Source organism: Heterodontus francisci, chromosome 5, assembly GCF_036365525.1.
Source record: "Heterodontus francisci isolate sHetFra1 chromosome 5, sHetFra1.hap1, whole genome shotgun sequence".
Taxonomy (NCBI): Eukaryota; Metazoa; Chordata; class Chondrichthyes; order Heterodontiformes; family Heterodontidae; genus Heterodontus; species Heterodontus francisci.
The window spans coordinates 1,498,787-1,744,156 of NC_090375.1; the positions used below are offsets into that span (position 1 = coordinate 1,498,787).

Below are 245,370 nucleotides of genomic sequence, written 5' to 3' on the forward strand. Positions count from 1 at the left end.
AAGAGCAGGACTGGGTGTTAAATATTCCTGGGTACAAGGTGTTCAGGAAAGATAGGAAATGGAAAAAAGGGGGAGGGGTGGCAGTATTGATTAAGGAGAGCATTGCAGTGTTGGAGAAAAAGGATGTCCCGGGGGGTCGAGGACACAATCAATTTGGCGAGAGCTAAGGAACAAAAAAGGTGCAGTTACACTGCTCGGTGTTGTCTATAGGACACCAGCTAGTAGGAAGGACATGGAGGAACAAAATTGCAAGAAAATTACAGAAAGGTGCAAAAATTATAGGGTAGTTATAAAGGGGGACTTCAATTATCCAAATATAGACTGGGATAATAGTAGTGTAAAGGGCAGTGAGGGGCAAGAGTTCCTAGAGTATGTTCAGGAAAATTTTCTACAACAGTATGTTTCTAGTCCAATGAGAAGGGAGGCACTGCTAGACTTGGTTCTTGGGAATGAGGTGGGCCAAGTGGATCAAGTATCAGGAGGAGAGCATTTAGGGGACAGTGATTGGAGAACAGTGGTAGAATCGGACAGAGTCAGCATGGATTTACGAAAGGGAAATCATGCTTGACAAATCTACTCGAATTCTTTGAGGATGTAACTAGTAGAGTTGATGAGGGGGAGCCAGTGGATGTGGTTTATTTGGACTTTCAGAAGGCTTTCGACAAAGTCCCACATAAGAGATTAGCGTGTAAAATTAAAGCGCATGGGATTGGGGATAGTGTATTGTGATGGATAGAAAATTGGTTGGCAGACAGGAAACAAAGAGTAGGAATAAACAGGTCTTTTTCCGAATGGCAGGCAGTGACTAGTGGGGTACCGCAGGGATCAGTGCTAGGATCCCAGCTATTCACAATATACATTCATGATTTAGATGAGGGAACTAAATGTAATATCTCCAAATTTGCAGATGACACAAAACTGGGTGGGAGGGTGAGTTGTGAGGAGGATGCAGAGAGGCTTCAGGGTGATTTGGACAAGTTGAGTGAGTGGGCTAATGCATGGCAGATGCAGTATAATGTGGATAAATGAGAGGTTTTCCACTTTGGTAGCAAAAACAGGAAGGCTGATTATTATCTGAACGGCTATAAACTGAGAGCGGGGAATATGCAGCAAGACCTGGCTGTTCTCGTACACCAGTCACTGAAGGTAAGCATGCAGATGCAACAGGCGGTAAAAAAGGCAACTGGTATGTTGGCCTTCATAGCGAGAGGATTCGAGTACAGGAGCAGGGATGTCTTGCTGCAATTATACAGGGCCTTGGTGAGGCCACACCTGGAATATTGTGTACAGTTTTGGTCTCCTTATCTGAGGAAGGATGTTCTTGCTATAGAGGGAGTGCAGCGAAGGTTTACAAGACTGATTCCTGGGATGGTGGGACTGATGTATGAGGAGAGATTGAGTCGGTTAGGATTATATTCACTGGAGTTCAGAAGAGTGAGGGGGGAATCTCATAGAAACCTATAAAATTCTAACAGGACTTGACAGGGTAGATGCAGGAAGGATGTTCCCGATGGTGGGGGAGTCCAGAACCAGGGATCATAGTCTAAGGATACGGGGTAAACCTTTCAGGACTGAGATGAGGAGAAATGTCTTCACCCAGAGAGTGGTGAGCCTGTGGAATTTGCTGCCATAGAAAGCATTTGATGCCAAATCATTAAATATATTCAAGAAAGAATTAGATATTGTTCGTAGGGCTAGTGGGATCAAGGGATATGGGGAGAAAGCAGAAACAGGGTACTGAGTTTGGATGATCAGCCATGATTGTACTGAATGGCGGAGCAGGTTCGAAGGGCCAAATGGCCTCCTCCTGCTCCTGTTTTTCTATGATTCTATGTAAGAGGAATACTGGGCCCCAACGAAAAGCAAGACCAACCTATAATCAAGGACTTTACAGTGAGCTCGAAGAATAGTAACCCAAACCATCTTCGGATATTGTCTCAAACTTTTCCATTTTATTTCTTCTGCTCTTTTCTGTCTCTATCTGCATGTGTTTATCACATATGCATGCTAGCGTGGGCGGCACAGTGGCGCAGTGGTTAGCACCGCAGCCTCACAGCTCCAGCGACCCGGGTTCAATTCTGGGTACTGCCTGTGTGGAGTTTGCAAGTTCTGTGTGGGTTTCCTCCGGGTGCTCCGGTTTCCTCCCACAGCCAAAAGACTTGCAGGTTGATAGGTAAATTGGCCATTATAAATTGTCACTAGTATAGGTAGGTGGCAGGGGAATATAGGGACAGGTGGGGATGTTTGGTAGGAATATGGGATTAGTGTAGGATTAGTATAAATGGGTGGTTCATGGTCGGCACTGACTCGAAGGGCCTGTTTCAGTGCTGTATCTCTAAATCTAAAAAAAATCTTAACTGAAATAGAGTTTAAGTTTAATAAAGTTCAACCTTTTTTTAAGCTAAGAAAACCTGTTTGGCGAGTTTCTTTGTCTTCTAATAGGAAGTTAGTGAACAAGGATTCACTAAGGGAGAGCTAAAAAAAAGTGTGTTTAAAATTAAACGCTGTTATGGTAAGACCAGGTGAAGGCTGAGAGGGAACCTTAGACCCCTTTCTCACCTGGTCATAACAATTGACTTAAGGACAGAAAATAGCGATTCATAGTAAATGGTTGCTTTTCAGACTGGAGGATGGTAGACAGTGGTATTCCCCAAAGAACAAAGAACAGTACAGCACAGGAACAGGCCATTCGGCCCTCCAATCCTGCGCCAATCTTGATGCCTGCCTAAACTAAAACCTTCTGCACTTCCGGGGACCGTATCCCTCTATTCTCATCCTATTCATATATTTGTCAAGATGCCTCTTAAACGTCGCTGTCGTACCTGCTTTCACCACCTCCCCTGGCAGCAAGTTCCAGGCACTCACTACCCTCTGTGTAAAGAACTTGCCTCGCACACCCCCTCTAAAATTTGCCCCTCTCACCTTAAACCTATGTCCCCTAGTAACTGACTCTTCCACCCTGGGAAAAAGCTTCTGACTATCCACTCTGTCCATGCCGCTCATAACTTTGTAAACCTTGATCATGTTGCCCCTCCACCTCCGTCGTTCCAGTGAAAACAATCCGAGTTTATCCAAACTCTCCTCACAGCTAATGCCCTCCAGACCAGGCAACATCCTGGTAAACCTCTTCTGTACCCTCTCCAAAGCCTCCACGTCCTTCTGGTAGTGTGGCGACCAGAATTGCACGCAATATTCTAAGTGTGGCCAACTAAAGTTCTGTACAGCGGCAACATGACTTGCCAATTTTTATACTCTATGCCCCGACCGATGAAGGCAAGCATGCCGTGTGCCTTCTTGACTACCTTATCCACCTGCGTTGCCACTTTCAGTGACCTGTGGACCTGTACGCCCAGATCTCTGCCTGTCGATACTCCTAAGGGTTCTGCCATTTACTGTATACTTCCCACCTGCATTAGACCTTCCAAAATGCATTACCTCACATTTGTCCGGATTAAACTCCATCTGCCATTTCTCCGCCCAAGTCTCCAACCGATCTATGTCCTGCTGTATCCTCTGACAATCCTCATCACTATCCGCAACTCCACCAACCTTTGTGTTGTCTGCAAACTTACTAATCAGACCAGCTACATTTTCCTCCAAATCATTTATATCTACTACAAAGAGCAAAGGTCCCAGCACAGATCCCTGCGGAACGCCACTAGTCACATCCCTCCATTCAGAAAAGCACCCTTCCACTGCTCCCCACTGTCTTCTATGACCGAGCCAGTTCTGTATCCATCTTGCCAGCTCACCTCTGATCCTGTGTGACTTCACCTTTTGCACCAGTCTGCCATGCGGGACCTTGTCAAAGGCTTTATTAAAGTCCATATAGACAACATCCACCGACCTTTCTTCATCAATCATCTTCGTCACTTCCTCAAAAAACTCAATCAAATTAGTGAGACACGACCTCCCCTTCACAAAACCATGCTGCCTCTCACTAATAAGTTTGTTTGTTTCCAAATGGGAGTAAATCCTGTCCTGAAGAATCCTCTCCAATAATTTCCCTACCACTGATGTAAGGCTCACCGACCTATAAATTCCTGGATTATCCTTGCTACCCTTCTTAAACAAAGGAACAACATTGGCTATTCTCCAGTCCTCTGGGACCTCACCTGTAGCCAATGAGGATGCAAAGATTTCTGTCAAGGCCCCAGCAATTTCTTCCCTTGCCTCCCTCAGTATTCTGGGGTAGATCCCATCAGGCCCTGGGGACTTATCTACCTTAATGCTTTGCAAGACACCCAACACCTCCTCCTTTTTGATAATGAGATGACCGAGACTATGTACACTCCCTTCCCTAGGCTCATCATCCACCAAGTCCTTCTCTTTGGTGAATACTGATGCAAAGTACTCATTTAGTACCTCGCCCATTTCCTCTGGCTCCACACATAGATTCCCTTCTCTGTCCTTGAGTGGGCCAACCCTTTCCCTGGTTACTCTCTTGCTCTTTATACACGTATAAAAAGCCTTGGGATTTTCCTTAATCCTGTTTGCCAATGACTTTTCATGACCCCTTTTAGCCCTCCTAACTCCTTGCTTAAGTTCCTTCCTCCTGTCTTTATATTCCTCAAGGGATTCATCTGTTCCTAGCTTTCCAGCCCTTACGAATGCTTCCTTTTTCTTTTTGACTCGGCTCACAATATCCCGCGTTATCCAAGGTTCCTGAAACTTGCCAAACTTCTCCTTCTTCCTCACCGGAACATAATTTTCTAAACAGACCTTCTAGTTGTCCCACGTGGTCCTTCCAAGTGTCACTGTATACCAGCACATCATCAAGATAAAGCACATAGTTAGGAACACTTTGTTCATTAGGCTCTGAAAAGTGGCTGGGGTATTTTTTATCCCGAATGGCATCACTCGCCATTGCAAAAAATCATTTCGGGGATAGTGACCATAACTCTGTAAGATTTAAGGTAGTTATGGAAAAGGACAAAGACGGGCTGGAAATAAAGGTACTGATTGGGAGAAGGCCGATTTCAATATGATAAAACAGAATCTGGCCAAAGTAGACTGGGAGCAGCTACTTGTGGGAAAGTCTACATCAGATCAGTGGGAGTCATTCAAAGAGGAAATAGTGAGAGTTCAGAGCCAACATGTACCCGTTAAGGTGAAGGGTAGTACCAACAAGCCCAGGGAACCCTGGATGTCAAGGGATATAGAGGATTGGATCAGGAAAAAAAAGGAGGCTTATGGCAGATTCAGAGCCCAGAAAACAGTGGAGGCACTAGAAGAGTATAGAAAGTGTAGGGGGGGGTATTTAAAAAAGTAATTCGGAGAGCGAAGAGGGGACATGAAAAAACACTGGTGGGCAAGATAAAGGAATATCCTAAGGCGTTTTGTAAGTATATTAAGGGCCAGAGGATAACCAGGGAAAGAGTAGGGCCCATTAGGGATCAAAGTGGCAATCTGTATGTGGAGCCGGAGGATGTAGGTGAGGTTTTAAATGATTACTTTTCATCTGTGTTCACTATGGAGAAGGACGATGTAGGTGTAGAGATCAGGGAGGGGGATTGTGATATACTTGAACGTATTAGCATTGAAAGGGAGGAAGTATTAGCTGTTTTAGCGGGCTTAAAAGTGGATAAATCCTCAGGCCCAGATGAGATGTATCCCAGGCTGTTATGTGAGGCAAGGGAGGAGATAGCGGGGGCTCTGACACAAATTTTCAAATCCTCTCTGACCACAGGAGAGGTACCAGAGGACTGGAGGACAGCGAATGTGGTACCATTATTCAAGAAGGGTAGCAAGGATAAACCAGGTAATTACAGGCCGGTGAGTCCAACATAAGTGGTAGGGAAACTGTTGGAAAAAATTCTGAGGCACAGGATTAATCTCCACTTGGAGAGGCAGGAAATAATCAAGGATAGTCAGCATGGCTTTGTCAGGGGGAGATCGTGTCTAACAAACTTAATTGAACTTTTCGAGGAGGTGACAGGTGTCTCTTTCTGCAGTTTGCTCTTGGTTGCTGCCTGGGCATGTGGAGATTGTTCGAACTGGCTGGCACCTTCACAGATGCTTCTTTTCCATTTTAGGCGATCTCGGGCAAGAGATTCCCACGAATTGGTGCAGATTGTCACATTTTTGCAGGGAGGCTTTGAGGACATCCTTGTAGCATTTCCTCTGCCCTCCTGGTAACCTCTTGCTGTGATGGAGCTCGGAGTAGAAAGCTTGTTTTGGGAGTCTTGTGTCAAGCATGCGGATGATGTGGCCTGACAATGTAACTGACTAGCCATGACCAATGTCTCGATACTGGAGATGATGGTCTGAGAGAGGACACTGATATTGGAGCACCTGTCCTGTCCACTCAATTTGCAGCATCTTGCGGACACACCACTGGTGATATCTCTCCAGGACTTTGAGATGTCTGTTGTACAGTGTCCATGTTTCTGACATACAGGAGAGCAGGTAACACTGCAGCCTTTCAGACCATGAGCTTAGTGCCAGGTTTGAGGTCTTTGTCATCAAAATCTCTTTTCCACAATCTCCCTAACAATTCAATGTTAGCTAACCAGATAGTAGGATGTCTAAGCCTCCTCTGCCTCATCCTCGCTATCCCTTTCATCCTTCACTGTCCTTACTATCTGACATACCTGTTCTTGCTTATCCTCCTCCCGGCGATGATATTGTTTCAACATATTAATATGACACGGCCACTATTTCCAGCAATCTCGGATGTCAATCAAATAATTTACTTTACCAATTCTTTTGACCACTTTATATGGTCCACTGAACTGTGTTTTCAGCGGTTCACTCTGTAAAGACAGTAATACTAACACCTCATCCCTGGTGAAATGTTCGGGTCTTGACATGCTTGTCTGCCCATTTCTTCATCGTTGTTTGGGAAGCTTTCAGGTGTTCCTGAGCCACTTTCCAGGCTCTCGGGAGCCATTCCCAGAACACGGATACATAATCTAGCACAGAAGATTCATCCCACTGTTCCAAAAACCTTTCTTTAATTCGTTTTTTGAGGACCTCTTATCTCATGTGCATAAATTAATTCAAAAGGACAAAAACCGGGAGACTCATTGGGTGGCAAATAAAACAAATTCTAGCCCTTTATCCCAATCATGGGGATATTCATGACAGTATACCCTGATCATCATTTTAAGGGTTTGTTGGTATATTTATAAAACTCCTTGTGTCTGTCGGTGGTATGCTGAATACTTTAACTGTGTTATACCCAAATTATTCAAACTTGAGTATTTCTGAAAATAGAGATATTTTGTCGAAGCTTTTCGTCTTGCACTCATCAGGACAATTTGCAAGAATACCAATGTAAGGGAAACAACAAATTTAAACTGTATGAGAAGAGAGTGCTGATTGGTTGGCATGTGGATTCTGATTGGTAGAGGCATTGCCATGGAGAATGCACCAGTTTATGGTGACTGACAGTTAACTGCCAAGCTTGGTGCATTCTCCATGGCAACATCTCTACCAATCAGAGTCCACTTGCCAACCAATCAGCACTCTCTTCTCATACAGTATAAATTTGTTTGGGATTTTAATTACAAGGTTAGGTTGGAGAAGCTGGGTTTCTTCTCCTTGAAGCAAAGGAGATTGAGGGGAGATTTGATAGAGGTGTCCAAGATTATGAGAGCTTTAGATAATGTAGACAAGGCCGAACTGTTCCATTAACTAATGGTACAAGGACTCGGGAACACAGATATAAGGTTTTAGGTAACAGGGGGGATTTGGGGAAGAACTTTTATACACAGTGGGTGGTAATGCCCTGGAACTCACTGCCTATGTGGGTGGTGGAAGTGGAGACGATCAATGATTTCAGAAGGACATTGGTTGGGCTCTTGAGGAAAGAAACTTCAAGGACAACAGGATCAAACGGGATCAAATCTTGTCCTCACGTTCCACTCCATCAGCCTCCATATCCAAAGGATCATCCTCCGCCATTTCCGCCACCTCCAGCGTGATGCCACTACCAAACGCATCTTCCCCTCCCTTCCCCTGTCAGCATTCCGAAGGGATTGTTCCTTCCGTGACCACCCTGGTCCACTCCTCCATTACCCCCACCACCTCGTCCCCGTCCCATGGCACCTTCCCCTGCAATCGCAGAAGGTGTAATACCTGCCCATTTACCTCCTCTCTCCTCACTATCCCAGGCCCCAAACACTCCTTTCAGGTGAAGCAGCGATTTACTTGTACTTCTTTCAATGTAGTATACTGTATTCGCTGCTCACAGTGTGGTCTCCTCTACATTGGGGAGACCAAGCGCAGACTGGGTGACCGCTTTGCGGAACATCTCCGCTCAGTCCGCAAGCAGGACCCTGAGCTTCCGGTTGCTTGCCATTTCAACACTCCCCCCTGCTCTCATGCTCACATATCTGTCCTGGGATTGCTGCAGTGTTCCAGTGAACAACATTTCACCTTAGTTTGTTCAGTTTGCTTACCCACTGTTTTTTTTCATGTTTATACTTGCTGCTGTTCAATATTCAGTCCGTTAACACCCTATCTGTACTAATGCTTTATCTTTCAACACACCATTAACATATTGTTTGCCTTTGCTCCGTGCCCTTTTGGTCAGCTATGTGGCGTTGTCCAATCTACACCTTCTCCTTTGTTATCTCTTACCTCACCCCCGGCTCACTTGCTTATAACCTTTTACATTTCTAATATTTGTCAGTTCCGAAGAAGGGTCACTGACTCGAAACGTTAATTCTGCTTCTCTTTCCACAGATGCTGCCAGACGTGCTGAGTGAATCCAGCATTTCTTGTTTTTATTTTAGATTTTCAGCATCCGCAGTATTTTGCTTTGAGGATCAAACGGGGAAATGGGATTGACTGGATTGCACTGCAGAGTACAGACATGGACTTGATAGGCCAAATGGCCTCCTTCTATACCATAAATGACTCTCTGACTGGTCAAGTGGGCAGATCAGTGGCAAATGGAGTTCATTCTATAGAAGTGTGAAGTAATGGATTTAGGAACGGTGAAAAGGGTAAGAGAATAGACAATAAATAATGGGATACTGAGAAGTGTAGAGGAACAGAGGGACCTTGCAGTGCATGTCCACACATCCCTGAAGGTAGCTGGACAGTTGGATAAGATGATCAAGTAGGCATATGGGATACTTTCCTTTACTGGCCGAAGCTGAGAGTATAATTTTTTATATTATTTATTTAGAGATACAGCACTGAAACAGGCCCTTCGGCCCACCAAGTCTGTGCTGACCATCAACCACCCATTTATACAAATCCTACATCAATTCAATTTTTCCCTCTCACATCCCCACCTTCCCTCAATTCTCCTCCCACCTACCTGCACTTATTTTTTTTTGCTTTATAATGGCTAATTTACCTATCAATCCACAAATCTTTGGCATGGGGGAGGAAACCAGAGCATGCGGAGGAAACCCACGCAATCACAGGGAGAACTTGCAAACTGCGCACAGATAGTACCCAGAACCAAATCCAGGTCACTGGAGCTGTGAGACTGCAGTGCTAACCACTGTGCCACTGCACGGGGATGTTCTGCTAGAACTGTATAAAACAATAGTTAGGCCACAGCTTGAGTACAGCGTACAGTTCTGGTCACTGTGTTACGGAAGGATGTGATCACACTTGAGAGGGTACAGAGGAGATTTACAAAGATGTTGGAAATGCAGAGTTTTAACTATGAGTAAAGATTGGATAGGCTGGAGATGTTTTCTTTGGAACAGAGGAAGCTGAGGGGAGATTTAATTGAGGTGTATAAAATTATGAGGGGCCTGGATAGAGTGGATAGGAAGGACCTGTTTCCCTTAGCAGAGAGGTCGATAACCAGGGGAAATGGTTTAAAGTAATTGGTAGAAGGATTAGACGGAGTTGAAGGGTAATTTTTTTCATGCAAAGTGTGGTTGGTGGGGGGGGTCTGGAACTCACTGCCTGAAAGGGCATTAGAGAACAGAAACCCTCATCACATTTAAAAAACACTTGGATATTGACCTGAGATTCTGTAACTTTTAGGCGTATGGACCAAGAGCTGGAATGTGGGATTACACTGAATAACTCTTTCTCAGCCACCGCAGATACAATGGATCGAATGACCTCCTACTGTGTTGTAAATCTTTCCATGTTTCTATCAATATCCATTGACCAGAAACTGAACTGGAGTAGCCACATAAATACCATGGACAGAACAGTGGCACAGTGGTTAGCACCGCAGTCTCACAGCTCCAGTGACCTGGATTTGGTTCTGGGTACTATCTGTGCGCAGTTTGCAAGTTCTCCCTGTGATTGCGTGGGTTTCCTCCGCATGCTCTGGTTTCCTCCCCCATGCCAAAGATTTGTGGATTGATAGGTAAATTGGCCATTATAAAGCAAAAAAAAATAAGTGCAGGTAGGTGGTAGGAGAATTGAGGGAAGGTGGGGATGTGAGAGTGAAAAATTGAATTAATGTAGGATTAGTATAAATGGATGGTTAGCATGGACTCTGTGGGCTGAAGGGTCTGTATCTCTCTATGACCATGGCCACAAGAGCAGGTCAGAGGCTAGGAATCCTGAGGTGGGTAACTCACCTCCTGACTCCCCAAAGCCTGTCCACCATCTACAAGGCACAAGTCAGGAGTGTGATGGAATACTCTCCACTTGCCTGGATGGGTGCAGCTCCAACAACACTCAAGAAGCTCGACACCATCCAGGACAAAGCAGCCCGCTTGATTGGCACCCCATCTACAAACATTCACTCCCTCCACCACCGACACACAGTGGCAGCAGTGTGTACCATCTACAAGATGCACTGCAGCAATGCACCAAGGCTCCTTAGACAGCACCTTCCAAACCCGCGACCTCTACCAACTAGAAGGACAAGGGCAGCAAATGCATGGGAATGCCACAACTTGCAAGTTCCCCTCCAAGTCACACACCATCCTGACTTGGAACTATATCGCCGTTCCTTCACTGTTACTGGGTCAAAATCCTGGAACTCCCTTCCTAACAGCAATGTGGGTATACCTACCCCAAATGGACTGCAGCGGTTCAAGAAGGCAGCTCACCACCACCTTCTCAAGGGCAATTAGGGATGGGCAGTAAATGCTGGGCTAGCACATTCCATGGGAAAACAATTTGGGAAATGGTGGTGAGTCAGAGTCCTGGGAATTAACAAGTACCATCAGTCCTCTCACATTCTGCTCCTCCTCCTTTGGCTTTTCTTATTGTCATTCACACCTGTTCCTCCCCTTTCTCCTGCCCCTCCAATTAACCTGCCCTCCTGTCTCTAACTTGCTGACCTCTCTTCCTCTCCATCTCCCCCTCCCCCTCCCTCTCGCTATTTCCTCCTCTCTCTTGGTAAATGAGGGAAGGTAGTGCCTTGCAGTATAACTCCAGCTTTAATAGCGTGTATCTGTGTCTCCTCTCTCGTCCAGAGGGAGAGTGAGAATGGGTTACTTCAAAGTCAACAAACAGAGAGCAAAATCCCGCTAATTACAACAGAGTGAGTTCCCGTTTGCTCCAGGTTGATGTCTTTGTTCCAGAAAACTCCCCTCCCAGACTGCTCAGTAACCCGACAGCCATATCAGTAAACACCTACTGGAGCACAGCAACCAGGGGAGTGGGGATCGTGGGGAGTGGGGATCGTGGGGAGGGCATTGGGACAGTGGGGATCATGGGAGTGGGGTATAGGGGAGTGGGGTATAGGGGTCTCAGTTTAGGGGAAGTGAGTTTAGGGGATTGGGGTTGAGGGGAGTGAGTTTAGTGGTGTGTGTTTAGGGGGAGTGGGGTTTAGGGGAAGTGGGGTTTAGGGGAGTGTGGTCGAGGGGTGTAGGATTTACGGGAGTGAGTTTACGGGAGTGGGGTTTAAGGGAGTGTGTTTCGGGGAATGGGGTTTCAAAGAACAAAGAACAAAGAAAATTACAGCACAGGAACAGGCCCTTCGGCCCTCCAAGCCTGCGCCGATCCAGATCGTCTATCTAAAACTGTCGCCTATTTTCTAAGGTTCTGTATCTCTTTGCTTCCTGCCCATTCATGTATCTGTCTAGATACATCTTAAAAGACGCTATCGTGCCCGCGTCTACCACCTCCACTGGCAACGCGTTCCAGGCACCCACCACCCTCTGCGTAAAGAACTTTCCACGCATAGCCCCCCTAAACTTTTCCCCTCTCACTTTGAACTCGTGACCCCGAGTAATTGAATCCCCCACTCTGGGGGGAAAAAGCTTCTTGCTATCCACCCTGTCTATACCTCTCATGATTTTGTACACCTCAATCTGGTCCCCCCTCAACCTCTGTCTTTCTAATGAAAATAATCCTAATCTACTAAATCTCTCTTCATAGCTAGCGCCCTCCATACCAGGCAACATCCTGGTGAACCTCCTCTGCACCCTCTCCAAAGCATCCACATCCTTTTGGTAATGTGGCGACCAGAACTGCACGCAGTATTCCAAATGTGGCCGAACCAAAGTCTTATACAACTGTAACATGACCTGCCAACTCTTGTACTCAATACCCCGTCCAATGAAGGAAAGCATGCCGTATGCCTTCTTGACCACTCTATTGACCTGCGTTGCCACCTTCAGGGAACAGTGGACCTGAACACCCAAATCTCTCTGTCCATCAATTTTCCCCAGGCTTTTCCATTTACTGTATAGTTCACTCTTGAATTGGATCTTCCAAAATGCATCACCTCGCATTTGCCCTGATTGAACTCCATCTGCCATTTCTCTGCCCAACTCTCCAATCTATCTATATTCTGCTGTATTCTCTGACAGTCCCCTTCACTATCTGCTACTCCACCAATCTTAGTGTCGTCTGCAAACTTGCTAATCAGACCACCTATATTTTCCTCCAAATCATTAATGTATATCACAAACAACAGTGGTCCCAGCACGGATCCCTGTGGAACACCACTGGTCACACATCTCCATTTTGAGAAACTCCCTTCTACTGCTACTCTCTGTCTCCTGTTGCCCAGCCAGTTCTTTATCCATCTAGCTAGTACACCTTGGACCCCATGCGACTTCACTTTCTCCACCAGCCTACCATGGGGAACCTTATCAAACGCCTTACTGAAGTCCATGTATACGACATCTACAGCCCTTCCCTCATCAATCAACTTTGTCACTTCCTCAAAGAATTCTATTAAGTTGGTAAGACATGACGTTCCCTGCACAAAACCATGTTGCCTATCACTGATAAGCCCATTTTCTTCCAGATAGAAATAGATCCTATCCCTCAGTAACTTCTCCAGCAGCTTCCCTACCACTGACGTCAGGCTCACCGGTCTATAATTACCTGGATTTTCCCTGCTACCCTTCTTAAACAAGGGGACAACATTAGCAATTCTCCAGTCCTCCGGGACCACACCCGTGTTTAAGGATGCTGCAAAGATATCTGTTAAGGCCCCAGCTATTTCCTCTCTCACTTCCCTCAGAAACCTGGGATAGATCCCATCCGGACCTGGGGACCTGTCCACCTTAATGCCTTTTAGAATACCCAACACTTCCTCCCTCCTTATGCCAACTTGACCAAGAGTAATCAAACATCTGTCCCTAACCTCAACATCCGTCATGTCCCTCTCCTCGGTGAATACCGATGCAAAGTACTCGTTTAGAATCTCACCCATTTTCTCTGACTCCACGCATAACTTTCCTCCTTTGTCCTTGAGTGGGCCAATCCTTTCTCTAGTTACCCTCTTGCTCCTTATATATGAATAAAAGGCTTTGGGATTTTCCTTAACCCTGTTTGCTAAAGTTATTTCATGACCCCTTTTAGCCCTCTTAATTCCTCGTTTCAGATTGGTCCTACATTCCCGATATTCTTTCAAAGCTTCGTCTTTCTTCAGCCTCCTAGACCTTATGTATGCTTCCTTTTTCCTCTTCGCTAGTCTCACAATTTCACCTGTCATCCATGGTTCCCTAATCTTGCCATTTCTATCCCTCATTTTCACAGGAACATGTCTCTCCTGCACGCTAATCAAACTCTCTTTAAAAGCCTCCCACATATCAAATGTGGATTTCCCTTCAAACAGCTGCTCCCAATCTACATTCCCCAGCTCCTGCCGAATTTTGGTATAGTTGGCCTTCCCCCAATTTAGCACTCTTCCTTTAGGACCACTCTCGTCTTTATCCATGAGTATTCTAAAACTTACGGAATTGTGATCACTATTCCCAAAGTAGTCCCCTACTGAAACTTCAACCACCTGGCTGGGCTCATTCCCCAACACCAGGTCCAGTATGGCCCCTTCCCGAGTTGGACTATTTACATACTGCTCGAGAAAATCCTCCTGGATGCTCCTTACAAATTCTGCTCCATCTGGACCTCTAACACGAAGTGAATCCCAGTCAGTGTTGGGAAAATTAAAATCTCCTTTCACCACCACCCTGTTGCTCCTACATCTTTCCATAATCTGTTTCCATATTTGTACCTCTATCTCACGCTCGCTGTTGGGAGGCCTGTAGTACAGCCCCAACATTGTTACCGCAACCTTCCTATTTCTGAGTTCTGCCCATATTGCCTCATTGCTCGAGTCCTCCATAGTGCCCTCCTTCAGCACAGCTGTGATATCCTCTTTGACCAGTAATGCAACTCCTCCACCCCTTTTACCTCCCTCTCGATCCCGCGTGAAGCATCGATATCCTGGGATATTTAGTTGCCAATCATGCTCTTCCCTCAACCAAGTCTCAGTAATAGCAATAACATCATACTCCCAGGTACTAATCCAAGCCCTAAGTTCATCTGCCTTACCTACTACACTTCTTGCATTAAAACAAATGCACCTCAGACCACCAGTCCCTTTACATTCATCATCTGCTCCCTGCCTGCTCTTCCCCTTAGTCACACTGACTTCATTATCTAGTTCCTTACAGGCTTTTGTTACTACCTCCTTACTGTCCACTGACCTCATTTGGTTCCCATCCCCCTGCCACATTAGTTTAAACCCTCCCCAACAGCGTTAGCAAAAGCACCCCCAAGGACATTGGTTCCAGTCAGGCCCAGGTGTAGACAGTCCAATTTGTAATAGTCCCACCTCCCCCAGAACCGGTCCCAATGTCCCAAAAATCTGAACCCCTCCTTCCTGCACCATCTCTCAAGCCACGCATTCATCCTGACTATTCTTTCATTTCTACTCTGACTATCACGTGGCACTGGTAGCAATCCGGAGATTACTACCTCTGAGGTCCTACTATTTAATTTGGCTCCTAACTCCCTAAACTCTGCTTGTGGGACCTCATCCCGTTTTTTACCTATATCATTAGTGCCTATGTGCACAATGACAACTGGCTGTTCACCCTCCCCCTTCAGAATGTTCTGCAGCCGATCTGAGGCATCCCTGACCCGTGCACCTGGGAGGCAACATACCATTCGGGAGTCTCGTTTTCGACCACAGAACCGCCTATCTACTCCCCTTACAATCGAATCCCCTATGACTATAGCCCTTCCACTCTTTTTCCCGCCCTTCTGAACAGCAGAGCCAGCCACGGTGCCATGAACCTGGCTACTGCTGCCTTCACATTTGTCCAGATTAAACTCCATCTGCCATTTCTCCGCCAAAGTCTCCAACTGATCTATATCCTGCTGTATCCTCTGACAATCCTCATTATCCGCAACTCCACCAACCTTTGTGTTGTCCGCAAACTTACTAATCAGACCAGCTACATTTTCCTCCAAATCATTTATATGTGCTACAAACAGCAAAGGTCCCAGCACTGATCCCTGCGGAACACCACTAGTCACATCCCTCCATTCAGAAAAGCACCCTTCCACTGTTACCCTCTGTCTTCTATGACCGAGCCAGTTCTGTATCCATCTTGCCAGCTCACCTCTGATCCTGTGTGACTTCATCTTTTCTACCAGTCTGCCATGAGGGACCTTGTAAAAGGCTTTACTGAAGTCCATATAGATAACATCCACTGCCCTTCCTTCATCAATCATCTTCGTCACTTCCTCAAAAAACTCAATCAAATTCGTGAGACATGACCTCCCCTTCACAAAACCATGCTGCCCCTCGCTAATAAGTTCATTTGTTTCCAAATGGGAGTAAATCCTGTCCCGAATCACTGACGTAAGGCTCACCGGTCTATAATTTCCTGGATTATCCTTGCTACCCTTCTTAAACAAAGGAACAACATTGGCTATTCTCCAGTCCTCTGGGACCTCACCTGTAGCCAATGAGGATACAAAGATTTCTGTCAAGGCCCCAGCAATTTCTTCCCTTGCCTCCCTCAGTATTCTAGGGTAGATCCCATCAGGCCCTGGGGACTTATCAACCTTAATGCTTTGCAAGACGCTCAACACCACCTCCTTTTTGATATCGACATGACCGAGACTTTCTACACTCCCTTCCCTAGACTCATCATCCACCAAGTCCTTCTTTTTGGTGAATACTGATGCAAAGTACTCATTTAGTACCTCGCTCATTTCCTCTGGCTCCACACATAGATTCCCTTCTCTGTCCTTGAGTGGGCCAACCCTTTTCCTGGTTACCCTCTTGCTCTTTATATACGTATAAAAAGCCTTGGGATTTTCCTTAATCCTGTTTGCCAATGACTTTTCATGACCCCTTTTAACCCTCCTGACTCCTTGCTTAAGTTCCTTCCTACTGTCTTTATATTCCTCAAGGGATTTGTCTGTTCCTAGCCTTCCAGCCCTTACAAATGCTTCCTTTTTCTTTTTGACTCGGCTCACAATATCCTGCGTTATCCAAGCTTCCCGAAACTTGCCAAACTTGTCTTTCTTCCTCACAGGAACATGCTGGTCCTGGATTCTAATCAGCTGACGTTTGAAAGACTCCCACATGTCAGATGTTGATTTACCCTCAAACAGCCGCCCCCAATCTAAATTCTTCAGTTCCTGCCTAATGTTGTTATAATTAGCCTTCCCCCAATTTAACACCTTCACCCGAGGACTACTCTTATCCTTATCCACAAGTACCTTAAAATGTATGGAATTATGGTCACTGTTCCCGAAATGCTCCCCCACTGAAAATTCAACCACCTGGCCGGGCTCATTCCGTAATACCAGGTCCAGTACGGCCCCTTCATAAGTTGGACTAACTATATATTGTTTCAAGAAGCCCTCCTGGATGCTCCTTACAAATTCTGCCCCTGACACTGTGAGTCCCAGTCAATATTGGGAAAGTTAAAATCCCCCACCACTACAACCCTGTTACCTTTACATCTTTCCAAAATCTGTCCACATATCTGCTCCTCTACCTCCTGCTGGCTGTTGGGAGGCCTGTCGAAAACCCCCAATATTGTGACTGCACCCTTCCTATTCCTGAGCTCCACCCATATTACCTCGCTGCATGACCCCTCCGAGGTGACCTCCCGCAGTTCTTTTGGGCCTCCTTATCTCGAGAGACAATGGATACGCGCCTGGAGGTGGTCAGTGGTTTGTGAAGCAGCGCCTGGAGTGGCTATAAAGGCCAATTCTGGAGTGACAGGCTCTTCCACAGGTGCTGCAGAGAAATTTGTTTGTTGGGGCTGTTGCACAGTTGGCTCTCCCCTTGCGCCTCTGTCTTTTTTCCTGCCAACTACTAAGTCTCTTCGACTCACCACAATTTAGCCCTGTCTTTATGGCTGCCCGCCAGCTCTGGCGAATGCTGGCAACTGACTCCCACGACTTGTGATCAATGTCACACGATTTCATGTCGCGTTTGCAGACGTCTTTATAACGGAGACATGGACGGCCGGTGGGTCTGATACCAGTGGCGAGCTCGCTGTACAATGTGTCTTTGGGGATCCTGCCATCTTCCATGCGGCTCACATGGCCAAGCCATCTCAAGCGCCGCTGACTCAGTAGTGTGTATAAGCTGGGGATGTTGGCCGCTTCAAGGACTTCTGTGTTGGAGATATAGTCCTGCCACCTGATGCCAAGTATTCTCCGAAGGCAGCGAAGATGGAATGAATTGAGACGTCGCTCTTGGCTGGCATACGTTGTCCAGGCCTCGCTGCCGTAGAGCAAGGTACTGAGGACACAGGCCTGATACACTCGGACTTTTGTGTTCCGTGTCAGTGCGCCATTTTCCCACACTCTCTTGGCCAGTCTGAACATAGCAGTGGAAGCCTTACCCATGCGCTTGTTGATTTCTGCATCTAGAGACAGGTTACTGGTGATAGTTGAGCCTAGGTAGGTGAACTCTTGAACCACTTCCAGAGCGTGGTCGCCAATATTGATGGATGGAGCATTTCTGACATCCTGCCCCATGATGTTCGTTTTCTTGAGGCTGATGGTTAGGCCAAATTCATTGCAGGCAGACGCAAACCTGTCGATGAGACTCTGCAGGCATTCTTCAGTGTGAGATGTTAAAGCAGCATCGTCAGCAAAGAGGAGTTCTCTGATGAGGACTTTCCGTACTTTGGACTTCGCTCTTAGACGGGCAAGGTTGAACAACCTGCCCCCTGATCTTGTGTGGAGGAAAATTCCTTCTTCAGAGGATTTGAACGCATGTGAAAGCAGCAGGGAGAAGAAAATCCCAAAAAGTGTGGGTGCGAGAACACAGCCCTGTTTCACACCACTCAGGATAGGAAAGGGCTCTGATGAGGAGCCACCATGTTGAATTGTGCCTTTCATATTGTCATGGAATGAGGTGATGATACTTAGTAGCTTTGGTGGACATCCGATCTTTTCTAGTAGTCTGAAGAGACCACGTCTGCTGACGAGGTCAAAGGCTTTGGTGAGATCAATGAAAGCAATGTAGAGGGGCATCTGTTGTTCACGGCATTTCTCCTGTATCTGACGAAGGGAGAACAGCATGTCAATAGTCGATCTCTCTGCACGAAAGCCACACTGTGCCTCAGGGTAGACGCGCTCGGCCAGCTTCTGGAGCCTGTTCAGAGCGACTCGAGCAAAGACTTTCCCCACTATGCTGAGCAGGGAGATTCCACGGTAGTTGTTGCAGTCACCGCGGTCACCTTTGTTTTTATAGAGGGTGATGATGTTGGCATCGCGCATGTCCTGGGGTACTGCTCCCTCGTCCCAGCACAGGCATAGCAGTTCATGTAGTGCTGAGAGTATAGCAGGCTTGGCACTCTTGATTATTTCAGGGGTAATGCTGTCCTTCCCAGGGGCTTTTCCGCTGGCTAGGGAATCAATGGCATCACTGAGTTCCGATTTGGTTGGCTGTATGTCCAGCTCATCCATGACTGGTAGAGGCTGGGCTGCATTGAGGGCAGTCTCAGTGACAGCATTCTCCCTGGAGTACAGTTCTAGGTAGTGCTCAACCCAGCGGTCCATCTGTTTGCGTTGGTCAGTGATTATGTCCCCCGATTTAGATTTGAGGGGGGTGATCTTCTTGATGGTTGGCCCAAGAGCTCTCTTCATGCCATCATACATTCCTCTGATGTTTCCGGTGTCTGAGGCCAGCTGAATATGACTGCATAGGTGTTGCCAGTAGTCGTTTGCGCAACGCCTAGCTGTTCTTTGTGCAGTACTTCTGGCTGCTTTAAGTGCTGCGGATGTTAAATCGCTGGGGGCTTTCTTGTAGTTCAAAAGTGCAATGCGCTTAGCGGCTATGACAGGTTCCAGCTCTTCATTATGAGATTGAAACCAGTCTGCATTTCTCTTCGCACTTTTGCCGTAGGTGGTCAAAGCTGACTCATAGATGGCGTCTCTGATGTGGGCCCACTTGGTCTCAGCATCCCCTGTGGGAGTGTTTTGAAGGGCTGTTACAAGTGAATTTAGAAATTTTTGTAACAGCTGTGGGTGAGAAATTCTGCTCGTGTTGATGCGCGGGTGGCCCTTCTGCTTGGAATGATGCAACTTCTTTGGTCTGAGTCTAACCTTGCTGCACACCAGGGAGTGGTCGGTGTCGCAGTCCGCACTGTGGAAGCTGCGTGTGATTTGAACACTGTTTAAGGCGGCTCGCCTTGTGACAATGAGGTCTAGCTGGTGCCAACGACGTGATCTTGGGTGCCTCCATGAAACCTGGTGACAGGGTTTAGTGTGAAAGAACGAGTTGGTGATGCAGAGGTTATGATAGGTACACAACTCAAGCAGTCTCTGCCCGTTCTCATTCATCCTTCCAACGCCATAGCGTTACAGTACAGCTGTGATATTCTCCTTAACCAGTAATGCAGCTCTAAGTTCATCTGCCTTACCTGTTAAACTTCTCGCATTGAAACAAATGCACTTCAGACCAGCGGTCCCGCTGTGCTCAGCAACATCTCCCTGCCTGCTCTTCCTCTCCATCTTACTGGCCTTATTTACTAGTTCCCCCTCATTTATTTCACTTGCTGTCCTACTGCTCTGGTTCCCAGCCCCCTGCCACACTAGTTTAAACCCTCCCGAGTGACGCTAGCAAACCTCACAGCCAGGATATTTCTGCCCCTCCAGTTTAGATGCAACCCGTCCTTCTTGTACAGGTCCCACCTGTCCCTGAAGAGATCCCAATGGTCCAGATATCTGAAACCCTCCCTTCTACACCAGCTGCTCAGCCACGTGTTTAGCTGCACTATCTTCCTATTTCTAGCCTCACTGGCACATGGCACAGGGAGTAATCCCGAGATTACAACCCGAGAGGTCCTGTCTTTTAATCCCCACTCCCCTAAACCCACTTTTGGAAGGTCGAATGCAGGTGGGAAGTCTACAGTAAATGGCAGAACCCTTAAGAGTATTGACAGGCAGAGAGATCTGGGCATACAGGGCCACAGGTCACAAAGTGACAACGCAGGTGGATAAGGTAGTCAAGAAGGCATACGGCATGCCTGCCTTCATCGGTCGGGGCATAGAGTATAAAAATTGGCAAGTCATGCTGCAGCCGTACAGAACTTTAGTTAGGCCACACTTAGAATATTGTGTGCAATTCTTGTCGCCACACTACCAGAAGGATGTGGAGGCTTTGGAGAGGGTACAGAAGAGGTTTACCAGGATGTTGCCTGGTCTGGAGGGCATTAGCTATGAGGAGAGGTTGGATAAACTTGGATTATTTTCACTGGAACGACGGAGGTGGAGGGGCGACATGATAGAGGTTTACAAAGTTATGAGCGGCATGGACAGAATGGATAGTCAGAAGCTTTTTCCTAGGGTGGAACAGTCAGTTACGAGGGGACATAGGTTTAAGGTGAGAGGGGCAAAGTTTAGAGGGGATGTGCGAGAGAAGTTCTTTACACAGAGGGTGGTGAGTGCCTGGAACTTGTTGCCGGGGGAGATGGTGGAAGCAGGTACGATAGAGACGTTTAAGAGGCATCTTGACAAATACATGAATAGGAAGGGAATAGATGGATACGGACCCCGGAAGTGCAGAAGGTGTTAGTTTAGGCAGGCATCAAGATCGGCGCAGGCCTGAAGGGCCGAATAGCCTGTTCCTGTGCTGTACTGTTCTTTGTTCTTTGTTTAGGGGAGTGGGTTTAGGAGTGCTGTCAAGGGAGTGAGACTTGAGGGGAGTTGAGTTCAGGGGATGTATGTTCCAATGGGAGATGTGATGTTTTGAGTCGTTTGGTGTCAATGGCCTGAATGTTGTTTGTTTTCAAGACTCAAAGGTCAAAGGCAGTGGTGGGGATATTGGCATGTACCTGGACAAAGGGGTTTGTGGGTCGAACTTTGTGCACTGTTTCATGCTAAAGTGTTTTATTCTTTATTGTCAGAGATCTATTCTGATAACAAATGCTATTTGATAGCACAGAAAATGCAGTGAAGCTCAGTGAATATATGTATATCGCATTTATTTGCACTGAGGATCTGCATTGCACGGACAGACCTGTGTACATATTATCCAGGAGTCGGTCTTTCACCTCAACAGTCATGTAACCTCACTTGAGAGTTGAGTAATTGATCAGACTTTGGATCAAAGCACGGAGGCAGAAATCCACGCAGTACATTGCAGTTCCAGGTGTCCGAACACAACAGAGTGGAGAGGAATTAACTGTAAGTATTAAACAAAACGTTTTCCATTTTTTTATGCCTTTCCTGAAATTCCTAACCAACGCTGCAGTACATGTTCCACACGCACTGACTCTCACTGGGGTACGGGTTCCACACACACTGACTCTCACTGGGGTACGGGTTCCACTCACACTGACTCTCACTGGGGTACGGGTCCCACACACACTGACTCTCACTGGGGTACGGGTCCCACACACACTGACTCTCACTGGGGTACGGGTCCCACACACACTGACTCTCACTGGGGTACGGGTCCCACACACACTGACTCTCACTGGGGTACGGGTCCCACACACACTGACTCTCACTGGGGTACGGGTTCCACACGCACTGACTCTCACTGGGGTACGGGTTCCACACGCACTGACTCTCACTGGGGTACAGGTTCCACACACACTGACTCTCACTGAGGTACGGGTCCCACACACACTGACTCTCACTGGGGTACGGGTCCCACACACACACTGACTCTCACTGGGGTACGGGTTCCACACACACTGACTCTCACTGGGGTACGGGTCCCACACACACTGACTCTCACTGAGGTCCGGGTTCCACACACACTGACTCTCACTGGGGTCCGGGTTCCACACACACTGACTCTCACTGAGGTCCGGGTTCCACACACACTGACTCTCACTGGGGTCCGGGTTCCACACACACTGACTCTCACTGAGGTACGGTTTCCACACACACTGACTCTCACTGGGGTACAGGTTCCACACACACTGACTCTCACTGGGGTACGGGTCCCACACACACTGACTCTCACTGGGGTACGGGTCCCACACACACTGACTCTCACTGGGGTACGGGTCCCACACACACTGACTCTCACTGGGGTACGGGTCCCACACACACTGACTCTCACTGGGGTACGGGTCCCACACACACTGACTCTCACTGGGGTACGGGTCCCACACACACTGACTCTCACTGGGGTACGGGTCCCACACACACTGACTCTCACTGGGGTACAGGTCTCACACACACTGACTCTCTTTGGGGTACGGGTTCCACACACACTGACTCTCTTTGGGGTACGGGTTCCACACACACACTCACTGGGGTCCGGGTTCCACACACACTGACTCTCACTGGGGTCCGGGTTCCACACACACTGACTCTCACTGAGGTACGGTTTCCACACACACTGACTCTCACTGGGGTACAGGTTCCACACACACACACACTCACTGGGGTCCGGGTTCCACACACACTGACTCTCACTGAGGTACGGTTTCCACACACACTGACTCTCACTGAGGTACGGGTTCCACACACACTGACTCTCACTGGGGTACGGGTTCCACACACACTGACTCTCACTGAGGTACGGGTTCCACACACACTGACTCTCACTGGGGTACGGGTTCCACACACACTGACTCTCACTGAGGTACGGGTTCCACACACACTGACTCTCACTGAGGTACGGGTTCCACACACACTGACTCTCACTGAGGTACGGGTTCCACACACACTGACTCTCACTGAGGTACGGGTTCCACACACACTGACTCTCACTGAGGTACGGGTTCCACACACACTGACTCTCACTGAGGTCCGGGTTCCACACACACTGACTCTCACTGAGGTCCGGGTTCCACACACACTGACTCTCACTGAGGTCCGGGTTCCACACACACTGACTCTCACTGAGGTCCGGGTTCCACACACACTGACTCTCACTGAGGTCCGGGTTCCACACACACTGACTCTCACTGAGGTACGGGTTCCACACACACTGACTCTCACTGAGGTCCGGGTTCCACACACACTGACTCTCACTGAGGTCCGGGCTCCACACAGTGACTGTCACTGGGGTACACACACTAGAGTCATAGAGTCATACAGCATAGAAACAGGCCCTTCAGCCCACCGCGTCCATGGCTGACCATAATGCCTCTCTATAGTAATCCCACCTGCCTGCATTAATTCCATATCCCTCGATGCCTTGCTCATTCAAGTACCTGTCCAGATGCCTCTTAAATGTTGCAACTGTTCCTTTTTCATTTATCTAAGTTAAGACTAAGTTAAGCTTCAGATTAAAAATGGCAGGAGATCTCAGACCCGTGTTATGCTCCTCTTGCTCAATGTGGGAGCTCAGGGACATGGCTGATGACCCTGACTCCTTCATGTGCTGGAAGTATGTCCAGCTGCAGCTCTTGTTAGACCGCATGATGGCTCTGGAGCTGTGGATGGGCTCACTTTGGAGCCTCCGCGATGCTGAGGAGGTTGTGGATAGCACGTTTAGTGAATTGGTCACACCGCAGATTAGGATTGCTGAGGGAGAAAGGGAATGGGTGACCAAAAGACAGAGAAAGAGCAGGAAGGCAGCGCCGGTGTCCCCTGCAGTCATCTCCCTCCACAACAAGTATACCGTTTTGGATACTGTTGAGGGAGATGGCTCACCAGGTGAAGGCAGCAGTAGCCAGGTTCATGGCACCATGGCTGGCTCTGCTGTTCAGAAGGGCGGGAAAAAGAGTGGAAGGGCTATAGTCATAGGGGATTCGATTGTAAGGGGAGTAGATAGGCGGTTCTGTGGTCGAAAACGAGGCTCCCGAATGGTATGTTGCCTCCCAGGTGCACGGGTCAGGGATGTCTCAGATCGGCTACAGAACATTCTGAAAGAGGAGGGTGAACAGCCAGTTGTCATTGTGCACATAGGCACCAATGATATAGGTAAAAAACGGGATGAGGTCCTACAAGCAGAGTTTAGGGAGTTAGGAGCCAAGTTAAAAAGTAGGACCTCAGAGGTAGTAATCTCAGGATTACTACCAGTGCCACGTGATAGTCAGAGTAAAAATGAAAGAATAGTCAGGATGAATGCGTGGCTTGAGAGATGGTGCAGGAGGGAGGGGTTCAGATTTTTGGGACATTGGGACCGGTTCTGGGGGAGGTGGGACTATTACAAATTGGACGGTCTACACCTGGGCCGGACTTGAACTAATGTCCTTGGGGGTGCTTTTGCTAACGCTGTTGGGGAGGGTTTAAACTAATGTGGCAGGGGGATGGGAACCAAATGAGGTCAGTGGACAGTAAGGAGGTAGTAACTAAAGCCTGTAAGGAACGAGATAATGAAGTCAGCGTGACTAAGGGGAAGAGCAGGCAGGGAGCAGATGATGAATATAAAGGGACTGGTGGTCTGAGGTGCATTTGTTTTAATGCAAGAAGTGTAGTAGGTAAGGCAGATGAACTTAGGGCCTGGATTAGTACCTGGGAGTATGATGTTATTGCTATTACTGAAACTTGGTTGAGGGAAGGGCATGATTGGCAACTAAATATCCCAGGATATCGATGCTTCAGGCGGGATAGAGAGGGAGGTAAAAGGGGTGGAGGAGTTGCATTACTGGTCAAAGAGGATATCACAGCTGTGCTGAAGGAGGGCACTATGGAGGACTCGAGCAGTGAGGCAATATGGGCAGAACTCAGAAATAGGAAGGGTGCGGTAACAATGTTGGGGCTGTACTACAGGCCTCCCAACAGTGAGCGTGAGATAGAGGTACAAATATGGAAACAGATTATGGAAAGATGTAGGAGCAACAGGGTGGTGGTAGGAGATTTTAATTTTCCCAACATTGACTGGGATTCACTTAGTGTTAGAGGTCTAGATGGAGCAGAATTTGTAAGGAGCATCCAGGAGGGTTTTCTAGAGCAGTATGTAAATAGTCCAACTCGGGAAGGGGCCATACTGGACCTGGTGTTGGGGAATGAGCCCGGCCAGGTGGTTGAAGTTTCAGTTGGGGACTACTTTGGGAAAAGTGATCACAATTCCGTAAGTTTTAGAATACTCATGGACAAAGACGAGAGTGGTCCTAAAGGAAGAGTGCTAAATTGGGGGAAGGCCAACTATACCAAAATTCGGCAGGAGCTGGGGAATGTAGATTGGGAGCAGCTGTTTGAAGGGAAATCCACATGTGATATGTGGGAGGCTTTTAAAGAGAGGTTGATTAGCGTGCAGGAGAGACATGTTCCTGTGAAAATGAGGGATAGAAATGGCAAGCTAAGGTGAATTTTGAAACTAGCTAAGAGGAAAAAGGAAGCATACAGAAGGTCTTGGCGGCTGAAGAAAGTTGAAGCTTTGGAAGAATATCGGGAATGTAGGACCAATCTGAAACGAGGAATTAAGAGGGCTAAAAGGGGTCATGAAATATCTTTAGCAAACAGGGTTAAGGAAAATCCCAAAGCCTTTTATTCATATATAAGGAGCAAGAGGGTAACTAGAGAAAGGATTGGCCCACTCAAGGACAAAGGAGGAAAGTTATGCATGGAGTCAGAGAAAATGGGTGAGATTCAAAACGAGTACTTTGCATCGGTATTCACCGAGGAGAGGGACATGATGGATGTTGAAGTTAGGGACAGATGTTTGATTACTCTCGGTCAAGTCGGCATAAGGAGGGAGGAAGTGTTGGGTATTCTAAAAGGCATTAAGGTGGACAAGTTCCCAGGTCCGGATGGGATCTATCCCAGGTTTCTGAGGGAAGCGAGAAAGGAAATAGCTGGGGCCTTAACAGATATCTTTGCAGCATCCTTAAACACGGGTGAGGTCCCGGAGGACTGGAGAATTGCTAATGTTGTCCCCTTGTTTAAGAAGGGTAGCAGGGATAATCCAGGTAATTATAGACCGTTGAGCCTGACGTCAGTGATAGGGAAACTGCTGGAGAAGATACTGAGGGATAGGATCTATTCCCATTTGGAAGAAAATGGGCTTATCAGTGATAGGCAACATGGATTTGTGCAGGGAAGGTCATGTCTTCCCAACTTAATAGAATTCTTTGAGGAAGTGACAAAGTTGATTGATGAGGGAAGGGCTGTAGATGTCATATACATGGACTTCAGTCAGGCATTTGATAAGGTTCCCCATGGTAGGTTGATGGAGAAAGTGAAGTCGCATGGGGTCCAGGGTGTACTAGCTAGATGGATAAAGAACTGGCTGGGCAACAGGAGACAGAGAGTAGCAGTGGAAGGGAGTTTCTCAAAATGGAGACGTGTGACCAGTGGTGTTCCACAGGGATCCATGCTGGGACCACTGTTGTTTGTGATATACATAAATGATTTGGAGGAAAGTATAGGTGGTCTGATTAGCAAGTTTGCAGACGACACTAAGATTGGTGGAGTCGCAGATAGTGAAGGGGACTGTCAGAGAATACAGCAGAATATAGATAGATTGGAGAGTTGGGCAGAGAAATGGCAGATGGAGTTCAATCCGGGCAAATGCGAGGTGATGCATTTTGGAAGATCCAATTCAAGAGTGAACTATACAATAAATGGAAAAGTCCTGGGGAAAATTCATGTCCAGAGAGATTTGGGTGTTCAGGTCCATTGTTCCCTGAAGGTGGCAACACAGGTCAATAGAGTGGTCAAGAAGGCATACGGCATGCTTTCCTTCATCGGATGGGGTATTGAGTACAAGAGTTGGCAGGTCATGTTACAGTTGTATAGGACTTTGGTTCGGCCACATTTGGAATACTGCGTGCAGTTCTGGTCGCCACATTGCCAAAAGGATGTGGATGCTTTGGAGAGGGTGCAGAGGAGGTTCACCAGGATGTTGCCTGGTATGGAGGGTGCTTGCTATGAAGATAGGTTGAGTAGGTTAGGATTATTTTCATTGGAAAGACGGAGGTTGAGGGGGGACCTGATTGAGGTGTACAAAATCATGAGAGGTATAGACAGGGTGGATAGCAAGAAGCTTTTTCCCAGAGTTGGGGATTCAATTACTCGGGGTCACGAGTTCAAAGTGAGAGGGGAAAAGTTTTGGGGGGATATGCGTGGAAAGTTCTTTACGCAGAGGGTGGTGGGTGCCTGGAACACGTTGCCAGCGGAGGTGGTAGACACGGGCACGATAGCGTCTTTTAAGATGTATCTAGACAGATACATGAATGGGCAGGAAGCAAAGAGATACAGACCCTTAGAAAATAGGCGACAGGTTTAGATAGAGGATCTGGATCGGCGCAGGCTTGGAGGGCCGAAGGGCCTGTTCCTGTGCTGTAATTTTCTTTGTTCTTTGCCTCCACCATCTCCTCAGGCAGCTCATTCCAGATACCCACTATTCTTTGTGTGAATAATTTACCCCTTTGTTCCCCTTTAAGTCTACTCCCTCTCACCTTAAATCTATGCCCTCTAGTTTTACTCACCCCTACCATGGGAAACAAACTCCGGCTATCTACCCAATCTATGCCTCTCATAATTTTATATACCTCTATCATGTCCCCTCTCAGCCTCCTTCGCTCTTGGGAAAACAGACCCAGCCTGTCCAATCTCTCTTTATAACTCAACCCATCCAAACCAGGCAACATCCTTGTGAATCTTTTCTGCACCGTCTCTCGCTTAATCACATCTTTCCTGCAGTGTGGCGACCAGAACTGCACACAGTACTCCAAATGCGGCCTAACCAACGTTATGTACAACTGTCACATGACGTCCCAACTCTTGTACTCAATGCCTCAGCCGATGAAGGCAAGAATGCCATACGCCTTCTTCACCACCGTGTCTACCTGTGTTGCCACTTTCAGGGAACTATGTACTTGCACCCCAAGGTCTCTCTGCTCAACAGCACTCCCCAGGGCCCTGCCATTCACTGTATATCTCCTGTCCTGGTTTTAAATTCCCAAAATTAATTCCATTTGCCACTCCCTTGCCCACTTTCCCAGTTGATCTGCATCCTGTTGTAAACTGAGACAACCTTCTTCACTGTCCACTGTACCACCAGAGCAGTAGGACAGCAGGCGAAATAAATGAGGCGGAACTAGTAAATAAGGCCAGTAAGACTAAGAGGAAGAGCAGGCAGGGAGATGTTGCTGAGCACAGTGGGACTGATGGTCTGAAGTGCATTTGTTTCAATGCGAGAAGTATAACAGGTAAGGCAATCAATTCGGTGAAAGACGCCCTTTGGTCTGCCCGAAACTTGCTGGTCTTCCAGCGCAAAGAGTTGTCCACCACCAAATGTTGCAGACTGGCACATTCCAAAGTCCAGGACTACGTGCTGAGGGACGCACTAAAGCTTGGGGCAGCCGCAGCAAAGGCTCAATGGGGAAAGACCACAGTGTAAGGACCCCCACCAAGCTGAACTGAGGGGCTGGATCCATGGGAAACCCCTCGAACTGTATCGTTAATATTCTCAATTGCTGTAAATGTAAAACTGTAATTGGCATGACAATAGTGAAATGGAAGGGTTGTGAAGAAACTCATGATAGTATAGAAGGAAACTGATCTCCCTTGCAATGTTTGTATTTTTTGGTGCTGTTTGAAAGTGCTTGGCAATGTAATATTTGCAGACTTTTATGAATAAAGTATATTTTGGAAATAAAAAAAAACAGGTAAGGCAGATGAACTTAGAGCTTGGATTAGTACTTGGAACTATGATGTTGTTGCTATTACAGAGACTTAGTTGAGGGAAGGGCAGGATTGGCAGCTAAATATTCCAGGATTTAGAAGCTTCAGGCGGGATAGAGGGGGATGTAAAAGGGGTGGGGGAGTTGCATTACTGGTTAAGGAGAATATCACAGCTGCACTGCGGGAGGACACCTCAGAGGGGTCATGCAGTGAGGCAATATGGGTGGAGCTCAGGAATAGGAAGGGTGCAGTCACGATGTTGGGGGTTTTCTACAGGCCTCCCAACAGCCAGCGTGAGGTAGAGGAGCAGATATGTAGACAGATTTTGGAAAGATGTAAAGGTAACAGTGTTGTAGTGGTGGGTGATTTTAATTTCCCCTATATTGACTGGGACTCACTTAGTGCTAGGGGCTTGGATGGTGCAGAATTTGTAAGGAGCATCCAGGAGGGCTTCTTGAAACAATATGTAGATAGTCTAACTAGGGATGGGGCCGTACTGGACCTGGTATTGGGGAATGAGCCCGGCCAGGTAGTTGAAGTTTCAGTCGGGGAGCATTTCGGGAACAGTGACATAATTCCAAAAGTTTTAAGGTACTTGTGGATAAGGATAAGAGTAGTCCTCGGGTGAAGGTGCTAAATTGGGGGAAGGCTAATTATAACAATATTAGGCAGAAACTGAAGAATTTCGATTGGGGGTGGCTGTTTGAGGGTAAATCAACATCCGACATGTGGGAGTCTTTCAAACATCAGTTGATTAGAATCCTGGCCCAGCATGTTCCTATGAGGAAGAAGGATAAGTTTGGCAAGTTTCGGGAACCTTGGATAACGCGGGATATTGTGAGCTGAGTCAAAAAGAAAAAGGAAGCAATCATAAGGGCTGGAAGGCTGGGAACAGACGAAGCCTTTGAGGAAGATGAAGAAAGTAGGAAGGAACTTAAGCAAGGAGTCAGGAGGGCTAAAAGTGGTCATGAAAAGTCATTGGCAAACAGGATTAAGGAAAATCCCAATGTTTTTTATACGTATCTAAAGAGCAAGAGGGTAACCAGGGAAAGGGTTGGCCCACTCAAGGACAGAGAAGGGAATCTATGTGTGGAGCCAGAGGAAATGGGCGAGGTACTAAATGAGTACTTTGCATCAGTTTTCACCAAAGAGAAGGACTTGGTGGATGATGAGTCTCGGGAAGGGTGTGTAGATAGTCTCAGTCATCTCATTATCAAAAAGGAGGAGGTGTTGGGCGTCTTGCAAAGCATTAAGGTAGATAAGTCCCCAGGGCCTGATGGGATCTACCCCAGAGTGCTGAGGGAGGCAAGGGAAGAAATTGCTGGGGCCTTAACAGAAATCTTTGTATCTTCATTGGCTACAGGTGAGGTCCCAGAGGACTGGAGAATAGCCAATGTTGTTCCTTTGTTTAAGAAGGGTAGCAAGGATAATCCAGGAAATTGTAGGCCGGTGAGCCTTACGTCAGTGGTAGGGAAATTATTAGAGAGGATTCTTCGGGACAGGATTTACTCCCATTTGGAAACAAATGAACTTATTAGCGAGAGGCAGCATGGTTTTGTGAAGGGGAGGTCGTGTCTCACTAATTTGATCGAGTTTTTTGAGAAAGTGACGTAGATGATTGATGAAGGAAGGGCAGTGGATGTTGTCTATATGGACTTCAGTAAAGCCTTTGACAAGGTCCCTCATGGCAGACTGGTAGAAAAGATGAAGTCACACAGGATCAGAGGTGAGCTGGCAAGATGGATACAGAACTGGCTCGGTCAGAGAAGAAAGAGGGTATCAGTGGAAGGGTGCTTTTCTGAATGGAGGGCTTTGACTCGTGGTGTTCTGCAGGGATCAGTGCTGGGACCTTTGCTGTTTGTATTGTGTATATAAATGATTTGGAGGAAAATGTAGCTGGTCTGCTTAGTAAGTTTGCGGACGACACAAAGGTTGGTGGAGTTGCGGATAATGATGAGGATTGTCAGAGGGTACAGCAGGATATAGATCGGTTGGAGACGTGGGCGGAGAAATGGCAGATGGAGTTTAATCCGGACAAATGTGAGGTAATGCATTGAGGAAGGTCGAATGCAGGTGGGAGGTATACAGTAAATGGCAGAACCCTTAGGAGTATTGACGGGCAGAGAGATCTGGGCGTACAGGTCCACAGGTCACTGAAAGTGGCAACGCAGGTGGATAAGGTAGTCAAGAAGGCACACGGCATGCTTGCCTTCATCGGTCGGGGCATAAAGGATAAAAATTGGCTAGTCATGCTGCAGCTGTACAGAACTTTAGTTAGGCCACACTTAGAATATTGCATGCAATTCTGGTCGCCACACTACCAGAAGGATGTGGAGGCTTTGGAGAGGGTACAGAAGAGGTTTACCAGGATGTTGCCTGGTCTGGAGGGTATTAGCTGTGAGGAGAGGTTGGATAAACTCGGATTGTCTTCACTGGAACGACGGAGGTGGAGGAGCGACATGATGGAGGTTTACAAAGTTATGAGCGGCATGGACAGAGTGGATAGTCAGAAGCTTTTTCCCAGGGTGGAAGAGTCAGTTACTAGGGGACATAGGTTTAAGGAGCGAGGGGAAAAGTTTAGAGGGGATGTGCGAGGCAAGTTCTTTACACAGAGGGTGGTGAGTGCCTGGAACCTGCTGCCAGGGGAGGTGGTGGAAGCAGGTACGATAGCGACGTTTAAGAGGCATTTTGTCAAATACTTGAATAGGATGGGAATAGAGGGATACGGTCCCTGGAATTGCAGCAAGTTTTAATTTAGGCAGGCATCAAGATCGGCGCAGGCTTGGAGGGCTGAATGGTCTGTTCCTGTGCTGCACTTTGTTCTTTGTTCAATTTTGGTGTCATCTGCAAACTTACTAATCATGTCTCCTGCATTCACATCCAAGTCATTCATAAATATGACAAACAACAGAGGGCCCAGCACCGATCCCTGCGGTACACCACTGGTCACCAGCCTCCAATCTGAAAAACAACCCTCCACTACCACCCTCTGCCTCCTATCACCAAGCCAATTTTGTATCCAATTGGCTAGCTCACCCTGGATCCCATGTGTTCGAACCTTCCGGATCAGCCTACCATGCGGGACCTTGTCAAAGGCCTTGCTAAAGTCCATGTAGACAACGTCCATCGCCCTGCCCTCGTCAATCCTCTTGGTCACCTCCTCAAAAAATTCAATCAAATTCATGAGACATGATTTCCCACGCACAAAGCCATGCTGACTGTCCCTAATCAGACCTTGCCTTTCCAGATGCATGTAAATCCTGTCTCTCAGAATCCCTTCCAATAACTTTCCCACCACTGATGTAAGGCTCACTGGCCTGTAGTTCCCTGGCTTATCCCTGCTGCCCTTCTTAAATAAAGGCACAACATTAGCTATCCTCCAGTCTTCCGGTACTTCATCCGTGGCTAACGGTGATACAAAAATCTCTGCCAGGGCCCCAGCAATCTCCTCGCTTGCTTCCCATAGCATCCTAGGATACACCTGGTCAGGCCCTGGGGATTTATCCACCTTAATGCGCTTCAAATCCTCCAACACCTCCTCCTTTGTAATGTTGATATGCTCCAGGATATCGCCGTTCCCTCCCTTAAACTCACTAGCTTCCATGACCTTCTCCACGGTAAATACGGACGAGAAATATTCATTTAAGACCTCGCCCATTTCCTGTGTCTCCACACATTGATTGCCACACTGATCCTTGAGGGGACCTACTCTCTCCCTCGCTATCCTTTTACTCTTCATATACTTAGAGAATCTTTTAGGATTCCCCTTTATTTTATCTGCCAGGGAAATCTCATGGCCCCTTTTTGCCCTCCTAATTTCCTTAAGTGTAGTCCTACATCCCCTATACTCCTCGAGGGACTCGCTCGATCCCAGCTGCCTATACCTGACATATGCCTCCTTCTTTGTCCTGACCAGACCCTCAATATCACTCGTCAACCAAGGTTCCGTGAACTTGCCAGCCTTGCCCTTCCATCTAACAGGAACATGCCAGCCCTGAACTCTTCCTATCTCACTTTTAAAAGCCTCCCACTTGCCAGATGTCCCTTTCCCTGTAAACAGCCTCTCCCATTCAACTTTTGAGAGTCCCTGTCTGATGCCATCGAAATTAGCCTTCCCCCAATTTAGGACTTCAACCTGAACAAAGAACGAACAAAGAACAGTACAGCACAGGAACAGGCCATTCGGCCCTCCAAGCCTGCAGCGATCTTGATGCCTGCCTAAACTAAAACCTTCTGCACTTCCGGGGCCCATATCCCTCTATTCCCATCCTATTCAAGTATTTGACAAAATGCCTCTTAAACGTCGCTATCGTACCTGCTTCCACCACCTCCCCTGGTAGCAAGTTCCAGGCACTCACCACCCTCTGTGTAAAGAACTTGCCTCGCACATCCCCTCTAAACTTTACCCCTCTCACCTTAAACCTATGTCCCCCAGTAACTGACTCTTCCACCCTGGGAAAAAGCTTCTGACTATCCACTCTGTCCATGCCGCTTATAAATTTGTAAACCTCTATCATGTCGCCCCTCCACCTCCGTCGTTCCAGTGAAAACAATCCGAGTTTTTCCAACCTCTCCTCATAGCTAATGCCCTCCAGACCAGGCAACATCCTGGTAAACCTCTTCGATACCCTCTCCAAAGCCTCCACGTCCTTCTGGTGGTGTGGCGACCAGAATTGCACGCAATATTCTAAGTGTGGCCTAACTAAAGTTCTGCTCAGCTGCAGCATGACTTGCCAATTTTTATACTCTATGCCCCGACCGATGAAGGCAAGCATGCCGTATGCCTTCTTGACTACCTTATCCACCTGCGTTGCCACTTTCAGTGACCTGTGGACCTGTACGCCCAGATCTCTTTGCCTGTCAATACTCCTAAGGGTTCTGCCATTTATTGTATACCTCCCACTTGCATTAGACCTTCCAAAATGCATTACCTCACATTTGGCCGGATTAAACTCCATCTGCCATTTCTCCGCCCAAGTCTGCAACCGATCTATATCCTGTAGTATCCTCTGACAATCCTCATCATTATCCGCAACTCCACCAACCTTTCTTCGGACCTAAGACCTGTCCTTTTTCATAACTATCTTGAAGCTAATAGAGTTATGGTCACTGGTTCCAAAGTGCTCCCCCACTGACACATCAACCACCTGCCCATCCTCATTTCCTAAGAGGATGTCGAGTGTAGCCCCTTCTCTAGTCGGGCCATCCACATACTGCTTCAGACAACTATCCTGGACACACTTAACAAATTCTTCCCCATCTGATCCCTTAGCACTAAGGTAGTCCCAGTCAATATTAGGGAAGTTAAAATCACCTACTATTACAACCCTATAATTCCTACACCTATCTGTGATTTCCCTACATATATGCTCCTCCACTTCCCTCTGACTATTGGGGCGGCCTATCGTATAATCCCATCAAAGTGATCACCCCTTTCTTATTTCTATGTTCTACCCATATGGCCTTGCTGGACATTTTGTCTGGAATTATTTTTTTCTCTACCGCTGAAGTTAAACTGACTGGCCTGTAGTTGCTGGGCTTATCTTTATTCCCTTTTTTGAGCAAGGGTGTAACGTGTGCAATTCTCCAGTCCTCTGGCACCACCACCGAGTTTAAGGAAGACTGAAAAATTATGCCCAGTGCCTCTGTGATTTCCACCCTCACTTCCCTCAGTATTCTTGTATGCATCTCATCCGGTCCTGGTGTTTTATCCACTTTAAGTCCAGACATCCTAACTAATATTTCCTCTTTATCAATTTTAAACCCCTCTAGTGTTTGAATTACCTCCTCTTTCACCATTGCCTGGGTTGCTGCTTCTTCCTTGGTCAAAACAGATGTAAAGAATTCATTTAATACCGCTGCCCTTTGCCTCATTGTGTAAATCCCGTTTCTGGTCCCTAATCGGTCCCACTTCTCCTCTTACCCCCTTTTACTATTTATATGCCTATCGAAAACTGTGGGATTCCCTTTAATGTTAGCTGCCAGTCTCTTTTCATGCTCTCTCTTTGCTTCTCTTCTTTGCTTTTTCACTTCCCCTCTGGACCTTCTATATTCAGCCTGGTTCTCAATAGTATTTTCTACCTGGCATCTGTCAGAAGCACACTTTTTCTTCTTTACCAGAATCTCTACCTCTTTTGTCATCCAGGGAGCTCTGGATTTGTTTACTCTACTTTTCCCCTTCGAGGGAATGTACCTTGACGGTGCCTGAACTATTTCTTTGAAAGTAGCCCATTGTTCATCTACCGTTTTTTTCACCAGCTTTTGACTCCAATTTATTCACCCCAGCTCCATTCTTACCCATTGAAGTTGACCTTCCCCCAGTTAATTATTCTTACCCTGGATTGCTCTTTGTCCTTTTCCATAGTCAGCCTAAACCTTATGATACAATGATGACTATCCCTTAAATGCTCTCCTCCTGATACTTGATCCACTTGGTCCACCTCATTCCCAAGAACCAAGTCTAGCAGTGGCTCCTTTCTCGTTGGACTAACAACATACTATTGTAGAAAATTTTCCTGAACACACTCCAGGAACTATTGCCCCTCACTGCCCTTCACACTAGAAACATAGAAACATAGAAAATAGGAGCAGGAGTAGGCCATTCAGCCCTTCGAGCCTGCTCCGCCATTCAGTACAATCATGGTTGATCATCGAACCTCAGTACCCTGTTCCCGCTTTCTCCCCGTATCCCTTGATCCCTTTCGCCCCTAAGAACTATACCTTACTCTTTCTTGAATATATTTAATGATTTGGCCTCAACTGCTTTCTGTGGTAGAGAATTCCACAGGTTCACCACTCTCTGGTGAAGAAATCCCTCCTCATCTGAGTCCTAAATGGCTTACCCCTTATCCTTAGACTGTGTCCCCTGGTCCTGGACTCCCCCGCCATCGGAAACATCCTTCCTGCATCTAGTCTGTCCATTCCTGTTAGAATTTTGTAGGTTTCTATGAGATCCCCTCTCATTCTTCTGGACTCTAGTGAATACAAGCCTAATCGACCCAATCTCTCTTCATACGTCAGAACCTTTGCTGCACTCCCTCCATAGCAAGAACATCCTTCCTCAGACAGGGAGACCAAAACTGCACACAATACTCCAGATGTGGTCTCACCAAGGCCATGTATAATTGCAGCAAGCCATCCCTGCTCCTGTACTCGAATCCTCTCGCGATGAAGGCCAACATACCATTTTTGCCTTCTTAACTGCCTGCTGCACCTGCATGCTTACTTTCAGTGACTGGTGCACAAGGACACCCAGGTCTCGCTGCACCTCTCCCTTTCCCAATCTATCGCCATTCAGATGATCTGCCTTCCTCTTTTTGCTACCAAATTGGATAACCTCACATTTATCCACATTATACTGCATCTGCCAAGTATTTGCCCACTCACTCAACCTGTCCAAATCACACTGGCGCTTCTCTGCATCCTCCTCACAGCTCACACTCCCACCCAGCTTTGTGTCATCTGCAAACTTGGTATATATTACATTTAATTCCCTCATCTATATCATTAATTTATATTGTGAATAGCTGGGGTCCGAGCACTGATCCCAGAGGTACCCCACTAGTCACTGCCTGTCACTTGGAAAAAGACCCGTTTATTCCTACTCTTTGTTTCCTGTCTGCCAACCAGTTCTCTATCCATGTCAGTACCTTACCCCCAATCCCATGTGCTTTAATTTTGCTAATCTCTTCTGTGGGACCTTATCGAAAGCTTCTGAAAGTCCAAATACACCACATCCACTGGTTCTCCATTATCTATTATACTAGTTACATACTCGGAAAATTCCAGTAGATTTGTCAAGCATGAGTTCCCTTTCGTAAATCCATGTTGACTTTGTCCGATCCTGTCATTGTTTTCCACGTGCTCTGCTATTACATCTTTTGTAATGGACTCGAGCATTTTCCCCACTACTGATGTCAGGATAACCAATCTATAATTCCCTGTTTTCTCTCTACCTCCTTTTTTAAATAGTGGGGTTACATTAGCTACCCTCCAATCTGTTGAAACGGTTCCAGAGTCTATAGAATTTTGAAAAATTACCAGCAATGCATCTACTATTTCTAGGGCCACTTCCTTAAGTACTCTGGGATGTAGATTATCAGGCCCTGGGGATTTATCGGCCTTCAATCCCATCAATTTCCCTAACACCATTTCTCTACTAATACTGATTTCATACAGTTCCTCCTTCTCACTAGACATTACGTTCCCCAACATTTCTGGGAGGTAATTTGTGTCCTCCTTTGTGAAGACAGAACCAAAGTATGTGTTTAATTGGTCTGCCATTTCTTTATTCCCCATTATAAATTCCCCTGTTTCTGACTGTAAGGGATCCACATTTGTCTTCACTAATCTTTTTCTCTTCACATATCTAAAGAAGATTTTTATAGTCAGTTTTTATGTTCTCTGCAAGCTTGCTCTCGTACTCTATTTTCCCCTTCTTAATTAATCCCTTGGTCCTCCTTTGCTGAATTCTAAACTGTTCCCAATCCTCAGGTTTGCTGCTTGTTCTGGCCATTTTATATTTCTCTTCCTTGGATCTAATACTATCCCTAATTTCTTTTGTAAGCCATGGTTGAGCCACCCTTCATAGAACACAGAACAGTACAGCACAGTACAGGCCCTTCGGCCCACAATGTTGTGCCGACCCTTTAACCTACTCTAAGATCAAACTAACTACCTACCCTTCATACTACTATTTTCCATGTACCTATCCAAGAGTCGCTTAAATGTCCCTAATGTATCTGCTTCTACTACCACCGCTGGCAGTGCATTCCACGCACCCACCACTCTCTGTGTAAAGAACCTACCTCTGACATCTCCCCGAAACCTTCTTCCAATCACCTTAAAATTATGCCCCCTGGTGATGGCCCTTTCTGCCCTGGGAAAAGGTCTCTGGCTATCGACTCTATCTATGCCTCTCATCATCTTGTACACCTCTATCAAGTCACCTCCAGTTCCGAAGAAGGGTCACTGACCCGAAACGTTAACTCTGCTTCTCTTTCCACAGATGCTGCCAGACCTGCTGAGTGAATCCAGCATTTCTTGTTTTTGTTTCAGATTTCCAGCATCCGCAGTATTTTGCTTTTACCTCTCATCCTTCTTCGCTCCAATGAGAAAAGCCCTAGCTCCCTAAATCTTTCTTCATAAGATATGCCCTCCAGTCCAGGCAGCATCCTGGTAAATCCTCCTCTAACCAAAAAGGACTGAACAGGTAAGCTATTTCACTGTTTTTGTTAATATCTATATTTGTACTTAATTAAGGGGTAATTGAGTAAAAGAAATGGCAGCCAGGGGAGTGCAGTGCTCCTCCTGCAGTATGTTCGAGGTGAGGGGAACCTCCGGGGACCCTGCCGACTTTACCTGCTGGAAGTGCATCCGTCTCCAGCTCCTATCAGACCGTGTTAGGGAACTGGAGCTGGAGCTGGATGAACTGAGGATCATTCGGGAAGCTGAGGGGGTGATAGATAGAAGCTACAGGGATGTCATTACTCCACAAAACAAAGGCAGCTGGGTAACAGTTAGAGGTGGGAAGAGGTCAGTGCAGGGATCTCCTGTGGTCGTTCCCCTCAACAACAAGTATACAGTTTTAGATACTGTTGGGGGGGGCGGCCTATCGGGGGCAGGCTGCAGTGAACGGGCCTCTGGCACGGGGTCCTGCACTGTGGCTCAGAAGGGAAGGAGGGAGAACGGGAGAGCACTAGTCATCGGGGACTCGATGGTGAGGAGTACCGACAGGCGGTTCTGTGGGAGCAAGCGAGACGCACGGATGGTTTGTTGCCTCCCTGGTGCCAGGGTCCGTGATGTTTGTGATCGCGTCTTCAGGATCCTTAAAGGGGAGGGGGAGCAGCCAGAGGTCGTGGTGCACATTGGCACCAACGACGTAGGAAGGAAGGGTGGCACAGATGTTAGAAGTGAGTTTAGGGAGTTAGGCTGGAAGCTGAAAGCTCGGACGGACAGAGTTGTTATCTCTGGTTTGTTGCCGGCGCCACGTGATAGTGAGGCTAGGAATAGGGAGAGAGCACAGCTGAACACGTGGCTGCAGGAATGGTGTAGGAGGGAGGGCTTCCAGTTCTTGGATAATTGGACTGCATTCTGGGGAAGATGGGACCTGTTCAAACAGGACGGGCTGCATCTGAACCAGAGGGGCACCAATATCCTGGGAGGGAGGTTTGCTAGTACTGTTCGGGAGGGTTTAAACTAGTTTGGGAGGGGGATGGGAACCGGACTTGTAGTCCAGGGACCAGTGGGTCCACTCAGAAAGACAAAGAGTGTAGTGAGGTATTGGGGAAGGTAGCACTGTCGCAGAGGACAGATGGGCACGGAGAAGGGTTGAAGTGCGTATACTTCAACGCAAGAAGCATCAGGAATAAGGTGAGTGAATTGAAGGCGTGGATGGGCACTTGGGACTACGATGTTGTGGCCATCACTGAAACGTGGATAGGTGAGGGGGAGGAATGGTTCTTGGAGGTACCTGGTTATAGATGTTTTCATAAGATTAGGAATGGTGGTAAAAGAGGTGGGGGGGTGGCATTGTTAGTTAGAAATAGTGTAACAACTGCTGAAAGAATTTTCGAGGAGGATCTGCCGACTGAGGCACTGTGGGTTGAGGTCAGGAACAGGAAAGGAGCAGTCACCTTGATGGGAGTTTTCTATCGGCCCCCCAATAGCAGCAGGGAGGTGGAAGAGCAGATTGGGAAACAGATTTTGGAAAGGAGCAGAAGTCACAGGGTAGTAATTATGGGGGATTTCAACTTCCCAAATATTGATTGGCAACTCTTTAGATCGAATAGTTTGGATGGGGTAGTGTTTGTGCAGTATATCCAGGAAGCTTTTCTGACTCAGTATGTAGACTGCCCGACCAGAGGGGAGGCAATATTGGATTTGGTACTAGGTAATGAACCAGGGCAAGTGATAGAGCTGTTGGTGGGCGAGCACTTTGGAGATAGTGATCACAATTCTGTAGCATTCACTGTGGTAATGGAGAGGGATAGGTATGTGCAACAGGGCAAGGTTTACAATTGGGGGAAGGGTAGATATGATGCTGTCAGGCAGGAACTGAGGAGCATACGTTGGGAGCATATGCTGGCAGGGAAGGGCACGGTCGAAATGTGGAACTTTTTCAAGGAGCAGATAGTAGGGGCCATTGATAAGCATGTCCCTGTCAGACAGGGAAGGGATGGTCATGTGAGGGAACCGTGGTTGACAAGAGAGGTTGAGAGTCTTGTTAGGAAGAAGAAGGATGCGTATATAAGGTTGAGGAAAAAGGGCACAGGCATAGCTCTGGAGGGATACAAGATGGCCAGGAAGGATCTGAAGAAAGGGATTAGGAGAGCTAAGAGAGGGCATGAAAAATGCTTGGCGGGTAGGATAAAAGAAAACCCCAAGGCCTTTTACGCGTATGTCAGAAATATGAGGATGACTAGGGGGACCGTAGGTCCGGTCAAGGACAATAGCGGGAGACTGTGTGTTGAGCCGGAAGAGATAAGTGAGGTTTTGAATGAGTACTTCTCTTCGGTATTTACGAATGAGAAGGGGTGTATTACTGAAGAGGACGGTGTGAAACAGACTGGTAAGCTCGAGGAAGTGCTCGTTAGGAGGGAAGATGTGTTGGGGTTTTTGAATAACTTGAAGATAGACAAGTCTCCCGGGCCTGACGGGGTATATCCAAGGATGTTATGGGAAGCAAGGGATGAAATTGCAGAGCCGCTGGCAATGATCTTTTCATCTTCTCTGCTGACGGGGGTGGTACCAGGTGATTGGAGGGTGGCAAATGTTGTGCCCCTGTTCAAGAAAGGGAATAGGAACAACCCTGGGAATTACAGGCCAGTTAGTCTTACTTCGGTGGTAGGCAAGTTGATGGAAAAGGTGCTGAGGGATAGGATTTCTGAGCATCTGGAAAGACACTGCTTGATTCGGGACAGTCAGCACGGTTTTGTGAGGGGTAGGTCTTGCCTCACAAGCCTGATTGAATTCTTTGAGCAGGTGACCAAGCAAGTGGATGAGGGTAAACCAGTGGATGTGGTGTACATGGATTTTAGTAAGGCATTTGATAAGGTCCCCCATGGTAGACTTATGGAGAAAGTCAGGAGGCATGGGATAGTGGGGAATGTGGCCAGTTGGATTAAGAATTGGCTAACTGATAGAAGGCAGAGAGTGGTCTTAGATGGTAAATACTCAGCCTGGAGCCCAGTTACCAGTGGCGTGCCACAGGGATCAGTTCTGGGTCCTCTCCTGTTTGTGATTTTTATTAACGACTTGGATGAGGAAGTCGAAGGGTGGGTCAGTAAATTTGCAGATGATACAAAGGTTGGTGGTGTTGTGGATACCGAGGAGGGCTATTGTCGTCTGCAAAGGGACTTGGATAGGTTGCAGTGCTGGGCTGAAAAGTGGCAGATGGAGTTTAACCCTGAAAAGTGTGAGGTCGTCCATTTTGGAAGGACAAACACGAATGCAAAATACTGGGTTAACGGTAGGGTTCTTGGGCATGTGGAGGAGCAGAGAGACCTTGGGGTCTATGTGCATAGATCGTTGAAAGTTGCAACTCAAGTGGATAGGGCTGTGAAGAAGGCATATGGGGTGTTAGCGTTCATTAGCAGAGGGATTGAATTTAAGAGCCGTGAGGTGATGATGCAGCTGTACAGGACCTTGGTAAGGCCTCATTTGGAGTACTGTGTGCAGTTCTGGTCGCCTCATTTTAGGAAGGATGTGGAAGCCTTGGAGAGGGTGCAGAGGAGATTTACCAGGATGTTGCCTGGAATGGAGAATAAGTCTTACGAGGAAAGGCTGAACATTCTAGGCCTCTTCTCATTAGAACGGAGAAGGATGAGGGGTGACATGATAGAGGTTTATAAGATGATCAGGGGAATAGATAGGGTAGACAGTCAGAAACTTTTTCCCCGGGTGGAGCAAAGCGTTACAAGGGGTCATAAATTTAAGGTGAAGGGTGGGAGATATAAGGGGGATGTCAGGGGAAGGTTCTTTACCCAGAGAGTGGTCGGGGCATGGAATGCCTTGCCTGGGGAAGTTGTTGAGTCAGAAACTTTAGGGACTTTCAAACGGCTTTTAGATAGGTATATGGATAAAGGAGAATGATGGGGTATAGATTAAATTGTCCTTGACAGAGGACAAAGGATCGGCACAACATCGTGGGCCGAAGGGCCTGTTCTGTGCTGTATTTTCTATGTTCTATCTCCTCTGCACCCTCTCTAAAGCTTCCACATCCTTCCTATAATGAGGTGACCAGAACTGAACACAATATTCCAAGTGTGGTCTACCCAGGGCTTTATAGAGCTGCAGCATAACCTCGCGGCTCTTAAACTCAATCCCTCTGTTAATGAAAGCCAACACACCATACGCCTTCTTAACAACCCTATCAACTTGGGTGGCAACTTTGAGCGATCTATGGACATGGACACCAAGATCCCTCCGTTCCTCCACACTACCAAGAATCCTGTCTTTAAGCCTGTATTCCGCATTCAAATTCGACCTTCCAAAATGAATCACTTCACACTTTTCCAGGTTGAACTCCATCTGCCACTTCTCAGCCCAGCTCTGCATCCTGTCAATGTCCCGTTGCAACCTACAACAGCCTTCCACACTATCCACAACTCCAGCAACCTTCGTGTCATCGGCAAACTTGCTAACCCAGCCTTCCACTTCCTCATCCAAGTCATTTATAAAAATCACAAAGAGCAGAGGTCCCAGAACAGATCCTTGTGGAACACCACTGGTCACCGAGCTCCAGGCTGAATACTTTTCATCTACTACCACCCTCTGACTTCTATGGGCCAGCCAATTTTGTATCCAGACAGCCGACTTTCCCTGAATCCCATGCCTCCTTACTTTCTGAATGAGCCTAACATGGGGAACCTTATCAAACGCCTTGCTAAAATCCATATACACCACATCCACTGCTCTTCCTTCATCAATGTGTTTTGTCACATCTTCAAAGAATTCAATAAGGCTTGTGAGGCATGACCTGCCCCTCACAAAGCCATGCTGACTGTCTCTAATCAAACTATGCTTTTCCAAATAATCATAAATCCTGTCTCTCAGAATCCTCTCCAATAATTTGCCCACTACCGACGTAAGACTGACTGGTCTATAATTCCCAGGGTTATCCCTATTCCCTTTCTTGAACAAGGGAACAACATTTGCCACCCTCCAATCATCCGGTACTACTCCAGTGGACAGTGAAGACGCAAAGATCATCGCCAAAGGCGCAGCAATCTCTTCCCTCGCTTCCCGTAATATCCTTGGGTATATCCCGTCTGGCCCCGGGGACTTATCTGTCCTCATATCATTCAAAATTTCCAGCACATCCTCCCTCTTAACATCAACCTGTTCGAGCATATCAGCCTGTTCCACGCTGTCCTCACAAATGACCAGGTCCCTCTCACTAGTGAATACTGTATAAGTTCACTTACCCAGCAGTCCCCGTGTCAGCATCCGCCGCCGAATGACGAGGTAAGTACTTTATAGCTCAACCTACCTTCCCGTCTATGGCGCGTTTTTTGAAACCTCCGGTCCTGCTGCTCCTCGGGCTGTTCTGGCTCCTCTCACTCTGTTTTATTTTTGCGCGAGACAGGAATGAACAATTGTTGTAATTCATCCGTGTGCTCTTTAAATGCTAGCCATTGCCTATCCACTGTCAACCCTTTAAGTAACATTCCCCAATCTATCATAGCCAACTCACGCCTCATACCTTCATAGTTTCCTTTAGTTAGATTCAGGACCCTAGTCTCGGAATCAACTCTCTCACTCTCCATCTTAATGAAGAATTCTATCACTACGATTATCCTAGTCTAAGTTTGAATAATTGAAGTCCCCCATTGAAACTACCCTATAATTATTGCACCTCCCTGCAATTTCTTTGTAAATTTATTCCTCCATGTTCTTCCCACTAGTTGGTGGCCTGTAGACAACACCGAGCAATGTAACTGCGCCTTTTTTGTTCCTTAGCTCTAATCAAATTGATTGTGTCCTCAACCCCTCTGGGACATCCTTTTTCTCCAGCACTGCAATGCTCTCCTTAATCCTTTGCTTCTGTCTTCACAAAGGAGGACACAAATAACCTCCCAGAAATATTGGGGAGCCAAGGGTCTAATGAGAGGGAGGAACTGAAGGAAATCAGTATTCATAAAATATAGTGCTGGGGAAATTAATGGGGTTAAAGGCTGACAAATCCCCAGGGTCTGATAATCTACATCCTAGAGTACTAAAGGAAGTGGCCCTGGAAATAGTGGATGCATTGGTGATCATCTTCCAAAATTCTATCGACTCTGGAACAGTTCCTACAGGTTGGAGGGTGGCAAATGTAACCCCACTATTTAAAAAAGCAGGGAATTACAGACCAGTGAGCCTTATATCAGTAGTGGGGAAAATGCCAGGTCCTATTATAACTGTTGATCAGTTCTGATGAAGGGTCACTGTCCTGAAATGTTAACTCTGCTTCTCGATCCACAGATGCTGCCAGACCTACTGAGTATTTCCAGCATTTCTTGCTTTTATCTCAGATTTCCAGCATCTGCAGCATTTTGCTTTTATTAACCTAGAAAGCATAAACGGGATTGGGCAAAGTCAGCATGCGTTTACGAAAGGGAAATCATAAGAACATAAGAAATAGGAGCAGGAGTAGGCCATTCAGCCCCTCAAGCCTGCCCCGCCATTCAATAAGATCATGGCTGATCTGTCCCAGGCCTCAACTTCTCTTTCGGGCCTGCTCCGCATATCCCTTGACTCCCCAAGATTTCAAAAATCTATCTGCCTGCTCCTTAAATACATTTAGTGATCTAGCCTCCACAATTCTCTGAGGTAGAGAATTCCAGAGATTCACCACCCTCTGAGAGAAGAAATTCCTTCGCATCTCAGTTTTAAATGTGTGCCCCCTTATTCTGTAACTATGTCCCCTACTTCGAGATTCCCCCACTAGTGGAAACATATTCTCGACATCTACCCTGTCAAGCCCTCTTAAAATCTTGTATGTTCCAATAAGATCACCCCTCATTCTTCTAAACTCCAATGAATAAAGGCCTAACCTGTTTAGCCGTTCTTGATAAAACAACCCCTTCATCCCAGGAATCAGCCTAGTGAACCTTTTCTGAACAGCCTCCAATGCCAGTATATCCTTCCTTAAATACGGGAACCAAAACTGTACACAGTACTCCAGGTGTGGCCTCACCAACACCCTGTACAGTTGTAACAAGACTTCCCTATTTTTAAACTCTAACCCCCGAGCAATAAAGGCCAAAATTCCATTTGCCTTCCTAATTATTTGCTGTACCTGCATGCTAACTTTTTGTGTTTCATGTACAAGAACACCCAGATCCCTCTGTACTGCAGTATTTTGTAGTCTTTCTCCATCTAAATAATAATCTGCCTTTTTATTCTTCCTACCAAAGTGAATGACCTCACACTTTCCCACATTTTAGAATTAGAATTAGAATATTACAGCGCAGTACAGGCCCTTCGGCCCCGATGTTGCGCCGAGCTGTGAAACCATCTGACCTACACTATTCCATTTTCATCCATGTGTCTATCCAATGTCCACTTAAATGCCCTTAAAGTTGGAGAATCTACTACTGCTGCAGGCAGGGCATTCCACGCCCTTACTACTCTCTGAGTAAAGAAACTACCTCTCACATCTGTCCTATATCTATCACCCCTCAACTTGAAGCTATGTCCCCTCGTGTTTGCCATCACCATCCGAGGAAAAAGACGCTCACTATCCACTCTATCTAACCCTCTGATTATCTTATATGTCTCTATTAAGTCACCTCTCCTCCTCCTTCTCTCCAACGAAAACAACCTCAAGTCCCTCAGCCTTTCTTCGTAAGACCTTCCCTCCATACCAGGCAACATCCTAGTAAATCTCCTCTGCACCCTTTCCATAGCTTCCACATCCTTCCTATAATGCGGTGACCAGAACTGCACGCAATACTCCAGGTGCGGTCTCACCAGAGTCTTGTACAGCTGCAGCATGACCTCGTGGCTCCGAAACTCGACCCCCCTACTAATAAAAGCTAACACACTATATGCCTTCTTGACAGCCCTATTAACCTGGTTAGCAACCTTCAGGGATTTATGCACCTGGACACCAAGATCTCTCTGCTCATCTACACTAACAAGAATCTTCCCATTAGCCCAGTACTCTGCATTCCTGTTACTCCTTCCAAAGTGAATCACCTCACACTTTTCCGCATTAAACTCCATTTGCCATCTCTCAGCCCAGCTCTGCAGCCTATCTATGTCTCTCTGTACCCTACAACATCCTTCGGCACTATCCACAACTCCACCGACCTTAGTGTCATCTGCAAATTTACTAACCCACCCTTCTACACCCTCTTCCAGGTCATTTATAAAAATGACAAACAGCAATGGCCCCAAAACAGATCCTTGCGGTACACCACTAGTAACTAAACTCCAGGATGAACATTTGCCATCAACCACCACCCTCTGTCTTCTTTCAGCTAGCCAATTTCTGATCCAAAGCTCTAAATCACATTCAACCCCATACTTCCGTATTTTCTGCAATAGCCTACCGTGGGGAACCTTATCAAACGCCTTACTGAAATCCATATACACCACATCCACTGCTTTACCCTCATCCACCTGTTTGGTCACCTTCTCGAAAAACTCAATAAGGTTTGTGAGGCACGACCTACCCGTCACAGAACCGTGCTGACTATCTCTAATGAACTTATTCTTTTCAAGATGATTATAAATCCTGTCTCTTATAACCTTTTCCAACATTTTACCCACAACCGAAGTGAGGCTCACAGGTCTATAATTACCAGGGCTGTCTCTACTCCCCTTCTTGAACAAGGGGACAACATTTGCAATCCTCCAGTCTTCCGGCACTATTCCTGTCGACAATGACGACATAAAGATCAAGGAAAAAGGCTCTGCAATCTCCTCCCTAGCTTCCCAGAGAATCCTAGGATAAATCCCATCTGGCCCAGGGGACTTATCTATTTTCACACTTTCCAAAATTGCTAACACCTCCTCCTTGTGAACCTCAATCCCATCTAGCCTCGTAGCCTGAATCTCAGTATTCTCAACATTTTCTTTCTCTACTGTAAATACTGACGCAAAATATTCATTTAACACTTCCCCTATCTCCTCTGATTCCACACACAACTTCCCACTACTATCCTTGATTGGCCCTAATCTAACTCTAGTCATTCTTTTATTCCTGATATACCTATAGAAAGCCTTAGGGTTTTCCCTGATCCGATCCACCAATGACTTCTCGTGTCCTCTCCTTGCTCTTCTTAGCTCTCCCTTTAGATCCTTCCTGGCTAGCTTGTAGCTCTCAAGCGCCCTAACTGAGCCTTCACGTCTCATCCTAACATAAGCCTTCTTCTTCCTCTTGACAAGCGCTTCAACTTCTTTAGTAAACCACGGCTCCCTCGCTCGACAACTTCCTCCCTGCCTCACAGGTACATACTTATCAAGGACACACAGTAGCTGCTCCTTGAATAAGCTCCACATTTCGATTGTTCCCATCCCCTGCAGTTTCCTTCCCCATCCTACGCATCCTAAATCTTGCCTAATCGCATCATAATTTCCTTTCCCCCAGTTATAATTCTTGCCCTGCGGTATATACCTGTCCCTGCCCATCGCTAAGGTAAACCTAACCGAATTGTGATCACTGTCACCAAAGTGCTCACCTACATCTAAATCTAACACCTGGCCGGGTTCATTTCCCAGTACCAAATCCAATGTGGCATCGCCCCTGGTTGGCCTGTCTACATACTGTGTCAGAAAACCCTCCTGCACACACTGGACAAAAACTGACCCATCTAAAGTACTCGAACTATAGTATTTCCAGTCGATATTTGGAAAGTTAAAGTCCCCCATAACAACTACCCTGTTACTCTCACCCCTGTCGAGAATCATCTTCTCTATCCTTTCCTCTACATCTCTGGAACTATTCGGAGGTAAACATTGAACACCATCCACCAAGTTTTTGCCCACTGACTTAACCTATCTATATCCCTTTGCAGATTCTTTGTGTCCTCATCACTACATGCCTTCCCACCTATTTTTGTATCATCAGCAAATTTAGATCTTCCTCTAAGTCATTAATATAGATAGTAAATAGTTGAGGCCCTAGGACCGATCCTTGTGGCATCCCACTAGTTACGGCTTTCCAACCTGAAAAAGACCCATTGATCCCGACTCTCTGCCTTCTATGTGTTAGCCAATCCTCAATCCATGTCAACATATTACCCCCAATACCCTGAGCTCTTATTTTGTGCAATAACCTTTTATGTGGCAGCTTATCAAACGCCTTCTGAAAATCCAAATACACGACATCTACTGGTTCCCCTTTATCCACTCTGCTTGTGAAATTCTCAAAGAACTCTAACAAATTTGTCAAACATGATTTCCCTTTCATAAAACCATGTTGACTCTGTTTGATTACATTATGTTTTTCTAAATGTCCTGCTATTTCTTCCTTAATAATCAACTCAAGCATTTTCCCAATGACCGATATTACACTAACTGGTCTATAGTTTCCTCCTTTCTTGATTAGGGATGTCACATTAGTGGTTTTCCAATCCACTGGTACCCAACCGGAATCCAGTGAGTTTTGGTATATTATGACCAATGCCTCCACTATCTCTGCAGACACTTCCTTTAAAACCCTTGGATGAAGGTCATCAGGTCCTGGCGACTTGTCTGCCTTTAGTCCCATCAGTTTGTCCAGCACCTTTTCCCTTGTGATAGAGATTATTACAAGTTCCTCCCTCCCATTTACACCTTGTTAATCTACTATTGTTGGGATGTTTATAGTGTCCTCCACCGTGAAGACCGATGCAAAATATTGGTTTAAATTATCTGCCATTTCCCTGTTCCCTGTTATTAATTCCCCATTCTCATTCTCTAAGGGTCCCACACTTACTTTAGCTACTCTCTTCCTTTTAATAAACCCGGAGAAGCTCTTACTGTTTGTTTTTATATTTCTTGCCAATTTACTCTCATAATCAATTTTCTCCCTCTTTATTAGTTTTTTAGTCATCTGTTGCTGGTTTCTAAAAACTTCCCAATCGTCTGGCCTACTACGAGTTTTCACTGCTTTGTACACCTTTGTTTTTGATTTGATACTCTCCTTAACTTCCTTTGTTATCCACGGGTGGTTCATCGTTCTCATCGAGTCCTTCCTTCTGACTGGAATAAATATTTGCTGAGTGTTATGAAATATCTGCTTCCAAGTCTGCCACTGCTCATCTACTGACTTCTCCTTCCTAGCCCTTGACCTGCTCTTGTAACCACGGTATTTATATGGCTACTTCAGTTCAGTTTCTGGTCAATGGTAGCCCCTCGGATGTTGATAGTGGGGGATTCAGCAATGGTAATGCTGTTGAATGTCAAGGGGAGATGGTTAGATTCTCTCTTGTTGGAGATGGTCATTGCCTGGCAATTGTGTGGCGCAAATGTTACTTGCCACTTATCAGCCCAAGCCTATTGTCCCAAGGATATTGTCCAGGTCTTGCTGCATTTCTACACGGACTGCTTCAGTATCTGAGGAGTCATGAACTGTGCTGAACATTGTGCAATAATCAGTGAACATCCCCACTTCTGACCTTATGATTGAAGGAAGGTCATTGATGAAGCAGCTGAAGATGGTTTGGCCGAGGACACTACCCTGAGGAACTCCTGCAGTGATGTCCTGGAGCTCAGATGATTGACCTCCAACAACCACAACCATCTTCCTTTGTGCTTGGTATGACATCTTGTTACAAATGTTATGTACATTCAGATAAAGAGACTTGAGCTTTGACTTTTTACCATTTTTACCTACTCTGGTTCTAATTCCTGATGTACTCATGCTTGGATTCTCTGTCCCTTCCTGTCACACTCTGATTAATGTATGCCCCTTCACTACCCTGCACCTCTGCTCTCTCATTATTTATCGACTTTTTAAACTTCCTTTCAATTGAACCCTCCCCTGCTTAATAAATCTACTAGTGTTTTTTGAGGATGTAACTGGTAGAATAGATAAGGGAGAACCAGTGGATGTGGTGTATTTGGGTTTCAGAAGGCTTTTGATAAGGTTTAGTTTAGAGATACAGCACTGAAACAGGCCCTTCGGCCCACCGAGTCTGTACCGACCATCAACCACCCACTTATACTAATCCTACACTAATTCCATATTCCTACCACATCCCCACCTGTCCCTATATATCCCTACCACCTACCTATACTAGGGGCAATTTATAATGGCCAATTAACCTATCAACCAGCAAGTCTTTGGCATGTGGGAGGAAACCGGAGCACCCGGAGAAAACCCACGCAGACACAGGGAGAACTTGCAAACTCCACACAGGCAGTACCCAGAATTGAACCCGGGTCACTGGAGCTGTGAGGCTGCGGTGCTAACCACTGTGCCGCCCTAAGGTCCCACATAAGAGGCTTGTGTGTAAAATTAAAGCACATGGGATTGGGGGTAATATATTGGCATGGATTGAGAATTGGTTGACAGACAGGAAACAGAGAGTAGGAATAAACGGTTCTTTTTCCGGGTGGCAGGCAGTGACTAGTGGGCTACCGCAGGGATAAGTGCAAAGACCCCAGCTATTCACAATATATATTAATGACTTGGGTGAGGGAACTAAATGTAACATTTCCAAGTTTGCAGATGACACAAAGCTGGGGGGGAATGTGAGCTGTGAGAAGGATGCAAAGAGGCTCCAATGTGATTTGGACAAGTTGGGTGAGTGGGCAAATGCATGGCAGATGCAGTATAACGTGGATAAATGTGAGGTTATCCACTTTGGTTGTAAAAGCAGAAAGGCAGATTATTATCTGAATGGTGATGGATTGGGAAAGGGGGCGGTGCAACGAGACCTGGGAGTCCTTATACTTCAGTCGCTGAAAGCCAGCATTCAGGTGCAGCAGGCAGTTAAGAAGGCGAATGGTATGTTGGCCTTCATTGCAAGAGGTTTTGAGTACAGGAGCAAGGTTGTCTTTACTGCAGTTATACAGTTTTGCTTCCCTCCAATCTGAGCTCCCTCTCAGGTTCCCATCCCCCTGACAATTTAGTTTAAGCTCTCCCCAACAGCACTAGCAAATCTCCCTGCCAGGATATTCGTCCCAATCCTGCTAAGATGCAACCCACCCATCTTGTACAGGTCCCACCTGCCCCAGAACCAGTCCCAATATCACTAAAATCTGATGCCCTCCCTCCTACACCAGCCACGCATTCAATTGCTCAATTCTCCAATTCTTTGTGCTCACTTGTACGTGGGACTGGGATTAATCTTGAGATTACTGCTTTTGAAGTCCTGCTTTTCAAATTACTGCTTTTGAGGTCCTGCATTTTAAATGCTGGTGTAGCCAGCGATGCCCACATCCCATGAACAAATTAAAAAAGACACTGACTCTCACTGAGGTACGGGTCCTCACACACTGTCTCTCACTGAGGTTTGGGTTGCACAGACACTGACTCTCACTGCTTTCTTAGAATCATAGAAAGTTTAAGGCACAGAAAGAGGCCACTTGGCCCATCATGTCTCTGCTAGCTGAAAAACGATCCATCTATTCTAATCCCACCTTCCAGCATTTGGTCTGTAGTCCTGCAGCTTACGGCACTTGAGGTGCATATCCAGACCCCTTTTGAATGAGTTGAGGGTCTCTGTCACAACTACCCTTTCAGGCAGTGAGTTCCAGACCATCACCATCCTCTGGGTGAAAATTCTTTCCTCATCTCCCCTGTGATCTTTCTACCAATCACTTTAAATCGATGCCCCCTCGTCATTGACCTCTCTGCTAAGGTGAGTAGACCCTTCACCTCCACTCTATCCAGGCCCCTCACAATTTTGTACATTTCAATCAGATCTCCCCTCAGCCTTCTCTGTTCCAAGGAGAACAACCCCAGCCTATCCAATCTTTCCTCATAACTGCATTTTTCCAGTCCTGGCAACATCCTCGTAAATCTCCTCTGTACCCTCTCTAGTGCAATTACATCCTTTCTTTAATGAGGTGACCAGAACTGCACACAGTACTCAAGTTGTGGCCGAACCAATCAGTTATACAGTTCCAGCATAACCTCCCTGCTCTTATATTCTATTCCACAGCTAATAAAGGAAAGGATTCCATCTGCCTTCTTCACCACCTTATCGACCTGTCCTGCTACCTTCAGGGATCTATGGACATTCACTCCAAGGTCCCTCACTTCCTCTACACTTCTCAGTATTTTCCCATTAATCGTGTATTCCTTTGCCTTGTTTGACCTCCCCAAATGCATCACCTCACACTTCTCCAGGTTGAATTCCATTTGCCACTTCTCTGCCCATCTGACCAGACCATCAATATCTTCCTGCAGCCTACAAGCTATCCCCCTCGCTATCTACCACACGGCCAATCGTTGTGTCATCTGCAAACTTCTTGATCATGCCCCCTACATTTACGTCCAAATCATTAATATCTTCTTTAAATCAGGAATTGGAAGGGAGGGAGGAACTCAAGAATATAACACTCAGCAGGGCGGTACTGAGAAAATTGTTGGAGCTGCGCGCTGACAAGTCCCTGGGTCCTGATGGACTTCATCGTAAAAGAAGTGTCAAGTGAGATAATTGATGCATTAGTTTTAATTTTCTAAAATTACCAAGATTCTGGGAAGGTTCCATCAGATTGGGAAATAGCGAATATAACTCTTTTATACAAAAAGGGTTGGAGAGCAGGAAACAACAGGCCAGTTAGCTTAACATCTGTCTTAGGGAAAATGTTAGAAGCTATTATTAAAGAGGTTATAGCAGGGCACTTAGAAAAATTCAAGATAATCGGGCAGAGTGAACATGGTTTTGTGAAAGGGAAATCATGTTTAACTAATTTATTGGAGTTCTTTGAAGAAGTAACATGTGCTGTGGATAAAGGGGAACCAGTGGTAGGATTTCCAGAAGGCATTTGATCAGTGCCACATCAAAGGTTATTGTGGAAAACAAAAGCTCATGGTGTAGGGGGTAACATATTGGCTTGAATAGAAGATTGGTTAGTTAACAGGAAATAGAGAGTTGGCATAAATGGGTCATTTTCTGGTTGGCAAGATGGAATGAGTGGTGTGCCACAGGGATCTGTGCTGGGGCCTCAACTTTTTACATTTTATATAAATGACTTAGATGAAGGGACCGAAGGTATGGTTGCTACATTTGCTGATGACCCAAAGATAGGTAGGAAAATAAGTTGTGAAGAGGACGGAAGGAGGCTACAAAGGGATATAGATAGGTTAAGTGAGTGGGCAAAAACCTGGCAAATGGGGTATAATGTGGGAAAATGTGAAATTGTCCATTTTGCCAGGAAGAATAAAAAAGAAGCATATTATCTAAATGGTGAGAGATTGCAGAGCTCTGAGATGCAGAGGGATCTGGGTGTCCTAGTGCATGAATCACAAAAGGATAGTATACAAGTTCAGCAAGTAATGAGGAAAGATAATAGAATGTTATCATTTATTGCGAGGGGAATTGAATACAAAAGTAGGGAGGATATTTCTTTCTTTGGCCTCCTTGTCTTGAGAGACAATGGGTAAGCGCCTGTAGCTGGTCAGTGGTTTGTGGAGCAGCGTGGCTATAAAGGCCAATTCTAGAGTGACAGGCTCTTCCACAGGTGCTGCAGAAAAATTTGTTTGTTGGGGCTGTTACACAGTTAGCTCTCCCCTTGCGCTTCTGTCTTTTTTCCTGCCAACTGCTAAGTCTCTTCGACTCGCCACACTTTAGCCCCGTCTTTATGGCTGTCCGCCAGTTCTGGCGATCACTGGCAACTGACTCCCACGACTTGTGATCAATGTCACAGGACTTCATGTCACGTTTGCAGGCGTCTTTAAAGTGGCGACATGGACGGCCGGTGGGTCTGATACCAGTGACGAGCTCGCTGTACAATGTGTCTTTGGGGATCCTGCCATCTTCCATGCGGCTCACATGGCCAAGCCATCTCAAGCACAGCTGACTCAGTAGGGTGTATAAGCTGGGGATGTTGGCCGCCTCGAGGGCTTCTGTGTTGGAGATACGGTCCTGCCACCTGATGCCAAGGATTCTCCGGAGGCAGCGAAGCTGGAATGAATTGAGACGTCGCTCTTGGCTGACATACGTTGTCCAGGCCTCGCTGCCATAGAGCAAGGTACTGAGGACACAGGCTTGATACACTCGGACTTTTGTGTTCCGTGTCAGTGCGCCATTTTCCCACACTCTCTTGGCCAGTCTGGACATAGCAGTGGAAGCCTTTCCCATGCGCTTGTTGATTTCTGTATCTAGAGACAGGTTACTGGTGATAGTTGAGCCTAGGTAGGTGAACTCTTGAACCACTTCCAGAGCGTGGTCGCCAATATTGATGGATGGAGCATTTCTGATGTCCTGTCCCATGATGTTCGTTTTCTTGAGGCTGATGGTTAGGCCAAATTCGTTGCAGGCAGCCGCAAACCTGTCGATGAGACTCTGCAGACACTCTTCAGTGTGAGATGTTAAAGCAGCATCGTCAGCAAAGAGGAGTTCCCTGATGAGGACTTTCCGTACTTTGGTCTTCGCTCTTAGATGGGAAAGGTTGAAAAACCTGCCCCCTGATCTTGTGTGGATGAAAATTCCTTCTTCTGAAGACTTGAACGCATGTGAGAGCAGCAGGGAGAAGAAAATCCCAAACAGTGTGGGTGTGAGAACACAGCCCTGTTTCACGCCACTCAGGATAGGAAAGGGCTCTGATGAGGTGCCGCTATGCTGAATTGTGCCTTTCATATTGTCATGGAATGAGGTGATGATACTTAATAGCTTTGGTGGACATCCGATCTTTTCTAGTAGTCTGAAGAGACCACGTCTGCTGACGAGGTCAAAGGCTTTGGTGAGGTCAATGAAAGCAACGTAGAGGGGCATCTGTTGTTCACGGCATTTCTCCTGTATCTGACGAAGGGAGAACAGCATGTCAATGGTGGATCTTTCTGCACGAAAGCCACACTGTGCCTCAGGATAGACGCGCTCGGCCAGCTTCTGGAACCTGTTCAGAGTGACTCGAGTAAAGACTTTCCCCACTATGCTGAGCAGGGAGATTCCACGGTAGTTGTTGCAGTCACCGCGGTCACCTTTGTTTTTATAGAGGCTGATGATATTGGCATCGCGCATGTCCTGAGGTACTGCTCCCTCGTCCCAGCACAGGCATAGCAGTTCATGTAGTGCTGAGAGTATAGCAGACTTGGCACTCTTGATTATTTCAGGGGTAATGCTGTCCTTCCCAGGGGCTTTTCCGCTGGCGAGAGAATCAATGGCATCACTGAGTTCCGATTTTGATGGCTGTATGTCCAGCTCATCCATGACTGGTAGAGGCTGGGCTGCATTGAGGGCAGTCTCAGTGAAAACATTCTCCCTGGAGTACAGTTCTAGGTAGTGTTCCACCCAGCGGTCCATTTGTTTGTGTTGGTCAGTGATTATGTCCCCTGATGTAGATTTGAGGGGGTCGATCTTCTTGATGGTTGGCCCAAAATCTCTCTTAATGCCATCATACATTCCTCTGATGTTTCCGGTGTCAGAGGCCAGCTGAATATGACTGCATAGGTGATGCCAGTAGTCATTTGCGCAGCGCCTGGCTGTTCTTTGTGCAGCCCTTCTGGCTGCTTTAAGTGCAACGGATGTTAACTCGCTGGGGGCTTTCTTGTAGTTCAACAGTGCAATGTGCTTAGCGGCGATGACAGGTTCCAGCTCTTCAATATGAGATTGAAACCAGTCTGCATTCCTCTTTGCACATTTGCCGTAGGTGGTCAAAGCTGACTCATAAACGGCGTCTCTGATGTGGGCCCACTTGGTCTCAGCATCCCCTGTGGGAGTGTTTTGAACGGCTTTTACAAGTGAATTTAGAAACTTATGTAACTGCTGTGGATGAGAAATTCTGCTCGTGTTGATGCGCAGGCGGCCCTTCTGCTTGGAGTGATGCAGCTTCTTTGGTTTGAGTCTAACCTTGCTGCACACCAGGGAGTGGTTGGTATCGCAGTCCGCACTGTGGAAGCTGCGTGTGATTTGAACACTGTTTAAAGAGGCTCGCCTTGTGACGATGAGGTCCAGCTGGTGCCAACGATGCGATCTTGGGTGCCTCCATGAAACCTGGTGACAGGGTTTAGTGTGAAAGAACGAGTTGGTGATGCAGAGGTTATGATAGGTACACAACTCCAGCAGTCTCTGCCCATTCTCATTCATCCTTCCAACGCCATAGCGCCCAAGGCAGGAGGGCCAAGAGTCATGGTCAGCCCCCTTAAACATAGAATATAGGATCAGGAGTAGGCCATTTGGCCCTTCAAGCCTGCTCCGCCATGCATTATGATCATGGCTGATCATCCAATTCAGTAACATTTTCCCGCTTTCGCCCCATACCCTTTGATCCCTTTAGACCCAAGAGCTATATTTAAATCCTTCTTGAAAACATACAATGTTTTGGTCTCAACTGCTTTCTGTGGTAGCAAATTCCACAGGCTCACCACTCTCTGGGTGAAGAAATTTCTCCTCATCTCAGTCCTGAAAGGTTTACCGCGTATCCTTAGACTATGACCCCTGGTTCTGGACTCCCCCACCATCGGGAACATCCTTCCTGCATCTACCCTGTCAAGTCCTGTTAGAATTTTATAGGTTTCTATGGGATCCCCCCTCACTCTTCTGAACTCGAGCAAATATAATCCTAACCAACTCAATCTCTCCTCATACGTCAGTCCTGCCATCCCAGGAATCAGTCTGGTAAACCTTCGCTGCACTTTCTCTATAGCAAGAACATCCTTCCTCAGATAAGGAGACCAAAACTGCCCACAATATTCCAGGTGTGGCCTCACCAAGGTCCTGTATAATTGCAGCAAGACATCCCTGCTCCTGTACTCGAAACCTTTCGCTATGAAGGCCAACATACCATTTGCGTTTTTTACTGCCTGTTGCACCTGCATGCTTACCTCCAGCAACTTGTGTATGAGAACACCCAGGTCTCGCTGCATATTCCCCTCTCTCAGTTTATAGCCATTCAGATAAACTACCTTCCTGTTTTTACTATCAAAGTGGATAACCTCACATTTATCCACATTATACTGCATCTGCCATGCATTAGCCCACTCACTCAACTTGTCCAAATCACCCTGAAGCCTCTCTGCATCCTCCTCACAACTCACCCTCCCACCCAGTTTTGTGTCATCTGCAAATTTGGAGATATTACATTTTAGTTCCCTCATCTAAATCATGAATATATATTGTGAATAGCTGGGGTCCTGGCACCGATCCCTGCGGTACCCCACTCGTCACTGCCTGCCATTCGGAAAAAGACCCATTTATCCCTACTCTTTGTTTCCTGTCTGCCAACCAATTTTCTATCCATCACAATACACTATCCCCAATCCCATGCGCTTTAATTTTACACGCTAATCTCTTATGTGGGACTTTGTCAAAAGCCTTCTGAAAGTCCAAATAAACCACATCCACTGGCTCCCCCTCATCAACTCTACTAGTTACATCCTCGAAGATTTCTAGTCGATTTGTCAAGCATGATTTCCCTTTCGTAAATCCATGTTGACTCTGCCCGATTCTACCACTGTTCTCTAAATGCTCTGCTATAAAATCTTTGATAATGGACTCGAGAATTTCCCCCACTACTGACGTCAGGCTGACTGGTCTATAATTCCCTGCTTTCTCTCTACCTCCCTTTTTAAATAGTGGGGTTACATTAGCTACCCTCCAATCTGTAGGAACTGTTCCAGAGTCTATAGAATCTTGGAAGATGACCACCAATGCATCCACGATTTCTAGGGCCACTTCCTTAAGTACTCAGGGATGCAGACCATCAGGCCCTGGGGATTTATCGGCCTTCAATCCCATCAATTTCCCCAACACCATTTCTCTACTAATACTGATTTCTTTCAGTTCCTCTCTCTCACTAAACCCTGTGTTCCCCAACATTTCTGGTATGATATTTGTGTCCCCCTTTGTGAAGACAGAACCAAAGTATGTATTTAGTTGGTCAGCCATTTCTTTATTCCCCATAATAAGTTCCCCTGTTTCTGACTGTAAGGGACCTACATTTGTCTTCACCAATCTTTTTCTCTTTACACACCTATTGAAACTTTTACAGTCAGTTTTTATGTTCCCCACAAGCTTGCTCGCGTACTCTATTTTCCTCTTCTTAATCAATCCCTTGGTCCACTTTTGCTGAATTCTAAACTGCTCCCAATCCTCAGGTCTGTTGTTTTTTCCTGGCAAATTTATATGCCTCTTCCTTGGATCTAATGCTAACTCTAATTTTCCTTGTAAGCCATGGTTTGGCTACCTTTCCCGTTTTACTTTATGCTTCAGCTATACAGGGAATTGGTGAGACCTCATACGGAGTACAGTGTAGAGTACTGGTCTCCTTATTTAAAGATTTTAAGTCATGGATAAGAGAAGCAAAATCCCATGAGGAATAACTTTTTCACGCAGTGAGAGGTTAAATTCTAATTCTGGAATGCGCTGCCAGAGATTCTGGTGGAGGCAGGTTCAGTTGAAACATTCAACAGGGACTAAGACTTATATGAAAAGGAAGGATGTGCAGCATTATGGGGAGAAGGCGGGGAATGGAATTGAGTGAATCGCACTTTTGGAGAGCCAGTGAGGGCACAATGGGCCGAGTGGCCTCCTTCTGCACTGTAACAGTTCAGTGATTCTGTGATTCTATTAAAGGAAAGATATAAATGTTGGAAGCATTTCAGAGCAGTTTTACTAAACTAATACCTTGAATGGGCGGATTGTCTTATGAGGAAAGGTTGGACAGGGTAGGTTTGAATCCCCTGGAATTTAGAAGAGTAAGAGGCAAATTGACTGAAATAAATAAGATTCTGAGGGGTCTTGACAGGGTGGATGTGGAAAGGATGTTTACCCTTGTGGGAGAATCTAGAACTGGGGGTCACTGTTTAAAAATAAGGGGTCTCCCATTTAAGACAGAGATGAGGAGAAATTGTTTCTCTCAAAGGGTTGTGAGTCTTTGGAATTCTCTTCCTCAAAAGGCAGTGGAAGCAGAGTCTTTGAATATTTTTAAGGCAGAGGTAGATAGATTCTGGATAAGCAAGGGGGTGAAAGGTTATCAGGGAGGCAGAAAGGGAGTTGAGAATAGAATCAGAACAGCAACAATCATATTGAACGGTGGAGCAGACTGGAGGGGCCGAATGGCCTGCAGCTGCTCCAAATATGTATATTCGTGACATCTGAATATATATGTCTGCACACAAATAACTGAATACCCTTCCCTGTGTGCACTCCAATAACTGAACACCTTCTGTGTACTCCAATAACTGAATATCCTTCTCTGTACCCCAATAACTGAATATCCTTCTCTGTACTCCAATAACTGAATATCCTTCTCTGTACCCCAATAACTGAATATCCTTCTCTGTTGCCCAATTACTGAATATCCTTCTCTGTACCCCAATTACTGAATATCCTTCTCTGTACCCCAATTACTGAATATCCTTCTCTGTTGCCCAATAACTGAATATCCTTCTCTGTACCCCAATTACTGAATATCCTTCTCTGTACCCCAATTACTGAATATTCTTCTCTGTACCCCAATTAATGAACATCTTTCTCTGCACCCCAAATACTGAATATTTTTCTCTGTACCCCAATTACTGAATATTCTTCTCTGTACCCCAATTACTGAATATCCTTCTCTGTACCCCAATAAATCAATATTCTTCTCTATTCCCCAATTACTGAATATTCTTCTCTGTACCCCATTTACTGAATATCTTTCTCTGTACCCCAATTGCTGAATGCCCCTCTCTGTACCCCAATAAATCAATATTCTTCTCTATTCCCCAATTACTGAATATTCTTCTCTGTACCCCATTTACTGAATATCTTTCTCTCTACCCCAATTGCTGAATGCCCCTCTCTGTACCCCAATAAATCAATATTCTTCTCTATTCCCCAATTACTGAATATTCTTCTCTGTACCCCAATTAATGAACATCTTTCTCTGTTCCCCAAATACTGAATATTTTTCTCTGTACCCCAATAACTGAATATCCTTCTCTGTACCCCAATTAATGAACATCTTTCTCTGTACCCCAATTACTGAATATTCTTCTCTGTACCCCATTTACTGAATATCTTTCTCTCTACCCCAATTACTGAATGCCCCTCTCTGTACCCCAATAAATCAATATTCTTCTCTATTCCCCAATTACTGAATATCTTTCTCTGCAACCAAAAACTGAATATCCTTCTCTGTATCCCAATAAATGAATATCATTCTCTGTACCCCAATTCGTGAATATTCTTCTCTGTACCGCAAAAATAAATATCCTTCCCTAACCCCAATAACTGAATAATCTTCTCCGTCCCAAGTATTTGAATATTCTTCCCTGTGCCCCAATTACTGAATATCCTTCTATGTATCCCAATAACTGTATACTGTTCTCTGTACCCCAATAACTGTATACTCTTCTCTGTATCCCAATTACTGAATATTCGTCTTGGTACCCCAATAAATGAATATCCTTCTATGTATCCCAATAACTGTATAATCTTCTCTGTACCCCAATTTCTGAATATCCTTCTCTGTACCCCAATTTCTGAATATCCTTCTAGGGACCCCAATAACTGAATATCCTTCACTGTCCCCCAATTACTGAATATCGTTCCCTGTACCCCAATTACTGAATATCCTTCCCTGTACCCCAATTACTGAATATCCTTCCCTGTACCCCAATTAATGAATATCGTTCCCTGTACCCCAATTATTGAATATCGTTCCCTGTACCCCAATAACTGAATATCGTTCCCTGTCCCCCAATAACTGAATATCGTTCCCTGTCCCCCAATAACTGAATATCGTTCCCTGTCCCCCAATTACTGAATATCGTTCCCTGTACCCCAATTAATGAATATCGTTCCCTGTCCCCCAATTACTGAATATCGTTCCCTGTACCCCAATAACTGAATATCGTTCCCTGTCCCCCAATTACTGAATATCCTTCCCTGTACCCCAATTAATGAATATCCTTCACTGTACCCCAATTAATGAATATCGTTCCCTGTACCCCAATTACTGAATATCCTTCCCTGTACCCCAATTACTGAATATCCTTCCCTGTACCCCAATTAATGAATATCCTTCTAGGTACCCCAATAACTGAATATACTTCCCTGTACCCCAATTACTGAATATCCTTCCCTGTACTCCAATTACTGAATATCCTTCACTGTACCCCAATTAATGAATATCGTTCCCTGTACCCCAATTACTGAATATCCTTCTAGGTACCCCAATAACTGAATATACTTCTCTGCACCCCAATTACTAAATTTCATTCTCTGTACCCCAATTACTGAATATCCTTCTAGGTCATGCTTTTGGAAGGTCTAATGCAGGTGGGAAGTATACAGTAAATGGCAGAACCCTTAGGAGTATTGACAGGCAGAGAGATCTGGGCGTACAGGTCCACAGGTCACTGAAAGTGGCCACGCAGTTGGATAAGGTAGTTAAGAAGGCATACAGCATGCTTGCCTTCATCGGTCAGGGCATAGAGTATAAAAATTGGCAAGTCATGCTGCAGCTGTACAGAACTTTAGTTAGGCCACACTTAGAATATTGCGTGCAATTCTGGTCGCCACATTACCAGAAGGACGTGGAGGCTTTGGAGAGGGTACAGAGGAGATTTTCCAGGATGTTGCCTGGTCTGGAGGGCATTAGCTATGAGGAGAGGTTGGATAAACTCGGATTGTTTTCACTGGAACGACGGAGGTGGAGGGGCGATATGATAGAGGTTTACAAAGTTATGAGCGGCATGGACAGAGTGGATAGTCAGAAGCTTTTTCCCAGGGTGGAAGAGTCAGTTACTAGGGGACATAGGTTTAAGGTGCGAGGGGCAAAGTTTAGAGGGGATGTGCGAGGCAGGTTCTTTACACAGAGGGTGGTGAGTGCCTGGAACTTGTTACCGGGGGAGGTGGTGGAAGCAGGTACCATAGAGACGTTTAAGAGGCATCTTGACAAATACATGAATAGGATGGGAATAGAGGGATACGGTCCCCGGAAGTGCAGAAGGTTTTAGTTTAGGCAGGCATCAAGATCGGTGCAGGCTTGGAGGGCCAAATGGCCTATTCCTGTGCTGCACTGTTCTTTGTTCTTTGTACGCCAATAACTGAATATTCTTCCCTGTATCCCGATTGCTAAATATCGTTCCCTGTGCCCCAATTACTGAATATCATTCTCTGAACCAAAATAACTGAAAATTCTTCTCTTTTTCTTTTTTTCTTCCTTTTTTATTTGGTTATTTTATTTTAGTTTATTCAGTTTGTCTAGTTTGTTTCCACGATACTTACCCACTGTTGTGGTTTTTTTAATGTGTTTTTTTATTTTTGTGCTTGGAATGCTTTGTGCTTTACAATCTATTCACAATGGGAATCGGGGAAAACCCTCCGCTGGTTGGAGTCATACCTAGCGCAAAGGAAGATGGTTGTGGTTGTTGGGGATCAATTATCTGAGCTCCAGGACATCACTGCAGAAGTTCCTCAGGGCAGTGTCCTTGGCCCAATCATCTTCAGCTGCTTCATCAATGACCTTCCTTCAATCATAAGGTCAGAAGTGGGGATGTTCACTGATGATTATACAATGTTCAGCACCATTCGCGACTCTTCAGATACTGAAGCAGTCCGTGTAGAAATGCAGCAAGACCTGGACAATATCCAGGCTTGGGCTGAGAAGAGAACAAAGAACAAAGATAATTACAGCACAGGAACAGGCCCTTCGGCCCTCCAAGCCTGCGCCGATCCAGATCCTCTCTCTAAACATGTCGCCTATTTTCTAAGCTTCTGTATCTCTTTTCTTCCTGCCCATTCATGTATCTGTCCAGATACATCTTAAAAGACTCCATCGTGCCCGCATCTACCACCTCCGCTGGCAATGCGTTCCAGGTGCCCACCACCCTCTGCGTAAAGAACTTTCCACGCATATCCCCCCTAAACTTTTCCCCTTTCACTTTGAACTCGTGTCCTCTAGTAATTGAAACCCCCACTCTGGGAAAAAGCCTCTTGCTATCCACCCTGTCTATACCTCTCATGATTTTGTACACCTCAATCAGGTCCCCCCTCAACCTCCGTCTTTCTAATGAAAATAATCCTAATCTACTCAACCTCTCTTCATAGCTAATGCCCTCCATACCAGGCAACATCCTGGTGAACCTCCTCTGCACCCTCTCCAAAGCATCCACATCCTTTTGATAATGTGGCGACCAGAACTGTACGCAGTATTCCAAATGTGGCCGAACCAAAGTCCTATACAACTGTAACATGACCTGCCAACTCTTGTACTCAATACCCCGTCCGATGAAGGAAAGCATGCCGTATGCCTTCTTGACCACTCTATTTACCTGCGTTGCCACCTTCAGGGAACAGTGGACCTGAACACCCAAATCTCTCTGGACATCAATTTTCCCCAGGACTTTTCCATTTACTGTATAGTTCACTCTTGAATTGGATCTTCCAAAATGCATCACCTCGCATTTGCCCTGATTGAACTCCATCTGCCATTTCTCTGCCCAACTCTCCAATCTATCTATATTCTGCTGTATTCTCTGACAGTCCCCTTCACTATCTGCTACTCCACCAATCTTAGTGTCGTCTGCAAATTTGCTAATCAGTCCACCTATACTTTCCTCCAAATCATTAATGTATATCACAAACAACAGTGGTCCCAGCATGGATCCCTGTGGAACACCACTGGTCACACGTCTCCATTTTGAGAAACTCCCTTCTACTGCTACTCTCTGTCTCCTGTTGCCCAGCCAGTTCTTTATCCATCTAGCTAGTACACCTTGGACCCCAAGCGCCTTCACTTTCTCCATCAGCCTGCCATGGGGAACGTTATCAAACGCCTTATACATGAAGTCCATGTATATGACATCGACAGCCCTTCCGTCATCAATCAACTTTGTCACTTCCTCAAAGAATTCTATTAAGTTGGTAAGACATGACCTTCCCTGCACAAAACCATGTTGCCTTTCACTGATGAGCCCATTTTCTTCTAAATGGGAATAGATCCTATCCCTCAGTATCTTCTCCAGCAGCTTCCCTACCACTGACGTCAGGCTCACCGGTCTATAATTACCTGGATTATCCCTGCTACCCTTCTTAAACAAGGGGACAACATTAGCAATTCTCCAGTCCTCCGGGACCTCACCCGTGTTTAAGGATGCTGCAAAGATATCTGTTAAGGCCCCAGCTATTTCCTCTCTCGCTTCCCTCAGTAACCTGGGATAGATCCCATCCGGACCTGGGGACTTGTCCACCTTAATGCCCTTTAGAATACCCAACACTTCCTCCCTCCTTATGCCGACTTGACCGAGAGTAATCAAACATCTGTTCCTAACCTCAACATCCGTCATGTCCCTCTCCTCGGTGAATACCGATGCAAAGTACTCGTTTAGAATCTCACCCATTTTCTCTGAGTCCAAGCATAACATTCCTCCTTTGTCCTTTAGTGGGCCAATCCTTTCTCTAGTTACCCTCTTTCTCCTTATATATGAATAAAAGGCTTTGGGATTTTCCTTAACCCTGTTTGCTAAAGATATTTCATGACCCCTTTTAGCCCTCTTAATTCCTCGTTTCAGATTGGTCCTACATTCCCGATATTCTTTCAAAGCTTCGTCTTTCATCAGCCGCCTAGACCTTATGTATGCTTCCTTTTTCCTCTTAGCTAGTCTCACAATTTCACCTGTCATCCATGGTTCCCTAATTTGCCATTTCTATCCCTCATTTTCACAGGAACATGTCTCTCCTGCACGCTAATCAACCTCTCTTTAAAAGCCTCCCACATATCACATGTGGATTTACCTTCAAACAGCTGCTCCCAATCTACATTTCCCAGCTCCTGCCGAATTTTGGTATAGTTGGCCTTCCCCCAATTTAGCACTCTTCCTTTTGGACCACTCTCGTCTTTGTCCATGAGTATTTTAAAGCTTACGGAATTGTGATCACTATTCCCAAAGTAGTCCCCTACTGAAACTTCAACAACCTGGCCGGGCTCATTCCCCAACACCAGGTCCAGTATGGCCCCTTCCCGAGTTGGACTATTTACATACTGCTCTAGAAAACCTTCCTGGATGCTCCTTACAAATTCTGCTCCATCTGGACCTCTAACACTAAGCGAATCCCAGTCAATGTTGGGAAAATTAAAATCTCCTATCACCACCACCCTGTTGCTCCTACATCTTTCCATAATCTGTTTACATATTTGTACCTCTATCTCACGCTCGCTGTTGGGAGGCCTGTAGTACAGCCCCAACATTGTTACCGCACCCTTCCTATTTCTGAGTTCTGTCCATATTGCCTCACTGCTCGAGTCCTCCATAGTGCCCTCCTTCAGCACAGCTGTGATATCCTCTTTGACCAGTAATGCAACTCCTCCACCCCTTTTACCTCCCTCTCTATCCCGCCTGAAGAATCGATATCCTGGGATATTTAGTTGCCAAGCATGCCCTTCCCTCAACCAGGTCTCAGTAATAGCAATAACATCATACTCCCAGGTACTAATCCAAGCCCTAAGTTCATCTGCCTTACCAACTACACTTCTTGCATTAAAACAAATGCACCTCAGACCACCAGTCCCTTTATATTCATCATCTGCTCCCTGCCTGCTCTTCCCCTTAGTCACGCTGACTTCATTATCTAGTTCCTTACAGGCTTTAGTTACTACCTCCTTACTGTCAACTGACCTCAATTGGTTCCCATCCCCCTGCCACATTAGTTTAAACCCTCCCCAACAGCGTTAGCAAAAGCACCTCCAAGGACATTGGTTCCAGTCCGGCCCAGGTGTAGACCATCCAATTTGTAATAGTCCCACCTCCCCCAGAACCGGTCCCAATGTCCCAAAAATCTGAACCCCTCCTTCCTGCACCATCTCTCAAGCCACGCATTCATCCTGACTATTCTTTCATTTTTACTCTGACTATCACGTGGCACTGGTAGTAATCCTGAGATTACTACCTCTGAGGTCCTACTTTTTAACTTGGCTCCTAACTCCCTAAACTCTGCTTGTAGGACCTCATCCCGTTTTTTACCTATATCATTAGTGCCTATGTGCACAATGACAACTGGCTGTTCACCCTCCCCCTTTAGAATGTTCTGCAGCCGATCTGAGACATCCCTGACCCGTGCACCTGGGAGGCAACATACCATTCGGGAGCCTCGTTTTCGACCACAGAACCGCCTATCTACTCCCCTTACAATCGAATCCCCTACGACTATAGCCCTTCCACTCTTTTTCCCGCCCTTCTGAGCAGCAGAGCCAGCCACGGTGCCATGGACCTGGCTACTGCTGCCTTCCCCTGGTGAGCCATCTCCCTCAACAGTATCCAAAACGGTATACTTGTTTTGGAGGGAGATGACCGCAGGGGACTCCTGCGCTGCCTTCCTGCTCTTTCTCTGCCTTTTGGTCACCCATTCCCTTTCTCCCTCAGCAATCCTAATCTGCGGTGTGACCAATTCACTAAACGTGCTATCCACGACCTTCTCAGCATCGCGCATGCTCCAAAGTGAGTCCATCCGCAGCTCGAGAGCCGTCATGCGGTCTAACAAGAGCTGCAGCTGGACACACTTCCTGCACGTGAAGGAGTCAGGGTCATCAGCCATGTCCCTGAGCTCCCACATTGAGCAAGAGGAGCATGATACGGGTCTGAGATCTCCTGCCATTTTTAATCTTAAGTTTAAACTTAGCTAAATGAAAAAGGAACGAAAAGTTTTTACCAATCACAATAAAACCAGAGAAATCGAAAAAGCCTTACCTTATAAACACCCCACCGAGTCCTTTTTTTTTGGTTAGAGGAGGAGGGCGGGTGGGAGACACTACAAGTGTGGTGTCTCGGGTTCAGAAACCGCCCAAATATATAGTGTTTTACTTACCCAGCAGCCCCCTGGCCTCCGCCGAAAAACACAAGGAAATTAAATTTACTTTCAAACTGACTTTCCCAGCTGCTCACTCGCTCACGCGCTGTTCCCGAAAAAGCTGCTGCACTGAAAGGAAAGTTATTTTAAACCGCCCAAATATATAGTGTTTTACTTACCCAGCAGCCCCCTGGCCTCCGCCGAAAAACACAAGGAAATTAAATTTACTTTCAAACTGACCTTCCCAGCTGCTCACTCGCTCACGCGCTGTTCCCGTAAAAGCTGCTGCACTGAAAAAAAAAAGGCAAGTAACATTCGTGCCACACAAGTGCCAGGCAATGACCATCTCCAACAAAGAATCTAATCATCTCCCCTTGACATTAAATGGCATTACCATCGCTGAATCCCCCACTATCAACATCCGAGGGGCTACCATTGACCAGAAACTGAACTGGAGTAGCCATATAAATACCGTGGCTACAAGAGCAGGTCAGAGGCTAGGAATCCTGTGGCGAGTAACTCACCTCCTGACTCCCCAAAGCCTGTCCACCATCTACAAGACACAAGTCAGGCGTGTGATGGAATACTCTCCACTTGCCTGGATGGGTGCAGCTCCAACAACACTCAAGAAGCTCGACACCATCCAGTAAAAAGCAGCCCGCTTGATTGGCACCCCATCTACAAACATTCACTCCCTCCACCACCGACGCACAGTGGCAGCAGAGTGTACCATCTACAAGATGCACTGCAGCAACGCACCAAGGCTCCTTCGACAGCACCTTCCAAACCCGCGACCTCTACCAACTAGAAGGACAAGGGCAGAAAATACATGGGAACACCACCACCTGCAAGATCCCCTCCAAGTCACACACCATTCTGACTTGGAACTATATCGCCGTTCCTTCACTGTTGCTGGGTCAAAATCTAGGAACTCCTTCCAAACAGCACTGCGGGTGTACCTACCCCACATGGACTGCAGCGGTTCAAGAAGGCAACTCACCACCACCTTTTCAAGGGCAATTAGGGATGGGTAATAAATGCTGGCCTAGCCAGCGATGCCCACATCCCATGATTGAATGAAAAAAAATTACTGAATATCCTTCTCTGTTACCCAATTACTGAATATCCTTCTCTGTACCCCAATTACTGAATATCCTTCTCTGTACCCCAATTACTGAATATCCTGCTCTGTACCCCAATTACTGTATATCCCTCTCTGCACCCCAATGACTGAATATCCTTCTCTGTTACCCAATGACTGAATATCCTTCTCTGTACCCCAATTACTGAATATCCTTCTCTGTACCCCAATTACTGAATATCCTGCTCTGTACCCCAAATACTGAACGTTATTCAGTTATTTTGGTACGGAGAACAATATTCAGTTATTGGGGAACAGATAAAGATATTGTTGAAGTCCTAAATTGGCGGAAGCCTAATTTCGATGGCATCAGACAGGAACTCTCAAAAGTTGAGTGGGAGAGGCTGTTTACAGGTTAAGGGATGTCTGGCAAGTGGGAGGCTTTTAAAAGTGAGATAGGAAGAGTTCAGGGCCGTCATGTTCCTGTTAGATGGAAGAACAAGGCTGGCAAATTTAGGGAAGCTTGGTTAACGAGGGATATTGAGGGTCTGGTCAGGACAAAGAATTAGAATTAGAACATTACAGCGCAGTACAGGCCCTTCGGCCCTCGATGTTGCGCCGACCTGTGAAACCATCTGACCTACACTATTCCATTTTCGTCCATATGTCTATCCAATGACCACTTAAATGCCCTTAAAGTTGGCGAGTCTACTACTGTTGCAGGCAGGGCGTTCCACGCCCTTACTACTCTCTGAGTAAAGAAACTACCTCTCACATCTGTCCGATATCTATCACCCCTCAACTTGAAGCTATGTCCCCTCGTGTTTGCCATCACCATCCGAGGAAAAAGACTCTCACTATCCACCCTATCTAACCCTCTGATTATCTTTTATGTCTCTATTAAGTCACCTCTCCTCCTCCTTCTCTCCAACGAAAACAACCTCAAGTCCCTCAGCCTTTCCTCATAAGACCTTCCCTCCATACCAGGCAACATCCTAGTAAATCTCCTCTGCACCCTTTCCATAGCTTCCACATCCTTCCTATAATGCGGTGACCAGAACTGCACGCAATACTCCAGGTGCTGTCTCACCAGAGTTTTGTACAGCTGCAGCATGACCTCGTGGCTCCGAAACTCGATCCCCCTACTAATAAAAGCTAACACACCATATGCCTTCTTAACAGCCCTATTAACCTGGGTAGCAACCTTCAGGGATTTATGCACCTGGACACCAAGATCTCTCTGTTCATCGACACTACCAAGAATCTTCCCATTAGCCCAGTACTCTGCATTCCTGAAACTCCTTCCAAAGTGAATCACCTCACACTTTTCCGCATTAAACTCCATTTGCCATCTCTCTGCCCAGCTCTGCAGCCTATCTATGTCCCTCTGTACCCTGCAACATCCTTCGGCACTATCCACAACTCCACCGACCTTAGTGTCATCCGCACATTTACTAACCCACCCTTCTACACCCTCTTCCAGGTCATTTATAAAAATGACAAACAGCAGTGGCCCCAAAACAGATCCTTGCGGTACACCACTAGTAACTAAACTCCAGGATGAACATTTGCCATCAACCACCACCCTCTGCCTTCTTTCAGCTAGCCAATTTCTGATCCAAAGCTCTAAATCACCTTCAATCCCATACTTCCGTATTGTCTGCAATAGCCTACCATGGGGAACCTTATCAAACGCCTTACTGAAATCCATATACACCACATCCACTGCTTTACCCTCATCCACCTGTTTGGTCACCTTCTCGAAAAACTCAATAAGGTTTGTGAGGCACGACCTACCCTTCACAAAACCGTGCTGACTATCGATAATGAACTTATTCTTTTCAAGATGATTATAAATCCTGTCTCTTATAACCTTTTCCAACATTTTACCCACAACCGAAGTAAGGCTCACAGGTCTATAATTACCAGGGCTGTCTCTACTCCCCTTCTTGAACAAGGGGACAACATTTGCTATCCTCCAGTCTTCCGGCACTATTCCTGTCGACAATGACGACATAAAGATCAAGGACAAAGGCTCTGCAATCTCCTCCCTAGCTTCCCAGAGAATCCTAGGATAAATCCCATCTGGCCCAGGGGACTTATCTATTTTCACACTTTCCAAAATTGCTAACACCTCCTCCTTGTGAACCTCAATCCCATCTAGCCTAGTAGCCTGAATCTCAGTATTCTCCTCGACAACATTTTCTTTCTCTACTGTAAATACTGACGCAAAATATTCATTTAACACTTCCCCTACCTCCCACTTCCTCTACCTCCTCTGATTCCACACACAACTTCCCACTACTATCCTTGATTGGCCCTAATCTAACTCGAGTCATTCTTTTATTCCTGATATACCTATAGAAAGCCTTAGGGTTTTCCCTGATCCTATCCGCCAATGACTTCTCGTGTCCTCTGTCAGGTATTGAGGTCAATAATTTCAGAACATGACAGCCCCCCATTTTACTTTCATTTTTAGTTTTTTTTTTTCTTCCTTCTTTTTTTACACTCTTTTTCACATTTTTTACAATCTTTATTTTTGCATTTAGTTCATTTCATCTTAGTTTGTTCAGTTTGCTTACCCACTGTTTTTTTTCAGGTTTGCACTTGCTGTTGTTCAATATTCAGTGTATTAACACCTAATCTGTACTAATGCTTTGTCTTTCAACACACCATTAACATATTGTTTGCCTTTGCTCCGTGAGGTTTTGGTCAGCTATGTGGCCTGGTGCAATCTACACCTTCTCCTTTGTTATCTCTTGCCCCAACCCCACCTCACTTGCTTATAACCTGTGACTTTTCTAATATTTGTCAGTTCCGAAGAAGGGTCACTGACCCGAAACGTTAACTCTGCTTCTCTTTCCACAGATGCTGCCAGACCTGCTGAGTGATTCCAATATTTCTTCTTTTTATGACTGAACATCCTTCTCTGTCCCCCAATCACTGAACATCCTTCTCTGTCCCCCAATCACTGAATATCCTTCTCTGTCCCCCAATCACTGAATATCCTTCTCTGTACCCCCATTACTGAACATCCTTCTCTGTACCCCCATTACTGAATATCCTTCTCTGTTACCCAATTTACTGAATATCCTTCTCTGTTACCCAATTACAGAATATGTTTCTCTGTTGCCCAATTACTGAATATGTTTCTCTGTTGCCCAATTACTGAATATCTTTCTCTACACCCCAATTAATGAATATCTTTCTCTGTTGCCCAATTACTTAATATCCATCTCTGTTACCCAATTACTGAATATCCTTCCCTGTTACCCAATTACAGAATATCCTTCTCTGTTACCCAATTACTGAATATCCTTCTCTGTTACCCAATTACTCAATATCCTTCTCTGTACCCCAAATTCTGAATATCTTTCCCTGTAGCCCAATTACTGAATATCCTTCTCTGTTACCCAATTACTGAATATCCTTCTCTGTTACCCAATTACTGAATATCTTTCTCTGTTACCCAATTACTGAATATCTTTCTCTGTACCCCAATTACTGAATATCTTTCTCTGTACCCCAATTACTGAATATCTTTCTCTGTACCCCAATTACTGAATATCTTTCTCTGTTACCCAATTTACTGAAAATCCTTCTCTGTACCCCAATTACTGAATATCCTTCTCTGTACCCCAATTAGTGAATATCCTTCTCTGTTACCCAATTTACTGAATATCCTTCTCTGTTACCCAATTTACTGAATATCCTTCTCTGTTACCCAATTACTGAATATACTTCTCTGTACCCCAATTACTGAATATCTTTCTCTGTAGCCCAATTACTGAATATCCTTCTCTGTTACCCAATTACTGAATATCTTTCTCTGTACCCCAATTACTGAATATCTTTCTCTGTACCCCAATTGCTGAATATCCTTCTCTGTACCCCAATTACTGAACATCCTTCTCTGTTGCCCAATTACAGAAAATCCTTCTCTGTTACCCAATTACTGAATATCCTTCTCTGTTACCCAATTACTGAATATCCTTCTCTGTTACCCAATTTACTGAATATCCTTCTCTGTTACCCAATTTACTGAATATCCTTCTCTGTTACCCAATTTACTGAATATCCTTCTCTGTTACCCAATTACTGAACATCCTTCTCTGTTACCCAATTACTGAACATCCTTCTCTGTTACCCAATTAATGAATATCCTTCTCTGTTACCCAATTTACTGAATATCCTTCTCTGTTACCCAATTACTGAACATCCTTCTCTGTTACCCAATTACTGAACATCCTTCTCTGTTACCCAATTAATGAATATCCTTCTCTGTTACCCAATTACTGAATATCCTTCTCTGTACCCCAATTACTGAATATCCTTCTCTGTTACCCAATTACTGAATATCCTTCTCTGTACCCCAATTACAGAATATCCTTCTCTGTTACCCAATTACTGAATATCCTTCTCTGTACCCCAATTACAGAATATCCTTCTCTGTTGCCCAATTACAGAATATCCTTCTCTGTTGCCCAATTACAGAATATCCTTCTCTGTTACCCAATTACTGAATATCCTTCTCTGTACCCCAATTACAGAATATCCTTCTCTGTTACCCAATTCCTGAATATCTTTCTCTGTACCCCAATTACTGCACATCCTTCTCTGTTGCCCAATTACAGAATATCCTTCTCTGTTACCCAATTACTGAATATCCTTCTCTGTTACCCAATTTACTGAATATCCTTCTCTGTTACCCAATTTACTGAATATCCTTCTCTGTTACCCAATTACTGAACATCCTTCTCTGTTACCCAATTACTGAATATCCTTCTCTGTTACCCAATTTACTGAATATCCTTCTCTGTTACCCAATTACTGAACATCCTTCTCTGTTGCCCAATTACGGAATATCTTACTCTGTTGCCCAATTACTGAACAACCTTCTCTGTACCCCAATTACTGAAAATCCTTTTCTGTTGCCCAATTACTGAATGTCCTTCTCTGTTGCTCAATTACTGAATGTCCTTCTCTGTTCCCCAATTACTGAATGTCCTTCTCTGTTCCCCAATTACTAAATGTCCTTCTCTGTTCCCCAATTACTGAATGTCCTTCTCTGTTCCCCAATTACTGAATATCCTTCACTGTCCCCCAATTACTGAATATCCTTCTCTGTTGCCCAATTACTGAATATCCTTCTTTGTTGCCCAATTACTGAACATCCTTCCCTGTTGCACAATTTCTGAAAATCCTTCTCTGTATCCCAATTACTGAAAATCTTTCTCTGTTGCCCAATTACTGAACATCCTTCTCTGTGGCCCAATTACTGAAAATCCTACTCTGTTGCCCAATTACGGAATATCCTTCTCAGTTGCCCAATTACTGAAAATCCTTCTCTGTTGCCCAATTACTGAAAATCCTACTCTGTTGCCCAATTACGGAATATCCTTCTCAGTTGCCCAATTACTGAATATCCTTCTCAGTTGCCCAATTACTGAATATCTTTCTCTGTACCCAAATTACTGAATATCCTTCTCTGTACCCCAATTACGGAATATCCTTCTCTGTTCCCCAATTACTGTATATCCTTCTTTGTTGCCCAATTACGGAATATCTTTCTCTGTACCCCAATTACTGAAAATCTTTCTCTGTACCCCAATTACTGAATATCCTTCTCTGTTGCCCAATTACTGAATATCCTTCTCTGTTGCCCAATTACTGAATATCCTTCTCTGTTGCCCGATTACAGAATATCCTTCTCCGTTCCCCAATTACAGAATATCCTTCAATGTTGCCCGATTACTGAATATCCTTCTCTGTTGCCCGATTACTGAATATCCTTCTCTGTTGCCCGATTACTGAATATCCTTCTCTGTACCCCAATTACTGAATATCCTTCTCTGTACCCCAATTACTGAATATCCTTCTCTGTTGCCCGATTACTGAATATCCTTCTCTGTTGCCCGATTACGGAATATCCTTCTCTGTTGCCCGATTACGGAATATCCTTCTCTGTTGCCCGATTACGGAATATCCTTCTCTGTACCCCGATTACTGAATATCCTTCTCTGTTAGCCAATTACTGAATATCCTTCTCTGTTACCCAATTACTGAATATCCTTCTCTGTTACCCAATTACTGAATATCCTTCTCTGTTACCCAATTACTGAACATCCTTCTCTGTTACCCAATTACTGAACATCCTTCTCTGTTACCCAATTACTGAACATCCTTCTCTGTTACCCAATTTACTGAATATCCTTCTCTGTTACCCAATTTACTGAAAATCCTTCTCTGTACCCCAATTACTGAATATCCTTCTCTGTTGCCCAATTACTGAATATCCTTCTCTGTTACCCAATTTACTGAAAATCCTTCTCTGTACCCCAATTACTGAATATCCTTCTCTGTTCCCCAATTACTGAACATCCTTCTCTGTTACCCAATTACTGAATATCCTTCTCTGTACCCCAATTACTGAATATCCTTCTCTGTTGCCCAATTACTGAATATCCTTCTCTGTTACCCAATTACTGAATATCCTTCTCTGTTACCCAATTTACTGAAAATCCTTCTCTGTTGCCCAATTACTGAAAATCCTTCTCTGTACCCCAATTACTGAATATCCTTCTCTGTTGCCCAATTACTGAATATCCTTCTCTGTTGCCCAATTACTGAAAATCCTTCTCTGTACCCCAATTACTGAATATCCTTCTCTGTTGCCCAATTACTGAATATCCTTCTCTGTTGCCCAATTACTGAATATCCTTCTCTTTTGCCCAATTACTGAATATCCTTCTCTGTTACCCAATTACAGAATATCCTTCTCTGTTACCCACTTACTGAACATCCTTCTCTGTTACCCAATTACTGAACATCCTTCTCTGTTACCCAATTAATGAATATCCTTCTCTGTTGCCCATGACTGAATATCCTTCTCTGTTACCCAATTTACTGAAAATCCTTCTCTGTACCCCAATTACTGAATATCCTTCTCTGTTCCCCAATTACTGAACATCCTTCTCTGTTACCCAATTACTGAATATCCTTCTCTGTTACCCAATTACTGAATATCCTTCTCTGTTGCCCAATTACTGAATATCCTTCTCTGTTACCCAATTACTGAATATCCTTCTCTGTTACCCAATTTACTGAAAATCCTTCTCTGTTGCCCAATTACTGAAAATCCTTCTCTGTACCCCAATTACTGAATATCCTTCTCTGTTGCCCAATTACTGAATATCCTTCTCTGTTGCCCAATTACTGAATATCCTTCTCTGTTGCCCAATTACTGAATATCCTTCTCTGTTGCCCAATTACTGAATATCCTTCTCTGTTGCCCAATTACTGAATATCCTTCTCTTTTGCCCAATTACTGAATATCCTTCTCTGTTACCCAATTACAGAATATCCTTCTCTGTTACCCAATTACTGAATATCCTTCTCTGTACCCCAATTACAGAATATACTTCTCTGTTACCCAATTACTGAATATCTTTCTCTGTACCCCAATTACTGAACATCCTTCTCTGTTGCCCAATTACAGAATATCCTTCTCTGTTACCCAATTACTGAATATCCTTCTCTGTTACCCAATTACTGAATATCCTTCTCTGTTGCCCAATTACTGAATATCCTTCTCTGTTACCCAATTACTGAACATCCTTCTCTGTTACCCAATTACTGAACATCCTTCTCTGTTACCCAATTACTGAACATCCTTCTCTGTTACCCAATTACTGAATATCCTTCTCTGTTGCCCAATTACTGAATATCCTTCTCTGTTACCCAATTTACTGAATATCCTTCTCTGTTACCCAATTACTGAATATCCTTCTCTGTACCCCAATTACAGAATATCCTTCTCTGTTACCCAATTACTGAATATCCTTCTCCGTTACCCAATTACTGAATATCCTTCTCTGTACCCCAATTACAGAATATCCTTCTCTGTTACCCAATTACTGAATATCCTTCTCTGTACCCCAATTACAGAATATCCTTCTCTGTTACCCAATTACTGAATATCCTTCTCTGTACCCCAATTACAGAATATCCTTCTCTGTTACCCAATTACTGAATATCCTTCTCTGTACCCCAATTACAGAATATCCTTCTCTGTTGCCCAATTACAGAATATCCTTCTCTGTTACCCAATTACTGAATATCCTTCTCTGTACCCCAATTACAGAATATCCTTCTCTGTTACCCAATTACTGAATATCTTTCTCTGTACCCCAATTACTGAACATCCTTCTCTGTTGCCCAATTACAGAAAATCCTTCTCTGTTACCCAATTACTGAATATCCTTCTCTGTTACCCAATTACTGAATATCCTTCTCTGTTACCCAATTTACTGAATATCCTTCTCTGTTACCCAATTTACTGAATATCCTTCTCTGTTACCCAATTACTGAACATCCTTCTCTGTTACCCAATTACTGAACATCCTTCTCTGTTACCCAATTAATGAATATCCTTCTCTGTTTCCCAATTTACTGAATATCCTTCTCTGTTACCCAATTACTGAACATCCTTCTCTGTTACCCAATTACTGAACATCCTTCTCTGTTACCCAATTACTGAACATCCTTCTCTGTTACCCAATTAATGAATATCCTTCTCTGTTACCCAATTACTGAATATCCTTCTCTGTACCCCAATTACTGAATATCCTTCTCTGTTACCCAATTACTGAATATCCTTCTCTGTACCCCAATTACAGAATATCCTTCTCTGTTACCCAATTACTGAATATCCTTCTCTGTACCCCAATTACAGAATATCCTTCTCTGTTGCCCAATTACAGAATATCCTTCTCTGTTACCCAATTACTGAATATCCTTCTCTGTACCCCAATTACAGAATATCCTTCTCTGTTACCCAATTCCTGAATATCTTTCTCTGTACCCCAATTACTGCACATCCTTCTCTGTTGCCCAATTACAGAATATCCTTCTCTGTTACCCAATTACTGAATATCCTTCTCTGTTACCCAATTACTGAATATCCTTCTCTGTTACCCAATTTACTGAATATCCTTCTCTGTTACCCAATTTACTGAATATCCTTCTCTGTTACCCAATTACTGAACATCCTTCTCTGTTACCCAATTACTGAATATCCTTCTCTGTTACCCAATTTACTGAATATCCTTCTCTGTTACCCAATTACTGAACATCCTTCTCTGTTGCCCAATTACGGAATATCTTACTCTGTTGCCCAATTACTGAACAACCTTCTCTGTACCCCAATTACTGAAAATCCTTTTCTGTTGCCCAATTACTGAATGTCCTTCTCTGTTGCTCAATTACTGAATGTCCTTCTCTGTTCCCCAATTACTGAATGTCCTTCTCTGTTCCCCAATTACTAAATGTCCTTCTCTGTTCCCCAATTACTGAATGTCCTTCTCTGTTCCCCAATTACTGAATATCCTTCTCTGTAGCCCAATTATTGAGTATCTTTCTCTGTTCCCCAATTACTGAATATCCTTCTTTGTTGCCCAGTTACTGAACATCCTTCCCTGTTGCCCAATTACGGAATATTTTACTCTGTTCCCCAGTTAATGAATAACCTTCTCTGTTGCCCAATTACGGAATATCTTACTCTGTCTCTCAATTACTGAATAACCTTCTCTGTTGCCCAATTACAGAATATCTTTCTCTGTACCCCAATTACTGAATATCGCTCTCTGTTGCTCAATTACTGAATGTCCTTCCCTGTACCCCAATTACTGAATATCCTTCACTGTACCCCAATTACTGAATATCCTTCACTGTGCCCCAATTAATGAATATCCTTCACTGTGCCCCAATTACTGAATATCCTTCTTTGTTGCCCAGTTACTGAACATCCTTTTCTTTTGCCCAATTGCTGAAAATCCTTCTCTGTGTCCCAATCACTGAATATCCTTCTCTGTTCCCCTCTGACTGAATATCCTTCTCTGTTCCCCAATTACTGAATATCTTTCACTGTACCCCAATTACTGAATATCTTACTCTGTTGCCCAATTACTGAACATCCTTCTCTGTTCCCCAATGACTGAATATCCTTCTCTGTTGGCCAATTACTGAAAATCCTTCTCTCTTCCCAAATTACTGAATATCCTTCTCTGATGCCCAATTACTGAATATATTCTCTGTTGCCCAATTGCGGAATATCTTACTCTGTTCCCCAATTGCTGAATATCCTTCTCTGTTTCCCATTTACTGAAAATCCATCTCTATACCTCAATAACTGAATAAGCTTCTCTGTACCCCAATTACAGTATATTCTTATCTGTACCCCAATCGCTGAAAATCTTTCTCTGTACCCCAATTACTGAATATCCTTCTCTGTTGCCCAATTACAGAATCGCTTTATCTGGACCCCAATTACTGAATATCCTTCTCAGTACCCCAATTACTGAATATCCTTCTCTGTTGCCCAATTACTGAATATCCTTCTCTGTTGCCCGATTACTGAATATCCTTCAATGTTGCCCGATTACTGAATATCCTTCTCTGTACCCCAATTACTGAATATCCTTCTCTGTTACCCAATTACTGAACATCCTTCTCTGTTACCCAATTACTGAACATCCTTCTCTGTTACCCAATTACTGAACATCCTTCTCTGTTACCCAATTAATGAATATCCTTCTCTGTTACCCAATTTACTGAATATCCTTCTCTGTTACCCAATTACTGAACATCCTTCTCTGTTACCCAATTACTGAACATCCTTCTCTGTTACCCAATTTACTGAATATCCTTCTCTGTTGCCCAATTACTGAATATCCTTCTCTGTTGCCCAATGACTGAATATCCTTCTCTGTTGCCCAATTACGGAATATCTTACTCTGTTCCCCAATTAATGAACATCCTTCTCTGTTGCCCAATTACTGAATATCCTTCACTGTACCCCAATTACAGAATATCCTTCACTGTACCCCAATTACTGAATATCCTTCTCTGTTCCCCAATTACTGAATATCCTTCTCTGTTGCCCAATTACGCAATATCTTACTCTGTTCCCCAATTACTGAATATCCTTCTCTGTTCCCCAATTACTGAATATCCTTCACTGTTGCCCAATTACGCAATATCTTACTCTGTTCCCCAATTACTGAATATCCTTCACTGTCCCCCAATTACTGAATATCCTTCTCTGTTCCCCAATTACTGAATATCCTTCTTTGTTGCCCAATTACTGAACATCCTTCCCTGTTGCACAATTTCTGAAAATCCTTCTCTGTATCCCAATTACTGAAAATCTTTCTCTGTTGCCCAATTACTGAACATCCTTCTCTGTGGCCCAATTACTGAAAATCCTACTCTGTTGCCCAATTACGGAATATCCTTCTCAGTTGCCCAATTACTGAAAATCCTTCTCTGTTGCCCAATTACTGAAAATCCTACTCTGTTGCCCAATTACGGAATATCCTTCTCAGTTGCCCAATTACTGAATATCCTTCTCAGTTGCCCAATTACTGAATATCTTTCTCTGTACCCAAATTACTGAATATCCTTCTCTGTACCCCAATTACGGAATATCCTTCTCTGTTCCCCAATTACTGTATATCCTTCTTTGTTGCCCAATTACGGAATATCTTTCTCTGTACCCCAATTACTGAAAATCTTTCTCTGTACCCCAATTACTGAATATCCTTCTCAGTTGCCCAATTACTGAATATCCTTCTTTGTTCCCCAATTACTGAATAACCTTCTCTGTTGCCAAATTACTGAAAATCTTTCTCTGTACCCCAATTACTGAAAATCTTACTCTGTACCCCAATTACTGAATATCCTTCTCAGTTGCCCAATTACGCAATATCTTACTCTGTTCCCCAATTACTGAATATCCTTCACTGTCCCCCAATTACTGAATATCCTTCTCTGTTCCCCAATTACTGAATATCCTTCTTTGTTGCCCAATTACTGAACATCCTTCCCTGTTGCACAATTTCTGAAAATACTTCTCTGTATCCCAATGACTGAATATCCTTCTCTGTTGCCCAATGACTGAATATCCTTCTCTGTTGCCCAGTTACGGAATATCTTTCTCTCTACCCAAATTACTGAATATCGTTCTCTGTTCCCCTATTACTGAATATCCTTCTCTGTTGCCCATGACTGAATATCCTTCTCTGTTACCCAATTTACTGAAAATCCTTCTCTGTACCCCAATTACTGAATATCCTTCTCTGTTCCCCAATTACTGAACATCCTTCTCTGTTACCCAATTACTGAATATCCTTCTCTGTTACCCAATTACTGAATATCCTTCTCTGTTGCCCAATTACTGAATATCCTTCTCTGTTACCCAATTACTGAATATCCTTCTCTGTTACCCAATTTACTGAAAATCCTTCTCTGTTGCCCAATTACTGAAAATCCTTCTCTGTACCCCAATTACTGAATATCCTTCTCTGTTGCCCAATTACTGAATATCCTTCTCTGTTGCCCAATTACTGAATATCCTTCTCTGTTGCCCAATTACTGAATATCCTTCTCTGTTGCCCAATTACTGAATATCCTTCTCTGTTGCCCAATTACTGAATATCCTTCTCTGTTGCCCAATTACTGAATATCCTTCTCTTTTGCCCAATTACTGAATATCCTTCTCTGTTACCCAATTACAGAATATCCTTCTCTGTTACCCAATTACTGAATATCCTTCTCTGTACCCCAATTACAGAATATACTTCTCTGTTACCCAATTACTGAATATCTTTCTCTGTACCCCAATTACTGAACATCCTTCTCTGTTGCCCAATTACAGAATATCCTTCTCTGTTACCCAATTACTGAATATCCTTCTCTGTTACCCAATTACTGAATATCCTTCTCTGTTGCCCAATTACTGAATATCCTTCTCTGTTACCCAATTACTGAACATCCTTCTCTGTTACCCAATTACTGAACATCCTTCTCTGTTACCCAATTACTGAACATCCTTCTCTGTTACCCAATTACTGAATATCCTTCTCTGTTGCCCAATTACTGAATATCCTTCTCTGTTACCCAATTTACTGAATATCCTTCTCTGTTACCCAATTACTGAATATCCTTCTCTGTACCCCAATTACAGAATATCCTTCTCTGTTACCCAATTACTGAATATCCTTCTCCGTTACCCAATTACTGAATATCCTTCTCTGTACCCCAATTACAGAATATCCTTCTCTGTTACCCAATTACTGAATATCCTTCTCTGTACCCCAATTACAGAATATCCTTCTCTGTTACCCAATTACTGAATATCCTTCTCTGTACCCCAATTACAGAATATCCTTCTCTGTTACCCAATTACTGAATATCCTTCTCTGTACCCCAATTACAGAATATCCTTCTCTGTTGCCCAATTACAGAATATCCTTCTCTGTTACCCAATTACTGAATATCCTTCTCTGTACCCCAATTACAGAATATCCTTCTCTGTTACCCAATTACTGAATATCTTTCTCTGTACCCCAATTACTGAACATCCTTCTCTGTTGCCCAATTACAGAAAATCCTTCTCTGTTACCCAATTACTGAATATCCTTCTCTGTTACCCAATTACTGAATATCCTTCTCTGTTACCCAATTTACTGAATATCCTTCTCTGTTACCCAATTTACTGAATATCCTTCTCTGTTACCCAATTACTGAACATCCTTCTCTGTTACCCAATTACTGAACATCCTTCTCTGTTACCCAATTAATGAATATCCTTCTCTGTTTCCCAATTTACTGAATATCCTTCTCTGTTACCCAATTACTGAACATCCTTCTCTGTTACCCAATTACTGAACATCCTTCTCTGTTACCCAATTAATGAATATCCTTCTCTGTTACCCAATTACTGAATATCCTTCTCTGTACCCCAATTACTGAATATCCTTCTCTGTTACCCAATTACTGAATATCCTTCTCTGTACCCCAATTACAGAATATCCTTCTCTGTTACCCAATTACTGAATATCCTTCTCTGTACCCCAATTACAGAATATCCTTCTCTGTTGCCCAATTACAGAATATCCTTCTCTGTTACCCAATTACTGAATATCCTTCTCTGTACCCCAATTACAGAATATCCTTCTCTGTTACCCAATTCCTGAATATCTTTCTCTGTACCCCAATTACTGCACATCCTTCTCTGTTGCCCAATTACAGAATATCCTTCTCTGTTACCCAATTACTGAATATCCTTCTCTGTTACCCAATTACTGAATATCCTTCTCTGTTACCCAATTTACTGAATATCCTTCTCTGTTACCCAATTTACTGAATATCCTTCTCTGTTACCCAATTACTGAACATCCTTCTCTGTTACCCAATTACTGAATATCCTTCTCTGTTACCCAATTTACTGAATATCCTTCTCTGTTACCCAATTACTGAACATCCTTCTCTGTTGCCCAATTACGGAATATCTTACTCTGTTGCCCAATTACTGAACAACCTTCTCTGTACCCCAATTACTGAAAATCCTTTTCTGTTGCCCAATTACTGAATGTCCTTCTCTGTTGCTCAATTACTGAATGTCCTTCTCTGTTCCCCAATTACTGAATGTCCTTCTCTGTTCCCCAATTACTAAATGTCCTTCTCTGTTCCCCAATTACTGAATGTCCTTCTCTGTTCCCCAATTACTGAATATCCTTCTCTGTAGCCCAATTATTGAGTATCTTTCTCTGTTCCCCAATTACTGAATATCCTTCTTTGTTGCCCAGTTACTGAACATCCTTCCCTGTTGCCCAATTACGGAATATTTTACTCTGTTCCCCAGTTAATGAATAACCTTCTCTGTTGCCCAATTACGGAATATCTTACTCTGTCTCTCAATTACTGAATAACCTTCTCTGTTGCCCAATTACAGAATATCTTTCTCTGTACCCCAATTACTGAATATCGCTCTCTGTTGCTCAATTACTGAATGTCCTTCCCTGTACCCCAATTACTGAATATCCTTCACTGTACCCCAATTACTGAATATCCTTCACTGTGCCCCAATTAATGAATATCCTTCACTGTGCCCCAATTACTGAATATCCTTCTTTGTTGCCCAGTTACTGAACATCCTTTTCTTTTGCCCAATTGCTGAAAATCCTTCTCTGTGTCCCAATCACTGAATATCCTTCTCTGTTCCCCTCTGACTGAATATCCTTCTCTGTTCCCCAATTACTGAATATCTTTCACTGTACCCCAATTACTGAATATCTTACTCTGTTGCCCAATTACTGAACATCCTTCTCTGTTCCCCAATGACTGAATATCCTTCTCTGTTGGCCAATTACTGAAAATCCTTCTCTCTTCCCAAATTACTGAATATCCTTCTCTGATGCCCAATTACTGAATATATTCTCTGTTGCCCAATTGCGGAATATCTTACTCTGTTCCCCAATTGCTGAATATCCTTCTCTGTTTCCCATTTACTGAAAATCCATCTCTATACCTCAATAACTGAATAAGCTTCTCTGTACCCCAATTACAGTATATTCTTATCTGTACCCCAATCGCTGAAAATCTTTCTCTGTACCCCAATTACTGAATATCCTTCTCTGTTGCCCAATTACAGAATCGCTTTATCTGGACCCCAATTACTGAATATCCTTCTCAGTACCCCAATTACTGAATATCCTTCTCTGTTGCCCAATTACTGAATATCCTTCTCTGTTGCCCGATTACTGAATATCCTTCAATGTTGCCCGATTACTGAATATCCTTCTCTGTACCCCAATTACTGAATATCCTTCTCTGTTACCCAATTACTGAACATCCTTCTCTGTTACCCAATTACTGAACATCCTTCTCTGTTACCCAATTACTGAACATCCTTCTCTGTTACCCAATTAATGAATATCCTTCTCTGTTACCCAATTTACTGAATATCCTTCTCTGTTACCCAATTACTGAACATCCTTCTCTGTTACCCAATTACTGAACATCCTTCTCTGTTACCCAATTTACTGAATATCCTTCTCTGTTGCCCAATTACTGAATATCCTTCTCTGTTGCCCAATGACTGAATATCCTTCTCTGTTGCCCAATTACGGAATATCTTACTCTGTTCCCCAATTAATGAACATCCTTCTCTGTTGCCCAATTACTGAATATCCTTCACTGTACCCCAATTACAGAATATCCTTCACTGTACCCCAATTACTGAATATCCTTCTCTGTTCCCCAATTACTGAATATCCTTCTCTGTTGCCCAATTACGCAATATCTTACTCTGTTCCCCAATTACTGAATATCCTTCTCTGTTCCCCAATTACTGAATATCCTTCACTGTTGCCCAATTACGCAATATCTTACTCTGTTCCCCAATTACTGAATATCCTTCACTGTCCCCCAATTACTGAATATCCTTCTCTGTTCCCCAATTACTGAATATCCTTCTTTGTTGCCCAATTACTGAACATCCTTCCCTGTTGCACAATTTCTGAAAATCCTTCTCTGTATCCCAATTACTGAAAATCTTTCTCTGTTGCCCAATTACTGAACATCCTTCTCTGTGGCCCAATTACTGAAAATCCTACTCTGTTGCCCAATTACGGAATATCCTTCTCAGTTGCCCAATTACTGAAAATCCTTCTCTGTTGCCCAATTACTGAAAATCCTACTCTGTTGCCCAATTACGGAATATCCTTCTCAGTTGCCCAATTACTGAATATCCTTCTCAGTTGCCCAATTACTGAATATCTTTCTCTGTACCCAAATTACTGAATATCCTTCTCTGTACCCCAATTACGGAATATCCTTCTCTGTTCCCCAATTACTGTATATCCTTCTTTGTTGCCCAATTACGGAATATCTTTCTCTGTACCCCAATTACTGAAAATCTTTCTCTGTACCCCAATTACTGAATATCCTTCTCAGTTGCCCAATTACTGAATATCCTTCTTTGTTCCCCAATTACTGAATAACCTTCTCTGTTGCCAAATTACTGAAAATCTTTCTCTGTACCCCAATTACTGAAAATCTTACTCTGTACCCCAATTACTGAATATCCTTCTCAGTTGCCCAATTACGCAATATCTTACTCTGTTCCCCAATTACTGAATATCCTTCACTGTCCCCCAATTACTGAATATCCTTCTCTGTTCCCCAATTACTGAATATCCTTCTTTGTTGCCCAATTACTGAACATCCTTCCCTGTTGCACAATTTCTGAAAATACTTCTCTGTATCCCAATGACTGAATATCCTTCTCAGTTGCCCAATTACTGAATATCTTTCTCTGTACCCAAATTACTGAATATCCTTCTCTGTACCCCAATTACGGAATATCCTTCTCTGTTCCCCAATTACTGTATATCCTTCTTTGTTGCCCAATTACGGAATATCTTTCTCTGTACCCAAATTACTGAATATCCTTCTCTGATGCCCAATTACTGAATATCCTTCTCTGTTTCCCGTTGACTGAAAATCCATCTCGATACCTCAATAACTGAATAACCCTCTCTGTACCCCAATTACAGTATATTCTTATCTGTACCCCAATCACTGAAAATCTTTCTCTGTACCCCAATGACAGAATATCCTTCTCTGTACCCCAATTACAGAATATTCATCTACGTTACCCGATTACTGAATATCCTTCTCGGTTGCTCAATTACTGAATGTACTTCTCTGTTGCCCAATTACAGAATAGCTTTATCTGGACCCCAATTACTGAATATCCTTCTCAGTACCCCAATTACTGAATATCTTTCTCTGTACCCCAATTACTGAATATATTTCTCTGTACCCCAATTACAGAATATTCTTCTCATTTACCCAATTACAGAATATTCTTCTCATTTACCCAATTACTGAATATCCTTCTGTGTCGCCCAATTACTGAACATCCTTCTCTGTTGCCCAATTGCTGAAAATCCTTCTCTGTACCCCAATTACTGAATGTCCTTCTCTGTACCCCAATTACTGAATGTCCTTCTCTGTTGCTCAATTACTGAATGTCCTTCTCTGTTGCTCAATTACTGAATGTCCTTCTCTGTACCCCAATTACTGAATGTCCTTCTCTGTACCCCAATTACTGAATATCCTTCTCTGTTACCCAATTACTGAATATCCTTCTCTGTTCCCCAATGACTGAATATCCTTCTCTGTTGGCCAATTACTGAAAATCCTTCTCTCTTCCCAAATTACTGAATATCCTTCTCTGATGCCCAATTACTGAATATATTCTCTGTTGCCCAATTGCGGAATATCTTACTCTGTTCCCCAATTGCTGAATATCCTTCTCTGTTTCCCATTTACTGAAAATCCATCTCTATACCTCAATAACTGAATAAGCTTCTCTGTACCCCAATTACAGTATATTCTTATCTGTACCCCAATCGCTGAAAATCTTTCTCTGTACCCCAATTACTGAATATCCTTCTCTGTTGCCCAATTACAGAATCGCTTTATCTGGACCCCAATTACTGAATATCCTTCTCAGTACCCCAATTACTGAATATCCTTCTCTGTTGCCCAATTACTGAATATCCTTCTCTGTTGCCCGATTACTGAATATCCTTCAATGTTGCCCGATTACTGAATATCCTTCTCTGTACCCCAATTACTGAATATCCTTCTCTGTTACCCAATTACTGAACATCCTTCTCTGTTACCCAATTACTGAACATCCTTCTCTGTTACCCAATTACTGAACATCCTTCTCTGTTACCCAATTTACTGAATATCCTTCTCTGTTACCCAATTACTGAACATCCTTCTCTGTTACCCAATTACTGAACATCCTTCTCTGTTACCCAATTTACTGAATATCCTTCTCTGTTGCCCAATTACTGAATATCCTTCTCTGTTGCCCAATGACTGAATATCCTTCTCTGTTGCCCAATTACGGAATATCTTACTCTGTTCCCCAATTAATGAACATCCTTCTCTGTTGCCCAATTACTGAATATCCTTCACTGTACCCCAATTACAGAATATCCTTCACTGTACCCCAATTACTGAATATCCTTCTCTGTTCCCCAATTACTGAATATCCTTCTCTGTTGCCCAATTACGCAATATCTTACTCTGTTACCCAATTACTGAACATCCTTCTCTGTTACCCAATTACTGAACATCCTTCTCTGTTACCCAATTAATGAATATCCTTCTCTGTTACCCAATTTACTGAATATCCTTCTCTGTTACCCAATTACTGAACATCCTTCTCTGTTACCCAATTACTGAACATCCTTCTCTGTTACCCAATTTACTGAATATCCTTCTCTGTTGCCCAATTACTGAATATCCTTCTCTGTTGCCCAATGACTGAATATCCTTCTCTGTTGCCCAATTACGGAATATCTTACTCTGTTCCCCAATTAATGAACATCCTTCTCTGTTGCCCAATTACTGAATATCCTTCACTGTACCCCAATTACAGAATATCCTTCACTGTACCCCAATTACTGAATATCCTTCTCTGTTCCCCAATTACTGAATATCCTTCTCTGTTGCCCAATTACGCAATATCTTACTCTGTTCCCCAATTACTGAATATCCTTCTCTGTTCCCCAATTACTGAATATCCTTCACTGTTGCCCAATTACGCAATATCTTACTCTGTTCCCCAATTACTGAATATCCTTCACTGTCCCCCAATTACTGAATATCCTTCTCTGTTCCCCAATTACTGAATATCCTTCTTTGTTGCCCAATTACTGAACATCCTTCCCTGTTGCACAATTTCTGAAAATCCTTCTCCGTATCCCAATTACTGAAAATCTTTCTCTGTTGCCCAATTACTGAACATCCTTCTCTGTGGCCCAATTACTGAAAATCCTACTCTGTTGCCCAATTACGGAATATCCTTCTCAGTTGCCCAATTACTGAAAATCCTTCTCTGTTGCCCAATTACTGAAAATCCTACTCTGTTGCCCAATTACGGAATATCCTTCTCAGTTGCCCAATTACTGAATATCCTTCTCAGTTGCCCAATTACTGAATATCTTTCTCTGTACCCAAATTACTGAATATCCTTCTCTGTACCCCAATTACGGAATATCCTTCTCTGTTCCCCAATTACTGTATATCCTTCTTTGTTGCCCAATTACGGAATATCTTTCTCTGTACCCCAATTACTGAAAATCTTTCTCTGTACCCCAATTACTGAATATCCTTCTCAGTTGCCCAATTACTGAATATCCTTCTTTGTTCCCCAATTACTGAATAACCTTCTCTGTTGCCAAATTACTGAAAATCTTTCTCTGTACCCCAATTACTGAAAATCTTTCTCTGTACCCCAATTACTGAATATCCTTCTCAGTTGCCCAATTACTGAATATCCTTCTTTGTTCCCCAATTACTGAATAACCTTCTCTGTTGCCAAATTACTGAAAATCTTTCTCTGTACCCCAATTACTGAAAATCTTACTCTGTACCCCAATTACTGAATATCCTTCTCTGTACCCCAATTACGGAATATCCTTCTCTGTTCCCCAATTACTGTATATCCTTCTTTGTTGCCCAATTACGGAATATCTTTCTCTGTACCCCAATTACTGAAAATCTTTCTCTGTACCCCAATTACTGAATATCCTTCTCAGTTGCCCAATTACTGAATATCCTTCTTTGTTCCCCAATTACTGAATAACCTTCTCTGTTGCCAAATTACGGAATATCTTTCTCTGTACCCCAATTACTGAAAATCTTTCTCTGTACCCCAATTACTGAATATCCTTCTCAGTTGCCCAATTACTGAATATCCTTCTTTGTTCCCCAATTACTGAATAACCTTCTCTGTTGCCAAATTACTGAAAATCTTTCTCTGTACCCCAATTACTGAAAATCTTACTCTGTACCCCAATTACTGAATATCCTTCTCAGTTGCCCAATTACGCAATATCTTACTCTGTTCCCCAATTACTGAATATCCTTCACTGTCCCCCAATTACTGAATATCCTTCTCTGTTCCCCAATTACTGAATATCCTTCTTTGTTGCCCAATTACTGAACATCCTTCCCTGTTGCACAATTTCTGAAAATACTTCTCTGTATCCCAATGACTGAATATCCTTCTCTGTTGCCCAATGACTGAATATCCTTCTCTGTTGCCCAATTACGGAATATCTTTCTCTCTACCCAAATTACTGAATATCGTTCTCTGTTCCCCTATTACTGAATATCCTTCTCTGTTGCCCAATTACTGAAAATCTTTCTCTGTTGCCCAATTACTGAACATCCTTCTCTGTGGCCCAATTACTGAAAATCCTACTCTGTTGCCCAATTACGGAATATCCTTCTCAGTTGCCCAATGACTGAAAATCCTTCTCTGTTGCCCAATTACTGAAAATCCTCCTCTGTTGCCCAATTACGGAATATCCTTCTCAGTTGCCCAATTACTGAATATCCTTCTCAGTTGCCCAATTACTGAATATCTTTCTCTGTACCCAAATTACTGAATATCCTTCTCTGTACCCCAATTACGGAATATCCTTCTCTGTTCCCCAATTACTGTATATCCTTCTTTGTTGCCCAATTACGGAATATCTTTCTCTGTACCCAAATTACTGAATATCCTTCTCTGATGCCCAATTACTGAATATCCTTCTCTGTTTCCCGTTGACTGAAAATCCATCTCGATACCTCAATAACTGAATAACCCTCTCTGTACCCCAATTACAGTATATTCTTATCTGTACCCCAATCACTGAAAATCTTTCTCTGTACCCCAATGACAGAATATCCTTCTCTGTACCCCAATTACAGAATATTCATCTACGTTACCCGATTACTGAATATCCTTCTCGGTTGCTCAATTACTGAATGTACTTCTCTGTTGCCCAATTACAGAATAGCTTTATCTGGACCCCAATTACTGAATATCCTTCTCAGTACCCCAATTACTGAATATCTTTCTCTGTACCCCAATTACTGAATATATTTCTCTGTACCCCAATTACAGAATATTCTTCTCATTTACCCAATTACAGAATATTCTTCTCATTTACCCAATTACTGAATATCCTTCTGTGTCGCCCAATTACTGAACATCCTTCTCTGTTGCCCAATTGCTGAAAATCCTTCTCTGTACCCCAATTACTGAATGTCCTTCTCTGTACCCCAATTACTGAATGTCCTTCTCTGTTGCTCAATTACTGAATGTCCTTCTCTGTTGCTCAATTACTGAATGTCCTTCTCTGTACCCCAATTACTGAATGTCCTTCTCTGTTGCTCAATTACTGAATGTCCTTCTCTGTTGCTCAATTACTGAATGTCCTTCTCTGTACCCCAATTACTGAATGTCCTTCTCTGTACCCCAATTACTGAATGTCCTTCTCTTTACCCCAATTACTGAATGTCCTTCTCTTTACCCCAATTACTGAAAATCTTTCTCTGCACCCCAATTACTTAATATCCTTCTCTGTACCCCAATTACTGAATATCCTTCTCTGTTGCCCAATTACACAATATCTTACTCTGTTCCCCAATTACTGAATATCCTTCACAGTCCCCCAATTACTGAATATCCTTCTCTTTACCCCAATTACTGAATGTCCTTCTCTTTACCCCAATTACTGAATGTCCTTCTCTTTACCCCAATTACTGAATGTCCTTCTCTTTACCCCAATTACTGAAAATCATTCTCTGTACCCAAATTAACGAATGTCCTTCTCTGTACCCCAATTACTGAATGTCCTTCTCTTTACCCCAATTACTGAAAATCTTTCTCTGTACCCCAATTACTGAAAATCTTTCTCTGTACCCCAATTACTGAAAATCTTTCTCTGTACCCCAATTACTGAATATCCTTCTCAGTTGACCAATTACGGAATATTTTACTCTGTTCCCCAATTAATGAACATCCTTCTCTGTCGCCCAATTACTGAATATCTTTCTCTGTTGCCCAATTACGGAAAATCTTACGCTGTACCCCAATTCCTTAATATCCTTCTCTGTACCACAATTAATGAATATCCTTCTCTGTACCCCAATTAATGAACGTCCTTCTCTGTTGCCCAATTACTGAATATCCTTCTTTGTTCCCCAATTACTGAATAACCTTCTCTGTTGCCCAATGACGGAATATCTTTCTCTGTACCCCAATTACTGAATATCGCTCTCTGTTGCTCAATTACTGAATGTCCTTCCCTGTACCCCAATTACTGAATATCCTTCACTGTACCCCAATTACTGAATATCCTTCTCTGTTCCCCAATTACTGAATATCCTTCACTGTGCCCCAATTACTGAATATCCTTCACTGTCCCCCAATTACTGAATGTCCTTCCCTGTACCCCAATTACTGAATATCCTTCACTGTGCCCCAATTACTGAATATCCTTCACTGTCCCCCAATTAATGAATATCCTTCTCTGTTCCCCAATTACTGAATATCCTTCTTTGTTGCCCAGTTACTGAACATCCTTTTCATTTGCCCAATTGCTGAAAATCCTTCTCTGTGTCCCAATCACTGAATATCCTTCTCTGTTCCCCTATGACTGAATATCCTTCTCTGTACCCCAATTACGGAATATTTTACTCTGTTCCCCAATTAATGAACATCCTTCTCTGTCGCCCAATTACTGAATATCCTTCTCTGTCGCCCAATTACTGAACATCCTTCTCTGTTGCCCAATTGCTGAAAATCCTTCTCTGTACCGAAATTACTGAATATCCTTCTTTTTTGCTCAATTACTGAATATCCTTCTCTGTTCCCCAATTACTGAATATCCTTCACAGTCCCCCAATTACTGAATATCCTTCTCTTTACCCCAATTACTGAATGTCCTTCTCTCTACCCCAATTACTGAAAATCATTCTCTGTACCCAAATTAACGAATGTCCTTCTCTGTTGCTCAATTACTGAATGTCCTTCTCTGTACCCCAATTACTGAATGTCCTTCTCTTTACCCCAATTACTGAATGTCCTTCTCTTTACCCCAATTACTGAATATCTTTCTCTGTTGCCCAATTACGGAAAATCTTACGCTGTACCCCAATTACTTAATATCCTTCTCTGTACCCCAATTAATGAATATCCTTCTCTGTACCCCAATTAATGAACGTCCTTCTCTGTTGCACAATTACTGAATATCCTTCTTTGTTCCCCAATTACTGAATAACCTTCTCTGTTTCCCAATTACGGAATATCTTTCTCTGTACCCCAATTACTGAAAATCTTTCTCTGTACCCCAATTACTGAATATCCTTCTCAGTTGCCCAATTACTGAATATCCTTCTCAGTTGCCCAATTACTGAATATCCTTCTTTGTTCCCCAATTACTGAATAACCTTCTCTGTTGCCCAATTACTGAAATTCTTTCTCTGTACCCCAATTACTGAATATCCTTCTCAGTTGCCCAATTACGGAATATTTTACTCTGTTCCCCAATTAATGAACATCCTTCACTGTCGCCCAATTACTGAATATCTTTCTCTGTTGCCCAATTACGGAAAATCTTACGCTGTACCCCAATTACTTAATATCCTTCTCTGTACCCCAATTAATGAATATCCTTCTCTGTACCGCAATTAATGAACGTCCTTCTCTGTTGCCCAATTACTGAATATCCTTCTTTGTTCCCCAATTACTGAATAACCTTCTCTGTTGCCCAATTACGGAATATCTTTCTCTGTACCCCAATTACTGAATATCGCTCTCTGTTGCTCAATTACTGAATGTCCTTCCCTGTACCCCAATTACTGAATATCCTTCACTGTACCCCAATTACTGAATATCCTTCTCTGTTCCCCAATTACTGAATATCCTTCACTGTGCCCCAATTACTGAATATCCTTCACTGTCCCCCAATTACTGAATATCCTTCCCTGTACCCCAATTACTGAATATCCTTCACTGTGCCCCAATTACTGAATATCCTTCACTGTCCCCCAATTAATGAATATCCTTCTCTGTTCCCCAATTACTGAATATCCTTCTTTGTTGCCCAGTCACTGAACATCCTTTTCATTTGCCCAATTGCTGAAAATCCTTCTCTGTGTCCCAATCACTGAATATCCTTCTCTGTTCCCCTATGACTGAATATCCTTCTCTGTACCCCAATTACGGAATATCTTACTCTGTTGCCCAATTACTGAATATCCTTCTCAGTTGCCCAATTACTGAATATCTTTCTCTGTACCCAAATTACTGAATATCCTTCTCTGTTGCGCAATCACTGAATATCCTTCTCTGTTCCCCTATGACTGAATATCCTTCTCTGTACCCCAATTACGGAATATCTTACTCTGTTGCCCAATTACTGAATATCCTTCTCAGTTGCCCAATTACTGAATATCTTTCTCTGTACCCAAATCACTGAATATCCTTCTCTGTTTCCCATTTACTGAAAATCCATCTCAATACCTCAATAACTGAATAAGCTTCTCTGTACCCCAATTACAGTATATTCTTATCTGTACCCCAATCGCTGAAAATCTTTCTCTGTACCCCAATTACTGAATATCCTTCTCTGTTGCCCAATTACAGAATCGCTTTCTCTGGACCCCAATTACTGAATATCCTTCTCAGTACCCCATTTACAGAATATCCTTCTCTGATGCCCAATTATTGAATATCCTTCTCTGTACCCCAATTACTGAATATCCTTCTCTGTTGCCCAATTACTGAATATCCTTCTCTGTTGCCCAATTACTGAATATCCTTCTCTGTACCCCAATTACTGAATATCCTTCTCTGTTGCCCAATTACGGAATATCCTTCTCTGTTGCCCAATTACGGAATATCTTACTCTGTTCCCCAATTAATGAACATCCTTCTCTGTTGCCCAATTACTGAATATCCTTCACTGTACCCCAATTACTGAATATCCTTCACTGTACCCCAATTACTGAATATCCTTCACTGTACCCCAATTACTGAATATCCTTCTCTGTTCCCCAATTACTGAATATCCTTCTCTGTTTCCCAATTACGCAATATCTTACTCTGTTCCCCAATTACTGAATATCCTTCACTGTACCCCAATTACTGAATATCCTTCTCTGTTCCCCAATTACTGAATATCCTTCTCTGTTGCCCAATTACGCAATATCTTACTCTGTTCCCCAATTACTGAATATCTTTCACTGTCCCCCAATTACTGAATATCCTTCTCTGTTCCCCAATTACTGAATATCCTTCTTTGTTGCCCAATTACTGAACATCCTTCCCTGTTGCACAATTACTGAAAATCCTTCTCTGTATCCCAATGACTGAATATCCTTCTCTGTTGCCCAATGACTGAATATCCTTCTCTGTTGCCCAATTGCGGAATATCTTTCTCTGTACCCAAATTACTGAATATCGTTCTCTGTACCCCAATTACTGAAAATCCTTCTCTGTTGTCCAATTACTGAACATCCTTCTCTGTTGCCCAATTACTGAACATCCTTCTCTGTTGCCCAATTACTGAAAATCCTACTCTGTTGCCCAATTACGGAATATCCTTCTCAGTTGCCCAATTACTGAATATCTTTCTCTGTACCCAAATTACTGAATATCCTTCTCTGTACCCCAATTACTGAACATCCTTCTCTGTTGCCCATTACGGAATATCCTTCTCTGTTGCCCAATTACGGAATATCCTTCTCTGTACCCCAATTACTGTATATCCTTCTTTGTTGCCCAATTACGGAATATCTTTCTCTGTACCCAAATTACTGAATATCCTTCTCTGATGCCCAATTACTGAATACTATTCTCTGTTGCCCAATTGCTGAATATCCTTCTCTGTTTCCCGTTGACTGAAAATCCATCTCGATACCTCAATAACTGAATAACCCTCTCTGTACCCCAATTACAGTATATTCTTATCTGTACCCCAATCACTGAAAATCTTTCTCTGTTGCCCAATTACTGAATATCCTTCTCTGTTGCCCAATTACAGAATAGCTTTATCTGGACCCCAAATACTGAATATCCTTCTCTGTACCCCAATTACTGAATATATTTTTCTGTACCCCAATTACAGAATATTCATCTACGTTACCCAATTACTGAACATCCTTCTCTGTTGCCCAATTGCTGAAAATCCTTCTCTGTACCGAAATTACTGAATATCCTTCTTTGTTGCTCAATTACTGAATATCCTTCTCTGTTCCCCAATTACTGATTGTCCTTCTCTGTTGCTCAATTACTGAATGTCCTTCTCTGTACCCCAATTACTGAATATCCTTCTCTGTTGCCCAATTACAGAATCGCTTTCTCTGGACCTCAATTACTGAATATCCTTCTCTGTTGGCCAATTACTGAAAATCCTTCTCCCTTCCCAAATTACTGAATATCCTTCTCTGATGCCCAATTACTGAATATTATTCTCTGTTGCCCAATTGCGGAATATCTTACTCTGTACCCTAATTACTGAATATCCTTCTCTGTTGCCCAATTACAGAATCGCTTTCTCTGGATCCCAATTACTGAATATCCTTCTCTGTTGCCCAATTATGCAATATCTTACTCTGTTCCCCAATTACTGAATATCCTTCACTGTACCCCAATTACTGAATATCCTTCTCTGTTCCCCAATTACTGAATATCCTTCTCTGTTGCCCAATTACGCAATATCTTACTCTGTTCCCCAATTACTGAATATCCTTCACTGTCCCCCAATTACTGAATATCCTTCTCTGTTCCCCAATTACTGAATATCCTTCTTTGTTGCCCAATTACTGAACATCCTTCCCTGTTGCACAATTACTGAAAATCCTTCTCTGTATCCCAATGACTGAATATCCTTCTCTGTTGCCCAATGACTGAATATCCTTCTCTGTTGCCCAATTACGGAATATCTTTCTCTGTACCCAAATTACTGAATATCGTTCTCTGTACCCCAATTACTGAAAATCCTTCTCTGTTGTCCAATTACGGAATATCTTACTCTGTTGCCCAATTACGGAATATCCTTCTCAGTTGCCCAATTACTGAATATCTTTCTCTGTACCCAAATTACTGAATATCCTTCTCTGTACCCCAATTACTGAACATCCTTCTCTGTTGCCCATTACGGAATATCCTTCTCTGTTGCCCAATTACGGAATATCCTTCTCTGTACCCCAATTACTGTATATCCTTCTTTGTTGCCCAATTACGGAATATCTTTCTCTGTACCCAAATTACTGAATATCCTTCTCTGATGCCCAATTACTGAATACTATTCTCTGTTGCCCAATTGCTGAATATCCTTCTCTGTTTCCCGTTGACTGAAAATCCATCTCGATACCTCAATAACTGAATAACCCTCTCTGTACCCCAATTACAGTATATTCTTATCTGTACCCCAATCACTGAAAATATTTCTCTGTACCCCAATGACAGAATATCCTTCTCTGTTGCCCAATTGCTGAATATCCTTCTCTGTTGCCCAATTACAGAATAGCTTTATCTGGACCCCAAATACTGAATATCCTTCTCAGTACCCCAATTACTGAATATCCTTCTCTGTACCCCAATTACTGAATATATTTTTCTGTACCCCAATTACAGAATATTCATCTACGTTACCCAATTACTGAACATCCTTCTCTGTTACCCAATTACTGAATATCCTTCTCTGTTGCCCAATTGCTGAAAATCCTTCTCTGTACCGAAATTACTGAATATCCTTCTCTGTTGCTCAATTACTGAATGTCCTTCTCTGTCCCCCAATTACTGAATATCCTTCTCTGTTGCCCAATTACAGAATCGCTTTCTCTGGACCCCAATTACTGAATATCCTTCTCTGTTGGCCAATTACTGAAAATCCTTCTCTCTTCCCAAATTACTGAATATCCTTCTCTGATGCCCTAATTACTGAATATCCTTCTCTGTTGCCCAATTACAGAATCGCTTTCTCTGGATCCCAATTACTGAATATCCTTCTCAGTACCCCAATTACAGAATATCCTTCTCTGATGCCCAATTACTGAAAATCCTTCTCTTTACGTCAATTACTGAATATCCTTCTCTGTACCCCAATTACTCAATATATTTCTCTGTCCCCCAATTACAGAATATTCATCTCCATTACCCAATTACTGAATATCCTTCTCTGTTGCTCAATTACTGAATGTCCTTCTCTGTTGCTCAATTACTGAATGTCCTTCTCTGTTGCTCAATTACTGAAAATCTTTCTCTGTACCCCAATTACTGAATATCCTTCTCTGTTGCCCAATTACGGAATATCTTACTCTGTTCCCCAATTAATTAACATCCTTCTCTGTTGCCCAATTACTGAATATCCTTCTCTGTTCCCCAATTACTGAATATCCTTCTCTGTACCCCAATTACTGAATATCCTTCTCTGTTCCCCAATTACTGAATATCCTTCTCTGTTGCCCAATTACGCAATATCCTTCTCTTTACCCCAATTACTGAATGTCCTTCTCTTTACACCAATTACTGAAAATCATTCACTGTACCCAAATTAACGAATGTCCTTCTCTGTTGCTCAATTACTGAATGTCCTTCTCTGTCCCCCAATTACTGAATGTCCTTCTCTTTACCCCAATTACTGAATGTCCTTCTCTTTACCCCAATTACTGAAAATCTTTCTCTGTACCCCAATTACTTAATATCTTTCTCTGTACCCCAATTAATGAACGTCCTTCTCTGTTGCCCAATTACTGAATATCTTTCTCTGAACACCAATTACTGAATATCCTTCTCTGTTGGCCAATTACTGAAAATCCTTCTCTGTTCCCAAATTACTGAATATCCTTCTCTGATGCCCAATTACTGAATATTATTCTCTGTTGCCCAATTGCTGAATATCCTTCTCTGTTTCCCATTTACTGAAAATCCATCTCTATACCTCAATAACTGAAAAAGCTTCTCTGTCCCCCAATTACAGTATATTCTTATCTGTACCCCAATCACTGAAAATCTTTCTCTGTACCCCAATTACTGAATATCCTTCTCTGTTGCCCAATTACAGAATCGCTTTCTCTGGACCCCAATTACTGAATATCCTTCTCAGTACCCCAATTACAGAATATCCTTCTCTGATGCCCAATTACTGAAAATCCTTCTCTTTACGTCAATTACTGAATATCCTTCTCTGTACCCCAATTACTCAATATATTTCTCTGTCCCCCAATTACAGAATATTCATCTCCATTACCCAATTACTGAATATCCTTCTCTGTTGCTCAATTACTGAATGTCCTTCTTTGTTGCTCAATTACTGAATGTCCTTCTCTGTTGCTCAATTACTGAAAATCTTTCTCTGTACCCCAATTAATGAATATCCTTCTCTGTTGCCCAATTACGGAATATCTTACTCTGTTCCCCAATTAATTAACATCCTTCTCTGTTGCCCAATTACTGAATATCCTTCTCTGTTCCCCAATTACTGAATATCCTTCTCTGTACCCCAATTACTGAATATCCTTCTCTGTTCCCCAATTACTGAATATCCTTCTCTGTTGCCCAATTACGCAATATCCTTCTCTTTACCCCAATTACTGAATGTCCTTCTCTTTACACCAATTACTGAAAATCATTCACTGTACCCAAATTAACGAATGTCCTTCTCTGTTGCTCAATTACTGAATGTCCTTCTCTGTCCCCCAATTACTGAATGTCCTTCTCTTTACCCCAATTACTGAATGTCCTTCTCTTTACCCCAATTACTGAAAATCTTTCTCTGTACCCCAATTACTTAATATCTTTCTCTGTACCCCAATTAATGAACGTCCTTCTCTGTTGCCCAATTACTGAATATCTTTCTCTGAACACCAATTACTGAATATCCTTCTCTGTTGGCCAATTACTGAAAATCCTTCTCTGTTCCCAAATTACTGAATATCCTTCTCTGATGCCCAATTACTGAATATTATTCTCTGTTGCCCAATTGCTGAATATCCTTCTCTGTTTCCCATTTACTGAAAATCCATCTCTATACCTCAATAACTGAAAAAGCTTCTCTGTCCCCCAATTACAGTATATTCTTATCTGTACCCCAATCACTGAAAATCTTTCTCTGTACCCCAATTACTGAATATCCTTCTCTGTTGCCCAATTACAGAATCGCTTTCTCTGGACCCCAATTACTGAATATCCTTCTCAGTACCCCAATTACAGAATATCCTTCTCTGATGCCCAATTACTGAAAATCCTTCTCTTTACGTCAATTACTGAATATCCTTCTCTGTACCCCAATTACTCAATATATTTCTCTGTCCCCCAATTACAGAATATTCATCTCCATTACCCAATTACTGAATATCCTTCTCTGTTGCTCAATTACTGAATGTCCTTCTTTGTTGCTCAATTACTGAATGTCCTTCTCTGTTGCTCAATTACTGAAAATCTTTCTCTGTACCCCAATTAATGAATATCCTTCTCTGTTGCCCAATTACGGAATATCTTACTCTGTTCCCCAATTAATTAACATCCTTCTCTGTTGCCCAATTACTGAATATCCTTCTCTGTTCCCCAATTACTGAATATCCTTCTCTGTGGCCCAATTACGCAATATCTTACTCTGTTCCCCAATTACTGAATATCCTTCTCTGTTACCCAATTACACAATATATTACTCTGTTCCCCAATTACTGAATATCCTTACTCTTCCCCCAATTACTGAAAATCCTTCTCTGTATCCCAATGACTGAATATCCTTCTCTGTTGCCCAATGACCGAATATCCTTCTCTGTTGCCCAATTACGGAATATCTTTCTCTGTTACCCAAATTACTGAATATCCTTCTCTGTTGCCCAATTACTGAAAATCCTTCTCTCTTCCCAAATTACTGAATATCCTTCTCTGATGCCCAATTACTGAATATTATTCTCTGTTGCCCAATTGCGGAATATCTTACTCTGTACCCTAATTACTGAATATCCTTCTCTGATGCCCAATTACTGAAAATCCTTCTCTTTACGTCAATTACTGAATATCCTTCTCTGTACCCCAATTACTGAATATATTTCTCTGTCCCCCAATTACAGAATATTCATCTCCATTACCCAATTACTGAATATCCTTCTCTGTTGCTCAATTACTGAATGTCCTTCTCTGTTGCTCAATTACTGAAAATCTTTCTCTGTACCCCAATTACTGAATATCCTTCTCTGTTGCCCAATTACGGAATATCTTACTCTGTTCCCCAATTAATTAACATCCTTCTCTGTTGCCCAATTACTGAATATCCTTCTCTGTTCCCCAATTACTGAATATCCTTCTCTGTACCCCAATTACTGAATATCCTTCTCTGTACCCCAATTACTGAATATCCTTCTCTGTTCCCCAATTACTGAATATCCTTCTCTGTTGCCCAATTACGCAATATCTTACTCTGTTCCCCAATTACTGAATATCCTTCTCTGTACCCCAATTACTGAATATCCTTCTCTTTACCCCAATTACTGAATGTCCTTCTCTTTACCCCAATTACTGAAAATCATTCTCTGTACCCAAATTAACGAATGTCCTTCTCTGTTGCTCAATTACTGAATGTCCTTCTCTGTACCCCAATTACTGAATGTCCTTCTCTTTACCCCAATTACTGAATGTCCTTCTCTTTACCCCAATTACTGAAAATCTTTCTCTGTACCCCAATTACTTAATATCCTTCTCTGTACCCCAATTAATGAATATCCTTCTCTGTACCCCAATTAATGAACGTCCTTCTCTGTTGCACAATTACTGAAAATCCTTCTCTGTTGCCCAATTACTGAATATCCTTCTTTGTTCCCCAATTACTGAATAACCTTCTCTGTTGCCCAATTACGGAATATCTTACTCTGTTCCTCAATTACTGAATATCCTTCTCTGTTGCCGAATTACAGAATATCTTTCTCTGTACCCAAATTACTGAATATCCTTCTCTGTTGCCAAATTACTGAATATCCTTCTCTGTTGGCCAATTACTGAAAATCCTTCTCTCTTCCCAAATTACTGAATATCCTTCTCCGATGCCCAATTACTGAATATTATTCTCTGTACCCCAATTACTGAATGTCCTTCTCTGTACCACGATTACTGAATATCCTTCTCTGATGCCTAATTACTGAATATCCTTCTCTGTTTCCCATTTACTGAAAATCCATCTCTATACCTCAATAACTGAAAAAGCTTCTCTGTACCCCAATTACAGTATATTCTTATCTGTACCCCAATCACTGAAAATCTTTCTCTGTACCCCAATTACTGAATGTCCTTCTCTGTACCCCAATTACCGAATGTCCTTCTCTGTTGCTCAATTACTGAATGTCCTTCTCTGTTCCCCAATTACTGATTGTCCTTCTCTGTTGCTCAATTACTGAATGTCCTTCTCTGTACCCCAATTACTGAATGTCCTTCTCGGTACCCCAATTACTGAATGTCCTTCTCTGTTGCTCAATTACTGAATGTCCTTCTCTGTACCCCAATTACTGAATGTCCTTCTCTGTACCCAAATTACCGAATGTCCATCTCTGTTGCTCAATTACTGAATGTCCTTCTCTGTACCCCAATTACTGAATGTCCTTCTCTGTACCCCAATTACTGAATGTCCTTCTCTTTACCCCAATTACTGAATGTCCTTCTCTTTACCCCAATTACTGAAAATCTTTCTCTGTACCCCAATTACTTAATATCCTTCTCTGTACCCCAATTACTGAATATCCTTCTCTGTTGCCCAATTACACAATATCTTACTCTGTTCCCCAATTACTGAATATCCTTCACAGTCCCCCAATTACTGAATATCCTTCTCTTTACCCCAATTACTGAATGTCCTTCTCTTTACCCCAATTACTGAAAATCATTCTCTGTACCCAAATTAACGAATGTCCTTCTCTGTTGCTCAATTACTGAATATCCTTCTCAGTTGCCCAATTACTGAATATCCTTCTCAGTTGCCCAATTACTGAATATCCTTCTTTGTTCCCCAATTTCTGAATAACCTTCTCTGTTGCCCAATTACTGAAATTCTTTCTCTGTACCCCAATTACTGAATATCCTTCTCAGTTGCCCAATTACGGAATATTTTACTCTGTTCCCCAATTAATGAACATCCTTCACTGTCGCCCAATTACTGAATATCTTTCTCTGTTGCCCAATTACGGAAAATCTTACGCTGTACCCCAATTACTTAATATCCTTCTCTGTACCCCAATTAATGAATATCCTTCTCTGTACCCCAATTAATGAACGTCCTTCTCTGTTGCCCAATTACTGAATATCCTTCTTTGTTCCCCAATTACTGAATAACCTTCTCTGTTGCCCAATTACGGAATATCTTTCTCTGTACCCCAATTACTGAATATCGCTCTCTGTTGCTCAATTACTGAATGTCCTTCCCTGTACCCCAATTACTGAATATCCTTCACTGTACCCCAATTACTGAATATCCTTCTCTGTTCCCCAATTACTGAATATCCTTCACTGTGCCCCAATTACTGAATATCCTTCTCTGTTCCCAAATTACTGAATATCCTTCTTTGTTGCCCAGTTACTGAACATCCTTTTCATTTGCCCAATTGCTGAAAATCCTTCTCTGTGTCCCAATCACTGAATATCCTTCTCTGTTCCCCTATGACTGAATATCCTTCTCTGTACCCCAATTACGGAATATCTTACTCTGTTGCCCAATTACTGAATATCCTTCTCAGTTGCCCAATTACTGAATATCTTTCTCTGTACCCAAATTACTGAATATCCTTCTCTGTTGCGCAATCACTGAATATCCTTCTCTGTTCCCCTATGACTGAATATCCTTCTCTGTACCCCAATTACGGAATATCTTACTCTGTTGCCCAATTACTGAATATCCTTCTCAGTTGCCCAATCACTGAATATCCTTCTCTGTTTCCCATTTACTGAAAATCCATCTCAATACCTCAATAACTGAATAAGCTTCTCTGTACCCCAATTACAGTATATTCTTATCTGTACCCCAATCGCTGAAAATCTTTCTCTGTACCCCAATTACTGAATATCCTTCTCTGTTGCCCAATTACAGAATCGCTTTCTCTGGACCCCAATTACTGAATATCCTTCTCAGTACCCCAATTACAGAATATCCTTCTCTGATGCCCAATTACTGAATATCCTTCTCTGTACCCCAATTACTGAATATCCTTCTCTGTTGCCCAATTACTGAATATCCTTCTCTGTTGCCCAATTACTGAATATCCGTCTCTGTACCCCAATTACTGAATATCCTTCTCTGTTGCCCAATTACTGAATATCCTTCTCTGTTGCCCAATTACGGAATATCCTTCTCTGTTGCCCAATTACTGAATATCCTTCTCTGTACCCCAATTACTGAATATCCTTCTCTGTTGCCCAATTACTGAATATCCTTCTCTGTTGCCCAATTACGGAATATCTTACTCTGTTCCCCAATTAATGAACATCCTTCTCTGTTGCCCAATTACTGAATATCCTTCACTGTACCCCAATTACTGAATATCCTTCTCTTTTCTTTCTTTTGGGCCTCCTTATCTCGAGAGACAATGGATACGCGCCTGGAGGTGGTCAGTGGTTTGTGAAGCAGCGCCTGGAGTGGCTATAAAGGCCAATTCTGGAGTGACAGGCTCTTCCACAGGTGCTGCAGAGAAATTTGTTTGTTGGGGCTGTTGCACAGTTGGCTCTCCCCTTGCGCCTCTGTCTTTTTTCCTGCCAACTACTAAGTCTCTTCGACTCGCCACAATTTAGCCCTGTCTTTATGGCTGCCCGCCAGCTCTGGCGAATGCTGGCAACTGACTCCCACGACTTGTGATCAATGTCACACGATTTCATGTCGCGTTTGCAGACGTCTTTATAACGGAGACATGGACGGCCGGTGGGTCTGATACCAGTGGCGAGCTCGCTGTACAATGTGTCTTTGGGGATCCTGCCATCTTCCATGCGGCTCACATGGCCAAGCCATCTCAAGCGCCGTTGACTCAGTAGTGTGTATAAGCTGGGGATGTTGGCCGCTTCAAGGACTTCTGTGTTGGAGATATAGTCCTGCCACCTGATGCCAAGTATTCTCCGAAGGCAGCGAAGATGGAATGAATTGAGACGTCGCTCTTGGCTGGCATACGTTGTCCAGGCCTCGCTGCCGTAGAGCAAGGTACTGAGGACACTGTACCCCAATTACTGAATATATTTTTCTGTACCCCAATTACAGAATATTCATCTACGTTACCCAATTACTGAACATCCTTCTCTGTTACCCAATTACTGAATATCCTTCTCTGTTGCCCAATTGCTGAAAATCCTTCTCTGTACCGAAATTACTGAATATCCTTCTTTGTTGCTCAATTACTGAATATCCTTCTCTGTTGCCCAATTACAGAATCGCTTTCTCTGGACCCCAATTACTGAATATCCTTCTCTGTTGGCCAATTCCTGAAAATCCTTCTCTCTTCCCAAATTACTGAATATCCTTCTCTGATGCCCAATTACTGAATATTATTCTCTGTTGCCCAATTGCGGAATATCTTACTCTGTACCCTAATTACTGAATATCCTTCTCTGTTGCCCAATTACAGAATCGCTTTCTCTGGATCCCAATTACTGAATATCCTTCTCAGTACCCCAATTACAGAATATCCTTCTCTGATGCCCAATTACTGACAATCCTTCTCTTTACGTCAATTACTGAATATCCTTCTCTGTACCCCAATTACTCAATATATTTCTCTGTCCCCCAATTACAGAATATTCTTCTCTGTTGCTCAATTACTGAATGTCCTTCTCTGTTGCTCAATTACTGAATGTCCTTCTCTGTTGCTCAATTACTGAAAATCTTTCTCTGTACCCCAATTACTGAATATCCTTCTCTGTTGCCCAATTACGGAATATCTTACTCTGTTCCCCAATTAATTAACATCCTTCTCTGTTGCCCAATTACTGAATATCCTTCTCTGTTCCCCAATTACTAAATATCCTTCTCTGTACCCCAATTACTGAATATCCTTCTCTGTTCCCCAATTACTGAATATCCTTCTCTGTTGCCCAATTACGCAATATCCTTCTCTTTACCCCAATTACTGAATGTCCTTCTCTTTACACCAATTACTGAAAATCATTCACTGTACCCAAATTAACGAATGTCCTTCTCTGTTGCTCAATTACTGAATGTCCTTCTCTGTACCCCAATTACTGAATGTCCTTCTCTTTACCCCAATTACTGAATGTCCTTCTCTTTACCCCAATTACTGAAAATCTTTCTCTGTACCCCAATTACTTAATATCTTTCTCTGTACCCCAATTAATGAACATCCTTCTCTGTTGCCCAATTACTGAATATCTTTCTCTGTTGGCCAATTACTGAAAATCCTTCTCTGTTCCCAAATTACTGAATATCCTTCTCCGATGCCCAATTACTGAATATTATTCTCTGTTGCCCAATTGCGGAATATCTTACTCTGTTCCCCAATTGCTGAATATCCTTCTCTGTTTCCCATTTACTGAAAATCCATCTCTATACCTCAATAACTGAAAAAGCTTCTCTGTCCCCCAATTACAGTATATTCTTATCTGTACCCCAATCACTGAAAATCTTTCTCTGTACCCCAATTACTGAATATCCTTCTCTGTTGCCCAATTACAGAATCGCTTTCTCTGGACCCCAATTACTGAATATCCTTCTCAGTACCCCAATTACAGAATATCCTTCTCTGATGCCCAATTACTGAAAATCCTTCTCTTTACGTCAATTACTGAATATCCTTCTCTGTACCCCAATTACTCAATATATTTCTCTGTCCCCCAATTACAGAATATTCATCTCCATTACCCAATTACTGAATATCCTTCTCTGTTGCTCAATTACTGAATGTCCTTCTTTGTTGCTCAATTACTGAATGTCCTTCTCTGTTGCTCAATTACTGAAAATCTTTCTCTGTACCCCAATTAATGAATATCCTTCTCTGTTGCCCAATTACGGAATATCTTACTCTGTTCCCCAATTAATTAACATCCTTCTCTGTTGCCCAATTACTGAATATCCTTCTCTGTTCCCCAATTACTGAATATCCTTCTCTGTGGCCCAATTACGCAATATCTTACTCTGTTCCCCAATTACTGAATATCCATCTCTGTTACCCAATTACACAATATATTACTCTGTTCCCCAATTACTGAATATCCTTCACTGTCCCCCAATGACTGAAAATCCTTCTCTGTATCCCAATGACTGAATATCCTTCTCTGTTGCCCAATGACCGAATATCCTTCTCTGTTGCCCAATTACGGAATATCTTTCTCTGTTACCCAAATTACTGAATATCCTTCTCTGTTGCCCAATTACTGAAAATCCTTCTCTCTTCCCAAATTACTGAATATCCTTCTCTGATGCCCAATTACTGAATATTATTCTCTGTTGCCCAATTGCGGAATATCTTACTCTGTACCCTAATTACTGAATATCCTTCTCTGATGCCCAATTACTGAAAATCCTTCTCTTTACGTCAATTACTGAATATCCTTCTCTGTACCCCAATTACTGAATATATTTCTCTGTCCCCCAATTACAGAATATTCATCTCCATTACCCAATTACTGAATATCCTTCTCTGTTGCTCAATTACTGAATGTCCTTCTCTGTTGCTCAATTACTGAAAATCTTTCTCTGTACCCCAATTACTGAATATCCTTCTCTGTTGCCCAATTACGGAATATCTTACTCTGTTCCCCAATTAATTAACATCCTTCTCTGTTGCCCAATTACTGAATATCCTTCTCTGTTCCCCAATTACTGAATATCCTTCTCTGTTCCCCAATTACTGAATATCCTTCTCTGTTCCCCAATTACTGAATATCCTTCTCTGTTGCCCAATTACGCAATATCTTACTCTGTTCCCCAATTACTGAATATCCTTCTCTGTACCCCAATTACTGAATATCCTTCTCTTTACCCCAATTACTGAATGTCCTTCTCTTTACCCCAATTACTGAAAATCATTCTCTGTACCCAAATTAACGAATGTCCTTCTCTGTTGCTCAATTACTGAATGTCCTTCTCTGTACCCCAATTACTGAATGTCCTTCTCTTTACCCCAATTACTGAATGTCCTTCTCTTTTCCCCAATTACTGAAAATCTTTCTCTGTACCCCAATTACTTAATATCCTTCTCTGTACCCCAATTAATGAATATCCTTCTCTGTACCCCAATTAATGAACGTCCTTCTCTGTTGCACAATTACTGAAAATCCTTCTCTGTTGCCCAATTACTGAATATCCTTCTTTGTTCCCCAATTACTGAATAACCTTCTCTGTTGCCCAATTACGGAATATCTTACTCTGTTCCTCAATTACTGAATATCCTTCTCTGTTGCCGAATTACAGAATATCTTTCTCTGTACCCAAATTACTGAATATCCTTCTCTGTTGCCAAATTACTGAATATCCTTCTCTCTTCCCAAATTACTGAATATCCTTCTCTGATGCCCAATTACTGAATATTATTCTCTGTTGCCCAATTGCGGAATATCTTACTCTGTTCCTCAATTACTGAATATCCTTCTCTGTTGCCGAATTACTGAATATCCTTCTCTGTACCCAAATTACTGAATATCCTTCTCTGTTGCCAAATTACTGAATATCCTTCTCTGTTGGCCAATTACTGAAAATCCTTCTCTCTTCCCAAATTACTGAATATCCTTCTCTGATGCCCAATTACTGAATATTATTCTCTGTTGCCCAATTGCGGAATATCTTACTCTGTTCCCCAATTGCTGAATATCCTTCTCTGTTTCCCATTTACTGAAAATCCATCTCTATCCCTCAATAACTGAAAAAGCTTCTCTGTACCCCAATTACAGTATATTCTTATCTGTACCCCAATCACTGAAAATCTTTCTCTGTACCCCAATTACTGAATATCCTTCTCTGTTGCCCAATTACAGAATCGCTTTCTCTGGACCCCAATTACTGAATATCCTTCTCAGTACCCCAATTACAGAATATCCTTCTCTGATGCCCAATTACTGAAAATCCTTCTCTTTACGTCAATTACTGAATATCCTTCTCTGTACCCCAATTACTCAATATATTTCTCTGTCCCCCAATTACAGAATATTCATCTCCATTACCCAATTACTGAATATCCTTCTCTGTTGCTCAATTACTGAATGTCCTTCTTTGTTGCTCAATTACTGAATGTCCTTCTCTGTTGCTCAATTACTGAAAATCTTTCTCTGTACCCCAATTAATGAATATCCTTCTCTGTTGCCCAATTACTGAATATCCTTCACTGTACCCCAATTACTGAATATCCTTCTCTGTTCCCCAATTACTGAATATCCTTCTCTGTGGCCCAATTACGCAATATCTTACTCTGTTCCCCAATTACTGAATATCCTTCACTGTCCCCCAATTACTGAAAATCCTTCTCTGTATCCCAATGACTGAATATCCTTCTCTGTTGCCCAATGACCGAATATCCTTCTCTGTTGCCCAATTACGGAATATCTTTCTCTGTACCCAAATTACTGTATATCGTTCTCTGTTCCCCTATTACTGAATATCCTTCTCTGTTGCCCAATTACGGAATATCTTTCTCTGTACCCAAATTACTGAATATCGTTCTCTGTACCCCAATTACTGAAAATCCTTCTCTGTTGTCCAATTACGGAATATCCTTCTCTGTTGCCCAATTACTGAAAATCCTTCTCTGTTGCCCAATTACGGAATATCTTACTCTGTACCCCAATTACTGAAAATTCTTTTCTGTGGCCCAATTACTGAATATCCTTCTCTGTACCCCAATTACTGAATGTCCTTCTTTGTTGCTCAATTACTGAATATCCTTCTCTGTACCCAAATTACCGAATGTCCTTCTCTGTTGCTCAATTACTGAATGTCCTTCTCTTTACCCCAATTACTGAAAATCTTTCTCTGTGGCCCAATTACTGAAAATCTTTCTCTGTTGCACAATTACTGAATATTATTCTCTGTTGCCCAATTGCGGATTATCTTACTCTGTACCCCAATTGCTGAATATCCTTCTCTGCTTCCCATTTACAGAAAATCCATCTCTATACCTCAATAACTGAAAACCCTTCTCTGTACCCCAATTACTGTATATTCTTATCTGTACCCCAATCACTGAAAATCTTTCTCTGTACCCCAATTACTGAAAATCTTTCTCTGTTGCCCAATTACAGAACATCCTTCTCTGTTGCCCAATTACTGAATATCCTTCTCTGTTGCCCAATTACAGATTAGCTTTCTCTGGACCCATATTACTGAATATCCTTCTCAGTACCCCAATTACTGAATATCCTTCTCTGATGCCCAATTACTGAAAATCCTTCTCTTTACGTCAATTACTGAATATCCTTCTCTGTACCCCAATTACTGAATATATTTCTCTGTACCCCAATTACAGAATATTCTTCTGCATTACCCAATTACTGAATATCCTTCTCTGTACCCAAATTACTGAATTTCTTTCTCTGTACCCCAATTACTGAATATCTTTCTCTGTACCCCAATTACTGAATATCCTTCTCTGTTGCCCAATTACTGAATATCGTTCTCTGTTGCCCAATTACTGAATATCCTTCTCTGTACCCCAATTACTGAAATTCGTTCTCTGTTGCCCAATTACTGAACATCCTTCCCTATCGCCCAATTACTGAAAATCCTTCTCTGTATCCCAATGACTGAATATCCTTCCCTGTTGCCCAATGACTGAATATCTTTCTCTGTTGCCCAATGACTGAATATCTTTCTCTGTTGCCCAATTACTGAATATCTTTCTCTGTACCCCAATTACTGAAAATCCTTCTCTGTTGCCCAATTACTGAATATCGTTCTCTGTACCCCAATTACTGAATATCTTTCTCTGTACCCCAATTACTGAATATCCTTCTCTGTACCCCAATTACTGAAATTCGTTCTCTGTTGCCCAATTACTGAACATCCTTCCCTATCGCCCAATTACTGAAAATCCTTCTCTGTATCCCAATGACTGAATATCCTTCCCTGTTGCCCAATGACTGAATATCTTTCTCTGTTGCCCAATTACTGAATATCTTTCTCTGTACCCCAATTACTGAAAATCCTTCTCTGTTGTCCAATTATGGAATATCTTACACTGTTGCCCAATGACTGAACATCCTTCTCTGTTGCCCAATTACTGAAAATCCTTCTCTGTTGCCCAATTCCGGAATATCTTACTCTGTTGCCCAATTACGGAATATCCTTCTCAGTTGCCCAATTACTGAATATCCTTCTCTGTTGCTCAATTACTGAATGTCCTTCTCTGTTGCTCAATTACTGAATGTCCTTCTCCGTACCCCAATTACTGAATGTCCTTCTCTGTTGCTCAATTACTGAATGTCCTTCTCTGTACCCCAATTACTGAATGTCCTTCTCTGTTGCTCAATTACTGAATATCCTTCTCTGATGCCCAATTACTGAATACTATTCTCTGTTGCCCAATTGCTGAATATCCTTCTCTGTTTCCCGTTGACTGAAAATCCATCTCGATACCTCAATAACTGAATAACCCTCTCTGTACCCCAATTACAGTATATTCTTATCTGTACCCCAATCACTGAAAATCTTTATCTGTACCCCAATGACAGAATATCCTTCTCTGTACCCCAATTACAGAATATTCATCTACGTTACCCGATTACTGAATATCCTTCTCGGTTGCTCAATTACTGAATGTCCTTCTCTGTTGCCCAATTACAGAATAGCTTTATCTGGACCCCAATTACGGAATATCCTTCTCAGTACCCCAATTACTGAATATCTTTCTCTGTACCCCAATTACTGAATATCTTTCTCTGTACCCCAATTACTGAATATATTTCTCTGTACCCCAATTACAGAATATTCTTCTCATTTACCCAATTACTGAATATCCTTCTCTGTTGCTCAATTACTGAATGTCCTTCTGTGTTGCCCAATTACGGAATATTTTACTCTGTTCCCCAATTAATGAACATCCTTCTCTGTCGCCCAATTACTGAATATCCTTCTCTGTTGCCCAATTGCTGAAAATCCTTCTCTGTACCGAAATTACTGAATATCCTTCTTTTTTGCTCAATTACTGAATATCCTTCTCTGTTCCCCAATTACTGATTGTCCTTCTTTGTTGCTCAATTACTGCATGTCCTTCTCTGTACCCCAATTACCGAATGTCCTTCTCTGTTGCTCAATTACTGAATCTCCTTCTCTGTTCCCCAATTACTGATTGTCCTTCTCTGTTGCTCAATTACTGAATGTCCTTCTCTGTACCCCAATTACTGAATGTCCTTCTCAGTTGCCCAATTACGGAATATTTTACTCTGTTCCCCAATTAATGAACATCCTTCACTGTCGCCCAATTACTGAATATCTTTCTCTGTTGCCCAATTACGGAAAATCTTACGCTGTACCCCAATTACTTACTATCCTTCTCTGTACCCCAATTAATGAATATCCTTCTCTGTACCCCAATTAATGAACGTCCTTCTCAGTTGCCCAATTACTGAATATCCTTCTCTGTTGCCCAATTACTGAATAACCTTCTCTGTTGCCCAATTACTGAAAATCTTTCTCTGTACCCCAATTACTGAAAATCTTTCTCTGTACCCCAATTACTGAATATCCTTCTCAGTTGCCCAATTACGGAATATTTTACTCTGTTCCCCAATTAATGAACATCCTTCACTGTCGCCCAATTACTGAATATCTTTCTCTGTTGCCCAATTACGGAAAATCTTACGCTGTACCCCAATTACTTAATATCCTTCTCTGTACCCCAATTAATGAATATCCTTCTCTGTACCCCACTTAATGAACGTCCTTCTCTGTTGCCCAATTACTGAATATCCTTCTTTGTTCCCCAATTACTGAATAACCTTCTCTGTTGCCCAATTACGGAATATCTTTCTCTGTACCCCAATTACTGAATATCGCTCTCTGTTGCTCAATTACTGAATGTCCTTCCCTGTACCCCAATTACTGAATATCCTTCACTGTACCCCAATTACTGAATATCCTTCTCTGTTCCCCAATTACTGAATATCCTTCACTGTGCCCCAATTACTGAATATCCTTCACTGTCCCCCAATTACTGAATATCCTTCACTGTCCCCCAATTACTGAATGTCCTTCCCTGTACCCCAATTACTGAATATCCTTCACTGTGCCCCAATTACTGAATATCCTTCACTGTCCCCCAATTAATGAATATCCTTCTCTGTTCCCCAATTACTGAATATCCTTCTTTGTTGCCCAGTTACTGAACATCCTTTTCATTTGCCCAATTGCTGAAAATCCTTCTCTGTTCCCCTATGACTGAATATCCTTCTCTGTTCCCCAATTACGGAATATCTTACTCTGTTGCCCAATTACTGAATATCTTTCTCTGAACACCAATTACTGAACATCCTTCTCTGTTGGCCAATTACTGATAATCCTTCTCTCTTCCCAAATTACTGAATATCCTTCTCTGATGCCCAATTACTGAATATATTCTCTGTTGCCCAATTGCGGAATATCTTACTCTGTTCCCCAATTGCTGAATATCCTTCTCTGTTTCCCATTTACTGAAAATCCATCTCTATACCTCAATAACTGAATAAGCTTCTCTGTACCCCAATTACAGTATATTCTTATCTGTACCCCAATCGCTGAAAATCTTTCTCTGTACCCCAATTACTGAATATCCTTCTCTGTTGCCCAATTACAGAATCGCTTTCTCTGGACCCCAATTACTGAATATCCTTCTCAGTACCCCAATTACAGAATATCCTTCTCTGATGCCCAATTACTGAATATCCTTCTCTGTTGCCCAATTACTGAATATCCTTCTCTGTTGCCCAATGACTGAATATCCTTCTCTGTTGCCCAATTACGGAATATCTTACTCTGTTCCCCAATTAATGAACATCCTTCTCTGTTGCCCAATTACTGAATATCCTTCACTGTACCCCAATTACTGAATGTCCTTCACTGTTGCCCAATTACGCAATATCTTACTCTGTTCCCCAATTAATGAACATCCTTCTCTGTTGCCCAATTACTGAATATCCTTCTCTGTTCCCCAATTACGCAATATCTTACTCTGTTCCCCAATTACTGAATATCCTTCACTGTCCCCCAATTACAGAATATCCTTCTCTGTTCCCCAATTACTGAATATCCTTCTTTGTTGCCCAATTACTGAACATCCTTCCCTGTTGCACAATTACTGAAAATCCTTCTCTGTATCCCAATGACTGAATATCCTTCTCTGTTGCCCAATTACGTAATATCTTTCTCTGTACCCAAATTACTGAATATCGTTCTCTGTACCCCAATTACTGAAAATCCTTCTCTGTTGTCCAATTACGGAATATCTTACTCTGTTGCCCAATTACTGAACATCCTTCTCTGTTGCCCAATTACTGAAAATCCTACTCTGTTGCCCAATTACGGAATATCCTTCTCAGTTGCCCAATTACTGAATATCTTTCTCTGTACCCAAATTACTGAATATCCTTCTCTGTACCCCAATTACTGAACATCCTTCTCTGTTGCCCATTACGGAATATCCTTCTCTGTTGCCCAATTACTGAATATCTTTCTCTGTTGCCCAATTACGGAAAATCTTACGCTGTACCCCAATTACTTAATATCCTTCTCTGTACCCCAATTAATGAACGTCCTTCTCTGTTGCCCAATTACTGAATATCCTTCTTTGTTCCCCAATTACTGAATAACCTTCTCTGTTGCCCAATTACGGAATATCTTTCTCTGTACCCCAATTACTGAATATCGCTCTCTGTTGCTCAATTACTGAATGTCCTTCCCTGTACCCCAATTACTGAATATCCTTCACTGTACCCCAATTACTGAATATCCTTCTCTGTTCCCCAATTACTGAATATCCTTCTTTGTTGCCCAATTACTGAACATCCTTCCCTGTTGCACAATTACTGAATATCCTTCACTGTGCCCCAATTACTGAATATCCTTCACTGTCCCCCAATTACTGAATGTCCTTCCCTGTACCCCAATTACTGAATATCCTTCACTGTGCCCCAATTACTGAATATCCTTCACTGTCCCCCAAATAATGAATATCCTTCTCTGTTCCCCAATTACTGAATATCCTTCTTTGTTGCCCAGTTACTGAACATCCTTTTCATTTGCCCAATTGCTGAAAATCCTTCTCTGTTCCCCTATGACTGAATATCCTTCTCTGTTCCCCAATTGCTGAATATCCTTCTCTGTTTCCCATTTACTGAAAATCCATCTCTATACCTCAATAACTGAAAAAGCTTCTCTGTACCCCAATTACAGTATATTCTTATCTGTACCCCAATCGCTGAAAATCTTTCTCTGTACCCCAATTACTGAATATCCTTCCCTGTTGCCCAATTACAGAATCGCTTTCTCTGGACCCCAATTACTGAATATCCTTCTCAGTACCCCAATTACAGAATATCCTTCTCTGATGCCCAATTACTGAATATCCTTCTCTGTACCCCAATTACTGAATATCCTTCTCTGTTGCCCAATTACTGAATATCCTTCTCTGTTGCCCAATGACTGAATATCCTTCTCTGTTGCCCAATGACTGAATATCTTACTCTGTTCCCCAATTAATGAACATCCTTCTCTGTTGCCCAATTACTGAATATCCTTCTCTGTTCCCCAATTACTGAATATCCTTCTCTGTTGCCCAATTACGCAATATCTTACTCTGTTCCCCAATTACTGAATATCCTTCACTGTACTCCAATTGCTGAATATCCTTCTCTGTTTCCCATTTACTGAAAATCCATCTCTATACCTCAATAACTGAAAAAGCTTCTCTGTACCCCAATTACAGTATATTCTTATCTGTACCCCAATCGCTGAAAATCTTTCTCTGTACCCCAATTACTGAATATCCTTCCCTGTTGCCCAATTACAGAATCGCTTTCTCTGGACCCCAATTACTGAATATCCTTCTCAGTACCCCAATTACAGAATATCCTTCTCTGATGCCCAATTACTGAATATCCTTCTCTGTACCCCAATTACTGAATATCCTTCTCTGTTGCCCAATTACTGAATATCGTTCTCTGTTCCCCAATTACTGAATATCCTTCACTGTCCCCCAATTACTGAAAATCCTTCTCTGTATCCCAATGACTGAATATCCTTCTCTGTTGCCCAATGACCGAATATCCTTCTCTGTTGCCCAATTACGGAATATCTTTCTCTGTACCCAAATTACTGTATATCGTTCTCTGTTCCCCTATTACTGAATATCCTTCTCTGTTGCCCAATTACGGAATATCTTTCTCTGTACCCAAATTACTGAATATCGTTCTCTGTACCCCAATTACTGAAAATCCTTCTCTGTTGTCCAATTACGGAATATCCTTCTCTGTTGCCCAATTACTGAAAATCCTTCTCTGTTGCCCAATTACGGAATATCTTACTCTGTACCCCAATTACTGAAAATTCTTTTCTGTGGCCCAATTACTGAATATCCTTCTCTGTACCCCAATTACTGAATGTCCTTCTTTGTTGCTCAATTACTGAATATCCTTCTCTGTACCCAAATTACCGAATGTCCTTCTCTGTTGCTCAATTACTGAATGTCCTTCTCTTTACCCCAATTACTGAAAATCTTTCTCTGTGGCCCAATTACTGAAAATCTTTCTCTGTTGCACAATTACTGAATATTATTCTCTGTTGCCCAATTGCGGAATATCTTACTCTGTACCCCAATTGCTGAATATCCTTCTCTGCTTCCCATTTACAGAAAATCCATCTCTATACCTCAATAACTGAAAACCCTTCTCTGTACCCCAATTACTGTATATTCTTATCTGTACCCCAATCACTGAAAATCTTTCTCTGTACCCCAATTACTGAAAATCTTTCTCTGTTGCCCAATTACAGAACATCCTTCTCTGTTGCCCAATTACTGAATATCCTTCTCTGTTGCCCAATTACAGATTAGCTTTCTCTGGACCCATATTACTGAATATCCTTCTCAGTACCCCAATTACTGAATATCCTTCTCTGATGCCCAATTACTGAAAATCCTTCTCTTTACGTCAATTACTGAATATCCTTCTCTGTACCCCAATTACTGAATATATTTCTCTGTACCCCAATTACAGAATATTCTTCTGCATTACCCAATTACTGAATATCCTTCTCTGTACCCAAATTACTGAATTTCTTTCTCTGTACCCCAATTACTGAATATCTTTCTCTGTACCCCAATTACTGAATATCCTTCTCTGTTGCCCAATTACTGAATATCGTTCTCTGTTGCCCAATTACTGAATATCCTTCTCTGTACCCCAATTACTGAAATTCGTTCTCTGTTGCCCAATTACTGAACATCCTTCCCTATCGCCCAATTACTGAAAATCCTTCTCTGTATCCCAATGACTGAATATCCTTCCCTGTTGCCCAATTACTGAATATCTTTCTCTGTACCCCAATTACTGAAAATCCTTCTCTGTTGCCCAATTACTGAATATCGTTCTCTGTACCCCAATTACTGAATATCTTTCTCTGTACCCCAATTACTGAATATCTTTCTCTGTACCCCAATTACTGAAAATCCTTCTCTGTTGCCCAATTACTGAATATCGTTCTCTGTAACCCAATTACTGAATATCTTTCTCTGTACCCCAATTACTGAATATCCTTCTCTGTACCCCAATTACTGAAATTCGTTCTCTGTTGCCCAATTACTGAACATCCTTCCCTATCGCCCAATTACTGAAAATCCTTCTCTGTATCCCAATGACTGAATATCCTTCCCTGTTGCCCAATGACTGAATATCTTTCTCTGTTGCCCAATTACTGAATATCTTTCTCTGTACCCCAATTACTGAAAATCCTTCTCTGTTGTCCAATTATGGAATATCTTACACTGTTGCCCAATGACTGAACATCCTTCTCTGTTGCCCAATTACTGAAAATCCTTCTCTGTTGCCCAATTCCGGAATATCTTACTCTGTTGCCCAATTACGGAATATCCTTCTCAGTTGCCCAATTACTGAATATCCTTCTCTGTTGCTCAATTACTGAATGTCCTTCTCTGTTGCTCAATTACTGAATGTCCTTCTCTGTACCCCAATTACTGAATGTCCTTCTCTGTTGCTCAATTACTGAATATCCTTCTCTGATGCCCAATTACTGAATACTATTCTCTGTTGCCCAATTGCTGAATATCCTTCTCTGTTTCCCGTTGACTGAAAATCCATCTCGATACCTCAATAACTGAATAACCCTCTCTGTACCCCAATTACAGTATATTCTTATCTGTACCCCAATCACTGAAAATCTTTATCTGTACCCCAATGACAGAATATCCTTCTCTGTACCCCAATTACAGAATATTCATCTACGTTACCCGATTACTGAATATCCTTCTCGGTTGCTCAATTACTGAATGTCCTTCTCTGTTGCCCAATTACAGAATAGCTTTATCTGGACCCCAATTACGGAATATCCTTCTCAGTACCCCAATTACTGAATATCTTTCTCTGTACCCCAATTACTGAATATCTTTCTCTGTACCCCAATTACTGAATATATTTCTCTGTACCCCAATTACAGAATATTCTTCTCATTTACCCAATTACTGAATATCCTTCTCTGTTGCTCAATTACTGAATGTCCTTCTGTGTTGCCCAATTACGGAATATTTTACTCTGTTCCCCAATTAATGAACATCCTTCTCTGTCGCCCAATTACTGAATATCCTTCTCTGTTGCCCAATTGCTGAAAATCCTTCTCTGTACCGAAATTACTGAATATCCTTCTTTTTTGCTCAATTACTGAATATCCTTCTCTGTTCCCCAATTACTGATTGTCCTTCTTTGTTGCTCAATTACTGCATGTCCTTCTCTGTACCCCAATTACCGAATGTCCTTCTCTGTTGCTCAATTACTGAATCTCCTTCTCTGTTCCCCAATTACTGATTGTCCTTCTCTGTTGCTCAATTACTGAATGTCCTTCTCTGTACCCCAATTACTGAATGTCCTTCTCAGTTGCCCAATTACGGAATATTTTACTCTGTTCCCCAATTAATGAACATCCTTCACTGTCGCCCAATTACTGAATATCTTTCTCTGTTGCCCAATTACGGAAAATCTTACGCTGTACCCCAATTACTTACTATCCTTCTCTGTACCCCAATTAATGAATATCCTTCTCTGTACCCCAATTAATGAACGTCCTTCTCAGTTGCCCAATTACTGAATATCCTTCTCTGTTGCCCAATTACTGAATAACCTTCTCTGTTGCCCAATTACTGAAAATCTTTCTCTGTACCCCAATTACTGAAAATCTTTCTCTGTACCCCAATTACTGAATATCCTTCTCAGTTGCCCAATTACGGAATATTTTACTCTGTTCCCCAATTAATGAACATCCTTCACTGTCGCCCAATTACTGAATATCTTTCTCTGTTGCCCAATTACGGAAAATCTTACGCTGTACCCCAATTACTTAATATCCTTCTCTGTACCCCAATTAATGAATATCCTTCTCTGTACCCCACTTAATGAACGTCCTTCTCTGTTGCCCAATTACTGAATATCCTTCTTTGTTCCCCAATTACTGAATAACCTTCTCTGTTGCCCAATTACGGAATATCTTTCTCTGTACCCCAATTACTGAATATCGCTCTCTGTTGCTCAATTACTGAATGTCCTTCCCTGTACCCCAATGACTGAATATCCTTCACTGTACCCCAATTACTGAATATCCTTCTCTGTTCCCCAATTACTGAATATCCTTCACTGTGCCCCAATTACTGAATATCCTTCACTGTCCCCCAATTACTGAATATCCTTCACTGTCCCCCAATTACTGAATGTCCTTCCCTGTACCCCAATTACTGAATATCCTTCACTGTGCCCCAATTACTGAATATCCTTCACTGTCCCCCAATTAATGAATATCCTTCTCTGTTCCCCAATTACTGAATATCCTTCTTTGTTGCCCAGTTACTGAACATCCTTTTCATTTGCCCAATTGCTGAAAATCCTTCTCTGTTCCCCTATGACTGAATATCCTTCTCTGTTCCCCAATTACGGAATATCTTACTCTGTTGCCCAATTACTGAATATCTTTCTCTGAACACCAATTACTGAACATCCTTCTCTGTTGGCCAATTACTGATAATCCTTCTCTCTTCCCAAATTACTGAATATCCTTCTCTGATGCCCAATTACTGAATATATTCTCTGTTGCCCAATTGCGGAATATCTTACTCTGTTCCCCAATTGCTGAATATCCTTCTCTGTTTCCCATTTACTGAAAATCCATCTCTATACCTCAATAACTGAATAAGCTTCTCTGTTCCCCAATTACTGAATATCCTTCTTTGTTGCCCAATTACTGAACATCCTTCCCTGTTGCACAATTACTGAATATCCTTCACTGTGCCCCAATTACTGAATATCCTTCACTGTCCCCCAATTACTGAATGTCCTTCCCTGTACCCCAATTACTGAATATCCTTCACTGTGCCCCAATTACTGAATATCCTTCACTGTCCCCCAAATAATGAATATCCTTCTCTGTTCCCCAATTACTGAATATCCTTCTTTGTTGCCCAGTTACTGAACATCCTTTTCATTTGCCCAATTGCTGAAAATCCTTCTCTGTTCCCCTATGACTGAATATCCTTCTCTGTTCCCCAATTGCTGAATATCCTTCTCTGTTTCCCATTTACTGAAAATCCATCTCTATACCTCAATAACTGAAAAAGCTTCTCTGTACCCCAATTACAGTATATTCTTATCTGTACCCCAATCGCTGAAAATCTTTCTCTGTACCCCAATTACTGAATATCCTTCCCTGTTGCCCAATTACAGAATCGCTTTCTCTGGACCCCAATTACTGAATATCCTTCTCAGTACCCCAATTACAGAATATCCTTCTCTGATGCCCAATTACTGAATATCCTTCTCTGTACCCCAATTACTGAATATCCTTCTCTGTTGCCCAATTACTGAATATCCTTCTCTGTTGCCCAATGACTGAATATCCTTCTCTGTTGCCCAATGACTGAATATCTTACTCTGTTCCCCAATTAATGAACATCCTTCTCTGTTGCCCAATTACTGAATATCCTTCACTGTACCCCAATTACTGAATATCCTTCACTGTTGCCAAATTACGCAATATCTTACTCTGTTCCCCAATTAATGAATATCCTTCTCTGTTGCCCAATTACTGAATATCCTTCTCTGTTCCCCAATTACTGAATATCCTTCTCTGTTGCCCAATTACGCAATATCTTACTCTGTTCCCCAATTACTGAATATCCTTCACTGTACTCCAATTACTGAATATCCTTCTCTGTTCCCCAATTACTGAATGTCCTTCTCTGTTGCCCAATTACGCAATATCTTACTCTGTTCCCCAATTACTGAATATCCTTCACTGTCCCCCAATTACTGAATATCCTTCTCTGTTCCCCAATTACTGAATATCCTTCTTTGTTGCCCAATTACTGAACATCCTTCCCTGTTGCACAATTACTGAAAATCCTTCTCTGTATCCCAATGACTGAATATCCTTCTCTGTTGCCCAATGACTGAATATCCTTCTCTGTTGCCCAATTACGGAATATCTTTTCTCTGTACCCAAATTACTGAATATCGTTCTCTGTACCCCAATTACTGAAAATCCTTCTCTGTTGTCCAATTACGGAATATCTTACTCTGTTGCCCAATTACTGAACATCCTTCTCTGTTGCCCAATTACTGAAAATCCTACTCTGTTGCCCAATTACGGAATATCCTTCTCAGTTGCCCAATTAGTGAATATCTTTCTCTGTACCCAAATTACGGAATATCCTTCTCTGTTGCCCATTACGGAATATCCTTCTCTGTTGCCCAATTACGGAATATCCTTCTCTGTACCCCAATTACTGTATATCCTTCTTTGTTGCCCAATTACGGAATATCTTTCTCTGCACCCAAATTACTGAATATCCTTCTCTGATGCCCAATTACTGAATACTATTCTCTGTTGCCCAATTACTGAATATCCTTCTCTGTTTCCCGTTGACTGAAAATCCATCTCGATACCTCAATAACTGAATAACCCTCTCTGTACCCCAATTACAGTATATTCTTATCTGTACCCCAATCACTGAAAATCTTTCTCTGTCCCCCAATGACAGAATATCCTTCTCTGTTGCCCAATTACTGAATATCCTTCTCTGTTGCCCAATTACAGAATAGCTTTATCTGGACCCCAATTACAGAATATCCTTCTCAGTACCCCAATTACTGAATATCCTTCTCTGTACCCCAATTACTGAATATATTTCTCTGTACCCCAATTACAGAATATTCATCTACGTTACCCAATTTCTGAATGTCCTTCTGTGTTGCCCAATTACGGAATATTTTACTCTGTTCCCCAATTAATGAACATCCTTCTCTGTTGCCCAATTACTGAATATCCTTCTCTGTTGCCCAATTGCTGAAAATCCTTCTCTGTACCGAAATTACTGAATATCCTTCTTTGTTGCTCAATTACTGAATATGCTTCTCTGTTCCCCAATTACTGAATGTCCTTCTCTGTTGCTCAATTACTGAATGTCCTTCTCTGTACCCCAATTACTGATTGTCCTTCTTTGTTGCTCAATTACTGATTGTCCTTCTCTGTTCCCCAATTACTGAATGTCCTTCTCTGTTGCTCAATTACTGAATGTCCTTCTCTGTACCCCAATTACTGAATGTCCTTCTCTGTACCCCAATTACTGAATGTCGTTCTCTTTACCCCAATTACTGAAAATCTTTCTCTGTACCCCAATTACTTAATATCCTTCTCTGTACCCCAATTACTGAATATCCTTCTCTGTTGCCCAATTACACAATATCTTACTCTGTTCCCCAATTACTGAATATCCTTCACAGTCCCCCAATTACTGAATATCCTTCTCTTTACCCCAATTACTGAATGTCCTTCTCTTTACCCCAATTACTGAAAATCATTCTCTGTACCCAAATTAACGAATGTCCTTCTCTGTTGCTCAATTACTGAATGTCCTTCTCTGTAACCCAATTACTGAATGTCCTTCTCTTTACCCCAATTACTGAATGTCCTTCTCTTTACCCCAATTACTGAAAATCTTTCTCTGTACCCCAATTACTTAATATCCTTCTCTGTACCCCAATTACTGAATATCCTTCTCTGTTGCCCAATTACACAATATCTTACTCTGTTCCCCAATTACTGAATATCCTTCACAGTCCCCCAATTACTGAATATCCTTCTCTTTACCCCAATTACTGAATGTCCTTCTCTTTACCCCAATTACTGAAAATCATTCTCTGTACCCAAATTAACGAATGTCCTTCTCTGTTGCTCAATTACTGAATGTCCTTCTCTGTACCCCAATTACTGAATGTCCTTCTCTTTACCCCAATTACTGAATGTCCTTCTCTTTACCCCAATTACTGAAAATCTTTCTCTGTGCCCCAATTACTGAAAATCTTTCTCTGTACCCCAATTACTGAATATCCTTCTCAGTTGCCCAATTACGGAATATTTTACTCTGTTCCCCAATTAATGAACATCCTCTCTGTCGCCCAATTACTGAATATCTTTCTCTGTTGCCCAATTACGGAAAATCTTACGCTGTACCCCAATTACTTAATATCCTTCTCTGTACCCCAATTAATGAATATCATTCTCTGTACCCCAATTAATGAACATCCTTCACTGTTGCACATTTACTGAAAATCCTTCTCTGTTGCCCAATTACTGAATATCCTTCTTTGTTCCCCAATTACTGAATAACCTTCTCTGTTGCCCAATTACGGAATATCTTTCTCTGTACCCCAATTACTGAATATCGCTCTCTGTTGCTCAATTACTGAATGTCCTTCTCTGTTCCCCAATTACTGAATATCCTTCACTGTGCCCCAATTACTGAATATCCTTCACTGTCCCCCAATTACTGAATGTCCTTCCCTGTACCCCAATTACTGAATATCCTTCACTGTGCCCCAATTACTGAATATCCTTCACTGTCCCCCAATCACTGAATATCTTTCTCTGTTCCCCAATTACTGAATATCCTTCTTTGTTGCCCAGTTACTGAACATCCTTTTCTTTTGCCCAATTGCTGAAAATCCTTCTCTGTGTCCCAATCACTGAATATCCTTCTCTGTTCCCCTATGACTGAATATCCTTCTCTGTTACCCAATTATTGAATATCTTTCACTGTACCCCAATTACAGAATATCTTACTCTGTTGCCCAATTTCGGAATATCCTTCTCTGTACCCAAATTACTGAATATCCTTCTCTGTTGCGCCATTACTGAATATCCTTCTCTGTTGCCCAATTACTGAATATCTTTCTCTGAACACCAATTACTGAACATCCTTCTCTGTTGGCCAATTACTGAAAATCCTTCTCTCTTCCCAAATTACTGAATATCCTTCTCTGATGCCCAATTACTGAATATTATTCTCTGTTGCCCAATTGCGGAATATCTTACTCTGTACCCTAATTACTGAATATCCTTCTCTGTTGCCCAATTACAGAATCGCTTTCTCTGGACCCCAATTACTGAATATCCTTCTCAGTACCCCAATTACAGAATATCCTTCTCTGATGCCCAATTACTGAAAATCCTTCTCTTTACGTCAATTACTGAATATCCTTCTCTGTACCCCAATTACTCAATATATTTCTCTGTCCCCCAATTGCAGAATATTCATCTCCATTACCCAAATACTGAATATCCTCCTCTGTTGCTCAATTAATGAATGTCCTTCTCTGTTGCTCAATTACTGAAAATCTTTCTCTGTACCCCAATTACTGAATATCCTTCACTGTGCCCCAATTACTGAATATCCTTCACTGTCCCCAATCACTGAATATCCTTCTCTGTTCCCCAATTACTGAATATCCTTCTTTGTTGCCCAGTTACTGAACATCCTTTTCTTTTGCTCAATTACTGAATGTCCTTCTCTGTTGCTCAATTACTGAAAATCTTTCTCTGTACCCCAATTACTGAATATCCTTCTCTGTTGCCCAATTACTGAATATCCTTCTTTGTTGCCCAGTTACTGAACATCCTTTTCTTTTGCCCAATTGCTGAAAATCCTTCTCTGTGTCCCAATCACTGAATATCCTTCACTGTCCCCCAATTAATTAACATCCTTCTCTGTTGCCCAATTACTGAATATCCTTCTCTGTTCCCCTTTGACTGAATATCCTTCTCTGTTACCCAATTATTGAATATCTTTCACTGTACCCCAATTACGGAATATCTTACTCTGTTGCCCAATTACTGAATATCCTTCTCAGTTGCCCAATTACTGAATATCTTTCTCTGAACACCAATTACTGAACATCCTTCTCTGTTGGCCAATTACTGAAAATCCTTCTCTCTTCCCAAATTACTGAATATCCTTCTCTGATGCCCAATTACTGAATATTATTCTCTGTTGCCCAATTGCGGAATATCTTACTCTGTACCCTAATTACTGAAGATCCTTCTCTGTTGCCCAATTACAGAATCGCTTTCTCTGGACCCCAATTACAGAATATCCTTCTCTGATGCCCAATTACTGAAAATCCTTTTCTTTACGTCAATTACTGAATATCCTTCTCTGTACCCCAATTACTCAATATATTTCTCTGTCCCCCAATTACAGAATATTCATCTCCATTACCCAATTACTGAATATCCTTCTCTGTTGCTCAATTACTGAATGTCCTTCTTTGTTGCTCAATTACTGAATGTCCTTCTCTGTTGCTCAATTACTGAAAATCTTTCTCTGTACCCCAATTAATGAATATCCTTCTCTGTTGCCCAATTACGGAATATCTTACTCTGTTCCCCAATTAATTAACATCCTTCTCTGTTGCCCAATTAGTGAATATCCTTCACTGTACCCCAATTACTGAATATCCTTCACTGTACCCCAATTACTGAATATCCTTCTCTGTTCACCAATTACTGAATATCCTTCTCTGTGGCCCAATTACGCAATATCTTACTCTGTTCCCCAATTACTGAATATCCTTCACTGTCCCCCAATTACTGAAAATGCTTCTCTGTATCCCAATGACTGAATATCCTTCTCTGTTGCCCAATGACCGAATATCCTTCTCTGTTGCCCAATTACGGAATATCTTTCTCTGTACACAAATTACTGAATATCGTTCTCTGTTCCCCTATTACTGAATATCCTTCTCTGTTGCCCAATTACGGAATATCTTTCTCTGTACCCAAATTACTGAATATCGTTCTCTGTACCCCAATTACTGAAAATCCTTCTCTGTTGTCCAATTACGGAATATCCTTCTCTGTTGCCCAATTACTGAAATTCCTTCTCTGTTGCCCAATTACGGAATATCTTACTCTGTACCCCAATTACTGAAAATTCTTTTCTGTGGCCCAATTACTGAATATCCTTCTCTGTACCCCAATTACTGAATGTCCTTCTTTGTTGCTCAATTACTGAATATCCTTCTCTGTACCCAAATTACCGAATGTCCTTCTCTGTTGCTCAATTACGGAATGTCCTTCTCTGTACCCCAATTACTGATTGTCCTTCTCTTTACCCCAATTACTGAAAATCTTTCTCTGTGGCCCAATTACTGAAAATCTTTCTCTGTTGCCCAATTACTGAATATTATTCTCTGTTGCCCAATTGCGGAATATCTTACTCTGTACCCCAATTGCTGAATATCCTTCTCTGCTTCCCATTTACAGAAAATCCATCTCTATACCTCAATAACTGAAAACCCTTCTCTGTACCCCAATTACAGTATATTCTTATCTGTACCCCAATCACTGAAAATCTTTCTCTGTACCCCAATTACTGAAAATCTTTCTCTGTTGCCCAATTGCAGAACATCCTTCTCTGTTGCCCAATTACTGAATATCCTTCTCTGTTGCCCAATTACAGATTAGCTTTCTCTGGACCCATATTACTGAATATCCTTCTCAGTACCCCAATTACTGAATATCCTTCTCTGATGCCCAATTACTGAAAATCCTTCTCTTTACGTCAATTACTGAATATCCTTCTCTGTACCCCAATTACTGAATATATTTCTCTGTACCCCAATTACAGAATATTCTTCTGCATTACCCAATTACTGAATATCCTTCTCTGTACCCAACTTACTGAATTTCTTTCTCTGTACCCCAATTACTGAATATCTTTCTCTGTATCCCAATTACTGAATATCCTTCTCTGTTGCCCAATTACTGAATATCGTTCTCTGTTGCCCAATTACTGAATATCCTTCTCTGTACCCCAATTACTGAAATTCGTTCTCTGTTGCCCAATTACTGAACATCCTTCCCTATCGCCCAATTACTGAAAATCCTTCTCTGTATCCCAATGACTGAATATCCTTCCCTGTTGCCCAATGACTGAATATCCTTCTCTGTTGCCCAATTACGGAATATCTTTCTCTGTACCCAAATTACTGAATATCGTTCTCTGTTCCCCTATTACTGAATATCCTTCTCTGTCGCCCAATTACTGAATATCTTTCTCTGTTCCCCTATTACTGAATATCCTTCTCTGTCGCCCAATTACTGAAAATCTTTCTCTGTTGTCCAATTATGGAATATCTTACACTGTTGCCCAATGACTGAACATCCTTCTCTGTTGCCCAATTACTGAAAATCCTTCTCTGTTGCCCAATTCCGGAATATCTTACTCTGTTGCCCAATTGCGGAATATCTTACTCTGTTTCCCATTTACTGAAAATCCATCTCTATACCTCAATAACTTAGAATTTAGATTTAGAATTTAGAACATTACAGCGCAGTACAGGCCCTTCGGCCCTCGATGTTGCGCCGCCCTGTGAAACCATCTGACCTACACTATTCCATTTTCATCCATGTGTCTATCCAATGTCCACTTAAATGCCCTTAAAGTTGGCGAATCTACTACTGCTGCAGGCAGGGCGTTCCACGCCCTTACTACTCTCTGAGTAAAGAAACTACCTCTCACATCTGTCCGATATCTATCACCCCTCAACTTGAAGCTATGTCCCCTCGTGTTTGCCATCACCATCCGAGGAAAAAGACGCTCACTATCCACCCTATCTAACCCTCTGATTATCTTATATGTCTCTATTAAGTCACCTCTCCTCCTCCTTCTCTCCAACGAAAACAACCTCAAGTCCCTCAGCCTTTCCTCGTAAGACCTTCCCTCCATACCAGGCAACATCCTAGTAAATCTCCTCTGCACCCTTTCCATAGCTTCCACATCCTTCCTATAATGCGGTGACCAGAACTGCACGCAATACTCCAGGTGCGGTCTCACCAGAGTTTTGTACAGCTGCAGCATGACATCGTGGCTCCGAAACTCGACCCCCCTACTAATAAAAGCTAACACACCATATGCCTTCTTAACAGCCCTATTAACCTGGTTAGCAACCTTCAGGGATTTATGCACCTGGACACCAAGATCTCTCTGTTCATCTACAGTACCAAGAATCCTCCCATTAGCCCAGTACTCTGCATTCCTGTTACTCCTTCCAAAGTGAATCACCTCACACTTTTCCGCATTAAACTCCATTTGCCATCTCTCAGCCCAGCTCTGCAGCCTATCTATGTCTCTCTGTACCCGACAACATCCTTCGGCACTATCCACAACTCCACCGACCTTAGTGTCATCTGCAAATTTACTAACCCACCCTTCTACACCCTCTTCCAGGTCATTTATAAAAATGACAAACAGCAGTGGCCCCAAAACAGATCCTTGCGGTACACCACTAGTAACTAAACTCCAGGATGAACATTTGCCATCAACCACCACCCTCTGTCTTCTTTCAGCTAGCCAATTTCTGATCCAAAGCTCTAAATCACCTTCAACCCCATACTTGCGTATTTTCTGCAATAGCCTACCGTGGGGAATCTTATCAAACGCCTTACTGAAATCCATATACACCACATCCACTGCTTTACCCTCATCCACCTGTTTGGTCACCTTCTCGAAAAACTCAATAAGGTTTGTGAGGCACGACCTACCCGTCACAGAACCGTGCTGACTATCTCTAATGAACTTATTCTTTTCAAGATGATTATAAATCCTGTCTCTTATAACCTTTTCCAACATTTTACCCACAACCGAAGTGAGGCTCACAGGTCTATAATTACCAGGGCTGTCTCTACTCCCCTTCTTGAACAAGGGGACAACATTTGCAATCCTCCAGTCTTCCGGCACTATTCCTGTCGACAATGACGACATAAAGATCAAGGAAAAAGGCTCTGCAATCTCCTCCCTAGCTTCCCAGAGAATCCTAGGATAAATCCCATCTGGCCCAGGGGACTTATCTATTTTCACACTTTCCAAAATTGCTAACACCTCCTCCTTGTGAACCTCAATCCCATCTAGCCTCGTAGCCTGAATCTCAGTATTCTCAACATTTTCTTTCTCTACTGTAAATACTGACGCAAAATATTCATTTAACACTTCCCCTATCTCCTCTGATTCCACACACAACTTCCCACTACTATCCTTGATTGGCCCTAATCTAACTCTAGTCATTCTTTTATTCCTGATATACCTATAGAAAGCCTTAGGGTTTTCCCTGATCCGATCCACCAATGACTTCTCGTGTCCTCTCCTTGCTCTTCTTAGCTCTCCCTTTAGATCCTTCCTGGCTAGCTTGTAGCTCTCAAGCGCCCTAACTGAGCCTTCACGTCTCATCCTAACATAAGCCTTCTTCTTCCTCTTGACAAGCGCTTCAACTTCTTTAGTAAACCACGGCTCCCTCGCTCGACAACTTCCTCCCTGCCTCACAGGTACATACTTATCAAGGACACGCAGTAGCTGCTCCTTGAATAAGCTCCACATTTCGATTGTTCCCATCCCCTGCAGTTTCCTTCCCCATCCTACGCATCCTAAATCTTGCCTAATCGCATCATAATTTCCTTTCCCCCAGTTATAATTCTTGCCCTGCGGTATATACCTGTCCCTGCCCATCGCTAAGGTAAACCTAACCGAATTGTGATCACTATCACCAAAGTGCTCACCTACATCTAAATCTAACACCTGGCCGGGTTCATTTCCCAGTACCAAATCCAATGTGGCATCGCCCCTGGTTGGCCTGTCTACATACTGTGTCAGAAAACCCTCCTGCACACACTGGACAAAAACAGACCCATCTAAAGTACTCGAACTATAGTATTTCCAGTCGATATTTGGAAAGTTAAAGTCCCCCATAACAACTACCCTGTTACTCTCACCCCTGTCGAGAATCATCTTCGCTATCCTTTCCTCTACATCTCTGGAACTATTCGGAGGTCTATAAAAGACTCCCAACAGGGTAACCTCACCTCTCCTGTTTCTAACCTCTGCCCATACTACCTCAGTAGCCGAGTCCTCAAACGTCCTTTCTGTCGCTGTAATACTCTCCTTGATTAACAATGCCACACCCCCCCCCTCTTTTACCATCTTCTCTGTTCTTACTGAAACATCTAAATCCCGGAATCTGCAACATCCATTCCTGCCCCTGCTCTACCCATGTCTCCAAAATGGCCACTACATCGAGATCCCAGGTACCAACCCATGCTGCAAGCTCACCCACCTTATTCCGGATGCTCCTGGCGTTGAAATAGACACACTTTAAACCAGGTTCTTGCTTGCCAGTGCCCTCTTGCGTCCTTGTAACCATATCCCTGACCTCACTACTCTCAACATCCTGTACACTGGCACCACAATTTAGGTTCCCATTCCCCTGCTGAATTAGTTTAAACCCCCCCGAAGAGCACTAGCAAACCTCCCCCCCAGGATATTGGTACCCCTCTGGTTCAGGTGAAGACCATCCTGTTTGTAGAGGTCCCACCTACCCCAGAAAGAGCCCCAATTATCCAGGAAACCAAAACCCTCCCTCCTGCACCATCCCTGCAGCCACGTGTTCAACTCCTCTCTCTCCCTATTCCTCGCTTCGCTAGCACGTGGCACGGGCAACAACCCAGAGATAACAACTCTGTTTGTTCTCGCTCTAAGCTTCCACCCTAGCTCCCTAAATTTCTGTCTTAAATCCCCATCTCTCTTCCTACCTATGTCGTTGGTGCCTATGTGGACCACGACTTGGGGCTGCTCCCCCTCCCCATTAAGGATCCCAAAAACACGATCCGAGACATCACGAACCCTGGCACCTGGGAGGCAACATACCAACCGTGAGTCTCTCTCGTTCCCACAGAACCTCCTATCTGTTCCCCTAACTATGGAGTCCCCAATGACTAATGCTCTGCTCCTCTTACCCCTTCCCTTCTGAGCAACAGGGACAGACTCTGCGCCAGAGACCTGTATCCCATTGCCTACCCCTGGTAAGTCGTCTCCCCCAACAGTATCCAAAACGGTATACCTGTTGTTGAGGGAAACGGCCACAGGGGATCCCTGCACTGCCTGCTGGTTCCCTCTCCTTCCCCTGACGGTAACCCATCTACCTACTTCTTTTACCTGAGGTGTGACTACCTCCCCATAACTCCTCTCAATAACCTCCTCCGCCTCCCGAATGATCCGAAGTTCATCCAGCTCCAACTCCAGTTCCCTAACGCGGTTCTCGAGGAGCTGGAGTTGGGTGCACTTCCCACAGATGCAGTCAGCAGGGACACTCTTGGCGACCCTTACCTCCCACATGCTGCAGGAGGAACATACAACTGCCTTAACCTCCATTCCCACTATTCCAAATTCCCAACAAATCTACTGAAAAACCAAAAACAAAAAGTCAAAACTTGTTAGGTTAGCAATCCAACGGACAGAACTTCCTAAATAAAAAGCTTACCTTATCAACACACCAGAGTACTTTTTTATGGTTAGAGGAGGAGGGTGGGTGGGAGACACTACACGTGTAGTGTCCCGGGTACAGCCACCACACAAATATATACCTTTTTCCTTACCCAGCAGTCCCCTGGTCCTCCGAAAACAAAAGGGAATTCACTTTTAAACTTACGCTGAAATTGACTTCACAGCTGTAAGCCCGTTCACGCACCTCCGCTGCTATCCACGCTGCGGCCACCGAAACTAAAAGAAAGAGATTCTAAACCACACAAATATATACCTTTTTCCTTACCCAGCAGTCCCCTGGTCCTCTGAAAACAAAAGGGAATTCACTTTTAAACTTACGCTGAAATTGACTTCACAGCTGTAAGCCCGTTCACGCACCTCCGCTGCTATCCACGCTGCGGCCACCGAAACTGAATCAGCTTCTCTGTACCCCAATTACAGTATATTCTTATCTGTACCCCAATCACTGAAAATCTTTCTCTGTACCCCAATTACTGAATATCCTTCTCTGTTGCCCAATTACTGAATATCCTTCTCTGTTGCCCAATTACAGAATCGCTTTCTCTGGACCCCAATTACAGAATATCCTTCTCTGATGCCCAATTACTGAAAATCCTTCTCTTTACGTCAATTACTGAATATCCTTCTCTGTACCCCAATTACTGAATATCTTTCTCTGTCCCCCAATTATTGAGTAACCTTCTCTGTACCCCAATTACTGAATAACTTTCTCTGTATCCCAATTACTGAATATTCCTATCTGTACCCCAATTACTGAATATCATTCTCTGTACCCGAATTACTGCGTAACCTTCTCTGCACCCAATTTCTGAAAATTCTTATCTGTCCCCCAATTTAAGAGTAACCTTCTCTGTACCCCAATTACTGAATACCTTTCTCTGTACCCCAATTACTGAATATCCTTCTCTGTTCCCCAATTACTGAAAATCATTCTCTGTACCACAATTACTGAATATCCTTCTCTGTACCCCAATTACTGAATATTCTTATCTGTACCCCAATTACTGTATCTCCTTCACTGTTGCCCATTTACTGAATATCCTTCTCTGTTGCCTAATTTCAGAATATCTTTCTATGTACCCCAATTACTGAATATCCTTCTCAGTACCCCAATTACTGAATATCCTTCTCTGTTGCCTAATTTCAGAATATCTTTCTATGTACCCCAATTACTGAATATCCTTCTCAGTACCCCAATGACTGAATATCCTTCCCTGTTGCCCAATGACTGAATATCCTTCTCTGTTGCCCAATTACGGAATATCTTTCTCTGTACCCAAATTACTGAATATCGTTCTCTGTTCCCCTATTACTGAATATCCTTCCCTGTTGCCCAATGACTGAATATCCTTCTCTGTTGCCCAATTACGGAATATCTTTCTCTGTACCCAAATTACTGAATATCGTTCTCTGTTCCCCTATTACTGAAAATCCTTCTCTGTTGACCAATTCCGGAATATCTTACTCTGTTGCCCAATTACTGAATGTCCTTCTCCGTACCCCAATTACTGAATGTCCTTCTCTGTTGCTCAATTACTGAATGTCCTTCTCTGTACCCCAATTACTGAATGTCCTTCTCTGTACCCCAATTACTGAATGTCCTTCTCTGTACCCAAATTACTGAATATCCTTCTCTGTACCCCAATTACTGAATGTCCTTCTCTGTACCCCAATTACTGAATGTCCTTCTCTGTACCACAATTACTGAATATCGTTCTCTGTTCCCCTATTACTGAAAATCCTTCTCTGTTGCCCAATTCCGGAATATCTTACTCTGTTGCCCAATTACTGAATGTCCTTCTCCGTACCCCAATTACTGAATGTCCTTCTCTGTACCCCAATTACTGAATGTCCTTCTCTGTAACCAAATTACTGAATATCCTTCTCTGTACCCCAATTACTGAATATCTTTCTCTGTTGGCCAATTACTGAAAATCCTTCTCTCTTGCCAAATTACTGAATATCCTTCTCTGATGCCCAATTACTGAATATTATTCTCTGTTGCCCAATTGCGGAATATCTTACTCTGTTTCCCATTTACTGAAAATCCATCTCTATACCTCAATAACTGAATCAGCTTCTCTGTACCCCAATTACAGTATATTCTTATCTGTACCCCAATCACTGAAAATCTTTCTCTGTACCCCAATTACTGAATATCCTTCTCTGTTGCCCAATTACAGAATCGCTTTCTCTGGACCCCAATTACTGAATATCCTTCTCAGTACCCCAATTACAGAATATCCTTCTCTGATGCCCAATTACTGAAAATCCTTCTCTTTATGTCAATTACTGAATATCCTTCTCTGTACCCCAATTACTGAATATCTTTCTCTGTCCCCCAATTATTGAGTAACCTTCTCTGTACCCCAATTACTGAATATTCTTAACTGTACCCCAATTACTGAATAACTTTCTCTGTATCCCAATTACTGAATATTCTTATCTTACCCCAATTACTGAATATCATTCTCTGTACCCCAATTACTGCGTAACCTTCTCTGCACCCAATTTCTGAAAATTCTTATCTGTACCCCAATTTCAGAGTAACCTTCTCTGTACCCCAATTACTGAATATCTTTCTCTGTTGCCCAATTACTGAAAATCCTTCACTTTACGTCAATTACTGAATATCTTTCTCTGTACACCAATTACTGAATATATTTCTCTGTTGCCCAAAAACTGAATATCCTTCACTGTATCCCAATTATTGAATATCCTTCACTGTACCCCAATTACTGAATATCCTTCTCTGTTACCCAATTACTGAATATCCTTCACTGTACCCCAATTACTGAATATCCTTCTCTGTTGTCCAATTACTGAATATCCTTCTTTGTTGTCCAATGACTGAATATCCTTCTCTGTTGCCCAATTACTGAATATCCTTCTCTGTTGCCCAATTACTAAATATTATTCTCTGTACCCCCAACTACGGAATATTCTTATCGATACCCCAATTCCGGAATATCCTTCTCTGTTTCCCAATTACTGAATATCTTTCTCTGTACCCCAATTACTGAGTAACCTTCTCTGTACCCCAATAACTGAATATTCTTAACTGTACCCCAATTACCGCATAACCTTCTCTGTATCCCAATTACTGAATATTCTTATCTGTACCCCAATTACTGAATAACTTTCTCTGTATCCCAATTACTGAATATTCTTATCTGTACCCCAATTACTGAATATCATTCTCTGTTCCCCAATTACTGCGTAACCTTCTCTGCATCCAATTTCTGAAAATTCTTATCTGTACCCCAATTTCAGAGTAACCTTCTCTGTACCCCAATTACTGAATATCTTTCTCTGTACCCCAATTACTGAATATCCTTCTCTGTTCCCCAATTACTGAAAATCATTCTTTGTACCACAATTACTGTATCTCCTTCACTGTACCCCAATTACTGAATATCCTTCTCTGTTGTCCAATTACTGAATATCCTTCTTTGTTGTCCAATTACTGAATATCCTTCTTTGTTGTCCAATGACTGAATATCCTTCTCTGTTGCCCAATTACTGAATATCCTTCTCTGTTGCCCAATTACTAAATATTATTCTCTGTACCCCCAACTACGGAATATTCTTATCGATACCCCAATTCCGGAATATCCTTCTCTGTTTCCCAATTACTGAATATCCTTCTCTGTACCCCAATTACTGAATATCTTTCTCTGTACCCCAATTACTGAGTAACCTTCTCTGTACCCCAATAACTGAATATTCTTAACTGTACCCCAATTACCGCATAACCTTCTCTGTATCCCAATTACTGAATATTCTTATCTGTACCCCAATTACTGAATATCATTCTCTGTACCCCAATTACTGCGTAACCTTCTCTGCATCCAATTTCTGAAAATTCTTATCTGTACCCCAATTTCAGAGTAACCTTCTCTGTACCCCAATTACTGAATATCCTTCTCTGTTCCCCAATTACTGAAAATCATTCTTTGTACCACAATTACTGTATCTCCTTCACTGTACCCCAATTACTGAATATCCTTCTCTGTTGCCCAATTGCTGAATATCCTTCTCAGATGCCCAATTACTGAAAATCCTTCACTTTACGTCAATTACTGAATATCTTTCTCTGTACACCAATTACTGAATATATTTCTCTGTTGCCCAAAAACTGAATATCCTTCACTGTATCCCAATTATTGAATATCCTTCACTGTACCCCAATTACTGAATATCCTTCTCTGTTACCCAATTACTGAATATCCTTCACTGTACCCCAATTACTGAATATCCTTCTCTGTTGTCCAATTACTGAATATCCTTCTTTGTTGTCCAATGACTGAATATCCTTCTCTGTTGCCCAATTACTGAATATCCTTCTCTGTTGCCCAATTACTAAATATTATTCTCTGTACCCCCAACTACGGAATATTCTTATCGATACCCCAATTCCGGAATATCCTTCTCTGTTTCCCAATTACTGAATATCCTTCTCTGTACCCCAATTACTGAATATCTTTCTCTGTACCCCAATTACTGAGTAACCTTCTCTGTACCCCAATAACTGAATATTCTTAACTGTACCCCAATTACCGCATAACCTTCTCTGCACCCAATTTCTGAAAATTCTTATCTGTACCCCAATTACTGAATATCTTTCTCTGTATCCCAATTACTGAATATCCTTCTCTGTTCCCCAATTACTGAAAAACTTTCTCTGTACCACAATTACTGAATATCCTTCTCTGTACCCCAATTACTGAATATTCTTATCTGTACCCCAATTACTGTATATCCTTCACTGTTGCCCATTTACTGAATATCCTTCTCTGTTGCCTAATTTCTGAATATCCTTCTCTGTACCCCAATTACTGAATATCCTTCTCAGTACCCCAATTACTGAATATCCTTCTCTGTTGCCCAATTGCTGAATATCCTTCTCAGATGCCCAATTACTGAAAATCCTTCACTTTACGTCAATTACTGAATATCTTTCTCTGTACCCCAATTACTGAATATATTTCTCTGTTGCCCAGAAACTGAATATCCTTCACTGTATCCCAATTACTGAATAACCGTCACTGTACCCCAATTAATGAATATCCTTCACTGTACCCCAATTACTGAATATCCTTCTTTGTTGCCCAATTACTGAACATCCTTCTCTGTTGCCCAATTCCTGAAAATCGTTCTCTGTATCCCAATTACTGAATATCCTTCTCTGTACCCCAATTGCTAAATATATTTCTTTGTACCCCAATTACTGAATATTGTTCTCTGTTGCTCAAGTACTGAATGTTCTTCTCTGTACCCCAATTACTGAATGTCCTTCTCTGAACCCCAATTACTGAATATTCTTCTCTGTTGCCATATTACTGAACATCCTTCTCTGTTGCCCAATTCCTGAAAATCGTTCTCTATATCCCAATTACTGAATATCTTACGCTGTACCCCAATTGCTAAATATATTTCTTTGTACCCCAATTACTGAATATTGTTCTCTGTTGCTCAAGTGCTGAATGTCCTTCTCTGTACCCCAATTACTGAATGTCCTTCTCTGCACCGCAAATACTGAAAATCTTTCTCTGTACCCCAATGACTGAATATCCTTCTCTGTTGCCCAATTACTGAATATCTTTCTCTGTTGCCCAATTACGGAATATCTTACTCTGTACCCCAATTACTGAACATCCTTCTCTGTTGCCCAATTACGGAATATCTTACTCTGTTCCCCAATTAATGAACATCCTTCTCTGTTGCCCAATTACTGAATATCCTTCACTGTTCCCCAATTGCTGAATATCCTTCTCTGTTCCCCAATTACTGAATATCCTTCTCTGTTGCCCAATTACGCAATATCTTACTCTGTTCCCCAATTACTGAATATCCTTCACTGTACCCCAATTTGCTCATCTCCTCTGGAGATCTTCCCTCTACAGCTTCCAACCTCATAGTCCCGCAAACCTGGACAGCCCGCTTCTACCTCCTTTCCAAAATCCACAAACGGGACTGTCCCGGCAGACCCATTGTGTCAGCCTGCTCCTGCCCAACTGAACTTATTTCTTCCTATCTAGACTCTATCTTTTCTCCGCTGGTCCAGTCTCTTCCCACCTACATCCGTGACTCTTCTGACGCCCTACGTCATTTTGACAATTTCCAGTTTCCTGGTCCCAACCGCCTCCTCTTCACTATGGACGTCCAATCGCTCTACACCTCCATCCCCCACCAGGATGGTTTGAGGGCTCTCCGCTTCTTCCTGGAACAGAGGCCCAACCAGTCCCCATCCACCACCACCCTCCTCCGCCTGGCTGAACTTGTTCTCACATTGAACAACTTCTCCTTCAACTCCACGCACTTCCTTCAAGTAAAAGGTGTCGCTATGGGTACCCGTATGGGTCCTAGTTATGCCTGTCTTTTTGTGGGATATGTCGAGCATTCTTTGTTCCAGTCCTACTCAGGCCCTCCCCCAACTCTTTTTCCGGTACATTGATGACTGTATCAGTGCCGTTTCCTGCTCCCGCCCCGAACTAGAAAACTTTATCAACTTTGCTTCCAATTTCCACCCTTCTCTCACCTTTACATGGTCCATCTCTGACACTTCCCTTCCCTTCCTCGACTTCTCTGTCTCCATCTCTGGGGATAGGTTGTCTACCAATATCCATTATAAGCCCACTGACTCCCACAGCTACCTCGACTACACTTCTTCACACCCTACCTCCTGTAAGGACTCCATTCCATTCTCCCAGTTTCTCCGTCTCCGACGCATCTGCTCTGATGATGCTACCTTCCATGACGGTGCTTCTGATATGACCTCCTTTTTCTTCAACCGAGGATTTCCCCCCACTGTGGTTGACAGGGCCCTCAACCGTGTCCGACCCATTCCCCGCACCTCTACCCTCACCCCTTCCCCTCCCTCCCAGAACCGTGACAGGGTTCCCCTTGTCCTCACTTTTCATCCCACCAGCCTCCATATCCAAAGGACCATCCTCCGCCATTTTCGCCACCTCCAGCGTGATGCCACTACCAGTCGCATCTTCCCCTCCCTTCCCCTGTCAGCATTCCGAAGGGACCGTTCCCTCCGCGACACCCTGGTCCACTCCTCCATTACCCCCACCACCTCGTCCCCGTCCCAGGGCACCTTCCCTTGCAATCGCAGGAGGTGTAATACCTGCCCATTTACCTCCTCTCTCCTCACTATCCCAGGCCCCAAACACTCCTTTCAGGTGAAGCAGTGATTTACTTGTACTTCTTTCAATGTAGTATACTGTATTCGCTGCTCACAGTGTGGTCTCCTCTACATTGGGGAGACCAAGCGCAGACTGGGTGACCGCTTTGCGGAACATCTCCGCTCAGTCCGCAAGCAGGACCCTGAGCTTCCGGTTGCTTGCCATTTCAACACTCCCCCCTGCTCTCATGCTCACATCTCTGTCCTGGGATTGCTGCAGTGTTCCAGTGAACATCAACGCAAGCTCGAGGAACAGCATCTCATCTACCGATTAGGCACACTACAGCGTGCCGGACTGAACATTGAGTTCAATAATTTCAGAGCATGACAGCCCCCCACTTTACTTTCATTTTTAGTCATTTTTGGTTATTTTTTCTTCCTTTTTGTTTTTGCATTCCTTTTTACATTTTTTACAATCTTTTTTTGCATTTATTTCATTTCATCTTAGTTTGTTCAGTTTGCTTACCCACTGTTTTTTTCAGGTTGTTTTTCTTCAGGTTTGCACTTGCTGATGTTCAATATTCAGTATATTCACACCTAATCTGTACTAATGCTTTGTCTTTCAACACACCATTAACATATTGTTTGCCTTTGCTCCGTGACCTTTTGGTCAGCTATGTGGCCTGGTCCAATCTGCACCTTCTCCTTTGTTATCTCTTGCCCAACCCCCACCTCACTTGTTTATAATCTGTGACTTTTCTAATATTTGTCAGTTCCGAAGAAGGGTCACTGACCCGAAACGTTAACTCTGCTTCTCTTTCCACAGATGCTGCCAGACCTGCTGAGTGAATCCAGCATTTCTTGTTTTTGTTACGGAATATCTTTCTCTGTACCCAAATTACTGAATATCGTTCTCTGTTCCCCTATTACTGAATATCCTTCTCTGTTGCCCAATTACTGAATATCTGTCTCTGTACCCCAATTACTGAACATCCTTCTCTGTTGCCCAATTACTGAAAATCCTTCTCTGTTGTCCAATTATGGAATATCTTACACTGTTGCCCAATTACTGAACACCCTTCTCTGTTGCCCAATTACTGAAAATCCTTCTCTGTTGCCCAATTACGGAATATCTTACTCAGTTGCCCAATTACTGAATATCCTTCTCAGTTGCCCAATTACTGAATATCTTTCTCTGTACCCAAATTACTGACTATCCTTCTCTGTTGCCCAATTACTGAATATCTTTCTCTGTACCCAAATTACTGACTATCCTTCTCTGTTCCCCAATTACTGAATATCCTTCTCTGTTGCCCAATTACTGAATATCTTTCTCTGTACCCCAATTACAGTATATTCTTATCGGTACCCCAATCACTGAAAATCTTTCTCTGTACCCCAATTATAGAATATCCTTCTCTGTTGCCCAATTACAGAATATCCTTCTCTGTTGCCCAATTACTGAATATCATTCTCTGTACCCCAATTACAGTATATTCTTATCGGTACCCCAATCACTGAAAATCTTTCTCTGTACCCCAATTATAGAATATCCTTCTCTGTTGCCCAATTACAGAATATCCTTCTCTGTTGCCCAATTACTGAATATCCTTCTCTGTTGCCCAATTACAGAATAGCTTTCTCTGGACCCCAATTACTGAATATCCTTCTCTGTATCCCAATGACTGAATATCCTTCTCTGTTGCCCAATGACTGAATATCCTTCTCTGTTGCCCAATTACGGAATATCTTTCTCTGTACCCAAATTACTGAATATCGTTCTTTGTTCCCCTAGTACTGAATATCCTTCTCTGTTGCCCAATTACTGAATATCTTTCTCTGTACCCCAATTACTGAACATCATTCTCTGTTGCCCAATTACTGAAAATCCTTCTCTGTTGCCCAATTAAGGAATATCTTACACTCTTGCCCAATTACTGAACATCCTTCTCTGTTGCCCAACTGCTGAAAATCCTTCTCTGTTGCCCAATTCCGGAATATCTTACTCTGTTGCCCAATTACTGAACATCCTTCTCTGTTGCCCAATTACTGAAAATCCTTCTCTGGTGCCCAATTACGGAATATCCTTCTCTGGTGCCCAATTACTGAATATCCTATTCTGTTGCCCAATTACGGAATATCTTACTCTGTTCCCCAATTACTGAATATCCTTCTCTGTTGCCCAATTACTGAATATCTTTCTCTGTACCCAAATTACTGAATATCCTTCTCTGATGCCCAATTACTGAATATTATTCTCTGTTGCCCAATTGCGGAATATCTTACTCTGTACCCCAATTGCTGAATATCCTTCTCTGATTCCCATTTACTGAAAATCCATCTCTATACCTCAATAACTGAATAAGCTTCTCTGTACCCCAATTACAGTATATTCTTATCTGTACCCCAATCACTGAAAATCTTTCTCTGTACCCCAATTACAGAATATCCTTCTCTGTTGCCCAATTACAGAATATCTTTCTCTGTACCCCAATTACTGAACATCCTTCTCTGTTGCCCAATTACTGAAAATCCTTCTCTGTTGCCCAATTACTGAAAATCTTTCTCTGTTGCCCAATTACTGAATATCTTTCTCTGTACCCAAATTACTGAATATCGTTCTTTGTTCCCCTATTACTGAATATCCTTCTCTGTTGCCCAATTACTGAATATCTTTCTCTGTACCCCAATTACTGAACATCCTTCTCTGTACCCCAATTACTGAATATCCTTCTCTGTACCTAAATTACTGAATTTCTTTCTCTGTACCCCAATTACTGAATATCTTTCTCTGTTGCCCAATTACGGAATGTCTTTCTCTGTACCCAAATTACTGAATATCGTTCTCTGTTCCCCTATTACTGAATATCCTTCTCTGTTGCCCAATTACTGAATATCTGTCTCTGTACCCCAATTACTGAATATCTGTCTCTGTACCCCAATTACTGAAAATCCTTCTCTGTTGTCCAATTATGGAATATCTTACACTGTTGCCCAATTACTGAACATCCTTCTCTGTTGCCCAATTACTGAAAATCCTTCTCTGCTGCCCAATTCCGGAATATCTAACTCTGTTCCCCAATTACTGACTATCCTTCTCTGTTCCCCAATTACTGAATATCCTTCTCTGTTCCCCAATTACTGAATATCCTTCTCTGTTGCCCAATTACTGAATATCTTTCTCTGTACCCAAATTACTGAATATCCTTCTCTGTTCCCCAATTACTGAATATCCTTCTCTGTTGCCCAATTACTGAATATCTTTCTCTGTCCCCCAATTATCGAATATCCTTCTCTGTTGCCCAATTACAGAATATCCTTCTCTGTTGCCCAATTACTGAATATCCTTCTCTGTTGCCCAATTACTGAATATCTTTCTCTGTACCCAAATTACTGACTATCCTTCTCTGTTCCCCAATTACAGTATATTCTTATCGGTACCCCAATCACTGAAAATCTTTCTCTGTCCCCCAATTATCGAATATCCTTCTCTGTTGCCCAATTACAGAATATCCTTCTCTGTTGCCCAATTACTGAATATCCTTCTCTGTTGCCCAATTACAGAATAGCTTTCTCTGGACCCCAATTACTGAATATCCTTCTCTGTATCCCAATGACTGAATATCCTTCTCTGTTGCCCAATGACTGAATATCCTTCTCTGTTGCCCAATTACGGAATATCTTTCTCTGTACCCAAATTACTGAATATCGTTCTTTGTTCCCCTATTACTGAATATCCTTCTCTGTTGCCCAATTACTGAATATCTTTCTCTGTACCCCAATTACTGAACATCATTCTCTGTTGCCCAATTACTGAAAATCCTTCTCTGTTGTCCAATTATGGAATATCTTACACTGTTGCCCAATTACTGAACATCCTTCTCTGTTGCCCAATTGCTGAAAATCCCTCTCTGTTGCCCAATTCCGGAATATCTTACTCTGTTGCCCAATTACTGAATATCTTTCTCTGTACCCAAATTACTGAATATCGTTCTTTGTTCCCCTAGTACTGAATATCCTTCTCTGTTGCCCAATTACTGAATATCTTTCTCTGTACCCCAATTACTGAACATCATTCTCTGTTGCCCAATTACTGAAAATCCTTCTCTGTTGCCCAATTAAGGAATATCTTACACTCTTGCCCAATTACTGAACATCCTTCTCTGTTGCCCAACTGCTGAAAATCCTTCTCTGTTGCCCAATTCCGGAATATCTTACTCTGTTGCCCAATTACTGAACATCCTTCTCTGTTGCCCAATTACTGAAAATCCTTCTCTGGTGCCCAATTACGGAATATCCTTCTCTGGTGCCCAATTACTGAATATCCTATTCTGTTGCCCAATTACGGAATATCTTACTCTGTTCCCCAATTACTGAATATCCTTCTCTGTTGCCCAATTACTGAATATCTTTCTCTGTACCCAAATTACTGAATATCCTTCTCTGATGCCCAATTACTGAATATTATTCTCTGTTGCCCAATTGCGGAATATCTTACTCTGTACCCCAATTGCTGAATATCCTTCTCTGATTCCCATTTACTGAAAATCCATCTCTATACCTCAATAACTGAATAAGCTTCTCTGTACCCCAATTACAGTATATTCTTATCTGTACCCCAATCACTGAAAATCTTTCTCTGTACCCCAATTACAGAATATCCTTCTCTGTTGCCCAATTACAGAATATCTTTCTCTGTACCCCAATTACTGAACATCCTTCTCTGTTGCCCAATTACTGAAAATCCTTCTCTGTTGCCCAATTACTGAAAATCTTTCTCTGTTGCCCAATTACTGAATATCTTTCTCTGTACCCAAATTACTGAATATCGTTCTTTGTTCCCCTATTACTGAATATCCTTCTCTGTTGCCCAATTACTGAATATCTTTCTCTGTCCCCCAATTATCGAATATCCTTCTCTGTTGCCCAATTACAGAATATCCTTCTCTGTTGCCCAATTACTGAATATCCTTCTCTGTTGCCCAATTACTGAATATCTTTCTCTGTACCCAAATTACTGACTATCCTTCTCTGTTCCCCAATTACAGTATATTCTTATCGGTACCCCAATCACTGAAAATCTTTCTCTGTCCCCCAATTATCGAATATCCTTCTCTGTTGCCCAATTACAGAATATCCTTCTCTGTTGCCCAATTACTGAATATCCTTCTCTGTTGCCCAATTACAGAATAGCTTTCTCTGGACCCCAATTACTGAATATCCTTCTCTGTATCCCAATGACTGAATATCCTTCTCTGTTGCCCAATGACTGAATATCCTTCTCTGTTGCCCAATTACGGAATATCTTTCTCTGTACCCAAATTACTGAATATCGTTCTTTGTTCCCCTATTACTGAATATCCTTCTCTGTTGCCCAATTACTGAATATCTTTCTCTGTACCCCAATTACTGAACATCATTCTCTGTTGCCCAATTACTGAAAATCCTTCTCTGTTGTCCAATTATGGAATATCTTACACTGTTGCCCAATTACTGAACATCCTTCTCTGTTGCCCAATTGCTGAAAATCCCTCTCTGTTGCCCAATTCCGGAATATCTTACTCTGTTGCCCAATTACTGAATATCTTTCTCTGTACCCAAATTACTGAATATCGTTCTTTGTTCCCCTAGTACTGAATATCCTTCTCTGTTGCCCAATTACTGAATATCTTTCTCTGTACCCCAATTACTGAACATCATTCTCTGTTGCCCAATTACTGAAAATCCTTCTCTGTTGCCCAATTAAGGAATATCTTACACTCTTGCCCAATTACTGAACATCCTTCTCTGTTGCCCAACTGCTGAAAATCCTTCTCTGTTGCCCAATTCCGGAATATCTTACTCTGTTGCCCAATTACTGAACATCCTTCTCTGTTGCCCAATTACTGAAAATCCTTCTCTGGTGCCCAATTACGGAATATCCTTCTCTGGTGCCCAATTACTGAATATCCTATTCTGTTGCCCAATTACGGAATATCTTACTCTGTTCCCCAATTACTGAATATCCTTCTCTGTTGCCCAATTACTGAATATCTTTCTCTGTACCCAAATTACTGAATATCCTTCTCTGATGCCCAATTACTGAATATTATTCTCTGTTGCCCAATTGCGGAATATCTTACTCTGTACCCCAATTGCTGAATATCCTTCTCTGATTCCCATTTACTGAAAATCCATCTCTATACCTCAATAACTGAATAAGCTTCTCTGTACCCCAATTACAGTATATTCTTATCTGTACCCCAATCACTGAAAATCTTTCTCTGTACCCCAATTACAGAATATCCTTCTCTGTTGCCCAATTACAGAATATCTTTCTCTGTACCCCAATTACTGAACATCCTTCTCTGTTGCCCAATTACTGAAAATCCTTCTCTGTTGCCCAATTACTGAAAATCTTTCTCTGTTGCCCAATTACTGAATATCTTTCTCTGTACCCAAATTACTGAATATCGTTCTTTGTTCCCCTATTACTGAATATCCTTCTCTGTTGCCCAATTACTGAATATCTTTCTCTGTACCCCAATTACTGAACATCCTTCTCTGTACCCCAATTACTGAATATCCTTCTCTGTACCTAAATTACTGAATTTCTTTCTCTGTACCCCAATTACTGAATATCTTTCTCTGTTGCCCAATTACGGAATGTCTTTCTCTGTACCCAAATTACTGAATATCGTTCTCTGTTCCCCTATTACTGAATATCCTTCTCTGTTGCCCAATTACTGAATATCTGTCTCTGTACCCCAATTACTGAATATCTGTCTCTGTACCCCAATTACTGAAAATCCTTCTCTGTTGTCCAATTATGGAATATCTTACACTGTTGCCCAATTACTGAACATCCTTCTCTGTTGCCCAATTACTGAAAATCCTTCTCTGCTGCCCAATTCCGGAATATCTAACTCTGTTCCCCAATTACTGACTATCCTTCTCTGTTCCCCAATTACTGAATATCCTTCTCTGTTCCCCAATTACTGAATATCCTTCTCTGTTGCCCAATTACTGAATATCTTTCTCTGTACCCAAATTACTGAATATCCTTCTCTGTTCCCCAATTACTGAATATCCTTCTCTGTTGCCCAATTACTGAATATCTTTCTCTGTCCCCCAATTATCGAATATCCTTCTCTGTTGCCCAATTACAGAATATCCTTCTCTGTTGCCCAATTACTGAATATCCTTCTCTGTTGCCCAATTACTGAATATCTTTCTCTGTACCCAAATTACTGACTATCCTTCTCTGTTCCCCAATTACAGTATATTCTTATCGGTACCCCAATCACTGAAAATCTTTCTCTGTCCCCCAATTATCGAATATCCTTCTCTGTTGCCCAATTACAGAATATCCTTCTCTGTTGCCCAATTACTGAATATCCTTCTCTGTTGCCCAATTACAGAATAGCTTTCTCTGGACCCCAATTACTGAATATCCTTCTCTGTATCCCAATGACTGAATATCCTTCTCTGTTGCCCAATGACTGAATATCCTTCTCTGTTGCCCAATTACGGAATATCTTTCTCTGTACCCAAATTACTGAATATCGTTCTTTGTTCCCCTATTACTGAATATCCTTCTCTGTTGCCCAATTACTGAATATCTTTCTCTGTACCCCAATTACTGAACATCATTCTCTGTTGCCCAATTACTGAAAATCCTTCTCTGTTGTCCAATTATGGAATATCTTACACTGTTGCCCAATTACTGAACATCCTTCTCTGTTGCCCAATTGCTGAAAATCCCTCTCTGTTGCCCAATTCCGGAATATCTTACTCTGTTGCCCAATTACTGAATATCTTTCTCTGTACCCAAATTACTGAATATCGTTCTTTGTTCCCCTAGTACTGAATATCCTTCTCTGTTGCCCAATTACTGAATATCTTTCTCTGTACCCCAATTACTGAACATCATTCTCTGTTGCCCAATTACTGAAAATCCTTCTCTGTTGCCCAATTAAGGAATATCTTACACTCTTGCCCAATTACTGAACATCCTTCTCTGTTGCCCAACTGCTGAAAATCCTTCTCTGTTGCCCAATTCCGGAATATCTTACTCTGTTGCCCAATTACTGAACATCCTTCTCTGTTGCCCAATTACTGAAAATCCTTCTCTGGTGCCCAATTACGGAATATCCTTCTCTGGTGCCCAATTACTGAATATCCTATTCTGTTGCCCAATTACGGAATATCTTACTCTGTTCCCCAATTACTGAATATCCTTCTCTGTTGCCCAATTACTGAATATCTTTCTCTGTACCCAAATTACTGAATATCCTTCTCTGATGCCCAATTACTGAATATTATTCTCTGTTGCCCAATTGCGGAATATCTTACTCTGTACCCCAATTGCTGAATATCCTTCTCTGATTCCCATTTACTGAAAATCCATCTCTATACCTCAATAACTGAATAAGCTTCTCTGTACCCCAATTACAGTATATTCTTATCTGTACCCCAATCACTGAAAATCTTTCTCTGTACCCCAATTACAGAATATCCTTCTCTGTTGCCCAATTACAGAATATCTTTCTCTGTACCCCAATTACTGAACATCCTTCTCTGTTGCCCAATTACTGAAAATCCTTCTCTGTTGCCCAATTACTGAAAATCTTTCTCTGTTGCCCAATTACTGAATATCTTTCTCTGTACCCAAATTACTGAATATCGTTCTTTGTTCCCCTATTACTGAATATCCTTCTCTGTTGCCCAATTACTGAATATCTTTCTCTGTACCCCAATTACTGAACATCCTTCTCTGTACCCCAATTACTGAATATCCTTCTCTGTACCTAAATTACTGAATTTCTTTCTCTGTACCCCAATTACTGAATATCTTTCTCTGTTGCCCAATTACGGAATGTCTTTCTCTGTACCCAAATTACTGAATATCGTTCTCTGTTCCCCTATTACTGAATATCCTTCTCTGTTGCCCAATTACTGAATATCTGTCTCTGTACCCCAATTACTGAAAATCCTTCTCTGTTGTCCAATTATGGAATATCTTACACTGTTGCCCAATTACTGAACATCCTTCTCTGTTGCCCAATTACTGAAAATCCTTCTCTGCTGCCCAATTCCGGAATATCTAACTCTGTTGCCCAATTACTGACTATCCTTCTCTGTTCCCCAATTACTGAATATCCTTCTCTGTTCCCCAATTACTGAATATCCTTCTCTGTTGCCCAATTACTGAATATCTTTCTCTGTACCCAAATTACTGAATATCCTTCTCTGTTCCCCAATTACTGAATATCCTTCTCTGTTGCCCAATTACTGAATATCTTTCTCTGTCCCCCAATTATCGAATATCCTTCTCTGTTGCCCAATTACAGAATATCCTTCTCTGTTGCCCAATTACTGAATATCCTTCTCTGTTGCCCAATTACTGAATATCTTTCTCTGTACCCAAATTACTGACTATCCTTCTCTGTTCCCCAATTACAGTATATTCTTATCGGTACCCCAATCACTGAAAATCTTTCTCTGTCCCCCAATTATCGAATATCCTTCTCTGTTGCCCAATTACAGAATATCCTTCTCTGTTGCCCAATTACTGAATATCCTTCTCTGTTGCCCAATTACAGAATAGCTTTCTCTGGACCCCAATTACTGAATATCCTTCTCTGTATCCCAATGACTGAATATCCTTCTCTGTTGCCCAATGACTGAATATCCTTCTCTGTTGCCCAATTACGGAATATCTTTCTCTGTACCCAAATTACTGAATATCGTTCTTTGTTCCCCTATTACTGAATATCCTTCTCTGTTGCCCAATTACTGAATATCTTTCTCTGTACCCCAATTACTGAACATCATTCTCTGTTGCCCAATTACTGAAAATCCTTCTCTGTTGTCCAATTATGGAATATCTTACTCTGTTGCCCAATTACTGAATATCCTTCTCAGTTGCCCAATTACTGAATATCTTTCTCTGTACCCAAATTACTGAATATCCTTCTCTGTTGCCCAATTACTGAATATCCTTCTCTGTTGCCCAATTACTGAATATCCTTCTCTGTTGCCCAATTACGGAATATCCTTCTCTGGTGCCCAATTACTGAAAATCCTTCTCAGTTGCCCAATTACTGAATATCTTTCTCTCTACCCAAATTACTGACTATCCTTCTCTGTTGCCCAATTACTGAATATCTTTCTCTGTACCCAAATTACTGACTATCCTTCTCTGTTCCCCAATTACTGAATATTCTTCTCTGTTGCCCAATTACTGAATATCTTTCTCTGTACCCCAATTACAGTATATTCTTATCGGTACCCCAATCACTGAAAATCTTTCTCTGTAGCCCAATTATAGAATATCCTTCTCTGTTGCCCAATTACAGAATATCCTTCTCTGTTGCCCAATTACTGAATATCTTTCTCTGTACCCCAATTACAGTATATTCTTATCGGTACCCCAATCACTGAAAATCTTTCTCTGTACCCCAATTATAGAATATCTTATTCTGTTCCCCAATTACTGAATATCCTTCTCTGTTGCCCAATTACAGAATAGCTTTCTCTGGACCCCAATTACTGAATATCCTTCTCTGTATCCCAATGACTGAATATCCTTCTCTGTTGCCCAATGACTGAATATCCTTCTCTGTTGCCCAATTACGGAATATCTTTCTCTGTACCCAAATTACTGAATATCTTTCTCTGTACCCCAATTACAGTATATTCTTATCGGTACCCCAATCACTGAAAATCTTTCTCTGTACCCCAATTATAGAATATCCTTCTCTGTTGCCCAATTACAGAATATCCTTCTCTGTTGCCCAATTACTGAATATCCTTCTCTGTTGCCCAATTACAGAATAGCTTTCTCTGGACCCCAATTACTGAATATCCTTCTCTGTATCCCAATGACTGAATATCCTTCTCTGTTGCCCAATGACTGAATATCCTTCTCTGTTGCCCAATTACGGAATATCTTTCTCTGTACCCAAATTACTGAATATCGTTCTTTGTTCCCCTAGTACTGAATATCCTTCTCTGTTGCCCAATTACTGAATATCTTTCTCTGTACCCCAATTACTGAACTTCATTCTCTGTTGCCCAATTACTGAAAATCCTTCTCTGTTGTCCAATTATGGAATATCTTGCACTGTTGCCCAATTACTGAACATCCTTCTCTGTTGCCCAATTGCTGAAAATCCTTCTCTGTTGCCCAATTCCGGAATATCTTACTCTGTTGCCCAATTACTGAACATCCTTCTCTGTTGCCCAATTACTGAAAATCCTTCTCTGGTGCCCAATTACGGAATATCCTTCTCTGGTGCCCAATTACTGAATATCCTTCTCTGTTGCCCAATTACGGAATATCTTACTCTGTTCCCCAATTACTGAATATCCTTCTCTGTTGCCCAATTACTGAATATCTTTCTCTGTACCCAAATTACTGACTATCCTTCTCTGTTCCCCAATTACTGAATATCCTTCTCTGTTGCCCAATTACTGAATATCTTTCTCTGTCCCCCAATTATCGAATATCCTTCTCTGTTGCCCAATTACAGAATATCCTTCTCTGTTGCCCAATTACTGAATATCCTTCTCTGTTGCCCAATTACTGAATATCTTTCTCTGTACCCAAATTACTGACTATCCTTCTCTGTTCCCCAATTACAGTATATTCTTATCGGTACCCCAATCACTGAAAATCTTCCTCTGTCCCCCAATTATCGAATATCCTTCTCTGTTGCCCAATTACAGAATATCCTTCTCTGTTGCCCAATTACTGAATATCCTTCTCTGTTGCCCAATTACAGAATAGCTTTCTCTGGACCCCAATTACTGAATATCCTTCTCTGTATCCCAATGACTGAATATCCTTCTCTGTTGCCCAATGACTGAATATCCTTCTCTGTTGCCCAATTACGGAATATCTTTCTCTGTACCCAAATTACTGAATATCGTTCTTTGTTCCCCTTTTACTGAATATCCTTCTCTGTTGCCCAATTACTGAATATCTTTCTCTGTACCCCAATTACTGAACATCATTCTCTGTTGCCCAATTACTGAAAATCCTTCTCTGTTGTCCAATTATGGAATATCTTACACTGTTGCCCAATTACTGAACATCCTTCTCTGTTGCCCAATTGCTGAAAATCCTTCTCTGTTGCCCAATTCCGGAATATCTTACTCTGTTGCCCAATTACTGAATATCCTTCTCAGTTGCCCAATTACTGAATATCTTTCTCTGTACCCAAATTACTGAATATCCCTCTCTGTTGCCCAATTACTGAATATCCTTCTCTGTTGCCCAATTACGGAATATCCTTCTCTGGTGCCCAATTACTGAAAATCCTTCTCTGTTGCCCAATTACGGAATATCTTATTCTGTTCCCCAATTACTGAATATCCTTCTCTGTTGCCCAATTACTGAATATCCTTCTCTGTTGTCCAATGACTGAAAATCCTTCTCTGTTGCCCAATTACGGAATATCTTACTCTGTTCCCCAATTACTGAATATCCTTCTCTGATGCCCAATTACTGAATATCTTTCTCTGTACCCAAATTACTGAATATCCTTCTCTGTTCCCCAATTGCTGAATATCCTTCTCTGTTTCCCGTTGACTGAAAATCCATCTCGATACCTCAATAACTGAATAAGCTTCTCTGTACCCCAATTACAGTATATTCTTATCTGTACCCCAATCACTGAAAATCTTTCTCTGTACCCCAATTACAGAATATCCTTCCCTGTTGCCCAATTACGGAATATCTTTCTCTGTACCCAAATTACTGAATATCCTTCTCTGTTCCCCAATTACTGAATATCTTTCTCTGTACCCAAATTACTGAATATCCTTCTCTGTTCCCCAATTACTGAATATCTTTCTCTGTACCCCAATTACTGAAAATCCTTCTCTGTTGCCCAATTACTGAAAATCTTTCTCTGTTGCCCAATTACTGAATATCCTTCACAGTACCCCAATTACTGAATATCCTTCTCTGTTCCCCAATTACTCAATATCCTTCTTTGTTGCCCAATTACAGAATATCTTTCTCTGTACCCAAATTAGTGAATATCGTTCTCTGTTGCTCAATTACTGAATGTCCTTCGATGTACCCCAATTACTGAATATCCTTCTCTGTACCCCAATGACTGAATATCCTTCTCTGTACCCCAATTACAGAATATCTTTCTCTGTACCCCAATTACTGAATATCCTTCTCTGTCGCCGAATGACTGAATATCTTTCTCTGTGGCCCAATTACTGAAAATCTTTCTCTGTTCCCCAATGACTGAATATCCTTCTCTGTTGCCCAATTACTGAATATCTTTCTCTGTACCTAAATTACTGAATATCCTTCTCTGATGCCCAATTACTGAATATTATTCTCTGTTGCCCAAATGCGGAATATCTTACTCTCTACGCCAATTTCTGAATATCCTTCTCTGTTTCCCATTTACTGAAAATCCATCTCTGTACCCCAATAACTGAATAACCTTCTCTGTACCCCAATTACATTATATCCTTCTCTGTACCCCAATCACTGAATATCTTTCTCAGTGCCCCAATTACTGAATATCCTTCTCTGTTGCTCAATTACTGAATGTCCTTCTCTGTACCCCAATTACTGAATGTCCTTCTCTGTACCCCAATTACTGATTGTCCTTCTCTGTACACCAATTACTGAATGTCCTTCTCTGTACCCCAATTACTGAATATCCTTCTCTGTTGCCCGATTACTGAATATCTTTCTCTGTTGCCCAATTACGGAATATCCTGCTCTGTACCCCAATTACTGAACATCCTTCTCTGTTGCCCAATTACTGAAAATCCTTCTCTGTTGCCCAATTACTGAATATCCTTCTCTGTACCCCAATGACTGAATATCCTTCTCTGATGCCCAATTACGGAATATCCTGCTCTGTACCCCAATTACTGAACATCCTTCTCTTTCCGTCAATTACTGAATATCCTTCTCTGTACCCCAATTACTGAATATATTTCTCTGTCCCCCAATTACAGAATATTCTTCTCCATTACCTAATTACTGAATATCCTTCTCTGTACCCAAATTACTGAATATCCTTCTCTGTTACCCAATTACTGAATATCCTTCTCTGTGCCGCAATTACTGAATATCCTTCTCTGTTGCCCAATTACTGAATATCCTTCTCTGTTGCCCAATTACTGAATATCCTTTTCTGTTTCCCAATTACTGAATATCCTTCTCTGTACCCCAAAACGAAGGAACAGCATTGGCTATTCACCCGTTCTCTGGGACTTCACCTATCGCCAATGAGGATGCAAATATTTCTGTCAAGGCCCCTGCAATTTACTCCCTTACCTCCCTCAGTATTCTGGGGTAGACCCATCAGACCCTGGGAACTTATCTCCCTTAATGTTTTGCAAGACGCCCAACACCTCCTCCTTTTGATAACGACATGACCGAGACTATCTGCACTCCCTTCCCTAGACTCATCATCCACCTTCTCCTTGGTGAATACTGATGCAAAGTATTCATTTAGTACCTCGCCCATTTCCTCTGGCTCCACACATAGGTTCTCACCTCTGTCCTTGAGTGGACCAACCCTTTCCCTCTTGCTCTTTATATACGTATAAAAAGCCTTGGGATTTTCCTTAATCCTGTTTGCCAATGACTTTTCATGACCCCTTTTAGCCCTCCTGACTCCTTGCTTAAGTTCCTTCCTACTGTCTTTATATTCCTCAAGGACTTCGTCTGTTCCCAGCCATCTAGTCCTATGAATGCTTCCTTTTTCTTTTTGACTCGGCTCACAATATCCCCGTTATCCAAGGTTCCTGAAACTTGCCAAACTTATCCTTCTTCCTCACAGGAACATGCCGGTCCTGGATTCTGATCAACTGACGTTTGAAAGACTCCCACATGTCAGATGTTGATTTACCCTCAAACAGCCGCCCCCAATCTAAATTCTTCAGTTCCTGCCTAATATTGTTATAATTTGCCTTCCCCCAATTTAGCACCTTCACCCGAGGACGACTCTTATCCTTATCCACAAGTACCTTAAAACTTATGGAATTATGGTCACTGTTCCTGAATTGCTCCCCTCCTGAAACTTCGACCACCTGGCCGGGCTCATTCCCCAATACCAGGTCCAGTACAGCCCCATCCCTAGTTGGACTATCTACATACTGTTTCAAGAAGCCCTCCTGGATGCTCCTTACAAATTCTGCCCCATCCAAGCCCCACGCACTGTGAGTCCCAGTCAAGATAGGGGAAGTTAAAATCACCCACCACTTCAACCCTGTTACCTTTACATCTTTCCAAAATCTGTCTACATATCTGCTCCTCTACCTCCCGCTGGCTGTTGGGAGGCCTGTCGAAAACCCCCAACATCGTGACTGCACCCTTCCTATTCCTGAGCTCCACCCATATTGCCTCGCTGCATGACCCCTCTGAGGTGTCCTCCCGCAGTACAGCTGTGATATTCTCCTTAACCAGTAATGCAACTCCCCCACCCCTTTTACATCCCCCTTGTCTCTGTAATAGCAGCAACATCATAGTTCTAAGTACTAATCCAAGCTCTACGTTCATCTGCTTTACCTGTTATACATTGAAACAAATGCACTTCAGACCACCAGTCCTGCTGTGCTCAGCAACATCTCCCTGCCTGCTTTTCCTCTTAGTCTTACTGGCCTTATTTACTGGTTCCCCCTCATTTATTTCACTTGCTGTCCTACTGCTCTGGTTCCCACTCCCCCTGCCACACTAGTTTAAACCCTCCCGAGTGACGCTAGCAAACCTCGCAGCCAGGATATTTGTGCCCCTCCAGTTTAGATGCAACCCATCCTTCTTGTACAGGTCCCATCTGTCCCTGAAGAGATCCCAATGGTCCAGATATCTGAAACCCTCCCTTCTACACCAGCTGTTCAGCCACGTGTTTAGCTGCACTATCTTCCTATTTCTAGCCTCACTGGCACATGGCACAGGGAGTAATCCCGAGATTACAACCCTAGAGGTCCTGTTTTTTAACTTTCTACCTAACTCCCGAAACTCCCCCTGCAGGACCTCGTCACTCTTCCTGTTTATGTTGTTGGTACCGATGTGTACCACAACCTCTGGCTGTTCACCCTCCCCCTTCAGAATGCCCCCTGTCCGTTCAGAGACATCCTGAGGATATCACAGCTGTGCTGAAGGAGGGCACTATGGAGGACTCGAGCAGTGAGGCAATATGGACAGAACTCAGAAATAGGAAGGGTGCGGTAACAATGTTGGGGCTGTACTACAGGCCTCCCAACAGCCAGCGTGAGATAGAGGTACAAATATGTAAACAGATTATGGAAAGATGTAGGAGCAACAGGGTGGTGGTGATAGGAGATTTTAATTTTCCCAACATTGACTGGGATTCGCTTAGTGTTAGAAGTCCAGATGGAGCAGAATGTGTAAGGAGCATCCAGGAAGGTTTTCTAGAGCAGTATGTAAATAGTCCAACTCAGGAAGGGGCCATACTGGACCTGGTGTTGGGGAATGAGCCCGGCCAGGTTGTTGAAGTTTCAGTCGGGGACTACTTTGGGAATAGTGATCACAATTCCGTAAGCTTTAAAATACTCATGGACAAAGACGAGAGTGGTCCTAAAGGAAGAGTGCTAAATTGGGGGAAGGCCAACTATACCAAAATTCGGCAGGAGCTGGGAAATGTAGATTGGGAGCAGCTGTTTGAAGGTAAATCCACATGTGATATGTGGGAGGCTTTTGAAGAGAGGTTGATTAGCGTTCAGGAGAGACATGTTCCTGTGAAAATGAGGGACAGAAATGGCAAGATTAGGGAACCATGGATGACAGGTGAAATTGTGAGACTAGCTAAGAGGAAAAAGGAAGCATACATAAGGTGGAGGCGGCTGATGAAAGACGAAGCTTTGAAAGAATATCGGGAATGTAGGACCAATCTGAAACGAGGAATTAAGAGGGCTAAAAGGGGTCATGAAATATCTTTAGCAAACAGGGTTAAGGAAAATCCCAAAGCCTTTTATTCATATATAAGGAGAAAGAGGGTAACTAGAGAAAGGATTGGCCCACTAAAGGACAAAGGAGGAATGTTATGCTTGGACTCAGAGAAAATGGGTGAGATTCTAAACGAGTACTTTGCATCGGTATTCACCGAGGAGAGGGACATGACGGATGTTGAGGTTAGGGACAGATGTTTGATTACTCTAGGTCAAGTCGGCATAAGGAGGGAGGAAGTGTTGGGTATTCTAAAGGGCATTAAGGTGGACAAGTCCCCAGGTCCGGATGGGATCTATCCCAGGTTACTGAGGGAAGCGAGAGAGGAAATAGCTGGGGCCTTAACAGATATCTTTGCAGCATCCTTAAACACGGGTGAGGTCCCGGAGGACTGGAGAATTGCTAATGTTGTCCCCTTGTTTAAGAAGGGTAGCAGGGATAATCCAGGTAATTATAGACCGGTGAGCCTGACGTCAGTGGTAGGGAAGCTGCTGGAGAAGATACTGAGGGATAGGATCTATTCCCATTTAGAAGAAAATGGGGTTATCAGTGATAGGCAACATGGTTTTGTGCAGGGAAGGTCATGTCTTACCAACTTAATAGAATTCTTTGAGGAAGTGACAAAGTTGATTGATGAGGGAAGGGCTGTAGATGTCATATACATGGACTTCAGTAAGGCGTTTGATAAGGTTCCCCATGGCAGGCTGATGGAGAAAGTGAAGGCGCTTGGGGTCCAAGGTGTACTAGCTAGATGGATAAAGAACTGGCTGGGCAACAGGAGACAGAGAGTAGCAGTAGAGGGGAGTTTCTCAAAATGGAGACGTGTGACCAGTGTTGTTCCACAGGGATCCGTGCTGGGACCACTGTTGTTTGTGATATACATTAATGATTTGGAGGAAAGTATAGGTGGACTGATTAGCAAGTTTGCAGACGACACTAAGATTGGTGGAGTAGCAGATAGTGAAGGGGACTGTCAGAGAATACAGCAGAATATAGATAGATTAGAGAGTTGGGCAGAGAAATGGCAGATGGAGTTCAATCAGGGCAAATGCGAGGTGATGCATTTTGGAAGATCCAATTCAAGAGTGAACTATACAGTAAATGGAAAAGTCCTGGGGAAAATTGATGTCCAGAGAGATTTGGGTGTTCAGGTCCACTGTTCCCTGAAGGTGGCAACGCAGGTAAATAGAGTGGTCAAGAAGGCATACGGCATGCTTTCCTTCATCGGACGGGGCATTGAGTACAAGAGTTGGCAGGTCATGTTACAGTTGTATAGGACTTTGGTTCGGCCACATTTGGAATACTGCGTACAGTTCTGGTCGCCACATTATCAAAAGGATGTGGATGCTTTGGAGAGGGTGCAGAGGAGGTTCACCAGGATGTTGCCTGGTATGGAGGGCGCTAGCTATGAAGAGAGGTTGAGTAGATTAGGATTATTTTCATTAGAAAGACGGAGGTTGAGGGGGGACCTGATTGAGGTGTACAAAATCATGAGAGGTATAGACAGGGTGGACAGCAAGAGGCTTTTTCCCAGAGTGGGGGTTTCAATTACTAGAGGACACGAGTTCAAAGTGAAAGGGGAAATGTTTAGGGGGGATATGCGTGGAAAGTTCTTTACGCAGAGGGTGGTGGGCACCTGGAACGCGTTGCCAGCGGAGGTGGTAGATGCGGGCACGATGGCGTCTTTTAAGATGTATCTAGACAGATACATGAATGGGCAGGAAGAAAAGAGATACAGAAGCTTAGAAAATAGGCGACATGTTTAGAGAGAGGATCTGGATCGGCGCAGGCTTGGAGGGCCGAAGGGCCTGTTCCTGTGCTGTAATTATCTTTGTTCTTTGTTCTTTGACCCTGGCACCGGGGAGGCAACATACCATCCTGGAGTCTCTTTCATGTCCACAGAAGCGCCTATCTGTGCCCCTGACTATAGAGTCCCCTATAACTATTGCTCTTCTGCGCTTTGCCCCTCCCTGCTGAACAACAGTGCCAGCCATGGTGCCACTGCTCTGGCTGCTGCTGTTTTCCCCTGATAGGCCATCCCCCCCAACAGTATCCAAAATGGTATACTTGTTAGAGAGGGGGATAGCCACAGGGGTTTCCTGCACTGACAGCCGTCCCTTCTCGTGGTCTGTACCCCCTCCAGTAACTGAATATCCTTCTCTGAACCCCCTCCAATACCTTCTCAAGGGCAATTAGGGATGTACAATAAATGCTGGCCCTCCACATGATGCTTTCATGCCATGAAATATTAAAAAAAAATTCTCTGAAGTAAGGATATTTATTGTCTTCTGACTGGGGCCAGATATTCTTTTAAAAGGACTTCTCTGGATTTTTGTCTTGTATCCTTTTTCCAAAAATCTCACCATTCTGTTTGCTTTCAGAGCCTCAGTAACATTTTGCTGATCGAGTCCATGACCTTTGCTGTCAAACCCCAGGATCTCTCTCATGCTTTAAAACCTCAGTTTTATTGCCTTTTTGCACTTAATGCACTGAATTATTACAGCACAGAAGGAGGGCCATCTTGCCCATGGTATCTGCACAAACTCTTTGCCCTCCCCTACATCCTCCCCATAACCCTGAACATTCTACCCGTTTAGATAACAGTCTTTTGAATGCCTCCATTGAACGTGCCTGCAGCACATTCCAGACCTTAACCACTCACTTCCTGAAAGCTTTCCCTCATGTTACTTTTGTTTCTTTGATCAATTTCTTTAAATCTGTGTCCTTTCATTCTTGATCCTTTCACAGTTTCTCTCTATCTACTCTGTCCAGACCCCTCATGATTTTAAATACCTCTATTAAATCACCTCTCAGCCTTCTCTTCTCTCAGGAAAACAGTCCCAACTTCTCCAATCTATCTTCATAACTGAAATTCCTCATCCCTGGAATCATTCTTGTGAATCTTTTCTGTACTCTCTCCAATGTCCTCACGTCTTTCCTCAAGTGTGTCACCCAGAACTGGACACAATACTCCAGCTGAGGCCGAACTAGTGTCTTATACAAGTTCAACATAACTTCCTTGCTCTTGTACTCTATGTCCCTATTAATAAAGCCCAGGATACTGTATGCTTTATTGAAAGCTCTCTCAACCTGTCCTGACACCTTCAATGACTTATTCACATATACACCCAGGTCCCTCTGCTCCTGCACCCCCTTTAGAATAGTACCCGATATGCTTTTTTTTAAATAATTCGTTCGTGGGATGTGGGTGTCACTGGCCAGGCCAGCATTTATTGCCCATCCCTAATTTCCCTTGAGAAGGTGGTGGTGAGCTGCCTTCTTGAACCGCTGCAGTCCATGTGTGGTAGGTATACCCAAGGTGCTGTTAGGAAGGGAGTTCTAGGATTTTGACCCAGCGACAGTGAAGGAACAGTGATATAGTTCCAAGTCAGGATGGTGTGTGACTTGGAGGAGAACTTGCAGGTGGTGGTGTTCCCATGTATTTGCTGCCCTTGTCCTTCTAGTTGGTAGAGGTCGCGGGTTTGGAAGGTGCTGTCTAAGGAGCCTTGTTGCATTGCTGCTGTGCATCTTGTAGATGGTACACACTGCTGCCACTGTGCGTCAGTGGTGGAGGGAGTGACTGTTTGTAGATGGGGTGTCAATCAAGCGGACTGCTTTGTCCTGGATGGTGTCGAGCTTTTTAAGTGTTGTTGGAGCTGCACCCATCCAGGTAAGTGGAGAGTATTCCATCACACTCCTGACCTGTGCCTTGTAGATGGTGGACAGGCTTTGGGGAGTCAGGAGGTGAGTTACTCACTGTAGAATTCCTAGCTGCTGCCCTGCTCTTGTAACCACGGTATTTATATGGCTACTCCAGTTCAGTTTCTGGTCAATGGTAACCACCAGGATGTTGATAGTGGGGGATTCAGAGATTGTAATAACATTGAATGTCAAGGGGAGATGGTTAGATTCTCTCTTGTTGGAGATGGTCATTGCCTGGCACTTGTGTGGCGCAAATGTTACTTGTCACTTCTCAGCCCAAGCCTGGATATTGTCCAGGTCTTGCTGCATTTCTACACGGACTCCTTCAGTATCTGAGGAGTTGCAAATGGTGCTGAACATGTCCACAGATCCCTGAAGGACAGGTCGATCGAGTGGTGAAGAAGGCATATGGAATGCTTTCCTTTATTGGCCGAGGTATAGAATACAAAAGCAGGGATGTAATGCTGGAACTGTATAAAACACTGGTTAGGCCACAGTTGGAGTATTGTGCACAGTTCTGGTCACCACATTACAGGAAGGACATAATTGCTCTGGAGAGAGTACAGAGGAGATTTACAAGAATGTTGTCAGGGCTTGAAAGTTGCAGCTATGAGGAAAGATTGGATCAGCTAGGGTTGTTTTTCTTAGAACAGAGGAGGCTGAGGGGTGACTTAATTGAGCTGTACAAAATTATGAGGGGCCTAGGTAGAGTTGACAGGAAGGACCTGTTTCCCCTAGCGGAGAGGTCAATTACCAGGGGGCACAGATTTAAGGTGATTGGTCGAAGGATTAGAGGGGACATGAAGAAAAGCTTTTTCACCCAGAGGGTGGTGGGTGTCTGGAATTCACTGCCCAGATCGGTGGTGGAGGCAGAAACCCTCAATTCTTTAAAAAGGTACCTGGACCTGCACCTGAAGTGCTGTAACCTGCAAGGCTATGGACCAGGTGCTGGAAGGTGGGATTAGATTGGGTGGCTAGTTTTTTTGGCCGGCACAGACACGATAGGTGAATGGCCTCCTTCTGTGCTGTCATTTTTCAATGGTTCTACATTGTGCAATCATCAGCGAACATCCCCACTTCTGACCTTATGATTGAAGGAAGGTCATTGATGAAGCAGCTGAAGATGGTTGGGCCCAGGACACTACCCTGAGGAACTCCTGCAGTGATGTCCTGGAGCTCAGATGATTGACCTCCAACAACCACAACCATCTTCCTTTGCGCTCAGTATGACTCCAACCAGCGGAGAGTTTTCCTCCTGATTCCCATTGACCTCAGTTTTGCTAGGGCTCCTTGATGCCATACTCGGTCAAATGCTGCCTTGATGTCAAGGGCAGTCACTCTCACCTCACCTCTTGAGTTCAGCTCTTTTGTCCATGTTTGAACCAAGGCTGTAATGAGGTCAGGAGCTGAATGGCCCTGGCGGAACCCAAACTGAGCATCACTGAGCAGGTTATTGCTAAGCAAGTGCCGCTTGATGGCACTGTTGATGACACCTTCCATCACTTTACTGATGATTGAGAGTAGGCTGATGGGGCGGTAATTGGCCGGGTTGGACTTGTCCTGCTTTTTGTGTACAGGACATACCTGGGCAATTTCCCACATTGCAGGGTAGATGCCAGTGTTGTAGCTGTACTGGAACAGCTTGGCTAGGGGCGCGGCAAGTTCTGGAGCACAGGTCTTCAGTACTATTGCTGGAATATTGTCAGGGCCCATAGCTTTTGCAGTATCCAGTGTCTTCAGTCATTTCTTGATATCACGTGGAGTGAATCGAATTGGCTGAAGTCTGGCATCTGTGATGCTGGGGACTTCAGGAGGAAGCCGAGATGGATCATCAACTTGGCACTGCCGGCTGAAGATGGATGCAAATGCTTCAGCCTATGTCCAGACTAGCCAAGAGAGTGTGGGAAAATGGCGCACTGACACGGAACACAAAAGTCCGAGTGTATCAAGCCTGTGTCCTCAGTACCTTGCTCTCCAGCAGCGAGGTCTGGACAACACATGTCAGCCAAGAGTGACGTCTCAATTCATTCCATCTTCGCTGCCTCCGGAGAATCCTTGGCATCAGGTGGCAGGACTGTATCTCCAACACAGAAGTCCTCGAGGCGGCCAACATTCCCAGCATATACACCCATATACATTCCCAGCATATACAGGGCGGCACGGTGGCGCAGTGGTTAGCACCGCAGCCTCACAGCTCCAGCGACCCGGGTTCAATTCCGGGTACTGCCTGTGTGGAGTTTGCAAGTTCTCCCTGTGTCTGCGTGGGTTTCCTCCGGGTGCTCCGGTTTCCTCCCACAAGCCAAAGACTTGCAGGTTGATAGGTAAATTGGCCATTAGAAATTGCCCCTAGTATAGGTAGGTGGTAGGGAAAATATAGGGACAGGTGGGGATGTGGTAGGAATATGGGATTAGTGTAGGATTAGTATAAGTGGGTGGTTGATGGTCGGCACAGACTCGGTGGGCCGAAGGGCCTGTTTCAGTGCTGTATCTCTAAACTAAACTAAACTAAACCCTACTGAGCCAGCGGCGCTTGAGATGGCTTGGCCATGTGAGCCGCATGGAAGATGGCAGGATCCCCAAGGACACATTGTACAGCGAGCTCGTCACTGGTATCAGACCCACCGGCCGTCCATGTCTCCACTTTAAAGTCTGCAAACGCGACATGAAGTCCTGTTGCATTGATCACAAGTCATGGGAGTCAGTTGCCAGTGATCGCCAGAGCTGGCGGACAGCCATAAAGATGGGGCTAAAGCATGGCGAGTCGAAAAGACTTAGCAGTTGGCAGGAAAAAAGACAGAAGCGCAAGGGGAGAGCCAACTGTGTAACAGCGCCGACAAACAAATTTTTCTGCAGCACCTGTGGAAGAGTCTGTCACTCTAGAATTGGCCTTTATAGCCACTCCAGGCACTGCTTCACAAACCACTGACCACCTCCAGGCGCGTATCCATTGTCTCTCGAGACAAGGAGGCCAAAGAAGATCTGGAGTGGGATTTGAATCTACAACATGCTGACTCAGAAGTGAGAGTGCTACCACACAGCCATCTCAGATCTCTATGTTAAGCTCTCTGCACACACTGATAGAGTTGGTCAGAGCCAGTAACTAGGTGTGTATAATAAATGCTGGCCCATTCCAGGAATGAATGGAAAATTGCTCTGATTGAATTTCTGCCTATTATTATTCACTATTTGTCATTGCTCCCAATTTGATATCTCCTGCAAATTATAAAAATTATAAACAGCATCCTCAACCTTGTGGCATTTCACTGGTAACTGACTGCCCATCAGATACCTCCCTGGGACTCTTCTTCCACCCAAACATTTACAGTCCCATCTATCCCTGGGCTTGGCTTTATGCAGGAACTGATTATGTGATAGTGTCAAATGCTGTCCTGCAGTCCAGGCAGATAACATGCCAGTCTCTCCTCTATCTCTTGGGTCAATCACTTCCATGTAGAAATCCAATATATTCTCCATCAGAATGCTTTCAAACAATGGAAATAAGGTTTGCAGTCTATAATTCAGTGGTTCATTGCTCACCCCTTTTTTTGAAGGTGGCTGGTGCGTTTGGTATTTCCAGTTACCTGAGATCTCGTGCGATTCTTGTGAACTGAACAATATCCAAGGGAGGACTCGCAATGTTTTCACCCAATTTCCCAGGATGAAAGGTGTGATGTTTTTTCTGAGGTGTTGCCTGTGGTGTTCTGGAAACGAGCTAGGTGCAAGGCTCTGAATGATCCAGCTGTGTAAGCAGCTGTGCTGGTCTCTGAAGACTCTGAAGGCTGTTCTGTTTCTCTCTATTACTGTGATTTTGGAGCTTTGGTACACTAGGTGTTGTTCCATGTCTGCACATTTCTTCCCTTGCAGGTGGAGATATGAAAGGTGAAGTGTGGATCCACTGGGCCTGCTTTGTGGCTGTAATGATATGGAGTGGAGCGAGTTTCCAATATTCTCAGAGTACCGATCATTACCGTTACACGGCATCAACGTTTGCTGACCTAAGTCCGACAGAGATGCAAGCGGTGAGGACCTTCCTGCTGTTCCAGAAAAACCTCAATCTGTCAGCTGCAAAAACACAAACACTTAAAAAGAATTATATCTTCCTCATTGAGCTTCAAATTCCCAAGAAACGGCACATTCTGAATTTCCTCAAGGGCTTCAGCTCGACCCCTAAACGCAATGCTAAGGTGGTCATCTTCTTTGGTGCTGAAACAGTGCCCAATGTCACTGAATATATTGTAGGACCATTACCAGTGCCCGAGTATTATCGTCCCATAATACTGAAAGGTAACAAGCCCATAAAGTTTACCGCCCGACCAACAACCAATCTGGAGTATGCACTCATTCATCAGAAGCTGGGTGAGGTCACCAAGGCTGCGACCCAACTGCTGAAAGAGTCCAGCGGATTCTGGTACTACAATTGCACTGACCGCTGTCTGACCTTTAGCGATGTTGCACCCAGGGGTCAGAGGTCAGGGGATAGGAGGTCATGGTTCATACTGCAAAGAGCTGTGGAAGGCTATTTCATTCATCCAATTGGCTTTGAGATCCTGCTGAACCATAAGCCTCTGGACCCGAGGCATTGGACAGTGGAGAAAGTTTGGTACAATGGGCAGTACTTTGACAGTGTGGATGAGCTGGTGAAGAAGTACAACATGGGCCTTGTGAATAAGTCCAAGCTGCCTGAATTCAGGAGCGAGGACCTGTTCTCCACCTATATACCCAGAGGCCACTTTAAAACCCGCACCGACATTCCTGGGCCTAAGCACTATGAGCCTCAGGGGAAGAGATACAGGGTGAAGGGGAATTCTGTTGTGTACGCAGGGTGGAGTTTTGCCTTTAGAATCCGACAATCCACTGGGATCCAACTTTTCGATATCAGGTTCAATGATGAACCAATCGCGTACGAGATTAGCATTCAGGAAGCCATCGCATTCTATGCTGGTCACAGCCCTGCAGCAATGCAGACCAAATACATCGACAGTGCTTGGGGAATGGGCACGATGAACTATGAACTGGCAAAAGGGATTGACTGTCCAGAAATCGCCACCTACAGAGATGTGTATCACTTTCTGGACACGGACCAGCCCATCCGCTACAAGAACGCTTTGTGTATATTTGAATACTCCACTGCAATCCCTCTCAGGAGGCATTTCAACAGCAATTTCAAAGGGGGCTACAACTTCTATGGTGGTCTTGAGAATCATGTACTTGTCATTAGGACCACCTCCACCGTCTATAACTATGACTATCTCTGGGACTTCATCTTCTACCAGAATGGCGTGATAGAGACGAAGGTCCATGCCACTGGCTATATCCACGCTACCTTCTTCACACCCGAGGGAGCAAACTATGGATCCAAAGTCTATGGCTATGTCCTGGGAAATCTCCACACTCACCTCATCCATTATAAAGTGGATCTGGATGTGGCAGGTGGGTTGTAAAGAGTTGGTTACATGGATAAAAGGACAGCCACACAGGAAGATGCTAAAGCAATGAGTCCGAGGCAGATGGCTTGACCTGTCCCCAGCAATACTCTGTTTTTTTTACTCTTCACCAATTGTCTCCCATGTCCCACCACTCCCCTCCCTCCCCTCTCCCAACCGCTGACACCAATGCCCTCCACTGCCTCCCATACACCCTCCCTCCCCTCCCTCCTGCACCCTCTCCCTTCCTCTCCCTCTTCCTCCTGCACTCTTCTGCTCCCGTTTCCCTGTTCTCTCCTGTTTACCTTCCATTCAATTATCCGAATATAAACTAGGATAGTAATAATGTAAAGGACAGAAGGACATTCTTGTTCAATATGTTTCCAGTCCAACGAGGAAGGAGGCATTGTTGGGTTTGGTTCTGGGGAATGAGGTGGGGCAAGTGGATCAAGTGTCAGGGGCAATTTCAGTGGGGGAGAATAGATCTGGCCCAGGTAAATTGGAAGCAAATATTGGAGGGAAAAACTGCAACTAAACAATAGGCTGCCTTTAAAGAGGAGATGGTTCTGGCACAGGCAAGGTACATTCCCTCGAAGGGGAAAGGTAGGGCAAACAAATCCAGAGTTCCCTGGATGAAAATAGAGATGGAGATGAAGATGAAGAAGGCATAGAAGGCTATGGCCCAAGTGCTGGAAAATGGGATGAGAATAGTTAGGTGCTTGATGGCCGGCACAGACACGATGGGCCGAAGGGCCTGTTGCTGTGCTGAATAACTCTATGACTCGAAGAAGAGAATGGGTGCATATGACAGATGTCAGGCGAATAATATAATTGAGAATCAGGCTGAATATGAAAGATTCAGAGAGGAAGGGAATCTAAAAGTCTTTGATAGGAATATAAAAGGCGAGTAAAAGGACAGGTGGGGCTGATTAGGTGGGTTTACACGTGGAGGCAGACGGCATGGCCGAGGTATTAAATTACTATTTACATCTGTCTTTACCAAGGAAGAAGATGCTGCCCAAGTCAAAGTGAAAGAGGAGGTATCACAGAGTCAAAGAATAATACAGTGCAGAAGAGGCCCTTCGGCCCATCGAGTCTGCACCGATGCATTAAAGACACCTGACCTGTCTACCTAATCCCATTTGCCAGCACTTGGCCCATAGCCTTGAATGTTATGACGTGCCAAGTGCTCATCCAGGTACTTTTTAAAGGATGTGAGGCAACCTGCCTCTACCACCCTCCCAGGCAGGGCATTCCAGACCGTCACCACCCTCTGGGTAAAAAAGTTCTTCCTCAAATCCCCCTTAAACCTCCTGCCCCTCACCTTAAACTTGTGACCCCTCGTAACTGACCCTTCAACTAAGGGGAACAGATGCTCCCTATCCACCCTGTCCATGCCCCTCATAATCTTATACACCTCGATCAGGTCACCCCTCAGTCTTCACTGCTCCAGTGAAAACAACCCAAGCCTATCCAACCTCTCTTCATAGCTTAAATGTTCCATCCCAGGCAACATCCTGGTGAATCGCCTCTGCACCCCCTCCAATGCAATCACATCCTTCCTATAATCTGGCGACCAGAATTGCACACAGTACTCCAGCTGTGGCCGTACCAAAGTTCTGTACAACTCCAACATGACCTCCCTGCTTTTGTAATCTATGCCTCGATTGATAAAGGCAAGTGTCCCATATGCCTTTTTCACCACCCTATTAACCTGCCCTTCTGCTTTCAGAGATCTATGGACAAACACGCCAAGGTCCCTTTGTTCCTCGGAACTTCCCAGTGTCAGGCCATTCATTGAATACTTCCGTGTCACATTACTCCTTCCAAAGTGTATCACCTCACATTTTTCAGCGTTAAATTCCATCTGCCACTTTTCTGCCCATTTGACCATCCCGTCTATATCTTCCTGTAACCCAAGACACTCCACCTCACTGTTAACCGCTCGGCCAATCTGTGTCATCCGCGAACTTACTGATCCTACCCCCCACATAGTCATCTATGTCGTTTATATAAATGACAAACAATAGGGGACCCAGCACAGATCCCTGTGGTACGCCACTGGACACTGGCCTCCAGTCACTAAAACAGCCGTCTGTCATCACTCTCTGTCTCCTGCAGCCAAGCCAATTTTGAATCCACCTTATCAAGTTACCTTGTATCCCATGTGCATTTGCTTTCTTGATAACTCTCCCATGTGGGACCTTGTCAAAGGCCAAAGCATTAAGGTAGATAAGTCCCCAGGGCCTGATGGGATCGACCCCAAAATACTGAGGGAGGCAAGGGAAAAAATTGCTGAGGCCTTGACAGAAATCTTTGCATCCTCATTGGCTACAGGTGAGGTCCCAGAGGACTGGAGAATAGCCAATGTTGTTCCTTTGTTTAAGAAGGGTAGCAAGGATAATCCAGGAAATTATAGGCCGGTGAGCCTTACGTCAGTGGTCGGGAAATTATTAGAGAGGATTCTTCGGGACAGGATTTACTCCCATATGGATACAAATGAACTTATTAGCGAGAGGCCGCATGGTTTTGTGAAGGGGAGGTCGTGTCTCACTAATTTGATTGAGTTTTTTGAGGAAGTGACAAAGATGATTGATGAAGGAAGGGCAGTGGATGTTATCTATATGGACTTCAGTAAAGCCTTTGACAAGGTCCCTCATGGCAGACTGATACAAAAGGTGAAGGCACACGGGATCAGAGGTGAGCTGGCAAGATGGATACAGAACTGGCTCTGTCATAGAAGACAGAGGGTAACAGTGGAAGGGTGCTTTTCTGAATGGAGGGATGTGACTAGTGGTGTTCCACAGGGATCAGTGCTGGGACCTTTGCTGTTTGTAGTATATATAAATGATTTGGAGGAAAATGTAGCTGGTCTGATTAGTAAGTTTGCGGACGACACAAAGGTTGGTGGAGTTGCGGATAATGATGAGGATTGTCAGAGGATACAGCAGGATATAGATCGGTTGGAGACTTTAGATTAGATTAGAGATACAGCACTGAAACAGGCCCTTCGGCCCACCGAATCTGTGCCGAACATCAACCACCCATTTATACTAATCCTACACTAATCCCATATTCCTACCACATCCCCACCTGTCCCTATATTTCCCTACCACCTACCTATACTAGTGACAATTTATAATGGCCAATTTACCTATCAACCTGCAAGTCTTTTGGCTTGTGGGAGGAAACCGGAGCACCCGGAGAAAACCCACGCAGACACAGGGAGAACTTGCAAACTCCACACAGGCAGTACCCGGAATCGAACCCGGGTCCCTGGAGCTGTGAGACTGCGGTGAGATGGCAGATGGAGTTTAATTCGGACAAATGTGAGGTAATGCATATTGGAAGGTCTAATGCAGGTGGGAGGTATACAGTAAATGGCAGAACCCTTAGGAGTATTGACATGCAGAGAGATCTGGGCGTACAGGTCCACAGGTCACTGAAAGTGGCAATGCAGGTGGATAAGGTAGTCAAGAAGGCATACGGCATGCTTGCCTTCATCGGTCGGGGCATAGAGTATAAAAATTGGCAAGTCATGCTGCAGCTGTACAGAACTTTAGTTAGGCCACACTTAGAATATTGTGTGTAATTCTGGTCGCCACACTACCAGAAGGACGTGGAGGCTTTGGAGAGGGTACAGAAGAGGTTTTCCAGGATGTTGCCTGGTCTGGAGGGTATTAGCTATGAGGAGAGGTTGGATAAACTCGAATTGTTTTCACTGGAACGACGGAGGTGGAGGGGTGACATGATAGAGGTTTACAAAGTTATGAGCGGCATGGACAGAGTGGATAGTCAGAAGCTTTTTCCCAGGGTGGAAGAGGCAGTTACTGGGGGACATAGGTTTAAGGTGCGAGGGGCAAAGTTTAGAGGGGATGTGCGAGGCAAGTTCTTTACACAGAGGGTGGTGAGTGCTTGGAACTTGTTGCCGGGGGAGGTGGTGGAAGCAGGTACGATAGAGACGTTTAAGAGGCATCTTGACAAATACATGAATAGGATGGGAATAGAGGGATACGGTCCCTGGATGTGCAGAAGGTATTAGTTTATACAGGCATCAAGATCGGCGCAGGCTTGGAGGGCCGAATGGCCTGTTCCTGTGCTGTACTGTTCTTTGCTCTTTGTTCTTTGTTTGCTTTGCTGAAATCCATGTAAACTATATCAACTGCACTACCCTCATCTACACACCTGGTCACATGCTCAAAAAATTCACTCAAATTTGTTCGGCATGACCTCCCTCTGACAAAGCCATGCTGACTATTCCTAATCAAATTTTGCCTCTTCAGTGGAGATAGATTCTCTCCTTCAGAATTTTCTCCAATAGTTTCCCTACCACTGACGTGAGACTCACTGGTCTGTAGTTCCCTGGCTTATCTCTACAACCTTTCTTAAATAGTGGGACCACATTAACTGTTCTCCAGTCCTCTGGCACCTCCCCCGTGGCCAGAGAGGAATTAAAAATTAGGGTCAAAGCCCCTGCAATCTCCACCCTCACCTCCCATAGCATCCTGGGACACAAATCGTCCGGACCTGGAGATTTGTCCACTTTTAAGCCTTCCAAAACCTCCAATACCTTGTCACTCCCTTTGACAATTTGCTCAAGAACCTCACAGTCTCTCTCTCTAAGTTCCATATCTACATACTCTTTCTCTTGGGTGAAGACAGATGTGAAGTATTCATTCAACACCCTACCAATGTCCTCTGGCTCCACCCACAAATTTCCCCCTTGGTCCCTAATGGGTCCTACTCTTTCCCTGGTTATCCTCTTCCCATTGATATACTTATAGAATATCTTGGGATTTTCCCTACTTTTACCAGCCAGAGCTTTCTCATATCCCCTCTTGGCTCTCCTAATTGCTTTCTTAAGCTCCATCCTACACTTTCTGTACTCCACTCATGCTTCCGTTGATTTGCTCTCCTTGTATTTGCTAAAAGCCTCTCTTTTCCTTCTCATCGTACCCTGAATGTTTCTGGTCATCCATGGTGCTCTGGGCTTGTTGCTCCTACCTATTACTCTAGAGGGAACATGTTGGGCCTGTACCCTCCCCATTTCCTTTTTGAATGCCCCCCACTGCTCTTCTGTAGATTTCCCGACAAAAACTCTTTCCAGTCTACCTTGGACAGATTCTGCCTTATTTTACTTAAATTCGCTCTCCCCCAATCCAAAACCTTTTTTTGCAACTTGTCTATTTCTTTAAATTGTACCATGTTGTGGTCGCTATCACCAAAATGCACCCCCACCAACACCACCAAGGTAGGTGAGACACTTGTTGCAACCAGGAGAGAAAGAGGTCTCGGGTTCCCTTTCAGCCTTCACCTGGTCTTACTGTAACAGGGTTTTATTTTAAACACACTGTGTTTTTAGCTCCCCCTTAGTGAATCCTTGTTCACTGCTTTCCAATTATAAGGCAAAGAAACCAGCACAAACAGGCTTTCTCAGGTTTAATGAAGCGGAAAAGTGAAATTATATTAAACTTAAACTCTATTTCAGTTAACGCCTATGGATACACGACACGCCCACGCTGGCATGAACACGCAATACACACATGCAAATAGAAACAGAAAAGAGCAGAAGAAAAATAAAGTGGAAAAGTTTGAGGCAATACCTGAAGAGTTTCTGTTCCGGTTCTTCGAGCTCACTCTAAAGTCCCTGATTGTAGGTAGATCTTGCTTTTCACTGAGGCCCAGTATTGTTTGCTGCAGGAGATTACTCTCTCTTGGGGATCATGTGTCTTCAGTGGATTCAGTTCTGTGAGAAAGAGATGGAAGCAGGCAGACAGACAGGAGGTCTTCTTCAGTCCAGGAGCATTCTGTTTTCTGCAGACTCTCAGTTCAAACTGTACAATTCAGGAACCCCCAGGTTGCCAAGCAGGTTAGTCATGTGACTAACTGGACTGACCACATCTTGGCTCTGTGTATTAGTCATAGAGTCATAGAGTTATACAGCACAGAAACAGGCCCTTCGGCCCATCGTGTTTGTGCCGGCCATCCAGCACCTAACTATTCTAATCCCATTTCCAGCACTTGGCCCGTAGCCTTGTATGCTATGGCATTTCAAGTGCTCATCTAAATACTTCTTAAATGTTGTGAGGGTTCCTGCCTCTACCACCTCTTCAGGCAGTGTGTTCCAGATTCCAACCACCCTCTGGGTGAAAAACATTTTTCTCAAACCCCCCCTAATCCTCCTGCCCCTTACCTTAAATTTAAGCCCTCTGGTTTTTGACCCCTCCGCTAAGGGAAACAGTTTCTTCCTATCTAATCTATCAATGCCCCTCATAATTTTGTATACCTCCAATCATGTCCCCCCTCAGCCTTCTCTGCTCCAAGGAAAACAACCCTAGCATTTCGAGTCTCTCTTCATAGCGGAAATGCTCCAGCCCAGGCAACATCCTGGTGAATCTCCTCTGCACCCTCTCCAGTGCAAATCACATCCTTCCTATAGCATCTTAGCAGGGATTGGAATCTGCTTCCCTGCATTCAATGTCTGTCAGTATGTAAATGTGTTTTTTCCAGCCAAGTTCTAGCAATCCTTGTAACAGGCCTTCTCTTCTTCCCAGCAATAATTTGAAATGTAATATCCATGTGGAGAAATGAATATGCCTCAATCTTGGCATGACACACTGGATGGGCTAAATATTGATAAAGAGGAGGTATTAGAAAGGCTGGCTCCACTTAAAGTTGATAAGTCACCAGGACTGGATGAGATGCATCTGAGGATACCGAGGGAAGTAAGGGTGGAAATTGCGGAGACACTGGCCATAATCTTCCAATCCTCCTGAGATACAAGTGTGGTGCCAGAGGACTGGAGAATTGTAAACATTACACCATTGTTCAATAAAGGGTGTAAGGATAAACCCAGCAACTACAGGCCAGTCAGTTCAACCTCGGTGGTGGGAAAACGTTTAGAAATGATAATCAGGGCAAACTTAACAACACGGGTCTGAACCGAGTAGATAGGGAGTAACTGTTCCTATTGGTGGAAGGATCAAAAACCAGAGGGCACTGATTTAAGGTGAACAACAAAAGTACCACCAGGCAACATGAGGAAAACATTTTTACACAGCAAGTGGTTCAGGTCTGGAATGCACTGCCTGAGAACGTGGTGGAGACCGATTCAACCATGGTCTTCAAACTGGAAATAGATAAGTACTGGAAGGGAAAAGATTTCAGGGCTTTAGGGAAACGGCAGGGTGGTGGGATTAGCTAAGTTGTTCTTGCAGAGAGCCAGCACAGGCATGACAGGCTGAATGGCCTTCTCCAGTGCTCTAACCAGTCGATTATTCTATGATTGTAAGATTCACTAAGATCCAAATGGGAAGAGATAAACAGTGAGCAGATGAACTTTAGCACAGTCTGTACAAGGGCTAGGGTTGTGGGGGGAAGGTGTGGGGGAGGTGATTGCAGGATATTCCACCCTGGGAGGCAGTGTAAACAGCACATCTTATAAATTGAGCAGTGAGGCGATGGATAAATATTTCTCAGATGGGGATATTAACAGGTGTGAGGTGGGGGATGACATCAGTGATTGTGAGTGGAAATGATCCCAATCCATTAGGATACATCAAAATCCAAGTGTGTTAGATGGTGACTTGTGCAACAGGTTGGAATGAAACTGGCCGAACACAGTACGTGAGGGAGGGGCTCCTTTCTTTCTTTCTTTATTCTACCTTTTCTCAGCCTCCGGTAGCTACCTCTCTCTTCTGTACAGGGGGAAAAAGTTGATTGGTGAGTAACTGGTAAATTATTTTCCTTCTCATTATGATAAAATGTTTTTAAAGTTACATTATGACAGGTCAGCTCAGCCAAGTGGAATGTACATCCTGTGGTATGTGGGAAGTCTTGGACACACCATGTGTCCTGGATGAACACATCTGCAGGAAGTGACACCGGCTGCAGAAGATTGAGCTCCCAGTTTCAGAACTCGAGCGGTGGCTGGAGTCACTGTTGTGCATCCACGAGGCTGAGGACTACGTGGATAGCACCTTCAGGGAGGTGGTCACACCGCAGGTTAGGAGCATGCAGGTAGAGAGGGAATGGGTGACCACCAGGCAGTCTAAGAGAACCAGGCAGGCATTGCAGGAGTACCCTGAGTCTATCTTGTTTGCTAATCAGTTTTCCATTTTGAATACTAGTGAGAGCGATGGTTCCTCAGGGGAGTGCAGCCAGAACAAAGTCTATGGCACCACGGGTGGCTCAGCTGCACAGGAGGGGAGGAGAAGAAGAGTGGAAGAGCAGTAGTAATAGGGGATTCGATAGTCAGGGGACCAGACAGGCGTTTCTGCGGCAGTAAACGTGACTCCAGGATGATGTGTTGCCTCCCTGGTGTCAGGGTCAAGGATGTCACGGAGCGGCTACAGGACATCCTTTTGGGGGAAGGTGAACAGCCAGAGGTCGTGGTCTACAATGGTACCAATGACACAGGTAGGAAGTGGGATGAGGTCCTGAAAGCAGATTTTGGGGAGTTAGGAAGGAAATTAAAAAGCAGGACCTCAAGAGCAGTAACTTCAGGATTACTCTCAGTGCCACATGTTAGTGAGCACAGGAATAGGAGGATTGATCGATTGAACACGTGGCTGGAGAATTGGTGCAGGAGGGAGGGCATCAGATTCCTGAGGCATTGGGACTGGTTCTGGGGCAAGTGGGACCTGTACAAGATGTACAAGGTTACACCTTAACAGGACCGGAACTAACATCCTCACAGGGAGATTTGCTAGTGCTGTTGGGGAGGGTTTAAACTAGATTGTCAGGGGGATGGGAACCTGAGGGGTAGCTCAAATTGGAAAGAAGTAAAGCGGTTAATAGGAGGTAGAAAAGGAGCAAGTGACATTAGAAGGCAGACAAAACAAAGGCGAGCATCAACTAGACTTAGAATGCAGAATAATGTCAAGACGAGACGGTTAAGGGCACTCTACCTGAATGCACACAGCATTCACAACAAGGTAGATGATTTAAAGTTCAAACAGAGGTAAATGGGTTTGATCTAATTGCTATAACGGAAACGTGGCTACAGGGTGACCAAGACTGGGAACTGAATATTCAAGGATATTCGACATTTAGGAAGGACAGAAAAAAATGAAAAGGAGGTGGTGTTGTGCTGATAATAAGGGATGGAATCAGTACATTAGTAAGGGAGGATCGCCGATCGGAAAAACAAAATGTGGAATCATTCACACACTCTGCCTTTGTCCCAGAACAGCTTTGCTATTTAATCTCTCCTGCCCTCTGGCCTGTCAAACACTTCCTCTTTGTTCTCTCCCCCACACCTGCGCCCCTTCACTTGCTTAAAACCTAATTCTTGTCTAACCTTTGCCAGTTCTGATGAAAGGTCACAGACCTGAAACGTTAACTCTGCTTCTCTCTCCACAGATGCTGCCAGACCTGCTGAGTGAATCCAGCATTTCTTGTTTTTATTTTAAATTTCCAGCATCTGCAGTATTTTGCTTTTATTAAAATGTGGAATCTGTCTGGGTGGAGCTGAGAAACAGCAAGGGGCAGCAAATATTGGTAGGAGTTGTTTATAGGCCACCAAACAGTAGTGGTAGTGTGGGGCATGACATTAATCAGGAGATTAGAGAAGCATGTAGCATGGGTAATACAGTAATCATGGGTGAATTCAATCTGCATATAGACTGGGTAAACCTAAACAGCAGCAACGATGTGGAGGATGAGTTTTTCAAATGTGTTAGGGAAGGTTTTCGAGAGCAGTATGTTGAGGAACTGACTAGAGAACAGGCTATTTTAGATCTAGTTCTATGTAATGAGAAAGGGCTAATTAATAATCTTGTTGCAAAAGAATCTTTTGGGATGAGTGACCATAATACGATAGAGTCATAGAGTCGTACAGCATAGAAACAGGCCCTTCAGCCCACCGCGTCCATGCTGACCATAATGTCTATCTATACTAATCCCACCTGCCTGCATTAATTCCATATCCCTCTATGCCTTGCTCATTCAGGTACCTGTCCAGATGCCTCTTAAATGTTCGCTACTGTTGCTGCCTCCACCACCTCCTCAGGCAGCTCATTCCAGATACCCACTATTCTTTGTGTGAAAAATTTACCCCTTTGATCCCCTTTAAACCACCTCCCTCTCACCTTAAAGCTATGCCCTCTAGTTTTAGTCATCCCTACCATGGGAAACAGACTCTGGCTATCTACCCTATCTATGCCTCTCATAATTTTATATACCTCTATCATGTCCCCTCTCAGCCTCCTTCGCTCAAGGGAAAACAGACCCAACCTATCCAATCTCTCTTTATAACTCAAGCCCTCCAAACCAGGCAACATCCTTGTGAATCTTTTCTGCACCCTCTTCATCACATCTTTCCTGTAGTGCGGCGACCAGAACTGCACACAGTACTCCAAATGCGGCCTAACCAACGTTATGTACAACTGTAACATGACGTCCCAACTCTTGTACCCAATGCCTCGGCCGATGAAGGCAAGCATGCCATACGCCTTCTTCACCACCCTGTCTACCTGTGTTGCCACTTTCAGGGAACTATGTAGTTGCACCCCAAGGACTCTCTGCTCAACAACACTCCCCAGGGCCCTGCCATTCACTGTATATGTCCTGCCCTGGTTTAACTTCCCAAAATGCATCACTTCGCACTTGGCTAGGGGTGGGGGTGTTGCAGTACTTGTTAAGGAGAATATCACAGCTGCACTGCGGGAGGATACCTCAGAGGGGTCATGCAGCGAGGCAATATGGGTGGAGCTCAGGAATAGGAAGGGTGGAGTCACGATGTTGGGGGTTTACTACAGGCCTCCCAACAGCCAGCAGGAGGTAGAGGAGCAGATATGTAGACAGATTTTGGAAAGATGTAAAGGTAACAGGGTTGTAGTGGTGGGTGATTTTAACTTCCCCTATATTGACTGGGACTCACTTAGTGCTAGGGGCTTGGATGGGGCGGAATTTGTAAGGAGCATCCAGGAGGGCTTCTTGAAACAATATGTAGATAGTCCAACTAGGGATGGGGCCGTACTGGACCTGGTATTGGAGAATGAGCCCGGCCAAGTGGTTGAAGTTTCAGTAGGGGAGCATTTCAGGAACAGTGACCATAATTCCATAAGTTTTAAGGTACTTGTGGATAAGGATAAGAGGAGTCCTCGGGTGAAGGTACTAAATTGGGGGAAGGCTAATTATAACAATATTAGGCAGGAACTGAAGAATTTAGATTGGGGGTGGCTGTTTGAGGGTAAATCAACATCTGACATGTGGGAGTCTTTCAAACATCAGTTGATTAGAATCCTGGCCCAGCATGTTCCTATGAGGAAGAAGGATAAGTTTGGCAAGTTTCGGGAACCTTGGATAACGCGGGATATTGTGAGCCTCGTCAAAAGGAAAAAGGAAGCAATCATAAGGGCTGGAAGGCTGGGAACAGACAAAGCCCTTGAGGAATATAAAGACAGTAGGAAGGAACTTAAGCAAGGAGTCAGGAGGGCTAAAAGGGGTCATGAAAAGTCATTGGCAAACAGGATTAAGGAAAATCCCAAGGCTTTTTATACATATATAAAGAGCAAGAGGGTAACCAGGGAAAGGGTTGGCCCAGTCAAGGACAGAGAAGGGAATCTATGTGTGGAGCCAGAGGAAATGGGTGAGGTACTCAATGAGTACTTTGCATCAGTATTCGCCAAAGAGAAGGACTTGGTGGATGATGAGCCTAGGGAAGGGAGTGTAGATAGTCTCAGTCATCTCATTATCAAAAAGGAGGTGGTGTTGGGTGTCTTGCAAAGCATTAATGTAGATAAGTCCCCAGGGCCTGATGGGATCTACCCCAGAATACTGAGGGAGGCAAGGGAAGAAATTGCTGGGGCCTTGACAAAAATCTTTGTATCCTCATTGGCTACAGCTGAGGTCCCAGAGGATTCTTCGGGACAGGATTTACTCCCATTTGGAAACAAACAAACTTATTAGCAAGAGGCAGCATGGTTTTGTGAAGGGGAGGTCATGTCTCACTAATTTGATTGAGTTTTTTGAGAAACTAACGAAGATGATTAATGAAGGAAGGGCAGTGGATGTTATCTATATGGACTTCAGTAAAGCCTTTGACAAGGCCCCTCATAGCAGACTGGTACAAAAGGTGAAGTCACATGGGATCAGAGGTGAGCTGGCAAGATGGAAACAGAACTAGCTCAGTCACAGAAGACAGAGGGTAACAGTGGAAGGGTGTTTTTCTGAATGGAGGGTTGTGACTAGTGGTGTTCCGCAGGGATCAGTGCTGGGACCTTTGCTGTTTGTAGTATATATAAATGATTTGGAGGAAAATGTAGCTGGTCTGATTAGTAAGTTTGCGGATGACACAAAGGTTGGTGGAGTTGCAGATAATGATGAGGATTGTCAGAGGATACAGCAGGATATAGATCGGTTGGAGACTTGGGCAGAGAAATGGCAGATGGAGTTTAATCCGGACAAATGTGAGGTAATGGATTTTGGAAGAGGGATACAGTCCCTGGAAGTGCAGAAGGTTTTAGTTTTGGCAGGCATCAAGATCGGCGCAGGCTTGGAGGGCCAAATGGCCTGTTCCTGTGCTGTCCTGTTCTTTGTTCTTTGTTCTTGTCTGCATTAAATTCCATTTGCCACTCCCTTGCTCACTTTCCCAGTTGATCTTTTTCCTGTTGTAACCTTAGACAACCTTCTTCACTGTCCACTATAGAATCGAATTTTACATGATGTTTGAAAGTGAGGTAGTTAGGGGTCAGGGTGTTAAATTTGAACAAAGGAAATGATGAAGGTATGAGGGGCAAATTGGCTGAGGTAGATTGGGAAAATACATTAAAAGGTTTGACAGTACATAGACAATGGATAGTCTTTAAAGAAATATTACATAGTTTACAGAAACTATACATTCCTTCAAGGAACAAAAACCCCAAAAGAAAAGGCAGTCAACTGTGGATAACAAAGGAAGTTAATGATTGTATAAGATTAAAAGAAAAGGCCAATAAAGTTGCCAGAAATAGTAAACCTGAGGATTGGGAGGATTTTAGAATACAGCAAAGGAGGATAAAGAAACTGATAAAGAAAGGGAGAATAAAATATGAATGGAAACTAGCAAAAAATATACAAATATAAAAATGGACTGTAAAAAAGGAAACATTTGGCTAAGACAAATGTGGATCCATTACAGGCAGAGTCAGGAGAATTTATAATGGGGAATAGAGAAATGGCAGAGAAGCTAAATAATTGCTTTGTGTCTGACTTCACTGAGGAAGGGACAAGAAATCTCCCAGAATTAACGATCCCAGAATTAGAGATCCAAGGGATTAGGGGGAATGAAGCATTGAAGGAAATTCGTATTGGTAAGAAGGTTGTATTGGAGAAATTAATGGGTCTGAAGGTTGATAAGTCCCCAGGACCTGATATTCTACATCCCAGAGTGTTGAAAGAGGTAACTATGGAAATAGTGGATGCATTGGTGATCATCTTCCAAAATTCTATAGATTCTGGAGCAGCTCCTGCAGATTGGAAGATGACAAATGTCACCCCACTATTTAAGAAGGGAGGGAGAGAGAAAACAGGGAATTACAGACCTGTTAGCATTACACCGGTCGTTGGGAAAATTGCTAGAATCTATTCTAAAGCATGTGATAAATGGACACTTGGATAATAATGATCTGACGCATAGATTTAGGGTAAGGGGCAGGAGGTTTAGAGGGGATTTGAGTAAAGTTTTTTTCACCCAGTGGGTGGTTGGAATCTGGAACACACTGCCTGAAGAGGTGGTAGAGGAAGGAACCGTCACAACATTTAAGAAGTATTTAGATGAGCACTTGAAACGCCATAGCATACAAGGCTACGGACAAAGTGCTGAAAAATGGGTTTAGAATAGAAAGGTGCTGGATGGCCAGCACAGACACGATGGGCCGAAGGGCCTATTTCTTTGCTGTATAACTCGATGACTCTATGATTGGGCATAGTCAACATGGATTTATGAATAGGAAATCATTTTTGACAAACTTGTTGGAGTTTTCTGAGGATGTTACTAACAGAATTGATAATGAGGAGTCAGTAGATGTGGTATACCTGGATTTTCAGAAGTCTTTTGATAAAGTCCCCCAGAGGAGGTTGGTTAGCAAAATTAAAGCACATGGGATAGGGGGTAATATACGGGCATGGATTGAGGATAGGTTAATAGGAAGAAAACAGAGTGGAGGAATAAGCGGGTCATTCTCACATTGGCAGGATTTGACTAATGGGGTAACACAGGGATCAGTGCTTGGGCCCCAGCTGTTCAATGATTGGGATGTGGGGACCAAATGTAGTATTTCCAAGTTCACGGATGACAGAAAACTAGGTGGATGTGTGTTGTGTGGAAGATGCAAAGCGGCTTCAAGGGGATTCGGACAGACTTAGTGAGTGGGCAGAAAATAGGTAACTTATGGCCAGTTAGCTTGATGTCTGTCCTGGGGAAGGTGTTAGAATTGATCATTAAGGAGGCTATAGCTGGGCATGTAGAAAAACTCAAGGTAATTGTCAGAGGATACAGCAGGATATAGATCGGTTGGAGACTTGGGCGGAGAAATGGCAGATGGAGTTTAATCCGGACAAATGTGAGGTAATGCATTTTGGAAGGTCTAATGCAAGTGGGAAGTATACAGTAAATGGCAGAACCCTGAGGAGTATTGACAGGCAGAGAGATCTGGGCGTACAGGTCCACAGGTCACTGAAAGTGGCAACGTAGGTGGATAAGGTAGTCAAGAAGGCATACGGCATGCTTGCCTTCATCGGTCGGGGCATAGAGTATAAAAATTGGCAAGTCATGCTGCAGCGGTACAGAACTTTAGTTAGGCCACACTTAGAATATTGTGTGCAATTCTGGTCGCCACACTACCAGAAGGATGTGGAGGCTTTGGAGAGGGTACAGAAGAGGTTTACCAGGATGTTGCCTGGTCTGGAGGGCATTAGCTATGAGGAGAGGTTGGAAAAACTCGGATTGTTTTCACTGGAACGACGGAGGTGGAGGGGCGGCATGATAGAGGTTTACAAAGTTATGTGCGGCATGGACAGAGTGGATAGTCAGAAGCTTTTTCCTAGGGTGGAAGAGTCAGTTACTAGGGGACATAGGTTTAAGGTGAGAGGGGCAAGGTTTAGAGGGGATGTGAGAGGCAAGTTCTTTACACAGAGGGTGGTGAGTGCTTGGAACCTGTTGCCGGGGAAGGTGGTGGAAGCAGGTACGATAGAGACGTTTAAGAGGCATCTTGACAAATACATGAATAGGATGGGAATAGAGGGATACGGACCCCGGAAATGTAGAAGGTGTTAGTTTAGGCAGGCATCAAGATCGGCGCAGGCTTGGAGGGCCGAATGGGCTGTTCCTGTGCTGTACTGTTCTTTGTTCTTTGTTTTTTGTAATCAGGAATAGTCAGCATGGTTTTGTGAAAGGGAAGTCATGTTTAACCAATTTATTGGAGTTCTTTGAAGGAGTAACATGCGCTGTGGATAAAGGGAAGCCTGTTGATGTACTGTACTTGGATTTCCAGAAGGCTTTTAGAATTAGAATTAGAACATTACAGCGCAGTACAGGCCCTTCGGCCCTCGATGTTGCGCCGACCTGTGAAACCATCTGACCTACACTATTCCATTTTCATCCATATGTCTATCCAATGACCACTTAAATGCCCTTAAAGTTGGCGAGTCTACTACTGCTGCAGGCAGGGCGTTCCACGCCCCTACTACTCTCTGACATCTGTCCTATATCTATCTTCTTTTGGGCCTCCTTATCTCGAGAGACAATGGATACGCGCCTGGAGGTGGTCAGTGGTTTGTGAAGCAGCGCCTGGAGTGGCTATAAAGGCCAATTCTGGAGTAACAGGCTCTTCCACAGGTGCTGCAGAGAAATTTGTTTGTTGGGGCTGTTGCACAGTTGGCTCTCCCCTTGCGCCTCTGTCTTTTTTCCTGCCAACTACTAAGTCTCTTCGACTCGCCACAATTTAGCCCTGTCTTTATGGCTGCCCGCCAGCTCTGGCGAATGCTGGCAACTGACTCCCACGACTTGTGATCAATGTCACACGATTTCATGTCGCGTTTGCAGACGTCTTTATAACGGAGACATGGACGGCCGGTGGGTCTGATACCAGTGGCGAGCTCGCTGTACAATGTGTCTTTGGGGATCCTGCCATCTTCCATGCGGCTCACATGGCCAAGCCATCTCAAGCGCCGCTGACTCAGTAGTGTGTATAAGCTGGGGATGTTGGCCGCTTCAAGGACTTCTGTGTTGGAGATATAGTCCTGCCACCTGATGCCAAGTATTCTCCGAAGGCAGCGAAGATGGAATGAATTGAGACGTCGCTCTTGGCTGGCATACGTTGTCCAGGCCTCGCTGCCGTAGAGCAAGGTGCTGAGGACACAGCACCTATACCTATATCTATCACCCATCAACTTAAAGCTATGTCCCCTCGTGTTTGCCATCACCATCCGAGGAAAAAGACTCTCACTATCCACCCTATCTAACCCTCTGATTATCTTATATGTCTCTATTAAGTCACCTCTCCTCCTCCTTCTCTCCAACGAAAACAACCTCAAGTCCCTCAGCCTTTCCTCGTAAGACCTTCCCTCCATACCAGGCAACATCCGAGTAAATCTCCTCTGCATCCTTTCCATAGCTTCCACATCCTTCCTATAATGCGGTGACCAGAACTGCACGCAATACTCCAGGTGCGGTCTCACCAGAGTTTTGTACAGCTGCAGCATGACCTCGTGGCTCCGAAACTCGATCCCCCTACTAATAAAAGCTAACACACCATATGCCTTCTTAACAGCCCTATTAACCTGGGTAGCAACCTTCAGGGATTTATGCACCTGGACACCAAGATCTCTCTGTTCATCTACACTACCAAGAATCTTCCCATTAGCCCAGTACTCTGCATTCCTGTTACTCCTTCCAAAGTGAATCACCTCGCACTTTTCCGCATGAGACAAGGTCTCACATAAAAGGTTATTATGCAAAGTAGGTGTAGGGGGTAACATATTAGCATGGACAGAAGATTGGCTGGCTGGCAGAAAAAAGAGAGTATTCATAAATGGGTCCTTTTCTGATTGGCAGGATGTGATGATTGGAGTTCCGCAGGGGTCTGTGTTGGGGCATCAACATTTATATCAATGACTTAGATGAGGGGAATGATGGCATGGTAGCTAAATTTGCAGATGACACAAAGGTAGGTAGGTAAGTATGTTGTGAAGAGGACATAAGGAGGTTGTGGACTGATACAGATAGGTCGAGTGAGTGGGAAAAAAATCAGGCAGATGGAGTATAATGTGGGAAAATGTGAAGTTGTTCAATTCGGCAGGAAGAATAAAAAAGCAGAGTATTACTTAAATGGAGAATGACTGCAGAATTCCGAGTTGCAGCGGGATCTGGGTATTTTAGTGCATAAGTCACAAAAAGTTAGTATACAGGTACAGCAAGTCATAAAGAAGACTAATGGAATGCTATCCTTTATTAAAATAGGAATTGAAAATCAAAGTAAGGATGTTATGCTTCAGTTATACAGGGCATTGGTGAGATCACATCTGGAATACTGTGTGCAGTTTTGGTCTCATTATTTAAGCAAGGATGTAAATGCGTTGGAGGCGGTTCAGAGGAGGTTTACTAGATTGATACCTGGAATGAGCAGGTTGTCTTATGAGGAAAGGTTGGACAGATTGGGCTTGTTTTCACTGGAGTTTAGAAGAGTGAGGGGGGACTTGATTGAAGTTTATAAGATCTTGAACGGTCTAGACAAGGTGGATGTGGAAAAGATGTTTCCTTTTGTGGGGGAGTCCAGAACTAGGGGACACTGTTTTAAAATTAGGGGTTGGCCTTTTAGGACAGAGATGAGGAGAAATTTTTCTCTCTCAGAGGGTTGTGTGACTTTGGAACTCTCTGCCTCAGAAGGTGGTGGAGGCGGGGTCATTGAATATTTTTAAGGCGGGGGCAGATAGATTCTTGTTAGGCAAGGGGATCAAAGGTTATCGGGGTTAGATAGGATGAGACACAAACAGATCAGCCATGATCTTATTGAATGGAGGAGCAGGCTCGAGGGGCTGAATGGCCTACTCCTGCTCCTAATTTGTATGTTCGTATGGTCGTAAAACTGGCAATTACATTCACCTTTTTATGGTATTATCCAGTTGAGGTTCTGCTTTTAATGTACTTGTGAAAGGGATCCTGGAGGTTGTTCATTGAATAAATATTTCAAGGCAAGGTTAAGAATGTTAAAGTGGGAGCTTTGTATTTGGAAGCAGCTTTTACTTGTTGAATTTATATTTTTATGTAGGAACAGAGAACAGTTTTGAAACAGTTGGACTGAAGTTTGAAAACATCAGTAATCCATGGATTCCGGGAGATTACATTGTGCAGCCGAGACTGGAGAGGGTGCGACGAGATAGAGAGAGATCCGCAGCGTTCCCCTTCAAGAAAACACTGCCCAGATACCTGGTCTTCTATAACCCCAACCAGCAGAACAAGTGGCAAAACCAGCGAGCCTATCGCATCCAGTTCAACTCTCATGCTGACCGCTTGCTGCCAAGGGATTGGAAGGAGGAGAAGGCAATCACCTGGGGCAGGTCAGATCACCGTCCAATCAGCAGCCAATCCCCAATCAGCCAATCCCCAATCAGCCAATCCCCAATCAGCCAATCCCCAATCAGCAGCCAATCCCCAATCAGTCAATCTCCTATCAGCTCACAGCCAATCCCCAATCAGCAGCCAATCACCAATCAGTCAATCTCCTATCAGCAGCCAATCCCCAATCAGTCAATCTCCTATCAGCTAACAGCCAATCAGGAGCCAATCTTTCATCAAGGCAAAGAAAGTGTATGTCAGATGCTAAGAGCTCAGTTCTGCAGAAAGCCTGGAGGAATATAGGAAGTGCAGGGGAGAAATTAAAAAGGATATTAGAAAAGCAAAGAGAGGGCATGACCAAATATTGGCAAGTACAATCAAGGAAAACTCAAAAAAAGATTTATAAATAGGTAAAGAGTAAGAGGATAATTAAGGAAAGAGTATGGTGTCTAATTTCCCTGACATTTCAGTGTTAGCAAACCGGAAGGTAGGGGCTTTAATTTTGGAATCCTCCAGGCCTCCATCTAACTCATCCTCACTGTCCCTTTCACCCTCCTCTTTCCTGACTGCCTGACAGACCTGTACTTGTTTGTCTCCTTCCCGGCTGTGATACCGTTTTAACATATTGATGTGGTACAGCCTTTGCTTTATCCTACGATCTGGGGTGTCAATTATATAATTCACCTGGTTAATTCTCTTTATTACTCTGTACAGGCTACTGAACTAGGCTTTCAACAGGAAACCAACGGTGTATTGGGAATAGCACTAACACATGGTCTCTGGGCTGAAATGTTCTGGCCCTGGTGTGTTTATCAGCCTGCTTTTTCATAGCTGTCTGGGAGGTTTTTAGGTGTTCCTGAGCCATTGCACAGGCTCTCGTGAGCCGTTCTCAGAACATGGAGATGTAGTCTAACAGAAGATTCATCCCTGTGTCCCAAAAACCTCTCCTTGATTAGCTGTCAAGGACCTATCACCTCGTGTTCATAAATTAATTCAAAGGGACTAAAGCCATTGGGCGAGTTCCTGGCAGCAAACAGAAGAAATCCCAGTCCTTTATCCCAGTCATGGGGGTACTCGTAGCAGTATGTCCTGATCATTGTCTTCAGGGTCTGGTGGTACCGTTCCAAAGTCCTTTGTGACTGTGGGTGGTAGGCTGAGGACTTTCGCTGGGTTATGCCCAGATTACCTTTTGAAAAATACTTGACATAAAATTTCTGCCCTGATTGGATCTCAGCAAGCAGCCCATTATCGGGCGAAGAATTGGGTTATATTACCTTGGCAGAGATAGTTCTTGGAGGGATGGTGTCTGGAAATCGAGTAGCCACGTCCATATTAGTGAGAAGATACTGGTAACCCCTTTTTGTTTTTGGCAAGGGTCCCAAATCAATCTGCCAGCACTCTGCTGAATGGTTCCCCAAAAGTCAATATGGGAATTAGAGGGACAGGTTTTATTGCAGGTTGAGGACTTTGAGGTGCAGGCTTCCCCACAACCTAGCACCTGTAGCAAGTCATACAGAACTCCCCACATCCTTGTGGAGTTGTGGCCAGTGAAAATGCTGTCTTGATGCAGGCTTGGGTTTTTCTTATACAGACATGTCCAGCCACTGGAATCTCGTGGGTTATTCTCAATATTTCCCTATGGTACCTCGGCCGCACCACTACCTGGTGAACCACTGTCCACTCTTAGTCTGCAGGTCTGTGAGGGGGTCTCTACTTCCTCATCAGCATCTCATTCTCTAAATAGTAACACTCTGGAAATCCCTCTGTTTCAGCTTCAGTTTGGGCAGTCTGTGCTAACTTTTTTAATAAAAGCAAAATACTGCAGACGATGGAAATCTGAAATAAAAACAAGAAATGACGGAAATATTCAGCAGGTCTGGAAGCATCTGTGGAGAGAGAAGCAGAGTTAACGTTTCAGGTCAGTGACCCTTCATCAAAACTGCCTTCATCAAAACTCTGGGTCAATGGCTGAGCTTCGACCAAGGAAGAGCTGTTTTAAATAACCAGGAAGTAGGGCCGTTGGTCTGCAGTGCCAGTTCAGTCTCCTCTGACAGACCTTGTTTGGCCATGTACCGGGTCACAACACAGTCAGAAAAATGCCAGGGACCTTTTCCTCTAACTGCATTCCCTGACCTCTTTTGGTCTCTCTAAAGCCACTGGGGAAGCTACCACCTTCACCGCCGCCAGATCATTACCCTGGAACAGGTCAACCCCATCCACATGTAAACTAGGGACATTCCCCATGGTCACCAGTCGTGAAACAAGGTCGTACTCCAGGTCCACCCGGTATAATGGTATGGGTATATACTTTCCTCCGATACCGTTTACGAGCACTCACGCATTCAATGCATTCTCTGGGGGAAAGGTCATGCCTTTTCCCAGCAGAAGAGATTGGGTGGTCCCTGTATCCCTAAGTATGACATAGAAACATAGAAACATAGAAAATAAGAGCAGGAGTAGGCCATTTGGCCCTTCGAGCCTGCTCCGCCGTTCATTAGGATCATGGCTGATCATCCAACTCAGTAACTCGTTCCCGCTTTCCCCCAGTATCCTTTCATCCTTTAGACCCAAGAGCTATATCTAACTCCTTCTTGAAAACATACAATGTTTTTGCCTCAACTGCTTTCTGTGGTAGTGAATTCCACAGGCTCACCACTCTCTGGGTGAAGATATTTCTCCTCATCTCAGTCCTGAAAAGTTAACCCTGTATCCTTAGACTACGACCCTGGTTCTGGACTTCCCCACCAACGGGAACATCCTTCCTGCATCTACCTTGTCAAGTCCTGTTAGAATTTTATCGGTTTCTATGAGATCCCCCCTCACTTTTCCGAACTCCAGCGAATATAATCTGAACCGACTCAATCTCTCCTCATACGTCAGTCCCACCATCCCAGGAATCAGTCTGGTAAACCTTCGCTGCACTCCCTCCATAGCAAGAACATCCTTCCTCAGATAAGGAGACCAAAACTGCACACAATATTCCAGGTGTGGCCTCACCAAGGCCCTGTATAATTGCAGCAAGACATCCCTGCTCCTGTACTCGAATCCTCTCGCTATGAAGGCCAACATACTATTTGCCCTTTTTACCGCCTGTTGCACCTGCATGCTTACCTTCAGCGACTGGTGTACGAGAACACCCAGGTCTCGTTGCATATTCCCCTCTCTCAGTTTATAGCCGTTCAGATAATAATCTGCCTTCCTGTTTTTGCTACCAAAGTGGAAAACCTCTCATTTATCCACATTATACTGCATCTGCCATGCATTAGCCCACTCACTCAACTTGTCCAAATCACCCTGAAGCCTCTCTGCATCCTCCTCACAACTCACCCTCCCACCCAGTTTTGTGTCATCTGCAAATTTGGAGATATTACATTTAGTTCCCTCATCTAAATCATTAATATATATTGAAAATAGCTAGGGTCCTAGCACCGATCCCTGCGGTACCCCACTAGTCACTGCCTGCCATTCGGAAAAAGACCCATTTATCCCTACTCTTTGTTTCCTGTCTGCCAACCAATTTTCTATCCATCACAATACACTATCCCCAATCCCATGCGCTTTAATTTTACACGCTAATCTTTTCTGTGGGACTTTGTCAAAAGCCTTCTGAAAGTCCAAATAAACAACATCCACTGGCTCCCCCTCATCAACTCTACTAGTTACATCCTCGAAGAATTCGAGTAGATTTGTCAAGCATGATTTCCCTTTCGTAAATCCATGCTGACTCTGTCCGATTCTACCACTGTTCTCCAATACTTGCCGCACTCGAGGGGTATGGGGTCACATTTCCTCTGGACACAAAATCCTGGTAACTCTCAGGGATTTTGTTAATGTTTCCTGCATTCACAATGGTAGGTTTACTGGGTTTCACTGCTGCAGTTAAAGCCACAGCCTGGTCTGCTGTGCTTTCCATCAGTGCCCCTTTTCCTGCACTGGTCTACTGTACCCCGACTAAACCTATGGGTTTTCCCTGTAACGTCCGGCAGTCAGCTGGAAGGTGACCTGCCTTGTTACAATGGAAACATACAAGCTTCTGCTGTCACTCCTATTCTCTGCACCTTCCTTTTTGGCCTGAGGAGGGCCCCCTGTGTTGCCAGCTTTCCCTTCTCGCTTATGGCTGTTCATCCTCCTATCACTCTCCCACCTTCTATCCTTGTCAGGTTTTTGGAGGTGACTAGGGAAGGGTTTCTCTTGGGGCAAGTGTTGTGAATAAGTGTATAATCATCAGCCAGGATTGCTGCGTGCCTGCCTGGCTGTTGGAACCTTTTACTCCCCGACATGGTTTCTTATGGAAAGGGGAAGTGAGTTTTGAACTCCTCGAGGAGAATCATCCCTCTGAGGTTTTCATACGTGGACTCTATCTTAATTCATAGAGTCATAGAGTTATACAGCATAGAAACAGGCCCTTCGGCCCATCGTGTCTGTGCTGACCATCCAGCACCCAACTATTCTAATCCCATTTTCCAGCACTTGGTCCGTCGCCTTGTATGCTATGGTGTTTCAAGTGCTCATCTAAATACTTCTTAAATGTTGTGAGGGTTCCTGCCTCTACCACCTCTTCAGGCAGTGTGTTCCAGATTCCAACCACCCTCTGGGTGAAAAAATGTTTCCTCAAATCCCCCCTAAACCTCCTGCCCCTTACCTTAAGTCTATGTCCCCTGGTTATTGACTCCTCCACTAAGGGAAAAAGTTTCTTCCTATCTAACCTATCAATGCCCCTCATAATTTTGTATACCTCAATCATGTCCCTGCTCAGCCTTCTCTGCTCTAAGGGAAAACAACCCTAGCCTTTTCAGACTCTCTTCATAGCTGAAATGCTCCAGCCCAGGCAACATCCTGGTGAATCTCCTCTGCACCCTCTCCAGTGCAATCACATCCTTCCTATAGTGTGGTGACCAGAACTGTACACAGTACTCCAGCTGTGACCTAACTAGCGTTTTATACAGCTCCATCATAACCTCCCTGCTCTTATATTCTATGCCTTGGCTAATAAAGGCAAGTATCCCATATGCCTTCCGAACCACCTTATCTACCTGTGCTGCTGCCTTCAGTGATCTATGGACAAGTACACCAAGGTTCCTCTGACCCTCTGTACTTCTGAGGGTCCTACCATCCATTGTATATTCCCTTGCCTTGTCCCAAAATGCATTACCTCACACTTTTCAGGATTAAATTCCATTTGCCACAGCTCCGCCCATCTTACCAGCCCATCTATATTGTCCTGTAATCTAAGGCTTTCCTCCTCACTATTTACACCACCACCAATTTTCATGTCATCTGCGAACCTACTGATCATACCTCCTATATTCATGTCTAAATCATTAATGTACAAACAGCAAGGGTCCCAGCACCGATCCCTGTGGTACACCATTGGTCACAGGCTTCAAGTCGCAAAAAAACCCTCGACCATCACCCTCTGCCTCCTGCCACTAAGCCAATTTTGGATCCTATTTGCCAAAATGCCCGAGATCCCATGGGCTCTTACCTTCTTAACCAATCTCCCATGTGGGACCTTATCAAAAGCCTTACTGAAGTCCATGTAGACTACATCAACTGCTTTACCCTCATCTACACATCTAGTCACCTCCTCGAAAAATTCAATCAAGTTAGTTAGACACGATCTTCTGCTGATAAAGCCATGCTGACTGTCCCTGATTAATCCCGACCTCTCCAAGTGGAGATTAATCCTGTCCCTCAGAATTTTTTCCAATAGTTTCCCAACCACTGATGTTAGACTCACCGACCTGTAATTACCTGGTTTATCCTTGCTACCCTTCTTGAATAATGGTACCACATTCGCTGTCCTCCAGTCCTCTGGTACCTCTCCTGTGGTCAGAGAGGATTTGAAAATTTGTGTCAGAGCCCCTGCTATCTCCTCCCTTGCCTCACATAACAGCCTGGGATACATCTCATCTGGGCCTGGGGATTTATCCACTTTTAAGCCCGCTAAAACAGCTAATACATCCTCCCTTTCAATGCTAATTTGTTCAAGTATATCACAATCCACCTCCCTGATCGCTATACCTACATCGTCCTTCTCCATAGTGAACACAGATGAAAAGTAATCATTTAAAACCTCACCTATGTCCTCCGGCTCCACACACAGATTGCCACTTTGGTCCCTAATGGACCCTACTCTTTCCCTGGTTATCCTCTGGCCCTTAATATACTTATAAAACGCCTTAGGATTTTCCTTTATCTTGCCCGCCAGTGTTTTTTCATGCCCCCTCTTTGCTCTCCTAATTACTTTTTTAAGTGTCCCCCTACACTTTCTATACTCCTCTAGTGCCTCCGCTGTTTTCAGCACTCCGAATCTGCCATAAGGCTCATTTTTTTCCCTGATCCAATGCTGTATATCCCTTGACATCCAGGGTTCCCTGGACTTGTTGATCCTACCCTTCACCCTAACGGGTACATGTTGGCTCTGAACTCTCACTATTTCCTCTTTGAATGACTCCCACTGATCTGATGTAGACTTTCCTATAAGGAGCTGCTCCCAGTTCACTTTGGCCAGATCCTGTGTTATCATATTGAAATCGGCCTTCCCCCAATCAGTACCTTTATTTCCAGCCCGTCTTTGTCCTTTTCCATAACTGCCTTAAATCTTAGAGTTATGGTCACTATCCCCGAAATGTTCCCCCACTGACACTTCTAACAATTGTCCAGTTTCATTCCCTGGGATTAGGTCCAGTACTGCCCCTCCTCTTATTGGACTTTCTACGTACTGGCTCAAAAAGCTCTCCTGTACACATTTTAGGAATTCTGCCCCCTTCTGCCTTTTGCACAAAGACTATCCCAGTTAATATTGTGGAAGTTGAAATCACCTACTATTATTACCCTATTATTTTTAGACCTCTCAGAGATTTGCTTACATATCTGCTCCTCAACCTCTCCCTGACTGTTTGGAGGCCTGTAGTACACTCCCAGCAAAGAGATTGCCTCCCTTTTTGTTTTTAAGTTCTACCCAAATGGCCTCATTTGAAGAACCTTCGAAGATGTCATCCCTCCTTACAAACACAACAAATAACAAAGAACAGTACAGAACAGGAACAGGCCATTCGGCCCTCCAAGCCTGCGCCGATCTTGATGCCAGCCGAAACTAAAACCTTCAGCACTTCCGGGGTCCGTATCCCTCTATTCCCATCCTATTCATGTATTTGTCAAGATGTCTCTTAAACGTTGCTATCGTACCTGCTTCCAGCACCTCCCCCGGCAGCAAGTTCCAGGCACTCACCACCCTCTGTGTAAAGAACTTGCCTCGCACATCCCCTCTAAACTTTGCCCCTCTCACCTTAAACCTATGTCCCCTAGTAACTGACTCTTCCACCCTGGGAAAAAACCTCTGACTATCCACTCTGTCCATGCCACTCATAACTTTGTAAACCTCTATCATGTTGCCCCTCCACCTCCGTCGTTCCAGTGAAAACAATCCGAGTTTTTCCAACCTCTCCTCATAGCTAATGCCCTCCAGACCAGGCAACATCCTGGTAAACCTCTTCTGTACCCTCTCCAAAGCCTCCACGTCCTTCTGGTCGTGTGGCGACCAGAATTGCACGCAATATTCGAAGTGTGGCCTAACTAAGGTTCTGTACAACTGCAGCATGACTTGCCAATTTTTATACTCTATGCCCCGACCGATGAAGGCAAGCATGCCGTATGCCTTCTTGACTATCTTATCCACCTGCGTTGCCACTTTCAGTGACCTGTGGACCTGTACGCCCAGATCTCTCTGCCTATCAATACTCCTAAGGGTTCCGCCATTCACTGTATACTTCCCACCTGCACTAGATCTTCCAAAATGCATTACCTCACATTTGTCCGGATTAAACTCCATCTGCCATTTCTCCGCCCAAGTCTCCAACCGATCTATATCCTGCTGTATCCTCTGACAATCCTCATCACTATCCACAACTCCACCAACCTTTGTGTCGTCCGCAAACTTACTAATCAGACCAGCTACATTTTCCTCCAAATCATTTATATATACTACAAACAGCAAAGGTCCCAGCACTGATCCCTGCGGAACACCACTAGTCACATTCCTCCATTCAGAAAAGCACCCTTCCACTGCTACCCTCTGTCTTCTATGACTGAGCCAGTTCTGTATCCATCTTGCCAGCTCACCTCTGATCCCGTGTGACTTCACCTTTCGTATAAGTCTGCTATGAGGGACCTTGTCAAAGGCTTTACTGAAGTCCATATAGATAACATCCACCACCCTTCCTTCATCAATCATCTTCGTCACTTCCTCAAAAAATTCAGTCAAATTAGTGAGACACAACCTCCCCTTCACAAAACCATGCTGTCTCTCGCTAATAAGTCCATTTGTTTCCAAATGGGAGTAAATCCTGTCCCGAAGAATCCTCTCTAATAATTTCCCTACCACTGACGTAAAGCTCACCAGCCTATAATTTCCTGGATTATCCTTGCTACCCTTCTTAAACAAAGGAACAACATTGACTATTCTCCAGTCCTCTGGGACCTCAGCTGTAGCCAATGAGGATACAAAGATTTCTGTCAAGACCCCAGCAATTTCCTCCCTTGCCTCCCTCAGTATTCCAGGATAGATCCCATCAGGCCCTGGGGACTTATCTACCTTAATGTTTTGCAAGACACCCAACACCACCTCCTTTTTGATAATGAGATGACTGAGACTATCTACACTCCCTTCCCTCGGCTCATCATCCACCAAGTCCTTGTCCTTGGTGAATACTGTTGCAAAGTACTCATTTAGTACCTCGCCCATTTCCTCTGGCTCCACACATAGATTCCCTCCTCTGTCCTTGAGTAGGCCAACCCTTTCCCTAGTTACCCTCTTGCTCTTTATATACGTATAAAAAGCCTTGGGATTTTCCTTAATCCTGTTTGCCAATGACTTCTCATGACCCCTTTTAACCCTCCTGACTTCTTGCTTAAGTTCCTTCCGACTGTCTTTATTTTCCTCAAGGGATTCGTCTGTTCCTAACCTTCCAGCCCTTATGAATGCTTCCTTTTTTTTTGACGAGGCTCACAATATCCCGCGTTATCCAAGGTTCCCGAAACTTGCCAAACTTATGCTTCTTCCTCACAGGAACATGCTGGTCCTGGATTCTAATCAACTGATGTTTGAAAGACTCCCACATGTCAGATGTTGATTTACCCTCAAACAGCTGCCCCCAATCTAAATTCTTCAGTTCCTGCCTAATATTGTTATAATTAGCCTTCCCCCAATTTAGCACCTTCACCCGAGGACTACTCTTATCCTTATCCACAAGTACCTTAAAACTTATGGAATTATGGTCACTGTTCCCGAAATGCTCCCCTACCGAAACTTCAACTACCTGGCCAGGCTCATTCCCCAATACCAGGTCCAGTACAGCCCCGTCCCAAGTTGGACTATCTACATACTGTTTCAAGAAGCCCTCCTGGATGCTCCTCACAAATTGTGTCCCATCCAAGCCCCTCGCACTAAGTGAGTCCCAGTCAATATTGGGGAAGTTAAAATCACCCACCACTACAACCCTGTTACCTTTACATCTTTCCAAATTCTGTCTACATATCCTCTCCTCTACCTCCCGCTGACTGTTGGGAGGCCTGTAGTAAACCCCCAACATCGTGACTGCATCCTTCCTATTCCTGAGCTCCACCCATATTGCCTCACTGCATGACCTCTCCGAGGTGTCCTCCCGCAGTACAGCTGTGATATTCTCCTTAACCAGTAATGCAACTCCCCCACCCCTTTTACATCCCCCTCTATCCCGCCTGAAGCTTTTAAATCCTGGAACATTTGGCTGCCAATCCTGTCCTTCCCTCAACCAAGTCTCTGTAATAGCAACAACATCATAGTTCCAAGTACCAATCCAAGCTCTGAGTTCATCTGCCTTACCTGTTATACTTCTCACATTGAAACAAATGCACTTCAGACCACCAGTCCCGCTGTGCTCAGCAACATCTCCCTGCCTGCTCTTCCTCTCAGTCTTACTGGCCTTATTTACTCGTTCCCCCTCATTTATTTCACTTGCTGTCCTACTGCTCTGGTTCCCACCCCCCTGCCACACTAGTTTAAACCCTCCCGAGTGACGCTAGCAAACCTCGCAGCCAGGATATTTGTGCCCCTCCAGTTTAGATGCAACCCCTCCTTCTTGTACAGGTCCCATCTGTCCCTGAAGAGAGCCCAATGGTCCAGATATCTGAAACCCTCCCTTCTACACCAGCTGTTCAGCCACGTGTTTAGCTGCACTATCTTCCTATTTCTAGCCTCACTGGCACATGGCACAGGGAGTAATCCCGAGATTACAACCCTAGAGGTCCTGTTTTTTAACTTTCTACCTAACTCCCTGAACTCCCCCTGCAGGACCTCCTCCCTCTTCCTGCCTATGTCGTTGGTACCGATGTGTACCACAACCTCTGGCTGTTCACCCTCCCCCTTCAGAATGCCCCCTGTCCGTTCAGTGACATCCTTGACCCTGGCACCAGGGAGGCAACATACCATCCTGGAGTCTCTTTCACGTCCACAGAAGCGCCTATCTGTGCCCCTGACTATAGAGTCCCCTATAACTATTGCTCTTCTGTGCTTTGTCCCTCCCTGCTGAACAACAGTGCCAGCCGTGGTTCCACTGCTCTGGCTGCTGCTGTTTTCCCCTGATAGGCCATCCCCCCCAACAGTATCCAAAACGGTATACTTGTTGGAGAGGGGGAGAGCCACAGGGGATTCCTGCACTGACTGCCTGCCCCTTCTAGCGGTCACCCATCTATCTGCCTGCACCTTGGGTGTAACCACTTCTCTAAAACTCCTGTCTATGACGCTTTCTGCCACCTGCATGCTCCTAAGTGCATCCAGTTGCTGCTCCAACTGATCCATGCCGTCTGTGAGGAGCTGCAACTGGGTACACTTCCTGCAGATGTAGAGTGTCGCGGACCTCCCACATCTCACAGGTGAAGCACTTCACCCCTCTAACTGACATTTCTGGCACTAATTAGTTAATTAATATAAAATAAATAAATACTTATTATATCCTTCCTAAGTTGTTATAATTAACTACCTCGTCCCTCGTGCGAGATTTCTACTATAAATATTAAATGCTAACTAAATACAGTCATCTCCTCCCTCTGGTTTAGTTACTTTACTTATTAATTAGTTAATTAGGGTTTTAATCAATTTTTACCAATGTTTTATTTTCAAATTCAGTACAAATTCCCTACCAGCCAATCAGGTCACAGCTTTCCTCTGACGTCATTTTTCAGTTTTTTTCTTACCAGAGGTAAGTTTTTTATACTTACCGGTCCGGAACTCCGCCCTCCGAGTCTTCTCCCTGGATGTAGGCCGCGAATCCCCGAGGTAAGTTTTTTATACTTACCGGTCTGGAACTCCGCCCTCCGAGTCTTCTCCCTGGATGAAGGCCGCGAATCCCCGAGGTAAGGTTTTTATACTTACCGGTCTGGAACTCTGCCCTCTGAGTCTTCTCCGTGAATGTAGTACTGCAGTAATTGACTCCTTGATCAACAGTGCAATGCCACCTCAGCTTTTACCCCCTCCCCTGTCGCGCCTGGGGATTCTCTACCCTGGAATATTGAGCTGCCAGTCCTGTCCCTCCCTCAACCATGTCTCTGTGATAACAATAATATCATAATCCCATGTGTTAATCAACGCCCTCAATTCATCTGCTTTACGAGTGATACTCCTTGCATTGAAATAGATGCAATCCAACCTTGCATTTTTCCCTTGTACCTTACCAGGTCTATATTTGCTCATCCTTCCAGACAGACTCACTTTCTGTTCAATATTAACCCCTACTGTACCTCCACTCTGTATCCCATCCCCTGCCAAATTAGTTTAAACCCCCCCCCAACAGCACCAGCAAATCTCCCAGCATTGAGGATTGGGAGCAGTTTAGAATTCAGCAAAGGAGGACAAAGGGATTGATTAAGAAGAAGAAAATAGAGTACGAGAGCAAGATTGCGGGGAACAGAAAAACTGACTGTAAAAGTTTCTATAGGTATGTGAAAAGAAAAAGATTGGTGAAGACAAATGTAGGTCCCTTACAGTCAAAAACAGGGGAATTTATTATGGGGAATAAAGAAATGGCTGACCAACTAAATGAATACTTTGGTTCTGTCTTCATAAAGGAGGACACAAATATCATACCAGAAATGTTGGGGAACACAGGGCTTAGTGAGAGAGAGGAACTGAAAGAAATCAGTATTAGTAGAGAAATGGTGTTGGGGAAATTGATGGGATTGAAGGCCGATAAATCCCCAGGGCCTGCTGGTCTGCATCCCAGAGTACTTAAGGAAGTGGCCCTAGAAATAGTGGATGCATTGGTGGTCATCTTCCAAGATTCTATAGACTCTGGAACAGTTCCTACAGATTGGAGGGTAGCTAATGTAACCCCACTATTTAAAAAGGGAGGTAGAGAGAAAGCAGGGAATTATAGACCAGTCAGCCTGACGTTGGTAGTGGTGAAAATTCTAGAGTCCATTATCAAAGATTTTATAGCAGAGCATTTGGAGAACAGTGGTAGAATCGGACAGAGTCAACATGGATTTACAAAAGGGAAATCATGCTTGACAAATCTACTCGAATTCTTCGAGGATGTAACTAGTAGAGTTGATGAGGGGGAGCCAGTGGATGTTGTTTATTTGGACTTTCAGAAGGCTTTCGACAAAGTCCTACATAAGAGATTAGCATGTAAAATTAAAGTGCATGAGATTGGGGATAGTGTATTGTGATGGATAGAAAATTGGTTGGCAGACAGGAAACAAAGAGTAGGGATAAATGGGTCTTTTTCCGAATGGCAGGCAGTGACTAGTGGGGTACCGCAGGGATCGGTGCTAGGACCCTAGCTATTTTCAATATATATTAATGATTTAGATGAGGGAACTAAATGTAATATCTCCAAATTTGCAGATGACACAAAACTGGGTGGGAGGGTGAGTTGTGAGGAGGATGCAGAGAGGCTTCAGGGTGATTTGGACAAGTTGAGTGAGTGGGCTAATGCATGGCAGATGCAGTATAATGTGGATAAATGTGAGGTTATTCACTTTGGTAGCAAAAACAGGAAGGCAAATTATTATCTGAACGGCTATAAACTGAGAGAGGGGAATATGCAGCGAGACCTGGGTGTTCTCGTACACCAGTCACTGAAGGTAAGCATGCAGGTGCAACAGGCGGTAAAAAAGGCAAATAGTATGTTGGCCTTCATAGTGAGAGGATTCGAGTACAGGAGCAGGGATGTCTTGCTGCAATTATACAGGGTCTTGGTGAGGCCACACCTGGAATATTTTGTGCAGTTTTGGTCTCCTTATCTGAGGAAGGATGTTCTTGCTATGGAGGGAGTGCAGCGAAGGTTTACCAGACTGATTCCTGGGATGGTGGGACTGACATATGAACAGAGATTGAGTCGGTTAGGATTATATTCGCTGGAGTTCAGAACAGTGAGGGGGGATCTCATAGAAACCTATAAAATTCTAACAGGACTTGACAGGGTAGATGCAGGAAGGATCTCCTGCACCATCTCAGCCACGCTTTCATCTGCTCTGTCCTCCTATTTCTAAACTCACTAGCACGTGGCACTGGGGGTAATCCAGAGAATACAACCTTAGAGGTCTTGCTTTTCAACCTGCTACCTAGCTCCCTCAATTCTTGTTGCCGTATTCATCTGTCAAGAACGAGTTGCTTAACCCTTTCGAAGTTTGTTCCGGCTGCTTTCGATCAGTTCGGAATTTTTGGCGGTATGCCTCTGGTACTAGTTTGTCTGCACTCAGGATAGCACTTTTAGCCATCTCATAATCTGATCAACTCTCATCAGGCAACAGTGACTAACCCTCATGGGCTTTTCCTGTTTGTTTGCTTTGCAATAACAGTGTCCAGCTCTCAGCCGGCCACTTCAACTGTTTTGTAAGCTTTTCAAAAGATCCAAAAAATGCTTCCACATCCCCCGATTGAACTTTTGTATTAACTAGGGGACCTTTAAGAGCTCAGCACTAGGTCCTGAGCTAAGGGTAACTCTTCCACTAGCGGTGACTTCTCTGGGTATATTGGATCTTCCCCGAAAATAAAAGCAAAATACTGCGGATGCTGGAAATCTGAAATAAAAACAAGAAATGCTGGAATCACTCAGCAGGTCTGGCAGCATCTGTGAAAAGAGAAGCAGAGTTAACGTTTCGGGTCAGTTCCGAAGAAGAATCACTGACCCGAAAGGTTAACTCTGCTTCTCTTTTCACAGATGCTGCCAGACCTGCTGAGTGGTTCCAGCATTAATTGTTTTTATTTTGGATCTTCCCCTGTTCAGTTTGACCTGCCTTAACTCCCTTTGGAAAGTTCTTTCTTTTTCCCTTTCCTGAAACTCTCTCTGTTATTTCTCTTTCTGGAATTCTAATTCTAGTCTCCTCTGTTCTAGCGAATGTTACTTTGTCTGTTTCAGGTTCTATGCCTGTCTCCAGTGCTTGAGTGTCAATTTTAAAATGGTCAGCCAAAAGTTTTAGGATTGCAGGTTTCCTAGCTTTTGGATAGATACGAAGCTCCAACTGCCCAGCTACATTCTTCAACTCTTCAACAGATAGGGCTTTTAACCTGGCCCAAGTTACTTCACTCTGTCCCAGGAAGGTACGGCCTCGAATGTGGTCATTTTAGTCCTCGACCACTGAAAACCACAAGAAAACCTCTGCCGAAGTTTTTCAATTATTACTCGAGATCAATTTGGTTTCCCGTTTCCAATTTCCCATTTGTCTTTGGGTTTGGTCCCAGACGTGAGCCCCCAAATTTCTGTTATGGTCAAGTGAGGAGATGTAGAAGGGATTTCCTCTTTTTCCTCTCCATCTTTGACTACAACACGTTGAATTCTTTCTTAAAGTGGATGTACTGGCCAATTCAGTAGGTGTTTGATTACTTACTTACACACAAACATTCAAATTAGGAGCAGGAGTAGGCCACTCGGCCCCTCGAGCCTGCTCCACCATTCAATAAGTTCATGGCTGAACTGATTACTCCACATTTCCACCTACCCCCGAGAACATAGAACATAAAACATTGAACAGTACAGCACAGTACAGGCCCTTCAGCCCACGATGTTGTGCCGAACCTTTAACCTACTCTAAGATCAAACTAACTACCTACCCTTCATTCTACTATCACCCATGTACCTATCCAAGAGTCGCTTAAATGACCCTAATGTATCTGCTTCTACTACCACCGCTGGCAGTGCATTCCACGCACCCACCACTCTCTGTGTAAAGAACCTACCTCTGACATCTCCCCGAAACCTTCCTCCATTCACCTTAAAATTATGCCCCCTGGTGATAGCCCTTTCCGCCCTGGGAAAAAGTCTCTGACTATCCACTCTATCTATGCCTCTCATCATCTTGTACCCCTCTATCAAGTCACCTCTCATCCTTCTTAGCTCCAATGAGAAAAACCCTAGCTCCCTCAACCGTTCGTCATAAGACATGCCCTCCAGTCCAGGCAGCATCCTGGTAAATCTCCTCTGCACCCTCTCTAAAGCTTCCACATCCTTCCTATAATGAGACGACCAGAACTGAACACAATATTCCAAGTGTGGTCGAACCAGGGCCTTATAGAACTGCAGCATAACCTCGCGGCTCTTAAACTCAATCCCCCTGTTAATGAAAGCCAACACCCCATACGCCTTCTTAACAACCCTATCAACTTGGGTGGCAACTTTGAGCGATCTATGGACATGGACCCCAAGATCCCTCTGTTCCTCCACACTACCAAGAATCCTGTCTTTAAGCCTGTATTCCGCATTCAAATTCGACCTTCCAAAATGAATCACTTCACACTTTTCCAGGTTAAACTCCATCTGCCACTTCTCAGCCCAGATCTACATCCTGTCAATGTCTCGTTGCAACCTACAACAGCCTTCCACACTATCCACAACTCCAGCAACCTCCATGTCATCGGCAAACTTGCTAACCCAGTCTTCCACTTCCTCATCCAAGTCATTTATAAAAATCACAAAGAGCAGAGGTCCCAGAACAGATCCCTGCGGAACACCACTGGTCACCGAGCTCCAGGCTGAATACTTTCCATCTACTACCACCCTCTGTCTTCTATGGGTCAGCCAATTCTGTATCCAGACAGCCAAATTTCCCTGAATCCCATGCCTCCTTACTTTCTGAATGAGCCGACCATGGGGAACCTTATCAAACGCCTTGCTAAAATCCATATACACCACATCCACTGCTCTTCCTTCATCAATGTGTTTTGTCATATCCTCAAAGAATTCAATAAGGCTTGTGAGGCATGACCTGCCCCTCACAAAGCCATGCTGACTGTCTCTAATCAAACCATGCTTTTCCAAATAATCATAAATCCTGTCTCTCAGAATCCTCTCCAATAATTTGCCCACCACCGACGTAAGACTGACTGGTCTGTAATTCCCAGGGTTATCCCTATTCCCTTTCTTGAATAAGGGAATAACATTTGCCACCCTCCAATCATCTGGTACTACTCCAGTGGACAGTGAGGACGCAAAGATCATCGCCAAAGGCGCGGCAATCTCTTCCCTCACTTCCCGGAATATCCTTGGGTATATCCCGTCTGGCCCCGGGGACTTATCTATCCTCATGTCTTTCAAAATTCCCAGCACATCCTCCCTCTTCACCTCAACCTGTTCGAGCATATCAGCCTGTTCCACGCTGTCCTCACAAACGACCAGGTCCCTCTCACTAGTGAATACTGAAGCAAAGTATTCATTTAGGACCTCCCCTACCTCCTCCGACTCCAGGCACAAGTTCCCTCCACTATCCCTGATCGGCCCTACCCTCACTCTGGCCATCCTCCTGTTCCTCACATAAGTGTAGAACGCCTTGGGATTTTCCTTAATCCTACCCGCCAAGACTTTTTCATGTCCCCTTCTAGCTCTCCTAAGTCCATTCTTCAGTTCCTTCCTGGCTACCTTGTAACCCTCTAGAGCCCTGTCTGATCCTTGCTTCCTCAACCTTAAGTAAGCTTCCTTCTTCCTCTTGACTAGCTGTTCCACATCTCTTGTCATCCAAGGTTCCTTCACCCTACCATCCCTTCCTTGCCTCATCGGGACAAACCTATCCAGCAGTCGCAGCAAGTGCTCCCTAAACAACCTCCACATTTCTGTCGTGCATTTCCCTGAGAACATCTGTTCCCAATTTAAGCTCCCCAGTTCCTGCCTAATAGCATTGTAATTCCCCCTCCCCCAATTAACTATTTTCCCATTCCGTCTGCTCCTGTCCCTCTCCATGACTATAGTAAAGGTCAGGGAGTTGTGATCACTATCACCGAAATGCTCTCCCACCGAGAGATCTGCCACCTGGCCTGGTTCGTTGCCAAGCACCAAATCCAACATCGTCTCCCCTCTGGTTGGCCTATCAACATATTGAGTCAGGAAACCTTCCTGGACACACCTGACAAAAACTGCTCCATCCAAACTATTTGCACTAAGGAGGTTCCAATCAATATTAGGGAAGTTGAAGTCACCCATGACAACAACCCTGTTACTTCTGCACCTTTCCAAAATCTGCCTCCCAATCTGTTCCTCCGTGTCTCTGTTGCTATTGGGGGGTCTATAGAAAACTCCCAACAAAGTGACTGCTCCTTTCCTGTTTCTGACTTCCACCCATAATGACTCAGTAGACAAACCCTCCTCGATGACCTCCCTTTCTGCAGCTGTGATACTATCCCTGATTAGCAATGCCACTCCCCCACCTCTTTTACCTCCCTCCCTATTCCTTTTGAAACATCTAAACCCCGGAACATCCAACATCCATTCCTGCCCGTGTGATATCCAAGTCTCCGTAATGGCCACAACATCGTAGCTCCAAGTACTGATCCATGCTCTAAGTTCATCACCCTTATTCCTGACACTTCTTGCGTTAAAATAGACACACTTCAACCCATCATACTGGCTGCAACTTTGCCCTGTCAACTGTCTAACCTTCCTCACAGACTCTCTGCACTCGGTATCTGCCTGTTCAACAGCTACCCCATCTACTGATCCGTAGCTCCGGTTCCCATCCCCCTGCCAAACTAGTTTAAACCCTCCCGAAGAGCTCTAGCAAACCTCCCGCCCAGGATATTGGTGCCCCTCCAGTTCAGATGCAACCCGTCCTTCTTGTACAGGTCCCACCTTCCCCAGAAGGTATCCCAATGATCCACATATCTGAAGCCCTCCCTCCTACACCAGCTCTGTAGCCACGTGTTCAGCTGCACTCGCTCCCTGTTTCTAGCCTCACTAGCACGTGGCACCGTTATCAATCCTGAGATTACTACTCTGCTCGTCCTGCCTTTTAGCTTCCAACCTAACTCCCTATATTTGCTTTTCAGGTCCTCATCCCTTTTCCCAGCTATGTCATTGGTACCGATGTGTACCACGACTTCTGGCTGCTCCCCCTACCCCTTAAGAATCCCGTAGACTCGATCCGAGACATCCCTGACCCTGGCACCCGGGAGGCAACATACCATCCGGGAGTCTCGTTCGCGACCACAGAATCTCCTGTCTGTTCCTCAAACCATTGAATCTCCTGTCACTATCGCTCTCCTATTCTCCCCCCTTCCCTTCTGAGCCACAGAGCCAGGCTCAGTGCCAGAGACCTGGCCACTGTGGCTTTCCTCTGGTAGGTTACCCCCCGCCCCCCCACAACCGTATCCAAAACGGTATACTTATTATTGAGGGGAACGGCCACAGGGGACCTTTCACCTTTCACCCCTTTGCTTATCAAGAATCTATCTACCTCTGCCTTAAAAATATTCAAAGACTCTGCTTCCACTGCCTTTGAGGAAGAGAATTCCAAAGACTCACGACCCTCTGAGAAAACATTTCTCCTCATCTCTGTCTTAAATGAGAGACCCCTTATTTTTAAACAGTGACCCCTAGTTCTAGATTCCCCCACAAGAGGAAACATCCTTTCCACATCCACCCTGTCAAGACCCCTCATTTTCGTATACTCTTCTAAATTCCAGTGGATCCAAGCCTAGCCTGTCCATTCTTTCCTCATAAGACTCTGACACTCTCTGTCACTCTCTGTCACTCTCTGTCACTCCCTGAACCTCTCAGACACTCTCTGACACAATCTGACACTCTCTGTCACTCTCTGTCACTCTCTGTCACTCTCTGTCACTCTCTGTCACTCTGTGAAACTCTCTGTCACTCTCCGACACTCCCCTTCACTCCCCTTCACTCCCCTTCACTCTCCGACACTCTCTGACACTCTCTGTCACTCTCTGTCACTCTCTGACACTCCCCTTAACTCTCTGACACTCCCCTTCACTCTCTGACACTCCCCTTCACTCTCTGACACTCCCCTTCACTCTCCGACATTCTCCGACATTCTCCGACACTCTCCGACACTCTCTGACGCTCTCTGACACTCTCCGACGCTCTCCGACGCTCTCCGAAACTCTCCGAAGCTCTCCGACGCTCTCCGACGCTCTCCGACGCTCTCCGACACTCTCCGAAACTCTCTGAAACTCTCGGACGCTCTCCGACGCTCTCCGACGCTCTCCGACACTCTCCGACACTCTCCGAAACTTTCCGACACTCTCTGACGCTCTCTGAAGCTCTCTGAAACTCTCTCACACTCACTGACACTCTCTGTCACACTCAGACACTCACTGACGCTCTCTGGCGCTCTCTGGCACTCTCTGACACTCCCCTTCACTCTCCGACACTCTCCGTCACTCTCTGAAACTTTCTGGCACTTTCTGGAACTCTCTGACGCTCTCTGACGCTCTCTGTCACTCTCTCACACTCTGACACTCTCTCACACTCTCTCACACTCTCTCACACTCTCTGACACTCTCTGTCACACTCAGACACTCTCTGACACTCTCTGACACTCTCTGACACTCTCTCACACTCTCTGACACTCTCTGACACTCTCTCACACTCACTGACACTCACTGACACTCTCTGACACTCTCTGACACTCACTGACACTCTCTGTCACACTCAGACACTCCCCTTCACTCCCCTTCTCTCCCCTTCACTCTCTGACACTCTCTGACACTCCCCTTCACTCCCCTTCACTCCCCTTCACTCCCCTTCACTCCCCTTCACTCTCTGACACTCTCTGACACTCCCCTTCACTCTCTGACACTCTCTGACACTCCCCTTCACTCTCTGACACTCTCTGACACTCTCTGACACTCCCCTTCACTCTCTGACACTCTCTGACACTCCCCTTCACTCTCTGACACTCTCTGACACTCCCCTTCACTCTCTGACACTCTCTGACACTCCCCTTCACTCTCTGACACTCCCCTTCACTCCCCTTCACTCCCCTTCACTCCCCTTCACTCCCCTTCACTCTCTGACACTCTCTGACACTCTCTGACACTTCCCTTCACTCTCTGACACTCTCTGACACTCCCCTTCACTCCCCTTCACTCCCCTTCACTCTCTGACACTCTCTGACACTCCCCTTCACTCTCTGACACTCTCAGACACTCCCCTTCACTCTCTGACACTCTCTGACACTCCCCTTCACTCTCTGACACTCTCTGACACTCTCTGACACTCCCCTTCACTCCCTGACACTCCCCTTCACTCTCTGACACTCTCTGACACTCCCCTTCACTCTCTGACACTCTCTGACACTCTCTGACAATCCCCTTCACTCTCTGACACTCTCTGACACTCCCCTTCACTCTTTGACACTCTCTGACACTCTCTGACACTCCCCTTCACTCTCTAACACTCTCTGTCACTCTCTGTCACTCTCTGTCACTCTCTGTCACTCTCTGTCACTCTCTGACACTCTCTGACACTCTCTGACACACTCACTGTCACTCACTGTCACTCACTGACACTCTCTGTCACTCTCTGTCACTCTCTGTCACTCTCTCACACTCTCTGACACTCCCCCTCACTCTCTGACACTCCCCTTCACTCTCCGACACTCTCTGAAACTTCCTGGCACTTTCCGGCACTCTCTGACACTCCCTGACACTCCCCTTTACTCTCTGACACTCCCCTTTACTCTCTGACACTCCCCTTTACTCTCTGACACTCCCCTTCACTCTCTGACACTCTCCATCACTCTCCGTCACTCTCCGTCACTTTCTGGCACTTTCTGGAACTCTCTGACGCTCTCTGACGCTCTCTGTCACTCTCTGAAACTCTCTCACACTCACTGACACTCACTGACACTCTCTGTCACACTCTGACATTCTCTGACACTCTCTGTCACTCTCTGTCACTCTCTGTCACTCTCTGTCACACTCTGACACTCTCTGACACTCTATGACACTCTCTGTCACTCTCTGACACTCTCTGACACTCTCTGTCACTCTCTGTCACTCTCTGTCACTCTCTGTCACTCTCCGACACTCTCCGACACTCTCCGACACTCTCTGAAACTTTCTGGCACTTTCCGGCACTCTCTGACACTCCCTGACACTCCCCTTCACTCTCTGACACTCCCCTTCACTCTCTGACACTCTCCATCACTCTCCGATACTCTCCGACACTTTCTGGAACTCTCTGACGCTCTCTGACGCTCTCTGTCACTCTCTGTCACTCTCTGAAAGTCTCTGAAACTCTCTGACACTCACTGACACTCACTGACACTCTCTGTCACACTCTGACACTCTCTGTCACTCTCTGTCACTCTCTGTCACTCTCTGACACTCTCTGAAACTCTCTTACACTCACTGACACTCACTGACACACTCTGTCACACTCTGACACTCCCCTTCACTCTCTGACACTCCCCTTCACTCCCCTACACTCCCCTTCACTCCCCTTCACTCTCTGACACTCCCTGACACTCCCCTTCACGCTCTGACACTCCCCTTCACGCTCTGACACTCCCCTTCACTCTCTGACACTCTCTGACACTCTCTGACACTCTCTGACACTCTCTGACACTCTGCGTCACTCTCCGACACTCTGTGAAACTTTCTGACACTCTCTGACACTCTCTGACACTCTCTCACACTCACTGACACTCCCCTTCACTCCCCTTCACTCCCTGACACTCTCTGACACTCCCCTTCACGCTCTGACACTCCCCTTCACGCTCTGACACTCCCCTTCACTCTCTGACACTCCCCTTCACTCTCTGACACTCCCCTTCACTCTCTGACACTCCCCTTCACTCTCCGACACTCTCCGACACTCTCTGAAACTTTCTGACACTCTCTGACACTCTCTCACACTCACTGACACTCCCCTTCACTCCCCTTCACTCCCTGACACTCTCTGACACTCCCCTTCACGCTCTGACACTCCCCTTCATGCTCTGACACTCCCCTTCACTCTCTGACACTCCCCTTCACTCTCCGACACTCTCTGAAACTTTCTGACACTCTCTGACACTCTCTCACACTCACTGACACTCCCCTTCACTCCCCTTCACTCCCTGACACTCTCTGACACTTTCTGACACTCCCTAACACTCTCCGACACTCTCCGACACTCTCTGAAACTTTCTGACACTCTCTGACACTCTCTGACACTCTCTCACACTCACTGACACTCCCCTTCACTCCCCTTCACTCCCTGACACTCTCCGACACTCTCCGACACTCTCCGACACTCTCCGACACTCTCCGACACTCTCTGAAACTTTCTGGCGCTCTCTGACGCTCTCTGACACTCTCTGATGCTCTCTGACACTCTCAAAGAACAAAGAAAATTACAGCACAGGAACAGGCCCTTCGGCCCTCCAAGCCTACGCTGATCCAAATCCTCTATCTAAACCTGTCGCCTATTTTCTAAGGGTCTGTATCTTTTTACTTCCTGCCCATTCATGTATCTGTCTAGATACATCTTAAAAGACGCTATCGTGCCCGCGTATACCACCTCCGCTGGCAACGCGTTCCAGGCACCCACCACCCTCTGCGTAAAGAACTTTCCACGCATATCCCCCCTAAACTTTTCCCCTTTCACTTTGAACTCGTGTCCCCTAGTAATTGAATCCCCCACTCTGGGAAAAAGCTTCTTGCTATCCACCCTGTCTATACCTCTCATGATTTTGTACACCTCAATCAGGTCCCCCCTCAACCTCCGTCTTTCTAATGAAAATAATCCTAATCTACTCAACCTCTCTTCATAGCTAGCGCCCTCCATACCAGGCAACATCCTGGTGAACCTCCTCTGCACCCTCTCCAAAGCATCTACATCCTTTTGGTAATGTGGCGACCAGAACTGCACGCAGTATTCCAAATGTGGCCGAACCAAAGTCCTATACAACTGTAACATGACCTGCCAACTCTTGTACTCAATACCCCGTCCGATGAAGGAAAGCATGCCGTATGCCTTCTTGACCACTCTATTGACCAGCGTTGCCACCCTCAGGGAACAATGGACCTGAACACCCAAATCTCTCTGTACATCAATTTTCCCCAGGACTTTTCCATTTACTGTATAGTTCACTCTTGAATTGGATCTCCCAAAATGCATCACCTCGCATTTGCCCTGATTGAACTCCATCTGCCATTTCTCTGCCCAACTCTCCAATCTATCTATATTCTGTTGTATTCTCTGACAGTCCCCTTCAGTATCTGCGACTCCACCAATCTTAGTGTCGTCTGCAAACTTGCTAATCAGACCACCTATACTTTCCTCCAAATCATTTATGTATATCACAAACAACAGTGGTCCCAGCACGGATCCCTGTGGAACACCACTGGTCACACGTCTCCATTTTGAGAAACTCCCTTCCACTGCTACTCTCTGTCTCCTGTTGCCCAGCCAGTTCTTTATCCATCTAGCTAGTACACCTTGGACCCCAAGCGCCTTCACTTTCTCCATCAGCCGACCATGGTGAACCTTATCAAACGCCTTACTGAAGTCCATGTATATGACATCTACAGCCCTTCCCTCATCAATCAACTTTGTCACTTCCTCAAAGAATTCTATTAAGTTGGTAAGACATGACCTTCCCTGCACAAAACCATGTTGCCTATCACTGATGAGCCCATTTTCTTCCAGGTGGGAATAGATCCTATCCCTCAGTATCTTCTCCAGCAGCTTCCCTACCACTGACGTCAGGCTCACCGGTCTATAATTACCTGGATTATCCCTGCTACCCTTCTTAAACAAGGGGACAACATTAGCAATTCTCCAGTCCTCCGGGACCTCACCCGTGTTTAAGGATGTTGCAAAGATATCTGTTAAGGCCCCAACTATCTCCTCTCTCGCTTCCCACAGAAACCTGGGATAGATCCCATCCGGACCTGGGGACTTGTCCTCCTTAATGCCCTTTAGAATACCCAACACTTCCTCCCTCCTTATGCCGACTTGACCTAGAGTAATCAAACATCTGCCCCTAACCTCAACATCCGTCATGTCCCTCTCCTCGGTGAATACCGATGCAAAGTACTCGTTTAGAATCTCACCCATTTTCTCTGACTCCACGCATAACTTTCCTCCTTTGTCCTTGAGTGGGCCAATCCTTTCTCTAGTTACCCTCTTGCTCCTTATATATGAATAAAAGGCTTTGGGATTTTCCTTAACCCTGTTTGCTAAAGATATTTCATGACCCCTTTTAGCCCTCTTAATTCCTCGTTTCAGATTGGTCCTACATTCCCGATATTCTTTCAAAGCTTCGTCTTTCTTCAGCCGCCGAGACCTTATGTATGCTTCCTTTTTCCTCTTAGCTAGTTTCACAATTTCACCTGTCATCCATGGTTCCCTCATCTTGCCATTTCTATCCCTCATTTTCACAGGAACATGTCTCTCCTGCACGCTAATCAACCTCTCTTTAAAAGCCTCCCACATATCAAATGTAGATTTATCTTCATACAGCTGCTCCCAATCTACATTCCCCAGCTCCTGCCGAATTTTGGTATAGTTGGCCTTCCCCCAATTTAGCACTCTTCCTTTAGGACCACTCTCGTCTTTGTCCATGAGTATTCTAAAACTTACGGAATTGTGATCACTATTCCCAAAGTAGTCCCCTACTGAAACTTCAACCACCTGGCCGGGCTCATTCCCCAACACCAGGTCCAGTATGGCCCCTTCCCGAGTTGGACTATTTACATACTGCTCTGGAAAACCCTCCTGGATGCTCCTTACAAATTCTGCTCCATCTAGACCTCTAACACTAAGTGAATCCCAGTCAATGTTGGGAAAATTAAAATCTCCTATCACCACCACCCTGTTGCTCCCACAGCTTTCCATAATCTGTTTACATATTTGTACCTCTATCTCACGCTTGCTGTTGGGAGGCCTGTAGTACAGCCCCAACATTGTTACCGCACCCTTCCTATTTCTGAGTTCTGTCCATATTGCCTCACTGCTCGAGTCCTCCATAGTGCCCTCCTTCAGCACAGCTGTGATATCCTCTTTGACCAGTAATGCAACTCCTCCACCCCTTTTACCTCCCTCTCTATCCCGCCTGAAGCATCGATATCCTGGGATATTTAGTTGCCAATCATGCCCTTCCCTTAACCAAGTCTCAGTAATAGCAATAACATCATACTCCCAGGTACTAATCCAAGCCCTAAGTTCATCTGCCTTACCTACTGCACTTCTTGTATTAAAACAAATACACCTCAGACCACCAGTCCCTTTGCTTTCATCATCTGCTCCCTGCCTACTCTTCCCCTTAGTCACACTGACTTCATTATCTAGTTCCTTACAGGCTTTTGTTACTACCTCCTTACTGTCCACTGACCTCATTTGGTTCCCATCCCCCTGCCACATTAGTTTAAACCCTCCCCAACAGCGTTCGCAAAAGCACCCCCAAGGACATTGGTTCCAGTCCGGCCCAGGTGTAGACCGTCCAATTTGTAATAGTCCCACCTCCCCCAGAACCGGTCCCAATGTCCCAAAAATCTGAACCCCTCCTTCCTGCACCATCTCTCAAGCCACGCATTCATCCTGACTATTCTTTCATTTCTACTCTGACTATCACGTGGCACTGGTAGCAATCCTGAGATTACTACCTCTGAGGTCCTACTTTTTAACTTGGCTCCTAACTCCCTAAATTCTGCTTGTAGGACCTCATCCCGTTTTTTACCTATATCATTGGTGCCTCTGTGCACAACGACAACTGGCTGTTCACCCTCCCCCTTCAGAATGTTCTGCAGCAGATCTGAGACATCCCTGACCCGTGCACCTGGGAGGCAACATACCATTCGGGAGTCTCGTTTTCGACCACAGAACCGCCTATCTACTCCCCTTACAATCGAATCCCCTATGACTATCGCCCTTCCACTCTTTTTCCCGCCCTTCTGAACAGCAGAGCCAGCCACGGTGCCATGAACCTGGCCACTGCTGCCTTCCCCTGGTGAGCCATCTCCCTCAACAGTATCCAAAACGGTATACCTGTTGTGGAGGGAGATGACCGCAGGGGACACCTGCGCTGCCTTCCTGCTCTTTCTCTGCCTTTTGGTCACCCATTCCCTTTCTCCCTCAGCAATCCTAATCTGCGGTGTGACCAATTCACTAAATGTGCTATCCACGACCTCCTCAGCATCGCGGAGGCTCCAAAGTGCGTCCATCCGCAGCTCGAGAGCCGTCATGCGGTCTAACAAGAGCTGCAGTTGGACACACTTCCTGCACGTGAAGGAGTCAGGGACATCAGCCGTGTCCCTGAGCTCCCACATTGAGCAAGAGGAGCATGATACGGGTCTGAGATCTCCTGCCATTTTTAATCTTAAGCTTAAACTTAGTTAAATGAAAAAGGAACGAAAAGTTTTTACCAATCACAATAAAACCACAGAAGTAGAAAAAGCCTTACCTTATATACACCCCACCGAGTCCTTTTTTTTTGGTTAGAGGAGGAGGGCGGGTGGGAGACACGACAGGTGTAGTGTCTCGGGTTCAGAAACGGCCCAAATATATAGTGTTTTACTTACCCAGCAACCCCCTGGTCTCCGCCAAAAACAAAAGGAAATTAAGTTTACTTTAAACTGACCTTCCCAGCTGCTCACTCGCTCGCACTCTCTGCTCCCGAAAAAGCAGCTGCTTTCTGACTCTCTGTCACTCTCTCTGTCGCTCTCTCTGTCGCTCTCTCTGTCGCTCTCTCTGTCACTCTCTCTGTCGCTCTCTCTGTCGCTCTCTCTGTCACCCTCTGTCACTCTCTGACACTCTCTGAAACTCTCTGACACTCTCTGACACTCTCTGACACTCTCTGTCACTCTCTGTCACACCCAGACACCCACTGACACTCTCTGTCACTCTCTGTCACTCTCTGACACTCATTGACACTCATTGACACTCACTGACACTCTCTGACACTCTCTGACACTCACTGACACTCACTGACACTCTCTGTCACACTCAGACACTCTCTGACACTCTCAGACAGTCTCTGACACTCACTGACACTCACTGTCACACTCAGACACTCACTGACACTCTGTGTCACACTCAGACACTCTCTGACACTCTCTGACACTCTCTGACACTCTCAGACAGTCTCTGACACTCACTGACACTCTCTGTCACTCTCTGTCACTCTCTGTCACTCTCTGACACTCTCTGACACTCTCTGTCACACTCAGACACTCACTGACACTCACTGACACTCACTGACACTCTCTGTCACTCTCTGTCACTCACTGACACTCACTGACACTCTCTGTCACACTCAGACACTCTCTGACACTCTCAGACAGTCTCTGACACTCACTGACACTCACTGTCACACTCAGACACTCACTGACACTCTGTGTCACACTCAGACAGTCTCTGACACTCTCTGACACTCTCTGACACTCTCTGTCACACTCACTGACACTCTGTGTCACACTCAGACACTCTCTGACACTCTCTGACACTCTCTGACACTCTCAGACAGTCTCTGACACTCACTGACACTCTCTGTCACACTCAGACACTCTCTGTCACTCTCTGACACTCTCTGACACTCTCTGACACTCTCTGTCACACTCAGACACTCACTGACACTCTCTGTCACTCTCTGTCACTCTCTGTCACTCTCTGTCACTCTCTGTCACTCACGGACACTCACGGACACTCACTGACACTCACTGACACTCACTGACACTCACTGACACTCTCTGTCACACTCAGACACTCTCTGACACTCTCAGACAGTCTCTGACACTCACTGTCACACTCAGACACTCACTGACACTCTGTGTCACACTCAGACACTCTCTGACACTCTCTGACACTCTCTGACACTCTCAGACAGTCTCTGACACTCACTGACACTCTCTGTCACTCTCTGACACTCTCTGTCACACTCAGACACTCTCTGTCACTCTCTGACACTCTCTGTCACACTCACTGACACTCACTGACACTCTCTGTCACTCTCTGTCACTCACTGACACTCACTGACACTCATCGACACTCTCTGTCACACTCAGACACTCACTGACACTCACTGACACTCACTGACACTCACCGACACTCACCGACACTCTCTGTCACACTCAGACACTCACTGACACTCACTGACACTCTGTCACACTCTGTGACACTCTCTGACACTCTCTGACACTCTCTGACACTCTCTGTCACTCTCTGAAACTCTCTCACACTCTCTGACACTCTCTGTCACACTCAGACACTCACTGACACTCTCTGTCACTCTCTGAAACTCTCTGAAACTCTCTGACACTCTCTGTCGCTCTCTGAGACTGTTTGACACTCTTTAAAAGACAGCCCAGCCATTCCAGGTATTAGTCTAGTAAACCTTCTCTGAACTGCCTCCAGTGCATTTACATCCTTCCTTAAATAAGGAGACCAGTACTGTACACACTACTCCAGATGTGGTCTCACCAATGCCCTGTGTAACTGAAGCACAACCTCCCTACTTTTGTATTTAATTCCCCTCACGATAAACAATAACATTCTATTATCTTTCCTAATTACTTGCTGTACCTGCATACTAACCTTTTGTGATTCATGCACTGGGACACCCAGATCCCTCTGCATCTCAGAGCTCTGCAATCTCTCACCATTTAGATAATATGCTTCTTTTTTATTCTTCCTGCCAAAGTGGACAATTTCCCACTTTCCCACATTATACTCCATTTGCCAGGTCTTTGCCCACTCACTTAACCTATCTATATCCCTTTGTAGCCTCCTTATGTCCTCTTCACAACTTACTTTCCTACCTATCTTTGTGTCCGCAGCAAATTTAGCAACCATACGGTGGGCCGAAGGGCCTGTTTCTATGCTATATGACTCTATGACTCGATAACCAACCTCCTGTGCGGGACTCTATCAGTCCCTTCATCTAAGTCATTTATATAAATTGTAAAAAGTTGAGGTCCCAGCACAGATCCCATGGCACACCACTCATTCCATCTTGCCAACCAGAAAATGACCCATTTATGCCTGCTCTCTGTTTCCTGTTAGCTAGCCAATCTTCTATTCAAGCCAATATGTTACCCCCTACACCATGAGCTTTTATTTTCTGCAATAACCTCTGATGTGGCACCTTATCAAATGTGTTCTGGAAATCTAAGTACAATACATCCACCCTTTATCCACAGCACATGTAACTCCCTCAAAGAACTCCAATAAATTGGTTAAACATGATTTCCCTTTCACAAAATCATGTTGACTCTGCCTGATTACCTGGAACTTTTCTAAATGCCCTGCTATAACATCTTTAATAATAGCTTCTAACATTTTCCCTAAGACAGATGTTAAACTAACTGGCCTGTAGTTTCCTGCTTTCTGTCTCCCTCACTTTTTGAAAAAGGAGTTGCATTCGCTATTTTCCAATCTAAAGGAACCTTCCCCAAATCCAGGGAATTTTGTAAAATTAAAACTAATGAATCAACTATCTCACTAGCCACTTTTTTTAACACCCTAGGATGAAGTCCATCAGGACCCGGGGACTTGTCAGCCTGCAGTTCCAACAATGTGCTCAGTACCACTTCCCTGGTGATTGTAATTTTCTTGAGTTCCTCCCTCCCATTTCCTGACTTACAGCTAATACTGGGACGTTATTTGTATCCTCAATAATGAAGACCGATGCAAAATATCTGTTCAATTCATCTGCCATCTCTTTATTATCCATTATGACTTCCCCAGACTCACTTTTTATAGGACAAACGCTCACTTTGTTAACTCTTTTCTTTTTTAAATATGAAGAGAAACTCTTACTATCTGTCTTTATATTTCGAGCTAGCTTTCACTTGTACTCTAATTTTACCCTCCTTATCAATCTTTTAGTCATTCTTTGCTGTTTTTTATATTCTGTCCAATCTTCTGTCCATCCTCCCATCTTTATGTAATTATAGGCTTTTTCTTTAAGTTTGATACTATCTTTAACTGTTTTAGTTAACCATGGACGACGGGTCCCACCCTTGGAATTTTTCTTTCTCGTTGAAATATATCTATTCGGTGTATTCTGAAATATCCCCTTAAATGTCTGCCACTGCATCTCTATTGACCTGATTTGCCAGTTCACTTTAGCTAGCTCTGTTTTCATTCCCTCATAATTGCCCTGATTTAAGTTTAAAATACTAGTCTTGGATCCATTCTTCTCTCCCTCAAATTGAATGTAAAATTTAATCATATTATGATCGCTGCTGCCTTGGGGCACCTTCACTATGAGGTCATTAATTAATCCTATCTTGTTGCACAATACCAGGTCTAGTATAGCCTACTCTTTGGTTTGCTCCAGAACATATTGTTCCAGGAAATTATCCTGAAATCGTTCTATGTACCTCTCATCTAGGCTACCTCTGCTTATCTGATTTGTCCAGTCTAAATGTCGGTTAAAATCCCCCATCATTATCATTGTACCTTTCTGACAAGCTGCCATTTTTTCTTCCTTTATACCCCGTCCTACAGTGTTGTTAATGTTCGGTGGCCTGTACACCACTCCCACAAGTGACTTCTTGCCTTTATGATTTCTCATCTCAACCCAAACTGCTTTTACATCCTGGTCTCCTGAACTTAGGTCATCCCTCTCTATTGCGCTAATACCATCATTAATTAACAGAGCCATCCCCTCCACCTTTTCCTAGCTTCCTGTCCTTCCTAAATGTCACGTATCCTTCAATATTCAGGTCCCAATCTATGTCGTCCTGCAGCCATGTCTCTGTAATGGCTATCAGATCATACTTAATTATTTCTATTTGTGCTCTCAGTTCATCTGTTTTGTTTCGAATGTTACGTGTATTCAGATAAAGAACCTTTAGTTTTGTCCTTTTATTATTTTTGTAACTTCTAGCCTTATCTGTTGATTTACTCTTAGATTTGTACACTCTGTCCCTTCCTGTCACAGTCTGTTTAACATTTCCCATATTAATACCTTTCTCTCTCGCCTTGTCTCTACTCTTTGATTTACCATACTTACTTTGATCATAACAAGAACTAACCAAACAGCTTTTCTTGAACATAGGAACATCGGAGCAGGAATAGGCCATTCAGCCCGTCGAGCCTGCTCCGCCATTCAATACAATCACGGCTGATCATCCATTTCAATGTCTTTTTCCCACACTATCCTCATATCCCTTTATGTCATTTGTATTTAGAAATCTGTCAATCGCTTTAAACATACTCAATGACTGAGCTTCCACAGCCCTCTGGGGTAGAGAATTCCAAAGATTCACAACCTTCTGGGTAAAGAAATTTCTCCTCATCTCTGTCCTAAGTGGCTTCCCCCTTATTTTGAAATTGTGTCCCCTGGTTCTAGACTCCCCAACCAGGGGAAACATCTTGCCTGCATCTACCCTGTCTATCCCTTTAAAGTATTTTGTAGGTTTCAATGAGATCACCTCTCATTCTTCGAAACCCTCGAGAATACAGGCCCAGTTTCCCAATCTCTCTTCATAGGACAGTCCCACCATCCCGGGAACAAGTCTGGTGAATCGTCATTGCAAAAATATCCTTCCTAAGGTAAGGGAACCAAATCTGCACACAGTACTCCAGGTGCAGTCTAACCAAGGTTCTATACAATTGAAGCAAGACTTCACTACTCCTGTACTCAAATCCTCTTGTGATAAAGGCTAACATACCATTAGCCTTCCTAATTGCTTGCTGCACCTGCATGTTAGCTTTCAGTGATTTATTGACAAGGACACCCAGGTCCCTTTGTACATCTACACTTTCTAATCCCTTACCATTTAAGAAATACTCTGCACATCTATTCCTCCTATCAAAATGGATAACCTCACATTTTTCCACATTATATTCCATCTGCCATGTTCTTGCCCACTCACTAAGTCTGTCCAAATCCCCTTGAAACCGCTTTGCATCTTCCTCACAACACACATTCCCACCTAGTTTTGTGTCATCTGCAAATTTGGAAATATTACACTTAGTCCCCACATCCAAATCTTTGATATATATTGTGACCAGCTGGGGCCCAAGCACTGATCCCTGCTGTTCCCCACTAGTCACAGCCTGCCAACACGAGAATGACCTGTTTATCCCTACTCTCTACTTTCTGCCTGTTAACCAATCTTTAATCCATTCCAGTATATTACCTCCTATCCCATGTGCTTTAATTTTGCTAATTTTGTAATATGGAATTAATGCAAGCAGGTGGGATTAGTATAGATATGCATTATGGTCGGCATGAACACGGTGGGCCGAAGGGCCTGTTTCTATGCTGTATGACTCTATGACTCGATAACCAACCTCCTGTGCGGGACTCTATCAAAAGCCATCTGAAAATCCAAGTATACTACATCCACCAACTCCCCTTTATCAATTCTGTTAGTAACATCCTCAAAAACTCCAACCGGTTTGTCAAACATGATTTCCCATTCATAAATCCATGTTGACTATGCCCAATCAGATCATTATTATCCAAATGTCCATTTATCACATCCTTTAGAATAGATCCCAGCATCTTCGCAATGACTGATGTAAGGCTAACAGGTCTGTAGTTCCTTGTTTTCTCTCTCTCTCCCTTCTTAAATAGTGGGGTGACATTTGCGACTTTCCAATCTGCAGGAACCGCTCCAGAATCTATAGAATTTTGGAAGGTGATCACCAATGCCTCCACTATCTCCATAGTTACCTCTTTCAACACTCTTGATGTAGGTCCTGGGGACTTATCAACCTTCAGCCCCATTAATGTCTCCAAAACAATCTTCTTACTAATATAATTTCCTTCAATTCCTCATTCCCTCTCATCCCTTGGATCTGTAATTCTGGGAGATTTCTTGTCCCTTCCTCAGTGAAGACAGACACAAAGTAATCATTTAGCTTCTCTGCCATTTCTCTATTCCCCATTATAAATTCTCCTGACTCTGCCTGTAATAGACCCACATTTGTCTTAACCAAACGTTTCCTTTTTATGGACCTATAGAAGCTTTTACAGTCCATTTTTATGTTTTTTGCTAGTTTATTCTTTTCTCCCTTTCCTTATCAGTTTCCTGGTCCTCCTTTGCTGCATTCTAAACTCCTCCTAATCCTCAGGTTTACTACTATATCTGGCAACTTTATAGGCCTTTTCTTTTAATCTTATACAATCCTTAACTTCCTTTGACTTTGAGTTAACAAAGAAAGAGGTTAACATTATTGCGTCTAAACTGAACAAATAAAATAATCAACTATGCACCAACTTTCACTCATGCACACACACTAGAGGTTTACACACACACAAATAGGTAATAAAATGGAGAAAGGTAGACTGGTTGAGTTAGAGTCCATAAAAAAGAGGTTTGGTGATTCGACTGGCTTCTAGATGAATTCGGTGGTCCTGAGGCTTTTAGTTTGAAGAGGTAGGTGAGTGGTTCGGTGGGTCTCTTGGAGATAGTTTGAAGAGGTAGGTGAGTGGTTCGGTGGGTCTCTTGGAGATAGTTTGAAGAGGTAGGTGAGTGGTTCGGTGGGTCTCTTGGAGATAGTTTGAAGAGGTAGGTGAGTGGTTCGGTGGGTCTCTTGGAGATAGTTTGAAGAGGTAGGTGAGTGGTTCGGTGGGTCTCTTGGAGACTGCGATGCTGATGATTTCCTCCAATGCGGTTTCTGATTGTAGCCAGAGCATGCAAAAGTGGTCAGTCAACATGCAGGATTTGAAAGTTTTCAAGCTGGAATGGAGAGAGAGAGAGAGCATGACCCCACACTTAGGTTCTGTTCATTTTTTTAAAATTTATCCATTCATGGGATGTGGGCATCATTGGCCAGGCCAGCATTTATTGCCCATCCCTAATTGCCCTTGAGAAGGGGGTGGTGAGCTGTCTTCTTATTTATTTATAGATACAGTACTGATTCAGGCCCTTTGGCCCACCGGGTCTGTGCCAAACATCAACCACCCTTTTATACTAATCCTACATTAATCCCATATTCCTACCACATCCCCACCTTCCCCTACCACCTACCTATACTAGGGGCAATTTACCTATCAACCTGCAAGTCTTTGGCTGTGGGAGGAAACCGGAGCACCCGGCGGAAACCCACGCAGTCACAGGGAGAACTTGCAAACTCCACACAGGCAGTACCCAGAACTGAACCCGGGTCGCTGGAGCTGTGAGGCTGCGGTGCTAACCACTGCACCACTGTGCTGCCCCTTGAACCGCTGCAGTCCATGTGGGGTAGGTACACCCACAGGGCTGTTAGGAAGGGAGTTCCAGGATTTTAACCCAGCGACAGTGAAGAAACGACAATATGGTTCCAAGTCAGGATGGTGTGTCACTTAGAGTCATAGAGTCGTACAGCACAGAAACAGGCCCTTCGGCCCACTGCGTCCATGCCGACCATAATGCCTATCATTACTAATCCCACCTGCCTGCATTAATTCCATATCCCTCTATGTCTTGCTCATTCAAGTACCTGTCCAGATGCCTCTTAAATGTTGCTACTGTTCCTGCCTCCACCACCTCCTCAGGCAGCTCATTCCAGATACCCACTATTCTTTGTTTGAAAAATTTACCCCTTTGATCCCCTTTAAACCTCCTCCCTCTCACCTTAAATCTATGCCCTCTAGTTTTAGTCACCCCTACCATGGGATACAGACTCTCGCTATCTGCCCTATCTATGCCTCTCATAATTTTATATACCTCTATCATGTCCCCTCTAAACCTCCTTTGCTCCAGGGAAACAGACCCAGCCTATCCAATCTCTCTTTATAACATAAGCCCTCCAAACCAGGCAACATCCTTGTGAATCTTTTCTACACCCTCTCTAGCTTAATCACATCTTCCCTGTAGTGCGCCGACCAGAACTGCACACAGTACTCCAAATGCAGCCTAACCAACGTTATGTACAACTGTAACATGACGTCCCAACTCTTGTACTCAATGCCTCGGCCGATGAAGGCAAGCATGCCATATGCCTTCTTCACCACCCTGTCTACCTGTGTTGCCACTTTCAGGGAACTATGTACAAAGAACAACAACAACGAAGAACAAAGAACAGTACAGCACAGGAACAGGCCATTCGGCCCTCCAAGCCTGCGCCGATCTTGATGCCTGCCTAAACTAACACCTTCTGCACTTCCGGGGCCCATATCCCTCTATTCCCTTCCTATTCATATATTTGTCAAGATGTCTCTTAAACGTCGCTATCGTATCTGCTTCCACCACCTCCCCTGGCAGCAAGTTCCAGGCACTCACCACCCTCTGTCTAAAGAACTTGCCTTGCACATCCCCTCTAAACTTTGCCCCTCTCACCTTAAACCTATGTCCCCTAGTAACTGACTCTTCCACCCTGGGAAAAGGCTTCTGACTATCCACTCTGTCCATGCCGCTTATAACTTTGTAAACCTCTATCATGTCGCCCCTCCACCTCTGTTGTTCCAGTGAAAACAATATGAGTTTATCCAACCTCTCCTCATAGCTAATGCCCTCCAGACCAGGCAACATCCTGGTAAACCTCTTCTGTATCCTCTCCAAAGCCTCCACGTCCTTCTGGTAGTGTGGCGACCAGAATTGCACGCAATATTCTAAGTGTGGTCTAACTAAAGTTCAGTACAGCTGCAGCATGACTTGCCAATTTTTATACTCTATGCCCCGACCGATGAAGGCAAGCATGCCGTATGCCTTCTTGACTACCTTATCCACCTACGTTGCCACTTTCAGTGACCTGTGGACCTGTACGCCCAGATCTCTCTGCCTGTCAATACTCCTAAGGGTTCTGCCATTTACTGTATACTTCCCACCTGCATTAGACCTTCCAAAATGCATTACCGCACATTTGTCCAAATTAAACTCCATCTGCCATTTCTCCACCCAAGTGCCCTTTGGTACAGCGGCTTTTTTCGGGAGCTGATAGTGCGAGCGAGCTAACAGCTGAGAGGTCAGTTTCAGTTTAAAGTTAAAGTTAATTACCTTTTGTTTCGGCGGACCAGGGGACTGCTGGGTAAGCGAGGTTACATATTTGGGCGGTTGCTTTACCCGAGACACTACACGTGTAGTGTCTCCCACCCACCCTCCTCCTCTAACCAAAAAAAAAAGGACTCTGTTGTGTTGATAAGGTAAGCTTTTTATTTAAAAAGTTCAGTCCGTCGGATTGCTAAGCGAACAAGTTTTGACTTCTTTTTTTTGGTTTTTCAGTAGATTTGTTGGGAATTTAGAACAGTGGGAATGGAGGTTAAGGCAGTTGTATGTTCCTCCTGCAGAATGTGGGAGGTAAGGGTCGCCAAGAGTGTCCCTGCTGACTGCATCTGTGGGAAGTGCACCCAACTCCAGCTCCTCGAGAACCGCGTTAGAGAACTGGAGCTGGAGCTGGATGAACTTCGGATCATTCGGGAGGCGGAGGAGGTTATTGAGAGGAGTTATGAGGAGGTAGTCACACCTCAGGTAAAAGAAGTAGGTAGATGGGTTACCATCAGGGGAAGGAGAGGGAACCAGCAGGCAGTGCAGGGATCCCCTGTGGCCGTCTCCCTCAACAACAGGTATACCGTTTTGGATACTGTTGCGGGGGACGACTTACCAGGGGTAAGCAATGGGGTACAGGTATCTGGCACAGAGTCTGTCCCTGTTGCTCAGAAGGGAAGGGGGAAGAGGAGCAGAGCATTAGTCATTGGGGACTCCATAGTTAGGGGAACAGATAGGAGGTTCTGTGGGAACGAGAGAGACTCACAGTTGGTGTGTTGCCTCCCAGGTGCCAGGGTTCGTGATGTCTCGGATCGTGCTTTTGGGATCCTTAAGGGGGAGGGGGAGCAGCCCCAAGTCGTGGTCCACATCGGCACCAACGACATAGGTAGGAAGAGAGATGGGGATTTAAGGCAGAAATTCAGGGAGCTAGGGTGGAAGCTTAGAGCGAGAACAAACAGAGTTGTTATCTCTGGGTTGTTGCCCGTGCCACGTGCTAGCGGAGAGAGAGGAGTTGAACACGTGGCTGCAGGGATGGTGTAGGAGGGAGGGTTTTGGTTTCCTGGATAATTGGGGCTCTTTCTGGGGTAGGTGGGACCTCTACAAACAGGATGGTCTTCACCTGAACCAGAGGGGTACCAATATCCTGGGGGGGAGATTTGCTAGTGCTCTTCGGGGGGGGTTTAAACTAATTCAGCAGGGGAATGGGAATCTAAATTGTAGTTCCAGTGTACAGGATGTTGAGAGTAGTGAGGTCAGGGATAAGGTTACAAGGACGCAAGAGGGCACTGGCAAGCAAGAACTTGGTTTAAAGTGTGTCTACTTCAACGCCAGGAGCATCCGGAATAAGGTGGGTGAGCTTGCAGCATGGGTTGGTACCTGGGATCTCGATGTTGTGGCCATTTCGGAGACATGGGTAGAGCAGGGGCAGGAATGGATGTTGCAGGTTCCGGGATTTAGATGTTTCACTAAGAACAGAGAAGATGGTAAAAGAGGGGGGGGGGGTGTGGCATTGTTAATCAAGGAGAGTATTACAGCGGCAGAAAGGACGTTTGAGGACTCGTCTACTGAGGTAGTATGGGCCGAGGTTAGAAACAGGAGAGGAGAGGTCACCCTGTTGGGAGTTTTCTATCGACCTCCAAATAGTTCCAGAGATGTAGAGGAAAGGATAGCAAAGATGATTCTTGACAGGGGCGAGAGTAACAGGGTAGTTGTTATGGGAGACTTTAACTTTCCAAATATTGACTGGAAATACTATAGTTCGAGTACTTTAGATGGGTCAGTTTTTGTCCAGTGTGTGCAGGAGGGTTTTCTGACACAGTATGTAGACAGGCCAACCAGGGGCGATGCCACATTGGATTTGGTACTGGGTAATGAACCCGGCCAGGTGTTAGATTTAGATGCAGGTGAGCACTTTGGTGATAGTGATCACAATTCGGTTAGGTTTACCTTAGCGATGGGCAGCGACAGGTATATACCGCAGGGCAAAAATTATAGCTGGGGGATGGGAAATTATGATGAGATTAGGCAAGATTTAGGATGCGTAGGATGGGGAAGGAAACTGCAGGGGATGGGCACAATCGAAATGTGGAGTTTATTCAAGGAGCAGCTACTGCGTGTCCTTGATGAGTATGTACCTGTCAGGCAGGGAGGAAGTTGTCGAGCAAGGGAGCCGTGGTTTACTAAAGAAGTTGAAGCGCTTGTCAAGAGGAAGAAGAAGGTTTATGTTAGGATGAGACGTGAAGGCTCAGTTAGGGCGCTTGAGAGTTACAAGCTGGCCAGGAAAGATCTAAAGGGAGAGCTGAGAAGAGCGAGGAGAGGACATGAGAAGTCATTGGCGGATAGGATCAAGGAAAACCCTAAGGCTTTCTATAGGTATATCAGGAATAAAAGAATGACTAGAGTGAGATTAGGGCCAATCAAGGATAGTAGTGGGAAGTTGTGTGTGGAATCAGAGGAGATAGGGGAAGCGTTAAATGAATATTTTTCGTCAGTATTTACAGTAGAGAAAGAAAATGTTGTCGAGGAGAATATTGAGATACAGACTACTAGGCTAGATGGGATTGAGGTTCACAAGGAGGAGGTGTTAGCAATTTTGGAAAGTGTGAAAATAGATAAGTCCCCTGGGCCAGATGGGATTTATCCTAGGATTCTCTGGGAAGCCAGGGGGGAGATTGCAGAGCCTTTGTCTTTGATCTTTATGTCGACATTGTCGACAGGAATAGTGCCGGAAGACTGGAGGAGAGCAAATGTTGTCCCCTTGTTCAAGAAGGGGAGTAGAGACAGCCCTGGTAATTATAGACCTGTGAGCCTCACTTCGGTTGTGGGTAAAATGTTGGAAAAGGTTATAAGAGATAGGATTTATAATCATCTTGAAAAGAATAAGTTCATTAGCGATAGTCAGCACGGTTTTGTGAAGGGTAGGTCGTGCCTCACAAACCTTATTGAGTTTTTCGAGAAGGTGACCAAACAGGTGGATGAGGGTAAAGCAGTGGATGTGGTGTATATGGATTTCAGTAAGGCGTTTGATAAGGTTCCCCACGGTAGGCTATTGCAGAAAATACGGAAGTATGGGATTGAAGGTGATTTAGAGCTTTGGATCAGAAATTGGCTAGCTGAAAGAAGACAGAGGGTGGTGGTTGATGGCAAATGTTCATCCTGGAGTTTAGTTACTAGTGGTGTACCGCAAGGATCTGTTTTGGGGCCACTGCTGTTTGTCATTTTTATAAATGACCTGGAAGAGGATGTAGAAGGGTGGGTTAGTAAATTTGCGGATGACACGAAGGTTGGTGGAGTTGTGGATAGTGCCAAAGGATGTTGTAGGGTACAGAGGGACATAGATAGGCTGCAGAGCTGGGCTGAGAGATGGCAAATGGAGTTTAATGGGGAAAAGTGTGAGGTGATTCACTTTGGAAGGAGTAACAGGAATGCAGAGTACTGGGCTAATGGGAAGATTCTTGGTAGTGTAGATGAGCAGAGAGATCTTGGTGTCCAGGTACATAAATCCCTGAAAGTTGTCACCCAGGTTAATAGGGCTGTTAAGAAGGCATATGGTGTGTTAGATTTTATTAGTATGGGGATCGAGTTTCGGAGCCACGAGGTCATGCTGCAGCTGTACAAAACTCTGGTGCGGCCGCACCTGGAGTATTGCGTGCAGTTCTGGTCACCGCATTATAGGAAGGATGTGGAAGCTTTGGAAAGGGTGCAGAGGAGATTTACGAGGATGTTGCCTGGTATGGAGGGAAGGTCTTACGAGGAAAGGTTGAGGGACTTGAGGTTGTTTTCGTTCGAGAGAAGGAGGAGGAGAGGTGACTTAATAGAGACATATAAGATAATCCGAGGGTTAGATAGGGTGGATAGTGAGAGTCTTTTTCCTCGGATGGTGATGGCAAACACGAGGGGACATAGCTTTAAGTTGAGGGGTGATAGATATAGGACAGATGTGAGAGGTAGTTTCTTTACTCAGAGAGTAGTAAGGGCGTGGAATGCCCTGCCTGCAACAGTAGTAGACTCGCCAACTTTAAGGGCATTTAAGTGGTCATTGGATAGACATATGGATGAAAATGGAATAGTGTAGGTCAGATGGTTTCACAGGTCGGCGCAACATCGAGGGCCGAAGGGCCTGTACTGCGCTGTAATGTTCTATGTTCTAAGTCTCCAACCGATCTATATCCTGCTGTATCCTCTGACAATCCTCATCACTATCCGCAACTCCACCAACCTTTGTGTCGTCCGCAAACTTACTAATCAGACCAGCTACATTTTCCTCCAAATCATTGATATATACTACAAACAGCAAAGGTCCCAGCACTGATCCCTGCGGAACACCACTAGTCACATCCCTCCATTCAGAAAAGCACCCTTCCACTGTTACCCTCTGTCTTCTATGACCGAGCCAGTTCTGTATCCATCTTGCCAGCTCACCTCTGATCCCGTGTGACTTCAACTTTTGTATCAGTCTGCCATGAGGGACCTTTTCAAAGGCTTTACTGAAGTCCATGTAGACAACATCCACTGCCCTTCCTTCATCAATCATCTTCGTCACTTCCTCAAAAAACTCAATCAAGTTTGTGAGATACGACCTCCCCTTCACAAAACCATGCTGCTTCTCGCTAATAAGTTCATTTGTTTCCAAATGGGAGTAAATCCTGTCCCGAAGAATCCTCTCTGATCGTTTCCCTCCCACTGATGTAAAGCTCACCGGCCTGTAATTCCCTGGATTATCCTTGCTACCCTTCTTGAACAAAGGAACAACATTGGCTATTCTCCAGTCCTCTGGGACCTCAGCTGTAGCCAATGAGGATACAAAGATTACTGTCAAGGCCCCAGCAATTTCTTCCCTTGCCTCCCTCAGTATTCTGGGGTAGATCCCATCAGACCCTGGGGACTTATCTACCTTCATGCTTTGCAAGACGCCCAACACCTCCTCCTTTTTGATAACGACATGACCCAGACTATCTACACCCCCTTCCCTAGGCTCATCATCCACCAAGTCCTTCTCTTTGGTCAATACTGATGCAAAGTACTCATTTAGTACCTCGCCCATTTCCTCTGGCTCCACACATAGATTCCCTTCTCTGTCCTTGAGTGGGCCAACCCTTTCCCTGGTTATCCTCTTGCTCTTTATGTACGTATAAAAAGCCTTGGGATTTTCCTTAATCCTGTTTGCCAATGACTTTTCATAACCCCTTTTTGCCCTTCGGACTCCTTGCTTAAGTTCCTTCCTACTGTCTTTATATTCCTCAAGGGATTCGTCTGTTCCTAGCCTTCCAGCCCATACGAATGCTTCCTTTTTCTTTTTGATGAGGCTCACAATATCCCGCGTTATCCAAGGTTCCCGAAACTTGCCAAACTTATCCTTCTTCCTCACAAGAACTTGCTGGTCCTGGATTCTAATCAACTGACGTTTGAAAGACTCCCACATGTCAGATGTTGATTTACCCTCAAATAGCCGCCCCCAATCTAAATTCTTCAGTTTCTGCCTAATATTGTTATAATTAGCCTTCCCCCAATTTAGCACCTTCACCCGAGGACTCCTCTTATCCTTATCCACAAGTACCTTAAAACTTATGGAATTATGGTCACTGTTCCCGAAATGCTCCCCTACTGAAACTTCGACCACCTGGCCGGGCTCATTCCCCAATACCAGGTCCAGTACGGCCCCATCCCTTGTTGGACTATCTACATATTGTTTCAAGAAGCCCTCCTGGATGCTCCTTACAAATTCTGCCCCATCCAAGCCCCTAGCACTAAGTGAGTCCCAGTCAATATAGGGGAAGTTAAAATCACCCACCACTGCAACACTGTTACCTTTACATCTTTCCAAAATCTGTCTACATATCTGCTCCTCTACCTCCCGCTGGCTGTTGGGAGGTATGTTGTAAACCCCCAACATCATGACTGCACCCTTCCTATTCCTGAGCTCCACCCATATTGCCTCGCTGCATGACCCCTCCGAGGTATCCTCCCGCAGTACAGCTGTGATGTTCTCCTTCACCAGTAATGCAACTCCCCCACCCCTTTTACATCCCCCTCTATCCCGCCTGAAGCTTCTAAAGCCTGGAACATTTAACTGCCAATCCTGTCCTTCCCTCAACTCAGTCTCTGTAATAGCAACAACATCAGAGTTCCAAGTACTAATCCAAGCTCTCAGTTCATCTGCCTTACCTGTTGTACTTCTTGCATTGAAACAAATGCACTTCAGACCACCAGTCCCGCTGTGCTCCGCAACATCTCCCTGCCTGCTCTTCCTCCCAGTCTTACTGGCCTTATTTACTAGTTCCCCCTCATTTATTTCACTTGCTGTCCTACTGCTCTGGTTCCCACCCCCCTGCCACACTAGTTTAAACCCTGTCCTTGTCCTTCTAGTTGGTAGAGGTCGTGGGTTCGGAAGGTGCTGTCATGGCAGAGTCCAGTTGCTTCTCCTCTGCTGCAGAGAAAACACCAGCTTAAAACTACAGATGGGGAGGGGCTTGACACATGACAGTCAGTCATACAAAGCTGTATAGCTGTTAGCAAGATTTCTCTCTTGCTAAAAAGAACAGGTAGTTCCTTTCAACTTCCTGGATCTTGGTTCTTGCTGGGGACTGAGCAGATATTTCATCTCCCTCCTCACAGTCATTTCAGTGTAGCATACAGTGTTGCAAATTAAGTGACCCATCCTAAGCTTTTCTTTTTTAAATGTCTTTTAAAAAAAAATTCAGATCTCCAATCTGTAGATTAAAGAAAATTATCATTCAACAAAGCACATTGGTTTAACAGTTTGTTAAGGGAAGATTGTGTCTAACTAACGTGCTTGAATTTTTTGAGGAGGTAACAAAGAGGATTTTGATGAGGGCAGTGTGTTTGATGTAATCTGTTTAGATTTTAGCAAGGCTGTTGACAAGATCCAACACGGCAGACTGATCAGTAAATTAAAAGCTCTTGGGATCCAAGAGAAAGTGGCAAGGTGGATCCAATATTGGCTCAGTGACAGGAAACAAAGGGTAATGGTTGACGGTGTTTTTGTGACTGGAGGGCTGTTTCCAGTGGGGTTCCACAGGGCTCCGTACTGGATCACTTACTTTTCGCAATATTTATCAATGATTTCCACTTAAATGTAGGGAGTATGAATAAGAAGTTTGCAGATGAGACAAAAATTGGCCGATAATGAAAAAGAAAACTGTAGACTGCAGGAAGATATCAATTCACGAGTCAGGTGGGTGGAACAGTGGCAAATGGAGTTCAATCCGGACAAATGCATTTGGGGAAGGCTAACAAGGCAAGGGAATACACAATAAATGGTGGAATATTGAGAAGTGTGGAGGAACAAAGGGACCTTGAAGTGCATTTCCACAGATCCCTGAAGGTAGCTGGACAATTAGATAAAGCGGTCAAGAAGGCATCCAGGTACTTGCTTTTATTGGCCAAGATTCAGGATGTAAGAGCTGGGAGGTTATGATGGAACTGTATGAAACACTCGTTCGGCCACAGCTGGATCACTGTGTACAGTTCTGCTCATGGTGCTATCAGAAAGATGTGATTGCACGAGAGAGGGTGCAGAGGAAACTTACAAGAATGTTGCCAGGAATAGAAAATTTTAGCTATGAGAAAAGATTGGATAAGCTGGGTGTTTTTCTTTGGAACACAGGAGACTGAGGGAAGATTTAACTGAGGTGTATAAAATTATGAGGGGCCTAGTGTTATGAATGCTGGACTTTGTAACATGATTATGTTTTAAAAATTGTGATTTATAAAAGTTTAAGATGGCGTCCGGAAGGTCAGATGACCTCACATCCTAATCCATGCTAGTCGACAAGACAGAAATATTGGTAACCAGGACAACAGAGAGCACAGGTCAAAGACTATTTTGGGGGAGAAACAGAGACTTCAGCGGTAGCAGATTATTGGGTCATAAGCAAGGAGACAGTGATTCTGAAGATGCAGATTTACCAAGCAGCTCTGGGAGTAATGGAAGTCCCAGGTGGCTCTGTGAAACTAAACTTCTGGACTTTGCATATTGGAACAGGACAATAAGCTATTGACTTTTGAGTCCAGATAAATTGAACAGATTTTTTTTTTAATTTATTCATGGGATGTGGGCATCACTGGCCAGACCAGCATTTATTGCCCATCCCTAATTGCCCTTGAGAAGGTGGTGGTGAGCTGCCTTCTTGAACCGCTGCAGTCCATGTGGGGTAGGTATATCCACAGTGCTGTTAGGAAGGGAGTTCCAGGATTTTGACCCAGTGACAGTGAAGGAACGGCGATATAGTTCCAAGCCAGGATGGTGTGTGACTTGGATGGGAACTTGCAGGTGGTGGTGTTCCCATGTATTTGCTGCCCTTGTCCTTCTAGTTGTTAGAGGTCTCGGGTTTGGAAGGTGCTGTCTAAGGAGCCTTGGTGCATTGCTGCAGTGCATCTTGTAGATGGTACACACTGCTGCCACTGTGCGTCGGTGGTGGAGGGAGTGAATGTTTGTAGATGGGGTGCCAATCAAGCGGGCTGCTTTGTCCTGGATGGTGTCGAGCTTCTTGAGTGTTGTTGGAGCTGCACCCATCCAGGCAAGTATTCCATCACACTCCTGACTTGTGCCTTGTAGATGGTGGACAGGCTTTGGGGAGTCAGGAGGTGAGTTACTCGCCGTAGGATTCTTAGCCTCTGACCTGCTCTAGTCGCCACGGTATTTATATGGCTATTCCAGTTCAGTTTCTGGTCAATGGTAGCCCCTAGGATGTTGATAGTGGGGGATTCAGCGATGGTAATGCCATTGAATGCCAAGGGGAGATGTTAGATTCTCTCTTGTTGGAGATGGTCATTGCCTGGCACTTGTGTGGCGCAAATGTTACTTGTTACTTTTCAGCCCAAGCCTGGATATTGTTCAGGTCTTGCTGCATTTCGACACTGACTGCTTCAGTATCTGAGGTGTCACGAATGGTGCTGAACATTGTGCAATCATCAGCGAACATCCCCACTTCTGACCTTGTGACTGAAGGAAGGTCATTGATGAAGCAGCTGAAGATGGTTGGGCCTAGGACACTACCCTGAGGAACTCCTGCAGTGATGTCCTGGAGCTCAGATGATTGACCTCCAACAACCACAACCATCTTCCTTTGCGCTCGGTATGACTCCAGCCAGCAGAGGGTTTTCCCCCTGAATCCCATTGACCTCAGTTTTGCTTGGGCTCCTTGATGCCATACTCGGTCAAATGCTGCCTTGATGTCAAGGGCAGTCACTCTCACCCACCTCTTGAGTTCAGCTCTTTTGTCCATGTTTGAACCAAGGCTGTAATGAGGTCAGGAGCTGAGTGGTCCTGGCGGATCCCAAACTGAGCGTCACTGAGCAGGTTATTGCTAAGCAAGTGCCGCTTGATGGCACTGTTGATGACACCTTCCATCACTTTACTGATAGAGAGTAGGCTGATGGGATGGTAATTGGCCGGGTTGGATTTGTCCTGCTTTTTGTGTACAGGACATACCTGGGCAGTTTTGCACATTGCCGGGTAGATGCCAGTGTAGCAGTTGTACTGGAACAGCTCGGCTACGGGTGCAGCAAGTTCTAGAGCACAGGTCTTCAGTACTATTACCGGAATATTGTCAGGGCCCATAGCCTTTGCAGTATCCAGTGCCTTCAGTCGTTTCTTGATATCACGCGGAGTGAATTGAATTGGCTGAAGTCTGGTTTCTGTGATGCTGGGGACTTCAGGAGGAGGCCGAGATGGATCATCAATTGAAGGCAGACAGGCTGTAAGAAGGGAACCCAGTAGTTGCCACCCTCAGAGAAGGCTGTAAGAAAGACAGTGGCGTCAGCCTCGAGAGAGAGATAGGGAACACCTGCTCTTGGAAGCTTGAGTCAGTGAAAGGCTGTGAAAACCTGATCCTGTTTTGAAAGTTGAAATTTACGGAGAAGGAAAAGCCAAACAGGATTACCAGGAATCGCCTCATTCACAGACCTCCTAGCACTTGTGAGCTGGACAAGTGAGTGAAGAGGACATTGAGAGGAGTTTGGAACTTTTAACCACAAAGATTTCACCATCAAAAAGGACAGTGTAACGTATAATAAGTGTGGTGTGAGTTTTTCAAGTGTTTTAAGTAAAGAGAATACTCTTCTCAGTATTTTGTAAGTAGCTGGTATGCCAAATTACAATTAGTTAATGTTTTGTCTTTTACTACAGCTATTAGCACTCCCTATGCCTTTGTTCTGTGACATCTCTGTCACTTAATCTCTCCTGCCCTATCACACACCTTCCCTTTTGTTCTAATTCCCCCTTCCTCTTTTTCACAAAGTCGATTACATTTCTAACCTTTGCCAGTTCTGATGAATGGTCAGTGACCTAAACCGTTAACTCTGTTTCCCTCGCCACAGATACTGCCAGACCTGCAGTCGTTAGCTTTTGTATTAGTTAATGAGGATTTCTTTTAGTTTAATTGTTATAATCAGTCTTAAAACATGAAATCTTGTCATGTAATTCTTTAAATGGGTCTGGGGATTCATATCTTGTATTTTAACATTACTGAGATCGTAATCCCGAGAGAGAGTGGGAAGGAAGGAACTATTTCCATCATCAGAGAGGACAAGATCCAGGGGGCATAGCTTTACAGTAATTGGTGGAAGGATTCAAGGGGAGGTGAGTAATTTTTTCACCCAGAGGATGGTGACGATCTGGAACTCACTGCCTGAAAGGGTGGTAAAGGCAGAAACCCTCATCGAATTTTAAAAAACAGTTGGATATGCAGTTGAAGTGCCGAGAGCTAGTAATTGAGATGAGAACAAATAGCTCCTTTTCAGCTGGCATGAACACAAACTTTCTGTCTGTCTGTCTCCCTGCACTACTCTCTCTCTGTCTCTCTCTCTCTCAGGCCCTCTCTTTTTATCTGTCTTCTCTCTCTTTGTCTCTGTCTGTCTCTCCTTCTCTCTATCTCTGTATCTCTCTCTGTCTCCCTCTCTCTCTATATCTGTCTATCTCTGTTTCTCTCCCTCTATCTCTGTATTGCCCTCTGTCTCTTTCTCCCTCTCTGTCTCCCCATCCCTCTGACATAAGAAGATAAGAAATAGGAGCAGGACTAGACCATTCGGCCCATCGAGCCTGCTCCGCCATTCAATACAATCATGGCCGATCTTAGGATTCAATTCCACTTTCCCGCCCACTCTCCATATCCCTTGATTCCCTCAGAGACCAAAAATCTATTTATCCCAGCCTGAAATGTATTCAATGATGGAACATCCACAATCCTCTGGGGTAGAGCCAAAGATTCACAACCCCCTGAGTGAAGTAATTTCTCCTCATCTCAGTCCTAAATGATTGGCTCCTTATCCTGAGACTGTGTCCCTATGTTTTATATTCACTGACCAGTGGAAACAATCTCTCAGTGTTGACCCTATCCAGCCCCGTTAGAATCTTGTATGTTTCAATGAGATCACCTCTCATTCTTCTGAACTCTAGAGACTATCGGCCCAATTTACTCAGCCTCATCATAGGACAAACTCCCTCATCCCAGGGACCAATCTAGTGAACCTTCACTGTACCACCTCCAATGCAAGTATATCCTTTCTTAGATATGGAGACCATAACTGCATTCTTTGGGCTGAATTTTAATCGCACTCTGTGTTCCTCAGCGCCACGCTTTCAACTCAGTGGCCTTCCGACACGGAAGGAGGAGCCCCCGTGATATTACGCGCAGGGGCTCATTTAAATAGTGGGGCCAGAGTGGCCACCCCCGATGACGTGTAGGGGCGGCCTCCGCATCCCCAGCAATGGCCTCCAGAGCCAACGCACAGGCACCGGCACCATTTTTAAAGGGCTTTAAGCCCTTAGAATTAATTTTAATTTTTAAAGGGACATCCATTGTCATTTTTATTAAATATAAAATTAAGTGATGGAGGTTCTTTCCCAACCATCCCCCCAATGGGCATTTCATTGCCTAAAATGACCAACAATTTATTTTTCATATAACTGAACTTTCACCCCCAACCTTCAATCTTTTGCCCTTCAACCCTTTCCCACCATCCCCACATCCAATCAAAATTGATTTTCCCGCTCCCCCATCCCACCCACCGCCCCCCTCCCCCCACCCCCACACTGCCCTGGAAATTTTATTCCTCCCCTTTCCCCACCAGGTTCTCTCCTCGAAACGCCGTGTGGATTTCCAAAGGTGCACGAACGCAGAACGGAGACCGCAAATTCAGCGTGGTACAGCCGCCGCCTGCAGGAGTGTAAATTTGAATATCATTAATGTTAATTTACATATGGAGATGAAGGGACCGCCAGCAGGTGACAGGGGGCCGCACTGAGGTCCCCCCATCACTGGCAATATGTGGCGGGCCCTTCTCAATGTCATGGGATGAGGCGGGCCTCTCCCCGCAGAATTCTACCTCTCCCACACCGCAAACCAAGGATCCAGTAATATTCAGCCCAGTATTCCAGGTGTGGTCTCACTAAAACCCTGTACAATTGTAGCAAGATTTCCTCATTCCTGTACTCCAATCCTAATTGCTTGCCGTACCGGCATGCTAACTTTTTGTGTTCCTTGTACGAGTACATCCAAGATTCTCTGAACATCAACACTTAGAAGTTCCAAAACTTTTAAAAAATAGTGTGTTTTTCTATTCTTCCTGTCATAGTGAATAACCTCGCGCTTCCCCATTGTGACCATTGTGTTTCTGTTGTCAGGTACCAATTGGCAGTGACTCGATTCCGAGACAAGGAGGAGTGCAGCAGCAGTCTGTATCTTCAAAACGATCCGTGGGATCCAACCATCAGCTTTGAGAACTTTATCCGCAACAATGAAAACATCACCAACCAGGTAGTACAGTCTCTCAGACAGGACCAGACGCTATTAATGAGACTCCACGATAGGCCTGAAGCCCATTATCAGCCTGAGTGAGGGGCCTAGCTCTGAGCCACAGCCCAGCTAACAGCAACCAGTCCGAGAGAGAGTTTTTAAGAGAAATTCAGCTTTCAGTTAACTATTTTTAGGATCAGTTGATTATTGATGTTGGTCGTATTTCTGTTTATTACAGGATCTGGTTGCCTGGGTAACAGTTGGCTTCTTACACATTCCACATTCAGAAGATGTTCCAAACACGAGCACCCCCGGTAACGCAGTTGGGTTTTTCCTCCGGCCGTTCAACTTTTTCCAGGAAGATCCGTCAGTGGCCTCGAGGAGTACGGTGATCGTGCGGCCTGATGAAGATTCCAGCTCCAGAGTGAAGATCCAGAAATGGACACCGGACCCTCGTGACCACTGCCTGTCAGAAACCCCCTTCACTTATAATGGCACCTACTTACCTGACTAAACCCTCAGTGTGTGGGCACAAAACCAATCAACATACCTGGTAAATACCCCATCAAGACTCACCACTCACACCCGGTACAGAACCCGTTAACACAAACCACCCAGACCCGGTACAGAACCCGTTATCACAAACCACCCACACCCGGTACAGAACCCGTTAACACAAACCACCCACACCCGGTACAGAACCCGTTAACACAAACCACTCACACCCGGTACAGAACCCGTTAACACAAACCACCCACACCCGGTACAGAACCCGTTAACACAAACCACCCACACCCGGTACAGGACCCGTTAACACAAACCACTCACACCCGGTACAGAACCCGTTAACACAAACCACTCACACCCGGTACAGAACCCGTTAACACAAACCACCCACACCCGGTACAGAACCCGTTATCACAAACCACTCACACCCGGTACAGAACCCGTTAACACAAACCACCCACACCCGGTACAGAACCCGTTAACACAAACCACCCACACCCGGTACAGAACCCGTTAACACAAACCACTCACACCCGGTACAGAACCCGTTAACACAAACCACCCACACTCGGTACAGAACCCGTTAACACAAACCACCCACACCTGGTACAGAACCCGTTAACACAAACCACCCGCACCCGGTACAGAACCCGTTAACACAAACCACTCACACCCGGTACAGAACCCGTTAACACAAACCACCCACACTCGGTACAGAACCCATTAACACAAACCACCCACACCCGGTACAGAACCCATTAACACAAACCACTCACACCCGGTACAGAACCCGTTAACACAAACCACCCACACCCGGTACAGAACCCGTTAACACAAACCACTCACACCCGGTACAGAACCCGTTAACACAAACCACCCACACCCGGTACAGAACCCGTTAACACAAACCACCCACACCCGGTACAGAACCCATTAACACAAACCACTCACACCCGGTACAGAACCCGTTAACACAAACCACCCACACCCGGTACAGAACCCGTTAACACAAACCACTCACACCCGGTAATAAACCCGTTAACACAAACCACCCAGACCCGGTACAGAACCCGTTAACACAAACTACTCACACCCGGTACAGAACCCGTTAACACAAACCACCCACACCCGGTACAGAACCCGTTATCACTCACCACTCACACCCGGTACAGAACCCGTTAACACAAACCACTCACACCCGGTACAGAACCCGTTAACACAAACCACTCACACCCGGTACAGAACCCGTTAACACAAACCACCCAGACCCGGTACAGAACCCGTTATCACAAACCACCCACACCCGGTACAGAACCCGTTAACACAAACCACCCACACCCGGTACAGAACCCGTTAACACAAACCACCCACACCCGGTACAGAACCCGTTAACACAAACCACCCACACTCGGTACAGAACCCGTTATCACTCGCCACTCACACCTGGTACAGAACCCATTAACACAAACCACCCACACTCGGTCCAGAACCCGTTAACACAAACCACCCACACCCGGTACAGAACCCGTTCTCACAAACCACCCACACCCGGTACAGAACCCGTTAACACAAACCACCCACACTCGGTCCAGAACCCGTTCTCACAAACCACCCACACCCGGTACAGAACCCGTTAACACAAACCACCCACACCCGGTACAGAACCCGTTATCACAAACCACCCACACTCGGTCCAGAACCCGTTATCACTCGCCACTCACACCCGGTACAGAACCCGTTAACACAAACCACCCAGACCCGGTACAGAACCCGTTATCACAAACCACCCACACCCGGTACAGAACCCGTTAACACAAACCACTCACACCCGGTACAGAACCCGTTAACACAAACCACCCACACCCGGTACAGAACCCGTTAACACAAACCACCCACACCCGGTACAGAACCCGTTAACACAAACCACTCACACCCGGTACAGAACCCGTTAACACAAACCACTCACACCCGGTACAGAACCTGTTAACACAAACCACCCACACCCGGTACAGAACCCGTTAACACAAACCACCCACACCCGGTACAGAACCCGTTAACACAAACCACTCACACCCGGTACAGAACCCGTTAACACAAACCACTCACACCCGGTACAGAACCCGTTAACACAAACCACCCACACCCGGTACAGAACCCGTTAACACAAACCACTCACACCCGGTACAGAACCCGTTAACACAAACCACCCAGACCCGGTACAGAACCCGTTATCACAAACCACCCACACCCGGTACAGAACCCGTTAACACAAACCACCCACACCCGGTACAGAACCCGTTAACACAAACCACTCACACTCGGTACAGAACCCGTTAACACAAACCACCCACACCCGGTACAGAACCCGCTAACACAAACCACCCACACCCGGTACAGAACCCGTTATCACTCGCCACTCACACCCGGTACAGAACCCGTTAACACAAACCACCCACACCCGGTACAGAACCCTTTATCACTCGCCACTCACACCTGGTACAGAACCCGTTAACACAAACCACCCACACCCGGTACAGAACCCGTTAACACAAACCACCCACACCCGGTACAGAACCCGTTAACACAAACCACCCACACCTGGTACAGAACCCGTTAACACAAACCACTCACACTCGGTACAGAACCCGTTATCACAAACCACCCACACCTGGTACAGAACCCGTTAACACAAACCACCCACACCCGGTACAGAACCCGTTAACACAAACCACCCACACCTGGTACAGAACCCGTTAACACAAACCACCCACACCCGGTACAGAACCCGTTAACACAAACCACCCACACCTGGTACAGAACCCGTTATCACAAACCACTCACACCCGGTACAGAACCCGTTATCACAAACCACTCACACCCGGTACAGAACCCGTTATCACAAACCACCCACACTCGGTACAGAACCCGTTATCACTCGCCACTCACACCCGGTACAGAACCCGTTATCACAAACCACCCACACCCGGTACAGAACCCGTTATCACAAACCACCCACACCCGGTACAGAACCCGTTATCACAAACCACTCACACCTGGTACAGAACCCGTTAACACAAACCACTCACACCTGGTACAGAACCCGTTATCACAAACCACCCACACCCGGTACAGAACCCGTTAACACAAACCACCCACACTCGGTCCAGAACCCGTTAACACAAACCACTCACACCCGGTACAGAACCCGTTAACACAAACCACCCACACTCGGTCCAGAACCCGTTAACACAAACCACTCACACCCGGTACAGAACCCGTTATCACTCACCACTCACACCTGGTACAGAACCCGTTAACACAAACCACCCACACCCGGTACAGAACCCGTTATCACAAACCACCCACACCCGGTACAGAACCCGTTATCACAAACCACCCACACCCGGTACAGAACCCGTTAACACAAACCACCCACACCCGTACAGAACCCGTTAACACAAACCACCCACACCCGGTACAGAACCCGTTATCACAAACCACCCACACCCGGTACAGAACCCGTTATCACAAACCACCCACACCCGGTTCAGAACCCGTTAACACAAACCACCCACACCCGGTACAGAACCCGTTATCACTCGCCACTCACACCTGGTACAGAACCCGTTAACACAAACCACCCACACTCGGTCCAGAACCCGTTAACACAAACCACTCACACCCGGTACAGAACCCGTTATCACAAACCACTCACACCTGGTACAGAACCCGTTAACACAAACCACCCACACTCGGTCCAGAACCCGTTAACACAAACCACTCACACCCGGTACAGAACCCGTTATCACTCACCACTCACACCTGGTACAGAACCCGTTATCACAAACCACCCACACCCGGTACAGAACCCGTTATCACAAACCACCCACACCCGGTACAGAACCCGTTATCACAAACCACCCACACCCGGTACAGAACCCGTTATCACAAACCACCCACACCCGGTACAGAACCCGTTAACACAAACCACCCACACCCGTACAGAACCCGTTAACACAAACCACCCACACCCGGTACAGAACCCGTTATCACAAACCACCCACACCCGTACAGAACCCGTTAACACAAACCACCCACACCCGGTACAGAACCCGTTATCACAAACCACCCACACCCGGTACAGAACCCGTTATCACAAACCACCCACACCCGGTACAGAACCCGTTAACACAAACCACCCACACCCGTACAGAACCCGTTATCACAAACCACCCACACCCGGTACAGAACCCGTTATCACAAACCACTCACACCCGGTACAGAACCCGTTATCACAAACCACCCACACTCGGTCCAGAACCCGTTATCACAAACCACTCACACCCGGTACAGAACCCGTTATCACAAACCACCCACACCCGGTACAGAACCCGTTATCACAAACCACCCACACCCGGTACAGAACCCGTTATCACAAACCACTCACACCCGGTACAGAACCCGTTAACACAAACCACCCACACTCGGTACAGAACCCGTTAACACAAACCACTCACACCCGGTACAGAACCCGTTATCACAAACCACCCACACTCGGTCCAGAACCCGTTATCACAAACCACCCACACCCGGTACAGAACCCGTTATCACAAACCACCCACACCCGGTACAGAACCCGTTATCACAAACCACTCACACCCGGTACAGAACCCGTTATCACAAACCACCCACACCCAGTACAGAACCCGTTATCACTCGCCACTCACACCCGGTACAGAACCCGTTAACACAAACCACCCAGACCCGGTACAGAACCCGTTATCACAAACCACTCACACCCGGTACAGAACCCGTTATCACAAACCACTCACACCCGGTACAGAACCCGTTATCACAAACCACCCACACCCGGTACAGAACCCGTTATCACAAACCACCCACACCCGGTACAGAACCCGTTATCACAAACCACTCACACTCGGTACAGAACCCGTTATCACAAACCACCCACACCCAGTACAGAACCCGTTATCACAAACCACTCACACTCGGTCCAGAACCCGTTAACACAAACCACCCACACCCGGTACAGAACCCGTTATCACAAACCACCCACACCCGGTACAGAACCCGTTATCACAAACCACTCACACCCGGTACAGAACCCGTTATCACTCACCACTCACACTCGGTCCAGAACCCGTTATCACAAACCACTCACACCTGGTACAGAACCCGTTATCACTCACCACTCACACCTGGTACAGAACCCGTTATCACAAACCACCCACACCCGGTACAGAACCCGTTAACACAAACCACTCACACCCGGTACAGAACCCGTTATCACAAACCACCCACACCCGGTACAGAACCCGTTATCACAAACCACCCATACCCGGTACAGAACCCGTTAACACAAACCACCCACACCCGGTACAGAACCCGTTAACACAAACCACTCACACCCGGTACAGAACCCGTTATCACAAACCACCCACACCCGGTACAGAACCCGTTAACACAAACCACCCACACCCGGTACAGAACCCGTTAACACAAACCACTCACACCCGGTACAGAACCCGTTAACACAAACCACCCACACCCGGAACAGAACCCGTTATCACAAACCACCCACACCCGGTACAGAACCCGTTAACACAAACCACTCACACCCGGTACAGAACCCGTTAACACAAACCACTCACACCTGGTACAGAACCCGTTATCACAAACCACTCACACCTGGTACAGAACCCGTTAACACAAACCACTCACACCCGTACAGAACCCGTTATCACAAACCACCCACACCCGGTACAGAACCCGTTAACACAAACCACTCACACCCGGTACAGAACCCGTTATCACAAACCACTCACACCTGGTACAGAACCCGTTAACACAAACCACTCACACCCGGTACAGAACCCGTTATCACAAACCACTCACACCTGGTACAGAACCCGTTAACACAAACCACTCACACCCGTACAGAACCCGTTAACACAAACCACTCACACCCGGTACAGAACCCGTTATCACAAACCACCCACACCCGGTCCAGAACCCGTTAACACAAACCACTCACACCCGGTACAGAACCCGTTAACACAAACCACTCACACCCGGTACAGAACCCGTTATCACAAACCACTCACACCTGGTACAGAACCCGTTAACACAAACCACTCACACCCGGTACAGAACCCGTTAACACAAACCACTCACACCCGGTACAGAACCCGTTATCACAAACCACTCACACCTGGTACAGAACCCGTTAACACAAACCACTCACACCCGTACAGAACCCGTTAACACAAACCACTCACACCCGGTACAGAACCCGTTATCACAAACCACCCACACCCGGTCCAGAACCCGTTATCACTCACCACTCACACCTGGTACAGAACCCGTTATCACTCACCACTCACACCTGGTACAGAACCCGTTATCACAAACCACCCACACCCGGTACAGAACCCGTTAACACAAACCACCCACACCCGGTACAGAACCCGTTAACACAAACCACTCACACCCGGTACAGAACCCGTTAACACAAACCACCCACACCCGGTACAGAACCCGTTAACACAAACCACTCACACCCGGTCCAGAACCCGTTATCACTCACCACTCACACCCGGTACAGAACCCGTTAACACAAACCACCCACACCCGGTACAAAACCCGTTATCACAAACCACTCACACCCGGAACAGAACCCGTTATCACAAACCACCCACACCCGGTACAGAACCCGTTAACACAAACCACCCACACCCGGTACAGAACCCGTTATCACAAACCACTCACACCCGGTACAGAACCCGTTATCACAAACCACCCACACCCGGTACAGAACCCGTTATCACAAACCACTCACACCCGGTACAGAACCCGTTATCACAAACCACCCACACCCGGTACAGAACCCGTTAACACAAACCACCCACACCCGGTACAGAACCCGTTATCACAAACCACTCACACCCGGTACCGAACCCGTTATCACAAACCACCCACACCCGGTACAGAACCCGTTAACACAAACCACCCACACCCGGTACAGAACCCGTTATCACAAACCACTCACACCCGGTACAGAACCCGTTATCACAAACCACCCACACCCGGTACAGAACCCGTTATCACAAACCACTCACACCCGGTACAGAACCCGTTATCACAAACCACCCACACCCGGTACAGAACCCGTTAACACAAACCACCCACACCCGGTACAGAACCCGTTATCACAAACCACTCACACCCGGTACAGAACCCGTTATCACAAACCACCCACACCCGGTACAGAACCCGTTAACACAAACCACCCACACCCGGTACAGAACCCGTTATCACAAACCACTCACACCCGGTACAGAACCCGTTATCACAAACCACTCACACCCGGTACAGAACCCGTTATCACAAACCACCCACACCCGGTACAGAACCCGTTATCACAAACCACTCACACCCGGTACAGAACCCGTTATCACAAACCACCCACACCCGGTACAGAACCCGTTAACACAAACCACCCACACCCGGAACAGAACCCGTTATCACAAACCACCCACACCCGGTACAGAACCCGTTAACACAAACCACCCACACCCGGTACAGAACCCGTTATCACAAACCACTCACACCCGGTACAGAACCCGTTATCACAAACCACCCACACCCGGTACAGAACCCGTTATCACAAACCACTCACACTCGGTCCAGAACCCGTTATCACAAACCACCCACACTCGGTACAGAACCCGTTATCACTCACCACTCACACCTGGTACAGAACCCGTTATCACTCACCACTCACACCTGGTACAGAACCCGTTATCACTCACCACTCACACCCGGTACAGAACCCGTTAACACAAACCACTCACACCCGGAACAGAACCCGTTAACACAAACCACCCACACCCGGTACAGAACCCGTTATCACAAACCACTCACACTCGGTCCAGAACCCGTTATCACAAACCACTCACACCTGGTACAGAACCCGTTAACACAAACCACTCACACCCGGTACAGAACCCGTTAACACAAACCACTCACACCCGTACAGAACCCGTTAACACAAACCACCCACACCTGGTACAGAACCCGTTATCACAAACCACCCACACCCGGTACAGAACCCGTTAACACAAACCACTCACACCCGTACAGAACCCGTTAACACAAACCACCCACACCCGGTACAGAACCCGTTATCACAAACCACCCACACCCGGTACAGAACCCGTTATCACAAACCACTCACACTCGGTCCAGAACCCGTTATCACAAACCACCCACACTCGGTACAGAACCCGTTATCACTCACCACTCACACCTGGTACAGAACCCGTTATCACTCACCACTCACACCCGGTACAGAACCCGTTAACACAAACCACTCACACCCGGAACAGAACCCGTTAACACAAACCACCCACACCCGGTACAGAACCCGTTATCACAAACCACTCACACTCGGTCCAGAACCCGTTATCACAAACCACTCACACCTGGTACAGAACCCGTTAACACAAACCACTCACACCCGTACAGAACCCGTTATCACAAACCACCCACACCCGGTACAGAACCCGTTATCACAAACCACTCACACTCGGTCCAGAACCCGTTATCACTCACCACTCACACCTGGTACAGAACCCGTTATCACTCACCACTCACACCTGGTACAGAACCCGTTATCACTCACCACTCACACCTGGTACAGAACCCGTTATCACTCACCACTCACACCTGGTACAGAACCCGTTAACACAAACCACTCACACCCGGAACAGAACCCGTTAACACAAACCACCCACACCCGGTACAGAACCCGTTATCACAAACCACTCACACTCGGTCCAGAACCCGTTATCACAAACCACTCACACCTGGTACAGAACCCGTTAACACAAACCACTCACACCCGTACAGAACCCGTTAACACAAACCACCCAGACCCGGTACAGAACCCGTTATCACAAACCACTCACACCCGGGACAGAACCCGTTATCACAAACCACCCACACCCGGTACAGAACCCGTTATCACAAACCACTCACACCTGGTACAGAACCCGTTAACACAAACCACCCACACCTGGTACAGAACCCGTTATCACAAACCACCCACACCCGGTACAGAACCCGTTATCACAAACCACTCACACCTGGTACAGAACCCGTTATCACAAACCACCCACACCCGGTACAGAACCCGTTATCACAAACCACCCACACCCGGTACAGAACCCGTTAACACAAACCACTCACACCTGGTACAGAACCCGTTAACACAAACCACCCACACCTGGTACAAGGTTTTTTTCTGTCCTGGCATTGCCAGAGGGTAAATTCTCAGCTCACACTCTGAGAGATTGGAAATGACAGAAGCAGTGAATTGTGCAGAACAGAAGGACCCCATTCATCCCATCCTGTCTGTGCAGGTACTTTGAACGAGCTAGCCAATTAATCCTTTCCCCAAACCGCCACAATTTGTTTCCTTCTCAAGTATTTCACCAATTCTCTTTGAAAGTTACTGTCAAATCTCCTCCCACTGCCCTTTCAGGGAGCGAATCCCAGTTTGCAATAACTCACTGTGTAAAAATGAGTCTGCATGTCATCTTTGGGTGTTTTGCCGATCACCTTAAATCTGTTGATAGGCCCATGGTCTCTTTCTGTGCCATAATTCTTTCTACGTTTCTGTGTCCTCTGGATAATTACGCTTCTGTCACGAGAAACATTTCCTCTTCAGTTACTTTATCAAAACCATTCATAATTTTGAACTCCTCTGTTAAATTTCCTCTTAACCTTCTCACAACATGCAAGCATAGGAGCAGGAGTCGGCCATTCGGTCCCTCGAGTCTGCTCCGCCATTCGATAAGATCATGGTTAATTGGGTTGTGGTCTCAATTACATTTTCCTGTCTGCACCCCCATAACCCTTGACTCCCTTGTCTATCAAAAATTTGTCTAAATCCGCCTTGAATAAATTCAATGACCCAACCTCCACTGCTCTCTGGGGAAGAGAATTCCACAGACTAACAGCTCTTGGAGAGAAAAATAATTTCTCATCATCTCCATCTTGAAAGAGAGACCTCTTATTCTTAAACTGTGTCCCCTGGTTCTAGTCTCTCCCACAAGGGGAAACTTCCTTCCAACACCCACCCTGTCAAGTCCCCTCAGGATCTTATATGTTTCAATAAGATCACCTCTCATTCTTCTAAACTCCAGTGGGTCTCAGCCCAACTCTGTTCATCCTTTCTTCGTAAGATAACCCCTTCGTCCCCAGAATGAGTTGAATGAACCTTCTCTGAACTGCTTCTAATGCAATGATATCCTTTTTCAAATAAGGAGACCAAAACTCTGCACAGTGCTCCAGATGTGGGCTCACCAAGGTCCTGTACAGCTGCAGTAAAACATCCCTAATTTTATACTCAATTCCCCTTTGCAATAAAGGCCAACATTCCATTTGCCTTCCTAATCACATGCTGTACCTGCATATTAACCTTTTGTGATTCATGTACCAAGACACCCAGATCCCTCTGTATCGTAGAGTTCTGCAATCTCTCTCCATTTTAATAATATACAGCTTTTCTATTCTTCCTGCCTAAGTGAACAAGTTCACATTTCCCCACATTATACCTTATCTGCTAAATTTTTGCCCACTCACTTAACCCATCTATATCCTCTTGTAGACTATTAACCTCCTCTTGACAACTTACTTTCCTTCCTATCTTAGTGTCATCGGAAAATTTAGCTGCTATACATTCGATCCCTTGATCTAAGTCATTGATATAAATTGATAATAGTTGAGGCCCCAGCACTGAACCCTGTGACACTCTAGTTACAGCGAGCCAACCTGAAAAAGACCCATTTCATAGAATCACAGAATCGTTACAGTGCAGAAGGAGGCCATTCGGCCCATCGTGTCAGCACTGGCTCTCTGAAAGAGCAATTCCTTCACTTCTATTCCACCATAACCCTGCACGTCCTTCCTTTTCATATAACTGTCTAACAGACCTTAACCACTCGCTGCGTGAAAAAGTTTTTCCTCATGTCACTTTTGCTTTTCTAGCCAAATACTTTAAATCTGTGCCCTCTCGTTCTCGATTCTTTCACGACAGGAAACAGTTTCTCTCTATCTACTCTGTCCAGACCCCTCATTTATCCCAACTCCCTGCTTCCTTACGTAACCAATCATTTATCCATGCTGATATGTTACTCCCTACACCATGTAACCTCTGCTCTAAGGAGAACAATCCCAGCTTCTCCATTATCTCCATGTAACTGAAATCACTCATCCCTAGTCACATTCGACTAAATCTCCTCTCCACCCTCTCCATCTGAAATGAACTCTTTCCCGCTCCACTGAGTTTCAGGTTTGTGATCAGGAGCCACATCTCCAGCCCAGAGAGTAGAGATCTGTTTGGACACACAATTGTCGCCTTGTCTGAGTTCCATTCCCTGACCAGAGATTGATAATTGGACTGGGGACAGTTCCTCTGGTGATCAGGGATACACCAGGCTGAACACAGGCTGACTGGGCCATCAGGCTGCGAGTTAAAGGGACAGCTCCCCTCAATCCTGTTAAAGGGGCCTCACATCCTGTAATTTTGTAGTTTGAGAATGAATTGGTTTGCGTTGGGCTGAAGGGCCTGTTTTATGCTGTATAACTCTATGACTCTAGAATTCAGGACTGTAATTGAAATAGGAACCACTAACGTCAGATTGTTAGAAACCGATGTAAGAAACAATAATTTCTGTATTAAGCTATGAATAAAATTCAAAACTGCATTCAGTGATCAGAAACTGTCAGCATCACCAGTTTAATGGGATTCACATACACTGACTGAAAGGGACCAATAACCTGCTGACTCCTCAGTTTGGGTTCGGCCAGGGCCACTCAGCTCCTGACCTCATTACAGCCTTGGTTCAAACATGGACAAAAGAGCTGAACTCAAGAGGTGAGGTGAGAGTGACTGCCCTTGACATCAAGGCAGCATGTGACCGAGTATGACATCAAGGAGCCCTAGCAAAACTGAGGTCAATGGGAATCGGGGGGAAAACCCTCCACTGGTTGGAGTCATACCGAGCGCAAAGGAAGATGGTTGTGGTTGTTGGAGGTCAATCATCTGAGCTCCAGGACATCACTGCAGAAGTTCCTCAGGGTAGTGTCCGAGGCCCAACCATCTTCAGCTGCTTCATCAATGACTTTCCTTCAATCATAAGGTCAGAAGTGGGGATGTTTGCTGATGATTGCACAATGTTCAGCACCATTCGTGACTCCTCAGATACTGAAGCAGTCTGTGTAGAAATGCAGCAAGACCTGTACAATATCCAGGCTTGGGCTGACAACCCAATGTCAGAGAGAGTTGGTGTAGAAAAGTGATGTGCTGGGGAGAGGGAGATAATGGGGAGAGGGAGGGGGAGATGGTGGGGAGAGGGAGGGGGAGATGGTGGGGAGAGGGAGGGGGAGGTGATGGGGAGAGGGAGAGGGAGGGGGAGGTGGTGAGGAGGGGGAGGTGGTAGGAAGAGGGAGAGGGAGGACGTGGGGTGAGGGAGAGGGAGGTGGTAGGGAGAGGATGGACGTGGGGAGAGGGAGAGGGAGGTGGTGGGGAGAGGGAGAGGGAGGTGGTGGGGAGAGGGAGAGGGAGGTGGTAGGGAGAGGGAGAGGGAGGACGTAGGGAGAGAGAGGGGTAGGTGATAGGGAGAGGGAGGGGGAGGTGGTAGGGAGTGGGAGAGGGAGGACGTGCGGAGAGGGAGAGGGAGGTGGTGGGAGAGGGAGAGGGTGGACATGGGAAGAGGGAGAGGGAGGTGGTAGGGAGTGGGAGAGGGAGGACGTGCGGAGAGGGAGAAGGAGGTGTTGGGAGAGGGAGAGGGTGGACATGGGAAGAGGGAGAGGGAGATGGTGGGGAGAGGGAGGGGGAGGTGGTGGGGAGAGGGAGGGGGAGGTGATGGGGAGAGGGAGAGGGAGGGGGAGGTGGTAAGGAGAGGGAGGTGGTAGGAAGAGGGAGAGGGAGGACGTGGGGTGAGGGAGAGGGAGGTGGTAGGGAGAGGATGGACGTGGGGAGAGGGAGAGGGAGGTGGTGGGGAGAGGAAGAGGGAGGTGGTGGGGAGAGGGAGAGGGAGGTGGTGGGGAGAGGGAGAGGGAGGTGGTGGGGAGAGGGAGAGGGAGGTGGTGGGGAGAGGGAGAGGGAGGTGGTGGGGAGAGGGAGAGGGAGGACGTAGGGAGAGGGAGGGGTAGGTGATAGGGAGAGGGAGGGGGAGGTGGTAGAGAGTGGGAGAGGGAGGACGTGCGGAGAGGGAGAGGGAGGTGGTGGGAGAGGGAGAGGGTGGACATGGGAAGAGGGAGAGGGAGGTGGTAGGGAGAGGGAGAGGGAGGACATGCGGAAAGGGAGAGGGAGGTGGTGGGAGAGGGAGAGGGAGGACGTGGGGAGAGGGAGGTAGTGGGAGAGGGAGGTGGTGGGAGAGGGAGGGGGAGGTGGCAGGGAGAGGAAGGGGGAGGTGGGAGGAGGAGGGAGAGGGAGAACGTGGGGAGAGGGAGAGGGAGGTGGTAGGGAGAGGGAGTGGGAGGTGGTGGGAGAGGGAGGACGTGTGGAGAGGGAGGTAGTCGGAGTGGGAGAGGGAGG

At 44.4% G+C, this 245,370-nt stretch overlaps 1 protein-coding gene across 2 annotated transcripts; it reads left to right on the forward strand.

Annotated features, from left to right (window-relative positions):
- Positions 1–21,465: 21,465 nt before the first annotated feature.
- On the forward strand, positions 21,466–243,550 carry aoc1 (amine oxidase copper containing 1). Of its 2 annotated transcripts, XM_068031030.1 has the most exons (6): positions 21,467–21,792; positions 38,203–38,356; positions 162,261–163,826; positions 182,071–182,359; positions 231,125–231,257; positions 231,475–243,550. In XM_068031030.1, exons 3-6 carry the CDS (start codon positions 162,269–162,271, stop codon positions 231,748–231,750), a joined length of 2,256 nt encoding a protein of 751 aa, XP_067887131.1. In that variant the 5' UTR covers positions 21,467–21,792; positions 38,203–38,356; positions 162,261–162,268; the 3' UTR covers positions 231,751–243,550. The 2 variants fall into 2 exon arrangements, with proteins under 2 accessions (XP_067887132.1, XP_067887131.1); XM_068031031.1 differs by lacking the exon at positions 38,203–38,356 and having other exon boundaries at positions 21,466–21,792.
- Positions 243,551–245,370: the final 1,820 nt, after the last annotated feature.

Coding starts and splice junctions, on each gene's coding strand:
- aoc1 (XM_068031031.1), top strand. CDS start 162,269: ATGAAAGGTGAAGTGTGGATCCACTGGGCCTGCTTTGTGGCTGTAATG. Junction 163,827..182,070: donor AGTGGATCTGGATGTGGCAG/GTGGGTTGTAAA, acceptor ATTTTTATGTAG/GAACAGAGAACAGTTTTGAA. Junction 231,258..231,474: donor ATGAAAACATCACCAACCAG/GTAGTACAGTCT, acceptor TGTTTATTACAG/GATCTGGTTGCCTGGGTAAC.